Source organism: Carassius carassius, chromosome 18 (assembly GCF_963082965.1).
Source record: "Carassius carassius chromosome 18, fCarCar2.1, whole genome shotgun sequence".
Classification (NCBI taxonomy): Eukaryota; Metazoa; Chordata; class Actinopteri; order Cypriniformes; family Cyprinidae; genus Carassius; species Carassius carassius.
Genome location: NC_081772.1, coordinates 20,799,744 through 21,074,315, shown reverse-complemented (window position 1 = coordinate 21,074,315; position 274,572 = coordinate 20,799,744). Strand labels below are relative to the sequence as shown.

Below are 274,572 nucleotides of genomic sequence, written 5' to 3'. Positions count from 1 at the left end.
TATATATATATATATAACAGACATTTGTGAGAGTTAAAATAAGAAATAAACTTACAATTGTGAGATAGAAAAATCACAATAATGAGAATTAAAGTAGCAATTGTTAGAAATACATGCACAATGTGAGATATGAAATTGCAATTATGAGAAATGAAAGTCAAAAGTGCAAGATATTAAGTCACCATTCCGATAAATAAGGTTGCAATTAAAATAGCCACAATAGTCACATTGTGAGATATGAAATCACAGTTCTGACAAATTCAAGTCACATTTACTTGAAACAAAATTTTAATTGTGTGATATTGTAATCTTGAGGTATAGTTAAATTATAACAAATAGTCAGTTATAATAAAATAAAGTCGCAATAGTAAGATATTAAATTTTATTTGTGAGATATAAACTTGCAACTGTGAGAAATAAATTCCAAAATTGTGAAATATAAAGTCACACTTCAAGATATAGTCATAATTATTATAACATTTGTAAGATATTAAACATTAATTGTGAGAGAACTTGTAGCAATTGTAAAATATACCAATCACAATTGTGACAAATAAATTCGCATTTACTTAAAATTTGTAGAAGTTGTAATTGTAATTGTAAGACATGCAAATGTAAATGTAAACATGTAAAGTGTGAAAAGCAACGGTCCTACTGAAACTTGTGGAACCCATAGTGCACTTGTGAACTATATAGTACTTATTCATTCACTGCTACGAACTGATGATGGTCAGATAATTATGATTTGAGCCATGCAAATGCAGTTTCACTAATGCCAACATCATTTTCTAGTTTATTCAAAAGAATGTTGTGGTCAATAGTGTTGAACACAGTGCTAAGAAATACAACCATGATCAGATGATAAAAGCAGGTCATTTGTAACTCTGAGAGCAGTCTCAGTACTATGATATGGTCTAAATCCTGACTGGAAATCCAAACAGATACCATTTTTCTCTAACATAGAACATAGTTGTGAGGAGACTATCTAGTATTTTTGACAGAAAAAAGGAAATTTGAGATGTAATCTGTAATTAACTAATTCTCCAGGATTAAGTTGTTTGTTTGTTTGTTTTTTAATGATAGGCTTAACAGCCAGTTTCAAGGGTAACTAAACCCCTGGTCAGAGCCTGACTCAACCCACTGGCAATATTTGAAAAATGCTGAAAAGTGGGCAGAGCACATAGAGGGGACGAACCGAGGGCGGGGCTGAGCGGGTGAGGCGTGAACCTGAGACCCGCAGTGACGGATTAATTGACAGCTGCTGTCAGAGTCGCTAAAATGGAGAGTGACTGTAGTGACGCAAGTGGCTTTGCAACAGAGCATTCATTTGAAATAGAGGACTTTTCTCCCACACCTTCACCTGCAATACTATTTGTGTAGTACTTTTTTGCACCACTTTCAGGAAAAGTTGGATGTTTTATGTGGGACTTTTGATGTGGAACTGACTATTTCATATTGTGAGCAAACTCAGTCTGACCAATCACTGACTACCTTTACCCTAACAAATCCATCTCTAATTGCTGATGTAATACAGAAATCGAATTCCTCTTCAAGCCGACTAGACCCTGCACCTACATTTCTCCTGAAACACTGTGTCCCTGTTATTTCGCCCCAATCTCACACCTCATCAACATGTCTTTCATTTCTTCCATCTCACTCAAGACTGCTGCAGTTACTCCTATTCTCAAAAAAAAAAAAGAAGAAAAAAAAAAAAAATCTGGATTCTGTAAATCTATCCAACTACCGTCCAATCTCTAACCTGCCATTTGTATCTAAAATCATGGAAAGGACTGTTGCCTCTCAGCTGCAGTCATTTCTAGCTCGCAACAATCTCTTTGATATTTTTCAGTCTTGTTTTCGCACACAGCACAGTACGGAAACTGCTCTAGTAAAGGTTGTCAATGATCTATTACTTTCTGGTGATTCTGGCAGTTTATCCATTCTTTTATTACTTGACCTCCGGTCAGCTTTTGATATTGTTTGTCATAAGATACTGCTCTCTCGCCTTGCAGAAGTTGGCATCTCAGGTTCTGCATTATCCTGGTTCCCCTCATATCTCAGAGATAGACAATACTTCATCTCACTGCACAATTCCAAATCTTCCACTGTCTTGCTCAAACAGGGAGTTCCCCAGGGCTCAGTTCTTGGACCATTATTATTCATCCTCTACATTCAGCCTCTTGGCAAAACAATTAGTCGCCATGGTTTTAGCTACCACTGTTATGCTGATGACATCCAGATATACATACTGCTTGTCAACCAGATTCTACACAGTCAATGGCATCCTTATCTTCATGTGTCAGTGAGTTAAAGGATTGGCTTCATTCAAATTTTCTTAGTCTGTACTTAAGTAAAACAGCAATTTAATAATTGGTCCCCCATCTCTAATAAAAAATAAAATTTATGTTTCTAGCTTTGACCTTGACACTATTTCTGTATTTCCATCGGCTACTTTTCAACACTTAGGTATCATTCTAGACCCATCACTGACCTTGCATGACCACATTAGCAAACTCGCCAAAGCTATTTTTTTTCAACTATGTCGAATTGGTCAAGTTTGTCCTTTCCTCGGTAGAAAAGATGCGGAATCATTAGTGCATGCATTTATTTCCACTTGCCTTGACTATTGTAATGCTCTTATCTCTGGCTTACCAGCTCACTTTATCGTTCGTCTGCAGTACATTCAAAATTCTGCTGCCAGATTATTAACTCCCACAAAAAAATCTGCTCACATCACCCCTATTCTATTTAATATTCACTGGTTGCCTGTATCTATTCATGTGCAATACAAAATTATTCTGCTCACCTTTAAGGCACTCAAAGGTCTTGCTCCCTCCTATCTTTCTGACCTCTCTTCTTATATACCTTCTCGCGTACTCCGGTCTTCTAATTCAGAACTTCTTTGTGACCTAGGTGCACCCTACCTAACTTTTGAATTCACTTCCCCTGGCACTCAGAAAAGTCACTTCTTTCAGTGATTTCAAATCAAAGCTTAAAACTTATTTGTTTAACCAACACTATAAACTAATTTACATTGTGTATTTTTCCGTTTTGTTTTCTATTTCTATGTCTTAACTATATAATCTGTGTTTTATGCAAATTCATGATTTTTAACTGAATTGGGCAAACGTCCAATGAAATTGTTTCTTTTTTAATTAATATTTGTTGCTTTGTTGTACCTTGTTCAGCGTCCTTGAGCTTGGGAGAGGCACTATATAAATTAAACATATTATGACTTATTATATTATTATAAACATATTATATTATTATGACAATAAAGTCTCATTTGTAAGACGTAAAATTATGATGAAAATAAAGTTGCAATTAAAAGATGTAAGGTCACAATAACAACAAATAAAAACACAATTATGCAAAATATTGTCACAATTGCGGGAAATTTTATTGAGACTAAATCATAATAAAAAATTGGCAGGTGTAGAAACCTTAAAATCACATAATTTTTTCCTGTTAATTTGAGTATTCCCAGAACTAAAAAAACAATCCTTCCATATTAAAGCATCAGAACATGTTGGTTTATTGTTGCGGAACATTATTTGATTCAACTCAAACCCTTGAGCAGAGTTTTGGATACATATCACACTGCACAACTCATTTGTTATTATTACTTTTTCCAGTCCCACACAACCAGTATGGAGTATCGTGGCCCAGTCATACACAACACCGGCTCTACTTAATGAGTCGATTTACCTGTGGGAGGCCTGAACAGCTAAAGGCAAGTGTTACTCCACCACTATAAAAGTTACACAATCAAATGAATCATGATTTTCACATGTAGGCTTGATGGTGCAAAACCCCGGGAGGAACAGACTGAGATCTTCAAATGAAGAATAGTTTCATTCGGTAATGATTTTCCCTGTTGGTTGATAAAGGAGGACACAAAGATTCCCTCACAACAATAACAGAACAGGCTTCATGCTGTAGACGTGCATATCACGTTTCTCTTGCACCTGTGTCAGCTCGAATGCAGCAGTCTCTCTCTCCATCTGTCTCGCCTCAAAGAAAGAGACAATCCAGACGGTCAAAGTCAGTGGCTTTACACTCTGTCCCTCCTCTGTTTCTGCTACGTCACTGATGGAGTCTTGTGACATCACTGTACACAGATGCCTGAGGTACTGAGGAGAGCCTAGACTGACGCACACAACCTGATCTTTGAGTGTTTGTGTTCAAAACAGCATGTAGTGAATCATAGAATCATCCATTCAACCGGATTCATTCAAAACAATTATTGGGGTCTCGTTTAGAAGGCAGTCATTATTTACTCACCCTGGTATTGTTCAAAAGATATGGTGACCTTTCATTTTCACAACACAAGGAGAAATAAAACTACTCGAGCTTGTCCACAATGTGAACGATGATCTTCAAACTTTTAAAAAAGGATGGTACATTTTGCATTATTATTTTTTTAAAGCTTAAAGAATGTGACCATTCAATGTTTAACTTTAATCTTCATCATAGGCTAACCTTTATATGTGTGTGTGTGTGTGTGTGTGTTTGTGTTCATTTGTTTACTCGGCAGCTATAAAGAAATATGAAGATACCGTAATTCTACATTTTTAGAAGATAAAACAAAATAAATCTTCTATATTTGCAAAATGATAAAATGGAATGCATATGTTCGTATAACCAAGAATTTTTATTAGTATTTTTAAAATGGACAATTTGAACGTTCAGAGAACATTCAGAAATAACGTTTTCATAACATAACGGGAACCTTATCAAAACGTTCCTAGAACATATTTTTTGTCAGCCTTGTAACTGGACTTTTGACTCAAAATCCTTAAGCCCCTTCTCCCTTACAAGAATTTCTCTACCGTACAGCCTATACTCTTCTAAAAAAAGTGCATCCAACTGTGTGATGAGCGCAGTGCACCTGTGTTTTTAAGAGGTGTACGCGGGTATTTTTCCCCTGTGCAAATTAGCGGGACACACATACATGGTGTCAGACTCAGTGTAACAACCTCCCTCTCTTTCTCACACACTCACTCACTCACTCACTCACAGCCGCAGAGAGAAGCAGCGCAACACACACCAGAGTGGAGCAGCCGTACAGCAGCACACACAGCGCGATGGTGCGTCTCAGGACCGCGTCGCGCAACTTAACTGCGTCAGCGCGGAATCAAACTTATGGACTTGTGAGGCAAGTCAGTTCAAGCGTTTATCCCTGAACTAAGAAAAAAATCACAACAAACTATTTCCAGGACTCTAACACAACACCGCAACGAATGAGCTCATGGTGATCTCCACAGAACGGACTAAAGACGCGCCAAGCACGGTCACCTTCGCTGTTAAGGAGACTTGCGAGAGGATCCCAAGAACAGCATCGGTTCAGTAACACCGAAACATTCCTGGACAGCAGCAACGACCGATCCAGATCCCGCAGATCAATGAAGAATGCGCGAGCGCACGCACAGTCGATGAAGCCGGTGGCGAGATCATGCTTGTTCTGCCCGAGCCGAGCTTGCAGTCACTGCGGCTGGTGTTCCTCTTCGTCTTCGTCATGGATGTAGCGCCGTCCCCGGCTCTGACCGCCGGCTGCCCGGACCGCTGCGTGTGCGACGACCAGCTGGTGGTCCAGTGCGCGGGACAACAGTTAAGCGACTTCCCCGTGGACCTCCCGCTGGCCACCCGGCAGCTGATCATCTCCAATAACCGGATCGGCGACTTGCCCCCGCTGCAGCTCAACTACCTGTCGGACCTGGTGTACCTGGACTGCAGCAACAACTCGTTGACGGAGATCTCCGAGTCTACTTTTGGCAACCTGCGCAAGCTCGCCTACCTGGATCTGTCTTTCAACAGCCTGACGCAGATCGAGGACCGGACGTTTGGCCCTCTGGCCAGCCTGGTGATGCTGAGGATGACGGATAACCCGGGGCTGTCGGAGATCCACCCGGACGCGTTCGCGGAGAACGCGGCGCTGCAGGTGCTGGACGTGAGCCGCAACAACCTGACGGCGCTCAACATCAGCTCTCTGATCGCGCTGCCGGCGCTGCGCTCGCTGGGGCTCAGCGGGAACCCCTGGAGGTGCGACTGCGACACGGAGGACCTGTGCCTCTGGATCCAGATAGAGGGCTTCAAGTTCCAAGGTCAGATGCGCTTCTTGTCTTTAACTGGTCTGAAAACTTTCCAAGTTCAATTTACGGCTTAAAAACTGGCAGCAGACATTGCCACAACTTTAGCGTATAAACCAGACGACGTTTGGGGACAGTATGCGCCATTAAGCTATAAAATGGATTAATAACAACCTTTCTGAGCTATTAAAACATGTTTGTTACAGTGAAAGCACATGTGGATTAATATAAGTGATTAAAATGTGATCAAAATGACTCCAGTAATTACGTCGTACAGTTATAACATAAAGACAGCACAAATGTGATTATAATCCACATTTCCACGTGACAAAGTGATGTCTAATTTTTTACTATGGAAAAAAAAAGGAATATATATATATATATATATAATTTACCACAAAATAATGCTTATTGCCAATTGTTTATTATTATTATTATTATGTAGGTTTTGTGATAATTTAGGCCTAAACATTTTTACAATATTTATATTAAATATAATTTTTATATTATATATAATTTTGTTTTTTCTTTAATATTATTTCATTTCGTTAGGCACTTTTTAACTACTTTACAGCTCAAAGTGCTGAACAATTATGAAAAATTAAATGGACATAAAACATCAAACATAACACATCACATTTAAACACCACACAACAAATCAACAAATACTAATGGCTACTCCATAAACCATTCCACAATTAAGGCCCAACAAAACTTTGAACAAAGTTTTTACAAAGATCATTTTACATTTACATTTAATCATTTAGCAGACGCTTTCATCCAAAGCGACTTACAAATGAGAACAATAGAAGTAGTCAGGTCAACAAGAGAACAACAACAGTGTACAAGTGCCCTGACATATTATTTTTTTTTTTATAATGAAAAGACAAGAAAATAAAAAGTGCTAGTATTAATTTGTTAAGTGCTGTCGATCAATATAACAAAATTGCCAGTAAGTAGTTGTTTAATAATTAAATGTCTTATAATAAAAAGTTACTTGCATGTATATGCAGACAAGCACACTGGAGCAGGTTATAATCATCTCTTTCAGCTATGAGCCCAAGTCTTTAACTGCAGCTATATTGACAAATGTTATTGCCTTTCCTCTAGGCATCATAATTGAACGTAATGGAAGTGCTGATTGTTAATTAGTCATTTAGCTGATGGTTTTACACAAAATGTCCTTGTACACATATTATACAGTCTCCCAGGGGTAATTTGGAGTAATGTTACTTGATCAAGGGCACTGTGTATCACCACTAACAAGCAATGAAGTAGCCACATTTTCAAGGTTGGAAAATATAAATGTAATAATTTAAGATTCAACCATTTTGTCTCACCAACAACCCAAATTAACCAATAGAAAACATTACCAAACATTTCCTCCGAGCTATGCTGCAGAATGTAGAAGTTCAATGTTGTAATATCATTATTTAAAAAAAAAAAAGTTTGAAGTGATTTCAATACAGTCAGTGAACAACAAATGATCTTATAGTGAAGGAGAGAGAGAGAGCCAATGAAAGCCCAGCTAATGATCTCCACCATCAGACCTCAAGGGTGAGAAGTTCTTTATCAGTCTTATCACCCTAGTTTGCATTATCGAGTTATTCAGGCTGTTAATTTGATCTGAAGTCAGCCTCACTGTGGAACAGAGGGCAAGACTCAGGCAGACCCTGAGAACACTGCAGCTTTAGAGGGCAAACTGGCTCTCTTTACAGAATTATGACAAAAGGCATGAAAGATGTGGACTAGAACAAAATGTTTGGTGAGAAAAACAAGATGCCAATGTGATGCTATGTCTCAGCTGGTGGTCTGCTAATTTTAGAGAGGTTTTAGGTACTTTAATTTGTTTAGGCTAAACCAGCAGAACAACTCATTGGCCAGGCTTGGAGACCAGCTAGGCTAAATTAAACCATTCAAAGCCAGTTTAGTCTTAGGGCAAATGTACTTAAATGTTAATCTCTGCACAAATGTGACATTTTGAGCTGAATGCTCATCGTTATTTTTAGTCGAGCAGCTGTAATTGAACTTCAATTGCTTCACATGATCCATGTCACTGTGTGTGAATCATGCATGCATGTGCATAGGCTTATCCATTGTTTTTGTATACTTATTTTCTTCCTGCCAGTTTAAAACCTCTGCATTAAAATGCATTAGGGCAGATTAATGTTTACATTACAAATAGGTTTTGAGCCATTCACTTTTTTGGATCTTTAGGACTCACTGTCCACACTGGCATTTTGAAAGTGACAAAATGTGTCAATATCTGACTGATTGGTAATAACTGAGAGTTTCAGTGTCCTTAACTATTACCGTGTTCACTCATTCACTATTCACTACATCAGTGGTTCCCAATCCTGGTCCTGGTCCTGGAGAACCCCCAACACAGCACGTTTTAGATGTCTCCCTATTCAAACACACCTGATTCAACTCATTAGTGAAGACTCCTAAACCTCAAATGTGTGTGTCAGATAAGATAGACAGCAAATAGTGTGCAGTGTTGGCGGTTCTCCAGGACCAGGATTGGGAACCACTGCACTACATAGTTGAATGTCACAGAGTTAACTAGATGAGGAAACCGTGAGCAAAATTAAGGGAATTAAGAAATTGCTTCAGACAATATTGAATCATTTTCCAAGCAACATAGTTTGAAAGATCCATTTCAGGAAACAGTCATGAAGGCAGTTGTGGCCTAATGGTTAGAGAGTTGGAATTGTAACCCAAAGGTCACAGGTTTGAGTCTTGGTACCGGCAGGAGTTGTAGGTGGGGGAAGTGAATGTGTGGCTCTTTTCCACCCTCAGTGCCACGACTGAGGTGAGTCTCTTGAGCAAGGCACTGAACACCCAACTGCTCCTTGGGTGCCGCAGCAAAAATGGCTGTCCACTGCTCTGGGTGTGTGTTCACTACTCACTGCTGTGTGTGTGTGTGTGCGCACTTGGACGGGATTATTATTATTTAGTATTTTCATTGAGATTTCTTAAGATAACTAAATTAAACTTATTTGATACCCCCTGGAAGCTTGCTGAGGACCCTTAGAGGACCACAACCCCCTGGTTGAGAACCATTGGGTTGAGTTTGATTTGAGTTTACAAAGCCTTATTTATTTATTTTTTTTTCAGAGAAGTTTTGTTCTTGGTTGTTTTATCAGCTGTTAACATCATAATGAAACTGTTAAAGATAGAACACAGAAAGTATAGAAAGAGTAACAACTAATTCCAGAAACAAGTCAATATAGTCTGGTAACTTAATAGAGAAAATTGAGCTTTTCCATGAGATTGAACGTAAGCTCTATGGCCTTTCCGTTATCAGGAAGCAAAACCCCAAGAATGCAAAAACCTCATATCTCTCGGTATATTCAAAGACGCGCTGTCTGTCTGCTCATTGTCTCTCTCTTGATTAAACTCTCTCACTTTTGGCATTGCTGCGTCCACTGAGAGCAGGTGGCTAATTATGTCTTTTTTTAAAGTGGATATGAGAATTCTTGTCCCATAATATAATCCTGTCCAAGCACTCGGTCTGCACCAGTTTACAAGATCACTGGTGCGTCTCTCTTAATCACCAACAATCACCCACTTCAGACGAAAATACTTGTTATAAATTGATAGTTCACTTAAAAAGAACAAATATTGTCATCCTTTACTCACCATCATGTTGTTGCAAACGACTTCAGTGGAACTCAAACTGAGAAATTTTAAAGGATGAGAATAGGAGCTTTCAATCTTTAATTGGATGCAATATCACCATAAAAGTATCATAAAAGTGATTAATATAACTTGCGTTATATTTCAAGTCTTTTAAAGTTATTAATCTCGACTTGAGAGAAGTGATGTCTGATTTATGAATGAATCTTTCAGTGTTTCTCACATAAAGCCATTCTGTAACTTATAACACTGAGAATGTAGCACAGAAGTTGTGTGAGTCATTTCTATGACATTATGATGAAAGCACCAGTCTACATTCATAGTTTTTTACAACAACATAAAGGTAAGTAGTCTTCCCAGACCTGTGTGATTCTTTTTTTTTTATTATGTGGAACAAAAATAGAGGAATTCTAAAGGGCATTGCACAGTTGAACTACTCTTTTAATGCACTCTCCTGTCTCTACTTGTAACTACAAATGTAGAAAGCAATGCTAAAGTATGTAATAATACTCTTTTGTGTGTGTGTGTCGGTGTGTATAGAGTCTATTACGTGTGTGTTTGGTGCAGACCCAGTGACCACTCTGTGTGATTCACACCACTTTAGCATCTGTGAGTCATTTTGTTTTCTCTGCCTCCCTCTTTCTCTCTCTCACCCTGAAATATTCACAAACAGGCCTTCATAATGCTTCTATTTAAATCGGCGTCTTAGTCCGGTGCAGTATGCTAATTACAATTCTCAGCGCAGGGTTCCCTAAGAAGAGAAAGGGCCGAAACCAATATTGTGGAATTGACGTCAGCCTGAGCTCTAAATGTAGGACGAAATCCTGATTCATCACCATTGTCCTTCAGCTTTGGATATTGTTGATCTTCAAAGATCTCTCCTGCAGTTCATATGCACAGAGGGACGATTACGTGAGGTAAAGCAGTTTATCTGGTTTCACACACACAAACCATCACTCTCGGCTTTTTCTGTCTTAACAACCGCTTCAGATGATCTTATGAATGTAAATGGATGAATTTCGTTCCTGTGTTGATATATTTACGGGCTTGTCCTTTTCATCAGACAGCGGTAGTTTTAGTTAACATCGCAGCCTGGTAAACTATGATTTGCTCACTAGTTGGTGGTGGTTTGTAATGGGTTGATGTTTGGTTAGTTACCACAACCCAGTTAGCCACTATAACTACATCTTCTGGAGCCAAAAATTATATTTCTCTATTAAATGTCAGTCAAAGAAATTAGGCTGATTAAATGAAAAATAAGCAAGCTGCAACATATATAATGCTAATTTTTTATTATAATACTGATTTCACTCTTGTTAACCTGCTGCTTTTCGTGTCACAATGGAAACCTATTTCCAGCTCTGAGTGAAATGAATAAAAATCTCTTTGCAACAGTTTCATTTTGTCTTAATGTCGTGCAGTTGCAACTGTTTATTGTTTATTATTTCGCGACTTTTTAAATTTCAATGTTACTTTTTCTCTGTTTCACACTGTCTCCCAATTGCAACTTTGTTTCTGTTAATTTTATTAGACTTTGTTTTGCATAATTGTGATTTAATATCATACAGCTGCGATTTACAACTTTGTTTCTCAAGATTGTGACTTAATGTAGTTTCATATCTCATAATTGCAGCTGTATATCTCACAATTGACTTTATATCTCGCAACCACAACTCTGTTTTTCACAAGCTATATTTTTCATAATTCTAATAATCTGGATGTGATGTATATTTTCCAATAGGACTTTTTATATTCAATTTATAAATCTCAGAATTTTGACTTTTTATCTCTTAGTGTCACATCATGTCTGCCGATTGCAACTTGTTTCTGATGATTGACTTTATAACTCACGATCTCTACACAATTTCCCTTTAACGTGCGCTGTGTCATCTCTCAGTTGCGACTTTGTTTTTGATAATTGATTTTATAACTTGCAACTTCATTTTGCGTAATTGTGACTTAATATCTTATAACTGCAATTTACAAACTGTTTCTCAAAACTGTGACTTTAAACTTTCACACTGACCATTTTACCATATTTTAATCCCTACCATATATCACAGTGCAGGATAGTTGCTGACTCCCCAATGAAGAGTTTGGGACTGTGCGGCACATTTTTTTTTCAAGGTCTATAAAGTCTGCAATTCCATCTAGGCTTGGTCATTAAATTTTTCTACAGCGATAACAAACACAGACCAATAGCACCTCTGTTTATGAAGTCCCAGGCTGCTATTACCAGCCTGTCAGCCAAAAACGATTTGTTGAATTTTCCCTTTGAGTTCACAAGAAAACTAAAGAATATTAAGCAGGAATATTTTAGCTGTTTTTGGCCATAAAATGAAAGATGAAGTGCCACTACGTTTTTTTTACTAAATTACAAAAATGTATCTGTACATGACACTGCAGTTTCCAGCTGAAATGAAAAGACACTAAAACATTGTTTTTTCCTTTTCACACACAAATGATGATTACAGTTGCAGACTGTTGATGAATAAAGACAAATTTTAGTGCATTTCCCTGCACAATACTGTGTTATGACCTCAAAACACTTTTAGTTTATGATTTGTAAACTAGTTCGTTTTGACTTTTGCATCGCTTAATCATCTCGATATTTATGGTTTTTCTTTAATAGTAAACTTACTCGATCACACACCTGGTACATTTCATTGCATTTGCGATTTCACAATGACCATTTAACCATATATTTATGGCTACCATATATCGCAGTGCAGGATAGCTGCTGACTCCCCAGTGAAGGGTTTGGGACTGTGTGGGACATCATTTTTCTAGGTCTATAAAGTCTGAAAATTCCATGTGGGCTTGGTCATTACATTTTTTCTACAGCAACAACAAACACAGGCCAGTAGCAGCTCTATTATGATGTTTTATGTTTTCTGACTTGATTGCTACATTTTGTATTTGTGGGTATGTGTGTGTGTGTGTGTGTGTGTGTTCTCATATCTCTGTTCTCTATTTGTCCTGGCCTCGGAGAGCAACCGTTTTCATTAACTCACACTCTGAAGGCTTCATCCTTTGGGGATACATCTGCTCCAGTTGTTTAGTGTGTGTTTGTGTGTTTCAATGAGGTGTCTTAAACTAAGTTTCACCAACTTGCCGAGTTGTACTTCATAACACAGGCATTCGATTTGAGTTTAAAAACAGTTACATGCTGCTCTCTGCATCCGTGTTTTTGTTTTGTAACATGCTGAAGTGTTGACACATGGATATGGGTGTTTGGATGATCAGATGTGAGAGGTAATTGTGAGTCCTCTGGCATAGTAAATGCAGCGTATTGGAATGTGGGTGTTGCATACTGAGTGGATGCAGAGGCATGTGGCGACGCCAGATGCTTCTGCTAATAGGGTCTGATTTAAAGGCGAGCCTGGGGCTCACGGTGAGTTTGTTAAGTGCCGCCTCATTCTGTGGGCACTAATCTCTGAAAAATGAATGCAACAATCGTGCGTAGTATGTTTAAAGACATAATTTACACTATTGAGTATGTGACAAATACACATAACAAATATAGTTTATAACAACTATTTGTAATCAGATAGCCTAATATATCAGCAACAGTTTGTTTGCATTTTATTTAGGGGTTTCACTAATGGAGAGTGATTAAAATAGAGCTTGTTTCTGTGACATGGGGCATCAAGTGCAACCTTAGAATTACATTACTGGTCAAAATTTGGAATAATTAACACTTTTAAATGTTTTTGAAAGAAATCAAGGAGAGCTGCATTTATTTATTTGAAAGAAGCAGTAAAACAGTCATATGAAATATTATTACAATGTTTTCTATTTTAATTTTTTTTAAATGTTATTCCTGTGATGTACAGCTGAATTTTCAGCATCATTACTCCAGTCTCCAGTGTCACATGAATATGATCCTTCAGAAATCATTCTAAAATGCATATTTGCTGCTCAAGAAACATTTCTGATTATTATCAATGTTAAAAACCATTGGGATGCTTAATATTTTTGTGCCAACCATGAAACACTATTATTCAAAAATAAATGAATACGTCAAAGGACCCATTAAATTGATCAAACGTGACAATAAAGACATTTATGTTACAAATGAATGCTATGCTGTTCTTTTGAGCTTTCTGTTCATCAAAGAAACCTGAAAAATGTATCACAGTTTTCACACACACACACACACATTAAGTAAAAAAAAATGGTTTCCAATATTAATAATATTAAAAATCATTATTAATAATCAGCATATAAGAATGATTTGTGTTTTTGATTAGATAAATGCAGCCTTGGTGAACATAAGACTTTTTGAGTGAATTAATTACCTGGCACGAAATACAATATTTCATGACAAAATGCAATTTCAGTTGGGTCAGCACTTCATTTAGTGCACAGAATTTGAAAGAAAAAACTGTAGTGCCTGCATAGATTCAAGTTCCTTTTAATTTGTGCACATAATGAATTCACTTTTTTTATGAAAACACTTTTTGGGAACAGAATGCACTCAGCAGGTCACAGTGGCTCCTTGACATATGTATTGCATTGACTATTTATTAGAGGAATTTAGCACTTGACAGATGGAGAGTAACACAGTAGCCACCGACGGCACTTAGACAGACTGTTTATACTCAGTTCGTGGCAGAAACAATCCAAGATCTGACTAATGTCATCAGTCCCAGTCTGATTGGCTGGCTTTTTGAGAAAACAAAGTCATTTTTATGAAGTCCCAGGCTGCTAAAATCAGCCCATCAGCAAGTTCACAAGAAAAATAAAGAATATTAAACAAGAATATTTTAGTTCTTTTTGACCATACAATGAAAGACAAAGTGCCTTTTTGCAAAACTACAAAAATGTGTCTGTACATGCACTGCAGTTTCCAGCTGAAATGAAAAGCAAAACACTAAAAACCTGTTTTTCCTTTCCACACACAAATTATGATTACAGTGGCAGATTGTTGATGGATAAAGACTTATTTTAGTGCATTTCCTTGAATACTGTGTTATGACCTTAAAACACTTTTAGTTCATGATTCATGATTTGTAAACTAATTAATTTTGACATTCGCGTCACACAGTCAGCTTCATATGGCTTTTCTTTCAAAGTAAACTTACTCTAATGCACACCTGGTACATTTCATAACACTTGGGATGTGTAGCGCTTGGGTACGAGTCCCGTGAAACATGAGTCACAGTTAAAGAGCTTAAAGACTTGTTTTTTTTATCTCACATTTGCTTTAGTTAACACTATCAGTTAGGTTTAGGATTGGGTTAAGAGTAGGTGACACGTTAGTTTCAAACACAAAAGAACGTCACTCAACGGACATTTAATTTCTGGACATGCATGACGCAAACAGTGTTATAAAACCGAAAACAAACAGTGTAATAATAAAACATTGCTACATTCACCTTCATCTTTTTGGGATAAAACCGAATTCGCGTTTAGCGCCACCCACTGGACAGTTATCTTTGAAAGTGTCACAAATTGTGCATTAACAAGGTAATATTATTTAGCAGAAATGCTGCCATAGCCGTGTTTCCCTGAGTGTCTCTTCCTGTCTAAGTGGGCGGCTCTTGGCTAGAATAAAGCTGCAATGTGGAACAGACTTTATGCTGAAAGTCAAAAGTGTGGCTACACAGGACTACTAACAAGCACACGCTAAAATGCTAATCATATTCTGGACGCTCATGGTGCTTCACATTGTGTATTCACACTTTGCATGTCCTAATTTTCTGACTGGTGAATTGTGACAGCTCATTGTATAGCTACCTCTCGCTTCTTCAGTCTATAAGGAGCAGAACTTGTAACCAAGGGTCTCATCAGGATAAGAAAGATAACTGCTGGCTCATCATCTACTGCACCTCATAATAAACTAGCCCAGACGATTTGATTGTGTATAATTGTGATGTAGTGTGTCAGAACACATGATGATATTTCTCAGCGGCTCTATTGTTTCTGGATCATTTGTTGGAGAGGTGACGGTTCTCCTCATTGTCAGCACTTTCACAATGTTGACTAACAGAGCGATAGAGGAAGAAACTGTCAGGGAGAGACAGGACCATCTTACAGAACAGCGTTCTTCCTGATTGACACTCACCTAGAGGACTTTATTTCAGTCTGACGTCATCAAAATCACCTAATGTCTGAGACATATTTACTCTGGTCCAAACTCTATAGTGAGCTGCCTACCTACACAACATGTTAGACTTGGAATAGACGGAAAGACTATTCCAAACAGAAGACATAAATCTGTGCTCACTTATATAATACTTTGTTTTGTCCAAATTCCAAGGCTAAGGATATCCACTAGGGGTGTCCCTACTAGGATGGCAATTGTGTGACGAGAAAAAAAATGTACCGAAGGCATACATGAGGACATTTTAAAGAAGGATGTACACACCATTTGAAACATTAAAACTTAGCTGTTTGTTGCTCTGAATATTTAATAAAAGTATAAGTTCATTTTAGTTGTACTTCGTAAGGGTTCATTTATTGCTTGGTTTGTTAATTTTCTTAATTTTTGTCGAGTATATACAAAAGTTTAGGGTCTGTAAGATATAAGTCTCTTATATTTACCAAGGCGGCATTTATTTGATCAAAAATCTAGTAATGCTTTGAAATATTATTACAGTTTAAAATAATTGTTTTCTATTTTGATACATGTTATAATCATTTTAATATGCCGATTTGGTGATCAAAAAGCATCTCTTGTTATTATCAAAGTTGAAAAGGTTTTTTTTTTTTTTGATGAAAAGAAAGATCAAAAGTACTTTTTTTGTGACAACATTTTTAATGTCACTGTTTAATGCACCCTTGCTGAATAACAGTATTCATTTCATTTAGAAAAAAAAATGTACAGTAGTATATCTGGTGGAACTACTTACTTTTGGGCACTTCTGACACAAAATGAACCTGAAATTACACAAAACATGAATTAAGCTGTAAGTGAAACACATGATTCGAAGACTAATTGTCTGAACAAATGAACACCATTTAATAATATAAAAGATACACAAAACATGCTCATAACTGTATTATTGTAGTATTTACTCATACAATAATGACATTGTATTCTGAACTGCAGCATATTGTCAGAAGATCTGTATTATGCTAATAACTGTTATGCTTTGTTCAGCTTATCGATTGACTTCGAAAGACAATAGATTAGTCCCATGACCTCCATCCATACTGGGAAAGTGACTGAATGCCCTCAACCTCACGTGTCCTCTGATATCTGAAGTATATGTGTTTACGGTTGTGTACGTGTGAGTTTTTGAGGGGGCAGATCTGGAGATAGTATTAGATTCATATGTGCAGCAGTGAGAGCGATGCCTTCCAGCAAGCACTGTTTGACGGGAAAGAGAGCAGCAGTTTATGTCGCTGAATGCTTGTGTTGTTTTCTGTAATACAGTATTGCTTTCACTCTGTCCCAATCCCTTGATTTTTGCCTTGTTATCCGCTCTGTCTTGCCCTGATGAAGTGCACTGATTGGCTGAAGGGTATCTGGTCGGGCCAGGCTCATAGGCACAGAGCCAAAGAAGTGGGCGGTCTCAGGATGAGAGTTAAATATTCATGAAGAACAGGATCAAAGCACAAAAAGAAAAAAACGAGTCAGACTATAGATATGGAAACAGATATACAGAAGTGGAAGGTTATGGCTTTTAGAAGGTCTTATAATATATAGCCCACCTTCTGTTATTTCCTCTGCTAGTCATTTATTTTTTGACGAATTAGTTGTTTCATACACATGGGAGTTGATTTCGAGGTCAGATTCCACCTGATTCTTCATGCATTTCATTGTTTCAGTGCTGTTATTGACTCATTGTCATGATGTAGATGTGGTTTTTAGATGTGACGCACGTCTGTGATGTGTTTGGTAATGACCTCAGCGTACGTCGTAGTAGCTCATACTCCGCAGACTCAAAGGAAGGTCACCAGACAGATGCTGAATGTAATCTACCTCAGCTGTTGTCATTGGTTGGAGTGAATAATATGTTCTCAAGGGCTTGCTGTGTTCCTTTATTTAGTATACCACCTGCAGTTGACATTCAGGAGAGTTTTACGCCACTGTTGTAGTCCAGTCTGAATTCTCCTTACCAAATATCGTCATTCTCCTCAAATGAAAAAGCGACAAAAGTACCATGGCATAAACTGTGTTGTACACAGCAGGTGTAAACATTCACACTGTAGTACAAGGTCATTGAAGGATAAAGGAAATACAGCACAGTAACACAAAACCATACACATTTGTGGTTTACACCAAAAATAAAATAAAAACAAATAACCTATTATAAAGAGCTGGTGCCTGAGCTAATTCCTGCGCAATAATCTTCTCTCCACTACACACTTATCAGAAAGTCCAGAGAGTGGGAAAAAGTTCCCCACTCCCAGCACTTTATACTATATAAGAATGACATGTGCAATTACATAATTAGTGGGCTTTAAAAATAGCAGGCCGCTCTCCTGAATGCATTTGAACTCACCCGTGTTAGATTAATACATGCACTATTGTAAGAAAACTTTACTAGGCATGTTTAGAAAATGCTCCCGTTTGGGGAACATAAATGGGAAACTGGTCATATTAGGTTAATGTGTGTTAATTTTCTTAATATTTATTTAATTGTTTCTATTAACTTTTAACTAGTTTTTAGTTAAACTATTAACTAGTTACTTTAGTTAATTCAATCTATTAGTTTTTACGTTTTTTTAAAAGCATGGAAAGAGCTTGAGTTGAATGTTTCCCAAAAGTGTGCCCATGACATTTTCTTAGTATCTTGTTATGGAAGAAGTAAATTCGAGGTTTAAACATGGTCAGGCCCAGTTCCTGAGCCACAGACAGGTGCATGTGAGTTCTGCTCTGTTTGGCAGGGAAAGAACGCAGTGGACAGGCATCTAATATTTGACAGCCATAAAACATACTGTGTGTTGATGGTCCTAAACAGACTGGTGTCGCTACCGGGCTTTTTAACTAGAAAGACATTTTTTCTGATGAACAATATGCAATAACAACAACAGTAATAAACCAGACTGGACTAGCATAGAAATTCATTTTATGTTGAAGTTGACTGCGCTTGTAATTGGTGGGCAGGCCATTCTCAGGAAAAGCTGTGGATTTGATCGCTGCAAGGATTTAGTCATGAAAGCCACGGAAACACAGAGATATTCATGAATCATGTTTTAGATTATGTCATTTTCCCCGAAGCACATTTTAATAACCATTGAACTGTGTATGTTTTTTCCTCCCTCTGAGATCTCAGAGGAACATCCCTGTTAGAAAATGCAGTAGTGTAGAGCAGCATATACTGTATAGAAAAAAACAGCGGTGCTGATTCATCAACCGATAAGTGTTTTTCCAAACTATTATTACCAAACTATTAAACATTGAAAATACGAAACATTAAATTGACATGAAACATGAAATTCTTAATTAAGTTTGGCTTACTGCTTTTCTTATAGATATATACAAAACTGCTTCACAGCTTATAAATATTTGAATTGTAATATTTGAACCCTTATTTGAGTCCGCCAAGTCCGCAAAGTCAATAATAATAAAATCTATAAATACATACATATATTAAAAATATATACATTTTTGTGATACGGCAGGTTTAGTTCAGGTTTTAATATGTCATGTGGTGCAAACCCACAATTAAGAATTTAGAATTATATTTCTAACTTAAGTCTATTTTTAAATTATAAAATATGTAGGAAATGTAAGAAAAAATCTTACTTTTTTTTAATTTATTTTTTATACTTTTTATACCATGACATATTTTAGAATCAATTAAGTAAAACATTTCTTGAAAATGGTTTAAAAGTTTCTCCATGAATAAAAAAGCACATTTCTAATAATATATAAAAAAAAATTTGATTTTTGAAAAAAATTTGCATTTTCTTCATAATGTACTCTTATATGTCATTGACAATCATACAAAGGCAATAAGAATTAATGATTAAGTTAAAAAAAGCATCACTTGTCCTCATCCTGAAACTAATTGGACCCTTAACTAATACTCCCTGAACCATTATCTAATCATGAGCTGTTTTCTAGTTTCCTTCAGAGACTGTCAATCAGTAAATGCACCTTACAGGAGTTTGACAATAACCTTCATAAATATTGTAGCAGCTGAAGCAAGACTAATGCTAAAGCCTCAGGGCGTTCTTTAATTGAGGGTGACGGGATAGTCTCTACCCTGCACACTCAGCATTATCAACACTAACCTTGAGCAAAAGTGTCACACAACAGTTAAATGAATAATTCACAGCAATTAACACCACAGTGGCGCTTCAGTTATTGCCGAATAGAGAAATGTTTGTTTTAGTCTTTAAAGGTTCAGTTCACCCCAAAATATCTGCTTTTGTGTTCCACAGAGGAAATAAAGTCATACAGGTTTGGGATGAGATGACAGTGAGTAAGTGATGACAGATTGTTCATTTTTGGCTGAGCGATCCTTTTAAGTGAACTTGCCATTTGTCGAATGTATTATATTACATACAAGAGACCTTTCCAATCTTTTATTGTTTAAGTCCCCTGAAGAAACATTTGAAAACACTGATGAAAAGAACTTGAGTCATCAGTTTTCTGTCCGACAGATGGTTATTGATATCATTTCTCTCTGTCTGGTAGTCACCTGCTGTTCACATGTCTCCAAAATGAAATCTGCTCAAATAATTACCCAGTCCCTTTCAAGACCTGCCGCCTGCCCCTTTCCAGAACTTTATGTCCGATAACAATAAAAAAACATCATGGCTCCAGAGACCTAAAATAATTAGCATCTCTGAAAGAACTGCTGATGATAAAACAAGACTCTGTAACAGCGTTGGTCTGACACACTTAATCAGGCTTTTGCAAATGGCAGCAGATGTTCCATTACATTTCTTCTATCATAGTAGCAGGTGTTTGTGTATAATAAAAATAATGAAAATAATGATAGGATGAAAGCTTTCTGTAGACAGCATGCCATCTGTGGAGCGTTTCCTGTAAGGAACTGGCAGATACAGAGGAACTTGCTCTGATTCAGTGTGTGTGTGTTTGTGTGAAGGTATCTGACATCTTTGACTGGAACATTAGCATCACTACATCCTTCTGCTACTAATAATGAAGCACTAATGATCTAATTAGGCTGAGGGTACGCTTTTTGGCCGTACCAATTAACAATTCCTGCACCCTGAGGATACTTTTTTTCTGTATGCGTGCATGTTTTAAAAAGTGAGATACTATACAATATTTATTCTGATGCTACCATCCCAATTAGTGAAGTAAAAGGTTAAGTTAATGTTAAAGAGTACTTTAAATTACAAAAACACAAAACAACTAAAACAAGTCTAAGCTGGCTGGTTTCAGCTGGTTTTTCAGTGGGGAAATGGAGCTTTGAAGCTTTTGGCTGTCTGTTCCATCTTTATAGAGCTCCAAAGGGGCATAGTGATAGAAATAATGGGACAGGATGAGATTTTGACTTAAAATTTTAATGAACACGTTTTACATATTGCCAAATTTGGTTATTTTAATTGCATTATGCTTTCCAAAGGCTGGTCAGAAATAAAGAGATTGTTTATGATTGGATCATTTTTTTTCCTCAATATCTTATGATAAATAAGTTTCATTGAAATTTTAATTTAATAAGTTATGAAAAGCAGATGTATGAAAAAGCCCTGGGTAGAAATCACTTTCTGGGAAGGGGGGCTTCCCCCTCGGCTGAAATCGAGTTCAGGGGGTGGGGTGGTGTGCTTACCAGAGGTGAGGGGGCACATTGACCTAGGTGGCACTGATGTAGGTATGCAGCTATGAAGCGGGTTGGATGGATGGATGTACAGACAGTCCCCTCACAAGACGTTCAGACTCCAATTTGCAGCTCTGTTTACTCTAGCAGTACCGAAGACATTTGAAGAAGGCATATCTGACAGGACTGTCCCTGGTGGCATTGCCGGGAGTGACCCCTTTCTGAGACCATAATTACTACTGCTGACTGAAGCTGTATGAGAAGGCAGGATGTCACTCTCTGTTCAGGTTTATCTGGCTGCCATTAAACCCATGCAGGGTGTTCCACTAAAATATTTCCCCCTCTGCCTGGGCTTCTCACAGGCTCTTACTCAGTAGAGCAGTGCGTTTTACTACCCTGTTCATTTTTGCTCCAAGAACCTGGTGGGACATTAAAGAACAGGCTTCTAGGTTAATGTTGCATGCTGCTGATACCCCTTGTTCATGTTTGATCATCTTTCAAATGCCCTTAGAAATCTTCCTTTTGTAAAGAACATAGTGCTTTCTAGAGTGGTGCTTGGCATTGCAAAATTATCCGGCACAATGCTGGACTGTTGCTAGACTAAGGTGTTATGAGTTTGTAAGAATTTGCTAGGATGTTCTTGGTGGTTTCTAGGCTGTTGTTAGGTGGTTTATAGGTTACTAGCCCAAGGCAAAAGAAACCATGCCCATTTGTTCTGTATTTCATTACTTACAGCTTACATTTTAATTTTTTGAAGAAATGTTTATTTGGGAATTAAATTGTAGCTAAGGGTGCACCGATAAAGATCTGCCGATTATTAATGCACATCTCGTCAGTAAAGCCGGTTCTCTAATCAGCGGTAAATTCCATCAGGTTTTAGAGCAGCTGTTACTACACATAGCTGCGCAAATAAATGCTGATAATGAACGTGGATTTGCGCAGGTTGTCAGTTAACAATGGCTCTGTGTAGGAACAGCTGCTTTATGTAAAATCACGCACCTGATAGAATTTACCGCTGATTAGAGAACCGGCTTTACTGACAAGATGCAAATTAATGATCGGCCGATTTTTATCGAGCACCCCTAATTGTAGCAAAACAAAGTACAGAGACTTGCTACTGGCAATACATCCACAGACATGCTGCTGTGAGCATATGGGAAATACTGCTGCTGCACATATAACATATATGAAATAACCCCCATAAATAACATGAAATTAGCCTGTAGCAGATCTATAAAGGCGGAGCTGGGGAAGGTGGAGGGTTTCTGAAGCGTGCTGCAACTGCTACAGCAAGCACTAGCCAAGTATGTTGAGCAGCTCATTGGCTGCTGATGTAAAAAGAACCAATCAGCTGTCCCATGTGAATAATGATGTCATTATGTGAGATTTAGATAGAACCGGCCTGCGCCATCTAGAGTTTCATGACAGAACTTTGTATTTATTTGAAATAAAAATCTATGTAACATTATAAATGTCTTTACTGTCACTTTTGATCAATTGAATGCATTCTTGATTAATAAAAGTATTAAAAACTATCTTACAGACCCCAAGCTTTTGAACTATATAGTCAAAAGTATAGGCTCAACTGACCATTACACTGAAAGGGACTTTAACCACATCAACTCTGGGGACCCACCGGTGGGTCCAATATTGCATATGCCTAATTCTCAAAAAATCAAAATAACAGCTGAAGTGGTTAATGACATTGCATTCTAAATTCAGATATTTTGATTGGAGAAACTGATATAGGGTTTTTCACTCCTTTGCAGTAATAACCGCTTCCACTGTTCTTGGAAAGCTTTCCACAAGACTTTGGAGTTTTTCTTATGGAATAGTTGCTCATTCATCCAGAAGAGCATTTGTGGTCAATCACTGATGTTGAGTCCACACATACACTTAATGAAGTGTGCTGGGCTTAGATTTTTTCAGCTGTAATAATGTCCAATTTCAAACACCAAGAAAAATTTCTGTACCTCTGGGGTGAGGGGGAAATGGCGACTTGTGGGTAATTTGATGGCGGGCACAGTGAGATTATCTCTGTAATGACACAATTTGAGCAATCTAATGAGCAATCAACCTCTTTCAGCGTGTGTGTGTCACAGATGATGACGCAAGAGACCGTGGTTTGAACTAATATGCCCTCGAGAAAAGAAGGATGGATGGAGAGAGGAAAAAAGATGAAGAAAGAGAGGCTAATTATAGAGGGAAGAGGACAGATCACACATAAATGACAGAGCTATGGTTATGGGACTTTAGATATTGAGAGCGAGTGATGTGTACTCACACACAGAAACCCCTCTAGTCTGGGATGTAATGTAAGGTCATACTTTGGGCAAGGGTTTGAGAAATGGCTCTGTGTGTGTGTGTGTGTGTGTGTGTGTGTGTGTGTGTGTGTGTGTGTGTGTGTGTGTGTGTGTAAAAGTAACATTTTAGGGCATCGAGGTCCGTTCAGTGTCACATTCTATTTGCATCTTGGTTCGTTCATTGCAAATGCTTTCTGTGTTAATCTCTGATTCATGCAGTGCTTCAATGACGACACTAAAAAACACATTCATTTCTGTCACCACAGTGCTTCCTGTCAGATCAAACCATATCAGCCCTAGTGCATGTGCCTGAAACACAGCCAAATATTGCTTTTGTGTGTACGCTCATGCAATCTAATGTCCTGTCAGTATGAACTCAAATAGTCTTATGCATGCTTAAATCGACGCATGGATGTGCGCGACAGTAAAGGGACTTACAAGCTTCTTGTTCTGCCATTCGCTAATAGGAAAATGTTATTGCCTTTAAGTCCTCGTGCTTTTAACATGGCTATTTATTATGTGTTGCCAAATATACCTTTGATTTAAGGGTGTGCAATATATATCATCTAGGATCATCAGGGGTGGTTTCTGGGCCCCCTAAACAACATATTGACTCAGGCCCCCACCACGATCGGGCCCCCCTCGCCCTCGAACACTCTCTTTGCAGGTCTTCCAGCCAGTTCTATCAAACCTCTGCAGCTAATCCAGAATGTGGCAGAAAGAGTAGTTTTTAACGAGCCGAAAAGAGCATGTCACACCTTTGTTCATTCATTTAATCTGGCTACCAATAGCTGCTCATATTAAATTCAAGGCATTGATGTTTGCCTACAAAACAACCACTTGCTCTGCACCCCTTTGCCTAAATTCACTACTTTAGACTTATGTGCCCTTCAGAAACTTGGGTTCTGCCATTCTAAAGAGATATTATTATTTAATTCTTCTGTACAAAAATGTGTTATTTGAGCTGTAGATTTGTCCAGAATTATCCTTCGCACCTTGATTGCATCTTGAAGGACACTGAGCACTCCTTTAAGATACCATGTGGCTAATATAAAAACATAGAGCACTTCAGATAGTTCAACATTTTCCTTGTTTGTCCTGGTATTACCTCATGGCTCATTTGACTGTAGTAGGAGACCAACTTGACAGCAAATAAAGCACAGAGGTCACAGTGTCTCTAATGGGGCAGGTGGTTGTTCCTGGCCCAGTTCACATGGTACAGGACACACTAATCATCATAATGACTTGCATAATGTCTGTCTGCTATTTTTGCCTGTATGGGAGAAGATTAGTTACCTGTAATCCTTGTCTTTAGCACCAGATGGTCTTTTCCACGCTTCTCCATTGAACATGGGTCAGATGTTGGGTTTTGTGTATGTCCATGTTCCTAGGCAAACAAGCCTAATGGAAAGCTTGAGGGATTCTAATGTTTTTGTAATTTGGAACTAATTGACAGAGTTATGGTTATGGGACTTTAGATATTGAGAGCGAGTGATGTGTACCTACACACAGAAACCCCTCTAGTCTGGGATGTAATGTAAGGTCATACTTTGGGCAAGGGTTTGAGAAATGGCTCTGTGTGTGTGTGTGTGTGTGTGTGTGTGTGTGTGTGTGTGTGTGTGTGTGTGTGTGTGTGTAAAAGTAACATTTTAGGGCATCGAGGTCCGTTCAGTGTCACATTCTATTTGCATCTTGGTTCGTTCATTGCAAATGCTTTCTGTGCATTTGACATTAAACAATTGTTAACTGCATTTCTTGTGACTATCCAACATATTTGAATGGACTAGAATGAGTTTTGAAAGTGGTTGGCCAATCAGCGTACACCTCGCTTTTCTGATTGATGAGATTTGTAAAAATCAATGCGTTTCAGAAAGGCGGGGCATAGAGGAGAAGCAATTATGTACATTATGTGGATAATATATATATATATTTTTTAACCTTAAATCACATAAACACATTGCATTACACCAAATACACTAAATAATGTTCTATTAAGCAAAGTCATATGACCCCCTTAAAACTTATTTTAATATGGACATTCCTAGTTTCTGTGATTTGATTTTTTTTTTTTTTTTAATGAATGCATGTGTCTGTCTCAGGTATCCAAACCACCTGATCTAAATCATCTGGCATTCTAAATACTTGGTTTAAAGGTCATCTGAGTTAAAAAATGTAAACTAAGTTTGAGGTGATTTTAAAAGAATCTTCATATATCATGCTTGACTGTTGCCTGCTTTGCATTTGAGCCAGTTCTTTTTCTTTTCTTTTTTTTTTTGGCTTTATTTTTAATTAAAACATAATGAAGTGTGCTATCATCTCGTAATGAGATTTGAAGTACATTTGGCTGGTCAAGGTGCTCATTAAATCTCTGCTGAATGCAGGACTCTTCCCAGGACAATCAAACCCAGAAATGACTTATTGCCACCACTATTCTCTCACAGTCTCTTCTCTTCTTTGTAATGAAGGAATTAGTGCTTGTGATTAAAGGTGAAGCAGCATCATTACTCCTAACAACTCACACTGCCAAACAACCAGACATTGACAAAAGAAATTGACCTTTTTGTGATTCCTCTTTTATTTCTTTATTTTTTTTTATTACGTACCCACTTTATGTATTGGGAAACTGAGGATCACAGAAGTTGAGCTGTGGCTGGCCTCAGTCTCAATATGAGTGTGTTTGTGGGTCATTCTGTCAGGCTGATATGATGAGCTGACAGGCTGATAGTCTGCTGGGCTCAGACTTAAAAAATGGGGATGATGGTTTCTGACCTGTTTCTTCTTTAGGGCCACTACTGGAGGGATCAAGACATTGTGTGTGTGTGTGTGTGTGTGTGTGACAGAGAGATATTAGGACACTTGCTAACATGTATGTGCATAAATAAACACTTATATTATGAATCATAAATATATTTGTATTTATTTGTAACAAGTTTTCCAAAAGGTTCCTTTCAGACTGATGTTCCAGATCACCCTTGGTTTTATAAGAAAACAATTATGATATATTTTTTTATATTGTACATTTATATAAATGTACTTACACATTAACCACAGTCGTGTGAAACAAAGTGTAGGAGATATTTCTTTGTTCATAACACCATTCTAATTGCAAAATCATAAACATCATCATGTTTCATCATTCCTATCTAGCACCTATGAGTACATAATATATATATATATATATATATGTATATAATATTCTTATATGCTTACGTACTGATATTAATAAGGTCAAATTCTTCCTTTTTTCAGGATTCTTTAGTGAATATAACGTGAATATTTAAAAAGACTATATTTATTTGAAATATAAATATTTGTCATATAATAAATGTCTACTGTCACGTCTGATCAAAGTAATGCATCATTATTGAATAAAAGTATTATCTAAATCTTAGATTGTTGCTGTCCTACCTTCATTCTCACCCATGCACTCCTCTCACTTCCTGTCTAGATGAGGGGCAGACGGTGTGCCAGGGGCCGCCAGACATGCTGGGTCAGCGCCTGGCAGAGCTGGGCATGCAGCTGAGATCGGAATGCCACCAGGGCCTGGGTTACTGGGACTACCTGTTCTTCATCGCCATCGGCTTTGTCATTTTCAGCGCTGGGACGGTGTCGGCGTGGGTGATGGGCATACTCATGGTTCTGTATGAGCGCTACAGCAAGAGGAAGAGTGAGGAGCTTGACAGTGAAGACGAGGAGGAGACAGTCATCCGAGGGGCAGGAAGTGGAGGAGGAGGGGGTAACCATGGCAATGGGGACCTGAACAAACCAGGCATGCAGGTGTGACCAGAGGACAGAGGGACGCTGGGAAATCTTTGATGAAATGAGAGCAAGCTACGGACAGAGAAAAGGAGTTTTCTTTTCTATAAAGATGTTTTAAGTGCACTTTTTTTTTAGAATGTGTCAACATTAGTTTTAGTTTAAGAGAAGGGCAAGGACAGACAGATTAGATTTATTTCTATTCTTATAGGTGGACTCAGACAAACAGACAGACTGAGAGACCGTTTAGAGGGACACAGTGAACTTGCAACTGGAAAATATTGCTGTTTCTGACAGATCTGAAGGATGATCTTAGTTAAATGCATAGAAATAATGCTCACTCACACAGGCCGCTCTCCCCAGTGTTAGTCATGTAATTGGGGCAGAGTGATGACACTGTGTTTCACACTTAAGTGACAGACAGCGAGAAGGAAGGAAAAGGTAAAAAGACAGATAGAGAGGCTTGGAGACTTGTTCAGTAAGCTATCTTAGCTTTTATTTACTAGCCCGGTCAAAGAAAGGAATGTAAATGGAGGATATACAAGGCAGTCTCTCTAGACTCATGCAGTGTGAAATGAATGAATAGAAAATGGAAGACTTTTCTAAACTGTCTGCACAACTCCACGGAAGGCTGAAAATTGTTTTTAAGGGGTCACAGACTGACTGACTGCTCAAATGATGGATTGAAGACATTTTATTGCAGGGCTTAACAATAAGGATTTTTCTACTACTACAAATTTTCACATTGACAAAAAATATATATATAATATAAATATAATAGAATTATATAATATAAATATAATATATTAATATAAATATTGATGAATAATACAAATATGGACAAATAATAATAAATATTATAATTTTTTTTTATATTATTATAATTATAATATATTTTTTAAATACACATTATAAAAAAAATTAAGAAATTAATTCAGCAAAAGTTGCATCATGATCAATCAATGTATCACGATTTCCACAAGAATATTAAGAAACACAACTGTGTTCACCATTAAAAATAAAAATAGCATTGATTAGTATTCATATTATTACAGCAAATCATATTAGAATGATTTCTGAATGATCATGTGACACTGAAGACTAGAGTAAAGATGATGAAAATTCACTTTTGCAACGTAGGAATAAATTACACTTCAGACTCTAGTAATGAAAAAGCACTTATTTAAAATTGTATTAACATTTAACGGTATTGCTGTTTTCACTGTTTTTTTTTTTATTAAATAAATGCTGCCATGGTGAGCATAAAATATTTATTTCAAAAACTTTTTTTTTTATCCAAATTTTGAATATATGGATCAGCACAATCTGTTACATTATTCAGTATATATATTCACACAATAGTCATACAAAAACGAATGTTCAATTTTACAAGGGATATAACCATGTGCACATGATTGTTTGCAATACATTGTAACAACACAGCACTAGCCCAACAGAGCAAGTAAACTGTCCAGAAACCTTCTCACTGGCCCTGGGCCATTGGACCATCCTTATTGTTGAGCCCTGTATTGGATTGGGACATTATTGATTTCAGTAAGCCTGTATGCACTGCACCGAAAAGCCTTACATACAAGATGTAACCTGTCCAGCAATAACACCTCCAAGTGATACTGAGAGCAATAGAGGGAAACGTGTGTGTGTGTGTGTGTGTATGTGTGAGTGTGTGTGTGAGTGCATGTGGCTCGCCGCAGCAAAACTGCTATAGGTGGGGAAAAATAAAGTATGTCAGCATTCTGTAATTTTGGCAAGGCTTTAATTTTTATTTAATCAAATGTTATTCCTCCCATGGCTACCACATGCCACTCAAGGGCAGAGCTAAAGTGACCATTCTCTCTTCACACTGCACCATCAGCACTGAAGAGGGAACTGCACCCACTGAGAGTGTTGTTTTAGTTCAATTCCAAATTACAATTCCTTATATTCAGCAGACTACTACAAATTGGGATACAATTTGGGATTTTGGATTCAGCAGATTACTAAAATTTGGGATACTTAACAGTACTGCATTACTACTGCAATCCAGACACCTAAATCACCTCTTTAAAATGTTGACAATGATCTTAGCTGCACAGGATGTCTGGATCTATAGGTATTTTCCATTATTTGACCATTAATGGATGAATTACTGCTGCGATAATCATTAGAAAATGTACAAAAACATATTGTTTGAACAGCACAAATTTCTCACAATATACCAAAACAGTTGGTGATTCGTGAATAGCAGTTAAAAGAAGATGAGACAACTCTTGGAAAATTCGCCCATCTGTCTTAGCATGTTTTATCCCTATATCCAAACTAAGAAAATATATTACAGAGCAGTCACATCCTCTCTTTTCTGGAGTTTTTAGTGGAGAGGGAAAGCTGGTTTTGGGGTGTCATTTGATTGACCATTGCTAAATCCATCTGTAATGGGTTAAAGAGTTCAAGAGAATAATGCTTTTATAAATCTATAGATTCTATAGCTAATATTGTGTTGACTTTTCATTCTCCCTTTTCCTTAAAGCAACATTTCCACACAACTAGTGGCATTAACGAAATTTAAATATTAATGCAAAAGAACACAAATGTTTTGTAAGGGACTAGCATTTTTCCTCCAAACTCATATTGTTTTCGATAACCATCTGCCATTGGACTGTCAAAGAAATAGACCTACCCCAAACTAACACCATTGGTGGAGTCAGTGTTGCTTTGATCGGCCTGAAGGGCTCTGTTTTGTTTGATGCAGGTAGTTTAGACTTTAGAAGAGTGACAGAAATTGGGCAATATAATGTTTAATATTATATATACTAATTTATATCAGATATGTAATATGTCAAAGAGTTTTTCAATATACAGCAATACAGCAGGTAAATGCTCAACAACCCAATACTGATTCTTGACAATCTTAACAAATTCATTCATATTTTACAGTACATAAACAAAATCACTTAAATCTCTCAGGGTGCCACAATAAGTCCTCAGAAATTAGCAAATAAACCAATCAATGCTTTATAACTGGATTACCGGCATCTTTACACACAGATCGTCACAATAGGGCCTTTCAAAAAGACAAAAAAATAAACACTTCAAAATAGTCCAAAATATGTATAAATATGAAAATAAAAGTAAATCAAACTTACTTACTTTAAAATTACTTTACTAAAGAATGAACCAATTAATCGGGTTTCTGAGGTAGAGTATGGGGTTTGATGTTTGAAGGAAAAGTTAATGTAAGCGTTTAAATTCAGGGAGACTGGAGAGCATGGGGGAAAGAATGCCTAGTTTCCCAAATTGTTTGGCATTTCGCAGGCGTCATTAAGGTTTCAGCTCGTTCACGCGCTCTTAATCTTGGTGCATCTGTGTGCCGTATTCCACAAAACAGGCATTCAGACTTTGTCCATAGGTAATAATCCAAAAGAGAGTCTTCACGACTCGCTGAAACAACAGCCTTCTTTTTTCCCCATCTAACTTCCCAGATGCTGGCTACAAAATCCCCGACCAGACCCTCACTTCCCCTCCCATCTGCTTACACTCGTTCTCATCTTTCTCTACCTTTTCTCCATCACATCCCTGAACCCAGCCTCTTCCGTTTCCATATTTAGTTTTATTTTTTTTTATTATTATTATTTAATTTAAAAACATTGTAGCAGGCCACTACAAGGGTGTCAATGATTGTCTTCTGGACAACTGTCAGATCAGCAGTCTTCCCCATGATTGTGTAGCCTAGTGAACCAAACTGAGAGACCATTTGAAGGCTCAGGAATCCTTTGCAGGTGTTTCAATTCAATTAAAAAAAACTTACAGAAAATTACATTTCTACAATATTTAGTTTTGAGTTGATTAGCTGATTGGCATGTCACCATATTCTAATTTGTTGAGAGGGTTTTTGTTAAATGTGAGCCAAAATCATCACAATTAAAAGAACCAAAGACTAAAACTGCTTCAGTCTATGTGCATTGAATTTATTTAATACACAAGTTTCACAATTTGAGTTCCATACTGTCCCTAATGGTGCAAAAATTACACACTGTGTCTGTAAACCTGCACATACTCATTAAACCCTGTTAAAAATTGGATTTGAATTACGTCTAGAAAACCTAAAAACCCAACAAGCTGATCTTTTCAGCTGGGAAGCCTCAACTTCAGGTCACAACCCTGGACTGAATGTGTGTTTGTCGGCACATCCATCTCACATCCTTCTCAGCCTCTCATTCATTCTCTCTCTCTCTCTCGCTCTCTCTCTCATTCTGTCCTCTGTCACCAGTTAGAAGGTGGGTCGTTACAGATTACGAAGTACAGTCGTGGCCAAAAGTTTTGAGAATATTAGTTTTCAAAAAGTTTGCTGCAAAACTGCTTTTAGATCTTTGTTTCAGTTGTTTCTGTGATGTACTGAAATATAATTACAAGCACTTCATACGTTTCAAAGGCTTTTATCGACAATTACATGACATTTATGCAAAGAGTCAGAATTTGCAGTGTTGGCCCTTCTTTTTCAGGACCTCTGCAATTCGACTGGGCATGCTCTCAATCAACTTCTGGGCCAAATCCTGACTGATAGCAACCCATTCTTTCATAATCACTTCTTGGAGTTTGTCAGAATTACTGGGTTTTTGTTTGTCCACCCGCCTCTTGAGGATTGACCACAAGTTCTCAATGGGATTAAGATCTGGGGAGTTTCCAGGCCATGGACCCAAAATTTCAAAATTCTGGTCCCCGAGCCACTTAGTTATCACTTTTGCCTTATGGCACGGTGCTCCATCATGCAGGAAAATGCATTGTTCTTCACCAAGCTGTTGTTGGATTTTTGGAAGAAGTTGCTGTTGGAGGGTGTTTTGGTACCATTCTTTATTCATGGCTGTTTTTTTTAGCAGAATTGTGAGTGAGCCCACTCTCTTGGATGAGAAGCAACCCCACACATGAATGGTGTCAGGATGCTTTACTGTTGGCATGACACAGGACTGATGGTAGCGCTCACCTTTTCTTCTCCGGACAAGCCTTTTTCCAGATGCCCCAAACAATTGGAAAGGGGCTTCATCGGAGAATATGACTTTGCCCCAGTCCTCAGCAGTCCATTCATTATACTTTCTGCAGAAGATCAATCTGTCCCTGATGTTTTTTTTTTTGGAGAGAAGTGGCTTCTTTGCTGCTCACACCTGCCTGCTGCCATTCCTGAGCAAGCTCTGCACTGGTGGCACTCCGATCCCGCAGCTGAATCCTCTTTAGGAAACGATCCTGGTGCTTGCTGGACTTTCTTGGACGCCCTGAAGCCTTCTTTACAAGAATTGAACCTCTTTCCTTGAAGTTCTTGATGATCCTATAAATTGTTGATTTAGGTGCAATCTTAATAGCCACAATATCCTTGCCTGTGAAGCCATTTTTATGCAACGCAATGATGGCTGCACGCGTTTCTTTGCAGGTCACCATGGTTAACAATGGAAGAACAATGATTTCAAGCATCACCCTCCTTTTAACATGTCAAGTCTGCCATTCTAACCCAATCAGCCTGACATAATGATCTCCAGCCTTGTGCTCGTCAACATTCTCACCTGAGTTAACAAGACGATTACTGAAATGATCTCAGCAGGTCCTTTAATGACAGCAATGAAATGCAGTGGAAAGGTTTTTTTGGGATTAAGTTAATTTCCATGGCAAAGAAGGACTATGCAATTCATCTGATCACTCTTCATAACATTCTGGAGTATATGCAAATTGTTATTATAAAAACTTAAGCAGCAACTTTTCCAATATTGATGTAATTCTCAAAATTTTTGCCACGACTGTACAGTTGAATCAGGAAATACCTGGAGAGATGTCCTCCAAAACAAAAGAAAGATAAATACAGCTAAAAATTGTATGACAGAAACATCATGGCGTTATAAGGTTGGACAGTAGAGGTGGTAAACTTTATAGCTACACACTGCAGTGTGTGCGCCATTTTCACCTGCTGTGAACTCTGAAAGAGATCATGTGTGACTATGTGATCACCCTTTAGAAGAAGACAGAAATTGGGGAAGGGTTGTATTGGCATTTTATTCCTCTATGTATATGAATGTGTGACATAACAAGCAATAAAGGGTATATCCCCTAGTGCTTTCCAATATTCAAGTTCGGTGTAAGAGCAGGACTTTATCTGAGTCTCCAGGCACTAACAATGCTACAACACTGCAGTCTGCTCGGCTCCAAAACTGCAAGCACCATCAGCAATGCAGCAGGGGTGGCCTGTGTCGGGATGATCTGACTGTAGATATACTCACACACATATACACTCAACAGAACGCTAATGAACTAGCAGCACAACTCCTGCTATATCTTTGTGAATTTACAAAGAAAACCTCAGCTGCTCGCATTGAAACAGAGAATTAATAATAGAGGCTCAAGTATATGTAATATGCAAAAAATAATTTTCAATCAGATGCAGCTAGAACCCCTCAGTGTTCATTAGCGTTATCATTTTTAGCATTAGCTTTAATTGTTCATGATAATCTGTGGCTAAAGCTAATGCTTCCTGCAAAGTTGGAAAGTTGAAAGGTGACACATCTACATTAAGGTCCCTAAATAGTTGGGTATGAGTGTAGAGTATAAGGTAAACTAGCAAAGTAATCAGCTAACATTGTGCTAAGCTAGTACACTGAGTGATTGGGTTGCAAAACAAATAACAAGAAATCTATATCTTTGGTTATATTCTAAAATATCCTGTCATATAAATGTGCAAACAATTGTACCTTTAGAGATATGACAACTTTTCATTTGGACAGTACTCTTTAAGGGACAACTTTGTACCTGATCTACCCCTAAAAGGTGGATACCTTAGAGTAGTAATACGTATGTACCCATAAGGTAGGCTACTACTATGACTCCTTTAGGTGTAAATGAGGTGCAGAATTGTCCCTTTCAGATTACTGTCCTAGTGATAAGCTAGTGTTGTCTACTGTCTAGCTAGTGTTAAACCAAAAAATAAAAATGAATAAAAAAAAATAAAAATGAATAAACCTTGTTAGAGTGTATATCTAATCATGTTATGAATTGAGTAATCATTAAAAGTTATTTTAGCCAAATTGCCTAACAAATTGTTCATGATACCATTTCCAAATTGCATAAAGTCATTGCTCTTGCAAACAAATGCTACTGCTGTGATTGATCACTATACATCACCTTCCTAGCAGAACATTTATGGTATAGTAAAATCACATGACCAATCTTGAATGGAACACTGTCTCCCTAGATAGAGAATTGGCAGATAAGACATTGCACACTCTCAGAATTTTTATTTTATTTTATTTTTTATTTATAAGTTATATACACCTAGGATGGCTTGAGGGTGAGTAATTTATGGGCTAATTTTCATTTTTGGGTGAACTAACCCTTTAATGTACAATTTTATTCCTGTCAGTAGATGCATTCAGGTTAGGATTTGAGACATAGCAACGCTTTTCTTTCACATTCTCAATGTGGCAATAACCAAAATGAAAGTGTGGGTGAAGGCTCAGCAGAGTTTGAAATTAGATTTGCGTACAGAGAGTAGCTGATATTAGGAGTGTTTGGTTTAGCCTTCAGTGCCAAGTCTAGGAAATAATATTGATTTAAGTTCTTGTACTTTTTTTTTTACTTTTGGTTTGAATTGGAGCTCTGGAACCAGAGGCAGTGCTGCAGACTGCAGGTGTTGCTGTTGTTTCAGCAGCACAAGGCTGAAGTTGTTCTCTGAGAGACTTTAGAATTGCTGGATCGATTTGCTGTCTGCGGAGGTGTGTCCGTTACGCTCTGTCCATCATGCATGAAGCTCTGCATAATTTCCACAACTGAGAGTCTCTAACACTCTCTTCTCTCCTCTTCTCTCTTCTTTGCCTGGTTACATCTCATCACTTCTCTTCATTGTTGTGGCTTGTCTCATCTCGTCTCCTGTTGTATCTTCTCCTCTTCATCGAGTCTCCTCCCTTCCTTATCTTGTCTCTATTCTGTCTCTATCCTTGTCTCATCTTAATTTCTCTACTCCTCATTTATCTTGTTTTGTCTTTTTTTTGTACTCTCCTTTTCAATCCTCTCTTCTTTGTCTCATTATACCTCTTCTCTTCTCTTCTCTTCTCCTCTAATCTCTTCTCTTCCCTTGATTGCTGTGTCTTGTCCTATCTCATCTTGTGTCCTGTTCTGTCTTCTCTTTGTCTTGTCTCTTGTCTCCCTTGACTTGTCTCTTGTCTTGTTTGATCTCTTCTGTTCACATTTGTCTTTTCTTGTCTTGTCATCTTGTCTCATCCTCGTTTTCTGTTCTTGCCTCATCTTTTCTTGTTTCATCTCTCCTGTCCTCTCCTCATCTTTCTCTCAGTCTCATCCTCTCTCTTCCTTATTTTGTCTTATCTAGTCTCTTTTTTCTTTCCCTGGTCTCATTTTGTCTGTTCTCATCATAATTTTTTTGTCTCATCTCTTAGATTGTCTTCAGGGGAAGTCATGGCCTAGTGGTTAGCGAGTTTGATTCCTAACCCTAGGGTTGTGGGTTCGAATCTCAGGCTGGCAATACCACGACTGAGGTGCCCTTGAGCAAGGCATCAAACCCCCAACTGCTCCTGGGCGCCGCAGCATAAATGGCTGCCCACTGCTCCGTGTGTGTGTTCACTGCTGTGTGTGTGCACTTTTGATGGGTTAAATGCAGAGCACCAATTCTGAGTATGGGTCACCATATTTGGCTGAATGTTATGTCACTTTCACCTCTCCTCCCCATCTTTTCTGCTCTACTCGTCTTATTTTTCATTTCCTCTCTCCTCGTCTCATCTTCTCTTTTCCTCTATTCTCTTCCTGCCATTTATCTTGCCTCATTTAGTCTCATCTCTTGTCTTATTTTTTCTTATCTCTCACCTTGTCTGGCCTCTTCTTGTCCCTTGTCTCGTCTCATTTGATCTTTTCCTGTATCATCTCTTCTCTCTTCTTCTAATTTTTCTTGTTTTTGTCTCATTTTTGTATCTCGTCTCCTCCCACTTTTCTAGTCTCTTTTTGTCTCTCATCTCATTTAGACTAATCTCTATCTAGTTTCTTCTTCTCTCCTCTGCTTTTCTCTTCTCCTCCTCTGCTCTGTTATACCTCTGTTCTGACTCTACCCTCCTCTTTCATATCTCTGCAGTGCTGGTTTAGTGAGGGTGATGGCATAAAGGCTGTTGTAAGCCATCTTCCTCTGTCTTAAAGAAGAGGAGGACTAAATCAGAGCGGATGACAGTTTTCCAATGGGGACTAAAGCTTAGAGACTTTCCTCTGCCTTGACTCACAGTGCTTTCATCTACTTCAAGCGTTGTGTGGATTTTCCCTTTAGCAGTAGGGTGAGTGTGGGTAGTTTAAGATTTTACCTCTATTTTATATAATTACCTCATATACATATACATACACATATATAATGTATGTATTTTTATATATAAACACAACTTTGCTCTGGCAATGTCTGCTGCATGCTTCTGAAGAAAAAGTTTGTATTTCTGAGGATGATCACATCCTTTTATAACCCATTATCCATTATAGAAGAAAGTATGACAGCTGCTCTCAGCACTATATGTTCTCATAATGCTAAGGTGACCTTGTATATGGTGCATCCTCAAATGGCATCATGGCATAATTTGGGGAACATTCTTCGAGCCTGAAATGATATCTCCCATATTAGTCCCACACGTATGGTCACTGATCATTTTTATGGGGTGTGTGACAGTTCACTGGGAAATTTAGTGAAGTCAGATCACCTCCCTTGCCAAACACTTGCACAGTGTGTGTGAGAGGACCTCCATTCTAACAACCCCTCTTGAGCTCTTGGCACCCTGTAACACAGCAGAGGCTCGACTGTAGTGTGACAACGGCTTAGAGCAGGAAGAGAACGCTGAAGCGCACAAACACACACTACAGAGCCGGATCAGCCCTTTATCATCTCTGACAGACTGAAAACTTTTATTTATTAGTTATTGTCTTTTTATCCCTCCCCTATGTGTCTTTGTGCTATTGGTGCACATTCAGAATCAGTGTTTGAGAAGATACTTTAAAACTGCAGCTCGTCAAGCTACAAGACTAGTCATGATTTAGAATGACTAAATTACAGCCACACTTCCCTACAATATATATATATATATATATATATATATATATATATATATATATTCAAGAATATAATTACGGTAGCTATCATTGGATATCATATTATTCTCATTTAAACCGAATTTGAACAGATCAATTTGCAATAAATATAATTTAAAAAGTATTTAAAAGTATTTAATAAATTAAAAAAATAATCACTAAACTGTCAAAGAAAAAAAGAGGAAAAAAAAGACATTTGACTGTTGTTTTGTAAAATATTCTAGTAAATCTATTGTTGCATCTATTTATTCTTTATAACTAATTGGCTACAATGAACCAGACTGGGAAAGTAAAAATTTAATTTGCATCACTGCTAATTTTAGACATCGCTACAAAGACAGAAATCAATGAACAGTTTTATTAACTGCTCATAAACACAGTGAATCAAACTCAGATAAATTGCTTATTCTTTATGATTCTTTTAAACATACCATGCAACTGAACCAATGAATCAGACTTCCAAATAATGCAACATGTGTTTTTCAACAAGTAATGTAGCCAAAACCCTCATATCTCTATAACAGCTGAAAATCACACTGCTGAAAAATGTGGTTAATTAGTAGCCTCACCACTTTTAGTTAGTTCCTGCTCAGCACTGCTCATAATGCTGCAGTCAGGAGGGTTAAAGCAGAGGACGTCTCTTGGGAATATTCAAAGCATCTGATGTAATCAGTCAATAACTTCGTCACTCACACACACAGTCTGCCTACCAGGAGTAATATACAGAAGACAAGAGAGAAAGTGAGGCTGGAGAGGGTTTTCGTTTGCAGTTGTTGTTTTCAAGAGCAGAATATTAAATATTCGTGAGCATTTAATCTCTACTTACTGAGAATCACATCTGAGCAGATCATTCTTTAAATGTAAGTGCTTGCATGTACATTGACAATTGCACATTCGGTAGGGATTTCATGTAAATCTTTCAGACAGCTGCCTGTTCGTTGTGTAAGGGGTGACACACAGAATCACACAGGGGCCCAAGGGGACCCCTGGCCTATTTACATCCCCTACCCCACTGGTCACACACAGCCAAATACCCACACACACACACTGAGTCTGTCACAGTTCTGCACAAAAATATATACAAATTAGCCTTCCTGGGGATTTGTACCTAAAATAAGGGAGAATGTGTGAGAATGGCTGTGGAAGACTAAACTGAGATCATCACGTTAGTAGGGGTCCACTATTAAGGAACAGAGAAAACGTTGTTTAGTAGCAGGCAGTAACATTTAAGCTGAAATGGCCAATATTTAATGTTAATTAGGAATGGCAATAATCTCAAGGTGGCCAAATATAATTCAATTAGTTGTCCCTCTGTTGTTATGCTTTTGGCACTTTCAAATGGCAATTTGTCTTCACATTCAAAAAGTACAAGAAACCTTAATATTCACTTGACAATGAGGACCGATTTCCTCTTAAAGAGATAGTTAGCAAAAAAAAAAATTCTGTCATCATTTACTCTCCACTGAGTTTTTCTAAACATGTATGATTTTATTTCTTCTGTGGAACAAAAATTGTAAAGAATTACTTATTTATACATTCAAAGTCAATGAGGTCCAAACTGACACTGAATCGGACCCCACTGACTTTATTGTCATAAAGTAGACATTTCTAAAAATATTTTGTGTGTTTTCCACAGAAGAAAGAAAGTTACAAAGGTTTGGTATGACATGATACTTCTAATTTTTGAGTGAACTATAATTTTAATTACCCATAATGCAGTGCAGTATTCTTCAAAACAGATACATATATACCCTAATAACAATGAAATCCTCATGTCACTGCAGCTTTAGTCTTCAGATGGTACAAGTCAGTCTTTAAAGTGTGATGGTTCTTGAATGCACCTCAATGTCCATCCTTGTAGTAAAGCAGATGCTGAATGTAAAGTCACTGTTTTATGAACATGCTTCATGCTCTGGGCTTTAAATGGTCTGTCGTAAAGGCATTATGCTCTGTACTGGACTGGTGAAGTGGTAAAGTACACATTCTTCACACAATTTGGTGTTTAGGAAACCAAGTCAAGAAAATCCTCATCATATGAACATTTAGGGCTCTTTCAGCTCTGCAAGAAGATCTGTCTATTTAATAAAACTATAGTAAATTATATTAAGTAACATAAACCTAAAAAATTATAGAATATGTTTATGGAGTTGTTTCGTTTTGCTGTTTTATTTCCTTACTCTGGTGTGAAGCATCACCTGTATTAGCACAAATGAGGAGGACGCAGGCAGACAAGATCATTAGTTTTCTTCTGGCTACCTCTTTTGCTTTGGTGCAGAGGCACTAAGATTAAACAAGTGAGCTGTGTGTGTGTGTGTGTGTGTGTGTGTGTGTGTGTGTGTGCGTGCGTGCGTGTGTGCGCGTATGGCCGGACATGTATATGTGTGTGTAGCTCACGTGTCCATGCCTGTCAACTTTGTGTTTATACTAACATTAAAGGTCATTTGAGTGAAGAAAGAGGTGTGTTCTTGTCTTATTGCTTTTCTTTGTATATGTTTTTTTTACATACATACAGTACACACACACACACACACGCACATACACAGTGCAGCATTTTATATAAATAAGGCTAAAACACTGGAATGATGTTGAGATAATAAAAATGGTATTCGCAGACATGCTCACTGAGAAATATTCCTTTAAAGGAACATATTGTATCCCTTTATAGTATTTAATTTTTTTTCATGAAGTCCTCTTTTAATATTAGTCAGTAGTTTCTTGTACCTGTACTGTACTTTAAAACAGTAATTTTGTTGTAAATGACCATTTTTCACTCTTACTCTGAAGGAAGTAAGAGTGAAAAACCTACCTCTACAGGAAGTCACAGAGAGAGGGTCACGTTCCCATTCACATCAATGGAGAGAAAGTAGAGACAGTTAAGAGCTAGACGTTCCTTCAGTGTCTCTACTTCCTGCGGAGGGTGAAGAGGTTTGTCATCTCCTCTAACATCATGTCAAAATTCTCACACTGCTCTATAGAGCAGTCTAGGGGAAGTTGTGGCCTAATGGTTAGAGAGTCGGATTTGCAATCAAAGGGTTGTGAGTTCAAGTCTCGGGCCGGCAGAAATTGTGGGTGGGGGGAGTGCATGTACAGTGGTCTCTCCACCTTCAATACCATGACTTAGGTGCCCTTGAGCAAGGCACTGAACCCCCAACTGCTCCCCGGGCGCCGCAGCATGAATGGCTGCCCACTGCTCCAGATGTGTGTTCATGGTGTGTGTGTTCACTGCTGTGTGTGTGCACTTTGGATGGGTTAAATGCAGAGCACGAATTCCGAGTATGGGTCACCACACTTGGCTGTATGTCACGTCACTTTCACTTTCTCACTTTAGAGAGCACTCTGACCGGCTGCATCACTGTATGGTATGGCAACTGCTCTTCTTTCGACCGCAAAGTTCTTCAGCGAGTGGTGAGAACAGCAGAGTACTTAACAACCTATCCTTCATCTAAAACCGGAATACATGCTGCTCTTATGTTTACTTTTATTGTACTTGCACTGCCACTTTTTAATATTCCTTCATGTAGCTCTGTGACACTCTACAATTGACATTTTAGACACTGCTCTACAAAACCGGAATGTGTGCTGCTCTTAAGTTTATTTATTGCATCTGCATTACCACTTTAATTTTCCTTCATGTAGCTCTGCTTCACTCTACAATGACATTTTAGACACCGCTCTACCCCAATAATCATATTAGTACCTCAGGACTACTTATGAATACTTTTAACTCTTAACACTGTCTACCTTTATTGTATCTGTTACTGCCACTTATTTGTATGTACTGCTCTGTCTGTGTCTGTTCTGCCTATGGTCACCGAAGTCACTCAAAAATTTCAGTGCTCTCCAGGTATGTCTATGTCTTTTATGTCTTGTTATTGTCACGCTCATTATAATTTAAAAAGACTGAACGGGTCGCTGTGAGCAGAGCTGTTTTTGATATGACTATTGAGGAATTTTAATATATATTAAAATTATGTTACAGACATTTCATGAAGACCGTAAAGAATGATACCAATATGTGGAAAATGGGCATCCAATGTCCCCTTTAACATATAACTGTCCAAATTGAGATCGTAACATTTATCCAGTAACTTGTCTGAGCCAGTGTTAACTATGCAAATGACAAATAAATGCCTCTTGACTCTTGACTTACTCTGAAGCTGAAACCATCTTTTCACTATATCCAACAAACAACAGACCAGAAGTCATTCATTTCCAGTGGGAATTTTGTGGAAGTTTGAACATGCGGAATGTTTGGATCTGATTAACAAAATCATAGTCACTGTTTCAATTTTAATTAATTGTGTTACTTGCTATATCTTTGCAATTATTCATGAAATTTACCAGCACTTTCTGAGTGAAAATTGTTTCACCACCATATCAGAGTAGAAAACTTTTAGAAAATATAGAAAATTAGAAAACTTTAGAAAATATTGTAGTGTAGAAAATATTTCTACATTTTGTTGTGCATTTGTTTTGGTGGATATATCCATACAATGATTATTCATTTATTTTACCATGAAAAATAAGCACAGGGTAATTGTTCATTCATGATTATCCAAATATCCATGCAACTTCAATTAGGGGGCGAAATGCAACAATTGTATTTGAGACAGTGGAAAGGTGGTTTTAGAATTCAACATGATATTTTTGCTACAGTACTTTTAAGACTTCTATATGTAAATGATCTCTGTTATGACTGGTTGGCACATTTGCATAGTTTGCTCAATTTGACATTTATTGAGGTGGGTCAAGTTACTGGATAAATGTTACGATTTCAATTTGGACAGTTATATGTTAAAGGGGACATTGGATGCCCATTTTCCACATATTGGTATCATTCTTTACGGTCTTCATGAAATGTCTGTAACATAATTTTAATATATAATAAAATTCCTCAATAGTCATATCAAAAACAGCTCTGCTCACAGCGACCCGTTCAGTCTTTTTAAATTAAAATGAGCGTCTCAGGTTATGAATGTAACCATGGTTCCCTGAGAGGGAACGAGACACTGTGTCCTCTAGGGGCCGCTATGGGGAACACCTCGTCGTGACCCATGTCTGAAGCATACTTTGAAAAACTCAGGCGATAGCCTCTGACGTCACTACCGGCGCGACTATAAATAAGTGCCAGTAGGACCCGTCATTTACTTCTTTGTCTGAAGCTTGCATCCGAAGCATGGCAGGGAGCTAAAGGACGCAGTGTCTCGTTCCCTCTCAGGGAACCATGGTTACATTTGTAACCTGAGACGTTCCCTTTCAACGGAACTTCGAACTGCGTCCTCTAGGGGCCGCTATGGGGAACAGTATACCCACGCTGCCATGCTAAGGGGAGTGAAGCCCCTGGGACGGTTAGACGGCTGTCCATGACATTATCCCTTACGGCCAAAGGCCTAAGCTACATACCCAACTTACCTGTAGGGCCTCGGCCCGGGGTAGAGCTGAAGGCTTGGAATCACGAAAGATTCCTTTAAAGGGATACGGTTAAGAACCTAGCATGTTATACCAAGTCTTGCCTGTCACACAGGGGCTACCACTAGCTTTCGCATAAGCTTGCCGAAAGAGCTGTCTCAACAGTTCTCTAGTAGCAACGCCCTGTTTTAGATAGGTATCAGAGGATACATGGATGGAGTGGCGCCCAAGATGAACGGGGCTTTAACCGACTCAAGAAAGGGCACGAAGCAACCTTGCGAAGCCCTCACCATATAGGATTTTAGAAAGAACGCAGAGTACTAGCGTGCGAACTTACCACATTGTGGATTTCAGAAAGTGTGCAAAGACTTCACGTGCACACTTACCATAGCATGGATTTACAAATACTGTTCTAAGGAGGGGCTCTCGTGGCACTCTGATAGAGCAGCTCATAGATGGAATGGCCCGGGAGCAGAGCAATTGGAGGAAGAAATGTACAGATGAAGCCTCGGCCACGCCTGTACCATGGCGTCCAGCCCCAGTGGAGCTGGATGAGTCAGAGGAAGCCAGAGGGGATAGTGCTATGTTATCTCGAGTCGCAAACAGATCCACCCGAGTCTGGCCAACCTCTCCAACTCTGCTTCATCACCTCGTTGTGAAGCCGCCATTCCCCGAGCCTCAGCCCCTGCCTCAACAGGATGTCTACTCTCACAGTGCATCTCAAAACAGTATGTTTGAGAGTCATCAACTCAATCTATGGAAACAATACTGGAGCGCTCTGGTGAAAAAAACAGAGAATTCAGTCTAAAATGAGAGGAGGACTCTGAGCTCAGAGTAGCGCGCTCATAGGAGACCCTTCTTGGAAAAAGGGGAGGTGTTTGAGGTGTATAACAAATACACACTGGCTGAATGAAGCCCAAGGAACCCAGGTCTAATCATCTCAAGAAAGGGAACGAAGTGGAGCGCATAACCCTTACCGTACAGGATTTCAGAAAATGCGCAGAGTCTTGCGTGCACACTTACCACTTACGTGGGTTTCAGACAGTGCGCAAAGTGTTCACGTGCACACTGACCACCATGTGGTTTTGAGAAAGTACACAAAGCTTAGCGTGTGTACTTAAAGGTTCCTAAGCATCGCAGAGGCGCTGGATCACACGGGAGAGGCCAGCTCCAATTTTACAAACCTCAAGCTAGGGGAGCATCACCTGAGGCAGTATATACAGGAAAACTTCTGTAACTACCACCTCCACCTTCCCATTGGATGTTTCTCTGCTGTCATATTCACACTTAGTGGCCAGTAGGCCCCTCAGGGTGACCTGGCTGAACATCCCGCCGGATGTGCTAAGAGGCCAGGAGGTCCCTCAGGGTGACCTGTGTTCTATCGAACACAGGTCGCAGGAGGCGGCCTGCTTGGCTGGACATCCATGAAATTCCCTGCAGTGCTGTGCCAGTTCTGATGATCAGCCAGGCTCCCGCAGAAAGTCTGTGATCTCGGCCACCTAATACCAGAGCACGAGGCCGGACGGTCGGTGCTGACGAGTTTTAGTAAATGCCATAACTGAGCACTGTAAAGGAAACTCATCACAGAGTTTGTTAGTAGACATATAACCACCAACAATGTAACACCCATAAGCAGATAAAGAAAGGGTTACATACTCACCCACCCTCCTATACTGGAGTCCCGCTCACGGGGTGCCCCCTTTTAGTCCGGACCATCAGTAAGGTGGTTACTATGAATATAGGACCAACCAAAAACATCATAGGTTCAGCATAGGACACTGTTATGTGAGAAATTTTCCACCTAACCTCGATCAGGTGGAGAGCTGGTGGTTACAGGGGAATTAGGCAGGGGAGGATAAAAGCAGAAGTTAAAAACATCTAAAGGAAATGAGTAGCTACTTAGGTATCGCTCCGATTCGGACGAGAACGATGCCTCATCTGAATCACATCCCTCAGGTCCTGCTTATCTCTTTGTGACCCACGATTCCTCTTGCCCCTGCCCTAAGGAGGGGGAAGAGCACGAGCTGCGACACTAGCCTTCTGTGCCCGTCTTTGATCCTCAGATCGAGATGGGCCAAGACCCGTTTGTTGTTCGGGCTCAGACCTGGACCTTCGTGGAATGAAGGATTTATGGGCAGCTGAGCGCGCCCTTGCCTCCCTGAACTTTTTGACCACCATCTCGGTGGAGGTACCGAAAAGTTCAGAAGGCGAGACCTGAGCATCGAGAAGAAAGCCCCTTTCTTTCCTCCCAATGTCTGTCAGGTTCACCCACAGATGTCTCTCCGTTACCACCATGGCCCCCATAGACCTACCCATGGCGGAGCCTGCTTGGTAGCACGGAGAGAGAGGTCTGTGGTGCGGCGCAACTCGGCTACCTGGTCAGCTGAAAGGCCCTCGCCTTTATCCAGGTCCTTCAGCAGGTCAGCTTGGTAAGCCTGAAGCACTGCCATCGTGTGCAACGAAGCCACAGCCTGACCTGCTGCTGCGTATGCTTTGCCATTTAAGTGGGATGTATCCTGGAGGGGCTTAGATGGCAAAGAGGGAGATTTAAGAGAGGATGTTTCCCCCACAGAGAGATAGCTAGCCAGCGTCTCTTCTACCGGGGGCATCCTCTCATAGCCGTTTTCGTGCATGCCCTCGATATTAGCATAACTCATATGCTGAAACCGATGGATGTGAGAGGAAAATGGCCTCTTCCATTCCTTTTCGACTTCTGCTTGTAAGTCAGGCAAGAATGGAAGGCTCACCTGGGCTGGAGGGCTATGGTCAGACAAATAACGCTCATCGAGGCGACTTCGCGGCGTCACTTTTCTGTCACGCTTCCATGGCAAGTCTAATTTTGCCATGGCACGATCTATAACCTCTAACAGCTCCACATACGCAGGGCAGGAGGATTGAGAAGGCTCAGCCTCAGCTTCTTCGCCACTCTCAGACATCTCCTGCTCTTTCTGGATAGAACCCAGCAGAGCACTAACTTCAGTATCAGAAAGGGTTAATGACAACGCATCTTCCTCCTGAAGTTCACTCTCGTTTGCCGCCGAAGAGTGTGAAAGGAAAAGTCCCTCTCTAAACTCCTCAGCGAGATCCACCTGTGATCCCCATGAGCTCATTCTCCTCCGTGCCTCGGCAACGGCGGGTCCTTAACCGCGGGAAACAGATGGCTGTCCCTCTTTCCTCGAAAAGAGAGATAAACGAGAGCAGTGCTTTTTCATAGAAAAACTCTCGCAGTGCACGCAGATTGCCCCCTCAAGGACATCGCGCACGTGCTCTTCGCCCAAACAAGAGACTCAAAGACGGTGTGTGTCATCAGGTGTCAAATAAAGCCGACACGGATGTACACACTGTTTAAACGCCTTGCTAGTGTATGCCATGATAACAATGAAAGATCGCTCTTACCATGGTCGTTTCTCAGATGCACGCTTCAAACAAAACAGTCAATGAAGACGAAGAAGATAAATGACGGGTCCTACTGGTGCTTATTTATAGTCGCGCCAGTAGTGACGTCAGAGGCTGTCGCCGGCCAACACGTTGGAGTTTTTCAAAGTATGCTTCAGACACAGGTCACGACGAGGTGTTCCCCATAGCGGCCCATAGAGGACGCAGTTAAAAGTTCCCTTGAAAGGGAACTACTGCTAACCCACTCCTCTCTGCAATGGGACGTAGACACAAGAGGCGTGAATTGCTGCCTTTTACTCCATATATGACTCAGATTTGGTCTTATTTAAATAGCTAGCTAGCTATGAAGAAACCGGCTGCAAACTGACTAGATGACAGTTTCAGACTCAGACAGCCAATAACAAACTGGCTGTGTGTTTTCTTTACAGCTTTCCTGAGCTGACAGACACACCAGAAAAAGTGAAAATGTAATTTGATAAACTTGTAGTTGTGATGTCATGACAATTTCTGAATGATGCCTTTATGCAGCATAGTTAAATTTATTTAGTACTTTAATAAATAAAAAAGGTCAAATTTTGATTCAGATGTTAATGAATCAAATTTTCCATTGGACAAAAAGTGGCAACCTAACACAGTACCACAGTTGTTTATGGTACCATTTTTTTATGCTTTTATGCTTTTGACTGAGGAGAACCTTTGTCTAGAATCTAGATAGTACATCAAACATAGTAGATCTCAAAAGAAGACACAGAAAAATCCTGTTTCCCAACCTTTAAGCTTGCAGTTGAACTATGACCTTGTAAAGTAAATAGTGGTTGCCATGTCAGTTTAGCACCCAGAAATGGGGTGCTTTGGAGTTTAATATGTAAACATGCAGATCTCAGCTCCAATATGAGTCATGGTGGCAGATAAATGGGTCAGAGCACAGACACAAACAAGAAACCACCCTGGAGGAAATAAAGGTTATAACTTACTCATGGGCAGTGCAAAGCTCAAAACACATGGTTATAGTACTATCAGACAAATATTTGTATTAAATGCCTGTTCAGGTGGAAGGAGAAAGTGCAAACAGTCAGTAAGTTACATACCTGTAAATAAAAACACGATTTCTGTAATAAGTAGAATGTTTGACAGAATATTAATGCTGTTCTTTTCCATTCAGTGAATGCAAATATGATATATATAAAACTGAACTGGGTGTCGGGTGTCTGTGAAGCCATAACTAACATCCAAAGGCAGAACAGGTCTCTAGTTGCCATAACAGCAAGGAAACATTAAAAGATAAGAAAGTTAATAACGGAAATAAGAGTTGATATCAAATTACACTGAATGTTTCCTGGACAAACGGGTAAGTCAATTTTAATATTAAATCTGCTATACAGCGACTTCTGGCAGGTGAGATTATAATAAATTATTATTAATTGTAATTATTTATATACGTTTGTCTTTTGCGCTAATTTGCTACAGTTACAAAAAGTGAGAACCAATGATGACATCATTAACGTCAAACCTGGCAAGAAGGATCTAGATTCAGCAAATTTGAATTCGCAAGACTGAACGCACGTCACTGAACAACATGAGGGTGGGTAAATGAAATTTCATTTCTGGCTGAGCTATTACTTAACCAGTACTCATACATATTATATGCACAGTTACCTGCCCCCGCACATTGGCCCTTGCATTTTTTGTCACTCTTTTGTCTTACTTTCCTGTTCTCTTTCACTATTTCTTTGTCTCTCCTTATCTTCTAGAAATGCGTAACACACAATCACAGGGGTATTCCAGGGCTTGTGTCAACTGCCAGTTCACTGGAAACACAATTGCAACTGACAGTTATGTGTGTCATGAGGACAACCGCACAGTGGGGCAGAGATGGCAAACACACAAATCCACCATGTCAGTGCACACACAAACAGAGACGTCTTCATTCCCAGATTTCTTTTTACACACACACAAAGAAAACTGAAATGTTCTGCATCCATTCAAACCCACACAAGGCTTACAGTCAAACAGTGGGCTAAACCAGTAAATCTTCAGAACGTCAATCTGAACTGAGAGAGGTTATTAATACAAGACAGACGGTTGGCATAATGCCCCAAATCCTATTTAAAAGGGCCCAGTCCAGCTCTGAGTCTTTTGGACTGAAGGGAATATACTAAATAATGTGAGGGAAAACACAGAAAAAAAATTATACACTCATTCATGTGGAAAGTGTTTCCAAGATGTATTTTTTATCAAGACTTGTATGACGTGGGAATTAAACCCACAACCTTGGTATTGCTAGCACAACACTACCAACTGAGCAACAAGAATAAACTACATAAAGAGCTTGAAAAACAGAATGACCTTGGCATCTATACCTCTTTTTGCCCCAGCATGATAGCAACACTCCCCCAAAGTAGGTAACAGACACTCTGGTCTGACCTCCCCTCCACTCTCCTCTCCATGTACCTATCTCTTTTTATAGCAGGCCATATTCATTAATAGAGAAGGTTCCCCCCTGGAGAACAAAGCTCATTACAGAACTGCACATCCTTTGGGTGCTCTTTGGATCCACGTTTGGGATCTCTCTCTGGCAGGTCGGCACCTTTTCCTGATTTGGACAGCTTTGGCAAGAATTCCCCACCTCAATCTCCACTCTTTCCTAACTTAACTACTCCACAGAGACTGTAGGACAGAGAAACATCTGTCTCTTAATGAGTTTTGCTAATGCAAGCCATTTGCCATGTCATCTCTACAAATACAAGACAACGTTATACTTTCATTATGACATCAAGATATATCCAACTTTTTTAATGCACAGTCAAAGATTTGATAAGCTCATAGCTTTGTTTGCTTAGTTATGGTTGATAATAAGACAAATTTTGAATTGACTGGGCACTTTTAAGAAAAAAGGTTTAATTTAATTTTAGGTACAGTACTAATATGTAACTTCAGGTATACTAATATCTAATCATATGCCAATAACTGTAGGTACTAATATGTGCCTTTAAAGTACTAATATACACCCTTTAGTGGTAAATAGTGTACAAAGATGTACCTTTTAAAATTGTACTGTCCCAATGACAGTGAAAGTGGAATTTTAAGATTCTTTAGTTTAACTGATAGAGCTTTGCATTGGCAATGCCAAGGCCGTGGGTTCAAATCCCAGGAAACACACAAATTGTACACTCTGAATGCCCTGTAAAAGGGCATTTATATAGAACACATTTTGCATAGCTGTATTTGAAGCTGTATTTTGCACAGATAATGTCATAGTATGTTGCACTGAGCAGCCATATTGGATTCTGAAGTCAGAACTCCAACTTGGAGGGCATTCCAATTAAAAGTTCCTACTGGGAACTCGGAATTTCCAGCTTCTGAATACAAGTCGAACGCACCACAACTTCAGAATCCAATATAGTTGCCCAGTTCATCAACAGAGAAGAAACAGTAGTAATAAAGTCAAAGTCAAAGTCACCTTTATTTATATAGCGCTTTAAACATAATACATTGCGTCAAAGCAACTGAACAACATTCATTAGGAAAACAGTGTCAATAATGCAAAAATGATAGTTAAAGGCAGTTCATCATTGGAATCAGTTATGTCATCTCTGTTCAGTTAAATAGTGTCTGTGCATTTATTTGCAATCAAGTCAACGATATCGCTGTAGATGAAGTGTCCCCAACTAAGCAAGCCAGAGGCGACAGCGGCAAGGAACCGAAACTCCATCGGTGACAGAATGAAGAAAAAAACCTTGGGAGAAACCAGGCTCAGTTGGGGGGGCCAGTTCTCCTCTGACCAGACGAAACCAGTAGTTCAATTCCAGGCTGCAGCAAAGTCAGATTGTGCAGAAGAATCATCTGTTTCCTGTGGTCTTGTCCTGGTGCTCCTCTGAGACAAGGTCTTTACAGGGGATCTGTATCTGGGGCTCTAGTTGTCCTGGTCTCCGCTGTCTTTCAGGGATGTAGAGGTCCTTTCTAGGTGCTGATCCAGCATCTGGTCTGGAAACATACTGGATCCGGGTGACTGCAGTGACCCTCTGATCTGGACACAGGCTGGATCTGGTGGCTACGGTGACCTCGGAACAAGAGAGAAACAGACAAATATTAGCGTAGATGCCATTTTTCTAATGATGTAGCAAGTACATCGGGTGTTATGGGAAGTGTTTCCGGTTTACCTAATTAATGCAGCCTAAAAATCCTTTAACGGATTTGGATAATAAAAGCATATTACATTGTTTATTAGCACTTATGTTTATGAGGCATTTTCTCCTGATAAGAACTTAAATTACACATTCAGTTTTGATCATACAGATAAGAGCAATAAATCAAATCGAATCTGTAAAGGGTCTACTTTTTTTTTGTATACAGACATAATAACAACAAAACTTTGTGCACTTATAAAATAAAGACAACAAACAAGGTGTGCTGTCTTCAGCCTTTGTCTGAATAAACAACAAACAGAAGACAAGGCAGTGAGACTGTTCTTCAAGTTTTTTACAAATTTTACTGTTTGCCTCGCGGTGAGAGACATAATTCACCCTCTTGAGTCTAAGGGTATTTTTGGGGCCTGGAGAAGTTTTGTCATGCCCTGACATTTGTGTTTTTTTCAGTTTCTTATAGATATCTAAATAGCTAAAGTCTAATCTCACTGTAATCATCACAAACTTGGCTATAATAATATGTGAGCAGCATGTAAGAACATGATTGTGTTTTTGAGAAAAAAAATATTATGCGTGGTTAGTGAAAAACTAAAATATGTTAAATCCCTTGAATAAGGCAAAAAATAATGAGCTGCATAATGAGCCTTTAAGTCAGCTTGTGTCACTGAGAGGGAAGAGTTACAAGAAAGAATGTGAGGACAAAATAAATCTATATAATTTTATGTTTGTAGTTTATTTAGAATATATTTAATAATCCAACAACATAATTTAATATCCACTCCGGAGTGCAGTTAAACAGTTTATTAGGAACAATCAAAGCTGACTTTCAAACTGAATGTTTTGCATCATTACTCCAGTCACACAATCCTTCAGAAATCCTTTTAACACTCTGATTTTCTACAAAAAAAACCATTTATTGTTATTATTATTATTATTATTATTCATGTTGAAAAGTGCTGAGAATATTTTTTTTCAGGTTTTTCAGGGGGGATAAATTGAAAGAAAAGCATTGTTTGTTACATGTGTTACAGTTACATTTATTTGTTACGTTTATATTATTTACATCAAGCTTTTGAATGGTATAGTATTGTATATTGTTATTGAAACTTCATAATATCTCACTTGATTATAGATTTAGTCAGGAATTATAGTCTGGAAAAAGTCTTTGGAAAAAGTCTAACTAGTAAAATGTTTACACGTTATGTGAAACCTAGTACAAGTATATAAATAAATTAAAAGAGACTTACTCATGTTTATGATCTCTGCTGAATAAAGTGCTTCATTCTGTTTTTCTGAGAGAAACCAAATCTCAAATCCTCAACCACATCACATCTTTTGGGGGTGATTTATGTCTTATTCCTCTCATCGTGAAGCAAACAGTAAAATAAAAAAAAACTTGAACAGTCTTGCTGCGTTGTCTTCTGTTGTGTGGGCGTATTCAAGCCGTGCGCTTCAGTGAAACATTAGAATCTGAATAGAGCGTTCAGCACGGGGGCGTCGTCGCATTAGAAGATAATGAAGAGAGACGTGAAAAACGGACATCGCGCTGTTTTCATATGGATTACTTTATCACAGAATATTTGTGTGATAAAGTTCGTATGGCAGAGAAGGAAGGAGACCAGGGTCGGCATACTGAGGCTCGTGGGAACTTTATTACACTGAATCAAAGAACGGAAAACAAAGTCGCGCCACATGCGCATAAATCATAACATTGATACTTTCAGGCTCTCGCTTTCTGTCGGTCGTTTCCTCCCACAAGTCCTCAGGTCTCTCCTTTGTCTCTGGTTCCCAGCTGGCTTAAATACTGCTTCCCCACGCCAATCACTGCAATGAGAAGCAGGTGTCACTTGTCTCTCACTTAACTCACTTACCACCGCTGATCTCCTCACTCTCTCTCCTGTCGCAGACCTCGCTAAACCACACCTCCCCTGCCACAATTTGTTTTCGGCAGTTTTGTTTAGTTTAAAAGTAGACATGTCATGCTTTCTATAGATATCTCTCATGTCTCTTCGTTGAGTATTCACGGAGTTACAGTTAATTTTAATGACGCGTGTCTAAATGAAGATCAGCGCAGTCAAAGGCTGCAGACAGCACACCTTGTTTGTTATCTTTATTTTATAAGTGTACAAAGTTTTGGTGTTATTATGTCTGTATACAAAAAAAGTATACCCTATACAGATTCGATTGATGTATTGGTCTTATCTTTACGATCAAAACTGAAAGTGTAATTTAAGTTCTTTTCGGGGTTATCAGGAAAAAATGCCTCATAACTCGTATACGCTTTAATCGATTCGAAAGGGTTAAACTCAGATCTATTACGCAGCATACAGGATTCCTTTGTGAAGGCATTTAACATGTTACATGTCAAATAATTAGCTGTACATTATGTGGTTGCAGTTGCCAGCATGTCATTCTATTCCTTGTGTGTGTTACTCACTGTGCAGTGAGGGATTTCTATCATTACCACTGAACAATTATATTCTAAATATAACTGTGACGCACATACATGCACAGTGACCCTCAGGCCTATAAAGTGTTTTGCAGTGTATAGAGGAGCTGAAGTAGGTATATAACCCAAATTCATCAGCGTTGATGCAAAAAAGACATGATATTTCAAAAACAGAATACAGGGTACTCTAAATATGTAAAAGGCCTCAACTATCTACCCTGTTTAAGCACACTCTATGCCACCCAGCTCTAAAACATAAACTAGTTTAAATAACTAAATTAATATTCAAATCATCCCACATAATGATATTTATTTATATCATCAGCTCAGACTCTTGGTTGATTTGTAACACTATGTTTAGTCAATTAGAAATGGGCTACAGGAGTTAAATCACTATCAAACATGACCACCACCTTCCTGAGGTGAACTTATAAGACTCTGTAAATATATATAAATGTAAAACGATATACAGGGGACATTTTTTAGTTTTAGAATATACCTTAATTTGTAGAAAATAAATAATTGTACATAAGTGTTTGACACACACAAAAACCTTCCACTGTCAGGAAAACACAGGATTCAATTGCAGGTAACAAAGTTTATTTTGCCCTCATTGGGCAAACAGGGAAAACAAATGAATGAGCACTCCAACAGCACAGGGCCAAAAGGAAACCTCTCAGCGGGGACCAGTCCTAGCGTCTTCCGTGATGCAACATCAAAGTCACATCAACCAGAGCGTCATTGGGGACGCAACGTCAAAGTCACACCGATCTGAGCCTCCTTGGGACACAGCGTCAAAGGCCCACCAAACTCCCCGAATGAGAGTGCAGAGATGGGCTGAAGTCTTGGGGGGTCCCAACAGAAAAGAGATGCCAGGACCGGAAGCAGAAGTCTGACAGGATGAGAGGGAACAGTTCCAGACAAAAACAAAAGTCAAAAAACACTTGGAGCCTAAGACAACATAACATGGCAGGACTAGGCAAACAAGACAAGACGGTCACCAGCGAAGCATTAAACAACTTGCAACGGTCTGACAAAAGACAGAGCACGAGAGGAACTAAAATAGAGGAGAGCTAATGAGGAAAGAGTGGCTACAGGTGTGACAGAAAACAGAGTATTAAGGATAACAAGTGGGAGGGGGAAGAAACAACACTGACAGCAGAACACATGAGCTGCCAAAACAAAACCCATGTGTTCAGAGACTAGGCACACAGACAACAAGACAAAAACACAGCAACTCAGACCTAAGTCATGACAGTACCCCCCCCCCAGCAGTGCCACCAAGCGCAACCGGGAGGGGCTTTCCTCGTCGCCGGCGGAAGTCCTCAATCAGAGGCTGGTCCAGAATATTCCGAGCCGGAATCCAACTCCTCTCCTCAGGACCGTAGCCCTCCTAGTCCACCAGATACTGGAAACCCCGACCACGCCGTCTAACATCCAAAAGCTTTCTCACAGTGTAAACTGGAGTACCATCCACTAGACGAAGTGGGGGGAGAGGGTATAGGGGAAGAAACAACGGGATTAAGGGAGGACCTAAATAAACACAGGCTTAACCCTGGACACGTGAAAGACAGGGTGATCCCGACCAAGCGTGGGAGGAAGCTTGAGCCGCACTGCTGGTCAGTGGGGGTTCCTGTTAAGCCGGAGCCCTCTTGGTCTCTCCCACTGGTTCCACCCTGCTGGTCTGCCAGGGTTCCTGTTAGGCCAGATCCTCGCTGGCTCGTCCCTCCGGCTCTGCCCTGGTGGTCTGCCTGGGTTCCTGTTAGGCCAGATCCTCGTTGGCTCATCTCTCCGACTCCACCCTGGCCCACTGCTGGGACTCCTGGACTGCCTGGGCCTCCTTGGCTCAGCCCTCCCGCCCCTCACTGGTCTCTACCTGATTATTGATGTAATTTTCCCCACATGTGTTCCCTCGTTACCCTCCTCATTAACTCCCTATTTATTGTCCTTGTGTTTGCAGTTTGGTTGCTAGTTCGTTATCAAATATTTGTCTGTGCACATCGTGCCTTGCCTTGCCAGTCAAGTTTTGTCTGTTTTCCCTACGGGGTAGTTTTTGTTTGTTTATTTTATTATTATTACTATAAAAGAGCCCTTCTCTCTGCATCATTGAGTCCTCACCTCATCCCTCTACCCAAACCCTGACATCCACGTAATTGAAACAAAATGTCTTATTCCACTTATTCCTTTCTTACCGCCATCATTCTGCTTGTTATATGGAGAGCACAGAGTGTATTTTAATGGTTATATATATATATATATCCTGAATGGACCTACAAGTAAACCATATCATGTTCATAGCTGTGACAATTTTAAACTTCCTATTTCAACAGGAAATTCATGAACACACATCGTGTCACTTGTGCACATCAAAAAAGCAGTTTCTCATTTCTTTGAACAAGTTGCAAATGCTTTGGTACATCCATGCAAATGATTATGTACAATTCTCTGTTGTTTCCTACATTATCAGTTGCTAATGTCATGTTGCTCAAAATTTATTATATAGTTTTCTATAGAAGTCATCAAATGCAAAATGGTTAATCTAGTTGTCATAAACTACCAAGCACACTTTTTTTTAACACATTATTATTAGACTTTTTGTCAATTTGGCATGAATTGTGCAAGTGAATATTTACTAATGAGGAGAATGTAGATGATAAACCAATGATAAACCATTTCTCTGAAATAGCTCAAAGGTTCATCTCATGAGTCTTCAGTTGGAAAGCTTATACTGTATAGACAGAGGACAACACAAGAATTACAAATTCTGAAAATTGACTTATTTTCAACGTTGTGCCCATATTTCTTTTTCCTTTTTTATATCACAATGACATTGTAAAGGTTTTATTTTTGGCCAGACCACTAGTAAAAGTGTAACTGGGAATTCAATTCCAGTCTCTTTCAATCAATATCCCACATACAGTAATGTGTAAATTTGTACTCTTGAAATGGATATATGGATATATAAGCATATTGCACACTGTTCAATACAGTAACTGTCATCCAAAATGTTGCCATAGTTTACATCATAACATCCCTCTAGAGTACACTGTTATATTGACAACATGACTAAGCAATTTGACTGTCTTATCCGAAAACTATGACACAAGGACTTGTCATTCTGATGGCACTGACATGTTCATTGACACAGATATTTATTTTTGAGAGATGAACTAAGGATTTTGAGCAAGAGACTTTTTTGGCTTTTGCAGGTAATCCATGGTGTTTTGCTATTTGTACGAGTTGTTTTGAGAAATGCACTTACTGTTTTGCAAATTGTAAGTTTGATTCGAGAAATGTACCAAAGCGACTGAGAAAAACTGTAATATTGTCAAGGTTACTGAGGGAGAGGACCCAGATGCAGAATTAACAAGGGACGTTTATTGACAAATAAGACGAAGCATGATAGGAGGGAGTGGCTTGAACAGTCCAGACCAGGGAGTGGCCAGGGAGAAAGCAGCAGGCAAAACAGAACTCACAAAACCCTAGACAAGACTTAAGACAACAAGAGAACAACAATATTAATAATAATAATAATAATAATAATAATAATAATAACCAAGGGCAAAAAGTCAGACAAGAATGCTATGACCTAGAAACAAGATAAAAGGGGAACTAGAGAAGTAACCAAAGCGAACTAACTAAAGTAAACTAAAAAGGTAAAGAAACAAATACAAAATAAAGTTCTAGAAATAACTGGAAAGACTAACCAAGAAAAAAAACTCAAAGGGGAAAATAAATACTTGAAAGAAAGTCAAACTCACGAGAAATTAAAAATGAGATCCAAACAAAAACTAGACTAGAATAAACAGTGACGAGATCAACTTAAACTAATACGTACCAGACTTTAACGGACAAGGAAAAACTCTAGTAGTATTGATCAGCTAGCAAGCTAAGAAAACACTAACTCACATACAAAACAAACCAGCAACCACATGAGGGAAATGAGCACAATAAATAGGAAGGAAAAGCACACAAACACAAGGTGAGAACAATCAATTAATTAGCACCAAACAAGGACTAAACAATGGGGCGTGGTAATGTGAAACAAGGTGGAAGGACAAAAGGAGCACATGGTGGTTGCCAACATAAACAAAGACAAAGTCATGTGGTCATACACAGGGAAAACAGAGAAACACTAAACAAAGACCAAATAGACACAGCTGCCAGGGCAGAACCCTGACAAAAATATATCAATAACTATTATATATGTCAATAAAATAACAAATTAGAATAATATAATATTACCTTATATATAATTTATAGTAGTGCTTTATAATTAAAATATCACACAACTGTGTCTAACCCTAACTAACCCTAACCCTAACCCTATATATAAATATATATATATATATATATTTGATAATTATATTGTAATCATAGCCTATATAATATTGTGCTCAATATGCCACCCCTAATGTCTATGTTATCTTTCCTAAACATGTGCCGGTTAATTCTAACCCTATAACCATTAATCTATAGCTTGATAATCCAGTGCTCCATGCTTGCTTTTTTATAAACAATGTGCTTTGGGCTTTTCTTTAGTGTGATTCTCAATGGGACTAGAGATTTGCCATTACAAGACTTACCCAAACTGATCAGATCCTATTATATAATTATATAATTATCATAATTAGCTTGAGGCACATGTTTGAAAGAGAGAACATAAACCCAGCTCACCGGGGATAAACATTGTGTGTTCAAAGGTAATATGGTCATTTATGCAGAAAATACATTGAATTAAACATAAGTGGGATATTATAAACTCTTCTGTTCATGAACCTCCACCAGCATTTGTGCTGTTGAAAAACCCTCATATAGCTGAGAATCTAAGGATTTTATCAAAAAGGGGAACATAAAAATTACACAGACAAAAATAACTGTCACTCTTTGTAATAACCTAACCTAACCTATTTTGTGCACTGTAAAAATGTAAAAAAAAAAAAATTTATCACCTTCTTCTGGTGGTTATCAGTGTATTTTAAATGTACAAAACAGATTTCAGTACTTCAGCAGGTATTTACATTATATCAGAAATTACAGTATTTAACTGTAAATTTAAGTTAAAACAGTAAAACTTAAAATGTTGCTACCATATGTTTTACAGTAAAACTTTGCTCACCACAGCTGCTGGTGATTTAAGGTAATTTGGATTTAAAGGAATTTAACAGTAAAAACTGTAAAAATGCTATAGTAAAAACCTGTTAAATGGTTCACAGTAAGTCTCTCAACTATATACAGTGAAAAACTGTATTAAACATTACACTTTATAGTGGTATACAGTTTTTGGAAGTGAAAAGAACGTATCAGTTTTGTACATTTGGGTTGTATGTGCATTAATGTTTATTGCATTATTTAAGTTCCATGTGTGTTACCATGATGATGTTTAGTATTTGTGTGAATCACACTCTCCACCTTTTATAAATGTTAATATTTAAAAGATACTTGTTATAGGCTTTAGCTCATCTGTGACTCACCATCACCTGCTTTTGGTGGTTTTCAGTGTATTACAAATGTATAAAACCGATTTCAGTAGGTTGGTATATTAACATAATATCAGAAATTACGGTATTTAACTGTAAATTTAAGTTAAAGCAGTAAAACCTAAAATGTTGCTACCATATTTTTAACAGTAAAATTCTGGCAACTAGTGTTTTACCATAATGTTTTACATTGTGTAGAAATAGAAGGAACTAAAAATGTTAATGTTTATGCAAGTACATTTTATTACAAGTAATTTTGATAAATGTAATGCTACTTGCTGAAATAAAGCATGTCTATAATATATATATATAGACTTGCTTTATATCAGCAAGTAGCATTACATTTATTAAAAGTGACGGTAAAGAAATCTCAAGAATGTCTATTTTTATGATCATGTCACACTGATGACTGTAGTAATGGCAGCTGAAATTCAGCTTTACCATTACAAAAATACATTTTTAAATATATTCAAAAATAAAACAGTTAATGTAAAATGTAAATGTAAAATGTAAATGTAAAATGTAAATGTAAAATGTAACGATATTTCACATTATTACTATTAATTCATTAAATCAATGGTAAGCATAATAGGCTTCTTTCAAAACACTTTTGTAGTTTTACTACTTCGTATACCTTGAACTTGTTTTTTGTTTTTTTTTATAGGGTATTGACACATTAAAGAACAACTACTGTATTTATTTTGTAACTACTGTAACTTTCACACTGCATTAAACACTCTGAGTTTTTTCTCATTACATCCAAGTAATAATTACCTTCCAAGGAATAAAGAATCAGCGAAAGGGAACTCAATCAGATCAGGTTAAGTAGCTTTGTTTTTCATTAAACCTTGGGTGATGAATGCAAATAATTGGACTGCTTAGTCATGTTTACACTATTACATTATTACATTCTTTTAAAGTCATTATTGTGGTAAAATGTATCAGATTACATAATGATAAACACATAAAGCAAATGAAGTTACAGAACATTATAACACACTTAGAGCACAATTTATAATCTACTAACTGTAAACTTTTGCCAGCATAAAAACTTTGAATTACATCTGCCCTAAAGATGTATACGTAGATTAAAAGTATAGGCTATAAACCTGCTTTGATCTTCCCTTCTTTATCCATGTTGGTCAATATAAATGTGTGCTGGTATCCATGGAGAGCTCGTCATTGTCATTGGTCACTGGTCATTATTTTGTCAAGAGCCCTAGTTACCCTTAGTAGCCATCTGGGTGACAGAGGAGTCTGAATAACAAACCAAAGAGAACATCTCTGAGTTACGACAGCCATGCTCTTCATTTAGCTAAAACTAAGATTACTTTGGATTATTCACAGTTTTTTTCCATATTGCATGAAGTTTAGGATCAAAGCTGTAACTTTTTTCACTTTCTAGCTCTGGAAGATGAATCCTATTTCTTAGTTTGAATCTGTCACTTTTCAGGACTGGCATTAAGCCGGACAGACATTACAGTAAGTTTTGTTCACCGTTATGAACTACTAATGCCTCAGTCCTTATTATAATTTGTTTGTAAAAAATGATTTTCGTATAATGTGAGCACTTCAACAATTGCTGCTGTGTCATAGCTGTACGCACAAAAGCCTTTTTATCCAGACATTGTCATTGAAGCTCTTGATGTGTGTGTGTGGGGGGGGGGGGGAAGCAGTTTTTCCCATTATTGTGCCTTATCGTGACCATTTAGCGATTTGACTGAAGATGAGGAATTTATTTCAAATGGTCGTAATGATCACTAATTAAAATAGGTACATTAAAATTATTTCCCTGTCCTTGCTAGTATCCATTTAGGATTGAGACTAATTGCTCTTCATGACCTCTTCAAACATAATACAATCTGCTGGTGCTATCTTAGCTGATGAGTATGCACTGCTGAGAAAAAAAATAATAATAATAATCATAATCATCTTTCATAATCCTTTTTTTTTTTTTGATTGTTTTGGAATTTTTCATGCATTAAGGTTCTTTATGGTTAATATTTGACAGTTTTGAATGAGTTGAACATGAAACAGAACAGACCCTATTTGCTTGCATCGGTTTTACTGTGATTGATTCGTCAATGCACATTATTCCAAAAGAAAATTAAATATAAAATAAAATAACATTCTCAATGGATCAGTTCAAGCTCCATCTATACTTTTTTCTTGTTAAATATCCTGTTTCAGTCAAAAATGCATTATAATGCAAAAGAAAAGTGGATTGTGAAGGCTGTTGTTTTTAATGTAAGTCAATGGGTATGTGAACACAGATCAAAACTGTTCTCTGAAAGATTAGCTTTGATGGCTCTGACTTAATCATTAATGGAGATTCCATATGTGACGTGCAAAGGCATGAATAAGTTGGTCTAAAGTAAATATTACCACAGAGATCTGGTATATGAGCAGATGGAAGACGAGAGAGAAACGGAGGAATATTTTACTGACACAAACATATTAAAATCAGTACTTTGATTTAAAAGAGTTTAAGGGAAGATTTAGAAAATCAAAGAGTTGATACAGAGGTGTTCATTATCAATTATCAAGTGATTATGATAACATTTCACTTTACATGCACAGTAAAGCCTTTGGAAGCTTGTTTTATAGTAAAATAGTGAAAAAGATAATTGCACCTTTTATCTCACAATTCTGTCTTTTTTGCTCACAATTATGAGGTCAGAATTGTGAGATATAAAGTCACAATATATATATTATTATTATTTAGCTTTATAATTTTTATTTGGGTTTATAGTAATTGGAGCACTTTCATTTAAATTTTGTTTTTAAAAGTTTTTTCAGTTTTTTTTCACAAATATCTATATATTATAACATTTCTGCTTTATTTACATGGGTCACTTTGGCAGCTGCCAGTATAAATGCTGAATTAATGATCAGGCTCTAGATCAGAGTTTAAGCTGAGAATTATAGTACAGTGTTCCCAACTATTCAGCCTTAAGAATCTCTTCAGCTGACCCAGTTGTCAAAAAGCAAATGGGGATTTGAGTGAATGAGATGCTTTGAATAATTATATTCTCTTGGCAAGTGGGATGAATGTACTGAATATGGTTGTGCATACCAATAGAGTGAGTAACAAAGTCAAGCTTGACATCCCAGAGAGCCAATCGAGAGAATATACTCTATTTAATATGAGCACTTCTCTTTGTAGGTGTATGTGTTTTCCCCAGTGCAGTGCTGGCCTACACATGGTTTATATTTTGGATAATGTATTTGAAAGACATTTTGTGGATAATTAATTTGTCGCTGATGTTTTGGTTTGCATGTGTTTTTTATTATGTACTGTACTGATGCATGATGCATCTCATGAAAGACAGACCATGGAAATATTGGAGAAACAGGAAACAGGAGAAATTGTGGAGACTGGAGGAATGAGCCTGTAATATATCTTATGTATGCATAATAGCTGGATCACCATGATTAGCACAATTTATGATTTTTGGTAAATTTGGACTTTATAAAACCATTATAGTGGAGCGATATTGTCGCATGTTCTTAGTTTTGTCTTATGTTTGAAGTTTTATGTTGAAGTCCTTGCTTTCTGGGTTTCCTATGTAGTCCTTTTTTAGTTTTCACTTTTGATTCCTTGCCCTTGGTTGTGCCTCAAGTGTCCCTCGTTTCCTTGTTTACCCTCATGTATTTAAGCCCTGATTTCTCTGTGTTTGTTGTCAGTTTTAATACGTGTTTTTGGTTAACATGGATTCTGTTCCTGATTTGTTTCCCTTCTTTATTAATTTGCTGCTGCCCCTGAGTTCTCCTCCTCTGTGGTGGTCTTCTGTTCTGCGGTATAGACTCTGGTTCCACTGTGGTTTCCTTTTCCACCAGCTCCGCCGTGGCCTCCTGTCAGCTCCTTGGTGGTTAACTGATCCCTACTGGCCTTTGGATCTGCCTTGATGGTTGTTTCCATTAGCTCCACCTTGTCATCTGCTCCGTCATGGTCTCTGACCGTCTCCACTGTGTGGGTCCCCTGCTCCAGTTTGGTGGTCTCCTGCTCCATCTTAGTTCCCTGCTTCATCTTGGTCTCCATGACTGTGAGTTGGAAGTGGAGGATGTATACACAGGAGAGCTAGAGACCATGGGCAGCAGGAGTCAAAGGTAGTGCCGACATAGATGATCACCAGGGCAGAGCTGAAGAGCACTGGGAATCAGGAAACCACCACGATGGAGCTGAGAAGGTGACTACAGTGGAGCTGGCAGTTCAGGAGGAAATCGTGGAAATGGAGACCAAAAAAAGAACTAAAAACACAAACTCTGGAGACAAGAAATACACTGTAAAAGTCAGAGCACAGGATAAAACCAGGAACATGTTACAGATATTGCAAGAGCCCTGATATTTAGACCAACAGCAATGGGCCGTTTCACTATTTTCTCTGTACTTTCAGCAGGTTACGTTACAAGTGACTCTCAGTGAGTGATTCATAGAAATGATCACTCGATTGCTTTTAAAACACTGTATCATTCAGATACAAATTAAGTGGCTGGGGCCTCATTGATTCATTCACTGAACCGAGTCACTCAAAATCAATGATTCATTTAGAAACTCGGTCACACACAAGTATGAGTTTTGTTTATGAAAAGTAACTTCAATATTGTGTAGAACATGCAAATTAGTTAGTTCTTGTTTACTGAACTGTTGTATGAAAGCAATACTCTCATCTGTGCTGTTGGTCTGAATTTAGCTTGTTTTTTGTATGTGTGTCTTGTTATGGTATTGCTTTTTATAATTTTTGTGATATGGGTTAAATATATTAATGAAATCATCATCAGGCATGCGTCGTGGAGACTGGTTGCCATGGCCCGGTGAGGCTCAGAGACGAGACGAAAGGAGGTCTGAAGCCAGATTGGCTGAGGGTCTGCAGAGACTCGACCAGGCTAAACATTACCACCTCAACACACTGACCAGAGAACAGCACAGACTTCACAGAGACCTCATCTCCATCAAAGCAGGTGCGTAGGGAATTAAAAGCTCTCTAAAAGAAGATAGAGAATTTAATAGATTAACCTATATCTGTTTCTTGTCAGGTCATCCCTGGAAAAGAGGACTCCACAGTTTGGGGCTGCGACCCTTAAACCATGATGTTGGTCACCCTGCTGCATCTTACAAGAAGGCCTTATTACCCATCATCCCAATGGCAGGCAAGGAGACAGAAAGTCACAGGTGAGACCAGGTTTTTTGTTAATACAGTTTGGTTATATCTTCTCACTATCTTCAAATTCAACATTTTAATAAGCAAAAACAGAGGAAGTGAGCATGAACAATTACATATACAATGCTGACTGATACCAATAAACAAAAGAATCTCAAATATGGCAGAAACTATATAGTACAGATATTTTGTGCATCTCTAACTATGGTATTTAAATATTACATTTCAGGTATTTTATCCGATAAGCATTTATAACTGGGTGCAACAATTCTATATACCTCAGTCAGCGAAGCTTCTAATAATTCTGATGGAGTTCAAAGAAAGTGTGATGTGCCAAGATGAAGCTAATCTCTTTAGTGCCTCATTATATAACATGGCTTTCCAGCTCGTCTTCCCCTGTTTCCCAGCTACAGCCGTGGAATGTTCCCCACTCTGCAGTTAGGCTGGGGTTGGCGTGGATTTCAACAAGGAATGAGCTAATTTATTCCACTTAATACTTGACACAGCACAATTTCAAACAGAAAAAGTTTTTGCCATTTCAAAAAATTTGGACATGCAAATGGTTTGTGTTTGAGGCAGGACATGAGGCATGTTTTTCTAAAATAATTGGCAGCTCGGAACACTGGTTAACTAACATTATCAATGAGCAATACATTTGTTACAGTACTTATTAACTTTGGTTAATGAAAGTTAATGTAAATACAACTGTTCCTTGTTAGTTCATGTTAGCTGAGGTCCATTAATAATATTAATAGATGCAACTTTTGAGATGCATCTTTAGATGCAATCTTTTTAACACTAAGATTAATGAGAAATGAATCATTTTGAAGTATTATTCATTTGTTAGTTCATGTTTACATTTACATTACATTTACATTTAATCATTTAGCAGACGCTTTTATCCAAAGCGACTTACAAATGAGAACAATAGAAGCAGTCAGGTCAACAAGAGAACAACAACAGTATACAGGTGCCCTGACATGTCTCAGTTAGTCTAGTATAGAACGCATAGCCAGGTTTTTTTTTTTTTTTATGAAAAGACAAGAAGAGGAAAAGTGCTAGTATTAGTTGGTTAAGTGCTGTCAAAAAAGATGAGTCTTTAGATGTTTCTTGAAAATGAAATGTTAACTAGTTAACTACAGTTAATAAATGGGACCTTACTGTAAAGTGTTACAAACAAATAACTTTGTGTAACAAAATGTGGGCTGAACAATAATATTTTGTCAATAAATATCTGTTCAGCTGTACTTGTGCACCAAGTTATAATATACATCAATAGTATAATATACTTTGGACTTAAAGGAATAGTTCACTCAAGTATAAACTTTTGTTGAAAAATTACTACTCATTGTCAGGCCATTTAAAATGTTGATGAGTTTGTTTCTTCATCGGGACTGATTTGCAGAATTTTAGCACTACATCACTACAACACTTGCTCACCAGTGGATCCTCTGCAGTAAATGGGTGCCGTCAGAATGAGAGTCCAAACAGCTGATAAAAACACCACAATAATTCACAAGTAATCCATAAGGCTCCATAACACCATAAGACAACTGGAGCTACATGTGCAAAACTCTAACTACAGTCTGCACTACCAACAGTCACCTGAGCTAAACAGTTCACATCACCTACAAAACTCATTCCAAGCAACACAACTCTTAACACGTGGCTCAAAACAGGCTCAGTGCAGCCAAACACTACACACAACCCTCACTGAGATAACACACACCATCACTCAGAACACACCGAGAGGAGAAACACTACACACAACCCTCACTGAGATAACACACGGTCACTCGGAACACACCGAGAGGAGAAACACCACACACAACCCTCACTGAGATAACACACACCGTCACTCAGAACACACCGAGAGGAGAAACACCACACACAACCCTCACTGAGATAACACACACCGTCACTCGGAACACACCGAGAGGAGAAACACTACACACACCCCTCGCTGAGATAACACACACCGTCACTCAGAACACACCGAGAGGAGAAACACTACACACACCCCTCGCTGAGATAACACACACCGTCACTCGGAACACACCGAGAGGAGAAACACTACACACACCCCTCGCTGAGATAACACACACCGTCACTCGGAACACACCGAGAGGAGAAACACTACACACAACCCTCACTGAGATAACACACACCGTCACTCGGAACACACAGAGAGGAGAAACACCACACACACCCCTCGCTGAGATAACACACACCGTCACTCGGAACACACCGAGAAGAGAAACACCACACACAACCCTCGCTGAGATAACACACACCGTCACTCGGAACACACCGAGAGGAGAAACACTACACACAACCCTCACTGAGATAACACACGGTCACATTGAACACACTGAGAGGAGAAACACCACACACACCCCTCGCTGAGATAACACACACCGTCACTCAGAACACACCGAGAGGAGAAACACTACACACACCCCTCGCTGAGATAACACACACTGTCACTCAGAACACACCGAGAGGAGAAACACTACACACACCCCTCGCTGAGATAACACACACCGTCACTCAGAACACACTGAGAGGAGAAACACCACACACATCCCTCGCTGAGATAACACACACCGTCACTCAGAACACACTGAGAGGAGAAACACCACACACATCCCTCGCTGAGATAACACACACTGTCACTCAGAACACACCGAGAGGAGAAACACTACACACACCCCTCGCTGAGATAACACACACCGTCACTCAGAACACACTGAGAGGAGAAACACCACACACATCCCTCGCTGAGATAACACACACCGTCACTCAGAACACACCGAGAGGAGAAACACCACACACAACCCTCGCTGAGATAACACACACCGTCACTCAGAACACACCGAGAGGAGAAACACTACACACATCCCTCGCTGAGATAACACACACGGTCACTCCGAACACACTGAGAGGAAAAACACGACACACAACCCTCACTGAGATAACACACGGTCACTCGGAACACACTGAGAGGAGAAACACCACACACAACCCTCACTGAGATAACACACACGGTCACTCGGAACACACAGAGAGGAGAAACACCACACACACCCCTCGCTGAGATAACACACACCGTCACTCGGAACACACCGAGAGGAGAAACACCACACACACCCCTCGCTGAGATAACACACACCGTCACTCGGAACACACCGAGAGGAGAAACACTACACACAACCCTCGCTGAGATAACACACACCGTCACTCAGAACACACCGAGAGGAGAAACACTACACACACCCCTCGCTGAGATAACACACGGTCACTCCGAACACACTGAGAGGAAAAACACGACACACACCCCTCACTGAGATAACACACACGGTCACTCAGAACACACCGAGAGGAGAAACACCACACACAACCCTCACTGAGATAACACACACGGTCACTCAGAACACACAGAGAGGAGAAACACCACACACAACCCTCACTGAGATAACACACACCGTCACTCAGAACACACCGAGAGGAGAAACACCACACACAACCCTCGCTGAGATAACACACACCGTCACTCAGAACACACCGAGAGGAGAAACACTACACACAACCCTCGCTGAGATAACACACACCGTCACTCAGAACACACCGAGAGGAGAAACACTACACACACCCCTCGCTGAGATAACACACGGTCACTCCGAACACACTGAGAGGAAAAACACGACACACACCCCTCACTGAGATAACACACACGGTCACTCAGAACACACCGAGAGGAGAAACACCACACACAACCCTCACTGAGATAACACACACGGTCACTCAGAACACACAGAGAGGAGAAACACCACACACAACCCTCACTGAGATAACACACACCGTCACTCAGAACACACCGAGAGGAGAAACACCACACACGACCCTCACTGAGATAACACACACGGTCACTCAGAACACACTGAGAGGAGAAACACCACACACAACCCTCACTGAGATAACACACACCGTCACTCAGAACACACTGAGAGGAGAAACACCACACACGACCCTCGCTGAGTTAACACACACCGTCACTCAGAACACACCGAGAGGAGAAACACCACACACGACCCTCACTGAGATAACACACACCGTCACTCAGAACACACCGAGAGGAGAAACACCACACATGACCCTCACTGAGATAACACACACGGTCACTCGGAACACACCGAGAGGAGAAACACCACACACGGTCACTCAGAACACACAGAGAGGAGAAACACCACACACAACCCTCACTGAGATAACACACACGGTCACTCGGAACACACAGAGAGGAGAAACACCACACACAACCCTCACTGAGATAACACACACCGTCACTCAGAACACACCGAGAGGAGAAACACTACACACAACCCTCACTGAGATAACACACACGGTCACTCAGAACACACCGAGAGGAGAAACACTACACACGACCCTCACTGAGATAACACACACCGTCACTCAGAACACACCGAGAGGAGAAACACTACACACGACCCTCACTGAGATAACACACACGGTCACTCAGAACACACCGAGAGGAGAAACACCACACACAACCCTCACTGAGATAACACACACGGTCACTCGGAACACACCGAGAGGAAAAACACCACACACACCCCTCACTGAGATAACACACGGTCACTCAGAACACACCGAGAGGAGAAACACCACACACAACCCTCACTGAGATAACACACGGTCACTCCGAACACACTGAGAGGAAAAACACCACACACACCCCTCACTGAGATAACACACGGTCACTCAGAAAACACACAGAGAGGAGAAACACCACACACAACCCTCACTGAGATAACACACGGTCACTCGGAAAACACACAGAGAGGAGAAACACTACACACAACCCTCACTGAGATAACACACACGGTCACTCAGAACACACCGAGAGGAAAAACACTAGCATCAAACACCAATACAGAAAATACTCTCTTTTCATCTTTACAGTTTGAACTATTTCAGTGACTTCATACAAAGTAATATTTTCTTCAAAGAAAAGAGTGACATTCTTTCACATGATTTATTTACATTTTTAGAACATAACAATCCTTTAAGGTAAATTAAAATAAGCAGTTTGCTTCAATAGTCTGTAGTAATTTACAGAATTACAGTAATGAGAAAAAAATGCAGAAACTACAAGTACATACTGTAATTCGAACAAATAATTGAGGGGATAATCCTGAAACTGCAATCAGCAGTGTTTGATATCTATTCTGTTTTGAATTTGTGCTTCACAGTTTTGACAGCAGTGTGTTAGCATTTGAACAAAGTGCTGTAAATCCACAGTGTTGTGCATGTTGTGGTTAAAGTTTTGAAAACTGTGTTCAAGCAATGAAAAACGAACTAGAGTTTGGTCCACATGAACTGCTGCTGTGCAGACTGTAGTTAGAGTTTTGCACGTGTGACTCCAGTTGTGCTCACTGTTGTTTAGCAATCGAAAAAAAAACTGTAATCATGGATTTGTTTCTTACTCAGCTTGAGGTGGATTGAGTCATGTGGATTATTATGTTTTTATCAGCTCTTTGGACTCTCATTCTGACGGCACCCATTCACTGCAAGAGGATCCACTGGTGAGCAAGTGATGTAATGCTAAATTTCTTCAAGTCTGTTCCCATGAAGAAACAAACTCATCTACATCTTGGATGGCCTAAGGGTGAGGAAATTTTCAGCAACTTTTCATTTTAGGGTGAACTATTCCTTTAAGGGAAACAGTCTATGAGGAAATAAACCTAAATTTGATTCAATTTATAATCTGTAATCTTATTACAGTTTTTTTCGATTGCTAAACAACAGTGAGCACAACTGGAGTCACACGTGCAAAACTCTAACTACAGTCTGCACAGCAGCAGTTCATGTGGAGCAAACTCTAGTTTGTTTTTCATTGCTTGAACACAGTTTTCAAAACTCTGCACACTTATCCCACGACTTTAACCACAACCTGCACAACACTGTGGATTCACAGCACTTTGTTCAAATGCTAACACTGCTGTCAAAACTGTGAAGCACACATTCAAAACAGAAGAGATTTCAAACACTGCTGATTGCAATTTCAGCTGAAAGGCTAAGCAGGTGTCTTGTCTTAGATCTGATATACACAAACAAACAAATATATATATATATATATATATATATATATATATATATATATATATATATATATATATATATAATATGTAATGCGAATTTTCCATCATACAAACAGGTGAGAGTTACATCCTTACAGTAAAGGAAAACATTACAGGAATTTATTTTGTATTGCAATTATAGAATATTTACACAGATATACATTACAGTAAGTTTGACTGTAAAATATATTTTTACGACCCAAAGGCTGCCCCCAACAGGAGGAAGAGAAAAAATATTTTCAGATGTGCAGGAAAATGCTATTGTTGACATGGTTGTTGTCAACAATGCAATAAAACTGCGGGAGATTCAAGATGGAGTGCTGGCTGATAATGATATATTTGAAAACGGTGCAGAGGAAGGAATGTTATAGGTCAAAGGGCCACTGTGGAGGTTCTTATAGCTTTCCTAAAACAGCTCTATGCTCAGCTAGTGCCAGCAGAACAGGGGGAGCCAGTAAGAACCCCCCAAGTTTTTATCATAGTTTGCGATAACGTTGCTTTTCACCACGCTGCAGCTGTCACAGATTGGTTTGCAGCACATCGCAGATTTATGGTTTTCTACCTGCCTGCAGATTCACCCTTCTTCAACCCAACAGAGAAGTTTTTGATCACTTTGGAAAGTGTTTGATCACCACCCACATGACTAAATGTCTCTTTTGGAAGTCATGCAGGTGCATGGCAAAAGAGAACATTAGATGTGATGTTGATGAAAACCTGTGGCCTGATGCTAGAGAGATTCAGGATTAGCCCCTCAATTATTTGTTGGAATTACAGTATGTACTTTTAGTTTCTACTTTTTTTTCTCATTACTGTAATTCTGTAAATTACTACAGACTATTGAAGCAAACTGCTAATTTTAATTTACCTTAAAAAATTGTTATGTTCTAAAAATGTAAATAAATCATGTGAAAGAATGTCACTCTTTTCTTTGAAGAAAATATTACTTTGTATGAAGTCACTGAAATTGTTCAAACTGTAAAGATGAAAAGCTTGTATTTTCTGTATTGGGGTTTGATGCTAGTGTTTTTCCTCTCAGTGTGTTCTGAGTGACGGTGTGTGTTATCTCAGCGAGGGGTGTGTGTGGTGTTTCTCCTCTCGGTGTGTTCTGAGTGACGGTGTGTGTTATCTCAGCGAGGGGTGTGTGTGGTGTTTCTCCTCTCGGTGTGTTCTGAGTGACGGTGTGTGTTATCTCAGCGAGGGGTGTGTGTGGTGTTTCTTCTCTCGGTGTGTTCTGAGTGACGGTGTGTGTTATCTCAGCGAGGGTTGTGTGTAGTGTTTTTCCTCTCGGTGTGTTCCGAGTGACGGTGTGTGTTATCTCAGCGAGGGTTGTGTGTGGTGTTTCTCCTCTCGGTGTGTTCCGAGTGACGGTGTGTGTTATCTCAGTGAGGGGTGTGTGTGGTGTTTCTCCTCTCGGTGTGTTCTGAGTGACGGTGTGTGTTATCTCAGCGAGGGTTGTGTGTGGTGTTTCTCCTCTCGGTGTGTTCCGAGTGACGGTGTGTGTTATCTCAGCGAGGGGTGTGTGTGGTGTTTCTCCTCTCGGTGTGTTCTGAGTGACGGTGTGTGTTATCTCAGCGAGGGTTGTGTGTGGTGTTTCTCCTCTCGGTGTGTTCCGAGTGACGGTGTGTGTTATCTCAGCGAGGGGCGTGTGTGGTGTTTCTCCTCTCGGTGTGTTCCGAGTGACGGTGTGTGTTATCTCAGCGAGGGGTGTGTGTGGTGTTTCTCCTCTCTGTGTGTTCCGAGTGACGGTGTGTGTTATCTCAGCGAGGGGCGTGTGTGGTGTTTCTCCTCTCGGTGTGTTCCGAGTGACGGTGTGTGTTATCTCAGCGAGGGGTGTGTGTGGTGTTTCTCCTCTCTGTGTGTTCCGAGTGACGGTGTGTGTTATCTCAGCGAGGGGTGTGTGTGGTGTTTCTCCTCTCGGTGTGTTCCGAGTGACGGTGTGTGTTATCTCAGCGAGGGGTGTGTGTGGTGTTTCTCCTCTCGGTGTGTTCCGAGTGACGGTGTGTGTTATCTCAGCGAGGGTTGTGTGTGGTGTTTCTCCTCTCGGTGTGTTCCGAGTGACGGTGTGTGTTATCTCAGCGAGTGGTGTGTGTGGTGTTTCTCCTCTCGGTGTGTTCTGAGTGACGGTGTGTGTTATCTCAGCGAGGGGTGTGTGTGGTGTTTCTCCTCTCAGTGTGTTCCGAGTGACGGTGTGTGTTATCTCAGCGAGGGGTGTGTGTGGTGTTTCTCCTCTCAGTGTGTTCCGAGTGACGGTGTGTGTTAACTCAGCGAGGGTTGTGTGTGGTGTTTCTCCTCTCGGTGTGTTCCGAGTGACGGTGTGTGTTATCTCAGCGAGGGTTGTGTGTGGTGTTTTTCCTCTCAGTGTGTTCGGAGTGACCGTGTGTTATCTCAGCGAGGGGTGTGTGTAGTGTTTCTCCTCTCAGTGTGTTCTGAGTGACGGTGTGTGATATCTCAGCGAGGGTTGTGTGTAGTGTTTCTCCTCTCGGTGTGTTCTGAGTGACGGTGTGTGTTATCTCAGCGAGGGTTGTGTGTGGTGTTTCTCCTCTCGGTGTGTTCCGAGTGACGGTGTGTGTTATCTCAGCGAGGGGTGTGTGTGGTGTTTCTCCTCTCAGTGTGTTCTGAATGACGGTGTGTGTTATCTCAGCGAGGGGTGTGTGTGGTGTTTCTCCTCTCAGTGTGTTCTGAGTGACGGTGTGTGTTATCTCAGCGAGGGGTGTGTGTAGTGTTTCTCCTCTCAGTGTGTTCTGAGTGACGGTGTGTGTTATCTCAGTGAGGGTTGTGTGTAGTGTTTGGCTGCACTGAGCCTGTTTTGAGCCACGTGTTAAGAGTTGCGTTGCTTGGAATGAGTTTTGTAGGTGTAGTGTTTCTCCTCTCGGTGTGTTCTGAGATGGTGTGTGTTATCTCAGCGAGGGGTGTGTGTGGTGTTTCTCCTCTCGGTGTGTTCCGAGTGACGGTGTGTGTTATCTCAGCGAGGGGCGTGTGTGGTGTTTCTCCTCTCGGTGTGTTCCGAGTGACGGTGTGTGTTATCTCAGCGAGGGGTGTGTGTGGTGTTTCTCCTCTCGGTGTGTTCCGAGTGACGGTGTGTGTTATCTCAGCGAGGGGTGTGTGTGGTGTTTCTCCTCTCGGTGTGTTCCGAGTGACGGTGTGTGTTATCTCAGCGAGGGTTGTGTGTGGTGTTTTTCCTCTCAGTGTGTTCGGAGTGACCATGTGTTATCTCAGCGAGGGGTGTGTGTGGTGTTTCTCCTCTCGGTGTGTTCTGAGGGACGGTGTGTGTTATCTCAGCGAGGGGTGTGTGTGGTGTTTCTCCTCTCGGTGTGTTCCGAGTGACGGTGTGTGTTATCTCAGCGAGGGTTGTGTGTGGTGTTTCTCCTCTCGGTGTTTCGAGTGACGGTGTGTGTTATCTCAGCGAGGGTTGTGTGTGGTGTTTCTCCTCTCGGTGTGTTCCGAGTGACGGTGTGTGTTATCTCAGCGAGGGTTGTGTGTGGTGTTTCTCCTCTCGGTGTTTCGAGTGACGGTGTGTGTTATCTCAGTGAGGGTCGTGTGTGGTGTTTCTCCTCTCGGTGTGTTCCGAGTGACGGTGTGTGTTATCTCAGCGAGGGGCGTGTGTGGTGTTTCTCCTCTCGGTGCGTTCCGAGTGACGGTGTGTGTTATCTCAGCGAGGGGCGTGTGTGGTGTTTTTCCTCTCAGTGTGTTCGGAGTGACCGTGTGTTATCTCAGCGAGGGGTGTGTGTGGTGTTTCTCCTCTCGGTGTGTTCTGAGTGACGGTGTGTGTTATCTCAGCGAGGGGTGTGTGTGGTGTTTCTCCTCTCGGTGTGTTCCGAGTGACGGTGTGTGTTATCTCAGCGAGGATTGTGTGTGGTGTTTCTCCTCTCGGTGTTTCGAGTGACGGTGTGTGTTATCTCAGCGAGGGTTGTGTGTGGTGTTTCTCCTCTCGGTGTGTTCCGAGTGACGGTGTGTGTTATCTCAGCGAGGGTTGTGTGTAGTGTTTGGCTGCACTGAGCCTGTTTTGAGCCACGTGTTAAGAGTTGCGTTGCTTGGAATGAGTTTTGTAAGTGATGTGAACTGTTTAGCTCAGGTGACTGTTGGTAGTGCAGACTGTAGTTAGAGTTTTGTACTCCAGTTGTGCTCACTGTCGTTTAGCAATCGAAAAAAACTGTAAATGACCTTTTAAGTTGCAATAAAATTACTGGCAACCTCTGCCTGGGCCACAGCATTATTATATATTCAGTTAGTAGCATTTGAATCTGCACAGGCAAAATGTTAGGGATGTGTGAGAAGATCAAATTATGTTTTAGCATAAAAAGATGATGGTGAGCATGTGTGTGTGCATATATGTGCTGTATGAATGTGAATGTGGGGTTGAGGGTCCCTGGGAATGAAAGCTGAATCATATTGTGTGTGTGTGTGTGTGTGTGTGTGTGTGTGTGTGTGTGTGTGTGTGTGTGTGTGTGTGTGTGTGTGTGTGTGTGTGTGTGTGCAGTGATGGATATATCAGTTAACCGCACCAGTGAATCTAATGATGGGATAATCACATACACACAAAGAGCCATCCATCCTCAAACACATACAAATGACTTAGTAAAAGATTTATTAGGTTTTAGCCCATACATTGATATGTTCATCTATAAATATATTTACAATGTCTGCTTCTCAAATATTTCCTGTCTCAGCTTTTCGAATAACACATTTAAAGAAATTTAATAAATGAGAGTGAAGGAGGAGGGCGCTATAAGATTCCAAATGCAATGTAGTCAGTGTACCAAAGAAATTGGGAAAGGCCATGGTCATCTAACAGTTAAAGAGATCTGCTAATGAGACTGCAAGAGAAATCTCTCACCTGCTTGTGCCCTCGAGTAAGGCAAATCTCAGGTAGCTCCACTGGAACTGTCCATTCAGTTACTGAACTCAAGGTTGCTTTGGATGACAAGCATCTGCTAAATAACAAGGAAGACACAAGAGAGACAGAAATAGACAGTGTTTTGACCGTCTCCCTCTCCCACAGAGCACTGTCTGCACTTCCTGTAACATCCACTGCAGCCTCCTTCAGTCTGTCTGTTCTGTCTCTCTGTGGAGCTGAAGGGAGGTTGGTGGTTCTTCATCTTTATGTTTGTTAGGCAGACAGACTGTAGGCAACCAACTAGTGCCTACTTCACTTTACTTCCCTTTATTATCTTAACTGACTTTTACGTTTGTTTCCTCTTCTCATTCTTCTTTCTTCTTCTCTCCCGTCTCCTCTTTCATTCTGTGATACAGGAAGTTTTCAGCTGCCCATTGTAACATGTAATATATATATTTAGACATCATCTGAAAACTTTCCTCATCAAGCTTTCCATTGATGTATGGTTTATCAGGATCAGACAATATTTGGCTTTGAAAATCTGGAATCTGAGGGTGCAAAAAATCTAAATATTGAGAAAATCACCTTTGAAAGTTGTCTAAATTAATTCTTAGCAATGCAAATTACTAATCAAAAATTAAGTTTTGATGTATTTATGGTAGGAAATTTTTAAATTATCTTCATGGAACATGATCTATACTTAATATCCTAATGATTTTTGGGATAAAAGAAAACTTGATAATTTTGACCTACACAATGTTTTTTTTGGCTATTGCTAAAAATATACCCCAGCGACTTAAGACTGGTTTTGTGGTCCAGGGTCACATATTACATTTAGGATTACCATGACATACGGTAAAGGAGTATATAAAACAATAAAAGTAGAAAATCCTTTAAAAATCTATTTTAAAAAAGCCAGGTTGTTAGATATTTAATCTTTGTTTTCTTTATGGTTAGTAAATCAATAAGTAATTTCATTACTTATTAATAAAATTTCAAAGTCAAAATTCGTATCAGTTGTTAAGATAAAAAAATACTTTAACAAATTTACCGCTCATTTATTTGTTAATGTTAGTAAATGCTTAACTAACATTAGCTATTGAGATACACTGAACAAATAAGATACAGACAAAAAAAAAGCATCATATTACCTAAGCAGTAGCAGTGTCTCATTTCACCTTCTTCTTACACACTTCTTCTCAACTCATTTTCTTTTACAACATACCACCCTTTGCCAACCTCGAACAAATTTATAGTCCCTTTCTGAGCATTTGAAACTGCTGTCTAGTGCGGTAGGTTGAAGAGATGAGGAGGGGTGTAAGATTTACTGTTTACCTCAGCACTGTCCTGACATGACCGTAGACAGCCAATCAGTGCTAGCTAGATATGGACAGCAAACTGCTGCACAAGACTGCCATGATGCCAATGTGCCTGTCTGAGCACTTTCTCAGCTGATCAAACATCTGACCTCATGCTGTGACTGTCATACTGTCATAGGAAACCAATGCGATTTAGGGCACAAAGATGTGAAGACTGAGCAATCTGCAATATGCTTTGTCTTTTTCCTCCATTAATTTTTTCTCTCCCATTCACGTTGGGTCTGACTCCACATTGTTGAGTCCAAATCTCTTAATTTTACGTCAGTGTCAAATTGGAGTATAACAAACTTGTCTATTATACAGTTGGAAAGTAAGCATATTTGGATGCCGCAGCCCCTGTGTCGAACACACTTATATATGGCTGTAACACTTTAGATTAGATTCCCTATTAATTTAGAGTTCAATAATCTCTTAACTGATAATAAGGTAGTTGTTGAAGTAGTTATGTTTGGGTATTGGGTAGGGTTAAGGGATCTAGATTATGGTCATGGATATTTGCTTTATAAAACAGCCAATTATGCTAGTAATGTGCATATTAATAAGCAACTAGTAAGTAGTGAATAGTGTCACTAATCTAAAGTGTTACCTAAATGAACTCATCAACTATCTGCACTACACAAATAGCATTTTTCATATGAGGCAAAAAAGACATGCAGCTCACAATTGATTCCAGTTGAATCTGACATTAGCATGTTGGCAAGCTCACAATACAAAACTCCAGTGAGGATAAACAAGCTGTTACAGGTGCTACGTAATACAAAAAGCACAATGAAGGGGAAATGCAATAAACTTTAATGATAAATCCACAGAGCAAATAACCAGGAGAAATGCAGGAGCAGATGTAGCACACATAAAACATAAAAATAAACAGAAAGGACTGAACAGAACAGGGAGTATTATGAAGAGATTAATGAATAAATTAAACTTTCTAATTTTCAACAAGTTGTATATTCTGAAAAAAAAGCTGAGCAGGAATATATACATTGCAAAAGGAACCGAGTACGTCATTATGAAACCAATAGAATTGTCAGGATCTCATTTTATGCATTCTGACTGCTATCTTTTACACTTTAAGTGATAGATTCTCTCAATGTCTCCAGGTCCTCTTCTCTGCAGGCTCGTGTTCAGGAGTTTATCAGCAATGGAGACAAAAGGGCTGAACACTCCTCTGAGACGCTCTTCCTGCCGGACCTAAAACAGCAGCCCGTCATCTCTTTAACCACTACAGACACAAATACAGAAAGAGAGGAGAGCAAGGAGAGAGAGATGGATGGAGAACAGGACAGAGAAAGAGGGGCCCACATGGAGGTAGGGGAGGTAGTGAACAACAGAGAAAAAGACAGTCAGAAAGAGAGGGAATGGATGCTGTTAAGGGAACGAGAGAAAGATAATGAAAGAGGAGCTGAGATAACTGAGAATAGGTGTCCATCTTCTTCTGTTTCTTTCCCCTCTGAGGTGCTGGCTCCGGATGGACATTTAAGAACAGTTCACACGTTACCAAACTTTGCCCATGCACTGGCCGAAGCCCGAAAAGCAAGATACATCAGACACAGAGGGCAACCGCTATGTGAGCGAGAACTCACCATACGAGAGATATTTGATCGGGATGCAAGAGCTCCTGCTCACTGAGACACTAACACAGTGGTTCTTAACTGGTTTTGCTTCAGGTCCAGATTTTCCATTAGACAGCAAATTGCCATCAAACACAGTGCCCAAAGTTTTATGTACTGTGCTATGTAAAAATGTATTGAAAAATTGAAACAAGTTGTATTTTTGGAGCACTCGGTTGCACTTTATTTTACAGTACGTGTACTTACATGTACTTATAGTGTACTTACAGTGTATTTATCTAAGAAAGTTCTGGTAATACAAGGTAACTACATGGGGTAGGGTTAGGTTTAGGGGTAGGTTCCGGGTTAGTACCTAGTTATAACATAGTTATCATAATTACTATAATAAGTACATAGTATGTACATAGGGAATAGGACTGTAAAATAAAGTGCTACCGCACTCACACCATGTTGTAATTACCATAATTACTAGATAACAACCTGTCCTAGATATTCTTCTCAGAGCTGTTCACATTCTCAGACTTAAAGCCCAAAGACTACTTCAGTTTTGACGCAAATGCTTACCATATTCATACAGCTGAATGCAAAGCCTTTCAATGTATACTTTGTTGTGAAGAAATACAAGAGCGATACATGTGTGAACTGAGCAAACAGAAAACATCTAAAAATGTAAACATTTTATGTTTATCAGAAAGGTTAACTCAGCAATACATTTTGTACACATCCATTAATGTGTAGTGGAACTTTCCCTTTGAAAATTGTCCATGGCTTGTAGTATTTTGAAAATCTCATGAAATTATACATATTGAGCAGAATCTCATTTGATGTGGGCATGAATGTAGGGTCCTTAAACTTATGTTTCATCACACAAACAAAATTATGACACCACTGAGCATCATAACTTATATTTTGAATTGTTAATAGACAAATTTGAGAAAGCTCTTACAGACAAGCAGAGTTAGTAATTGTAGGAATGAATGGTACAGTGGACTGTGCACTAGTTTAGGATGGTTGAGGCCTGTTGGCTCAGGGCAGGGGGACCCAGGTTCAAGACTGATTGAACCATGTCCTGATTTTATTATCCCACTGTTGTTCCTGTGTACACTGCACCCTTCTAAAAATAAAGAAAAACTTTTTCTACATAGATTTTCTATTCTATGCATATCTCAGAAAAATGCCATTGAGGTACTGACCCACCAAATTACACAAGGCCTAACAGTACAAAGATCACTATATTACTACTTAATTGTTTGATGAGCACATAAAATTGCAATGTAAATATTTTTTGTATGAGACATTTTTGTGAGTATGGATGATGTGGGAACAAGAAATTCAGTTAACAATCGGCGCGAAACCAGTGCTTGAGCAGGCGCCATTATTCACGGAGATAGTCTCGGTCAGAATTTCATTTTAAAGTCGGATTTAGGATTTTGAGAATGGTTCTTACGCCTCCTTTGTAAATTATTTTTTGTTAAATGTAACAAACTGTAACGTTTTCTTAGTTGCTGCCTGGCTTGTTTGGCAAATGAATGTCGGAGCCGTCGCATTCAACAATTTCAGCATACCGTCACATCTTAAAGGGGGGTAAAATGGTGTTTCATGTATTCAGAGATGTTCACAGACAGTGTTAAAGAGATGGATTCTCATGTTAAACATGGCCAAAGTTTTAAAAAATAATTTAGAAGAATGACTGAGAATTTTTGTGCCGAGAAACTTACTTCCAGGCTGGTACAATTTTCGGCTGTTTTTTTTTCTCTCCGATCGTGGATCTAATGACGTAGACGAAGGTGAAACTCCACATTGACCAGAGGAGAGCGAGACCGCGCACATCAACGCGCTTCATCGGGAAATCATCGGCAGCTGCATAGGATTTGTTCGAGAATGTCTCCAAATAACTGCGTTTTTGGATGTGAGGGAAAGTTTACCGTGTTCAGCTTAAGTGAATATGTGAATGGAAACAACACGAAACATCAGTATTATAGCTCCACCCACAACACGGCTCCAGGAGCTCGGCTTTTTCCGGAGAGAATCGGAAAGCTGTATTTTTCTTTTATAAATATGATAAAACTATAGACATTTTGGATATATGAAGGATGCAGTACTACTCTATAGAAACTCAAGATTATCATGAGATTAGGTGAAACTGTGTACGTTATGTACCCTTTAACGTTAAACAACGTGAAGGTACGTGTTACAGTGCTCACTTTCAGTTTTATAAATAAAGGTTTATTAACTTTTTATAGTTGTTGATGCAGTGTAATGTATTAACGCTAACGTTACTGAGGTGATATTGAGCAGCTGTGATAAATCTGAAGTGCGGTATAACTGTGTTTAGAGCGCTTTATGACTTCAACAAGAGCTGGCAGAGTAATTGGCAAGTAAAAAGACACCATTAATGTTTCGACTTTTTATTTAAAAGATATTATACGACTAGGTGAAGATCTGACATCACGGAGTTCTTCAAGGATAACAAACCTTTTATGCCAAACAAGGTAGGTTTAGACATTTTATCGGCTTATGTTAAACACACACACACACACACACGATTAGTTAATTCTGTAACTTTACTGGCATGCTGTCTGTGAATGCGCAGAGAATGTCGCTTCAGAGATCGTGTCAGGAGCACATCGAGTTCTCTCTCACTTACACAGACTAAAGCACGCAAAATTGTCAAAATGAACATTTTTGGCGAGTGAGAGTCTTAAGTTAAAAAGTCTTGACTGATGTAGTGTTGGAGTGTGTCAGATATCCGTCGATGTCAGTCATGTTTTAAAGGGACAGTAGTTCATGACATTCATGGTGTTTCTGTTTCAGTTTTCCTTTGGTAGGTCATAATTGCTGCTGTACTTTGCATCCCGAGTCCCCACTGGATTCTTATCATGGGTTTGTATTCTGTTTTATTAAGTATTTATTTATGAAAGCATATGAGTAGCAAAATTCAATTAGAAATGTAATATGCAAAATGGCAATGCAATATTTAAAATGGTGATGTGTTTCTGTAGTTTAATGTACATTTTCCGTAGTTTAATGTACATTTGCCATAGGAAAAACAGCATTTAAATGATAATTTTACTACAGTTTCTGCTTGGACATATTAAACATATCTAATCAATTTGTATAATATTTTTTTTATTGTAATTTTGCAACGTATAAAGTGTTAAAATATTATTTTTTTATTTATATTTTGCATATTAAAACTAGTGTAGGAAATGGCAAATGTATCAGTCAAATCACTTATCCCTCCTTACTTCAAAACGTCTGTTGGAGGGCTCTCATGGCTTGAAATAATTTATATATATACAATATACAATTTTTTTGTGTGCGTAACATGTGCAAGACACATGTATCCTTTAAGATTGTCACTAGGTTTGCCCTATGTGCTGATCCCTGTGTATTGGAAACAATCTCCTGAATTTGTCTGGAAACATTTCCCAAGCCATGAGGGGCCTCCAACAGATATTTTGAAGTAAGGAGGGATAAGTGAAAATTATTTATGTGGTAATATATATATATTTTATAGTTGCAGAGATGCTAATCCCTCTGTTTTTCAGAACTTCAAATTGCAAATCTAGGAGCTGTTGTCAGACGACTGGAGCGGCTCAAATGGAGAGCCCTGATGGCTATAGACAAGGCACAATTGGCACAGTATGAGGGCAAGGTGGATTCAGTCTCCAGTCTTCCCTCAGGAACTTAATGACCAGCCATGAGAGAATGATTTGCCACGATATCTGCAACATAGACTTATAGCGTGGAGGGGTGCATCCATCAGTTCTTGTAGAAAGGTTAGCAGGACTGGTCTCACTCATGGGGTCACATTTGCTAGCTTCAAATTCCAATAAACAAAGGCTAATAAAACGTTTTGTATCCATATCTGATTCCTCAAGAGTGGGGCCACCAGGAGGATTGAGCATTCCCATCTGTCTCAGAGGGGGAAGAGCAGTGTCTATGCATGTAAAAGTGCATGGGGCTAGAGACAATCCGAATGGAAAGACTGTGTATTGAATGGGTCTGAGCCGGCCATCTTTGGAAGTAGAAGCTATAAAAGCCTGACTCACTGTTTGTGGGTCCACCAACACAATGGTAGTTTGCTTGGGCGCGCTGAACAAAGCCAGCTAGATTAGAGCTTCCATTGCTTAGTGTTGCATGGAGGAATGGAGAGTGAGCAAATGCGTTCTTTGAGGGACTTTTGGCCTCAGCGAGAACTGACCCTCCCCTCTTCCTTCTGAGGCTTCTGAGGCTCATTGTCCAGTGTCACTCTGAGGCATCACTTCAGAAACAGGTAGCGTTTCACCATCTGAAGCCTGTGTTCAGGTTTTGGCTGGGGCTGAGGCGATGCCGGTTTTGCAGGCTGCTGAGTGGATGGGGTCTTTAGGCAACTTGAACCAGCCACAGCAATGTAGCGCTTTGGCAAGACGTGATGCACATCTGTGCCGCTGTAAATCACTCAGTGAACCCATCCATGGCAGGGCCGAATAGTCCATTGGGTGAGACTAGCGAGTCGAGGTAAGCAACCTTGTCAGCGTCCCTGATCTCTGTTAAATTCAGCCAAAGCCTGCTGTATCCTCTCTATTCAGCACCTTTAACAGTGGTGAGAGTGGACGAAGTAGAGGAATTAACAAGAGCCGAGTAGGGGATGTGCCACATCCTGGTGAGTTCTTTGTGAACTGCTGGCAGGAACAGAGCAGGCCGTCCCTTCAGGTACCACTCATCAAGGAGGCCATGGGTGGTGTTCCCTGCACGCGGCACACTCGCAACGTGACATTTGAATCAATGTCGCTAGAAATTTGCTCTTTTAAGCGCCATATGGGAACAGCAAAAAGCTTCTCGCGTCTTCCTCTTCTGGGCCTCCTTCAGTGAGCATGGAAATAGAATGCTATAGAATTAAAATTGTATTTAAAAAAATCTTGGAAATATTAATAGAAGTAATTTACACACACACACACACACATAGAAGGTTTCCAAAGGTAAAAGAAAATGGAAAATTTTTATGGAAAGTCCTGGAAATTGATACAAACTTTATGGTAATTCATGTATTTATAACATTATACATTTATATATTTATAATTTGTGTTTATAATTTAAATATAACATTAAATAATACATAATACATTGATTAAAATTTCATAAAGTATTTTATACATCATGGTAGTATTTGTTATCCATTGTTCCCTTAATGCTGGTTTCTGTTGGCAGTAGACAATGTACTTGTTTTGCCTGTTAAATTTCCTTGATGTGACAGTATAAACATTACAAGTATGTTTATTGGAATGTAATATCCCATGTGAAAAGTTTAGCCATAGTCATGCCATAAGAGCAATTACATATTATTTAGTTTAGCATCATTTTTTCATGCTGTCTGTGAATGCATCACAACAGACATGTCACCCATATTTGGGTCACACCCCATCATTTAGAACCACAACCATAGCTGCAGCTTCAGTTTCTCTCTTCTTTTGTCTGGTTAGGTATAGTGGAAGTGCTGATGTGTCGTGAAAGGGCGAGGAACTCTCTGGGTCATGTGTTTGTGGGGCAGGTGAGTGTGCAGAAAACCCCCCGTCCTACAGCATCAAGCTCAAACATGCAGGAAGCAGAAAACCTAATCCATGAACTTTCTATCTGCCCTCTTTTCTGATTTTTGTCATAATCATGTAGCCCTATACTGGTGTGCTAAATTTCCACCACTTGTCATAAGGAATCATTCTTTTTGTGCTCTTTAGAGATAACAGATTCATGTAAATATATAATAAATACGTTTTGAAGAATGCATGGTATGACTGTGTGTATAGTCTTAAACTGTTCAACATGCAACCAATCACTGGAATGTTTATATATATATATATATATATATGTAATTCACTTGAGCAACCGATGGTCCATTTTCTTCTTTCTGTTACCACAAAGTAGTACAAGAACTCTTTTTTAAACATTTGTATTTGATCAGTTTATCAAAAGAAAGTCAAAAGTGTGTCAGGCCTTACATAACAGTGCACAAAGACAAAAATAAATTGGGCATATCTCTCCCAGAATTCTGCCTTAAATCAATATTTCCTGTTTTTATCTTTCTCTGTCTATATATGCATCAATATCTGTCTCTCTCTGAGAGAGCTGGTGTCATCGTTGCATCATGATGCAGCGGTTCATGTGGTGGTCTTCAGGGGTTTGATACAGGTTTTGTGCACGTTTGTAAAGGATTCTGTCACATAAAACTACAGTAAAGACAGCTTTGCCAATGTACTTTAAAGAAGATGTCATTTTTAAAAATACTTTCACATGCTCATGCTGTTTTATACAAAATATCAGTATAATAAAGAAGAGCCGAAGCAGATATTTGCGAATGTCTTAAATAGTCTTTTTTTGTGTCAACAGGGATCTTAAAGGTGCCATCTTGCCTGGAATTGAACTACTGGTTTCGTCTGGTCAGAGGAGAACTGGCCCCCCAACTGAGCCTGGTTTCTCCCAAGGTTTTTTTCTCCATTCTGTCACCGATGGAGTTTCGGTTCCTTGCCGCTGTCGCCTCTGGCTTGCTTAGTTGGGGACACTTCATCTACAGCGACATCGTTGACTTGATTGCAAATAAATGCACAGACACTATTTAACTGAACAGAGATGACATAACTGAATCCAATGATGAACTGCCTTTAACTATCATTTTTGCATTATTGACACTGTTTTCCTAATAAATGTTGTTCAGTTGCTTTGACGCAATGTATTTTGTTTAAAGCGCTATATAAATAAAGGTGACATTGACACTGACATTGACATTGACATCTGTCATGTCTGGCAAAAAAATCAAGTCATACTCCACATTCCATACCAGATGGGGGCAGTATGCCTCAATAAATTGAATTGGTCTACTCTAGAGTAACAAACGAGAAACGGCATAGTCTCTATGCTCCGCCCCTACCTTCACAACAACCCTAGAGCATAGCCGAAGCCTATAAGACAGCAGATCTCAATTGCAGTCCTCGCGCCCCACTGCTCTGCACATTTTGAACGTTTCTCTTAGCGCTTCAGACATTTGTTCTATTCGAACATAAGTGCCCTGCGAAGTGGACATCACAGGATATTCAGCCATGATTCCAGTTCGAAGTGAACGTAGCTATATGTTCCAATCAAAGTGCATTGAAGTGTGCAAGACGTGAATTTAAATTGTATTGATTTATAGAGGTATATGATGTCACAGTTGTCCATGTTTAAAGATGCTGCACAGCACAAATCAGTGAATGAATGTTTCGATGTGAGGTAAACTTCAACAGATTTCCCCTGCTCAGAGAGTAGGGAGCAATGAACAATTGGAACACAGTTCATGCACGGAGTTCATTTCTAACGAGCTGATTATCTGAATCAGGTGTGTTAACAAAGAGAAACGTGCAAAATATGCAGAGCAGTGGGGCGCGAGGACTGGAATTGAGAACCGCTGCTATCAGAGGACGTTTTGCATCCAGAGGAACGTTGGGTGATGTCAAGTGATTTTGAAACATGACATCTTCAAGCTACTCCCCTTCACCTTTACCAGTGAATATGTTCATATTCGTTTTGTTCATATTACATTGAGTTGTATATACACATTATTTGAATTAAATTAATTTGACAGACAGCATTCTGTCAACATCATTGGTCAACATCAGACAGCTGATGTTGTCTGATGTTGAACATATAAAACAAACTTCTAGCGAAATACTAACAGCATCTAACTTACCAATCCAAAAGAAATGTTGCAAGTTCGGTGTCGGACCTAATTTCTTTCAGGTCCATCAGTTGTCTCCAGCGATTGAAAGCAGTGACGATGTTTACTCTGGTTCGGCTCCTTTTCTTATCGGATTTGATTTGTGATTCCGAGCGCGGTTGTTTCCCTGTAGCGGGTGGTGGTCTCTTGCCAAGGGCTTCAGTCATCCTTCCGCTCTCTTCCCTGAACTGAAATGAAGTAGTGGGCTGTACTTTCCACACGATTGACATCAGGTACAAGTACGCCCACAAGCCATGCAAATTATTCGTGTATTGCAGGTTGACTGGTGGTTATGTTGCCCGCATACCGCCTCCCATGGCCGAAACTGGTATTACGACACCTGTCGGGCCGGGGCTAGTAATGCTAATGCTAATTAAGGTTGATATCTCTGCAGCACTATAACTTGACATTTTTTTAATGACATCATCGCCCTTATTTCTTCTCATTCTTTTGATGCGTGTAGGTCATTTTTGGGATATTTTTACCTCAATTTTTGCACATGGCACCTTTAAGGAGAGAGCTCAGGTGAGTAACCCTGAGGCAGAGCTGTTTGTACATGGCCTACGATCACTAATGAATGACATCGGTGAGACACAAGGATGGTTTTTCCCATGAATATTGCAAAATGACTATAATCCTGCTCAGAAAGTGATGATAACTCTGAATTCTGAGAGTGTTGCACTGAAAAGGTAATTGTTTCCCAGCTGCAAATGCGATTATGGGTGGAGGTGAGAATGATTGCATATGCATAATAATAAACTCACAGTAGGTAAATTTTCTCTGTGCCCTCAATTTTTGCATAAATTTGCAAATAACATTTAGGAAAATGCTACCGTTTTGTAAGCAGAAGCTTGATAAGAACCTTCTCTGTACAATTTTCTACTAGCATTTATGAGTGTCTATACACAATGGAAGTGGAATGCTTCTAATTTTAAACATTATATATATATATATATATATATGGTATTTAAAGCATTTTCTTCAGTTTCATTCAAATTAATTTATCAAAACTTATTTTAATAACCCAAAACATATGTATCTCTGGGCTGTAAATCCATGCAATTCAGTCACAATCCATTCCGTAAAAATTGCATCACCCAGGAAGTGACATCCTTTGGACCCTTTCTACAACATGACAGGAAGACAAGTAAATAGTTACTCAGTTTTTACACAGATGATTCTATGATGCCATTTGACAAACTTAAAAGAAGTTTTCAACATATATAATAATAAAAGAAATGTTTCTTGAGCACCAATATCAGTGTTTTCAATGATTTCTGAAGGCTCATGTGACACTGAAGACTGGAGTAATGATGAGGAAAATTCAGCTTTGCCATCACAGGAATAAATTACATTTTATAACGTATTAAAATTAAAAAACAGTTATTTTGAATATTATTATTACTTGAGATGCAAAATGAAATTTTCAGAGAAACTTCATGTATAAAATCTCCCATTAATGTGATCTATGACCTGTCTGATCCGTGTGTGTGTGTCCATTATGTGCCAGCTGTGCTGCCCATGCCAACCATCGCAGCAGTGGACGGCTTTGCTCTCAGGGGCGGTTTGGAATTGGCTCTAGCGTGTGACCTTCGCACAGCAGGTGAGTGGCTGCTTTGACCCTCTGGGGTAAGATCACGACAGGTATCACAACTGTGGGTGTGGGTTTGCGTGATTTGTAGTCATTCTGTCTGGCATGGATTGGGGAATCTCTGTGGTCACAGCATGCAGAGGCTGGGTTCTTTGACTGACCCTTTTCTGTGTGTGTGTGTGTGTGTGTGTGTGTGTGTGTGTGTGTGTGTTTTGCAGCACATTCTGCGCAGATGGGCATGATTGAAACCACGCGAGGATTACTCCCAGGGGCTGGTGAGAAAAATGAATGAATGGCTAAAGCACTGAAATAAGACAAACAAACAGCTAGATGGCAGTCCCATTACAGAAGAAAGACAGACAAACAGGAAGTTAACAGACATAGCAGGACAGATAGGCTTAACTGCAAGAGTGAAGCTTATACAATCTTGAGAATTTTGAGAAGCTTATACAATCTCTGTACTTTTTTTAATTTCATGACACATATTTCGTGACATAAGAGATTATTTTTAATATTCACATGTATTATATTTATAACAAATCATTTCTGTATTCATTACATCAAATTGAAATTGCGAATTGAAAATACGCCTAATGGAAATGCGTCAATTTGGCAAAAAATGCCAAATGTCTCAAAAAAGTTTTTATGCTCACATGAGGTGGGTTTTCAGGCAATACGGAAAAGGAATAAATTCACATTACTTTTTTTATCAACATTTATTAAATATTGCCAACGTTTTGTGCAAATCTGTAATGGAAACATGCCTATTGTCTCATATTGTCATCAGGCCAAAGGGCATTGCACACTGCAAAGAGAACAACTGTATATCACTATAGAGAGGGAAATTAACCCATTAGTGCTTGCACACCACCACATTGTGACTGTTACAATACTATTATCATTAAGCGTTAAGAAAAATGTGTTCATTCTAATATTTATATAATATAATGTATAATGTTTTTGGAGAATTCCTTTTTTGTGTGCTCAACAAAGGCTGTATTTATTCGATCAACAATACTGTAAAATACTGTAAAAACGGCAATACTGTGAAATATTAGTAATATAAAAAAATCCTTTTTTCTATTTGAATATATTTCAAATGTAATTGTATTTCTGTAAGCGCAGAACGCTATGAGAGCAGCATTTATTTGAAATATAAATCTTTTGTAACATTATAAAAACCTTAATGGTTAGTTTTGGATAATTTTATGCTACCTTGCTAAAAAAAATTATATTTGTCATACTCACACACACACACACACACACACACACACATATATATATATATATATTTTGTTGCTACAGATGGTGTATAGGGACCCTGTTTGTTTATGTGTGTGTGGTTTCTCATTATTTGATAAGTGTAGCTCATAGATATGATTTTTATGCACCTATGATTATGTGTACTTGTACGTTTGTATGTTTCTGTGATTATTCAATTGTTTGCATACCAGTACATCTATAGCCACAGGCTTTCATTGTGTACTTGTGCTTTAATCTCATTTGCGTCATGTGTAGACAGACAGGACGACAGGCTGGCCATGAATATGTACACCCTCAAGACAGATCTGGATCAAATGTGCCAGTTCAGTCTTCCCTCAGGCCTTCTATTGTCCGAGCACACATTTAACGTGATGAACATCGCAATGGTACAAAAGACACGTGCATAATCGAGGGCATGACCTGAACATGTGTCATATTGTCGTCAGTATATGACTTGGCATGTGGATTTGTGGAACTGGAATGTTCTCTACTGTACTAAATTGTCACGTAAAAACGAGAACATCCTGCTTTTCTGGTTTCCCCCATGATTGGCAAGTCATTATTTGAAATTAAAATGAAGATGGCCTATTTCGATGGGAACGTGCCGATTTTACAGTTGCGGTGAAAGATAATAAACAGATATAACAAACATTATTGGCAGACTTACACTATCATTTAAGAAAGTGATACTTCTTTTCAGCAAGGATGCATTTAACTGATTGACAGTAAAGATATTTCCATTGATACAAATTATTTCTGTTTTCAATAAATGCTTATTTTGAACTTTTTATTAATCAGAGAATCTTGAGAAAAGGCATTAAATAATGATTTCTTAAGGAATCATGACACTAAAGACTGGAATAATGATGCTGAAATTTTAGCAGTACATCACAGGAATAAATTACATTTTAAAATCAACAATAATATTTATTATTTAAATAATTGTACAATATAACTGTATTTTTGATTAAATAAAAGCTGCCTTCGTGAGCATAATACACTTGTTTGAGAAACATTAAAGAAGTATTATTTTAAAATAATGAAATATAATGAAACTGCTTTTGTACTTCTTGCCAACATTCCTTTTAATGTTGTTCATAATTGCTGCTGAAACTAAAAATTAAAATCGAATATAATATAGAACGGGTGGAAATATCATCAATATCATTTTGGCCATCCAGCAAATACCCTAGTAACTACAGAAAATGAAAAAGTGTTTTGAACAGATTTATTTCTGTTTTCCTCTCTCTTCAGGCCCCGACTGGCCTGTGAATGGCTAAAGTAGCCATGAATCGAGGCGCTGAGGGGGACATCTCTTCAGGAATGGCTGTTGAGGGAACCTGTTACGCCTGGGTGAGTGTTATACATAAACCTTACGAATAAAAACATCCGCACAATTTCATTTTTTTGCAGTATTTTGTATGCCTCAATATTTGTTCATGTCGAAGCTGAATCCAAAAAAGGGCATTTTTATGATTTATTTCAGGTGTATAAACCTGGCCAAAGTTGCCAAGCAAAATGAGAATTACAGTACAAATTTTAACAAATATATTACATATTTCATGGAATCTGCAAGAACAGCTGCATGACACAAGAGCACATTTGCTGGAGCATCTATCTCATCATATAAAACATGGCTAAGTTACGAAGAGAAAACCAAATCCATGCTGGAAAAAAACACATACACATCCATGGAAATGAAACATTTATATGCAAAAAAAGCTTCTTTAGATCATCGGCACAAATGGAGTATATATATATATTTTTTAATTGCAATTTCAAACAAGACAAGTTGAACCTGCTGCAGCTTCATTGGTGTTAAGTTAAATCAAACTTAAAGTTCAATGCAAGTATGTTTCGCAAAAAGGTAAATCCAGTGACTTTTGGCAAATCACCAGTGCTCCAAAGATGTCACGATCAAAACAAAGTTCTTCCTCTTGACTTTTTTTACAAGTAGCTGTTTATCCACGTCCATTTTTACGTCTACGTTCGAGATTTCTCAGCGTGGTTTATGAGGCAACAATCCATTTATTGACATATTCCCACAAAGGCAAAAGCTCAGACTTTATTCATCTCCACCAGTTTCGTCTGCTTCTGAAGAGCTCCGGATTCTTGAGGAATCTTTCATCCGAGCTGACACGTTCAGTCCACTTAGTACCATTTTTTTTAAACAAACTCAAATCTGGAACTTATGGAAGCCCATTTCCACCACTAAATAAAAAATAAAGCAAGTTAATTGTGACTTTTTTCTTCCCATCAAAGTCAAAATTGTTATAAAGTCACAATATCGTGATATAAACTTGCAATCCTGAGAGAAAAAAGACAGAATTGTGATATATAAAGTCGCAATTATCTTTTTTTATTTTTTATTCAGTGGTGGAAACGGGCTTCCGTAGGATCATAATACTTTGCGTGCAACACAACATCATAAACATTGTCATCTGCCCCCGTTTTTATACAGTCTATAAAAATAGATTTCATCACTAAAGCTCTCATGCTGTCCAGTGTGTTGACAAGCGGTTGTCTCTCGTTTGTACACACAGATCACACACTTTTTTTCTCTCTCTCACACATGCAGTTTAACACATTCCACACTGAAAGTTACTAAACAGTTCATGTATTTCCATGTAACACAACTTTATCCATTGTGTCTTTATATTATTGCATTTTATGCCCAACAGGACAGAAATTTGTCAAATAAATGAAATTCCCTAAGGATTTGCTTCCAAAATCTGAATATGCATACATAATCTGATGCACATGCTCTTAATAGACACATGCACACACAAATGAACTCACATACGTCCCACATTTTAACATAAACACTCTGAGCTGCTGCCCGTCTAAATAAACATTTCCTCAGATCACGGAGACTTTATTTCTTATGTCAAATAAATAACGGATTCCGTCGTGTGCAAACATATGCAAAGTAACTCATCCCATGTTCCTCCTAACAGAAGAGCAGCAGAGCCTCGTTGTCATACGGATGGGCACGAGTGAACACATACACATACAAAAAGCTTCCGGAGGCCACTGTGCTCGTCATGGAACGTTTTTCTCTGGAAAACAAAGAGAAATATGGAATAAAATTGAAAAGAAACAGTTGGGTCATTTCAAAACTATTTGACTTTGGTTCTTCTGTGGACACGTACCCTTATGTGTGTGTACTGTGGGCGGTCCTGTGTATCCTGTGCACGCTCGGTGGTGATGTAAACTGTCAAGGATGCTCTCAACCAATCGGAGCACATTGCCGTGGGTTTTGGGATGTGACCTCACGGACTCTAGATGCTGCAGTCCTCCCTCCTCCAGTAACATGCTGCAGTACCGGCCCGCTGCATTCATGAAGGCAGAAAGAGAAAAGAAAATGAACACAGAAAGTCTCTGGGCTCAGGAGCATTGGGTTTATGGTGCAGATCTCACCATTTTTGCTGCAGACGTGCTGCATGGCCCATGCGGCCCACAGCTGGACTCCTGGGGCTTGGAAGCACTCCAGTAAAGGGAAGAATGGGTTGAACGACCTGAAAAAGACATACAGAGGTGTACACTAAATATTGATCGCTTTATAATACTATAAATCATTTTCATTCTAGTGCATAGTAGAATAGAGTTTGAAGGGGCCTGCACAAGCATTAAACTGAAGCCTGAATCCTCTTAAAAGCATGACCAGACTGAACGCTAGCAGCATATCAAATGTTATGGTTAATTAAACGTTTGTATTTTATTTTAATCGAAATAAAGCACAAAAATTAGATGAAAAACATAAATGAAAATTAGAAAGGTTGCTTTGGCAAAAAAAACTAAAATAAGTGTAATAACAGAAAATAAATGACTGAAAATAAAACTAAATAGAAATAATAATAATAATTATTATTATTATAAAATAAACAAAAAAGGGGGGGGGGAGCACAAGACAATTTTAAATTCAGTTTAAAAAAATAAATTTAAATTAGGAAATGAAAAAGAAAACTGAACATAATTGTTCATAATTCAAATACAGAAATAATTCAAATATTAATAAATACTGTAATAGTATATTAAAAATACAAAAATGACACTGCTCAACACAGCCAGTGCTGTCAGTATTGGATGAACAAAATTATTGTTACCTTGTTGACATTTTCTTTTTTTTTGTACATTTTATGCATTTTACGAATTTAACAGCATATATTTAAAAAATAAACTTACATAAATGTATGCATTTAGCAGACGCTTTTATCCAAAGTGACTTGCAGTGCATTCAGGCTAACAGTTTTTACCTAACATGTGTTCTCTGGGAATCAAACCCACAACCTTGCGCTGCAAACACAATGCTCTAACAGTTGAACCACAGGAACAGAATATTAAATATAATTTAATTTATTTAACATATTATATATAAAATGTTAACATTATTAAATGTTTATTCAATGCTTACTGATAAATAATACAAATCAGGACCTTAAATTTTATTTAGACACTTAATCGCACAGTAAGTAGTAACAAGATCTTTTTTCTTTTGTACATTTAAGTACGTTATTAAAAAAAAATAATAATAATAGTATTGTATTATTCAATCCATTCCTGTGGTACACGTAACATTTACTGAATGTTATGTCTTTAACTCCACTCACATTAAAAAAAACAAAAAACAAAAAAAATCATATTTATCTTAGAATATATATATATATATATATATATATATATATATATATATATAGATAGATATTTTATTAATTTCAAGCCCAAACTCATCACAAGTTATAAGAGCCATATGAGGATATAAGAGCCATATGATGAAATCCTTTTTATATGTTCCTTCAATTCTTTCAATTTTTTTGAATATTGTTTTAATGGTTTAAATAAATTTGACTAATTAAAATGGTTGTCTAATCAACTGAATTCAAAACTTAAGTAATTCATTGAACTTTTAACAATAATAATGCTCTAAGGAATACCTTAAAAAAACCTTGCTCAAACAGAGACCAGACCTGGCAAACTCTGTTGAGTAGCAGATGCCTTTAGTACTCGACACGGTCCATGCTTCACATTCAGTGAAGCATGTTTTTCATGATGTGGGTTTGTCATGTCTCACCTGTACGCTACCATCTCACATTCCGGCGTCGGCCACTTCAGAATCGCAGAATGCTGCGAGAGACACATAATGATTAAACCATTTACACAGGCCTTAATAATACTCAAACAAACAACCAATTTGTGCAAGCACACACCAGTTGCTCCAGCAGCGTGGTCCTAAGTGACAGGTCGAGGGTCCACACCTTCTCGCGCCGTGAGGTGAGGTGGGCCAGGATACCTGCAGCGAAATAACTGACCTCCACCTCTGGACTGTTCAGCAGAGAGCGAATGTGATCCAGGAAACTCTGAACCATCAGCTCACCGTGCAATTCCCCAACCTCGGCGATGTTATTCTGAATACAAAACAAAACACACAAAAGATTCAGAACTAGACAAGCTAGAGAAAGGACAATAGCACAGAGGACCACAGCTCCAAAAATACAACTGAATGCAAAATGAAACGGTCTCATTATACTTTCTAACTAAGGGAAGCTATTTGCATAATCCCTCAGCACGGCTTCCTTTGACACGAGAAGGCGTTTTATCAGTGCTGCCCACAGCTCCAGAATCACTCACCTCAATTCAATTTCACCAGAGCAAAACACTGCAATATGTATTTCCCTCTCCAGTGCATATCCAGCACAGAATTACTGGAGGCTCGACACAAAAAAAATGCTCCTATTTGATATGTATGCTTCAAAAAAATAATATGCACGCACACACGCAACCGTTCAAAAGTTTGGGGAGTTTAAAAGAAGTCTTTTATGCTCACCAAGGCTATATATAATTGGGAAAAAAAATCCAGTAATATTGTGAAATATTATTACAATTTCAAATAAATGTTTTTATATTTAAATATATTTTTAAAATGAAATTTATTCCTGTGATGTAAAGCTGAATTTTCAGCATTATTACTCCAGTCTTCAGTGTCACATGATCCTTCAGAAATCATTGTAATGTGCCGATTTGCTGCTCAAGAGACATTTCTGATTATTATCAATGTTGAGAATGGTTTTGCTGCTTAATCTTTTTTTGTTGAAAGTGTGATACAATTTTTTTGTTCAGAATTCTTCAAAAGTTCAAAAGAGCAGCATGTATTTGAAATATAATTTTTAAGGAAAGTCTCTGTCACTTTTGGTAAATTTAATGAATCCTTGCTGAATAAAAGTTAAATTTCTTTAAAAAAAAAATAATGAAAATAATGATAATGCAATTATATAATTATTCGTGTGCTACAATAAAAATGCTAAAATTACAACTAATTAAAATGACTTAATTTATAGTTTAAATCAGTTTCTGACCCCCCCCCCCCACTGTTCCTTACCAGTAAACCCAGGACCTTCTGCTGAATGGATGATTCTGATGGAAAGGACTGGAAAAACAGAGATATTTTCAGATGAGAACTTCAAGGCAGTTTTTTTTTTTTTTTAAACAAAGTACAGTTATGTTCTTCCAAAAAGTCTTTAAAAAGGTGTGTAAGTGTTTACCTCGAGTACTTTGATGAAGAGCTCTAGTCCCTGGTTCTCTATGAAGTGTCTGCAGGTGGTAGGAGATTCATCCGTGAGGTTCCACAGAGCACTGAGGGTGAACTTCAACGTGGCGTCCACGATACCCTGACACGTTTTCTGCCGCACAATGTGCAGGAGTTGCTATCATGTAAAGAGTGTGAGAGATAAGAATCACTATTCCTCCAATTCAAGCGTTACAAATGTAAAAAAAAAACCCAACAACATACCTTTACGATAAAAAGCTCAGCTCCTAATTGTGCAGTTTGCTCAGTGGACAACTGTTAAGAAACACACACAAAGAGTCAAGTTAGGTTATGAAGAAAAACAAATGTTTGGTTATGAACATTCTTCCTCTTCCTTATGAAACTATTTATTAACTTCAAGTTGTTCCAAACCTGTATGAGTTTCTTTATTTGAGTTTGGAACAACTTAAGGGTGAGTAAATGACAGAAGAGGTTTCATTTTTGGGTGAACTGTCCTTTTAAGGGGGAAGTTGTGGCCTAATGGTCCGAGATTCGGACTTGTAATCCAAAGGTTGTGAGTTCGAGTCTAGGGCCGGCAGGAATTGTAGGTGGGGGGAGTGAAAGTAGCGCTTTCTCCACCTTCGCTACCACGACTGAGGTGCCCTTGAGCAAAGCACTGAATCCCCAACTACTCATATAAATGGCTGCCCAATGCTCCGGGTGTGTGTTCACGGTGTGTGTGTGTTCACTGCTGTGTGTGTGCACTTTGGATGGGTTAAATGCAGAGCACGAATTCAGAGTATGGGTCACCATACTTGGCCACATGTCACGTCACTTTCACTTTCAAATTCTTTCTCATTGAATATGCTGACATACGCTACAGTATCGAAGTAAAATTGGTCGTTAACAAGAGGTCAGGTTTTGGGTGGTTTGCATGACCCTTTTGACCCTCTAGCAGAAGCCACAACTACATCTTCCTCCATTTGGTTATTCAAAACCAACCATGTATTCTGATGAAAAAAAGCGCAGCTGTGACGTCACAATCGTGTTGCACTGTCGCACATGGAGCTGCCTGAAGTGTAAATATGAGTCGACTCCTTCAGTCAGAATTGAGAGGTCGAGTGTCTGTCTGTATAAACTTCTCTTATCCACTTGACGAAGTGGAATGCATTTCAGAACGGTGGCTGGATTCCCCTGAGGGGAAGAGCTGGCTGACGTGACACTTGGAGAATCTGTCTCTCTGCATTTCATGATGCATCACTGCGATAGAATGTTCTGAATCTTTTCTGGAAGCCTTCCAGCTTCTGTTTACTCTCTACGGTTAAACATGTTCTCAAGTGCCGACTGCACTTGCTTACCTTGGCAGCAAGGATGGAGATAATAGCCACAGCCATCCTCTGCATGTTCTGATCCTCGTGGTTACACAGCCACTGCATGACCAGCTTGGCAGCTTCGAACCTGAACAAACATCATATTTGCTCCACATTAGCCGGTGTGACATTTTAATCTGTCAACAAGGCAACACACTACCAGTCTGAACTGAAAGTATTTATCTGATAACCTTTTCAAATGTTGTAAACAGTCATGAGTAAGTGTGTCAATTGTAGACTTTTGGTGTATTTACACAACAGAACCGCTGAATTCTACATTCTGATTGGCTGACAACTGTCTGTTTCAAGTTAACAAAGTCAACATATTTATTCTTTCAACATACTTTTTAACTACACTTATATTCAGCAAAGATGCATTAACTTGATCAAAAGTGACTATAATATTACAATTAACATTAGAATCTTAAAAACTATTAGCAGCACAACAAAATCAGCATATTAGAAAGATTTCTGTAGGTTTATGTGACCCTGAAGACTGGATTAATGATGCTGAAAATTGTGCTTTACATCACAGGAATAAATCACTTTTTAAAATATATTCAAATACAAAACAGTATATCAGTTCATAATATTACAGTTTTTTACTTTAGTACTGTTGTTTTTATCTACTAAATGCAGCCTGGGTAAGCATAAGAAGCTTTAACCTCTTATTTTTGAATGGTCGTTTCAAAAAGCAAGCTATTCAATCACAACAAAAGACCAACAGATGATGCTGCTCATGCAAAACTGATGAAAATAACATGCACATTTTTATTTCTTTTTCTAAATTACTTCAATATGTATTGATATTACTTCATATTATTAGCAGCTTGACAAAAACTGAAGAGAGTGATTATCACATTTTTAAGCAGAAAATGAAAAGTGTTACCTGTTGAAGGGAACTTCCTGCAAGATTCGATCACTGCATAGAGACAGCAGGCAGTTCTTCTGCAACTGGGGAAAAAAAACCACACACACAAAAAAAATATTAAAGTAAATCATAGCTGGCACCTGTAAAACCTTTTCCTCATTCTTGAAATGACGTATCATCATGGGGAACTGATGATCGTGTACAATGAGAATGCTGAATGTTCTCAGGAAGAACAAATGCTTATTGTGTAAAACAGTACGTGAGCGGAGTGGAGTAGCAACAATTTCTCCTGCGCACTCCAAGCATTCAATAATCACCCTGCTCCTCGCTCCACTGAGCAGAAACCCTGCTCTGCCTTCACTCCATGACGAAACTTGCGGCTAGAGTATTTCTATACGTTTTGAAATATCAGAAAGTTCTGTTTAGAACTTCTATTAAATGAAAAATAAATACACTAGAAGAATAATACTAGATATATACTAGAAGAATAGTCTTGATGTGGTTTAATGGAACAGTACAATTAGCCCAAGTCTATATTAAATGACTGTTTAACTCGTCGGTGCAGCGTCACTCTACTGTGGCGAAGCTGAGGGTTGTAGTTACTTCAGAAACAGAAAGAATACGCTGCTATTCCAGGATAGTGTTGACAATAATTCACTGCACTCCTGAATGTTTTCTATGTGTCAGCTTCTGTGTTGTGTAACAGCTATGGGTGCACCGATACCGATACCGATACGGGGTCCGATACTGCGCTTCTGTACTTGTACTTGTATTTATAAAAAAGCCCCGATACAAAAAGCCGATGCTACTACACAGCGTGTGAACAGAGCTGTGTCCAGAAAAAGAAATACTGACAACAGAACAACAGAGTAGAATGGAGTTATTAGAGCTTAAGGATGTCTATGACGAACATTTAAGTAATTAATATAATGTTAAACATTAATACTCACGCCTGTATAGCGGATGTGTGCAAGCTGATAAGCAGAGCACAGATGCACGAGCTTGTCGAGTGAATATCTCACAGACATTACTGGAAAGTTTGTAGTTCGGACAGATATGTCAAAAGCAAGCAAGCAAAACAGTGCACAAGTTATTAAAGTTATTTGATGTAAGGAGACAGAGAGAGAAAGTCAGAAAGTGCGCACTTCTGTTGAATGATCTTGATTGCTGTTGTCTGCATTAGCGCATGCAGTTGGATTAAAACCAAATCGGAAATATAAAACAAACAAAAGTTATAGGGGCATTCACTATAAACAACATTTATTTTAAACGTGAAGCATGGAGCAGCTCTAATGCGCCATTAAAATGAACAGTGAAAGTAACAAAAGCTTATACAATACATTTTAAGAAGTATAATTAAGTGTGGAAATAACTGAAGGAAATATTGGTTTGCTAAATGAAGCCAACTAACATAATAATTCTTCTCATTATTATAATCATCATCATCATCATTTTGTCTCTGTACCCAATATCGGTAAAAAATTACAAATGCTGTGAAAGTGGTATCGGTGCATCCCTAGTAACAGCACATTAGTGTAGAGTGGAGATTAACTTCCTGTACAATACATGGATTAAAATGTGAATTCACCCAATCAATTTTAAAGTATCCACATGCTACAAATAAACATGCTTGAGATATAACCTCTTGCACTCAGCCATCACCGTCAACCTTCACCTGCTTTCTGATCTGTCAAACTAGCTAATGATGTTAAAAGCATGAATTCTTCATAAAATGCAGTTATATTAATAATGAGATTAAGTAAAAACCATCAAGCTCCAACTTTAAAAAAAATCTACTTCTCGCTGCAGTCAAAAGTTCTGCTCCACTTACACTCCACTCACACTCCACTCAAATACTTTGGTGTGAAAAGTATACTTCCTTTGTGAAGTGTCAAGTGTTGACACAATTATGCTGACAAGTGAAAGTGACCTGACTAAAAAATACTTTCATCATACCACACGATAGAATTTATGAATCAACTGAGCCGAATAATATTCTGAAATATTCAAAATATACTAGTGGTGATTTTTCTTTTGATGTAAAAGCAACATAGTAAATATTGCAGTGATTTTAATCCGTTTTCCTAGTAAATGCCTTTAAACTAGTGTCATGTTAAGATGATTATTAATTCAGTAGGGGGGGGGGGGCATTTTAGGCAGTATTCTTTTAGTAATATTTTGAATTGGCATTAATTTATATATTTTCAGGTTTAGTTTATTAATTAGTAAAATTTATTTTTAAATGTATTTTTATTACAGTTTGAGTAATTACTACATTTCAACAATTCCTATTTTTTTATGTAATATTTCAATCGAAAATTATTTAATCATTTTTTAAATAATCTTAATTTTATAATAATTTTTTTTTTTTTTTTTACAATAACACTCTTTGAATACAGTCGTGGCCAAAAGTTTTGAGAATTACATAAATATTAGTTTTCAAAATGTTTGCTGCTAAACTGCTTTTAGATCTTTGTTTCAGTTGTTTCTGTGATGTACTGAAATATAATTACAAGCACTTCATACGTTTCAAAGGCTTTTATCGACAATTACATGACATTTATGCAAAGAGTCAGTATTTGCAGTGTTGGCCCTTCTTTTTCAGGACCTCTGCAATTCGACTGGGCATGCTCTCAATCAACTTCTGGGCCAAATCCTGACTGATAGCAACCCATTCTTTCATAATCACTTCTTGGAGTTTGTCAGAATTAGTGGGTTTTTGTTTGTCCACCCGCCTCTTGAGGATTGACCACAAGTTCTCAATGGGATTAAGATCTGGGGAGTTTCCAGGCCATGGACCCAAAATTTCAACATTCTGGTCCCCGAGCCACTTAGTTATCACTTTTGCCTTATGAAACGGTGCTCCATCGTGCTGGAAAATGCATTGTTCTTCACCAAACTGTTGTTGGATTGTTGGAAGAAGTTGCTGTTGGAGGGTGTTTTGGTACCATTCTTTATTCATGGCTGTGTTTTGGGGCAGAATTGTGAGTGAGCCCACTCCCTTGGATGAGAAGCAACCCCACACATGAACGGTGTCAGGATGCTTTACTGTTGGCATGACACAGGACTGATGGTAGCGCTCACCTTTTCTTCTCCGGACAAGCCTTTTTCCAGATGCCCCAAACAATCGGAAAGGGGCTTCATCGGAGAATATGACTTTGCCCCAGTCCTCAGCAGTCCATTCACTATACTTTCTGCAGAAGATCAATCTGTCCCTGATGTTTTTTTTTGGAGAGAAGTGGCTTCTTTGCTGCCCTTCTTGACACCAGGCCATCTTCCAAAAGTCTTGGCCTCACTGTGCGTGCAGATGCGCTCACACCTGTCTGCTGCCATTCCTGAGCAAGCTCTGCACTGGTGGCACTCCGATCCCGCAGCTGAATCCTCTTTAGGAGACCATCCTGGCGCTTGCTGGACTTTCTTGGACGCCCTGAATCCTTCTTTACAAGAATTGAACCTCTTTCCTTGAAGTTCTTGATGATCCTATAAATTGTTGATTTAGGTGCAATCTTAATAGCCACAATATCCTTGCCTGTGAAGCCATTTTTATGCAACGCAATGATGGCTGCACGCGTTTCTTTGCAGGTCACCATGGTTAACAATGGAAGAACAATGATTTCAAGCATCACCCTCCTTTTATCATGTCATGTCTGCCTATCTAACCCAATCAGCCTGACATAATGATCTCCAGCCTTGTGCTCGTCAACATTCTCACCTGAGTTAACAAGACGATTACTGAAATGATCTCAGCAGGTCCTTTAATGACAGCAATGAAATGCAGTGGAAAGGTTTTTTTGGGATTAAGTTCATTTTCATGGCAAAGAAGGACTATGCAATTCATCTGATCACTCTTCATAACATTCTGGAGTATATGCAAATTGCTATTATAAAAACTTAAGCAGCAACTTTTCCAATATCTAATATTTATGTAATTCTCAAAACTTTTGGCCACGACTGTAGGTAAGGTTGATTTAGTCCCATGCATATGTGCAAACTCAGTACTAAAACAATTAAAAAATTCAATTTTTAATAAAAATATAAACATAGCTATATAAACAATTATATAAACAATATAGAGCATAAAACACATGCTCATTATTATGAATAATCAATTTTCATGCATAGTAAATTAAATGAGTAAGTTTTATTCTTATTTGTGTTGATTTATAGTGCATATAACATTTTGCAATAAGAATTTAATGTATTCTGCAAAAAAAATTGAGGAATATATATATATATTTTTTTTTATCCCAACTTTAGGCCATCTCAAAAAAACTAAATGTAATATTCTAAGCTATAATTTTATTTCAGCTTTTCCACATCGCAGTTTTTACATGATGGTTTAGTCTAGTTTTTTACGTACCTGCTGGTGGTTGGGGAAGGTCTTCATGGCTTCGAGTAGCAGCTGTGTGACGTTCCCCAGGAGTTGCACAGGGATGCCAAAGGCCAGTTCCTGTTTGGTGAGGTTGAACACACAGGCGCTGGCTGCCAGCTGCACGTTCAGCGTGGCCGGATGATTCTTCATCCCTAATGCTACCAACTGCAGATCGAGAACAAAAGAAAAGTGACGAGCAGGGACATGAGAACTGATCTGGAGAAATGCAGCGATCTTTGATTCATCACTCAATCTTTGTGAGTATGCATACCGTCAGGATGTCAGGTCGTGGTTTCTCAATGGCGTGAGTGAGGCTGAAGAGGTGGAAGAGAGCTTCTCTGACAAACCCCTCTCTCTCACTGTATCTTCTCAATGCCTCACAGATCTGAGTCTCATTGGCCTCTCCTGTCACCTGGAAAAACAGAAAAATAATCATGATCTTACAATCGTTCACAACATCTACAATTAAGCAGCAGGTAAAGAGAATAATATTGCATTTTTTCAAAACATCACAACTTGCTGTTGTGTACGTGCACATACCTTTAAGCTGCCCTCTCCAGACAGGAAGTCAGAGAATCCGGCATCGGTGGCAAGAAGACCAACAAAGGTCATGCCCGGTCTCGCCTCCACGAAAGCCCTGACCGCTGCATCAGTCACCTGCTTGCGGCCCGAAACATCCAGAGACACCAGCTGGGGCAGGATGCCAGGAGTATCCAGGAGCTGCCGCGCCACGTCGGATGTGAACTGCTTATCGTCGGAGATATCAAGGTGCTGTAAACCCTCCAGCTGGAGAAACAGAAGAATAATGTGTGTGCAATTACACATCATCATGCAGAAGCACAGTGACAAACGTCCTAGCCTGAGAGACAAGTCTCAATACACACCTACAATGACTTGCATGTACCTCTAACTGCAGCAACAGATGCTGACGAACGGCAGCAGACACGTTCAGCAGGTTTTGTCTGGTTTACTCCTGTCAGCGTCTGTTGCTGTTTGTCAGCCTAGGAACATCTGAGAAGTTATGTACTGTACTCTGTCAGCTGTCAGTACAGTGTGATTTGTCTCTGTGATGTGTGCTTTTTTCACTTCTGTAATATTCGTTGTATTATTCATTTTGATTTCTTTAGTATGAGGGTGATACAAGTGTCCTGAGATCATAATAAAGAAAAACACGAGAAAAGCAAAGCAAGAAAACATTAAGAAGTCTGGCATGACCTTTTATTATTATTTCATCATATTGTTTTTAATTGTATAATTAAATTTTTTGTATTATTTCAAATTAGAAAAACTTGTGTTTTATATATATATATATATATATATATATATATATATATACACACATACACATATATACATACACATATATATATACACACACACACACACATATATACACACACACCTTTATATCTAATATTTAACAAAACTTCTACACTGCTAATTAGTATTAAATTATTAAAATTAAGATAAATATTTAAAAGATTGATTTTTTAATCTTTAAAAATAAATTAAGATAAATAATGTCATTTTACAGTTAAACAATAACATTTATTAAATATAAAATTTTACAGAATAATAGTATTATTAACAAATTATTTTAACCTTTATTGAATAAAATCTAAAATATTTATTATTATTATTATATTGAATGGGTCAAAAACGGTGGGAATGTAGCCTATGATAACACAAATTCATAGTCACTGAAAGATGTTGGAGTTCTTTTATTTATGAGTATAACCAATTTTTCCCAATTAAATTAGCCCTTTTTTCTAATATCATGCAGCCTGCAGATCCTCTCGACAGCGTCAAGATCAGTAAAAAGACTTGGCTTAGGTTGTAAAATGTCATGTGGTGCAACTCCGTAAAAACCCGAATTCATGTTATTTGTGCAGAAAAAAAAAGAAGAAAAAACGAGAACTTTCTATATTGTAAATCTATTTAAAGATATAAGGAACATTTAATTTTTACTTGAAGGGTACATCACATGACATTTTGTTTCTTGAATGACACAAAAAGGGAGTCACCTCAGTGACCTCAGCATTAAAACAGATGGATAGCTGACCTGACTGAGCACAGCTAGCAGTTGAGCGGTGGTCATCTCCAGCCTCTTGAGCTGGTGCATGGTGAGGTAGCGTAGCCTGCTCCTCAAGCCCAGGAGCGGGGTCAGGTTCGTCACTGAGGTGTTGGAGATATCCAAACTCTCCAGACGAGGCAGCGCGCACACGTCCACCAAGCCCGAGTCGTAGAAGTCCACACTGGACACACTGAGTGCACGCAACCCCTGCATGGCACTGAAACAACGGCAGCTGGGCTCCTCCAGAGAAGACATGGTCAGGCCGCTCAGTACAAGCCGCTGCAGACTCTCCTGCAAGGTTTTATTGGATGACAAACCTCGAAGGATGTCAGCAATGGTGAGGTCGGCGTTGACCCGTGAAGCATCTAGCTCCACGAGGCGGTGCTGGCAGAAGGCACGCTGGAAGGCCTCGGCGGAGATTCGGGCGGTGCGGATGCTGGCGTGACGTAACCGGAACTGCTGGCAGCTTCGGAAGATTCCCACTGTGCTGTCATTCAACAGGCCTGTAAGAGAGTCACTGTTTTCAATACAGATTGAGTCAACTTCATGACATAATAAATGGCATAACTACAATAATGCATGCAATTTAAGCTCACCATCCACTGTGACTAGTGATTTTCCTAAATTATTAGCCACTCAGCATTTTCACCGGCCACAATTTTGTTGTTGGGAAATTAAGTTATATATCTACACATATCTATGTATATCTACATACTAAAATCTATTTAAATTGATTTGCAGGTTTATTTATTTTGCCTATTTAAAAGGCATTTCCCCTAACCTAAATTAAGTGCATGCGTCATCTTTAATATTAAATTAGATTTTAATATTTGAATAGACTTTAATATTAAATATTACATTTTATAAATAATTTCAATTTATGTAATAAGACACTATAGGGCGTTTACCAATCAAATGAAATCAGTATTAACAAAACCAATCTTTCTACTTGAGAGGAAACAGAAGCGGCTGAAGTGGCATTTAGATGTATTTACACAGACTGTTTAATGAAGCTGAAATGTAGCATGGATGCATTTACACTACAATATTACAACACATACATACATACACGCACATATATATATATATATATATATATATATATATATATATATATATATACACCTATATACACATATATTTCTCCCTTTATTTTTTTACAAACATTCTTTAAATTATCTTCTCTTCTGAAGGATGTCCTACAAGTCTGGAGTGACATGAAGGTGAGTAAATGACTGAGTCTTTATCAGAAGTATGGAACACATAATCATTGTTGCATGTGCAGGAACATCTTCTTAAGTTGTGCTCACCCTCGGTAGACATCTTGCAGAGCAGTTGGTCGGCCAGCTCCTGCGGGAAGACCAGCGGTTCACGGAAGGAGAGCGAGCCGTCATCACGCATCTCACAGAAGAGCTCCAGCCTGGAGCTCACCAGAGTCATGCACAGATCAGTCAGAGACGGCGGGGATGCCTCGTCCTGCAACATCAAAATCATATCAGACACACCCTCATGATCTCATCCCTCTTATGCCTTTCTTTTTTCAAGGCTACTGGTTTGAGAGGTTTTCTTTCATTAGAATGGCTGTGAAAACCTCTTGGGTGTGTCAGATTGTAAGTGATGAATAAGCTGGTGGTTTTACTTTTACAGAGAGCTGAGTGCCAACCAGTCTCTTAACAGGATAATAGATCTTTTCATATCAACAAGTCCAGGTGTTTTCAAACCGGGGTCCGGGGAAACACAGGGGACCACAAGGGAATGTCAGGGACACATGGAAAAGATTTGATTAGTAAAAGGAGGGTACCCCCCGGCCTGCGAGGGGCGATGGGGGTATGTGACGAGTGGGGCGGGGCCAAGGGATGTGGGAACACGAGCGAGGCCGGTGGAGTGATTGGGAAATCAGCGACACCTGCGACCCACCACCGGTCTCGAGTCCCACGGAGGAGATGGAAGGATGAAGTGAAGGACAAGAGAGGACCAGGCTTTGGGCCCGTTCTTCGTACGTCGCTTATTACATCCGAGATCAAATGACACATCCAAGATGATATCATCGTGCTAATCATGATCCGGCTAATTGGGTTCTTCGAACACACCTGTTGTGTATGATTAGTATCTGGATTGAGTTATCTGAGATAATTGCGCGTTCATGTGTTGGCTTAAAAGGGGATATGTATCGATACTCGAAACCATGATCAGCAGTGCAGCGATTGGCTGGTGGCAAGACGGCAATGTAATGACGTCATATAATTTAAAATGACACCCGACGAAAAACTTGACAAATTTCTGGACTTTTATAAGGAAACAGCCAAGCAAACAAAACTACATAAATGATATAATAGATACATGAAACAGATAATAGATGCATGTTTTTATTTTATTAGAATTTTTTTCATGATTCCCAATTATTTATATTCGCAATTTATAATCGTTGTACAGTCTTTACATTTTTATTTCAATGTAGAAATTATCTATTCATTTCATTTTATATTTGGACAGATTTGTTACGTGACAGCATTAATGAAAGTTTCTTAAGGGTCAATATCATGTTATCTGCATCTCCTGCACTCCATCAAGCCACTCTTATAATAGCAGTCATCACTCAAAATAATGCACGACTCTATTATCTGTATAGCATGTGTGTAAGACTCTAATACAATTAGCCTTTCGCCGGCCCCTCCCCCAAAACGGCCACTGTCCAATCACACATCATAGCAACCGTTACTATGTGAGGCAGTTCCGACAAACTTTGACTCCAAGCAAGATGGTAAAGCGGTGCGCCCACGGCGTTTGTAAATCGGACACTAGAATAGAGCTGTAATCGGGCTTTAAAAGTTAGGCCCGACAGGACCCGAGCCCGACAGATTTCGGCCCGAGCCAGACAAGTACATTTTGATTGACAGCTTTTTAAAAGCCCGAACCCGTTTACAGCCCGACATTATTCAAATGTGCGCACACACACAGCTCTTTTGCATTTTGTCAAGAATGAGTCATTTATACATGTTTTAACATAATTTATACATGACTAACGTAATAGGCCACTTGGAAGTTTGAACAAAGAAATAAAATAAGTTCTCTGTGACATCGTAACATCTCAGAACTCTAAATAGCCCTGGGTATAGGCTCATTTAGCATATAAATAGGCCAACGCACCAATAAAAACGAGTCTTTCTTAAAAATTTTAATTAAGATAAATTCTAAATTAAGATGGGTATTTGGCAATAACGAAATTAATTAAAATAAAGACTCTGCCTTATTTGCTTCGCTATAGCAGCTGAAATTTAATAAAAGAATAATGCCAACATTAGCCTATATAGGCTAGCCTATATGTCTACATTATGCATTTAAGACTCAATTAGTATTTAGTTATCATTTTTAAAACCTTTACTCACCAAGATAATAATAAAAATAGATACTCGCAATAGACAATAATAGACCATAACATATGAAAGAGAACTTTCCCGGCAGTGCAAGAGCATGGCTGTGCTGGTTGCATTTGAGGAAAAGGTCATGGGGTTTCTCAGATTTCGCTTTTTTTCACTCCACGGCATACTGTCAGCCCTTTTGCCTCGATCTGGAGGATATCGCGGAGGTATTACTCCAAAAAAGGTCACTGACACGCATGGGTATACCTCTTGCCGTCATGGCAATCTGTCGCGCTGGTCGTGTTTGACCATTTGTTTGTCGGAAGTAGCATCAGTAACTAAGGGGGGCGGGGCTCGGCGAAAGGCTAATTATGAAGTAATAATTTTATGACAAATAAATATTTCAGTGAGTAAAACTGGCTGTGTCTATAGTAGGCTGTTATGGACTACACAGCATTTTTATATTATTTTCAAATAATTTTTTAAATGATTATTATTTTAAATTATTGTCCCTGGATCAGTACGATACTCTTGTAATAAAGTAGCGGTGGTAGCAGACATTTTTGAGTATCAGTTCTGGTTGAAAAGAAGCGATCTAATCCTGTTTACATGAAATAAGCCTGCTCCCGAGCAGGTTTAAGCTTACGGACCTGTTGCTATGACAGCAGCTCCGGGATGAGCTTCGAAGAACCAAACGATCCGAGATCATGCCAAATCGTCAACAATCAAATCCAGCTAACTGAGTTAGAGGCGTACGAAGAACGGGCCCCTGGGCTTTATTTTATGTTTTGGTTTTATTTTGTGTGCATCAGTCGTCCGTGAGGGGCTGATGCTCTGTTTTGTGTTTATTTTGTGATTATTAAAGTTTCATTTTGATTGTCCGCCGGTTCCCGCCTCCTTCTTCCGGATGTATATGAAGGTTTTATTATTACAGAATTATCTTCTCATTTGTTTTTGTAAACATTTTAGATTTTTTACAAGTTTAAATATGTATGAGATCTCCTTTACTAAGGCAGGACTCTTATTATGACGGGTTCTACGGAGATATGCGTGTAATGAAAGAATAACAAGAATAGTGTGCGATCTTTTGTCTTTTGTTATTTGATTAGTATTAAAGTGCAGACAGCAGCGCTAGGATTATGCAGCAGACATTATACAGCCGAGTGCCTTCATGCAGTTAATTAATAAACCATTTTAATAAACTGTTTTCCTTATATAGACGATATGCTGATGGTTGTAAATTGGGGAAAATCGGCCGATAAATATTGAGCGGCCGATGCATATCGGCGGCCGATGAATCAGTTAATCCCTAATATATATATATATATATATATATATATATATATATATATATATATATAGTGGTTATGATTTAAGAATTAGTAACCACAATTTATTTTGTCCCTTTGTTTTATTTAAATCCTGATTTATTATCTTATTTATTAAATCAAAAACCAGAGGAACAAATCAATACAACTTAGCCACGATTTACGATTTATTTATTTTTTTATTAAAGTCATAGGACCAAATTCTTAATTTGTGGCCACAATTAAACTAAAACAAGGAAATGAAATAATAACAAATTCTTTAATTCACTAATACAGTACAGGAGTATTTTTTATGCTGTTCTTATTTCGCATGTAGTTTTGGGCTACTAATAAGATCATTTATAGTTATTATATTTGAGACAGCAAAATACATTTATTTCTAAGAAAATTTTAATGTATATTTAGCATTTTAAGTACATTTTATACCCATAAAGGCTATTTTATACTTTTTGGAGATATGAAACTAAAAATAAACGTGGTCATGAACTATAAAAAGACAATGCAGAATAGCATACAACTTTGAATATATCTGACACAAAAAAAGATGATTTTTTAAAATATATTTTGTCCAAGTCATGTTCAGAACGCCATAAATAACAGAAGAAGAAAAAGAAAATTGGATTTAAATAATACATTTAACAGTACAATACTATAGCAAGTGGAGAAAAAAAATATTTAACTTAAAAGTTAGTAAATGTTTTCCTACTGAATGTTTTTAAACTGGTATAGTACACATTATACAGTATAGTATATATTGTGAGCTACATAATTTCATATTATCATTTTCATTTATACGTATTAAGATGGGAAACAATATCAAAAACCATTATTTTAGTCTAGACACTGACCGCTGGAGAAAGTGTTGGGTTTGCTCAAGGACCCAATGGTTCATGATCATGGATCACCAACCCTTAAAGGTTTGAACCTATAACCTTTTGGTAGTGAGTTACCTAACGTTACAACAGTCTTGTGATCAGAGCAATAAAGTAGAAAACATCGTATCAGAGTCTTTAGACAGTGAGTAATGCAACAGTTTATGACCACTAACATGTTACAACAAACCTCAGAGCTGATCAAACCGCTTGATTTCGAGTAACGTTACTTCACGTTACTTCACCATCTGAAGAATGATATGAATGATCTGCATACATTAGTGTGACATGTAAAGGCTTACCATGGTCTCAGAGAGATGGATCCTAACGGCCTCAAAACAACAGAAACGCTCGTATTCTGCGGATAATGGCCGGTGGGTTGAGGTGGAGATCAAATGCTCTTAGCTTCTTAGCCTGTTAGTTAGCCTTCACACATCTGTCTTCAAACATTTGTGGATCCTACTTGTTGGCGATTAAAAGTACACGGGCCGCTATCAGTCCACTGTAGCTTCCGTTCCTCGTTTGCATTGTTGATGAAGCGATCGTACTGACGTGCTGTCAGTCGTTCTGACGGGTTTTATATCGACGGGAGGAAAGCGCAGCGATGTCTTGACAAGTAAACAAGGTCGTCACACGGGAAACGGATCTGCATCAGAGGGGGAGGGGCTATGGGCGGCGGCCACGGCAGAAACCATAGACATAATATACGTATATTATGTCTATGGCAGAAACGAACCTTTTCGAAGCTTCGGTTCAAATTAACCAATCTTTCTGCAAAATGATTCACTGTTTCGGAGCCCTGGAAACACCACACGCCGGTGACGCCTGCTGGTCAAAACTGAAAATGCAACATAAACTTAGGCCAAGACATGCAAAAAAAAATTAACAAAATAAACACCTTTTACTAAGCCAATGCAAATGCTTTCTTGAAGGTATAATATATAGTATGCAAATATAAGAACAATAATATATGTAAGCGTAAAATTACAACTATAATACACTATTATTTTATACTTTATAGAAATCTAAATAGACACAAAATTTAGATGTGAGCCACACACACAAACGTGAGCAGATTCATTTTGCACCCCTGTGAGGAACTGCATGGACACTTCGTTCAAATGGAGTTGAAGAAGTTTGAAGTTTGTGTGCTTAAAAAAATCCTGTTTCTCCTGTTGGAGCGTAAGGCTTCTTTATATTTCCATTAGGATAATTCATAGATCCCAAACATAATATTTAATACCCTCATGCTACGTCCAGAGCAAATAGAAATCGTTATAATCAGCGATACTGTCTCCACTGGACGAGGCAGGACTCGATGAAGGACAAGTCATTTGCACATTTGCTTTGATGCATCAGGTTGCATAAAATTTATCCATGCCTGTTTTTCAAATGTACATAAGCCTAATAGATTTTCAATAATATATCCAAATCTCCCTTACTAAAATTACTTAATCCCCTGTTGTTATTTTCTTCAATAATTATTAAATTATTATAAAAAAATTCATATATATATATATATATATATATATTTTTTTTTTTTTTTTTTTGTCTGCCCATTTCGTGAAAAAGTAAATAAATCCGAACTATGATGTAATGATATAATGTAATATATATATATATATATATATATATATATATATATATATATATAATTACCCCAAGTTTATTGGTGCTGTTTTCTTATTTACTTCCAGCAACTAATTGTTCTCTTTATTTACTTCGAGTGTGATTTAAAACGGATTAAGGTAATAAAAAAAAGACTCTGTTTATATTGTAGATTCTTAATCAGAGTATTAATCGTTTTAATATCGGATTATTGTTGTCCATGAAAACGTACTCAATGTAGCCCTCTAAATGCAAGAATTTGAACTGCGGCACAGAAAAAGAATATTACAAGTATTTAGATTTTTTTCTGACTAATTTATTAATTGATTGATTTATTTATTTCAGATAAATAGCTACATAACTCGCTCCAAAAAGCTTTAACACAAAACTGCACAAAACTATTCACAAAATCAGATGGGCGGGGCCTACGGAAGCCCGTTGGTGCTTTGATCGAAGCAGGAAGTGATCTCCGGCTTGTGTGCGTGTGTAGCTAGTGTCTGCACGTTGTTCAGTAACGTTCAGTGTGTTTTATAATTGTGAATATTTGATAACACGTCTAAATTCAGCTAAACGGATCTCTATGCTTTGAACGGATGCATTTATTGTTTCTTTTTTTAAATCTTTTTTTTTCTGCAAGTTTTTGCACAGCTAATCGGTGACCAAGGTCAAGAGCTGTGGACGTGAGAGCTTCAGCCGGTGAATGCAAGTGATCGGAAATCTGTTCCCACATGGCCGGCTTGATTAACTTTGAGGACGAGCAGGAGGTGAAGCAGTTTCTGGATAATTTAGGAGTGGAGTACAGTTATCAGTGTCACCGGGAGAAGGATCCTGAAGGTCAGTCGAGCGCTGTCCCTCTCGCGCGGTGCTGAACGGCTTCATCTGATCTTCTTCGGTCTGTCTTGTGTTTGTCAGGGTGTCAGAGGCTGGCTGATTATCTGGAGGGTGTGAAGAAGAACTATGAGTCCACAGCTCAGGTTCTCAAGCACAACTGCGAGGTGAATGGCCACGGAGAGAGCTGCTATAAACTCGGCGCTTACCATGTCACCGGCAAAGGTGAAGCCAGGATTTATTATAGAATTCAGAAGAATGCTAATCTTAAAAGCTTGATCCCATTGTCAAAGTCCTGGTAATCATGTTTAGAATGCTAATTACATAATTGTCTTTCATTACTAATATAATTCATACTGGACTGCATAATTGATTGATATGCATTCAAACACAGTTACTATATCCACATGTACTGAATATTTAATAAATACTTATTATTACTTAATTAGCATACTATCGTATTATCATCTAAAACCTTGTTTATCCACTGCCAATAAATAAATAAATAAATAAAAACAATAGAAATGATATAATTTACTTTGTTTCCTTTTCCTTGTTTCTTAGAATTTCAGATGATGCAGTAGGTTTGTTAAAGATAGAATTTAGTCCAAAATTTAGTCATTAAATTATTATTCCTTAATGATTTTTAACACAGCAAATCTTTAGTCAATTCCTGTGATTTTAGCTTGTCTACATATGATTTTTTGATTCATATTACTTTCATTTTAATTGTAACATAAATCACATTTTGAAAAAAATCTAATAAATTAAAAAATTCATACGGATGCAATGAAAAAAGACAAACAATTTGCTACATATTTGCTTAATCAAAAATCATAAATATATATATTTTTTATATATTTAGAAATATTTTTTTTTTAATTATTGAATAATAATTAATATTCTGAAATTAAACTTCATTCAATATATAATAGCTGAATTTTAGAGTATTTTTATTCAAAATATATATTAATACATTTTAGTAAATGTATTACATGCTGTAAATCTATTGTAAATATGTTATATTTCAACAAGCAACTGCTTCTTTTAACATCAGGTGGTGTGACGGAGTGTTTGAAGACTGCATACTCCTATTTTATGAAGGCATGTAACAGCAAAGGGAAGAAATCAGTGGACGCTTGTCACAACATCGCTCTGCTTGCCCATGACGGCCGAGCCATGGAGGGGGGAGCTGATGCGAAGGTGGCTCGGCAGTACTATGAGAAGGCTTGCGAGGGAGGCTTTTCCCCCAGCTGTTTCAACCTGAGCGCTCTTTTAATCCAGGGATCTCCAGGGCTGGACAAAAACATGCCTCTGGCTCTGAAGTATGCCCTACGAGCCTGCGAGCTGGGACATGTTTGGGGCTGTGCTAATGCCAGTCGCATGTACAAACTGGGTGATGGGACGGATAAGGATGATCAGAAAGCAGAGGAGCTGAAGAACAGGGCCAGAGAACTCCACGGACAGCAGAAAGAATGGCAGCTGAAATTTGGGGAGTGAGATAATGTGCCGTAGCAGTGACAGATTTATATAAATACACAAATTATTTGAATAAATTAGTTCTTTGCCACTTTTCTGTCATAACTGTGATTCATGTCTGAGAGTGATGCTGTTAATATAAGTTAATATTTACCAAAACCGTTGCCAAACTAGATAACAGACTGTTGAAGTTAGCATAGATTTTAGAGAATAATGAAACCTACAGTTTTCTTGTGGTCTGAAATGGAATTGAACCATTGTAAAGCAATAGCTTTTATTTATTTTTACCAGGTGCTGTGCATAAAATGACCACTGGATGGAAGCATACTCCGGCTAAACGTCTCTTGCAATGAACATTCATGAATATTTCCTATGAGACATACTTAAATATATTGATATTTCAAAACGTCCACTTCAATCATTTACATTTACCAAACATAAATGGGATAATGCATATAAATGGCTTTGAATTCTTTAAACGTTCACTTTTAATTTTTAGTTTAACCCTCAGTGCATCTGTTTAACAGTAACATGTATGACAGAAACATGTCCATAACTCCAGATGATCTAATGGTGATCTCCATTACCTGGTGTGAAGAGGCCAGCAGCTGCTATTAGTGTTGGGAACCAAAAGAAATTCCATTTAAATACCAAATGATTTTCATGATGCTCAGCTCTGTTAACTCTGTTAACTTTTTCGACAGTGTAAACCGAACACCATTTATCATTGTTAACTGTATAACTTTTAAGTGTAACCCACTTCTCGATCGAATAATAACCCTTATAAGACAGTACTTTTTAAATGAATCCGAAACCAGCAAGCAGTGTTATATGATTCACACACAAATGACTCTTATGAACCGGTTCTTTTCAGTGAATCAAAAACATACAGAGATTATATTTATGTCATGTCCGACTCAACACAGGTAATGATAGTAAATGATAATAGTAATGATAGGTAAAAATTGATCGCCTGAATGCACTGTAAGTCGCTTTGGAAAAAAGCGTCTGCCAAATGCAAAAATGTAATTTAATTTAATTTTTAATTTAACATGAACTTGACTGATTTGTCACCAATTATGAGTGTGGGTCAGGGGTATTGTATAAAAATGAACGAATGACTGAATTAATGTTACTACAGTTTTGTTCAATATTTGTATTAAAAATATATCAGTGAACCAATTATTTCTGTTGAGGTCTGAGCCAGTAGCCCCGCCCCCATTAACTCTCCTCCAATAACACTGCAGCAGTATCAGACTGAGCCCGTAAGCCCCGCCCGCTGGTGGATCAACAGACACACGCTCGTTTGTCGCTCCTGCTGGAACGTTAAAGGCTCGCGGCTGTCGTTGTTTTCTATTGTTGTTTATATTAGTTTTCAGGAGCATCGCGTGCAGGGCGCAGTGACGGTCGCAGGATCCCCGCGCAGGAGTTGAGCACGGATCGTGAAGCGGTGAGTTTGACGCTGTTGCTTGTGATGCGCAGTGTGCTGTTATGAGCGGGATGTTAGCTAACACTAACAGGCTACAGCAGCAGCACGCCTAGGATGGGATTAACTGCGACTAGAACCGCTCCGACCGGCGACACCCTGTTAACGGACCGAAGATGCGACTGTTTAGGAGGGAATTCACGTGCATGTGTGTGTTATGCGCTGGTTGCGTGCAGTTGGACGACTTCTGCGTGCTCGGTGCTTGGTTCTGCTGATAATAAACTCGGTTTTTGCGGCTGGTGTGTGCAATAATCTGTAGGATTAAGTTTATTCTCGTGGTTGATGGGAAGTGGATCAATGCTGGATAACGGCTGTTTGTCTGGAGGGGGTTACACGTGTCACCCTACCCCAGTCTGATTCGGGGTGTGTCACACACACACACACACACACACACACACACACACACACACACATTTATTTCAAAACTATCCATATTTTCTTCAAAAATACCATAGTAGCCACATTTAGTTTACTGCTTATGAGGTGGTTTTGATCACTGCTGTCATCGCAAAAAAAAAATGCAACTGTTTGAAATAGTTATCATTTTAATGTATTATGATTTTACAGTAGGATAACTGTAGTATCTTAGGCAAGTTTATTTATATAGCACATTTCATACACAATGGTAATTCAAAGTGCTTTAGATAAAAGAAAGTAAAATAATAATAAAGAACAATAATCACAAAAAATAAAACAAGCAATTTAAAAGCTTGGAAAATGATTTTTTTTTTTAATTATTTAAAATGAATTTAAAACGTTTAAAAATATAAAATAATTTTTGACATACAGTTAATACGTAAATTAGTTATTATTGAACATTTGGACTGTATTTATGTATTGATCCTTATATTGTCATTATTATTGTTGTTTTGATTGTTAGGGCTATAAAAACACTGTATTATGCATGCCAGGCCAGTAGTTGGGACGTTTTCAAAAGTTTGCGTCTTTAGGCCCCCAAAGCGCCATTTTTGTGGAAATGAAAGGCCAAAACGCTTAAAGTTTGTTGTTTATATTTGAAAATGGAGTTGTGTAAACCACCTACAATTGCGGCTTTCTCAGCGTTGCCTCTGGGGGCGCTGTCACATTTATTAGCTTATTAAATTCTTCTTTTACTGTAATTTTTTTCATTATAGTGAAGCAATAATTTGTATACAATTTTGTTGCGAAAGTTCCAGTTAACTGGTACCTGAGTAATAACATTTTAGGTTTACAGACTGGCCTGTTCACACCATGTACATGAACTAGTTTTACTAACCATGGCTATAACGATAACGCCAATCAGAATACAACTGTCTTTAAAGAGCTTGAGCATTTAAAGCGACAGACAACATAATTAAAGTGCACACTTATTGTGCTTTGGTGTGGATGCTAATATAGTTATTGTTAATGCTCTTCGCATGAACTGAGCGACCCTTGCACTCTCGAGCACTGAAGTTTGTTGTCGCCACTAACGCACACTAAGTACGTATAATTTGACCATGTGTTTGCAATGCATTAGCCAAGCTTTTGCACACCTGCTTAGGGTATTTCTGGCCTAAAGAAGTATCACTTTCTTTGAGTTGCTCTGTTAATCAAATCACAACAATATGCAAATGTTCAGTTTCCTTTGTTAAATTTAGCTTTTGGTTTTATGGGCCTCTGATGAGTATTAGCATTGCTATTGTATCATTTGTCTGGATTGTTTATAGTTGAAGCCAGCATCTGGCATTGCTTTAATCCCCATAAACACTCTCGCTTCTTCACTCTTATGCTTTCCTTCTCTCTGTCTGTCTGTCTAAGCGCTTCCTGTCTACATAAGACAGCTTTTTCCTTTTCAAACTACTGCTAGGCAGATCCTGGTGTTGCTTAGATCTGGAACGCTCCAGTGCAGCTGTTTCTTAGAGTTCACTTTGTTTTTAGGGTTGTACTATAAGGATAAATATAGCCTGACCTCCCACAGTGTGAGTGAGTTTTGTAGGTATCAGTGTATTAGGCCTATATCAGCTATTATTATTATTATTAAAAACTTTTTGGTAATGTATAGAATATTTGTAGTCAGCTTAAATATTTGTAGTTACATAAAATACACTAAATAAAGAATCAACGTATTAAAGATATAATAGACTACTTATAATACATAATACCTACCACCCTCAGTATAGATACTTTCTTATTCAACAATTTATTTTAAAATAAATGGTCACGTCCATATTTCATACGGTACATAAAAATGTACATAAGTTCTTTTTATCACAACTTCAATTTGACATTACCAAATATGATTGATTTTAGTTTTTATTTTAATTAAATTTTTAAATTTAATTTAATTAACACCCCCCCCCCATTTACATAGTATATATATATATATATATATATATATATATATATATATATATATATATATAATAATTATTATTATTATATATATATATATATATATATAATAATTATTATTATTATTATTATTATTTTTTTCTTTTTTGGGTTAAATAATTAATGCAATTTAATAAAATCTTTTAACCTTGGAAGTCAAGGATAGAATGATTTAAAATGATAAACAAATTAGCGCCATCAAGTTCTTCAATTAATATATGGATTCATTATTTTTTATTTTTATTTCTAAAGAACAAAAACGTCACAGTTGAGATAAAAATTAATGAATGAATAAAAGTAAGAATTAATTTTAAAAGATTAAAACCGTACAAGGCATCCAGTTATATTAGTTTAATTCAGATCCATCGTTCAGCCTCCATCTCACACTGCTTCCCAGGTGAGAGAGAAAAGGGTCCTACATTTTATATATTTGTTTCAGTAGAACTTAATAGGGGCCAGTGGAAATTGTGGCAGGGCAAATACAAATCTGAACTTGCCTGACCAGGCCAGCAAAAGAATCAGCAGAAGAAGTTTCCTATGACTCTTCATACTTGAGACTAGTGGTCATCATATGTGTTTTTTGACTGCTGATATCTTTGAATGCAGGGGGCCGAAAGCCGATATAAAGCCGACATGATAAAAAATAAAAATGATATTATTAATATTTAAGAGATTTTTAATCATGACATTTACAAATAAATATGTACAAGAAACATGCTTATACTTTAGATGACAGTATTTTTCACAAATAAATAAATATTTAATAAAAATATAATTAAAAAGTAAGTAAACACTCATTCTGGGAAGTTTGTGTGCGCTCAGGCGCTGCCGCTCTCAGCACCGTCAAAATAAAAGTCCCACCTCGAACACAGCAGCCAAGCAGAAAAATGTATCGGCCGATGCCGATATTTGAAAAATATCGATATATCGGTCGACCAATACTTGAGACTAGTTTACCTAGTTAGAAAATTTTTGACCAGATGTACTCCTAATTGAACACAGTCTGCATTAATGTGCCTTGTGTGGAATGGATGCGAGACCCATCTGGCCTTGTGCTCTCTGCTTTACAAAAGAAATGTGATTATATCCACAGATTACATTTGTGAAATGGGACCCCTGCTCCACATGCCTACCTTTCCTCTTTGTGAGTGTGAGTGTTTGTGAGGATTGCAGGTCTTGTACTGCTTTGCTTCCCTGCTCAAATGACAGGGGTTTTCTGAAACACAAGATGAGACATGCAGGATGGGTGTGAGCGTGTGTGTGTGTGTGTGTGTGTGTGTTATCGCTTACTTGAATAAGGCCTCATGTTTACATCCATTGGTGATCCCATAATATGTGTAAATCGCTCTTCTATGCATGTGTCTCATGTTCAGACGGCACGTAATGGTGTGTGCTGTAGGGAGAACCAGAAAGGATGTATATTTTAAGCTATGGGGTCATTTGAAGCCTTTTCCCTAACATCTGTTGAAGGCCGTGCATTTGTGGGCATGTGCGTAATATGTCTCAGTGCTATTTGTGTTTCTGCTGTCAGGCATATAGGCTGTGAGGTTAAGCAGGGAGACTCTTTAATTAATCTAATTACCAGGGTATCTCTCACTAGACATTACAGCAGCTGTTTGATTAGCTTGTTGCGCCCCAGACTCCCTGCAACAAGAAATGACCGGTATTTTCACAGGACGTTGTTTATTGCATTACTGCAGTGATTACTAAGTTGTCCACGAACGGTTGCCATTTCCATTTTCATCTGTCAGTAGAATTGGCTTTTATGCGCTGTGCCATCACTGCAACCATGTAATTTGGAGTACTGTTCAGAGACCTGTAGTTACAGGGAGGCTAACAGTGTGTTTGCTTTGATGAGATTATAGAAGTTCCTTCATGATTGCTTTTTACAGCTGTTTAAAAGGAAACATTCTTGCAGTGGCGACTTCTCTTTTTATAGTATGTTGTTGTTGATGCACTGTGCTTGCACTCCGCTTTTTTGTGAAAATGTGTACATGTAATGTGTATATAACTGAGCAAACAAAGAGGAGTAGTATATCCCACAATGCAATGTGACCTTTCCTTGACATTGAAAAAATATATACTATTTTTGGAAAATTTGAGGTTTGGAAGTGTTTTTTTTTTTTTTAAAGAAGTCTTAAGAACTCGATGGCTGCATTTAATTGTTTAAAAATACAGTAATCATTAATTTTGTGAAATAGAAAATCGTTGAAAATACCAAGATATGTATTGTAAATCAGCCTTAAAGTACTAAGATATGGTATCATCCATCACTATTAAAAAAAACTGTTTATATTTTAATATGTTTGAAAATATATTTAATTCCTTGTGCTTTTGTTCATGATTTGTGCAGTTGAAGCATTTATTTTAAATAGGAATCTTTTGTAACATTATAAATATTTTTACTGCCACTTTGGATCAATTTAATGTTAAAGGTACAATTTGTAAGATATTTGCAGTAAAATATCCAAAAACCACTAGGCTAGTGTTACATATTTTGTCCAGCTGATTAGAATTATGAGAAAATTCCCATTCTAAACATTGACACGGGGCAGTGCAGTCGCCTGTCAATGACATTAGATATCATTTGTTACCGCCTTTACTGACATAGAAACCACATGCGGTTCATAAGAGCCACTTATTTGTGAATCAGATTATACTGTATGTTTGCTTTTGTGTGCAGCCTGGAAAGTTTCTCTATTAAGGTTTTCTTGTCAATAATCTGCTGTGCATGGACAACAAAACCTAACTGTGGACCGCAAAATAAAATTTACAGTGGCACTTTAAATGTAATCACCTTTTATTCTTAGATAATAACAAATTGAATTGAACTTAATAATATCGTGACAACATTGTGAAACATTTATTGTTGTATACAGTATATTTTCCACTTACTATAAAAAAAGTTAAATGTGGCATCCAATTTTGCCTACTATTTTTTTATATTAAGTACGTACTTTAATTGTGAATGAAAAAGTACAGACTTGAATGGCCACACTGTTGCATACTTGTGTCCTGTCACTGTGAAATCACCTGTCAGTCATCTTGTCATATTGATTATTGGGACGCAGGCTAGATTATTGGTCTGTTGATCTATTTCACACTGTTCAGTGTGCAGTATTCAGTGCTAATATAGACATGGACTTTTTTCTCAATATTTATAGCATACAGGTTTATTAGAAAGCTAGATTATTAAACAAACTAGAGCAGCAGGAAAAATGCAGAGAGGAAGAGAGATATCAATTGGATTATTTTTTTAATTGGGCTTGCCGTAATTCATTCTCTGCTTCTTCATTAAGAAAAAATTTAATCCTGCCTTAGAATTTGTGTTAAACGGTATCCTATGGTATTTATGTCAGGAGAGCACTTACTAATCTTAAAATGCTGTCTGTGTAGGCAGCACACTAAGTTTTGGAACCGCACAAGAGTGAATGGTTTTCACTGTTAGACTGTGTTTTGTTCTAATGCAAACTGATGACGGCATCACTCAACCACACATTCACATGGTCCCTGAGACTGACCTCAGGCACTACTAACATTAGTTGGCTGTACCTTTCATTTGTTTGTTCGTTTAAGAGAGCACTTAAAGTGGCATGTGTGGGTGCAGTTTATCTATAACCTTTCATCTAGTTCTTGGTCACCTTCTATGGTCAGTTGCACGCTTGTGAGAGAGATAGGAAGAGTGTGTACTCGTGATCCTTGTTTGGTTATGTGTGGGGTCTTTGCTTTCTCATATCATCTCTCAGGATGGGTTTGATCAGTGGCTCTCAACTGGTTAGACTTCAGGATCCAGATTTTCTGGAACTCTGTAAAGACCTGTTAACGTTTAGCTGTAGCTGAGAACCACTGGGTTTGATATACCCTGTTTTTCAGTTTTGTGTGTGTGTGTCTCTGGGAATGAGAAGAGTAGTGGCTATGATGTTGAATGGCTGTCAGCTGAAGTAGGTGATTGTGTGCAGATGTTGCATTACAGTTTGTCAAAGAAAAGGAAACATCTTTTTTCACATGTGCCAAGTTATTAGAAATTTTAAAGAGTTGCAAAAAAGGTCTGTCCATTGTCTGTAGTAGAGATGTTTGAAGCACGCTTCATACACGTCACCTGTGTGTCAGTGCTATGAATTTACATGACCAATTTGAACATCTTGTGTGCATTTGTTTTGCCCTAAATTTCGCTGAGCAACAGTAAATGTGAGGTGCCTTAAGAAGTTTACTCTACCAAAATATGTTTTAGAAATGTATGAAGTTTTTAGTGGGGCTGGACCAGAATATTAGATTATTCTAATATTAATTTGGTGGGTTGGCAACTTGGCATTTGATTTTCAATTTAGTTTTTCTAATAATATATATATATTTTTTACACCTGGCATCCCCTGTGAAATGGTCTTCATTCGCGCTTGAATGGTCCGTTTATGTTTTGGTCATTTGATTTTCTACTTAAAAAGAAATAATGAGAAATGGCTTGATTTTTTTTGTTTTTTTCATTTTGTTTAAGAACCGGAAAATGAAAAATTTTTTAATAAAAAAAAGATCTTTACAAGTGAGACTAAATAAAAGTATGCTATATAAATAAATTATTCCAAAATGTTAAAATCAAATAATGTTGGTGCAAATAAAACAAAGATGCAAAGTGTTTCATGCGTCCAATTAAAAAAAAAATTAAGGTAATGATTCACATCTATATTTTTTAACTTGAACCATTGAAAAATAAATAACAATTGTTATTTGTTAAAAAATTATAGATATAATCATTGGCCTAAATTTTTTTTCAGTGTGCTACAGCAGGTAATTTTTAGGGCTGCTCCGATCACGATCGGCCGATCGTTATGCGCATCTCGTCAGTAAAGCCGGTTCTCTAATCACCGGTAATTTCCCTCAGGTGCGTGATTTCACTAGCCCTAGTAATTTTTAAATCCAATTAAGTCGATGTAATTTTAAGGTAAAATAAAAATAATCATCCTATATATATATAAAGTTTAAAGTTTAATAAAACTTTTGTTCTTCATTATGATATCCTGATGTTTTTGACTTTTTCAACTTTCTCCTAAAAATGCAATAAAAACTTTAATTTAGAAAATAAAACATGCTAATCATATAAGAGGTGTTTTCAAGTCAGTCTATGTATGAATTTTTGTATTTGTAACATTTATTTATTTGATACATACATAGATATGGACAATAGATATCAGTGGATATCAACCGTGTGTGTGTGTGTGTGTGTGTGTGTGTGTGTAAAAATATGCCACTGAACAGTATGTGGTTTGTTGACCTATATCTCAAGCACCAGGTGAAAGAGATGGATGAGAAGAAAGCAGTGAACAGCTATTTACATGCAGGCTGTGCTGAAATTCACTAATGTAGGTCAAGGCCACCAAAACTGGTGCTTGTTGACTGCAGAGATTGCGTCTCATTGGCGCACAGCAAACATCAACATCAAAATGCAAGTTTCTTTACCACCTCTTAAACAATATGTTTAGGAAGAGATCACATGACTTAAAACTTGAGCACAAGCCTTGTCACAGTTGAGCAAGCTTGTGAGAGCTAGCTTCCCCTCTCTCACCGCAAACTCAAACACACACACACACACACACACACACTCACAGCTGCGTGGGGTTTGTGTTTTGGTGTGCACTTCAGAAGAAAGGGAGTGCCTGTGAGGATTGCTCTTTCTTGTTCATACTCGCACACCCAAAGGCATGTCAACTTTGGCCCGATGTCGTCTGTCCTACATGAAAATAAACATCTTGTATTGGACTTCTGCATTGAGGAAATGTCAGTCCATAGCCTTTGTCTTGTGTGTGTTTTTTTTTTTTGTTGCTTTTTTTAGCAGAACTAGGTCTCATCTGGTGAGTATATTAATATGGATAGTACCAGGTGACAAACCACACTGCACATGGATCGACATGAACTGTTTGGTGCAAATTGTGCATAAAAAAAGTTGAAACTGCAGGCTTTAATCTGATTGGTTGACTTAGATATTGGTGCTCACTGCTCATTATTAAAGTGCTCATTTTCATCACTCCACTGATATTCCTTTTCCACCAAGGCAGTTTGAGTGCTGGCTCAGAGTAGGGCTGGGCAGATAAACGGTATCATATTGAATCGTGATAATATTTATGTAACGATGATAAGCTCAGGAGCATTTTTAATCCATATGGATTAATCTAACAGCCAATTACAGAGCCAGTAAGCATGCAGCATTTAGCTTGCACATCAAATAGGGTTGTCATGTTAGTTGAAACGTGATAACACCGGTAATACGAGTATCACCGTTGGGGTGGGGGGGTGTTTGTTCACTTGAGTTTCCCTATTTTCTTCAATTTCAGATGGCTTGTAAAAGTGCCATGCACATTTTACTTTCACTTTCAAATTAGCGGCAATTGAATTGTCGCAATTCGGCATCAGGCAATTGTTAGTTTTCCCTCTTTTCCTCGCATTTTTTAGCTATTAAATAGCCTCAAAAAGCACCATGCGCACTTTCAGTTTAGCTGCAATTCAGCGTTGATTCATTTCAAGCAACAACAAAGACAAACTGATAAAACTTTTATTAACAAAACAAATAAAATTACACTACATATGCCTAATAAATTAATAAATTACTTGGGCTACACAAAGTTTAAATAGATAAATAAAACAGAAAATCAGTGAACACTGGAACCAGATAAATAAGAACCCCTGGGGGCGTGTTGCCGTGACCAACAAGATGAACATAAACTTTTGACCGCCAATTTTGAAACCGCAGCTAAACACGAACATGTTGAAGTCGCTGTGTTTGGATGCTGATGTAAGTTCACAAAGCCATCTAGCCTGCGGAAAGGCAGACTGGTTCTTAGAAAGCTCACCAGTTGAACCAACTCCGAATTGGGAATAGCACTGGTTCTGAACTACCACCCAAAGTGAGGGGAGGAACTGACAACTGGGGGTCTGGAAGTTTGAGGTTCATGACATAAAATTGACAGGGATTTCAGAATTTTAAGGGAATTTATAGCAATTTAATGAGAAGTCTTTTAAGGAGAGGATTAACTACAGTATTTTGATATCTACACCTGGCCTGATTTTATGGTCATGATGCTTGTTTTCATTTCAGAAATATAGAGATATGTCTCATTCCACTTGTGAATACACTAACAATCAGAAGTTTGGGGTTGTGTGTGTGTTTTTTTTTTTTTAATTAAAATCAGCATGATCGAATACTTCAGTAGCTTTTGATTGTAATTTTTCTTCAAATAACGGGTCAAGAGAGTGGTTGCAAGAGCTTGTAACAAGGCTTGTATCACAATGTGGATTTCGAGTGAAAGATAGAATCATTCTTCGGATGAGCAAAAAAAAAAAAAGTCTCTTTAATTAAAATTAGGGATGGGCGATATGGCCTAAAATCCATATTGTGATATACATTGCAGCCTCTTGCGATAACGGTATATATTGCGATATATAAATTATAATAGAACCATTTCAGAACAGGTTACATAAGACCCTTAGGAAAGCTATACTGCAAAATGTATTTTTTTTTTAAGAAATAAAGAAATGTTGTATGTCGTTTTAAGAACATTTATTGTACAAAAGCAAAACTGTTATTATACAACACAATGTTGCAGATAAAAGAAAAGTCTTTCCTTCTAAAAGACACTATACTTAGTTTGTTTAAGTCCTTAATATATATATAAATATTAATTATGCATATGCACAAAATGTTTCAACCTACCGATGGCGAGTTGCAGCCTGTGTCCAAAGCATTGCAGCCTGGTCCAATCATTCAGAGACGCTGCCTTGACCACGTTCGTTCCGTTATCAGTAGTAATAGTAGTAGTCTCTCTCTCTACTGTTTGAAAAGGGACCATGTCCTTACACAAGTAAACAGTTATGGCCCTGGTAATTTCAATCCATCGCGGGCTCTTTCTAATATAAGGAGTACCTTTTGAAAATGATTGTTGGATGGAGGTTTGGATCAGTTCCTGTTTTTTCTGTCTTGCGTTCTTCATACTGGATCTTGCGGTTGGCTGCATTGCCTGGCAATGCTGGTATTCAACGACATGTTTAGTTTTGAGCTGGTAGAACAGATTAGTCGTGTAACCGCTCTTAGCTGGAACTTTTGCCCCACACACTCTACAGAGTATATTTTTCTGCTGCTTGTCGGACGGCTTAAATCCAAACCAAGTCCAAATAATGGATGTTGCACCGGTCTTTTTCACGAGCTCCTCTGTTTCGCTGACGCTTTCAGCCATGTTTATTCAAGATGACGAATATGATGATTCGTTGCAGTCAGCTGCAGCTCGTGGCTCTAAATTGCGCGGGTAGATTGCGTCATCAACATGCATTATCGCGATAGTGCAATAGTATTAAAATCTCTATCGTAGGCCAATTTTGTATAGTTTATATCGCATATCGTTTATATCGCCCTTTACTAATTAAAATAACATTGTTTAAATAACAATTTACTTCGACACCAGTAAAAACTAGTAGCATGTAGTGATGTAACGATTGTCAAATCATGATGTTTTCACAATACAATTTTCTCACCATTTCTTTCAACAAAATTTGATTTAAGACGAATAATAAATGAAAATATTATTTCTTAGACTAAATGCCACATTTCTTTGTGAAATTGAAATGTCAAATAATAAAACTAACTTTAAATTTTTAATAATACAAATATTATCACATCACATAAAGGCTAAATGATGCTAAATAAATGTTATTTAGATTATAATTCCATTGTATAATTTCAAAATTTGAAGCAAAAAAAAGAATGGATTGACTTCAGCTTAGTGAAACTACACTGCATAAAACACATCTGATTAAAAAAAACAAAAACAGCAGACAGGCTGAATGAGACACACGTCACTCTTTGACAGCAGGTGGCGCTTATGGAATAGCAGGTATTTATAGGCTGCTGCCCCTTTAAGACCGAATGCTCGGATCCAATATAATGATGCACATGAAATTTCTTTCTCCATTGTTTACATTCACTTTTGACACAACTGACTATGTTCATGGGAACACTTGCCGACACTGTTATTTTGAGATCATTTTGTGTGCATGTGTCCATTCAGACGCAAGGATCCGCTAAAGTGGAATCAATTCTGTGTTTGTGCGCTCTCTTATATGAGGCTCTCTGTTGTGCACACTTTGAGGGTGTACTCATGTATGTTAGGCCCAGTTGTTTTGAACTGAGCCCAAGCACGATCATCCCCACTCCCCCACATGCCTGCATTCAAACCTGCACTAAACATTCTGGGCCGGAGCAGGCTTGCGTCATGTACGAGATAACAGGGAGAAAACCACTTTCGCTAATAGACTGCCTAATAAACTTATCATGTATGCTGTGTAGAGACTTTCACTTGCATGAATCAGAGGATTATTACAGGGGCAGCTGACATTTAATGAAAGAATTTGCAGCTTTAGGCCTACTCGCAAACTACAATTCCTGTTCATCAGTAAGGTGAGAACCAGACACTCTGTTATCCATTTACAGTTGCTATCAAAAAATACATGAATTACATGTTGACTTTTAAACCTAAATTTAATGTCCAATTAGGGCTGCACGATTGACAACTCATAATTGTTGATTATTCCCTTGAAATTGCAATTGTGATTATTAATAATGATCACAATTTACATTGAATGATGTTTATATCATTGTTTGATGCAACTACATGAAGTATTTTATATGAAAATAACAATCTGAAAACACTCTAACTGAAAAACCTTTAGTGCTTCTCTATAGTATTAAGCCTCAAATGTCAAATATACATTGGATTGGTTTCTTTTTTTAAATTATAAAAAAGTAAAAATATGAATGGTATGATGTTATACTAAAACTAAAACAATGGAAAAACCCATAAGATAACATGTAGAATGGAAAAAACATATTTTAAGCGTGCAGAATAACATAAGTGGACTTTGAACGATAAGTTGCCACTTTAAACGATTACGTAATTGTGGCACCTATAATTGTTATAGCTTTTAGACTTTTTACTGTGTTCTAACTGTTTGATGCGCATGTTTGCGCCGGTGCTTATTCAGTAAAGACTGAAGTTTAACACAGACTGTCAGGATAAGCCTTCATGCAAAATAGAAACATTCACATGATTATATAACATTAAAAGAAAGGGATATAACTGTAAAATGTAGTTTATGTGCTGAGGAAATGTATCGCTTATATTAAACGGCACATGCATCTGTCATAGTGCCTGACAGGACAGGCCGTGTTAAACATTATGCTAATGGATTAGCTTGAAGTTAAAATTAAGCATTCTCCTATTTAGGGCAGCTTGGATCATTTTTCAAGATCACTCTTTCCCGCAGCAGCTTACTCTGATTCATCCGCTTTTTTTTTTTGGATTATTCACTGCTGTAATTTGACTGGACTAGTGGAAGTTTTTCGCGTGTGTTAGGTAAATGCAGCTAATCGATAATGGCATTCGTTGTCGATTATTTTCATTATTGATGATTATTGCTTTTATCGATTAGTTGTTGCAGCAGTAATTAAATTAATTGAAAAGTGTACTGTAGTAATAGTAACTGAAGATGTTTGCAGTCGTAATGATGACAGTAGCACAAACAAAATAGTAGCTGTTCCTTGTTCTAGCACGGTAAGCAATAACTCTACATGCCATGGGAACTGAGCCTAAATGAACCATGCTCTGGCCCACCTTTTTCATGTGAACCAGGGATGGCTAAACGAATCGCGCATGGGAGCAGTACGGAGCGATCACACTTATCAAATGAACCGGGCTTTGGGGTTCAAACACGTTAGGGCACGGTTCAGATTGCCTAGTGTGAGTACACTCTGATTGAGTGCATGCAAATAACAGAACGCGGGTACCGAATAGAATTCTCTTTAGCTTCATCACATACTTGAATGTTTAAATTAGTGCATTTAAACACGTAAACACATGCAAATGATCATCAGTGATGCGTTTCACCCCTACCAGCCAGTGAACAATGTGAATCAGGAAGTAATTTTATATTACTATTCAAGATAGCAAACATTTTGGTTGCCCGACTAGAAGATACAATAGCCACGGAACACTGGGCTAGTGATTTTTGTGATCCCTGTACTTGCATCATGGGTCACTTGTGAAATCCAGAATGTTTAAAGTAACATTTCAAGTTCGTACTGCTGGGAAAAATAACATTTTTATAAAAAAATATATATATATATTTTCTGCCATGATTAGTGTGAGTTTGAAAACAGTGCTTTCAGGACAACAGTATATTTTGTTTCGTTATATGAAGTTAGATCAGATTTTAGCTGTAGGCACAAGAAGAACACACAAAGTCCCAAAACTCTTCACAGAAGCTGTGACGTCAAAGGCAGCAGACAGGCAAAAATAAATTGTCCATTTGACACTTTTTTTTTAAAAGCCTCCAAATACGCATGTCTGGTTTATTTAATTCTGTTTATTTCTCATACATATATATGTGTATATGTATATCTGAATGATATACAGTTATGCCAGTGTAAAGCTGTGTAGTGCGGCGTGTCAGACAGAAGTGTATTTGCCTGTGGGTAAGTCACAGCTCTCTCCCATGAGCCTCTGCTGTCCGCCATATGGAGATGATGAACTTGGGCTGTCCTTGTGCTCTTGTTTCTTTTTCTCTGTCTTTCGTCTCCGATCTTCTTTTTTTGCTATTTCATAGCCTTTCTTTAATCTACTTTTCTAGTGGTTGTGATATGTACTGTTTATGTGATTTAGCTTGTATACTATGTTTAAATCTCTCTCTCTTTCTCTTTCTGTGGCAGATTATCTTCCAATCTGTTCACCTGTGTTAAGCCCACTGCACTTAATGCACGCAACAGCTCTGTGTGTGTGTGAGATTAGTCTTCTGTGTTGGGTTCTTCACACATTGTCTTCAGAGAAAGGTGCAGTTCATTAGGCTACCACAGTTCACTGCCAGAACACACACACAGGTTTGCAACACAGGATTGTGAGGAACGCCCTGTGTAAGGTCTCAGAACTCAGTGAGACTAAATTTCCTCTGTGTTCCTCATAACAGTCACACCATCTCTACAGCCCTCACGTCACTACAGACATTTTGTATTAAGGTCTTGATTGGGTCCCAATTTGCTTGGTAAATGCTTTAAAATCGAGCGGCAACCTCCCACTCTCTCTCTGAAGCCAACAAGGAAGTGACTTAAACTGTAATTCATCGACTGGCCACTTGAGGCTGGCTGCAAAAGGGAGTCAATCCCTTAGACTCTACATGTTAAAATGCTCAACATTACAGCAGAAGAAACATGTTTAAAGCATGGTTAAAAAAATTATTTTGGTCTATATAGCTAATTTTGTCTTTCATGACAAAGTGAGGAGAGGATTTTTTTTACTTATGTTTAAACTATATTACGCCTTAAAGTTCTGAATAAGGGCGTGGCCACTTGAGTGACCGGTGGATTGCCGCTGCTGTCACCACTGTCGAGCTAGGTGGGCGTGGCTTTAGCAACCACATCCTGCCTTTTGCCAATTTTCAAATATCTGGGATTATCACGGTGACGCGCTGCCAAGATGGCGACAGCCCTCTGTCCACTTTGAGCTTCAAAAACGCTCTTCAGGAATCTATAGGTGACGTCACAGACACTACGTCCATGTTTTATGCAGTCTATATTTAAAATATATACTTTTAGTTAGTTTATCAGAAATTGGCAGTTGCCACATTATAAAATTGCATCTTCATATGCCACAGACCTTCTTGTCAGATACCGTTTATGTTGTGTCAGTGCTTGCCATGTTTTATTTAAAAAGTCTGATCATGTTAAGTGAATTCATGGCACGAACAAAGGAGATCTCTGAGGACCTAAGAATAAAAATAGTTGTTGTTGCTCATGGAAAAGGTTAGTAAACCATCTCTAAAGAGTTTGGACTCCACAAATCCACAGTTAGACAGATTGTGTACAAATGGAGGAAATTCAAGACTATTGTTACCCTCCCCAGGAGTGCCCCACCAACAAAGATCACTCCAAAAACAAGACGTGTGATAGTCCACAAGATTGCAAAGGATCCCAGGATAACTTCTAAGCAACTAAAGGCCTTTCTCACATTGGCTATGTTAGTTTCCATGGGTCCACCATCAGGAGAACACTAAACAACCATGGTTGCAAGAAGTAAGCCACTGCTCTCCAAAAAGAACATTGCTGCCCATCTACAGTTTGCTAAAGATCATATGGACAAGCCAGAGGAATACCGGAAAAATGTTTTGTGGACTGATGAGACCAAAATATAACTTTTTGGTTTAAATTAGAAGTTTTATGTTTGAAGAAAGGAAAACGCTGCATTCCAGCATACCTTATCCCATCTGTGAAACATGGTGGTGGTAGTATCATGGTTTGGGCCTGTGTTGCTGCTTCTGTGCCAGGATGGCTTGCCATCATTGATGGAACAATGAATTCTGAATTATACCAGGAAAATATCATCCGTCTGAGAACTGAATCTCAAGAGAAAGTGGGTCATGCTGCAAGCCAACGATCCCAAGCACGCGAGATGTTCTACCAAAGAATGACTCCGCTATTACAAAACATTAAATTTTGCTCTTTAAACAAAGTACGACCTTAATCCAATTGAAATTGTGGAAGGACCTGAAGCAAATCCCAGAATTTAAGTGGTTTTGTACTGAAGAATGGGCTAAAATTCCTACAAGCGGTTGAGCAGGACTGATCAGCAGTTACAAGGAACTTTCAGCTGCAATTATTGATGGAAAATGGGGTCATACCAGATACTGAAAGCAAAGATTTTGCCACTCACAGATATGTAACACTGGATAATTTTGCTCTATAAATGACAAAGAATATACTTTATCTCATTTGTTTGACTGTATTTTCTTTGTCAACTTTCAGAACTTGGAAAAAATATTTTGCATCATATTTTTGCAGAAATATAGACAATTCACAAACTTTCAAGCAGTACTGCATATGAATGTGTGTTTAATAATATCTGTACATACTACAGTCTGTCATGTGACCAACAAGTGTCAGCTGTGTTTCCTGTGGCCTCCTGAGATGTAAAATGTCCATGAGATGGGCATGTTAGAATCTTGCCTGAAGTAGTCCAGGGACTACCGATTATGAGTACTGTGAATTTGGACATTCTACTTATTTTATGTATTGTTTTTCACCTGTACATATTGTAGTGATGTAGGTATATTCAGACACATGGACGGTGTGGTTTCTTGCTTATTTAATCGTCTCTGGCTCTGCTGCATTAAAGTCCACATAAAATCTAAATTAATTTCAAACACACACACTCACAGCGACAGTTTTTCTCCTTGTGGGAAGAGAGATATTTTTGGAAATTAGTAAAAAGTCTCCCTCCATCTTTCTCTTCCTGCTCGAGTCTGATTTTGTGTGTCAATAACAACTTCACATCCTGCACTGGTCGCATGCATCTGGCGCTGAAGGGATGCGAAGATGGGAAGTGCATCCGTCTTTCTGTCCTTTTGTCTTCTTCACCTCATAATGGCCTTTAATGTCCGCTGTCTTCTGCAGTCAGGCGTTTTCCGGTTATTCCTCTGGGGCCTTTAGTTAGCTTCTGCCTGGACACGTCGCTCCGAGGCTCAGGCTTCCGCCCAAACAAGTCACACACTCTGAGGGGGTGTTGGGCGGACCCTAGGTTACCCATTATCTGTTCTGTCGAGAGATTCAAAAGCTGTGAGTGAGTCTTTGTCATGTGTGGGAGTGGACAGGGTGTGAACATACACACACACACACACACACAAGCAGAGAACAATGTATTTTCTATATTTAGGGATTTCAAGTGTTTTGAGGCTGTAACTCATCCTGTCATGCAGTTGTCTGATGGTAGTATTGGGTTTTTGGGGGTTTATCTGTGTTGTTTGTGTGACACGTGCATGGTGCAGTTTGAAAATGTAGGCACAAGTGCTCTCAAGGGGACCTGGGGCAACGAGAACGAGAAGAGGAGAACCGAGGGCGAAGTGATACAACTGTTTGCTTAGCCACAGCTGTTGCTTTTCTTCATGTAGCACACACTTACACACAATGAAATATTGTCCTGTGACGGTCAGATTCAGACGGGGGAAAACACAAAAAGATTGAAGAGTGAAATTATAATGAGGGCTCTCGGAGCTGGACTACATAACAGATGTTTCAGAACAGTCAGCTGCATAGCAGTGCTTTAACACACACCCTTTGCCCTGGTGACCTCTGAGAGAACAAACAGATTTGGGTCACTGACGGTCTGTGTTCCTCTTCACTGAACTACATTTGTTGGGGAATTCGCAAGTTGTAGAGACGACAAGATCTATACTTCCTGAGGAAACCCTTCACCTCAGAAAAACCTAATAGAAAACCCAAGGACATGTTATGTAATGCCAAGTGCAATTTCATGTAAAATAATATCTAGATCACTTGTTTGTTTGTTTGTTTGTTTGTTTGTTTTTGTCCACACATAGTGTAAAACATTTTGACTTCAGTGAAAGGCCAGTGGAAGTTTTGGCAGGCAAGTAAAAATTTGAACCACTAACCCATCTGGGCCAGTAGAAAATTTGCGTTGAGCACCTTGTGCTAAAATATGCAATTTCTGTGCCACTAGCATCATCTAACATAACTAATAATACTTGTTTTCTAACAGGCTTCTCAACACCCCCCCTTCCCAATCTGTCATTGGTCAGCCAAACAGATTGACTTCACCAAACTCACACCATTGGTAGAACCAAACGCAATGCAATACGATTCCACTTAAAAGCAATTAGTCCTTTGATTTTAACATTATTCAAAACAGTTACTCTGTGACTAGGGCTGGGGGATATGGTGGTTTATATCATTACCATAGAGTATAACCTCTGTGAGAGTTTTCTATATCGTTTATTTCGCATAAATATTTAGACGTAGCAGTACTACTAAGGTTATATACAGTACATCTAAGAGTGAAACGAGCATGAATAAGGAAATAGAGTTGGACGTGCTAGATGATAAATGGAGTTATTAAGCGCAATATGGAGTGAATAACTCATAGCCAAAGCATTCGCACAGAAAGTCACTTCTCTTAGACAGCATGCAATCACGAATTTGTGGTGTGCATAATACAGACATCCCAACCTGCAAAAAGTCATTTCAGGGAGGTATCCCGAAGACCCCCCCCCCCCCCCGCCCCCCCAAAAAAGGAAGGAAATACATCTCAGCTGTAGTCACCTTCTCAGTGAGACTTTGCCTGAATCTGAATCTGAATGGGAGAACGGAGATATATTGGAGCAGCCTTCTCTGCACTTAGCCTCCCTAACATGTTGTGGTCTCTAAAAGATATAAAAGTATAAAATATTATTTCTATAAGCTATAGGCCTATGTAATTATTCGTTAATTATGTTTAAATATGTAGATTACTTTTACTATTTATATAATCTGCTTATACAATTAATGTAAACTGCTTTTATTTATTTTCCATTGCAACTTTAAACAGGTCTAAGGAGTTGGTTGTTTTCATGTAGCCTTGGCAACTAACCTGAATAATATGCAGATGAAATGAAAGTTGTCAACTCACCTCAACATGCCTTTTGCAATCATATAACCCTCCATGGGCAATGCTTGAGCGAGACTGTCATTATGTTTGACACCTATAAGACAGGGGTACACTTTCGTGTAGTCTGCTGTAAAATGTGTCATGGTGCTCCTGTTTCTAGGTAGACATAACTGATTAATTTTGTTCGGGAGAAGAGATAAAAGCCCATCCACACTGACAATTGATTGGTTGATTTGCAGAAACAGGCTAATCAGGATGCTCTCTGTCTTACATGCGCTTCGCACACACGCACATTAGCACACACACGCAAGGTCTCTCGCTCCCTCTCCCTCTCTGCCGTGCGTGCGCTACACGGTTTGAAACACATTATCTGTTTCGCATGCGCGCTTTTGCTCGCTCGGTATAGATTCCGGGAGATTTTAACTAATTTGCGGGTATCAGGGAGCCGTTTTCAATATGCGGGAGACTCCCGGAACTTCCGGGAGACTTGGGATGTCTGCATAATATTTAGTAAAGTTAGTGAGCACAATAAGCAGTGACAAAGAACTCAATGCAGTGTTGATGGCAGCCTCTCTCAGACAGCATTTAATCCTGAATTCAGATCTTTTTCACGTCTTGTTACTCTTAATTGGTCAAATACACACAATTATGTCAAAATGGCCGTCATGTAGAGAGTTCATGTAAATAGTCTGTTATGTGTTAAATTTTCATAAACAATTGGGTGACGAACCGAATGTGTTTCAGTATATTGCAACCCTCTACATAGCGAGTAAATCACTCGCATATGCGACTAAATCTTCATTCTGGCGATTAAATGGTGTCTTCATATTAGCCAATGGCTAATCAATTCTCAGATTTTACTCGACAGTGTGTGAGTTGGAGGCTAAGTATAAGTTTAGCACATATATATTTTCACTCGCGAACACTCTCTGACTGAGGGCTTCAGAGTTTCTCTCTCCATCTCTCTCGATCGGTGATATTTCTCAATTCATCTCAATGGATGTGCAGCGCAACTGTATTTAATGTACAGTAAACTCTAGTGTGAAAGCGCACAAATCGGCGTCACTTTCTCTCTCACACACACGCAGAGAGAGAGAGAGAATTGACGAGCTACATTTAAACAATATTCTTTGTATTTTCCTGTCAAAATAACGGCGTTCCTATGGAAGTCTGCAGCTTTTCAGAACAGTCGGGTTTTCCGGTAGTGGGTGGTGTTAATGGGCAAACTGCAATCTCATTGGCTGGCACTCACCTATTATCGTCCCTGTTTTGATTTCAGCAAATCAGTTCGAGTGAACGAACACAACCTGATTAATATTCATCAATCCAGCAGCTCATTAATCCTTAGTAATCCTTAGTGTGTTTTATAGTTCTTATTATTAGAAACCGTATAATTATTATTAGTATTTTTGTTAGTTTTGTCCCAAATATTATTATTATTATTATTATTATTATCTCTCAGTCTGGCAGGTAAACATAGATATTTACTTGCCAATGGCGATTCAATTGCTAAGGTGTCTGTAGAAAAATTGTGTATCTGTTATTTGCTTTTTTGTTTTTATTTTAAATAACAAGAATAAAATAAAAATAGCATATCGAGATACTGTATATATAAAGTTATCGTGAAATAAAATTTCTCAAACGGTGAAATAAGGTTTTGGTCATTCACCCACCCCTATCGCTGACCAGTACAGTCTTTGGCATGGAATACACTTATTCAAAAAATATTTTCGAATTTTGATATTGTACAAAATGTATAAGTATGCAAGGTAATCACTGAGATGTTAGCTGGAAAGTTGCAGAAATCGAAACCATTTCAAAAGAAGCATCCTGTCAGTTTTAATGTGTTAAAACCAAAACTCTGAATAACATGGGGGAAAAAAAAGTTTTTTAATCGTATCACAACGATGTAGCATCAGGTTGTTCGGGATGCTCTCTCTCTCTCTCTCTTTTAAATAGCGCCAAAAAGGAAACATTCATTAGCAGCAGTAATGAGATGTCAATTGTAATTGATGGCAATTGAGTTAGCTGTTAGGTTACACTTTAGCATGTTGCTAAGCTAACTGTGTTTTACAGTGTTTCAATAATTAGATGAAATGATCCAGTTTTGATTACAATGAACCACTTTTTTATCAGTACTTTTCAGAGTCCGGTGTTTTCGTTTTTAGTTTATTTCTCTTGGAACGTACGTCATCTTAGATTGTAAAGTTTGTAACCTTTAGAAACCGTTTTGATGTAGGCAGGTTTTGGAACAGATAAACTCTGTTTTAGACTAGCTCTTCTCTGGGTATTGTTTCTGTGATTGTGTCGAGAGTGTGTGTTTGATCCAGTTCTAGCATGCCTCTCGTCTCTCCCTCAAAACCCTGAGGGCCAACTGGAATTATCTGAAGGGAGAGATGGAAAGAATCAGAGCGACGTCAAGAGGAAGTAAGGAAGGAACAAATGAAAGCGTGAGGAGCAATGAAAGGACAGGAGTGAAGTGTACGTGATTGATTTATATGCCGCAAGTGTGTCGTTTGGTCTCTTCTTCGCCCCAGCTGCGAGAAATCTTTCTGTGACGGAGGGATTGAGAAAAGAGACGTGGAGTGAAAATATGATGATGACTCATGGAATTAATGTTGTTGAAAAATACCGTTGAGTTCTGCAGAGGGAGTGTCAGTGACACACATGCGTTCTCATAGGAAATTCTGTACCAGTAAAATAGACTTTTTTCTTTTTAATGTTTGATTAACATTGAGACAGATTGCCTATATAGTAAGACCTGCTCTAATGCACATGTCTAATAAAATGTTACTCAACAGATGTTTTATCCCAACAGTTAACCAAACGCTCACTTAAGACATTACAGATTATGTTTGCGTTAATACTCGCCAAGACATAATTCTGTGTATATCGGGGTCGCGTGCTGTATGAAAGGTGTTTTTGTGTGCACACATTTGATGTGTCCGTCAGTGCTCTTAATAGCTTTTTTAACATCAATCATGTCCCAGACTTTATATTCTCATTCCTGCATGTTCCTTTCAAACCTGAAACCAAAACGTCAGCTGCAAGAGCGGTTTGTCAGAAAATGGGGCAATGCAATCCTCTGGCCATGTGTTTCTCTGAAGCCTCTACTGATTTCCTTCTAATCATACTCAGCTGGTGGACGGCTTCACAGAGCAGCTTGATGGTTTATTAGGCTGAGGGCCAGTAATGGGGTCCATATGCCAACACTGTCCTGAGAGTGGGATAGTGTTGTCTGTTTTGGACAACTCTTACAGAAGGTTGTAAACTGATCCGGCGGTGCGACCTGTGAACTCTGACATGTCACTTAATGGCTGAGTGAGACGTGCTGCAGAGTATTGATCAGTAGATCAATACTCAGTAATGCAGTCACAGTAATCTGAAGGGTGAAGACTTCCTTTACACGCCCGTTGTATTGATTTCTAAACACATATAAGTGCTTTTAATACTGCTGGTTGTCTGTGTGTGTTTGAATAAGTATGGAATTGTGTGAGGTAGGGCTGCATGATTATGACAAATCATAATTGTCAATTATACCACTGAGTTTATTGCATTTATTAATTACGATTTTCACAATGTACTTTGAAGGATGTTTATACTATTGTTTGTTCATATTATAAATATGAACCGTATTATAATGTTATACTAAAACTAAAATTAAAACAATGGAAAAACCCTCAAGATAACCCGAAGAAAGAAAAAACATATCTTAAGCATGAAGAGTAACATAAGTGGACTTTGAATGATTAATTGTCGCTTTGAGACTGCAGAAGCTGCATCTATCTGCCTGTCAATCTCCCGCTCCATCCTTCCTACACCCGTGAACAAGACCCCAAGGTACTTGAACTCCTTCAATTGAGGCAGGAGCTCTCCACCAACCTGAAAAGAACAAGCCATTATATTTATTTATTTATTTTAATAATCAAATGAAGGTATAAAACATTAAATTAATTTATCTTTTAATGTTTTTTGGAAAAACCAAATGCTGCACAACATTTACTATTAAAATGAAAACATGGAAGAAAAATGTGATTATTCTTTAAAATAAGTTTTAATAATAATTTTATTAGTATTCGTAGAAGAGTTCTTACATTAAGACATACATTCAACTGTACAATGATAATATATTTCTGTCAGTTTCTTAAATCAAACTATTTTGGGAGGGGTTGACGTGAAGACATTTAAGTCTCTGTGTGTGTGTGTGTGTGTGTATATATATATATATATATATATATATATATATATATATATATATATATATATATATATATATATATATATATATATATATATATATATATATATATATATATATATATATATATATATATATATATATATATATATATATATATATATACACACAGTACAGACCAAAAGTTTGGACACACCTTCTCATTCAAAGAGTTTTCTTTATTTTCATGACTATGAAAACTGTAGAGTCACACTGAAGGCATCAAGGGCTATTTGACCAAGAAGGAGAGTGATGGGGTGCTGCGCCAGATGACCTGGCCTCCACAGTCACCGGACCTGAACCCAATCGAGATGGTTTAGGGGTGATCTGGACCGCAGACAGAAGACAAAAGGACCAACAAGTGCTAAGCATCTCTCGGGGAACTCCTTCAAGACTGTTGGAAGACCATTTCAGGTGACTACCTCTTGAAGCTCATCAAGAGAATGCCAAGAGTGTGCAAAGCAGTAATCAAAGCAAAAGGTGGCTACTTTGAAGAACCTAGAATATGACATATTTTCAGTTGTTTCACACTTTTTTGTTATGTATATAATTCCATATATAATTCCACATGTGTTAATTCATAGTTTTGATGCCTTCAGTGTGAATCTACAATTTTCATAGTCAAACTCTTTGAATGAGAAGTGTGTATGTATGTGTATATATATATATATATATATATATATATATATATATGTATGTGTGTATGTATGTATGTGTGTGTGTGTATGTATGTATGTGTATATATATATATATATATATATATATATATATATATATATATATAAATATAGTTTTTTTTCTTTTTTTTTTTGTATAAAGCTCATAAAGTGACTTTCAGAGCAGCCATTCCCCTTTATAGCATAAAAAATGTTAAAACAGTACCTGGACTACTATATTTCCATGTATAGCATTCAATTTAAATAATAATAATAAAAAAAGCTTATCTAAGTTGTTGGCACTATGCACTAATCATTTATCTTTGTTGACCACTACAGTTGAATAGTTGACCATCCTGACCAGTCCTCAGTCAAGTGTGTGTGTGTGTGTGTGTGTGTGTGTATTTGGTCCCAGTGTGAGAGTCTGTGGTTTGCTGTGGTGTGATTTAAAATTGTGATGTAATGATGTCAGTTAATTAATGCCACAGATTTTCTGCTTATCTGATCTGCTCCATGCCCAAAACCACAGCTATAGACACCAACACAAGATAACGAACTCAGCCGTTTCCTCTAGTGCCGCCCTGCTGTTTATTTAAGATAGTGAATATGTGCTCATGACCGTGTGTCAGTCATTATTACTATAACCCTTTTCCTATTGCTGCCGGTCGGCACAGCAGCTGCTGCTTCCGCTCAGAATCTTTTGCATCCTGTGGAGTTTCCTGCTGGCTCCTGAACTGCACTCATAGAGAGGCAGGAATGGGGCATTCGGCCAAGAGAGTGCATTAAATGTGAGAGGGCGCGGAGAAAAACTAAAGGCATGCTGGATGGGGGAGTGGAAGAGAGAGAAAAGAAAGAAAGAGGGGAAAGAAACCGTGCAAGCAGTGGATCTGGTCTTAGGGCAGCTGCTCTCATCCCACGGGGGTCTTCAATCATCACTCTTGCTCTCTCACACACACACACACTCGCTGCCTGCTGCTGCCCACTAGGGCTGTCAAAATGGCTGAAAAACTAAATTCGAATTTTGCAATTAAATATGATCAAAATTCGAATTATATTCTAATTTTAAAATGCATAATTTCAGTTATGGTGAAGAAAAGCTTTTGGCTTCTCTTCTGAGGCCACAAGAGGGCGCATCGAGCAAAATGTTACTAATGCACATTTACTACAAAGCACTGGAATACATGACACATGACTGTGAAAAAGAGCATAAGATTAAAAATAATTTTTATAACCAATTATAATTAAGTTGCTAGTTGCTTAAAGAACTATAAACAAAACAGCATCATGTATGCATGCATAAGTTTAATGCAAAGGGCGGAAAGCCAATCACAGAGTACATTTTTCATTTAAACATGAGAGGAGGTGGGATGGGAAAAACCCAACATAAAGTCTCAAGATATGTTTTTAAAATGTCACGTTAATTTTACATGGCTTTCTAAAAATGCGGCTCTGTTGTGCGAGATGCGAGTGCAATGGTGATAGTAGATGTTCCTCTAGAAAATGCGTGAAATATGCGTTCTGTGTGAACGGCTTTGTTTGATCTTCTCCACATTGATGTTCTCATTTTCCGCAATATTTTAATAAAGCGTTGTGTTCCTCCTCAACCGGACGCCCTGTAAACACACGCAGACACAGAACAAGCCTATCATCAGCCATCAGCATCATGCTCAACTCGATTTGTCAAATTCCTCTGCTTCTGAACAGCACTTTGCCATAGAGTGTGCTGTGACCTTGGCTTTTTATAGTCTGTCTCTCTTTGGATGATAATTAGTAGGGCTGCTCCGATCACGATCGGCTGATCGTTATGGGGCGGTCACACTGCACTTTTCGTTCCATTGACTTCCATTCATACGCATGCGAATGCGTCAGACCGGAAATGCAAGCTCATGCGAAAAATTTCGCATCTCGATCAGGTGGGAAGGAAGTCGACCAGAAGTTGAAGTCGGCCGCGTGCCGCCATCTTGTAGCAGAACTTCACTTGCGTTAGCATCCCATTGACTCCCATTCATTTTGGCGTCACTTTGACAGTGAATAACTTTACATCTGAGGCGTTTAAAGACTCCATTTGTCCATTATTTATTTCTAAAGATACACGAAAATGTATAAAAGGCTCCATTACCTTGTATCTCACGTTATGGTCCCGTAGAATCAGTTTTTGTAAAAAATAGGCTAACGATTGCGTCATAACCAGCGACTCTCTGACGCACAGTAGAGAAATTACCGTATGGACAGGAGGAGAAGCTCGCAGGCAATCTTTTACTGTCTGTGAGGCTATCGGGGGGACGTGGAGGCATAAAGTCAAGGGAGATAATTAATCACAATACTTACCAAAATGTGCTCCTGTTCACGCTCGCCTTCTCTGCAAGATTCGGTGGGTGATTCAGATTTCTCTTGGCACAGCGGTTAGAAGACTTACAGGTTGCTCACGTGACATCTACGTCATCAAGCTCAGTTTGAGTCTGCGCAGTACGCTCGACCCCCAGGAAGTGCGTGCTTCTAATTGACTTCACTTTTCTCCGTTGAATCAAATGGGGTCGCGGTGTGTCCATTTCTTTTACTGTCTATGCTTGCAATATGCGATTTCGGACGCAGCGCTTGTGTCTCCTTCCGCTTTGTGGGTGACGTAAATGCGTTGTGTCACATTAAAAAACCATTGCGAAAGAACCTGACGTGAGATTTAAAATAAATTAAAAGAGGCTTCGAGGCAGAGGAATTTGCCTCGATCATTTTTTGTAATCGAGTTACTCGAGGAATCGTTACAGCCCTATTTGATTTCACTTCAAGGCACATACATGCAGGCACAGCGCATGTTTCTCACTGACTGTCTAAGGTAAGACACAGTCGATCACACACAACTGGATGCCAAAAAATCTTAGCATTGACTTGAAAGCCATTCAGTTGTGCTGCACTTAATCTCTTGACTACTGATTGATGAAGGAGTTACACATTTAGAGCTGCATGATTAGTCAAAATAAAATCAAAATCATACCAAGGGTTGCAGTTTAATTAAATGCACTGTGGGTTTTAGAAAGAAGAGCAGCATTTACACGTGAGCAGGTCAAGATCCTGTCTTTTCAGTGACTCAAGAGCGAGCCCGGTTTGCAGTAAATGCTGTTCTGCATGTTCTCTGGGTTGCTTATACCATGCATTTGGGAACGTAAGATGCACCAACTATCATCACAAACTTGTAATGAGAAGCGTTTATGAACTGGCTGTTGTCAAAAAAAAAAGCTTTAAGAGCTCCCTGTGGTTTTCCGAACAAGCTTGATGGTTTAACATTTAAAAATAAAGAAATGAGACTGCCATAACGGTTTAGTATGGAAATTGTATAGTTATTGTATAGTTGTACTGTAAAATGGCAAATATATTTATTTAAATACATTTATTTTATTTCACTTTACTTTGGTAATTTCTTTTGTTACTCGTAGGATTAATAATAATAATAATAATTTTATTTGATAAAAAATTGTATTTGATAAAAACAAATTAATGATTTTAATAAATTATTATAACAATAATCTTCTAAATTATAATTACTATTATAATTCTCTGTCTCTTGGTCTCTCTCTCTCTTTATATATATATATATAATTTATATATATATTTATGCCTATGCATGTAGATAGATAAATAGATAGATAGATGTTATTGGGTGGTCTCTTGATCAACCCTGTGATAGTGATTGCACACTTTTACACGTTCACACCGGCTCATGTAGTGGGAGGGACACATCATGCCTCATTGCTTATGTTCACGTTGAGAACCATTTCATTTATTATTCTTGGAACTATGATGTTTAGTCTGTTGCAGTATTGTCTGTTCCTTGTGTTTCTGATGCAGTATGTTGATATTTCCCTGTGTTTGTGAGTAGCTGCCATTGTTCTCTGCTAGAGACGTGCTTACATGAACGTATAGTTATTATTGTTACACAGTAACACACTTGTTCTTATTCATTTGTTCTCACTGGACCACAAAAGATCATATTTTCCGTTTTAACGGTCTTCTCTTATCGTCTCCCTCAGGGCTTATTCCATAGGCTGTTTTCTTTTTCTTTCCCTCTGAATGTCAAATGAAATCTGGATGAATAGGGCTCAGAGGGGCCCCGGAGCAAACTCCCATTCATTTCCAGTGCAGTCATTTTTGACTGCAAACAGTATGAGCATGCCTTTTTCCAGGACTATTTAACCTCTTAAAATCATGTCCATGGTTTCTTTTTTTGGGTGCGTTTGACAAGTGCAAAAACCTTTACTTACTTTTAGTTCCTACCGTTGAGATGTCGTAAAAAAAAAAAAATTATAATGATAATAAAAAAAATAAAAACTAAATGTTTTTTTTTTCTTGCACGTGCACACACACATACACTAAAAGCAAAAACTATAGGCAGCTGAACGATTAATGAACACGTTTTACGGGACACATCGAGGAACACATGTAAATGAAGGTTGAAAACTGAGCTGTTCAGCTGCTTGAGCTCGTTCCTTCAGGCTCAGTGTGTCTGTTCTGTTCCACTGTTTCCCCGGCAGGTTGCAACAAGACAGCGACACCTCCTACGCTCTTTCTCATCCGGATCCATCCCTCGCTCGATTCCAGCCTCCGCCGTGCCTCGGAGCGTCTTTCAACAACCTTCCGAGATCTCACACATGAATCATTCCCATCACGCTCACCACGCAAACATTCCCTTGTAAGACAGACAGACGCATGTGAAGGTGATTTGTGTTGCCCTTCTGACAGCTGCAGTGGTTATGAATATGCACACGCATCTTTACCTTCAACTGTGCATGACGTCATGAGGTCGTCAGTCATGGAGCCACAATTGCCTGTATATTCATAGTCTTCACATGCAGTTTTACACTCTTGTCTACAGATTAAAACAGAGCAAAATAGATTCACTTGTCACTCATAATCTTACAAATCCGCCGCTCATTGTGTTAAATATTAAATATTTCAGCTAATCCGATTGTGGTCAGCTACTAAGAGTATATTAGTTTTAGATTCCCTTAAGGCATTTTGCAATGTTTCAATCCATTCTTTAGAAGGTCTCACAGATTTCTAAACATGGTGAAATATGTTAAATTAGTTGCCTTAAACTTTAAATTATTAATTATTATTGACAGGATGTACTATAGTCTTGTACAGTAGGTGCCCTGTAAGCTTTTTCAGATAAAAAAGTATTTTTTTCCGGATAATATTGTTGTAACAATGAATACTTTCTGAAAAAAGTATGCATTTCTTTCATATAAAAAGTAATCTTTTGGACAGAAATGTATATTAATAGGTGAGTACATAAGTGGTTGAGGATCTTGAAATCTGCAGAGCTCTGTGGGCAAAGGTTTCGTGTGGGCCTGTATATGAGACAGTTTTGGGCTCTTTCTGTGGAGTCATCCTCTTATTGCCATGGTAACATCATGGAAACAAAATTTATAGAGAATCGAACATTTATTGTCTGTAAAAATTGTCTTTTTTTGGATGCTTTTTGGATTATTCTCTTACTAGTCAGGTGACATGGCGATTGGGCTGCTGCTTTGAGATCTGTGGGTTATCTCTCTAAACCACTGAAGCATGTCACGTTTCTGCATGTTTGAGACATGCCAGAGTGAATGGTTTCAGTTCAGCTTTCGCTCTATAGACTGAGGAAGCTTGTTCTCCTTGATATGCACTGCAGTGAATGTTTTGCTGGCTTCAGCCATGTGATGTTTTTAAAGCCTATTTCCACGTACGTCAGGGAAAGAAAGCATGACATCCTGCTCTGCATCTGGCTTGTCCCACAATGCCATGTGGCGTCTGGTGTCTGTAGTGTCCGAGACTGACCTGAGACTGAACTCTCTGAAACAGCTGCTGTTGTTTCAGTGCTGTACAACACCACCTAGTGTCTTTCTCATTGATACACAGTTCATCTGTCAGGTTTCTGAGTGTTTCTTCAAACTAAGGCCTCTTTGGGTCCTCTTGAGAAAGTCTTTCACCCTTCCACTAACAATATCCAACACTGTTCATATCCTCATGTCAGTTACGTACTTTCTGCTGAGGAGCATAAAAGAAGATAGTTTGAGAAATGTTGTATACAAGTCAATCGTAACCAAAACTAATATTATTCTCGTTCTTCAGCATATTAGTCATATAGATTTTTTTTAATGACATGAGGGTGAGTAAATGACGAATATTCATTTCAACTATCCCATTAAATAATAATTTTACAGCTTTTGTATGTCTTGACAATTACAGCTTGATTGGTAATGACATGAATAATAATAATAAATAAAAAGATCCTGTTCACAAGTGATATTTTACCTTGATTTTACTTTTCCATCACGTCTCATATTTCTAAGCATTAGTTAGTTTGGTCTTGTAAGTATTTTATTTAGTTTATTAAGTTAGTTTTGTTTAGTTCATAATGTTTCACCTTTTATATCAAGTTTTTTAGTGGTGAAACCTATTTCAATTAGTTACCATAACATTTCTCTCTTTTTTCCCCCAAGTTTTTTGTCTCATAATTCTTTTTTTCAGCATTATTTAATTTAAAGTAAAATTGTATTTCTTAAAAAAAAGAAAAAAAAAAGAAAAAAAAAAATATATATATATATATATATATTCATTTTACAGAATAAATATTTAATTCGTTTAGGTTTATTTCATTTATTATAATTTTTTTAAAATCATCATTGTTTAAAATGTGTAATTATTAATATTCTTTGCGTTTAATGGATTACTGGGTGCAAGGGTAAAACATTAAAATATGTTAACGTTTGAAAAGTAGCAGAAATAAACAAAACCATGTTTAAAATATAAATAAGACTAAACTTAGAAAACATCTGTTAATTAAAAAAAAAGACACCACAACCCCTAACTAGCTGAAAACGTAACGTGTCTTTCTTCTTCTCTTTATTTTTCTCCCAGCAGGTTTCTTTCAGTGGAGGGTTTCGAGTGAATTCAGCCGAGCGAGTGCAGCGGAGGACGCAGTGGAGCCGTCACCATGTGCATTTGACAAGTAACGGTGACTAATCTGTGTGTGTCTGATCTCTTGTGCTGCTGCAGTCTTTTGGCAAACAAAAGCATTTGTGCTGCTGTTATTTGCTGTATTTGTGTGTGATGACTGAATACGAGCTGTGATTAGCATTAGTCTGCAGTTTGGTAGTGCTGTAAAGTCAGTCAAACTCTCAGCAACACCTGTTAAACACACACACACACACACACACACACACACACACACACACACACACACACACACACACACACACAGAGATACTAATGGCTCCATAGCACCTGTTCACTCTCAGAGCAAAACACACATGCACATGCTGTCATTGTCAGTCCCATTACTGTCTGAACACCTGCTGTTGTTTTAGTGTAACTAAATGTTGACGCAGTGTTTTAATAGTGAGGCCAACAGTCGTGCTGTGCATGTTGTTCTGTGGAAGTGATGTACAGTTTTATCACTTCATTAAAACTTTAGATTAACCACACCCACAATTTAACACTGTGTGTGTTTCAGAGGTGAGGAATGTGTTAAGCATTGGGTTCATTTTAAATCATTCTATGGTGTGACAAACAACTCAACAGCACTTGTGGAATTATTGTTGGTTAGAACAAAAATCTATTTTGATTTAAAAAAGCAAAAATCTGGATTACAGTGCACTTATAATGGAAGATATTGGGGCCAATCTACAAACAAAATACTCACTGTTTCAATAGTGTAGCTGTGACACACACATACAATAAATTGCAATGCCTAAAGCCTTACAATAACCATAACAATTATTGAAAAAATCACGCAATTTCGAATAGTATTTCACGCAAATTATGTTGAATTAGTTATTTTTTGTTATGTTCTTTTAATTAATATTTTTAAATTGGCTTTTATTTGTATTTTCAGCTTCCATTTTGATTTTCGAGTTTTGTTTGAGTTTGAATTTGTTTGAATTTGTATGAAACTTTTTTTTAAACCTTTAAAATAATCATCAAAATGACAAGAAGAATCGTTCAGCTCAAAAACCAAACATTAGCAGGAATATTCTGTCACATTTCTGTTCTTAAACACTCAAACAATTGGGGGAAAAATGGCAAATGTTCCATGTAATTATAAAAGCTGCATGCATAGTGAGCAAATAAAATCTGTTTAAAATACTTTTAGATGGCGTTTAGAATGTCATCTGTATGAAAAAGTAAATTATCTGTGAGTTTGATGCTAATTGACTTGACCCGAGTCGTCTCAGAGCATTATAAATCTGTTTTCCATCCAAAATCCCCGGCCAAAACGACTCTGAGAGGCTCTAAGATGAGGAGTTGCTGATGCACTTGACTGGAAAGCATTGCTTAAACATCTCTAAAGCCACTGTAAATCCACAGTCAGGAGCTTCATACAAATAAAGAACAGATCACAACTGCCGTCCCATGAGAGGGGGTGTAACTAAAATCACTGCAGGACTCTAGTCTAGACCACAGACAAACTAACATTAGTACTCCTGGATTTTGTTATCTAAGCTTGCAGTTTATTTGGAGCTTATGAATCCTTTTGTTTTATTTTATTTTTATTTATAAAAAGACTCTCAAACCCACATCTATTCCAAGCACTGAAGTGGGGGTATTATAGTTTTGGGTAGGTTTATGGAGCCCTAACAAGTTGTTTTAGAAAACACTGTACCAGTTTACCAGTTTTGTGCATTAAGGAATCGCCAAAGTCCAGGTCTGAATGCGTGCGTGTGTGTGTGTGTGTGCAGGGGGCCATACAGGCGAGCTGATGAGGATGACGATGGTGAGTGAGCTCTTACCATAGTGTCTGATGGTTTGGTAATAATGGACGTCCTCAATGGCCAGCTCGGCATCTCCACCTTCACGACCCCGGCCTCAGAGGTCAGGAAACACACACATGAAACACCCTGCATGTTTTAAACAGTAATCAAATGAGAAGTTTTCATCTGTCCCCTGTTCTGTCGTTGTGTCCTCCAGAGGAGCAGCAGCTCAGAGTCCCTCAGTGAGAAGGGTCCCTCGGAGCTCAAGAGTTTTGACGCTGTGGTGTTCGACGTGCTAAAGGTCACGCCAGAGGAATATGCAGTAAGTCAAACTGTGTGCGTTTGTGTTTTGTGTCCGCACTTTTTTTCCCTTTTTATTCTCCCAGATTATGCAGACATATTGAATGGAGGAATAACACTTTTTTGCTTATTTTCTTGCCCATCGCTGATCTCATGCATGTTTTTAAAAGATAACATACCGATTTAAAAACACAACACAAGGCAGTTTTTTTTTCTTTACTGAATTTGTAATGCAAATAATTTGTAAATCTATTGTCACCAGGAGAAGCTTAAAGCTCTCATCAGTATAAAACCTCAGGGGTCACCAAACTCGGTCCTTGAGGGCTGGTGTCCAGAGAGTTTAGCTCCAACCCTAATCAAACTAATCAAGCTCTTACTAGAAACTTCCACACAGGTGTGTTGAAGCTAAACTCGGCAGCACAGTGGCCCTCCTGGTGTCTTTTGGTTTATTTTAACGTTTAATGCAAAGAAATGAAGACAGCCATAAATACTGGTATTGTAAATTAGCTGTAATTTACTGTTTTTATATTGTTGTTGTCGTTATAGTTATAAAAAATATATTACTATTGCAATAATACAAACCCGATTCCACAAAATTTGGGACACTGTACAAATTGTGGGTAAAAAAGGAATGGAATGATTTACAAATCTCATAAACTTATATTTTATTTACAATAGAATATAGATAACATATCAAATGTTGAATGTAAGACATTTTGAAATGTCATGCCAAATATTGGCTCATTTTGGATTTCATGAGAGCTACATATTTCAAAAAATATCATATATATATACAGTATATATATATATATATATATATATATATATATATATACAGTATATATATATATATCATATATATATTTAGTGACAAGTACACATTTCCATTGCCAACACTTAGTGTCAGATACCTTAAAGGGATAATTCACCCAAAAATGAAAATTCTATCATCGTTTACTCACCCTCAAGTTGTTCCAAACCTGCATGAGTTTCTTTGTTCTGTTGAACACGAAGGAAGATATAGGAGAGAGAGAGGGAGTAGTAAATAGTTGAGTACAGTTTAAGTAATAATTAATGATTATTTGGCAGACAATTGTGCAGGCAGCGATGCTCTCTAGGGTTTAAATTAAACACTATAATCTGAGCAGGGCTATCAAGATCTCTTCTCTCCGGTGATACAAGGACTCTGTTTCAAACGAAACTCTCCTCTGAACTTGAGGAAAAGATACACAGCTGCTTGATGACTCATACGTGCTTTAATTCAGTTCAATTCAAGTTTATTTGTATAGCGCTTTTTACGATACAAACAGTTGCTAAGCAGCTTTACAGAAGATTAAGTTTCTACAATATTTAGTAGTAGCTTATCAGTGGTGACTGACAGTTTATGTGCATAAGGCACAGATGTACAGATAAATCAATTAAAGACGTATTCAAACAGACTTTTTTCTTCCAGTCTAATGTGGTCATATAATACCGTCAGCTTTATATAATGAAACACCTGAGCTTCTATGAAAGGCAAATGCCCAAAGCAGTGGAAACAGTGTAACACATACATACATATATACATATGTGTGTGACATATCTGATAGTGTCACCAGGGGACACGCTCTGTGTTTCTAACCCCAGTATGCCTGACTAAATGCGCTGACCTGATTCTGCACATGCCTGGCTGTAAGTGTCTTTATCTGGGCTACAGAGTTTCTTTCTGCACTTTATTTATTTATGGCCCAATCCATTTACCTATATACAGTACATCATCCCAGTCCAAGTCTCATGTCTGTGCTGAAGTGTGTTTTATTTATGCACACTCATACTCTCCGCGGTGACCCCACATGTAGTACAACATTCATGCATCTGTGGAAAATGTCTTGTGAATGACATCTGAGCAGTGGACAAAAGGTGATTATATTATTCATGTGTCTGTTAGTGAGTGTGTAGACCATTCACACGCTCTCATGTGAGGGTGGATAGTGAAGTCGACAGAGTCTTGTTTCAAATAAGCTCATAGATACAGAAATTCTCCTGTTATAAATGCTCACCTCAAAGATAACCTCTACAGCACCTCTAGTGAAAACAGTACAAAAGAAATTCCTACGTGAAATACTTTCCTCTTAAAAAGCAGAATTTGCCTTGGTTAAATGAACACAGTTATGGAAGTTAATGAAACAGAGGGATCATGCTTTAAAAATAGCACTTAAATCAGGGTTAGCTCATGACAGAAGGACATTTCAGCACTTATGTAATAAAGTTGTAAAGGAATTGAGAAAAGCAAAAGCTAATTCTTTTATTGATCTTATAAATGATGCTATGGGGAATAGTAAAGAAGTATGGGAGAATATCAATAAAGTACAAAAGAAAAATAATAAAAACCATAAAGGTATTGAATTGCTGGTTCATGGAAGTTTAATTCAAGATAAGCATCAAATTATTAGTGTATTTAATCATTTTTTTATAGACTCAGTTCGAGATTTAACACATGGATTTGGTATGAGAAGTAATGATATTATATTACCAAATCATGATCTTACTGTTTTTAATATTTCTGAAGTATCTGAGTCCTATATAATAACAATTCTAAGCCAGTTTAAGAGTTCTAGGGCCAAAGATGTTTTTAATTGTGATTCTGTATTAGTTAAAACGCATGCAAACGTTCTTAGTACACCTATAACTTATTTGGTTAATTTGTCAATAAAACAATGTCATTTTCCAAGTGCCTGGAAGTCAGCAGTAATAGCACCTTTATTTAAGAGTGGTGATCCTGCTTACGTAATTGACTATAGACCTATCAGTATTCTACTAGTTATTTCTAAAGTAATTGAAAAGGTTGTTTGCAATCATTTAGGAGAGCATTTAAATCATGGTTCTTTTCTATTACATCGTATGCAGTAGGGCTGTCACGATATTCGATCACAGTTATTGTGGCCATAAGAATTCACGATATCGATATTTTGTGATATCTATAGAAACCTTGGAGGGGAAAAGATAAGTCAAATGATTTTTTACTTTGTTTATTGAGTTTTTCTTTTTCATCCAACGAACATAATATTGATACAGATAAATGCAGGGCACAAGACTCTGGCTTTCTCTGTCTTCTTTGCAGCTCCTATAAAATAACAAGAGAGAAAATACTGTCAAGTTCAACAGTATGATGAATAAATATTAATGGTAACACTTTACAATAAGATGTCATTTATTAACAATAATGTATAAACATGAATGAACAACGAACAATACATTACACAATTTATTAATCTTTGTTAATGTTAATAAAAATTGAGTAATTGTTCATGTAAGTTCACAGTGCATTCATGTTTACAAACACAACTTGCGATTTTAATAATTCATTAGTATATGCTGAAATTAACATGAACTAAGATTAATAAATGCTGTGGAAATATTGTTTATTATTAATGTTATTTATAAATGTTAACTAATGTATTTAACTAATGTTAACTAATGAACCTAATTGAAGAATGACTGCAGATGAGGCATTCAGTGCATGGCACTGCGATCAACTTAACATTTTATAGAGTTTAATGCAGCAAGATCAGTTTTAATCGTGTAACTGTTAATAGATTTGAACAAAGAAATAAAGTGTGACTACGCACAGGCCATATTAATTGCAAATATAAAAACTAGACGAGTAAAGAAAACACGTTACTTATTAAAATAATCATCCTTTAATCAAATATATGAACACAGAAAACTGCTGTTAACAGGTTAATATAACGTTTCCTATTCCAATAATGGCAAATTACTCTGATGAACACGGCTCTCCTCTGAGTAGCTGCGAGCGCTGTGTCTCCTTGTGTGACAGTGTCAGCGTTAAGGCACAGTACTGCCACCTGGGAGCTCAACCAGGTACTGGCACTGGAGTATTTACATGTGGTGTTATCATAAGAGAACTGTTCATTTTAAATATTGCGGTTATTGCTAATACCGGTATATCATCACACAATAAATTAACACGATATCTATAATTGTTGCTTTGAATATCATGGTTATCGCCAATACCGGTATATCACGACACCCCTAGTATGCAGTTTGGATTTAGGGTACATCACTCTACGGAGACAGCAAACTGTTATTTTGTTGAACAAATTAAATCCAGTCTTGATAGGAGTGGTGTTGTTGGTGCTGTCTTCCTTGATTTTAAAAAGGCTTTTGATACCGTTAATCATAATGTTCTTTTATCTAAATCATCAAGGTTTAATTTTTCTACTAATACATTAACATGGATGGAGTCATACCTAAATTTAAGAAAACAATGTACACGAATTAATGATGCATGCTCACCATTCCTTGACTGTAATATTGGAGTTCCGCAGGGGTCGATTCTTGGACCAATTTTGTTCAGTTTATACATTAATGATCTGCCTACAGTTTGTCCAGAGGTCCAGGTTCAGATGTATGCAGATGATACAGTGGTTTACACTTATGCTAAGACAAAAGAACAAGCTGCTATCAAACTAACTGTTGCATTGAACAAAGTCTCAGATTGGCTATGTCATTCTTGTCTTACTCTTAATGTGAGTAAAACTGTGGGAATGTTTTTTTCGATCAAGAAAGTTGATCAGTGTTGTCCAGATATTCTAGTTAAAGGAAAGGGAATAAATATTGTTGAACATTTTAAATATTTGGGTATGATTATGGATTCTAACTTAAATTTTATAAAACATATTAAAAAGGTCTCTAAAAGCACTAGAGCAAGTTTGATGATCTTCAGAAATATTAGGCACCAATTACAACCCGAATTCCGGAAAAGTTGGGACGTTTTTTAAATTTTAATAAAATAAAAACTAAAGGAATTTCAAATCACATGAGCCAATATTTTATTCACAATAGAACATAGATAACGTAGCAAATGTTTAAACTGAGAAATTTTACACTTTTATCCACTTAATTAGCTCATTTAAAATTTAATGCCTGCTACAGGTCTCAAAAAAGTTGGCACGGGGGCAACAAATGGCTAAAAAAGCAAGCAGTTTTGAAAAGATTCAGCTGGGAGAACATCTAATTGATATCAGGTCTGTAACATGATTAGCTATAAAAGCTTTGTCTTAGAGAAGCAGAGTCTCTCAGAAGTAAAGTCCAGAAGCGCCATCGTGTCCTGTGGGCCAAGGCTCATTTAAAATGGACTATTTCAAAGTAGAATAGTGTTTTATGGTCAGACGAGTCCAAATTTGACATTCTTGTTGGAAATCACGGACGCCGTGTCCTCCGGGCTAAAGGAGGGAGACCTTCCAGCATGTTATCAGCGTTCAGTTCAAAAGCCAGCATCTCTGATGGCATGGGGGTGCATAAGTGCATACGGTATGGGCAGCTTGCATGTTTTGGAAGGCTCTGTGAATGCTGAAAGGTATATAAAGGTTTTAGAGCAACATATGCTTCCCTCCAAACAACGTCTATTTCAGGGAAGGCCTTGTTTATTTCAGCAGGACAATGCAAAACCACATACTGCAGCTATAACAACAGCATGGCTTCGTCGTAGAAGAGTCCGGGTGCTAACCTGGCCTGCCTGCAGTCCAGATCTTTCACCTATAGAGAACATTTGGCGCATCATTAAACGCAAAATACGTCAAAGACGACCACAAACTCTTCAGCAGCTGGAAATCTATATAAGGCAAGAATGGGACCAAATTCCAACAGAAAAACTCCAGCAACTCATAGCCTCAATGCCCAGACGTCTTCAAACTGTTTTGAAAAGAAAAGGAGATGCTACACCATGGTAAACATGCCCCGTCCCAACTATTTTGAGACCTGTAGCAGAAATCAAAATTGAAATGAGCTCATTTTGTGCATAAAATTGTAAACTTTCTCAGTTTAAACATGTGCTATGTTATCTATGTTCTATTGTGAATAAAATATTGGCTCATGTGATTTGAAAGTCTTTCAGTTTTCATTTTATTAAAATTTAAAAAACGTCCCAACTTTTCCGGAATTCGGGTTGTACCTGTGGCTGCTGCTAAACTATTTATGCATACAATGATTTTTCCTCATTTATCTTACTGTGCTACAAGTTGGTCTCATACAAGTAAAACTACATTGAAACCATTATATACTATTTATAAACAAGTTGTAAAAATCTTAGATAAAAAGCCAAGGAGTTATCATCACTGTAACATTATTAAAAATTATAAATTATTGACGTTTGACAATTTTTTATTATTTGCTGATGTGTGTTTAATGGACAAACTAATTCATGATCTTGCACCACCACCTCTTAAACAATGTGTGACTTTCTGTAAGGACAATATCAGGCAGACTAGGTCATCAGTTAGAGGTGACTGTTCAACTAAATTTAAGAGAACTGTTTTTGGACAATCTGCTTTTTCAGTAAGAGCAGCAGAAAGATGGAATTTAATACCTGTTTATATTAGAGTGTGTTCAACACCTAGTATTTTTGCTTGTTTATGCTTAAAGTATGGCTTAAGGAAAATCAGATATGTGATCATTGACTTTTATTTATTTTTTTGTTATATAATATAATGTAGTATGATGTGATATTGTATGTATTATATGTATTGTATTGTTTGCCACTTAATATTGTTATTTTGTAACAACATCCTGCCCAGGGACTGCAGATGCAAATTAGCTTTATAGCTAACTCTGGCACAACACTGTTGTTGTGCGTTGTCCCTGTACAAATAAACAAACAAATACATAATAAAATAAAAAATTCAGAATAAGTGCCAATAGTGTCTTCCATCATGTGACAATGATAAAGTTGTATTTTGTGTGCTGATCTGTCATCTGTGCTGTCCTGCAGGGTCAGATCACTCTCATGGATGCTCCAGTCTTCAAAGCCATCCAACCTGAGGTAAGTCAATTGTTCATTATAGCACTGTGCTAACTTATACAGTACACAGTCCAAATGTTACACTTTCTAGTTGCAGCTGAATAAAGAAAATATGCTGTGCATGGAAAAAAAATAGACCATGAAATTATAGTTTGTATTGTTTTATTATGATCATTGTTTATATATATATATATATATATATATATATATATATATATATATATATATAAGCATGTATAGTAAATATAGCATGTATAGTGTGTGTGTGTGTGTGTGTGTGTATGTATATGTATATATATATATATTATAGCATGTATAGTATAGTATAGTACAGTCGTGGCCAAAAGTTTTGAGAATTACATAAATATTGGAAATTGGAAAAGTTGCTGCTTAAGTTTTTATAATAGCAATTTGCATATACTCCAGAATGTTATGAAGAGTGATCAGATGAATTGCATAGTCCTTCTTTGCCATGAAAATTAACTTAATCCCAAAAAAACCTTTCCACTGCATTTCATTGCTGTCATTAAAGGACCTGCTGAGATCATTTCAGTAATCGTCTTGTTACCTCAGGTGAGAATGTTGACGAGCACAAGGCTGGAGATCATTATGTCAGGCTGATTGGGTTAGAATGGCAGACATGACATGATAAAAGGAGGGTGATGCTTGAAATCATTGTTCTTCCATTGTTAACCATGGTGACCTGCAAAGAAACGCGTGCAGCCATCATTGCGTTGCATAAAAATGGCTTCACAGGCAAGGATATTGTGGCTACTAAGATTGCACCTAAATCAACAATTTATAGGATCATCAAGAACTTCAAGGAAAGAGGTTCAATTCTTGTAAAGAAGGCTTCAGGGCGTCCAAGAAAGTCCAGCAAGCGCCAGGATAGTCTCCTAAAGAGGATTCAGCTGCGGGATCGGAGTGCCACCAGTGCAGAGCTTGCTCAGGAATGGCAGCAGGCAGGTGTGAGCGCATCTGCACGCACAGTGAGGCCAAGACTTTTGGAAGATGGCCTGGTGTCAAGAAGGGCAGCAAAGAAGCCACTTCTCTCCAAAAAATAACATCAGGGACAGATTGATCTTCTGCAGAAAGTATAGTGAATGGACTGCTGAGGACTGGGGCAAAGTCATATTCTCAGATGAAGCCCCTTTCCGATTGTTTGGGGCATCTGGAAAAAGGCTTGTCCAGAGAAGAAAAGGTGAGCGCTACCATCAGTCCTGTGTCATGCCAACAGTAAAGCATCCTGACACCGTTCATGTGTGGGGTTGCTTCTCATCCAAGGGAGTGGGCTCACTCACAAATCTGCCCAAAAACACAGCCATGAATAAAGAATGGTACCAAAACACCCTCCAACAGCAACTTCTTCCAACAATCCAACAACAGTTTGGTGAAGAACAATGCATTTTCCAGCACGATGGAGCACCGTTTCATAAGGCAAAAGTGATAACTAAGTGGCTCGGGGACCAGAATGTTGAAATTTTGGGTCCAAGGCCTGGAAACTCCCCAGATCTTAATCCCATTGAGAACTTGTGGTCAATCCTCAAGAGGCGGGTGGACAAACAAAAACCCAGTAATTCTGACAAACTCCAAGAAGTGATTATGAAAGAATGGGTTGCTATCAGTCAGGATTTGGCCCAGAAGTTGATTGAGAGCATGCCCAGTCGAATTGCAGAGGTCCTGAAAAAGAAGGGCCAACACTGCAAATACTGACTCTTTGCATAAATGTCATGTAATTGTCGATAAAAGCCTTTGAAACGTATGAAGTGCTTGTAATTATATTTCAGTACATCACAGAAACAACTGAAACAAAGATCTAAAAGCAGTTTAGCAGCAAACTTTTTGAAAACTAATGTTTATGTAATTCTCAAAACTTTTGGTCACGACTGTATATATTTTATATATACGTATGTATGTGTGTGTGTTTGTGTGTGTGTGTGTGTGTGTGTGTATATGACATGTATGATATGTATATTTGAATTGTATTATTTATTTTAGTGCTGGGCAACAATTAATCACGAAAAATCGTGTCCAAAATAAAAGTTTTTGTTTATATGGTATATGTGTGTGCACTGTGTATATTTTTTATGAATATATAAATAGACACACATATGGTATATATTTTGAAAATATTCTTCTATATATTTATATAATTTATATTATATATAAATGTTTAATATAGAAACATACTGTTTTTTTCCTTAAAAACATGCATATGTGTGTATTTATATATACATGATAAATATGCACAGTACACACATCAATTATATAAACGAAAACTTTTATTTTGGATGCGATTAATCACAATTAATCGTTGCCCAGCACTAATTTATTTATTTCTAAATGCATTTGCTCTCCTACAATTACAGTCAATTCCCGATGGACAAAATCATGGACAAAACCATTTTTTCTCTCTCTCTCTCTCTATCGTTCAATAAACTTTCTCACTCTGATATAGAAAAAAAAGCTGGTCACAGTTTCTGTTTCATGTTGACCTTAAAGTGTTGTCACATTAGAGACAGAAAAAATAAAAGATAAACCTCTGATGGTAAAACTGTTCGTTTACAGAAAGTTGTTGGAACACAGAAGATAGCCTTTTGTTTGGCAGCTGGTTATCTTCATGATTTGAATTGCTCACTTCACAAAGGTGAGGTCAGACTGCTTAAAACATGATGCTGCTATTACTAACACTGTTAATAGCCAACTGGTGAGTGACTTCTTATTTACACGCCAAGGCATTTTTTTCCTCTTTTAGTGCAGAATGTTTATTTGGGTCAGGGTTTTATGAAGTTTGGGTCCCAAGCCGAATGTGTTTGTGTGTGCAAACGTTTCTTTGGTTAAACCAGCTGAGATGCTTTGTGTGATTCCCGTGTGACTGACTCACAGCGCTGTCTCTGACTGAGAGGTCATATTCACACGGTCACCCATACACAGTGTGTTTAATTTGGACAAGTCCGATAAAACCAGCCACTAGTAACAAAATATCCTGTGATATTTAGACATGTTTTATGTGTGGTCAGTGCTGTTTCCCAGCAGAGGGCAGTAAGAGCACAGTGAAATATTCCTGTTCTTTAGGCCCTTCATCTGCAGCTTTCATTGGAATGAGTAAAACACACACACACACCAGATAAAATTTTACACTGAAATAATTTTTTTTAACATTTTCATTACGGCAGAAGCATTATTTCACTGGCACCTTTATACTCAAAAAAAAAAAAAGCTGCTTCCACAAAAATATAATTCTATTATCTTATAATAATTTTGCTTCAAATACGTTTGCCTTGGTGGATAAATAGATTGTTTACCTGAAAATAAAAACAGTCATCATATTTAATCACCCTCATATCATCTCAAACATGTATGACTTTGTTCTGTGAACATAAAAGAAGATATTATAAAAATATTTTTTGTTTGTTTTGCTTTTGTTTTACTTTTTGTGTTTTTGTTTTTTTTTATGCAAAATAAAGCAGACCAAAGAGGTTTGATTATCAACATTCTACAAACTATCTTACTAAAATGATGAGGAGTAAATGATGACAGACTTTTGTATTTGGGTGAACTATCCTGTTGATTGTGAAGAATATTACACATGTGAGGGGATAAAACTCAGACCTGGCCAAACCTTAGAGGCACTACGTCTGTAGAAGAAAGCCACAGCTGTATAGAGTACCAAATAAATGACTGTGGTTATTTTGCTTATTGACATCTGGGCCTCGGTCTCCACTCACTGCCTCCATGTTGTCCTCCTGCTCTCTGAATGATTTATTAGCGCAGGCATGTTTTATCCACCGTCTGTGAGGTTGGGCTTTCAGCCACACAGACTGTGATTTATAAAGCATTTGATGAGGCTACCACACATTGAATACTAATGTAGCGTTTGGGGCTTTTTATTTCTGACTCTATAAGAGACAAAATCATGACGATTGAGGGGGAACTAAATGTTATGTGATTTATTTAATGCATTTTTGCAAAATGATTGTGTCTGGCATAGATTTTTTAGTCATTATTTGTGGTAATTACAGTAAATTGTGTGATTAGGTCTACCGTTTTCTGTCGTTGAATGGTTTGATTGATTAGTTTCTTGGCAGCAGTTTTTTGAATGCTTTGGAGAGGAAAGGGTGAAATGGCTGGTCGGAAAAATGAGGGTCTGGCTCTCTGGAAGATAATACAAAACTAACCTCGACTTTCAAAATGTCTGGGATTGATTTAGCCAACATGCGTAGCAGTCGACAAATGATGTGTATAGATGAAGGTTCGTCTGGATCAGATCTGGCTTTCGGTCTCGTTTTGTGTGTATCTGGCTGTTGGCCGTTTTGGTATTCTGGGAAAGGGGTTTGTTGAAGGATTATTTGCGCGTTCTCTGAGTCTAACAGCACATCCATTTTTGTTGTTGTGTAACATGAGAGTAAAAGGCAAAGGGTGACATAATATGAATGTGAATGTCAGACTACTGCTTTATCATGCACTGTTGTTTCTGATATTACACATTGTAAAGTGTTAGGACAGAAGGTAGCGTAGAGATATTCTTATTTTGACACAAAATATATTGTTCTGGCGACGGTTGGGTGTTCTTAAAAGTTTTCTGGGCTGTAGTCAAAAGTGTGCCTCTGCAGGATGTTCACACTAATAATGTACAGATTGTGTGTACAGAAGACCTGTCCATGATCCTGTATGGCAGCAATATGAGCTCCTGGCTGTAATGCAGACCAGAGGCTTTTGTACATGTTAAAACACTAAAACTTCATGAAATGTCTTTTAGAGGGATGCATAAAATTACGTAACTTTTTCCAGCCTATGCATGCAAACATATCTGCTCTGTTCTCTGTACCACCCCATTACCCTTTTTACGGGCACTTATAAGCTCGCTGTGACCCACAGTGCCCTGGGTGGAATGAAGAGCTTGGTTTGATTTGAGTGGAATAATGCAGTGATATCAGTGAGCTGGCAGTCCTGGCTGTTTTTCTACTTAATTATTAGTTTGCTTTTATTAATGGCGGTTTTTATCAACTCTGCAAATGTTGCTAAATATTTTTGGATGAAGTAGCTGTATTAAAGCAGCTTGTGTTCCAGTAGAGGTTGTTAAACTCATCGTAACAGAAGGGTCGACAACAGTTCATTGAGTTTTCTGTTGTCTGTGTGTTTTTGTGACCGTGAGTGTGTTTCTTGGAAGGAGAGGTTAGTTGTCTGTGAGGCAGTTGAAGCAGGAGAGATTTCGAGCTCTGCTAAACTGAAGTGAAGTGCGTGTAAGAGTGAGCGATAAAGAAGCAGAAGTGGTCTTCTGTTATTCAGTAGAATCTTCAATCTGAAGGCCACCTCACCGTCTGTGTGCAAAAATACGCAATGTTTATAAGAACCAACAAAAAAATATATATATCTTTCTGTGGAACAGAATCATAGATATTTTCAAGAATGCACAGGCTGCTCTTTTCAGTAGAATAAAAAGCCTAGAGGCTCTAAATAGGCACCACAAAAACATTAAAGTGGTTCATAAGACTCATGCACTATACTATATTGCACATGTTCTGAAGCCATATTTGCTCTAGCTTTGTGAGAAATGGTGTAATTGTATTATATATACAGAATTATATATATAAATTGCATCTATTCTGAGCTTTGGGAACCCTTCATAATTTTCTATATTTCTGCAAAAATATGACCGAAAAGAACATCAGATTTTCACACCTGTGAAATCCTGAAAGAAGACAAAGAAAATTTAGTATCTGGTGTGACCCCCTTTTGAAAACTTGGTTCCATCCAACAATATATACAGAAATTAAAAATTTTTATTTTAATTTAAATACTTTTATAGAGGTTTTTGTCATTTTTATATTACCCTTATTCCATGAAAAAGAGCAGCTTGGACACCTTTTCCTTTTTGTGCTCCGCTGAAATAGTCACATGGGTTTGGAATGACATGAGGGTGCATGAATAACTGATGACACAACTATCCCTTTAACTTTTATGTGTTAGAGATGCTGATTTTAATTCAGCCTTTGATAACCTGTGGTTTTCTCTTCTAAGATTGCCTCAGGAGACGCTTTCATTGGCTTTGAAGGATAATAGATCAGCATCTTTAATCAATTTGTTGCACAGAGCCACATGAATGGTGCATCTGTATGTTCAATTGTAAAACTGTCCTTGTTAGTTGCACTGTAATGTGTCTGTAAGCGTTAACAGAGGAACCAGTGGGTTTCTCTGGCTTTCATGGCTATGATGCACATTGTCATTCAGTTTTTTCTGCAACGGAGCAACCTGTTGCATACATACTATCGTGAAGCATGCTGGTAGGGTCTCGGAAAAGACCATTGAAGACACACGTGTACCAATTTTAAACTAGCTGCACAGATCACATGGCATCTAGCCCGACACATGGATATGATGCATAACATGAGAGATTATGTTAAAACCAGCACTCTGTCTTCATGTTCTGCTATAAAGGAAATGCAAAAAACATGGTCAAGGCCCAGCAATCCTGAAAACCATAAGGTTTTCACATTACAAGAAATGGATATTTGTCTTTTATATGCTGCATGGTTTCATATACATTTCTGCTAAGACTTTTTTATATATATGTACATGCACCTGCTCTGTTTTAATGGCACGTTTCCTACTAGATCGTTTTTTTTTCTTTTTTCATACATTTATATTCAGTACTATTCTTTTTTATGTATTTTTGTAATAGGTCTAATTTGCTTGTTATCCTGACAAATAATGAGAATAAAATAATATTAAAATTTGCTGATAATGTACTCACCCTCAGGCCACTCATTTGGAGAAATGTAGCATTATTGCTCACCAATGGATCGTCTGCAGTGAATAGGTGCCGTCATAATGAGTGTCCAAATAGCTGATAAAAACATCAAAATAATCAACTGAAAAAGTAATCTTGTCTGAATCAGGAGAAAAATATGCAAGAGTTAACGGATAAGTTCATAAGTCATTAATTGAGTCGTGTGGATTATTGTGATGTTTTTATCAGCTGTTTGGACTCCCATTCTGACGGCACCCATTCACTGCAGAGGATCCACTGGTGAACAAATGATGGAATGCTACATTTTTCAAAATCAGTTTGGATGAAGAAATATAATTTTTGGGTGAACTTTTTTTTTCCAATAATCAGTGCTATATCAGAGCATTTAGCACCTGATTAAACTAGAGTTGGGCAATTAATGGAAATAAAGTTTTGATTTTGATTATGGCCTCCAACGATTAACACATTTTTTAGCTTTTCTGAGTTACCCTAGTATTGTGCTGATTATTGAGATTTGTGAGATTTCACTGGTATCTAAAATGTAGAATGTTGTCATAGTAAATTTATTTATATTTATATACATATTTATATTATTTATATATATATTTGATCTATATTGTTATCTCTAAATTAATCATTTACACATGGTTTTGGTCATATAGTCCATAATAGCGTTAAATAATCTTGATTACAATATTGACCAAAATAATCGTGGTTATGATTTTGGCCATAATTGAGCAGCCCTAGGTTAAACTCTGTTTGTGGGTGATTAGTACACGGCATAATTGCACTCATAATTGTATGTATTTTTATAGTCCATATTGTACTGGCTGAAGACGTCCACATCCTTGTCAACTGAAATTCTTTCTTTGATTTCCAGCTCCCCTGTTTATGTCTGACTTTGAGCTGTGGTTATGGGTGAGCTCCAGGTTTCCAGACTAGGTGATGATATTAAGGTTCAGCTAATGTAAAGTGACTTAATGTCATATAAGAAATCCGACACAAGGCCAGTGTTTGACATAGAGTTATTCATTGCCATCCCTGCCAAGCACTTGTTCCATTACTGTTCATCTCCCATTATATAATTCATGATTCCCAGCTGGTTAAATGAATACCTCCTGAAATGGTATTAGAACAGCCTTGTTTCATTGTTTAAATTGGGTTGAATATGCATTTAAATCCTTACAGCTATAAAGTTGCTAATTGAGTTGTTTTCAAGGCATGACAGGTTGTCCTGGTGGGTTTTAGTGAGCATCTGTGCAAATGCACTCACATAGATACATCAGTTCTGCTACATCTTAGAATTATGTTGCATTTTAGAGACAGTAAAGGCCTTTTTATAAAACATTAAAGATGGGGAACATAAAACACAGCTATGATCCCCGTTTCATTGAATCCCCACTGCTTTAAAGACTTTTGTGCAATAAGAGTGCTCCCTGTGAACAGAACTGACTTCCTCCCTCCTGTTTTTGTTTGAAGGTTTGAAATCTATGAAACTGAGAATCACAGAGGATATATATATATATATATATATTTCTTTTTTTTTTCCATCAAACTACTTGTCTTTTAGCTTACCTTTTTTCCTCCATGAGTTTGCCTGGGTTCATTGCTTTGTACATTATTCCATCTGTCGCTGCCAAAATAAGACGGACAGTCTTTGACCTCAGCCCACGGATGCTTGCCGGTTTTGTCTTATTTGTTTTAGTTTATGGTCAGGAAACTACTCTTCCAACTGCAGATTCAAATGCTTGGTTATTGCATGGTAAAAGTTTTGTTTAGAATTTGATTTGTTTTAGGGTTTTGTGTCTTATATTTTGGTTTGGGTCTTTTTTTGTTTGTTTTTGTTTGTTTTGTGATTTGTATGTTGTTTTGTTTTGTCTCATTTTATTTTTGTTTGGTTTTGTGTTTTGTCTTATTTAGTTTGTTGACTTGTTTTATTTTTGTGGTGTGCTTTTTGTTTTATCTTGTGTTTTACTTTTGATTGATGTCTTGCATTTTGTTTTTGCATGTTGTGTTTTTGGTTTGGATTCATGTTTTCTTGTTTTGAGCACTATCGACTTATCTACTTTGAAAAACAAAAAACTCCCAATGAGACAGGAAGAGACCGTCTGACTAGTCAACCACAGTTATTTTTTTATTTTAGAAATAAGCCACAGTAAAATGGGATGACTCAAACAAAGCAGAAAATGCATGTTTTTGTAAATCCAGCCGATTAGATTGAGGCAGTTCTTGACATTTTAGTATACGATAAGATTTAGATAACACATGGACAGTGTAGTTTCTGGATGAGATCCCTCTTTAGGGTTTCCAGCCTGCATCTTTTTGGTTACCAGTCCAAATATTACTTAAGCAGTTAACCTTTGGAGCATTCAGTTGAATGTATAAAGTCATTGTTCAGTTTACTACTACCTTAGTCTCATAAATGCTTTACATCTTAGAAGAAGAACGGGAATCTGCCTTTTAACCTTTTAATTTGTTTTCAGAGTGGTTAGCAATTGGTTTCACTATATCTCAGTAGGTGATTTTTCTCATCACAGATTCTGAACTTTACACTTGGGGCTCAGATTTGTTACACATGGAGAATCTGATTCAGCAGAAGTGATTTCATCGGCACATCTTGGTGGTCGTTGGTGCTGGAGACACAATGCAGAAAGCACACTTAGCTCTGTGTGTGTTGGCTCGGATATCCACATCTGTGTTTGTGTGTGTTGCTAAGCTGCTGACTCATTAAGTCACTGTCTGCCAGTGTGACCTCATGAGAGATTGCGCTTGCGTTGGTGCCGGGTTTAGGTACATAACCATTGAACAATCGTGATGAACATGTTTGATGGTTAACTTCATTGTTCTTGAATTCCTATCATAGAAGCTTTCTATGCTTTTCTTCTCACAACTGACAGGAATTAAATCTCTCTCTGTGGTTGAATGCATAGTTTGTTTTTGTATTTCAATGGTGCTAACAGCTCGTTTGTAACCGATTCTCTACTGGAAAATGTCTGAGCGCGTGGTGTAATTGTGTAATGCACGGTTGCATGATTATGGTCAGGAGTTTCCAAATGTGAATCTCCAAGCGTGGCCGATATGTCGTATATGAGACTGTCACGACGGCTTTACCCTTAGACGTTTCTTAGATGACCGAACAGGTGGAGTTGAGTTGTCATGTTCGTGTTTTGGAAATGTAGCATGTCAGAATGATGCCAAATACACATTCTTAAATATTATTTCAAAAGCTTTTCCATTATTGTTCAGTCAATCAGTCACACCATGTGAGCGAGACAGAGGATCAACACAGTTTTCAGATGACTGACATCGGAGTCTGAGATGAGTGTAAAAAGCATGATGGACTGGGAAAGATTCAAACTTTTGCTATCAGATGCCCCATTAATGATGTTTTCTAGGGTCACTGCTGATGAGTGATGCTCACCTTATTTCAGGTGTCCTGAGTTTATTTTTTATTTTTTTTTGGCATTGTAGACCATCATCCAACTCCTGCTGTACTTGATTTGTTTCTGTCCAGTTTCCCAATCTCAAACCAACTGGACTGTGAATTTTTTTGTTTTTTTTTACATGACTATTTTTTTGTTTTCTACAGGAACTCTCTAGTTGTGGCTGGAACAAGAAGGAGAAACACAGTTCAGCACCCAACGCTGTGGCCTTCACACGACGCTTTAACCAGGTAAACTGTAGACACTTTTTGCTGTTGCCCCATTACTTGGAGACAGACAGTGATTAATTATAGACTTGCTTAAAATTAAACTAAAAATTAACTAAAGATTAAAGCACTTTGTCAAGGGTCAGTGGAGTGTCAGGGGCATGGTGGTCATATTGTTGGCAAGTAAAAAAAAAAATCATGATGAGAGTTTAAATAACTTTTATGTTGACAGCAACTTATAAAACAACACAAGTTTGAACAAACAGTAACAACAAAGATTTAAAGATACGTGTAATTCTTTGGAAATAAAGGGATTTTAAAAATATTAGGAAAAAACTTTAAAAAGGGTACACAATTAACAGATCATGTAGATGTTATTTTGCTAAATAAAAGCTAAATTAAATTTAAAATAAATAAATTAAAATAAATAAATTTAAATTAAAATCAAACAAAAAACATATGTGATCTACCATAATTCAAATGTTTGTGTTCAGTTAGATGATTATTATTATTGTTATTATTTTTAAAGTTTGTTCACCAAGACTACATTTGTTTGATCAAAAATATGGTAAAAAATAGTAATGTTGTGTAATATTATTATAATTTAAAGTGCCAGTTTTCTATTTTAATATATTTTAAAATATAATTTATTCCTGATGCAAAACTGAATTTTTGAACATTTTTCAATTAAAAAAGCTAAAATGGAAACATAATTTGCACATAACATTTTCAAACATTATAATCAGTGCATTGCACATGCATTTTGAGAGTTGGTTTGTTTTTTTGTTTTTTTTAAAAGTCAAATCTTAAAAAGCAGAAAATGAGGTTTCTGAGTGGTTTGTGTTAGTGATTGGGCATCAAAGTGTAGAAAAGTGTTGGTGCAGGTAAATGTTTGGATCACGAAGGGTGGAGGCCTCTCGAGTAGCTGGCAGCTTGAGCATGAGTATGTTTCTGGCCTAAATCGCTTGGCTTTATTGCCTTGGATTGGCTAGGTTGGAAAATGATGTCACCATCAAAGTTCTTGTTAACAGAACTTGGACTCTATGCACATACTGTGATTGTATGTTACATTCACTCCAGGTCAATGAGACAAGTGGGAAACTAAACTAGTGAGCAGGTAGTGAGTATGTTTGAAAAGCTTATCGCTCCTCTGAGGCCTGAGCAAAGATGTTAGCTTGATCCAGTTGGCCTTTAAAGAAATATGTGGCCCCTGCTGAGTGTGTACATGTTTCTGTGTGCAATCGTTGCTTCATAATTGGCAGACGCTGATAGTGTGTAAACAGAAGGGAATAATAGTTAAAAAAAAGCTTATATTCAATGCAGAAGTTGTTTTTGCACCCTATAAGACTGAAACACACCTTCACAGACAGACTTTCTCCCCTGATAATATGGCTAGCTCTCTGTAACAAAAATGAGAATAGCAGTCAGGAATTTGTGTTCTGTGGAAACTTTTCTTAATTTACATCCTGAAAACGGCTGTTCAGCAACCCGCATGCTCTCGCCTTCCAGTACAAATGTACTTTCTGAAGGATGACGCTTGGAGAGTCGGGAAAAAAACGTTATAAAAGGATTGGAACCTAATGTCACCTAACAGCTAAACTATGTTTTTTTCTCTCTTTCTCTCTGGCTAGACCTTTAAGCTCCCCAATTCAAAGACTCACATAAACATTTTGAGCCAATGAATTGGCCTGTCATGCACAGATATGAAGTGTATTCATATTACTTTTACTCTTATGTACACAATGGAAGCAAACTCGGGTATAAAAGCACACTTATGCAAACACACGCATACAGACAGACCCTACAGATTACCCATTGACAGATGTTAAAAATTAGGCACATAAGGGTATCTTTTACTGTGGGATATTTGCATAAGGTCTGTGGTGTGTGTTGTTTTTTTTTCAGTCCTTCCCTCTACTTAAGTTTGTTCTTTTTGATTTCTTTTTTTTGTTGTTTTCCTTGACTTAGATGAAATAAAAGGAGCACAGAGCTGAAATATTCTCTAATGGAGGATGTGGGGAAAAGTTCTGCATGACTAGAGGCTCAAAATCATGCTAAAAAAAATCTATTTCCTCTTTGTGTTTAATGCAGGTGCGTGTGTGTATTTGTTTGAGTATAAATGTCTGCAGGACCATTTGCCTTTTCTCTTCATTAGTCATTACATCCTTTCCACTGGTTTGAGACATTCCAGCTTTATCCAGAGGTTCTGTAATCCAGTCTCACGTCAACACACAGGGGAACACACAGTAGGGGAGATGGTGAAACAATGATCTAACTGTGTGTGTGTCCCAACATGGGACATGTGGGTAGGAATGGAGAGGGAGGGATGGCGGAAAAGAAGAGTCTGGAAAATCAACAGGAGAAATGGAAATGGGGGGCTGAGGTTGGCAAGGGCTGGAGGAGATGAAGCAGGGAAGAGAGGAAGAGTGATGTTTCAACACTCCATGTCCGCAGCTGAATAACGTCTGGAGCTTAAAATACAATGTTTCTTCTTGTCTCTTTGCTTCTCATCTCCTCTCATTCTCTTTTCTTCACTTCTTGTTTCATTCTGGTCATGTCTTATTTAGTCTCTTTCCCTTTTTGTCTGATCTTTTCTCATCTCAGTTCTTCTCACCCTCTTGTATTTTCTTCTTATCTCCTCTTAGTCCATTCTCTTGGCTCATTCATTCTTGTCTTGTTCTCTTTTTGTCTTTTCTCTTCTCGTCTTGTCTCAAACTTCATTTCCTCTTCTCCTGTTTTCTTCATTAGTGTACTTTTGTCTTCTTATTTCAGTTCTTCTCAAGCTTCTTCTCGTCTTGCTGCTTCTCTTCCAGTTTCCCGTCTCATGTCCTCTTTCTCTTCTGCACATGTTCTGGTGTTGTCTCTTGTCCTCTCAGATTCTCCTCCTTTTCTAATCTTTTTGTTTTCTCATCTTGCAGTTCATGGCCTTGTCTTCCCTTTTCTCTTCTATTCTCATCTCCTCTCATTTGCTTTGTATTGTGTCTCTTGTTCTCTTGTCTCACCTAGTCTTATAGTCTTGTCCCTTCTCATTTTGTCTATTCTCTTACAGCATTGTGTTTCTTCCTTGTCTTGTCTTGTCTTTTCTCTCACTATCTAGTGTCCCTTTTCCCTGCTTGTCATCTTGTTTCATTCTCTTCTTGTCCTGTCTCTTCTCATCTCATTTCCGCTCACTCTCTTTTCTTCTTGTGTTCTTTTATTAAGATCTTGTCTCTTCTATTCTTGGTTGTCACTTGTTCCAGTTTTCAGTCTCATCCCCTCTTCTCCTCTTCTTTTTGCTTGTTGTCTCTTTTCTTGTCTCTCATTCTCCACTCATCTGACCTTGTCTCCTGTCTTTTTTTTTTAAATCCTACCTTCTCTTCTCATCTTGCCCTTTATGGTCTTGTCTCTTTTCTTCCACTCTCATCAAACTCTAAGTTTCTTCCTTCTATCCACTCAGTTTTATCTTGTCTCACTTAGTCTCTTTGTCTTGTCCCTCCTTATTTTGTCTCTTGTCTTGCAGTTTTGTTTCTTGTAATTTGATTTGCTCCGTCTCTTATTCTTTAATTGTCTTCTTTTCCTTTTTCCATGCTTGTCACCTGCTCTTGTTCTCTTTTCTTCAGTTCTCATCTCTTGTTGTCTTCTTGTCTTGTCTCATCTTGTTTCCTCTCTCGGTCTTATCTTTTTTTTGTACCCTCTTATTTTATTTACTTATTTTTATTCTCATCTAGTCCTTTTTTATTTTCCTTTTTTATTTCCCAAACATGTTAAAGTTGAACTATAATGCAGTCTGCTGAATAACAATATGTGGACTATGGCAGTATCGATCAGCTATCAATGTCTGATCGGTTATGGTTTTGTCTAATGTCAGGTGAGTTTCTGGGTGGTGAGGGAGATTCTTCACGCTCAGACTCTGAAGATCAGAGCAGAAGTGTTGAGCCTCTATATCAGAACAGCAAAGGTAAAAAACACTCCATACAGCACATTTGTACAACTTAAGTGATTATCCTAGTTGCTAACCTTCTTTCTTCCTACAGAAACTGTGTGACATGAACAGTCTCCATGCAGTGATGGCAGTAATATCTGCTTTACAGAGCGCCCCCATCTTCAGGCTCACCAAGACCTGGGCTGTGAGTTACTTAATACACTCCTTATTAACATTTTGCATATTAGTTTTTCAATTTCTTAAATTGGTGGTGGTGTTGTTGTTTTTTTTCATAATTTTGCATATTTTTTATTTTATTTTTTACACCAGGCAGAGTCTAGCGTCAAGACATTTGACATCTTTCTTTCTTTTTTATTTGGATTGTTTCAAAGCACCTTGTGTGTCCAACCCAGCTACTGCATGTGTCCAAGCTTCTTTAGACTTGGTTTTCATGTGTGTTTATAGGTTGTGAAATTATCCATGCCTCCGACACACTCTCAGTTAGTTCCTGATGTGGGCTGGAAGCGGCAAACAAATGAATCACCCTGAAACCTTGAGCTGTTTCTTTCCAATATTTTGATTGATGAACAACAAGGACACACTGTTTAGTTTTTTCCCCTTTCAATCTTTACTGGAATTAAATCATGCATTTCAGTTCCCATGATACGTGATACCCTCAATTTGAATACACTCAACAGTGGAGGCGATTTTTGTACCCCTATAATTGATTAAACTAGCATAAAATGATGGTGCTTGAGTGAATGTTTACTTTCTTTCTAATGATGGAAAACTTGGTGTTAACGACATCCTCATAAACTAACCACCTCGCTTTCTTTAAAAACCAAGAGATTGCACTAAACCTAAAGCTAATACCAGTGTTTCCACAAACACTTGTGCGTTTCTACTCTAAAACAGGGCAACTATCATAAAACAGACACCTGTTCACCTGGTTTTACATAACTTCAAAACGTGTTTGCTCACAAATCATGCTCATGTGTAGACGAGTGTGCTGCGCTTGGATTGGTGACATTTATTAGCATCAACAACTCCAGGTTTCCTTTGTAAAATACATTAAAAAAGAGTTTTAAATGTAAACACTTGAAAATGTTACATTTTGATGTATGGAAATCTGCAGGCTAGCATATTTTCGTAACTGGGAGAGAGTTGTACATTTGGTAAATATCGTGTTTGTCTTTTACGAAAGTGTCAAAGAAACTGCCTTTTATTGTTGCTACTGTAAAATCAACTTAAATGAGAAGCGTGTCTCTTTTTCAGTGTTTGTTTATATTAGTTTTAGTTTTGCTCTCTTGGGCCAGGACAGAACCACCAAAGAACCACCTGGAACACTAAAGCAACCTTATAGAATGCACTAAAACCGCTCCGAAACAACCACCCACAACACCCTAGAAACACATATGCAATCCTGAACGTTTTAGGAGCCACAAGACAATGCTTTGGCAGCCACCAACAACATCCTCGCACTTTGGCGGTGACCTTTGCATGGGCAAACCGTATTTATTTGTATTTTGAGAGGAACTATGGTTACCGTGGCACACTTTTCTAAGGATCATGCTATCCAGCAGCTTGGTGTATCTGTCTTTTCTTTGGAAACATTGTCTTGTCTTCAATCACAGACAACATCCTGCTCCTCAGTTGTGTCTCTAGTGTACCATTTTCAGTCTTTTACATAACTGGAATATTCCTCTCCACCGCTTTTTCTGTCAAATCTGTGTTTTCCAAGGCTGGCTTTCCTCAGACACGGCCAAACAGGATCCTATATAGTGGGCTCTGAACGTACCTTTATTTGGCATTTTTGTAATTTAATAAAACATTTTACATTATAAATCGTATTATTCTGAATGATTTTCCTCAGTGGAAGGAAATTTGAGCCCAAAGATAATCCAAAGATTTGTCGTGTGAGAGGCGACATCAAGTGGTTTTTACTTTGTTTGATTTTACTGTGTTGTACTCTGGATTTCATTTCAGCGCTATCAGCCTTTCCCTTGTTTGCAGAGCTCTTATTTAATCTTATCTCCGTTTGCTGCCTTTGTTTCACAAGCTTTTGAGCACATAACTAAACTAAATATTAGTTTTCCATTTTTTTTCTTCTCTTGTTTTGGTCAGGCGGAGATATTTTACACCGTCCCAAATGCGATTGTTTACCATTGCTCTGCCAAATGGTTGATATATGGAAAATATACAAAAATCACATTAACTGTGAATGATAGAGATGCTGAGCACAGATGCTGAAAATCAGAGCTCTTGAGATCTGTTGTTAGAGCCTGGATTGTTTACAGCCAAGTCCATTTAGATGATTTAGAGCCTGATTTATTAAAGGTTTGTCTGTCTAGAAACACATGCTGACTCAATAAAACATATAAAATGTTGATGGATGTCTGAATGTTATTGTGCAGGGGTTGCTGCACTTCTGCATGTCACAGATGCTGATGATAAAGCCACATTTGTATTGAACACAGATTATTCCTTTAAAATACACACTGTTCAAACCTAAAAAGACATTGTTTTTGTTACAAATGTGCTCTCCTTTTTCTCCTTTCCCACAGCTTTTGAGTCGAAAGGACAAGGCCACGTTTGAGAGGCTGGAGTACTTGATGTCTAAAGAAGACAACTATAAACGCTTGAGAGATTACATCAGCAGCCAGAGCATGACATCCTGCATCCCGTATCTAGGTATTTCTCTTTTTTTCTCTTGTTTGCACACACATTCCAATCTGCTATATAACCTCACACACCACTTGTCTTGCAGACATTTTAATCAATTTCTATTTCTAATTAAAATGTCCCGTTTCAGGCCTTTTATCTTGTTAAGATGCCATGAAAGTTCTAGGGATGCCTTGTGAATAATTTGTACCAGACAACAGACTTGAGAATCAACTTTCGAGCTTGTTTCATTGTCTGCGTTTATTATTTCTGTGTAAATTAGAGCTGTCAAGATTAGCGCATTGACACATGCAATTAATTATATGAGTGTAATTAAATTTTCACAACACAATTATTGGTTGACATTGTGCGAAGTGATTGACTAGCAGATAAATCACCGGCTGTTCCCCTAAGGCAGAGACAAGGACTGTTGCGATTTGTCATTAAACCTGTTTCAATCATATCTGACAGCTGTAAGCACCTTTTACAGGGCTCCAAACAAAAAAATCGAGTAAGGAGCCATTGGCTCCTATAAGAAAAAAACTTAGGTGCCAAATGATTTTTTTAGGTGCCACAGAATAAACATGTTTTATGCGTTTTATTTAAATTATTTATTTTACATTTTAACTTTTTAATCATACTGACGTGTTTGTGTCATCTTTTCTTGACTTTATCAGCATTTTAATCCATCTTGTAGATGACCTGGGAATGAAGGTTCACTTAAAGTGGGAGCTAAATGTCTTTTCCAACTTGAAATATACAGTCATGCGTTGTTTATTACACAAAATCTATACCAATATCATGGATCATAAGCATCACTTGGCCCCTGAGTATAGTTTGGGGTCCTATGAGAGTTTTGTCATACTCTTTTAAAAATAAAAGTGCTTCATGATACCATAGAATAACCTTTTTTTTCCTGTCTAAATGGTTTCATAAAGAACCTTTAACATTTGAAGACAATAACAGATTATGAAAAGGTCAGAAAGAGATTGTTCTTCAAAGAGCCTTTGACTGAATGGTTCTTTGTGGAACCAAAATTGTTCTGTGAAGAACCTTTTAAGCTCCTTTATTTTTAAGAGTGCATGTCTTTCACACTTTCAGTCTGTTTTTCTTAATTAGTAAAATTACATTTTATAGGAGGAGTTGAATCATGTAGACAACAGGTTAAGTAAAAATATTAAAATTCAATAGCTCATAAATATAGCAAAATGCTCCTCTTTATAGTTATTTTTCTAGCTGACTGATGAGCTTATGGACACCGAAAGGTTACTGAGGTTAATATTACGTTGCAGTGTTTACAAGCTTTACACGTTTTCCGCAGTTTGAAAGTGTTGTACTGTAGAATCTCTTATAAAATAGCCTACCGTTTGATGTTAATTCATGTTCATTATGTACTCTTGTAGTAAAGAGCAAGGTATGATAGGTTCACGTGCTGCTTGAACTGAGGCACTACTCGCGATCGCGCCTGCCGCACTTGAAGGAACAGCTGATCATAACTGTATATGGATAGCCATTTTTAAATAAATTTAGTAACAGAGCTACTGCAAGCGATTTTTAGTGCTGCAAATCCATTTATCCTTTGCTGAAATTTACACGTCTTCATGGAGAGAGCAGGTCATGGTTGCTTAGCAACGGCAGACGCCTCAGGAGCGCAAGAGCCCGAAGGCTTTTGGAAAAAAATCAGAAAGCGGCGCGCCTAGCGTTTTCCACGCGTTTTTAAGCATGATATGTGAACGGCCCCTTAAAGAGCACCAAAACTGTATTTATTGTTTGAATTTTGTTATGAATTTGGAATAATTTTAAAGCTGATACTTTGTAAATTAAAAAGTAACAAAGCACAAAGCTTTTTGCGATTACTGGACGGCAAGTGCACTTCAAATAATGAAGTTAATGCATTAACAGAACACAGCATGGACTAAGATCTTGTTAAGAAGAAGCCTTATGATTATAAACGAGAACTGTTAGCGATATTGGCAATATCCACACAGATGACAGCTTTACCCCTTGTCGTTGGTTCAAGTTATGAACGAAATAGACGCTGTTTTTCTGCACTTTCTCTTCAAGTCTCCATCATTTCTCTCTCGCGCGCGTTTATCAGGTGTGTGTCAGCGCTGCTGCGCGGCAGATGAGGACTGTTTAAAACTCTTTTTCCCACGAGAACTTCGATGCGCATTCTCTCAATGCGCGAACATAACAAAAGATGTGAATGCAAAACAATCAGGAAAAAAGGCATTACATGCAATTTTTAAAGAGATAACATGTAAATACATAGGCCTAGTCGCCAGTGGCGACCTAAGCAAAAACTTCACTCGCATTTTAATATATATGGTCGCAAATGCGACCGTTTTAGTCGCAGTTTGGAGCCCTGTTTTATATTGCGCAATTCAACAGAAAAAACGTTAATGGCACAGTTGCATCAAGCATTTTATCCCGGTAATTATTTATTCGCAAATAATAATAACGAATAAATATTGGTTTATATAAAATATATTGTAAATATAGTGATAAGTGATTACAGAATATTCACTTTTCGTCGAATTATCCATTTAACCGAATGCAATCTTGTTGATAACTGAATTTTACATGAACAGAACCCATTTTATCAGTCCAGAAAGGACCGTTTGGTGCTTTATGTATGTCATGTTTACATGTGTTTGCCCTGGTGTGTTTGATTCGGGGCTGGAGGAATTTGAGACAGAGAACTAGAGGATCTCTTGTGTTGTGGCCGTAATGGTGAAACGGTTTCTTTTGTCCTCCCTTTATCTGTCTATCTGTCTAGCTTTTTATGGATTGAGTGTATTTTCCATAGATGATTTCAGAACCATGTCTTTCACCTGACAGCAGTATAATTTAGGAGAGAGCAGTATGACCAAAATCTTGTACAATTATTTTATGTTACAGTAGCCATATTTGTTGCAGTGTAGCTATTATTAACAACCCAGCAGTGTTGTATGTGTTATAGTTCATAATCATCACATAGTAATCACCCCTTTTCAATAATGTAGTTTCTTCTTAAATCCTACACAGGGTTTGGGGGATTTTGGAGCCTATACTTTTGTTTTTTTTTTGCTTAGTTTTGCTTTGCTTTTAGTTTTGCTTTGTTTCTCTTTGTTTTTCTTTGCTTTGTTTAGTTTTGCTTTGCTTGTCTTTCTTTTGCTTTGCTTTTTTTAGTTTTGATTTGCTTCACTTTGCTTTTAGTTTTGCTTAGCTTTAAGTTTTGTTTTGGTTTAATTTGCTTTTTTAGCTTAGTTTTGCTATGCTTTGTTTTTTGTGTGTTTTTATCTTGATTTTGTTTTTTTTTGTTTTTTATTTTGTTTTAATTGTGTTGGGTTGTGTTTTGTTTTATTATGTATTAGTTATTTTTTTTTTTTTTTTTTTTTTTTTAAATCTCATCTTTGTTTTCTTTCATTTTGTTTTGTTTGTGATGCTGTACAGTCCTCGGAAAAGTATGCCAGGCTGTAGTAGTAGTCTGCTGCATCTTTCATAACCCAGCACTCAGGCTGGCTTGCAAGATGCAGTATTGTCCCTTGCAAATGATGTGCCTGATCTTCATAATTCTTTTAGTTAATCTGGTGCTAAAGCTACACAGACTGCGCATATAAATGACCCTAACTCGTTGTCTGTGAATTCTCCCTTTGGTCTTTTCACTTCTGCTTTTGTAATCAGTGATGGTCTGATTGCAATCAGATGGTGATTTGTGGTGTGTTTGTGAAAGCATTCAGGTGGGGAGTGGGCTGTGAGCACATCCAGACGGCTTCATCACAGTCTGAATGTGAGAAAAACTGGCTAGAAGTCTATTGAGAGGAAGATGAGATAAAGGATTGGGTCAGTGTCCAAATGGTCTGTCTGTTTTGTAATAACAGGATTTCCCTACTGAAAACAGTGGGTTGGACTAAAACATCCAGCTGGAACCACATAAGTGCGTGTGTGTGTATCTGTGTGCGTGTTTGTACATGCTTGGACTGAATCTGTGGGGCTTGTGAATGCTTACTGATCTAAACCACTGTAACTCTAGCGCGCGTGTGTGTACGTGTGTGTGTACGTGTGTGTGTACGTGTGTGTGTACGTGTGTGTGTACGTGTGTGTGTACGTGTGTGTGTACGTGTGTGTGTGTGTGTGTGTGTGTGTGTGTACTTTGAGGAAGAAAATGTCCCCAGAAGTAAGATAATTCTGACACTGCTTCCTATTGGCATTACCTGGCGACGAAAGATTTATAAATCCATTTAAATCCTGTTGTATTATTCTAAAAATGCAGTTTGGGTTAAAGTTAGTTTGTAGTGTCCATAATTAGCATACAAATAATAAAAACAGATGTCTGTGGTCCTCATTTAGATATGTAATCTTGTGTATAATCTGACCTTCCTTGGCTAAACAGTTCAGTACAGTAATATAGTTTTCCATTGGATTGGATGCTGACAGGATCTCAGTTCTCCCACCAGCCACCACAACACACACACACACACACACATATATAAAGTAATTGTAATTACATCAAAATAATAAAATTAGTTTAGCGTTGTTTTCATATTATTTATATACTATGCGTTTTAAGATAACATTAAAGGGGTCATGAATGGCCTTTTTTAATTATTTTAGTAATTAATTTTAGTAATTAAAGTAAATTGTAGACTCTGAAGTAAATGCCGACTTTGATAGCCTACATCCTTCCCAGATGGACACTGCTGTGATTTAGGTAAAAAAAACACAAAAAAACTACACATATCAAATGGTTAGTCTCACTTGTGCGGTGCAACATTACTGTCGGGTCCAATATAGTCACACAGCATCATCTTTTAGTTTCAATCTCTCTAAAAAACCTGCATTGAATTGTGCCTTGTTTGTAAACTGACGCAGTCTGTATCTTCATTTAAGATAAAGTTCATCCACTTTATCCTAATGTTGGGATCAGAAAAAAAGCAATGCAAAGATTGTGTTTTCCACGACTTGGCACTGAACAGCATCTTGTTGTCTTTGGAGCATCTTAATTGTTGGATTTCTGCACAGGCCTCACAGTTTGCTTCTATCGTTATTTACACTACATGCACGAATTGGTGGGCGGGGCTAAACAGGCAGTGATGTAGAAGCAGGTGTTGATCATCTTGTGCGGAGGCCGTGTTTAGCCACACTATTATGTCATAAAGTGGCACATTCCACAAGCTGTCGTTTTGGCAGATTGGCTTTATTATAAGCTGTTTTTAGACTAACGAGAAAGTTTTCAGTTCTGAAACTCACAGGATGTTTTTTAGGGTGCTTTCACATCTCTAGTTCAATTCATTTGGTCCGAACCAAGGGCAAACAATTATGCATTGTAGCATTTTTCAGCTTTTTTGGTTCCTTTTCACACCACACTGATTGCTTTGGTCTGTACCAGTTGAAACGAACCAAAATGCAGTCACATGACAACATCTACATCACTCATTGGCCATGACATATTTCCTAAACTGCTTTTCGATTGGTCAGAATTTACGTGTGGGAATATTCCAAAATCCTTTCAAATATTCCAACATAAGAGGAAAAGCCAGCAAACAACACGGAGACAACACAACTATGGAGAGACGACTGCGCAGGCTGGTTTTGTCCCTGGCCATAATCTAGTACATTATTTGTATACACCACAATATGCAAACAATACATTTCTATAATGAAGCGCGGATGCGGCTTGAAAACAACATTCTAATGCACTGCAAACATCGAGCGGGCATCGCCTGTAACTTCAAGCGGAGGCGTGCATTAATTCTTCTTAACTTTGACATGCTCATGGTCATCTGACCAAATTTCTATGAGGCTCCGCACCTCCTCACTACTCCAAGTTTGTCCACGAGCTGCCATGCTAAAGTGCAAACTGTCAACAAACACTTCCTCATCCCATAATGCACAGCGCAGCTGACTACGGCAGCTAGTTTAGATCATTCTCACCTCAAACGAACCGCTCCAGAGTTTGTTTGAAAGCGTACCGAGACCACCTCTTCAAGCAGGTCTCGGTACGCTTGTTTGGTCCGCTTTTGGTGCGCACCCGATTGCGATTGCTGCTTTCTCACCTGCCCAAACGAACCGCACCAAAGGGGGAAACGAACTCTGGTACGATTCAACCGAACTAAATGAGGCAGGTGTGAACCAGCACCTTATAGTACAACTACCTCTTACATTTTATATATATATTATAAGATAATTTTGATTTCTCAGTTCATGACCACTAAATAAAATTTGTTTAATGTTTAGTTATGTTACAAGTATATGTGTTTTTTTTTTATTATTATTTTTTTTGACACTTTTTTTTTTAAAGTACTTTTTAGGTTTATTTATTTCAGTTGTACTTTTAGTTCAATTCTCATTTTCGTTTGTTTAAAATTTTTTATCTAATGTTTTTATTGTAATTAACAACAATGTTTTTAATAGTTTTAATGATAATACCCCTGAATAGGATCAAGCCACATCACGACCAGATTTTATATTACATGTTCCATTGACTCTTTTAGTAAAGAATCGGTGTCTGCACAATGACTTTTCAGAAGCTAACAGCCTGTGATGTGCCAAAACTTAAATTTATCACTTTCACGGCTGATGATTTTAATGGTCCTCAATCTCTATCCAACAAAAGCTTTTATGGCTGGATTGTGACTGCACTTGTTGTCTAAGTGTTAGTATTTTTTATTTTGGTGTGCCATGTGCGCAAAAGTGTAATGCCTGTGATCTGTTTCCCATGGGGAGATGCAAGCTGGGAAACAGACGGAAGCTCTTTTTAAAACGTGTTAGAGCGGAGGCCGCTCATAAAACTTCATCTGCCAGTGTCTTTCTCTCCTCTCTGAGTGCGTGTATGTGTTTTCCCAATAGAATTAGATGCTTGGCTGTGAGTGATCAAGGACATTTTGAAAGATAGTCCCGCTGGGGAAGCCGGGAACAAGGAGACATAACTTTTATGAAATACACTGGATCTGTAAACTAAGAACTTTACATGGAAGGAATGTCTTGCTCTTTTGTCTCCATCTCTCTACTTTTCTCTCGTCTCGGTCTATCTCGCCTCCATTCGTAACTGGTTGGCAGAAATGTGTTTTTCATTGTCTCTGTGCTGTAGTCCTCCCATTTTCACGTCTGCATACTTTTGACATGAAATCTCTGTTTCTTACAGTCTCATACACACACACTCAAACACTCTTCTGCTCATATTACAGAAAAATTAATTGTGTAATTGAAAAAGCTGCTGTGACTCCATATATATTATGCAGAAAAAGGTTCACTCAGACTTTTGGACGCTGTTTTATTCAGAGTGGATTCAGAAATCATTTACACAAAAATTTGGTTTGTACCAAAATTACGTTCAGGCATAAGTGTGTCCACAAGAGACTACAGAGACAAGTATTTGTGTATATTCATGAGGGAAGTCTAGCATAAATTCTACAGTACTACAAAGTTTTTCTGGCTTTGCATGTGTGTTTTTGAGCCAGTCAGTGGAGTAACCAAATATTAAAGATTGGGCGACCAAATGAAAAATCAAAACTGACCCCTTTTACTTTCATTATTATCATTCATGGTCTTACTGACCAATTCATTGTTGCACATAATTCAAATGTATAATAATATATGTAGTATAATCTTGCTATTTACTTTTGACATCACATCACAAACAGGATGCAGAATTGCTATTCGAATTAGAATTTTAGAACGTAGAACTAAAATGAATTGTGTTTAAATATAAATTCATATATTATAAGTAAAAGTGTCTCGAAGTTTCATCAAGACTTTGTAAAGCCATGTCTGAAAGTAAAAAAAAAAGTCTAGGCCTTCGATGCGTTTTGTAGCCTTGCAGACAAATATTTATGTTTGTTTATTCATAATTAATTAAATTCAATAAAATCTACTTCCTTTAATTCCAATTCGACTTCCTGTTTGGCACAACCAATTCAGTTTGGATTTATACTCGTTCATTAAAAGAAGGCCAATGAGAAAATAAATTCAGAATCTTTCATTTAAAATGTAATCTTTTGCTCATTTTGCTCTGAAACAAACAAATTGACATCATTTAGGCTGCACTGGCTATTGGATAACCATGACCAACCGTTTTAACAAATGAACAATTGGTTTGGCTCTGTTATGGTATTTAACGTCAACTTTGGACAACTTTAGACAACTCCCAGCAAATGAAATCTAGTTCAGGCCTGCATTTTTGTCTGAATATCTTGTTTCAGTTGAAGATACGTCATTTTATGGAGAACATAACACTGATTTTAAGATTTAGTTATGAAAAATGCATACTTATTGAGCTCTGAGATAGATGTTGGGGGACATGTCTCTTTCAGCTTCCACGGTGATTACAACCCTGGAGTCGAATGTGATATTATCTCTCTGATGGTAAAAGTATACAAAAGTTTGTCAAAAGCACAGTGGTGCATCATAATCGGGGATAAATAGATGATTGGAGGAGTATAACTGTCATAAATACAGATCACTGATATATAAATAACAAATGAATACTGCGGATTGGTGGTGAGTCCTTAAATTAACTCTTACAACAACGAACAAATATAAAACATGAAGTATATTTACAGACCAACATTACCCCCGAATGCAGACGGGGCCTGGCGAACAGTTCAGTCCAGTGCCAGTCCTTATTGTTACAGACACACTTCCGAAGCCAAAGGCCAAAATTTGCTTGGTTGCGAAGATCTTTGATTTAAAAACCTTTGATTGAGGCTTTGATGTCATCAGTCCAAGCAATCATGAAGAATCAGAAGGAATGGAAAGCAGTGGAGAAGAATGTAAAAGCAACAGTAAAGAAAAAGTGAGCGATGGAGATGCTGAAGTCGACCGTGTTGTCATCCAGCTCCAACTTGTAGTTCTTACTAGTTCATCCTCTCTGCATTTGGATGGACCAGAGGTCCGGATAAACACACTCCTCCTTTTCATGATTTTTATCGGTGCTGTACCAATGACGACTGTACTGTTCTATACATGTCAGTCCTCATAAACATGAATATGTGATTATAAATAAGTGCTGGAGTGAATTATGAGTACATTCAAGCAATTTAGACTCAAGTGGGTTTGATATGAGGATGAGATCGTGGGGTGAACCTCAGTCTATTGGCCGGATCATCATACGGACTGATTTGAGCGAGTAGAACCCGCCTCCATACTCTGCCCAGAAGATCCCATCCTGGAACTTGCTGCGATACACACCACCGGAGTACCACACGCCATTCAGATTCGTTTGACCACACGCGTTGTACCACCAGCCACCTTTGTTGAAATGAGCGCAGTTGCCTAGGATAGAAGATGGGGAAGAGAATGCAATGAGTTGGAATGAGAGAACACTTTAGAAGCTACTGATCGTGTTGGAACCAGTTCGATTATGCATTCTATTATACCCCTTTTGATTTACTTTCACTTAGTGGTTTCACAACCCAATATTTGTCATGCTTTTGTCATCAGTGTGAGTACTACCAAATGATATTTATCGCGGAAAATGTGTAATAATCAGTAACAAATTTCACTTTCAGATTGTAAACACATAGTTTGAACATCAGTCAACCCTTATCAACTGAATTCAAGTGCAGTTTTTTGCGGACCTTTTACATCTGGTACAACAACGTGAAGTTGGAATTGATTGTTTCGGTGCCCTGAAAACACGTTGCATAACACTCACATGTTAGGTCTTAGTAAGGTGGTCTTTTGTAACTGTTAGAACGAATTCAACCACATGCAGCAAGTGTCTACATACACTATGAAAACTATCCAGTCCAATTAGCTGGAAGTGGAAAAGCTTAAAACACTTTATACCCCATTTACACTTGTATTTAATGCTGTCCATTTTTGAATGGAATGATGAAAATGCATCATAATACCAGGGGCCAGTTGCTTAAACTATGTTAAGTCTACATCTTAAGAAGTAGTCTGACCAATTAGCCAAGGGGGAAATCTGTCTTATTTTTTTGGGATTCAGATTAGACTGATTCAAATTTTTATGTTACCGACTTAAAGTTCTGACCAGTCTTAAAGAAAAAAATGACTTGTAAGACTAGTCTAAGCCTTTTATGCAAGGTTTAAACCGGACCTCTGAAACAAACCAAGCATCACCAGCAATCAAATCTATAGTGACATTAATAGCTTTGGAGCTGTCAGGGTTATGGGACTTTCAGAATTGAATTGCAAATGCTTTTAAATCCCAGTTAAATTACTGAGTTTGATTCGGAAGCAAACAGGATGCCGAATTTCAGTTTGAATTTAAGGAAGTGTAAGTTCCAACTCATGAATTGAAAAGAAGCAAATTCTTACATTTCTTACATTCCATTCTACCCAACCAACCCTTGTATCTATGGACAATTTATTTTTTATTTTATTTTATTTTTTTACTGTCCTGTTTTAACTGGCTGTTAGCATCTAACCTGTAAAGGCGTCTTTATCCCGGTCAAGCGTTGTGAAGGGTTTTCCATTGTGGCTTGTGAGGGAGTCTCCTGCATTGCCCTGGTAGGTGCCCAGTCTCAGCCTGAAGGCCTCACTCTCAGACTCCAGATGGAAGCTGCTGTACTCTGCATACACCTTCTTTCCAACCCAGTCCTCCAGCTCCACCAGCAATTTGTAGCCCCCCTGCTTGGCTAGATTATAAATGTTCTCCAAGCCCAGCCAGTGCTCTCCATCTATGTTCCCAAAGCCTTTCTGTGTGGGAGAAGGAGGGAGGGAATGAGAGAAACTGTAATAATGACAGAGTATGTGACAGAGAAGTTTGATCTTTTCTTTTATGGAAATAGTTAATCTAAGTCTTAAGCGTGTTTACGGGATTTATGTGTGCTTCCCCAATTTCATTTGTGTCATTGAGGAAGTTTTGAGGTATATTTTTGTAGTAGACTTCAACTCTGGGGTTACAATTCACTCATCTGGCACTTTGACAATCGGTGAAGTTACACTCCCAGGACGGACCTTGAGAGTTACTTTATAAAGGCATAACTGGATATTTCCACTGATTTCAGCAGTATAAAGGGGGAAATGTTCATTTTCGGTCCATTGCTCTTGGGAAAAAAAAGGATTGAATTATGTGCTTTGTTTCTACAAGCCTCCTATATATCAAAGCTATACTTATTTGGTTCCCCGTACTATAGGTGAAATGTCTTTTTCTCTTCAGCTCTAATGCTGAAGAAAACGTGTTATGAAATACATAACTTGGATTTTTTTTTTTTTTTATTTATTTCATAATATATCTTTGTATTTTGTAGTATAGTGGGTTTACAGTAGTAGGAGCATAAAAAACTGTAACTTATTGACTTATGATCTATTTACATGTACCAATATTGGTAAAAGGAGAAGGATTACCTAAAGGATGCCCTTCTGTTTGTCCTAAAAGTCTGTGTTGTTACTGGAGAAACCACTGACCTACAGTAAGATGCAGCCTTACTGGGAATCTCATCACACATTTCCATCTATTATACTAATTCACTTACATTCTCAAAGGATGGATGTGGGGCAGTTATGTAAAAGCAGACACTGTGGCTGTCTCCCTAATTCCCTGTTTCTGTGTCAGGAAAGAGAGGACTTCACTGCTAAATGATTTTTTTTAGTTTTGCATGTCTGCCAGTCTGCAGCATGCTCTGGGCTTTTACCTTATAGTTCTCCCAGTTCCTGAAGAAGTTGACAGAACCATCTTTCCTTCGCTGAAAAACGGTCCAGCCTCCGTTGTCTAATTTATGTTCACACCAGGCCTGAATCAGTCTATCACCGCCCTCTGCCTTCAACAGATACATCCCACTGGTGCTGTGTCCTGCCTGCCGCACCTGGAAACAGTCTCTGAATGGGCCTGAGGGAGACGGGGAGAAAATGAAAACTGGGTTTCTCATTTCAGTATATTATATCTGGACCAATGCAGTGACATTGATAATGACAGTTTGTATTCACAACATGACTGTGTCTGACTAGGACATAAATTAGGTTCTCTTGTACATTTGCGTCATTTTATGCAGATGTGAGTTGTAATATTATGTTTGTGTTGTGTTTACTGAATATCTGATTAAAATGATGCAGCTCTTCTGCATTTTCTTAAGTGATGATGATAACTAGATTAAAGGCCCGTTCACACCAAGGAGAGTAACTAAATTAAAAAGTTTTAATCCATTATTTAGTTCTATGAGAATAAGTCCACACCACAGCTATAATGATAACGTCACAGAGGAACAATAACATTGGACTTTCAGAAGCTTTTCCAGCTGATGAACAATTAAAACAATGAAAAGCTCATTATAACTGCTTAAAATGAAAAATAACCTTATCTTATCTTTTGAATGTCACTGTTGGTATCATTATATAGAACATACCTGGTTTTATCGTATAGCTATTAAGGTTGGCTTAATCATGGTCTGAACATGCAGTCTTTTTAACACATAACATAGAAGTCTCGGATCAGTTTAAGGAATTTTCCTGACCGTAGAGAGACACTGTTGTCTTAACTGAAAGCGCTCCCTGCAGGCTCTTCTGTGCCCTGGGCTGGTTGTCTCTGCCCGGAGAACAAGATCTCCAAGCACTCCAGATTTTGCTGAAAAATAAATACAGTACCCTGCTCTGTCCTGATGAAGTTACCATGCCCAGACACCAGATAGGGCCTTGTGCCGACTCCCTCTTCCTTTGGTTATTTTCCGCTCATTTTTCTTTTTCCTCTTTACTTTGAGCTTAAGCTAAAATCATTATCAGTCATATAGGGGTGAGCCAGAGGAAGAATGAGAAAGAGAGATTCCCTTCTGCCAAAGGCTCTTTTTGGGCAGTATGGTTGGTGTGTTGTATAAGAGGAGTATTCCTGTGTTGAGAGAAAGTCCTTCAGTAGTTCTAGCTGTGCTGAAACAGCTGCATTAACCAGCCAGGTCCCAGTGTGGCCCTGACCGCCTATCTATGAATGACAGCCATTGAGCTCATACAGACAGGCATTGTGCTGGGCTGCTTCGAGCAGCAGTCCTCTCCAAAGTGTGGGAGTAGGCGTTTTCTCTGCTTTAATCCAGGAGGACCCTCAAACAGTAAAGATACATCTTCATCTGCCAAAATGTAGTACTGTACAACCCCAGAGGTATAAGAGTGTTTTGCTTTGGTCAGCTGTGGTTGTAATTCCCCATGTACTGGGTGAAGAAGGCTACACTGAGCTATCATTAGTGGTCAGTCGAGAGAGAATCTGACCCTACTGAGTTTCCTTGGCCGCATGAGAGGGTAGACCCTGGAGCCATTTGCTTCAGGAGCTGAGAGATTTTATCATGGTTTAAGTCGTGGGTTGATACTGGAGATCTGCTGGATAAGCAGTGGGGATTGTTTATTATGAAGTGTGGGTATGTGATAGAGAAGGGGAATTGGAGAAAGCTACCAATGGAAGTTGTGTTTGGAGAGGTTGGTGGTTGTGATATTTATACACATTCTCAAGACTTTATCACTAAAGGCTGTAGTCCAAAACCACCATATTTGGCCTGCCAAGTGTGAGGTTTTACAAAGTGCAAGTGCTACTCCTGACAAAGTCAAAATTGGAAAATTGTTGTTTTCCATTGTGTTCATGGAGCTTGAGATGGGTCCAATTTTAAAACTCCCTTAAAGTTAAACAGTTGAGTTTTACCGTTTTTGAATCCATTCAGCCGATCTCCAGGTCTGGCAGTAGCACTTTTAACTTAGCATAGCATAGATCATTGAATCTGAAGACTCTTAGCATCTCGATCAAAAATGACCAAAGAGTTTCAATATTTTTCCTATTTAAAACTTGACTCTTCTGTAGTTACATTGTGTAGTAAGACCGACAGATAATGAAAAGTTGCAATTTGGCCAATATGGCTAGGAACTATACTCTCATTCCTGCGTAATAATCAAGGAACTTTACTGACGTACCATGGGTGCAGCAAGTGGGATGATATTAGGCAGCACCTGAAAATAATCCCACTGTGTAATATCACTGCGCCTGCTGCACCCATGATATGGCAGCAAAGTTCCTTTTGATTATTATCTATGCTAAGCTAAAAGTGCTACCGCCAGACCCGGAAATCGGCTAAATGGATTCAAAAACGGTAAAACTCAACTGTTTAACTCTAGGGGAGTTGGAAAATGAGCCTATTTTAACAAAGTGGAGTGTTCCTTTTAAGACATTGTCTATGTTCCAAAACCAATGCCGTGTTTCCACCGCAGGAACTTTACCCAGGAACTAGGGACTTTGGCCTGGTACTTGGTGTGTTTCCACCGCAGGAACCAGGAACTAAATAAAGTTCTGGGTAAAAAAATGCCCCTCAAAGTTCCTGCTGGCGAGGTGGTACTTTTCCAAAGTTCCGGAAATTTCGGGGGCGGGACTTGGGCATACATCCTGATTGGTTGAGTTCATGCAGCATTGGTTGAGTTCAACCACCATTTATTCGGATCATTTTCAAAATATTACTGTTATTGTGTCATGAAATGTAATTTTAAAAGTATTTCAGGCGAGAATGTAGTTGTTTAAAACTCAAATCTGTTGTTTACTTATAAAGAAAGCGCCTATTTAAAAATGTGTTTCGCCGATCTCGGAGACGGTGAGCTCCAGGCGATCAGCGGGAGCTCAGTCCTCATGTATCCGCCGAGAGCAGCCTCACCTCCGCTAGACCTTCTGATATGTGCCGCTGGCACTGATGTCTGGGTAAAGTGGTTAAACATAAGATATAATTCATTTTGGGTAAATCTAACAGTTTATCTTTGGTCTGTTTTCAATTTATCTATATGTTTAAAATGAAAATTAAAAAGGCAAATTTATATAATATTTCGTTTAATTGTAATGGCTGTATATACAGTATACACATATCCCTGAACTAAGTAAATTGTTTAAATGAAAACGAAATGAAACGAAAATGAAATGAAAACGAAAGGAGGCAGAGGTGTTTGATATCCTATTTCGTTTTATTGTAAATATACAGTGAGGAAAATTGCAGTAGCCAGGGTCAGCTGACTGAAGTTATCAAGTACGCTGCTGTTTGCAGAATTACCAGATTTGCATTGTCGTGGACATCACACTCCCAAGTCGAATGCACAGTCTGAACTACCAAGGATGCAAGTCCAAAATCATTGTACTTTGTATTGAGAAACACGCGCAGACCTACGTCACCAGTCTATTTGCCTAATTTTCCCGGTACTTTACACCACGATGGAAATGCAGCAAGCAACAGGTCTGGGGGGAAAATAGTTCCCGGTGGAAAAAAGTTCCTGGTACAAATGTTCCGGGTAATTTTGGTAGAAACGCAGGGCAAGTAAGCTGCCCACCTGAAAGCTTGTACCCAGCGTCATTAGCTTAAAAACATTCTGCCAGTTGAAATCGGTTATGAGAGTTTCAAAAATCATTTCAAATCAGTCATTTATGAGGTTCTGTGACCTTAGAATGTAGCTTCCTTTGTAGGCTGTATAAAACCAGGTAGCTCACTAAGTTTTGGAGCAGGGCTTCTGACCATGTGCCTTTGTAATTTAATATATAATAAGCATGGGTTCGACTCTCTCTCAGATTACAAAATTTATGATTTTCTTTTTAATATATATACTTACATGATTCATTTCAAATGCAGACACACATCATTCCCCCTCTGTATTTCATATGTAGTCCAGTGTGTGTGCAGTAAACTTGTGTTTTATGGTATTGCCCTGTACTGACAGTTACATGGCTGTAAACCTTGTAGGGATGTGGTCTTGAAATTGACTGCATGAATGTGGACCTTATAGTGATAAGAATGGCAGAACAGGGAGAGGGAGAAAACAAACGTATACAAACCTGGATTTCTAAATGAATAAAATTTAATAGTAACAAAATCTACTTAATATGCAGTGCTCAGTGCTGTATAATAGAATTACAGTATTTTCTTGCGTAAGTGTATGCCATTAAGCTAAACATAAAGTGCTGTCACAATGCTGCACTTGGTGTGCCTTATTTTTTTTGTACACTTTGAACTCTCAGAATGAATATTTCATATGTCCTCTCACAGTATGCTTCTCGTTCACTGTCTTTTAGTAGTCACAGATAATTGCAGAATTATTGTGCTTAGTGGGATGCATTTACACTGAGAACAGAAAAGAGTCACCCCCCTTTAAAATAATCACATTTCAGTTCCCATGAAGGCATACACAGTTTTTGTTTTCATCCAGCTCTATTTACTCTTGTCTTCTTTTCAGGCTGCTAAGCAACAAAATGTGATTATTTTAAGCGGAGTGATTATTTTCTATACCCACTGTATGTGCTTGCTTATATGGACAAGTAAATTCCCTCTCTGTCTGTCTTATGTCTAATGATTTTATTGTCTAACATAACAACTGCTTGCTCCATTTTTCTAGAGAATTTTTTGCCAGAACACATTATGATGGAAACTGCTTTCAAGTTTAGATTTTTTATGTGTGATGACACTCCTTACTGGACAGATACATGCATTAATAGAGAAGACATTCAGGAGCCCAGTTCAAGCTTATACTAACAGTTCATCCATCTCTCTGTTCTCTGACCCTATTTAATCTACTTGTGTGGGTGCATGTGTGCACTCAGGAATCCATGAGCTCATATTTTGTTTTCATGGGCTGCGAGAGAGGATTCTGCAGGAGTGGAATGGAGGATTCTGAGATTTGTCTCAGTAACTTTTGGCATTACAACACTGCAGTTATGTTCTTGGCTGTGTGTTCATGCCCCATAACAGATTGCTATTTAACAATCTATGAGGTATTATGTCACCAAGATGTGAAAAAAGAGAAGGACTTTGTCAGCATTTTGGACACCTCATTGAGACAGTTGTGAGAATGTGAAGTGGGATCTGAACATGAGCTGTCAAATTTGCGCCCTCCACATAATTTACTTCTCTATACATATTGGAGCATGTACAGAAACAGCTGGGTTGTTACCACAACATTTTGTCTTGCATGGTAGCCTAGAGACATACCACATCTTCCCTGAAGGCCTGACATTGTAACTCCCTTAAGTCTCTTAATCCATAGAAGCTGTCAATTAATCCATCAAAACGTGTCGTTTCTGTGATAAAATTGTGAAAACCAACACAAAAACTAGATAGGTCTACACTTGTCATGTTCTTCTAGAATTCATTTGTCATGCCCACCCCCTTGTCCCTGGTTACTTACCATCTGAAGTAAGGGTGCCCTGTGGCAGTGGTGGGATTCCCAGTGGGTCAGGTGTTGGGGCATCCATTCGTGATCCTCTAGGAAAGGCTCTGTTGTTGTTGTCTCTCTGAATCTCATTGGTGAAGCGATTGTTGTTCGCAGGAATGCTCTCTGGCACCACCTGCACCAGCGGTGGGACTGCAGGAAGATCTTGACGTCCATATCCACGAAGACAACGATCCTCCAGGGCAGCAATAAGCACAGATTGGTTGTTAACTGTGCCAGCAAGGCCTGCAAAACGTAGCTCCAGCTCTTTGTAACGGGAGGCCAGTCGCAGCATCTCTGTGGTGACGTTCAGCACACGGTTCTCCAGTTGCGCCAGTTCTAGGGAGTTGTCCCTCTTGCGGATAATTTCATGAAGCAACTGCATATAGAGCTGTGTCACTCGAGAATTCATGTTACGAGACTCTTTGCGCAGAAGCTTCATCTCATTTACCAAGTTCCCGTCTACGTCCGCCACTAGTTGCAGCATCTCAATCTCCCGCCGCTGCTTGGATAGGACCTCCCGAACGTCAGCAATGTCCATACGTGTCACTCGGTCTTTGTCTGGCTCGGGCCCGGTGGCAGAGGCACAGATCGGACCTGTGATCCTCTGCTGGGGCACCAGGAAAGTGTAGGAGCACTTCTTGGAGTCATCGGCAGGTGCTCGTCGTGGTCGAGATTGCATGAGTGCATTTCCTGAGTGGCTCTTCCCGAACAAACAAATGCAGAGGCAGAGCATGATGCCCATACACAATGTTATGTCTCTCATGGTTGCTTCTGTTATCACCTCACCTACTTTTAGTTGGTTATCCTTCTCTTCTTCCACCTCCACAAAGTGGAAAATCCAATGCTTCACCTATAAAGATAAAGAAAAGCAGCTGACAATCAACAGTCATGTACATCATCAGCTTACCTTTAAAAGTTTCATTATGTTTGTCTTATGCAAGCTACAGTAACAATTATCCATTAGTTTTACTTTTCTAGACTCCACCTTGAAGGTGATTTAATATCTTTAAACTTTTAGGCCATTTAGAAGTCAACCAGAGCCACAGAATTAATTAACCTCAAGAATTTCCAGTTAACTAAGAGGCCATGAAAAAGAATCTACATTGCTGACAACTACAAATGAGAAGTGAGAAATAGTGAAAGAAGGAAAAAGAATAGGCTTCCTTTTGCCAAGCATGTTCTAGTATGGACTCCACAGCAGACCTTTACCCAGTAGGGTACATTGTACCAGTGTAGTGTTTTTTTTTCTTCTTGTTTTTGTTTCCATCAATGCTTTAATGGAATGTTGTCATGAAAAGTATGTGTATTAGCAGTTTTACATGGTGTACAACCTTTACACCTTCTGTTCTCACAGACAACCTGCTGTGCTATTCTGTCTCGTCTCAGACACCTAAATCAAACACAGATTGGATGCTTCACATCCTTCACTAACACATGCCTAAATCCAGATGCTTCACGTCTTCCGCTAACAGTTCATCTCTCCTCTGATGTCAATACCATGGCATTTAATACAGAAACCCATCTTTAGCATGGACTATAACCATTCTCCCACCACCACCCCTTTTTACCACCTCTCCAGGGTTCAGGGGATCAAATTCCTATGTGCTCTAACATCCTGCTGTGTAGCTCACTCTACAGGGTTCAGTATTTAACAATCTCCCACTCTGAGTACCCCAGCATGTCTTCAGTATTTGTCTTAGCAGATCTCTCTGGGAGCTGCGTTAGGCTTCTCTGATCCCAGTATCACCTTTCCCTCCATGCTGAGCTCTGCTTTTCATCAACACCTAGATGTGCTCTCTCAGGTACCCCTGCCTGTTTATACGGACACATTTTTCAGTCAGCAATTCTGCCATCTGTGCTGCGAGACCAAAGATGTGTCTGCAGATCCAGTACAGTTCTACACACACCACACAGTGAATAACAAAGGTGAAACTGTCTCTTTGCTTCAGCTCCATTGGAACAACACATTGCCTCTATAAGAGTAATATTGTAAAGATAAAATAGTTAAATATATATATATTTTATTCTTCAAATGAACCAGTTTGCTAAAATCATACACATGTCAGTGGTTTAGCATGCTATGCCCAAACTTGTTTAACTTAGTCAGATCAGTAGCCTCTATGGAGTTTTTATTCCGCTCTCCTCCAGTTTCTTTATATTATAACTCTATATTTCTTAGCTTTAAGGTCCTACTGTCTGATTCTGTCCGGATGTAGTCAGTAAGCTAAAGCTAACCTGAAATACTTAGGGGTGGGTTTCAAAATGACTGACTCTTCCTTTCAAACCGTGAAGTGAAATGAAAGCCACAGTCAAACACAGCCTAATGGGGGCTGAATTAATCATACATAGTGGAGCAATTTGACACTGCAGGCTACAGACTTTGAGAAGCAAGCTGTGTGGAGTGAAGAGATTAGAAAGTGAGATGAGTGTAAGACAAGGTTTTAAGGAAAAACTGGGCTATGGTGCAGAAAGTGGGTCACATACGTAATCGTCCTTCTGGCTGGTCTGCCAAACAAGACACCTGGCCTTGAACCTGACTTCATGGGAAAAGAAGATCTTGTGCAGTCCAGAAACCTGCTGATTTGTCTCCATTTGTGTCTGTCTCTATTTTCATCACTTTCTCCTGCTCTCTCTTTCAGGGACCTGACTTACTCAACCTAATTATCTTTAACAATCAACAGACACTAAGTTAACTGGATTCCCTCCTGTCATTTTTCACAATCACACAGGAAAAACCATTCAAAATATTTTGGCTTGTGCATACTAATGGGCAGCTTACATATCCAGAACAGATGTGGGAATGTCGGCCCAAGCCAACAAAGAACGGCTCAGGCCGTAGTGGTTCGGAATGCTATAACCTGAGGGATTGAGAAGAAAACTCTTGCCTTTTAATTTGCTTATTTTTCTCTCCCTCCCTTCAGCCATAAAATGGACTGCTGCGTTTGTCTCCATTACACATTACCCATTGTCTCTCAACCCTTCACCATCACTAATGAATAGTAATAGACAGCTAAGGTATACATTTGCTCATGGCTACACACAAGATGGAAATGTGCACCTCACTATATAAATCATTTAATCTAACACTTTTTTTTTCTCAATTCATGAATAACAAACTCTGCTCTTCTTTAACATAACATTTTTGTGGCCCAAAATCTCATTTAGTAGTTTTCAGTTCCTGTAGCTCAACTGGTAGAGCACTGCACTACCAATGCCAAGGTCACGGGTTCGATTCCCAGGAAAAACATGATCTGTGTGTATTTTGAGGTGTATACTTAAATAATACTTTGAATAAAGTAAGAGTCTGCCAAATGAATAGATGTAAATATTAAGATTTTGTCAGCTGCAACAATTTTCAGTATCATTGGTTTGCTTCTCCTCTGAGCAGTCAAAATTAAACCAAGGTCTCCCACTCTTGACTGGCACATGCACTGGATTTGTTAGTAGCTGGAACAATCACCTAGCAAGCTTAGGTTAATGTTATTAGTTATGCAATGTGGCTTTTGTCAACTTTGCTCTTGAGTTGGATCTGGTTTAGTACCACCACTGCTCAATGGTGATCTAAGTGGCTCCCTATGCTATCCCCACCCATCTGAGTCATACATCTCCACACTCTATACAATCATCTTACAGTTCCCATGATTAATTTTATCATCTTCTTTAGATTTGATGTGCTGTATGGACAGCTGTGACCCTCTACTGTTCTAGCCAATTGGCTCTTCATGTGTGGTTAGTAGCCATAATTTAAAGAGCTTCCAGAACGGTCTCCTGACTGTTCTGATACCCTTGGGTTCCTCGGGTGTTTTTACGAAGTCAGTATCACTGTCATGATGTCACTGCACATGAACAATTAATCTGCGTTCTTGTTTTCATTGGGTTTGACTCAGCTAACATCAGTCATGGTGGCTGTCAGAGACTAAATCCCAGTGGTTCCTCTGCATTAGACAGAATTAAAAAATTTGTTTAGCAAACTTCTTCTTGCGTTTAAAAATACAAAGCACAGAAGTTATCAGTGGAAGATTTTGAGATGCGTTTTAAGTCAAATTTATATTAGGTGCCACAGGTTGCTACTACAGTTAAATGTTGCTACGTTCAGACAAGCAGGCGTGTATGCAGTGAGATTAAACTTTCAGTGAGTGAAAAAAAATGGCATTTTCAAAAATGATGAAAGTTGACGGGTCCATAAAGAGTCTTAAAGGGATAATCCAACCCGAAATGAAAATGTTGTCATTAATCACTCACCCCCATGTCGTTCCAAACCTGTAAAAGCTTAATTCGTCTTCAGAACACAATTTTATATATTTTGGATGAAAACCGGGAGGCTTGTGACTGTCCCATTGACTGTCAAATAAATAACAGTGTCAAGGTCCAGAAAAGTATGAAAGACATCGTCAGAATCGTCTGTCTGTCATCAGTGGTTTAACAGTTTATGAAGCGACAAGAATACTTTCTGTACGAGAAGAAAACAAAAATAATGACTTTATTTAACAATCCTCTGTGTCTCTCCACATCACCGTAGCACCATTTTGGAGAATAACCGCTGGATGTAAGCAGCGTATGCTCTTCTGTGTCAGCCACGCTGCACAGATGCGCTGTTTTTGTTCCAATCCAAGTGTAAATACATGTAGAAAATGTATTCTTATGTCGCGGTTGACACAAAATAGTGTACGCAGTTTCCATTCAACAGATATTCTCCAAAATGGCACTATAGTGATGCAGAAAGACACAGAGGAGACAAATTATAAATATTGAATAAAGTCGTTATTTATGTTTTCTTTGTATACAAAAAGTATTGTCTCCGCTTCATAATGTTACAGTTGAACCACTGATGGCATATGGACTATTCTGAAGATGTCATTCATACTTTCATTCATCTGGACCTGGATAGTCACAAGCCTCCCGGTTTTCATCCAAAAAAAATTTAAATTGTGTTTCGAAGACGAATTGAGCTTTTATGAGTTTGGAACGGCATGGGAGTAAGTGATTAATGACCAAATTTTCATTTTGGGGTGGAGTAACCCTTTAAATGGTACAAGACAGTTTTATGATTTCAGAATTGCAATATGGCTTAATGTGACCAATAAACTTCAAAAAGGCTATAATTTCATTGAATAAATATGAGCGCTTGAACGCTTCAAAGTCAGGTGCTCCGCTGTTTTGTATACTGCCGTTACCAGGGAAACCGCTATATTGCAGAGAATGAATGTGCATTTTTAATAAGCCAGTCTACTGTTGTTTGTTCAAAACAACACGAAAAATCAACACATGCAGAGTTGAAAATGTGAACAGGTGAATAAAAAAGAATGCATTATAATAATCTAAATGGTTAAGATGGTAAAATATATTTTTATGTAATGAAATTAATATACCTGATAATAATTGTACAAAGTAATATAATAATTGATACTTTTGACTCTTTAAACCTTTTTTTTTTTTTTTTTTTGTGAAAACCTGTATCAGTTAATTACGCTTTTTACAGTCAATTTAGATATATTTGTTCAGGTCTTAAAAAAGGTTTTAAGTCTTCAATTTTAGCTTAAATATCCTACAGACACACTGGTAGCCCTTCATGTTTTTAGTTACTTTATATTATTTTCCTGACCTCAGCTAGTGAGGAGGGTTCATTACTGGACCTCAAGCAATTTTAGTTAAAGACCCCTGTTCTATGGATGTCTCTTACATTGCAACATTGCAGGTCTTACAACTTTTAAACATCTCACAGTGCCTAGTTTAAGACTGTTAAAAGAGGTAACAAACTTTTAAATGTACATTTCCAGTCAAAAGACGGCATGTAAACGTTAAAGTTGAACTTTTAAAAGTACACTGCCTATCAAGTTTGAAATAATTCAGTTTTTAAATGTTTTCCAAAGCCTCTTATGCTCACCAAGGCTGCATTTGTTTGATGGAAAATACAGTAAAACAGTAATATTATGAACTTAATTATACAATTTAAAATAAATATTTTCAAATTTTAATGTATTAAAATGTAATTATTCATGTGATGGCAAAGCTGAATTTTCAACATTTCTGTGTCATGTGATTAATGATGGTGCTAACTGTAATTTATATTTAACAATATGATTTTTTACTTTATTTGTCATTAAATAAAGCAGCCTTGGAAAGCCAAAGAAAAAACAACAACTTTTGACCACCAATGTATATCTCTCCACTACATTCGGTTCCATTGCACTCTTATACCTTTAGACCACAATAATGTACTGTGTAAACAACCCTATAGAATATTATTATGGAAACTGCTGTACAGACAAAACTCAGTTAAACAAGGTCCCTAGGTTCATTTTTTTTAGTTCATCAAAGAAATCAGCTTTTCCTCAGTCCTGTTTTGTCTTATTTGTTATCCATCTTGAAAATAGAAGGGTATTTGCCTGCACGCATTTGTTTTAGTAATAAAGTCTAACTTATTCCGTATTTTTCCAGTGCACTGCCAAAATCTTTTATTCCTCAAGAGTATTATTGTGAAGCTCGGCTTCTAGAGAGGGATTACTACTGAGTTTTTCTGTACACTTGTGTCTTGGAAGCCAGCTTTGCCAATTATCTCTCACACTCTCCTTTTATTGCTCCTTCTTTATAAGTTATACTTGATCACTATCTCATCTATCTGTCTTTACAGTAAGTGTCTTTTGTTGTTCCAGCATGTAAACCTGAAGAGTCCAGCATGGCCCCTTCTTGTCTGGCCTTTTTAACAACACACCATAGGGCTGATGCTGACATTAGCATCTCTTCTGATGTATTTATGGCTTTTGCTTTATAAAAACCTTCTGAATATGGGTGTAGATGGTGAAAAAACTCTTTAAGAGCCAAACTAACCCTGGTCAATTCATCAAATCATCCAGTCAGTCAATTAAAGTTGTATGTGGATAATTTTACAATGGAATACGCTGCTCTCTGGCTGGCCTGCTTATGTGCAGTGTGCTTCGGTGGGCCACCAGGTGTGTTTTTTCTTTTCTCTTTGCCAGGGTTGGATCTGAACTCCAATCATTAGCTCACTGCCTCTCTCTTCGCTTAGCGCCCAGCTCTTCATTTCAGCCTGTGGTGTCTGCCATGACATTATTGTGACTTCCTCTGAAGTGAGTAAAAGAGTTTGAGCTCTGGTTTTTGTGGGATTCATGCCCAAATGTTTTTTTTTTTAAGGATTTGGTCAGCTATTTCATGTCAAATTTGATTGGGCAGTTGAGCGCTACTTAAATGGTTAACTAGAAACCAGTGGGTAATATAAAGTGTTTTGTTAAAGGTGTTTGCACTCTTGTTGAGAGAGCTTTAATATGAGACCATAAAGTCCTATGTTTTTCTTGCAGAGTTTATTAGTCAGAAAGCTGAGTGTGAGATTGAGCAGTTTTCTGAGAGAGAATGTTATTGCTGGAAAGTTTAGACAAGGATATGAAGCGTCTAAAAACGCTGTTCTCCACGGGGATTAAAAAGGAGCCAGGGAAGTCTTAAACCGAAAAAAGCTTGTAAAGAATTTTATTTTATTTATAAACCAAATAAATCCCAAGACAAACGGATTGGTTTTTAAATACAGCACGTTGTGACTGATTTGATCAATATCTCTATTCACGTCCCAGGGCTACTTCCTGTTTATGTCCTAATGAATGAGGATGATGCAAGGCAGCTTATATAAATTTATATGCTTGGTCACCAAACTATGAAAGAAATGACATCTGAGCTAGTCAACCCAACAATTAGCTCCAATAAACTTAAAGAGATGAGTATTTGGTTCCATAATTCAACAAGATGTCACATTAAAACACTGCTATGACATTGGCCGAATAGTGCTCCACAACTAACCCAGACTCTGACCAAGCATTTGTGATATTGTGAAGAGGACTCATGAAAGCCAATCTCAGAAGCTAGACAGCTCCTGTTCAGCTCCTATTATTCCCATCCGCCATTGCTGCAATTTTACTACATACTGAACATTTACAGAAACGCATCTGTTATTTGATTTATATATCGGGGGTATATATATATATATATACATATACAGTATATATATATAATGGGTTAAAGGGAACAGACAGCAGTAATGTGTGACAGAGGGACAAATGAGGGACCATACTGAATTTGTTAGGATGCAGGAGGCAGAACAGCTGGAATCAGAAGCTGAAGAGAATTCTTGTTCTGCTGTTGTTCCTGAAATTTCTACTATTGGAACAACATGAGAGAATGATGAATACACAAACACTCAGCTTTCTGCACAATAAATGCGTCACATGGGCCCCGGCTTTCAGTATGGTAATTTATAGTGTCGCTCAACATTTTGAGATCAGAAAACCAGGATGCATCAACATTTTGCTCAATCAACAAGTGCTAACAAAATTAGAACAATGGGAACAGAGCATAAGACCAAGGTAGGAGGAATAAGAGGTCAAATGAGATTGGAAAACATTCCCAACATTGCATTTTGTAACTCCATCCTTCCTTCCCAAGAGTGCAAAGGGAAATGAATGTTGGCAGAATGGAGACCAACAGGGCATGATGTAATGAATTTATGAAGTGAGATCTATGGGCATATGGAAACTTTAATTGATTTTGGAGCCCACAGCATAAGAACCAAGAAAGCAGGAAAAAGAAGTTCTGTTTGAGAGAATGCAGTTTTTGACTGAACGTGGTTTGGACGCCTTTGGCCGCTTCCTCCTCGCCACCCACAAGCCTTTTTTAGAGCCTCTCAGAAGCTTCTTTCCTCTCAAAACTTTCTGAAAGAATGGGAACACGCACGTCATGTGAGACTGAGCAGAACTTTTTCTCCAGTTTGCTTGGATAAAGCTAAATCTGCCATTAGGGATGAAAACACTGACAAAGCCACTAGAAAGTCAATCACTCACCGTGAGGGATGGTGATTTGAGGTGACATGAGCATCAGAGACAACTTGCAATGGAACGAATTTGAGTCAGTCATGGATATGAACGTTCACATAAAGAAAAGAAAGAAGCCTAGTTTAAAACAGTTTGCTTTTAAAAATGTTCATACCGTTTACAAGAAAATTGTACTTTTGAAGACTAAAATGTCATGTTGTGTAACAGCCAAAATAAATGTAACAACAGAGTTTCCCTAATTAATCCATTAATCCATGTAATTTAACACGTAATAAAAAAATACATAAAAACAAACAATAATTTTAAAAAGTTCAAAGTAATTTCAGTCGCACCACATGACAATTTACTATCCTGTACTAACCTTGTCTTATCATTAAAAGGTCAAATGGTTTAATATTTTAAGACTTAATTACCTTTTTTCTGCATGTTTGTTGCACCACTTGACTTTTATCCAAATGCATTTTAATTTTGATGGACCCTTAGTTGGACACAGCAATCAGGTTGGAACATTTACTAGCAAACAAATCTGTTGTATCTCTGTGCGTGCACGTAATCCCTCATATTACCAAAGAAACAGTGGCAGATGCTAGAAAACCATTACCTGTTCCAGCCTGAAGAGAGAACTACTGCAGCTGAACAGATTAATGGGTGCCTTTTCCTGCAAAGCTTTACGGGAAAGCAAATGAAAATTCATGTAATTCCCAAATCTCTAACTCTCTATCTCTCTCTCTCTCTCTCTCTCTCTCTCTCTCTCTTTCGTTTAGATTGGAATTTTAACTGGGCTCTGTTTTAGTGAATGAGTCAATAAGACCGAATTAGTTGCAGATGAACTTGTCTGGGCTTAGATATCAAGAGAACATATTTTTTGGAAAACTTTTCAGATTGTGGCTGCTAAAATAACAGACAACAGAAAAAGAAAGAAGCCTTAGATCCTAAAACTGTGTGGGTGGGTGTGTGTGTGTGTGTGTGTGTGTGTGTATCTGCAAAATGCCAGAAGTCATCTTCACATGTTTCTAATTACCTTAGTGGCACAGATGAGAACAAACAATGCTTGTATTCTTCTGTTTGAACCTGTTGATAGGAAGACGATTAAACAGAGCACCTTGAAAAAGAGAATTTGCTATTTGATGTTTTTAAATTAATGATCTAACAGCCACAAATATGTATCTGTATTTGTTTATAGAAACTCACGACACAAGTATCACAGATGAAATTCATCACTGGTGCCCACAGGAATTGACCGTTGCATGTGAACAATGCCAGCCTTAAGTCCTTATTTACTCAGAATCACATTAGACTGTCAAACATTTCATATAATTTTCAACATCAGAATTTCCCTAATTGTTCCTTGTACAGGGTTTCATTTTTGTTCTTCCAAATGAATAGGCAGGTATTAATGCATTGAGTGTCTTTGAGTGTGAAAGAGAAAAAGACAAGAGTTGTACAGGAAATTTAAGATGTTTCACATGTGCTGCAGGTGAATCATATGCCAACACTTCAGCACGGAATGTTCTCTGAAGAGTAATGACATGGAAATTCATCCAGAAGCAGCTTCCTTTTCTATTATCAGATTTTAGTGAGCTTTATGACTCTCAGAGGAAACATAGGTTTTTCTAACATTTCACATTTCATCCATTTGGCTTGGTTTCACTGTTATGGTTATCTGCATAATGTGTTCACAAAGGACGTGCATCACATCTCAATGGTTTTCTTGTCCTACGACACATAATGTAGGTTAAAAACATCATGTCCTCTGTGAACACCCCCTTACATAGTAGTGTTAATCGTGTTTGTGGACATTTATTGGGAAAACATTTGGTTTTGTTCAACTTGCATCTACTGGTGCTGTTCCTTGTGCGTCTGACAGCAGCAGAGCACCAAGGGTAATGGTGCTAGAATACACACTAAGTTTGATTAGCCTTCTGTCAAACCAGTGTGAGTATCTAAAAGTTTCTACATGAGGACGTGGTTAGTGTAAAACGACCTTATGTCTTGGTAGGTTTGTTTTCTTTAAAAACATTTTTATGAATAGAGTCCATTATCATTACCTACAGAACAGTACATACACACTCAGTGGACCAAATTCCCAAGAGCTTCAGCCAGAGGAACCGTGAGGAGCACCAGACTACAAAGAAAAATCAACATCATGCTACAATAAAATCTACAAACCACAGTCCTCAAAATGAGACCGAATCCGCAAAATACAGCCTTCATAGTACTAGAAAACCCACAAGACACAACCCTCAGAATGGCCGACACTGTTTTAGATAGCACAGTGGAAATCTCTGAGAGTATCGGGCTCAGAACATAACCAAGCAAACAAACACACCCATTTGGATGCATTTTGCCCCCTACTGCATGACCTTGAAGTGGACCAGAAAACACCCGTCTCTTTTTTTCTGAAAAGCAAACAAACAGAATAAGAGGCAACAATCTGGGTAAATCACTGCCTTTGATGTCTGTCCTGTGGCTTTGCATTGGATTGTCAAGGAAGACTGAACTAATCCAATGCAAATCTCAGAACGACCCTTGACCTGACCACTTGGCCCACCCGTACTCTGGCTGAGCACATGGGCAGTAGCTGGAGAATTAGTTCAGAAAAACAAAAATAGAGCAGTGGATGTACAGGTAGAGGCTTGTGCCAAACAAAGATGTCGAAGAATTGTGGGGTGCTCAATCTGCTGACAGATTGAGGGGTGAAGAGTGAAACGTAAGATAAATTATATGAAGAACAAACACAACAAGAGAGTGAAGAACCTGCACCTTTTACCCTGGTGTCTTCTGACCTTTTGTATTCTGTTAAGATCCTTGTGCTCCACTGGTTCTTGGTGTCTTCCGTGATTCCTTATTCTCCCAGTGGCTCCCTAAAAGTCCTTAAAGCTGCACACATCTCCTGTATCCCTCTTGTATTAAGGCCTCCTCCTGTGGTTTCGGATCCCCAGTGTCCTGGACCCTGCTCAGCCCAGTAGCGAGCTCCTGTCCAAGGGTTCACAGGGTCTGGGGCATTAGCATGGCTCTGAAAGCTTTCAGCTGCTTTCTGGAGACTGAGGAACTCTCGGACAGCAACTCTAGTTTTTCACGAAGGATGGGGGGAGGGAGCGTTGGATGGAGGGGATTGGGACCTGATTTTTTTCTCTCTCTCTTTTCCTTTTCTCCTTCTGTTTTATGGAAGGAAGGGCCTAACCCCTCCTCTGATGTAACGGGTAATGAAATAGAGACAGAATAACTCAACCCCGTCTACAATTTCATCTCCCATCAAAGGAGGAGGAGGGGACAGCAAACGGGGGGAGAGGGATCTCTCTGAACTCAGGGAGAATAGGCTTGCGATCTATGTGGAGACGGAGAGGACTGTTTTTTGCTTGGAGCACAGCAGCACGCGACTCCGTTTCTTCCTGTGGTCTGCACTCGGTCTTGCTTAACACACATGCTTTCAGCAGTCCTGAGAGGGCGCCACAAGTTGAATAGATAATGATCTTCCCACGTAGGTCTCTCAGTTGTTTGTTTAAAATAGAAGGAAACTGAGGATCATTTGGACAAAGTGTGGAGCACGTCTGACCCGTGACACCAGAATCTCCTTCCCCTGTTTTCTTGTATAAATTCATAGCTGAAGTGCTGTTTGGGTGCAGTCACAAATGTTTGTTTGTTTGTTTGTTTGGCTCTCATCTGATCTTCAGAAAGCTTGATATCCTTATAGGGATAGTTTGCTTAAAATTGAAAATTCATAATTTACTTAACCTCATGATGTTTCAAACTTGTAAGACTGACTGACTTCTGTGTAAGTCCAATTGAAATTTTTTGAAGAATGTCTCTGTTTTTAGTCCACACAGTGTTTGCTTGTGTGTTTGGATTGCTTGTTTTGGGTGAACTGTACCTTTAAGGACAGCAAGGTTTCTTGTGGATTTGTTTTCCACAGCTAAAGGAATAGAGGTCTATGGGACGAGCCACTGCACTGAAATAAATGTTAAAATAGACCAGGTTTTGATTGTACAACCACAAAATGTAAACACATTATATTTGTTTACATGAGACTAGTGCGATAAAATCACTTTCTAACCTTGTCTATGTAACATTATATACAGGCCTTTAATTCCTGTCAAGAGCATGTAATGGCTGCCAACCCAGCCAACAGGCAATTATTCCAGAAAGAGACTGTTTATATAAAGTCCACTCGCAGGAATTATGTCAGTAACACATTAAACAGAAGTTGATCCTTAAACAGTAGTAATAAAGGACAATTTATAAGTTTACAGATTAAATATGCTCCACATTTCTGCTTTCAGTACCTGAAGAGCCCCTTGACTTTAATTGTAATTGCATTATTTTAAACACCATATTTATTTGTTTTTACAAACTGAGGGACAAGTCAAATGTGTTTCCTGTAATTATTACCCGTAAGGAAGAATTGATTATTTATGTCAGGTTGTTTGTTTGAGCTCTGGTCTGTAGTATTAGTTGGAGTACAAGTTATGCATTCAGGTATTATGTTGAGTTTGTGTGTGTGTGTGTGTGTATGATTTGCAGAGGTGTTTAAAATGGAAGTGTGTTGTCTGAATGGCTAGACTTCACCCTATTAAATGAGGTACTATGGAAATGGACCGTCTCCTTTTCGTTAGAGATTTTCTCCCATTTTGCTTTCCCACAATAATATGTAGCTTGTGCTTGAGCTTTGTCTTGAGCTTTCACAAAGCAGTCATCTCTCTTCAAGATCTCTTTCACTTTGTATTGCATGCATGGTACAATTACTTACACTACTGTTAAATACATTCAGGGTCATACATACATTCAAAAAAAGTACCAACCCCAACCTCTTGAGCTAATATATATATATATATATATATATATATATATATAGTAGGTCCAAACATGTATGCTTTTTTATTTTTAAAATTTTTATTCTATGGGTTAGCAGTTTCGTTGACTGGAATTCTTCTGTTTAGATTTAGAGATCTAGGGCTGTCATTCACATAATCGACTCCACTCACTGCACTTTCGATCCCAGCTCTCAGTGTCCCGCTACACTGCAGCACAGTTTTTCTGTTACTTGTCTAACATTATGTCATCACAGGATATTGTGGGATTCTGTCTGCTTTTATGGCAGTGTTGCTTTGCAATGTGTCTGCTAAGTTGTGTGTGCCGCTGGCTGTCTGGCATAGGGCTGTAACCCCGATTTGCTGAGAGATGCAGAGTAATGATAATTAAGACAATGCTTACCATGCGCTCTCTCGTCCATTGTCGGTTTTAAGTCAGTCTGGATTCTGGGATTGATTTGTCTTTATAATTATTTTCTGAATCTTTCGTTTGTCATGCAGTCATTCATGTTGTGTTTTGATGATCATCACAGATGTGATACTCTTAATATAATGTCTGTAATGCTTGCAGTCCTCTAGCTAATATTCCTAAGAACATTCTGTCACAAACACATATCATCAATATTCACACACTGTCTGTTACATGCTGCCAAATGTTTCTCCAGAAGCTACACATCTTTCTTCTTAATGCAGATACTTCCTGCACAAAATGGTCCTCACTAATCCAAATATTTATTTATAAAGCACTTTTTAAAACAACAGGAGTTGCAACCAAAGTGCTGTACGACAAAAATTAAACAAAGTAAAAACATACCCAATCAAGACAGACAAAAGGACTAATAAAATAGTACACCCTCAAACAGAATTAAAACATAGAGAATAAAAATGGGTTTTCAAAGAGGATTTAAACGAAGAAATAGAAGGGGAAGATCTTAAGTGGAGCCTAGGAGCTACCACAGCAAAAGCCTGGTCGCATTAGTTTTAAAATGTGAACGAGGGACTGAGAGGAGAAATTGGCTAGATGACCAAAGAGATCTACAGTTTGAATGCAGAGTGAAAAGATTACAAATATACTGGGGAGCACAACCATGTAGAGCTTTGAAAACAAAGCAAAATCTTAAAATCAACACAGAACTTTACCAGGAGCCAGTCATTAAACTGGCTGCCACATTTTGCACCAATTGCAATCAGTCCAGAGATGATTTAGGCAAATCCAGATAAAGTGAGTTGCAGTAATCCAATCATGAATAACTGTTTGAAGGCCGTTCATGGAAAGCATCTTCTTGATTCTAGCAATTGATCTTAATTGAAAGAAACTGATTTTCACAACAGCACTGATCTGCTTATCAAAAGACAACATAGGATCAAAGACAGCGCCAAGGTTTCTATCACAGTCGCGTACATTTGATGACAGGGGGCAAAGCTGCTTGAAAATGCCAGAAGACAGCTGTTGGACCAAAAAAAAACATTTATTTCAGTTTTATCATTATTTAACTGTAAAAATTCAAGTCCATCCAGCATTTAATGTCCTGAAGACATGCAAAAAGATTAGACATAGAAAAGTTATTGTTTTTAACAGAAAAACAAAGTTAAGTGTTGTCGGCAAAGAGATGATATCATAAATTATGTTTCTGAAAAATGTGGAAGCATTTATAAGGAGAAAAGAAGAGGACCCAAAATAGAACCCTGCGGAACACCATAGGTGATTTGAGCCCCGAGAAGACAAACAAATCCCCAAATTCACAGAAAAAGATCTGTCCTTAAGGTAGGAATCAAACCAGTTCAGCACAGATCACAGGAAACCAGCTACCTGATCAAGTCTTTGAAGAAGGATCTCATGATCTATTGTATCAAATGCTGCACTTAAATCAGGCATGATTAAGATACAGCAAGAACCACAGTCAAGGGAAAGTAAAATATCATAAGTAACCTTCAAGTGGGCAGATTCAATACTTTTAAATTCTCTGAACCCAGACTGTAATGTGTCAAAAAATACTCAAGTAAGATGAGATCTGAGAATAAACAACTTTTTCCTAATCTTTTGAGATGAAAGATAATTTAGAAATGGGTCTGTAGTTAATTTAGGTCATGCTGATCAAGATTATGCTTTTTTTAACAGTGGTTAGCCTATAGCATGTTTAAAAGTAGCTGGTACAATTCAATTTGTTAAGGAGCTATTGATAATAGCAGTAACAACTTGGAAAAGCCTCTTTAAAAATCTGAGAAGGCAGAACATCAGTGACAGAATGAGGGCTTAATACTAAGAAAAGTATCATAAAGCTGTGAAGGTGACACGGGTCAGAAAAGAGATGGGGATCTCTGATGAGAAGCCATTTCTAGAGGAAAAGAATTTTGAGAGGGTATGTTAGACCTGATACACTTGCTTTATGGATTAAATGTTTTAAAAACTGTTCACACAAATCAGTGGAGAATTCTAATGAGGCACTAGGAGCAGGATTTAAAAACATTAATTGTATCAAAAGAATCTTCGGCCTATATGCATTTTGTGCAATTAAATCTGACATGTATTTCCTCTGAGAAGTACTCTGATACCGTTTAATACATTCTCTGAAAATTTCGTATCATATCTGAAGTTTATCTTTCTTCCAACTGCGCTCAGCAGTTTGTACCATATTTGTGCTGAGGGGAAGCAGCAGTCGTCAAGAAGCAAGCAGAGTTGTAGGATCACTAGACAAGGGCTTAATTAACTCATTTTTGTGAAAACCTCAAACTAGAACAAAGTTGATATTTTTCAAAAAATGTGTTTTTTTTTTTTTTTTGTTGTTTTTGTAGCTCAAAATTAGTCTGTGCACATTCCGTCTTATTTTGCCAGCACGGGTCACATTAAAAGCTACAAACAAGTAAAGGAATTTCTATTTTGCTGTAGATTTTGTGGCCAAAAAGAATAAAAAATATATTTTTTTTAATTCTTGTATATTTGCAGGTATATATCTGTCTGATCTGACCTACATCGATTCTGCGTATCCATCCACCGGCAGCATTCTGGAAAACGAACAGCGTTCCAACCTCATGAACAACATTCTGAGAATAATCTCAGACCTGCAGAGATCCGTTGAATATGGTGCGTATCGCATTTGTGTGTTTGTTTACTTTGGCAAATGACCAGAAGTAACTGGGAATTCATTTCTCCCTCTGTCTCAGATATCCCAGTATTGCCGCACGTCCAGAAGTATCTTAACTCTGTGCGCTACATTGAGGAGTTACAGAAGTTTGTGGAGGACGACAATTATAAGTGAGCAGGAGCTGTGTTTATGCTACATAAAACATTACCGGTCAAAAGTTTGGAATAATTAAGAATTGTTTTGGTTTTTGAAAAAAAGCTCTTATGCACACCAAGACTTAATTTCTTTGATTGAAAATAACAATAATATTCTTAAATATTATTGCAATGTTAATTATCAATTATATTAAAAATTCTATTTGAATATAAATTACAATTTTATTTCTTCCTGTGATGCAAATCTGATTTTTTTTATTTAATTTCTTTTACTTGAATGATAGTTTATACAAAAATATTAAGCAGCACAACTGTTATCAACATTGCTAATAATAATAAATGTTTCTTGAGCAGCAAATCATGTAAATTATGCTTTTAGAGTTTGTCTTTGAATTTGTAAATGATACTTCTGTTTATATACGTATCAGGTTGTCCCTAAAGATAGAGCCACCAGCTACCAGCACACCTCGCACCACTGCCTCTAGAGAAGACCTCACAGGTGAGAAACGCATGCAGCCCACACACACTGACGCTAACCAGGCATCAAAGCACACTTCTCTTCTGAGGCATTATCCTAACCAGATGCAACCATGACATGTGACTACATTTTGATTTTATTTATGTTGCATCATGCTGAGTTTGCTCTGGCCACAGATTTGCTCTCCCCGACACCTTTAGTGTCACACGTTCTTGTTAAAGGAGTCATGACCCACAATTTTCACTTTTCCACGAGAATCAATGTATGTTATGATTGCCTAACGATTATACACTGGCCAGGAAGCCGATATTTAAAAGTGAAGCGTTTGTTTACCTCAGGGTTTGTAAAATAGCCCACGTGCACGCGCACTCAAATACGAGATTTTGACGAGACCAGTGGATTAAATTCATTTTTAATGACGTGGTTCCTTCAACCCTTCCACTGGCTTATCGTTACGTGTTTGTGCTAAACATTGTACGCCGAAATCCTTCACAAATTTGGGGCAATATCAGGCGAAGTTGGCATCAAAGCTCAGGAAAAGCGCCATTCCAACAAAATTCCCTGCAATTGAAACGGTAAGACTGTGTTTTTATTGCTCTACTGTGTGTAACAAACAGCATCTAACTGCTAATGCGGCTATTGTATGCTATTGCGTCTGTCACTAGACTAATAAACGAAAGACTGGAGGTGAAGTAATTATTTATGTTCCCTGTAAACGGACTGCAAAAACGGACTTTTGACTGCATTATAATGATTTCTTAATTCAGAATATGATCAAGATTGCGTAGGTTGATGTGTTCGGGGAATTTGCCAGTTAATAGTAACATTTAAAGCCCCTTAAATGAACGAAATGACTCGAAAAAAGATTTGTTCATTTTGATGAACGACTTTGAACAAGAAAGTCTGGCGTTGCCAGATTGGGTGTTTTTTCCGCTACATATTAAGGCCGGTTTACGGTCGGTTTTAGGTGGGTTTTCGCCTGGAAGGCTTTATAGAAATCTGGCATCCTACTGAACGAAGTTAAACTGAGAGAGAGCGTGGCGTTCACAGATGCCAAAATGAACGACTTCACAGTAACGTTCATCAGGCAGTAATGCGGTACGTTCAGTTCATGTTCGCCCAAAATATGACAACACAACTCTGGCGGGAGCATTAGCTTTGAGGTATGGGGAATGGCTGCTAACGTACTTTGCAAAAAACAAATGACTGAGATCATCATGAATTCGGTTATTGTTTATTTATTGCCTAACGCTTACATGAGGCCCCGTCTAGTTTGTGTGTGTGCTCACGTCTTATATTTGTGTGTGTGCTGTGCTCACGTCTCATATGAGTAACTTTATGTGCGTAGATAGTTCATATACATGTATGTGTGACTAGTACTTAGTATATATGCAAGCGTGTTTCATATGTGTGCGTGAATGAAGTTTGATTTAAGCCCTAAACGGCGCTGGCCGGGAAGCCGGTCGCGTTCATTCACAACTTGCGCCATGATGTCAGTTTGTAATGATATGCTAAAGCATTACCTGCGTTGTCAACCCCTCCCCCCCCATTCCTGCAACCAATCAACGTGCCCCTCATTTGCATTATTATAATGACCGTCCACGACAGCCAAAATATCGCATCAGATCTCGCGAGACAATAATGCCTACAGAGATAAGGGTCTGAGGAGCTCTGTGTTTATTTTTTTTCCAATTTTCTTTTTTAGAAGGGCCTGAAAGACTATAATACAGCAGTAGGTATCCAAGGTAATACGAGGGTATGACTCCTTTAATGATTAGTATGTCTGCTGTTTCTGTGACACAGGTCCAGATAAATCTGCATCACCTTTATGTGGTCATCGAGGTAATGTTGCTGAAGGTGCCCTGCCTAAAGTCCCGCCAACGCCACCCTCACCCCGGAACCTCATCACCTACGGACACAGGAAGAGCCACAGCCTCGGCTACAAGTTCGTTAGTTTACTTCACCCACTCTTTTGTGTGCAGCTTAGTACAATTCATTGAAACTCCCTGCAGCATAAAGCAGAAACTTCCCAGAAGAAGGACCTGCCTTATACTTAGTTTCTACAAGTTCTATACGTGATATTCTTCTGGTTTCTTGCCAGATTTGTCACTGCTGATTAAGAAAACATTTCAATCTAGACTTCATCTCTTTCCTGTGTGTGCTGCAGTTTTATCCACAAAACGAACACGGTGGAGTTTAAAAGCGCTACTTTCCCCAACGCCGGATCCAGACACCTGTTGGACGACAGCGTGTTGGAAAGTCACACACCCACACGAGGACAGGCAGAGAGCTCAACACTGTCTAGCGGCATTTCACTGGGTATAACACACAAACACACACAGAGCTACTGGATCATGGACTGGATCCTTCTTTTGATTCTTTATATGTCATGATCGTATGATTTCAGGAAGCAGTGAAGGGTCGGAGCTCAGTGAGGAGATGTCATGGCCTGCCTTTGAGAGGTGAGTCTTCTAAAACATTCACACTTGCAAACACTGTCAAGGACAGTTACACGTGCACATACATGAGCACATGCGTGAGTACATATGGACACAGCATGTCGTCATGGAACATGCTGGAATCTATCCTAACCCTCACCACTCTCCACCAACCCTCATGAACCGAGTCTCTTCCAACGCTTCATCATCATCATCATCATCAATCGCTTTTCTCCAGTACAGCTTTTAATCATTTCTGCAATTTATTTTGTATAATGCATTGACAATATCAAGTGTGACGTAAACCTGCTTTGAGACTTTAGTTTCTCATAACTGAACACCTGGCCTAAAACGAGCTTCAGCATGTGGATGTAAAAGGACCTTTGCACTAGAAAGTGTTTTTTGGCACAGAAGAGTATATTCTGTGACTCTCAGCTGCCTGTGCTGTCTCATTAGTGCTCTAGATTACTTCTGTTGTAGCTAATGAGATAAACTTCCTGTAACAGGAACAGTATAAGAGAGTCATTTGTGATGGCCGCTGCCTACCATGCTGCTTCAGGTGTACACAAACGCATTAGTGTACCCTAAATGCATGTCAAAGCCCGCTTTTCTTTGTCTCTTTCTGTATTCTAAAAAGGTAGTCTGTTCTATTAAAAGAAAAAAAAAAAAAAAGAAAAAAAAAAAAATATATATATATATATATATATATATATATATATATATATATATATATATATATATATATATATATAATGTGTTTGTGTATAAATTATAAATAATTGTCGAAAAATAGACTGTTAGCCCTAGTTTGGCCGCGTAATAGAAATGTCAGTTTCAAAAGCAAATAGCTTTATTAATGGATAATGCACAATTTCTGTTTTAATTTTTTTTTTTAAAAAAGCAGTGCTTGTGTATATTTATTTATTTAATACATTTTGTTACATGATTCTGATTGGGAACAATTTCTTGTATTCAATATGTGAATATCAGGCAAAAAATAATAATAATAATAATATTTAAGAATAAGAATTTAAAATATTATTAATAGGCCAGGTGGGGCATATATTTTCAGCAGTTTGCCTGTTTTTTTTTTTCAGAGGACGAAATTTTGGTGCATCTTTCATTTTTATTTTATTTTTTAGTCATTAGTAACTAGTGGGGTATTATATGATCCACAGGTCATTTTCGCCAAATAAACACTTAGCATCTTGTCACTTCATAGCTGGCTGACATTATATTCTTTATTAGTTATATTAAATATATTGACACTATATCATGATTGGGCACCCTTCTAGGTGTCACATGGATTATTAAAAAACTTTTATTGGTTTACCACGTTATGTGCCAACCATTTGTTTAGACATGTTAGCCAGAGTTAGTTTAGACCATAGGAGGAGACAAAGAAAAAAGGTGCAGAGCTCTGGCACAGCCTGTACTGTGTGTTGTGACTGACCACTGCCCCGCTATGACTGACACTCTACAGGACTCGATTCTACCACTCTCTGGGCCCCGTCAGCAGGGTGGGCCGCATTACCTGCAGAGGAGCGCTCTGGTCCAGCAGGTAACCCAACAACCCTCCGACCCCCGCCGGGTCTCTCTCCGTCTGACTTACCCTGTACAACTGGGGAAATATCATCATCACAGTGTGTAGTGTGTGTTTTCTTGCTGTGGAATCAGGTGGTGGGCTTTTCTGAATCACGTGTGTGATGTGGACTCTTATTCTGCAGTCCTGGCTTGTTGCTGCTAATCAAAAGCCTCTGAAGCATCTCTTCTGATTGCTCCTGCTTTCTGTTCTCCAAACACACACAGCTCCTCTCACCTCTGCTGTAATAACGCCGCTTGCTGCAATGTTATAAAGAAACACATCTCGGGAAAACTAAATGTTCCTGTGTTGAAATAAGGGTTTGAACGATTAATGTTGATTTACTGATTACAATACAGCCAATTTGTGACCTTTAGTGCCAAAAGCACCATCACTGTGAATGACCTGAATGAATTCTGTGGAAAAAAAATTCATAAAACATCAATATTAAACTCTGATAATTCAATAGTTATTAGATTATCTAAAATAATAGTAAACTAGTCATCCGCAAGGAGTAGTTTATCTAAAATGGAAATTTGCTAAAAATCCACACACCCTAAGACAATGTAAGATGAGTTTGTTTCTTTATCTGAACAGATTTGGAGGAATTTAGCATTACATCACTTGCTCACCAATTGAACCTCTGGAGTGAATGGGTGCCGTCAGAATGAGAGTCCAAACAGCTGATAAAAACATTACAGTAATTCACAAGCAACCCACACGACTCCAGATCATTGATTAATGGCTCCATGTTTATAAAAAAAGGAATCCATCATTAAGGTGACTTTAAACCATCCCTTATGGTAACAATGCTAGTCAGTAATCCATAACACTTCCTCCAATGAAAATATTCATCCCCTGTTGACCTCTAACATCAAAATCCACAGACGAGACAAGTTTTCTAAAACCGTTTTTGCTCTGTTAACAGTGCTGATCTATGTATATTTCTCTCCTGATTCATACAAGGCAATTTTTCTCATTGGAGATGACAATATTATGGATAGAGGACTCATATTTTAGCTGAAAGCAATGGTTTGAATTTAGAAACCTTAAATCTTAATGATAGATGTTTGTTAGAAACACAGTTTGTGGATCATTTGCATGTGGATTATTTGGACTCTCATTCTGGACTCTGTTTGGACTCATTCTGACGGCACCCATTCACTGCAAGTGATGTAAGGCTAAATTACTCCAAATCTGTTCCGACGGAACAAAACATTTTCAGTTTTTGCTGAACTGTTCTTTGTTGAGATGGTTTGTGACAGCTTGTGAAAAGTAAGTGTTTGCATACAGTAGATTCAGACATGGCTAAACTCCATCATGGCTTTGCATACCTCAGCAGAAACAGCCAGTTATGGCATTTTGATGACAAGATCAGTAAATGGGTCAGTAAAATGCAATAAATAGACAAAAAAGCTAAGATGCAGACCTTCAAATTATGTGAATAATAAAGGGAACATTGCTCACAGCAGATGATTTGAAGTCTGACAGTAATTGTCTTGAAATTTATTGTTGAATGTGGTGAATTTGTTCCACAAGCAGTGCTCTGTAGGCCCCCGCAGTGCTTTAAAAATGGTCAATGTGATTTTGAGACTCCGTCTCTCAGAAAGGGGTTTACCATAATGAGAATACTAAACATCAAAGCACAGCACGCTCAAACCTTCAATCAAATAAATACACGTAGATAAGCTAGTTAAAAAATGCAGTTGTAAAAAAAAAAGTGTTTAGATTGAGAAACTTGTAAACCATAATTAAGGCTGTCTATTTTTTTTAATAAATGTTGCAAGCATCATTTTTCATGTCAGTATTCATAATAGTCCGGGAATCCCTTCTTGTACAGACATGAATACTCTGAGACAGGCAATATTAACGTCTCCTCCATTGTTGTTTAGGTGTAGTACAAGCAGAATGTGTGACATTTGGTCAGGGTGGTATTAGTCCCACCCCTCCTCCACTGTGATTGGGCGGCTGACTATCACATGACAGTAATGAGCGCTGCATTTTACTTAGTTGAACATTCTTCAGCTCTTTGCACAGAGAAAAAAAAAACACCAGAGCACTCTGCGTGAAAAAGAAACTCCTGCTCGTAGTGTTTTAAAAAACACAGAGCTTCCTTTGAAAACAGTTGAAAAAAATGATGCTAGCTTCGGGAAAATGCTTTGGTGGACACGTTTCCTTAAAGAGTTAGTTCATCGAAAAATCAAATTATGTTATTAATATCTCTCCCTCATGTCGTTCCAAACCTGTAAGACGTTTATTTTTGGAACACAGTTAAAGATTTAGTCCGAGAGCTCTCAGTCCCTCCATTGAAACTGTGTGTACGGTCTACTGTCCATGTCCATAGTGTTAACTTTGGAGTTCACCCACAATTCAAATCAGTCACTTTCATTATTGATGAAAAAAAAAAAAAAGTATTGTATTCCAAGTCTTCTGAAGTCACACAGTAGCTTTATGTAGGAAAAGATTGAAATTAAAGTTGATATTCAGTGAAAATCTTGGCTTCTGTCCATGTTCTGCTTGGCAGGTTCTTGAGAGTTCATAAATAAACTACTATTTTGAATCAGATATTTTTTCAGTTCAGAGATTGAATGGGCAAATCAAAGTTTTTGAATTCATATCATTTAATATATGCATGAGTGACATGAGGTTGAACAAATGAAGACAGAATTTATTTTTGGAGAGACTACCCCTTTAAGACAGATATTAGTCAATATAACCTTTTCAGTTTTTCAGTTTACTAATTAGCTTTCTTTTTTTATCAGACACCCTCACTTTCTTCACATCATAACTCTGGGGTGTGGCTTTTAAAATATGTTCACTTGATATATGCTTATCTGTGTCTTTTTTTAAAAGTGTTGCATGTCCCGTGTGTGTGTGTGTGTGTGTGTGTGTGTGTGTGTGTGTAGCTCTGCAGAGTCAGAGGAGCTGGCGGTGCATCTGTACCCAGGAGCCGTCACAGTTCAGGGGGTCTTACGCAGGAAAACAGTCCTCAAGGAGGGCAAGAAACCCACGGTGAGAGCACCACCACTTTATCTGTCTCCTGCCCAGAACATTTCTCTGTGATCCCGTCCTCTTTTCCCTGATTTTTAAATGGTGCATTATTAGCAAACCATAATAAAAAGGCTCTTTAAAAAAAAAGAAAGAAAATTTTTTCCCATATCTATTTATTTTTGACAAATGCAGTGTATCCAATAAATGTCTATTTTGATATATATTCATCTGACACTTGGAATAATACACAATATTACAATATTACATTGTTATTTAACTTTTGTTTTTGAAATAGGTCTTTTACACTCCCGTTTTGATAAATGGTAATTTGGTCATTTTGTGAAATAATATTGCAATTTAAAACATTTCGTTTTTGACGTCAAAGTCCAGTAAAGGTCTATTTTGATGCATATTCATCTGATACTTGGTAAAAGCTAACATAAAGAGTTTGTGTATTTTCATAGTAGTATTATTAAGTTATCCTTAATGTATTATGCATATTTCGTTATATTATATTATAAAGTTACCATTCTAAAGTCAGAGGTCTGCAAGGTTTTTTTAAAACATTTTTAAAAGAAGTCTCCAGTGCCCACTGCATTTATTTGATGAAAAAACAGTAATAGTGTGAAATACTATTACAATTTCAAATTACTGATTGAATATATTTCCATTTGAATATATTTTCAAATGTAATTTATTCCTGTGATTCAAAGCTGTATTTCCAGCATCATTGATCCTTCAGAAATCAGTCTAACATTTCTTATTATTATTATTATTATTATCAGTGTTGAAAACTGCTTATAATTTTTGAAGTATCTGTGGAATATTTCAGGAAATATTTGGGAATATTTGACAAATAGAAAGTTCAAAAGAATAATTTATATTTTTAAAATATTTTTTTTTCTGATATTATATATGTTATTTGTCACTTTTGCAGAGTGTCAGTTTCTTAAAAAAAAAAAAAAAAAAAAAAAAACGAAATCATACTCATCCCAAAATTTTGAGCTAGTGTACGTTATATTTCTTGATCTTGATGACATTTAACTTTTTTACATTTAACAAATTTGGTTCTGTTGGGTCACCACTTGATGTCCAAATGTAAAATCAAAACCAGTTTTGCAGTCCTCCGTCTCTGTCATTACGTCTCTTCCCCTCTTCCCTCTCTCATCATAATCTGCTCTTTTATCTTTTGTTCTCTCTCTCTTAACTGTCAGTCATTTCTCCATTAGCCCCATCAAACACAGCGGTTTCTTCAGAGACGAGTGTGTGAAGGCAGCCAAGGCAGTAAAAGATACTGCGTTGAAGTCCAGTAATGGGAGCTGAGAGGCCTTTTAAAAACCATTTCCTGCATATATATTTGATCTGCTACTAAATCTGCCCATCTCTGTATTTCTAGACCTTTTCCTCAATTGAATTTGATTGTTGCACTTTTATGCTGGAGTATCTTTCATTTCATTATTGTATGTTTATTGTAAGTTAAGTGGTTGATGAATGTCTGTGGTAAGTAGTTAGTTGATTATTTCTCTGCACTACCTCTGAGAAAGCTCTCAGTGTTTTTGGACTAATGTTTTGTCTCTGTCTCTTTCTGTAGGTGGCAGCGTGGACTAAGTATTGGGTGGCTCTTTGTGGTACTCAGCTTTACTATTATACTGCCAAGTCCCTCAAGGCCACAGAGAGGAAGCATGTGAGTCTTTCCACACTATTACAGATACCAGCACACATTAGTCTCTCAAACCATATTGTTGCTTAGTATGGCACTTTGGACTTATAAAAACCTGAGTGCCCTCATTCCCACTGATTTCATAGTGGTGCATGTCTGAGATTAGAACTGGCAGATTTGACAGTATGCTTTATACAGTCCATGGGTGGTCCATCTGAAGCTGATGAAATGATGGCCCTCATCATGTGAGAGGAAGAGAGCGTCTCCGTGTCCTGCTGCCCGATGCGTCATCACATAATCACTACAGTATGACACTGATGGCAGAATGCTTAATGTAATAACATCCAGCAGACGTTGGGAGAAGACAGGGATCCTGTGAGCCAGGAATAATTACTCTGAACGGACTCAGTCAGACAGAAAGCTTTGGGTGGAGTCAGTAGAGATGTGATGCTGTCCAGGAGGTGTAGAGAGGGGAGGATGCAAGGAACAGCATCAGGCTTCAGTGCTGAATGAGGAAGATGTTCGCAGTCAGTGGATAATGAGATGGATGACATCACACATTATCAGTGTTAATGAGAAGCACATGTCACTATCAAATCCATGTACACTAACAGACGTTTACACACACAAAGCTACTTGTTTAAACCAACGCTTGCGATACATTTGTGTTCAGGATTGTGCACAAGAATGAAGCCGAGCTGTATGTGTGGATTTTTATATTAAAACCGCTAAATTGATGTTCATTTTTCAATTTAATTAATGAAATAATAACAACAACATCAATAGGTAGTAGTATTCATAATATTAAGAGTACATGGTCAATATGAATTCATTTCTATAAGAATTGTAATGCTATTTAATAAATTGGTATTTAAATGTTTATATTAGAAACATTTCATGTTTGGACCCTAGTTTATAGTTATTTCATTTTCAGAATAGTAATAATAATACATTAATATAATTTCAAAGAATTGTAATGTCATTACATATAGTAATAAATAATACTTAATTATTTTATACAAATATAAAGCCATTATTAAGTTATAATAAAAATATTTATGTACAAAAAATATTGATTGGCACTTTTTTATATTTTATATTTTTAATAGTAGTAGTAGTATTTTAAGCTAATTGAATTTCTATACAAATTGCAATGCCATTAATATAAATAGTAATTAAAATTATTATATTTGAAAAAAATTCAGTTTTTAATACAAATAAAAATAACTATTTCACATTAATTAATTTCTATACAAATTGTAACGCCATTAATATAATTTGTAAATAAAATGTTTATATTGAATTTTTTTTTAATTATTGTAGAAGCATGTTAATATTTTTTGACTATTTTCCACAGTTTAAGTCTAGCGCCAGCAAAAGTGTTTCTGTTTTGGGCTTAATGGCCATGATGGCAGATGACCCGGAGCATCCTGACGTCTTCCTGCTGACTGACTCTGAGCACGGTAAGACAGCCAATCACAAGCTTCAGTCAAAGAGAGATGACCGATCACAGAAATAAAGCCTGTTGCAAAACATCCATTCAGTCGATACTAAGAAAAGATTGACTATTTGTCAGTATATGATAATATGCCATTTCCTGCAATTATTTGTGTGTGTGTCTTCAGGAAACTCCTATAAGTTCCAAGCAGGGAACAGAATGAACGCTCTGCTGTGGTTCAAACACTTGAGTGCAGCTTGTCAAAGCAACAGGCAACAGGTGAGTGTGTGTTGCTTTATTCAGCTTAGAGTGTTATTTAACTCACAGTTTCCTTTATAGAGAAAATGCACCACATAAAGCCATTTAGTGTAGTGCCCTTCGGTGTGTATTCGGTGTATATGCAAAGGCTGTATTTTTAAGCTGAATTGTAAATGTTAATTGCTCCTCGGGAGATGCTATTGTGTTGAAATCCTTTGAGTTCAATACATTTTGCTGTAAACTTCTTTTCTGAAGCAGCAAATCATTCACAGTTTCAGTGGGATCTATTCAATTAACAGCATTCCACATAAAGGCTTTTTGAAACCTGTTGTTTCCACGTGCACCGGTCAGACCAACCTACAAAACCTTTTGTCTGCAGGTGTTTAGGTCTTCATTAAACTGAGCAATAACACTGCCCTCTAGTGCTTGATCTTTACTACACACTTCCTGTCAAGTGCAGTGTTGGAGAAGCTAGTTTGAAAGGAGCTATTAGTTACTACAGTCAAGCTACTCTTTTTTTAAAAAGATGTTAACTACATTGCAAACTAGAACTGCAGAAATGAGCTAAAAACAATGAAGCATTTCAGGGGACGGCTTTTTAAATATGGCCCTATATTTATCAGATCTTAATATATTATCCGATGTAAATCAGCACTATATTTCTCTGGCACAAAATTATATATATATATGTATGTATGTGTGTGTATGTGTGTATATATATATATATTACAATTTAAAATAACTGTTTTCTGTTAATGTAATTTCAAATGTAAATTTTCCACTTCACTCTAATGCTGATTTGCTGCTCAAGAGACATTTGTTATTTCTGCTCATGTTGAAAACAGTTGTGCTGCTTAATATTTTTGTGGAAATAGTGGTGCATTGTTTTCCATGGAAAGCAAATAATTTATAATTGTGTAAACATTTTATTTATTATTAAAATGTTCTATTTTAAATGTATTATTAATATGTATTATTTACATTTGACAAAAGACAGGTATTTAATTTGTTTTATTATTATGTTTGCAGACACTACAGTAGTTGGTGAATATTTTGATTCCACTCAAACTGCGAATAACTTATCGTGCATTAATTATAATCAGGATCTTCTGAAATCAGACATGTGAGATATTTTTGAGATTTTCTCATTGTCACTTTCTCTTTTTCCATTTCAGGTCCCAGCGAATCTAATGTCCTTTGAATGAGTGAAACCAATGCGAATCCAAAACGGCTGGAAGACAGAGGAATATGAAGATCGCTGGGGAAGGAGCAGAGGCCAGGGACGAATAAAAGAGCAAATGACACATGTTTTGTGTGCGTTGGAGCTTTTCCACTGCCATCACCCAGCCTGAACCCCACGGCAAACTCCTTGAGCACCACTGCCTTAACAAGCAGAGTGTGTGTGTGTGTGTGTGTGTGTGTGTGTGTGTGTGTGTGTGTGTGTGTGTGTGTGTCTGTGTGTGTGAAAGAGAGAGACGCGACGCCCCCAGCAGCAATGGTGTCCCCTCCGCTGGAAGGACCCGATTCCTCCTTCCTTTTAAATTTTATTTACACTTCCTGCATCTTCCATCCGATTCCCAGCCAGCGAGGAACGTGGAATCTTCTTGGGCTCTTCTTGAAGGACTCTTCATGGACCTGTGGAGTTTGTTTACACCTTCTTTATCTTGTTTGTTGCTTGAGTTTTATGTTGTAAATCAAATCAGCGCTCATCCTTCTTTGACAAAACACACGCAGGATGCTCTCCGGCTCTGTAGATCGATCCTCAAACACTCACACAAGATGCTAATTGCGTCCTCAGACACTTGAGTAAGGCTAATACAAGCACAACACAAGATTTTCCACAAACAGGTTTCAACTGCAGGAAATGGAAGTCCCTCATTTATTAAAACACAACTTCGAAAGGGCTCCGATAATCCATGAATTCCAGATGCAGAGAAACTCTTTTTAGCTCACATCAACACAAACACACACACAAACCTGTCTGTTTTGCTCGAAGGCACCTAAGATGTTCGAAAGAAGGGTGTGTAGGAACACAAGATTGAGGATGGAAGAGCTCATCAAGCAGGAAAAACAAGATGTTTGAAGCCAATCCTTTATGTTAAGACTCGTACAGCTTCAAAACATCTGCAATAAGCACACCGGTTTACACAAGTTCAGTCAAACGGTAAAAGAATTGTTTGTTCGCTTTTGGATTCGCAGTACGAGTCGTCTTTGAGGACACTCCTACATAAACACACTTTTAAAGCTGTGAATGTTAGTGGGAACAGACGTCAGTTGGTTTACATCTTACATGTATTTAGCCCCCATTAAATTTCTTTTTTTGTTTGTTTTGATTGTTTTGGTTTTTCAGTCTACCAATTGTTTTCCAATGGAATGGTGGGAATCGGAGCAGGAGATAAGCCACTTGTGCACTTGTGTTTTCTGGAGAATCAGTGGCCCACCGCTATTATTATGTGTTGCTTACATGTGGTTTTTATTTTATTATTTTATTTCAGTATTACTGGGATAGTTGCACATGTCTAGACTGTTTTAATTTTGTTCCATAAACAATGTTTTGTCATTTTCATTTTGAAAGTAACGCCTCATTGACTTTTTCGTGAGATTTACGTTTAGTTCTCGTTGAGCCATTAAGGTTAGAGAACAGCTTTATCAGTTTTTATTGGGAACGAGATTTCTGTAAAGCTTTGAAACAAATGATTAGCGTTCATGCAGCGTCATGAAGCAGGAGGCCTTATCCACCGGACCAGGATGTCTCAGGACGTTCAGTTAGTTGGGTCCATCTTTATCTTTCCACTGCACTTGATCCTGTTCTTCTGTGTTTCATGGACCAGTGTATTTTTCCAGACTCTGCTCTACTGTTTCCAGTCGGGTGGAACATCATAGTCTTGTTTCAAACACTCTGAGAAGAGGAGGGAAGATCTTGGGCAATAAAGGACATGAATCCAACGTTGCTTGGATGATGATTGCAAGAGACTTCTTACAGAGTTTCGAAGTGCTGAGACTTCATTTTTTGACCAACAATGATGACCCAAATTGACATGAATAAATGGTAACTGAGGAACTGGTTTATACTCGGCCTGAGTTAAATAACGAGTTCTCGTCACTTGTTTGAGGTGCTTTTGTGTGGGATTTGAGTGGAGATGATTGGATGCTGAGGTCGAGGGTTGGGAAACTGGCCACCCTGCTTTACTTGTCGTCTTAAAACAATATTTTTGTAAGCTGTCTTTAACCCAAAAGAGAGGATTTTCTAGGAAATGGGGCGTTCAGCACAGGAAATACTGGGACATTTGAGAAATGCTGGTTGTGCCTGGTTCGCTGATCTGGGGTGGGTTTTGTTTACATGCGTTTGTATCGTTCTGAGCCTTTAATGTCAGGTATTAGCACTTTGGGTTGTGAAAAGCTCTGAGATATCTGAAGCTCTGCCACATAAATGATGAGGGGAAGAAGGTATGGAAGTCAATCAGCAAAATGAGACGCTCGAAAAGCTGTCGACAAAGTGTTTACATGATAAATGAACGTGAATGTCGGTTTGATTCAAGCTGTGAAAGTCTCGTGAGGCTGGATTGTCAGTTTTGAGCCGTCGTGAAAGCACAGGCAGAGCGGTTTCGGGCGATCTTGACCAACCACATGAACTTGGCACCAAGAATTAAAGGAGAAAGGTGATTAAATGGGGATTTTTTTTTTTTCTTTTTTTTTAATAATATAAACGTAGTGGAACATCACACCAGAAATTTTACTGATATGAGTTACGCATCTTGACAGGTCTCCAGGGTTTTCCAGCAGGGACTTGGACCAAAGTAAATTATGATACTGTTGTTTCTGTGGCATTTTCTTGCTTTATTTCTCTAAAATGTCATGGATGATGGTTGATGTTATGGAATAGTAAGAGCAAGAAACTGTGTATGGTTTATAAATGGTGGGAAACATGACTAAGCTGCTTCTGATATCTGCTACATATCTACTTTTCTGGATTGTTTTTGTTCCAGTTGTTTATTATTTCACACTACATCTCTGTCTCTCTCTGACTCCCTTTTTTCGTGAACGAGATTGAAATTGCCATGACATTTAATACATTTTTTTTTTTTACCCCCTAACTGTAGTTATGTTGCTGGTTTGTCTTTTTTTTTTAACAGGTAATATTATGTTCAGTCTTTTCATTGAAATTCTTTATATCTCTGCATACTTTGTATGTTTCAGCTTCACTGTCTTTATATTTACAGTGCGTATGATATCATACTGTACACACATGTGATAGATGCCGCTTTCTTTGGCTGTTTGAACTTCACCGCTTCACTTGTTTTATGTGGTGGTGTGTTACAACGGACTAATACAGATTTGTAGTGAGTTGTTTAAGAAATGAATTTGCTTGTGTGTGTGTGTGTGTGTGTGAGCGTGTGTGCCACCCTCATCTCCTCCCTGTCTGCCCCCACAGTGGCTGGGACACACGACCCAGCGGAGCGCTATGACCTTTGAGCTGAGAGATGTGCTCCCGGGTTCCAGACAGGACAAAACTAATAAACACTTTTGGTTGTATGTTTTTTAATCCAGTGGTCCCGGTGTCGTCTTTTGGCTGAAGATGTGTTTTCATTAATAATTGCATATACGAATGTAATTACATTGCAATGAAGTAATCAGCCATGATTTTTAACATCTGTTTGCAGAGTCAATATTTGATCTGAGATAGTGTTAATTTCAGTATCTGACTTCATTTCCAATAGGTTCCTCATCACAATCCAGTGTTATTTTTAATTAGTGGTATTTTCATGTAGCATAGGTTGCTCCATTTAATTGCTGATATAATTGGCTTTGTTTTTTCTGTTACTTTTTACTTATTTTTATCTAATGCTGTAAAGCACATTGGTCAGCTGCCGCTGTTAATGGTGCTATATAAATAAATTAAACTCAAAACTTGAAACTACTTAGTTTTGTAATATACTATACCAGGCATGTAGTTGTAACTTTTTATTTCAATAATCAAAATGTTTACAATTCATTTTTGTTTTAGGTTTCATTAATGATGATTGCAGCTATAGAACCAGAGTTAAGACAGTTTACAGCAACTGTCCACGTCTCTGATGCATGTAATGAGGTGATTGTGACTGCAATGGACCATATTACTAATATGTGTTGTTGTGTACAGTTTCACATAGTATGGAAAACAGCCAGTGTATATTCTACAAGCAGCATGCTATACATCATCTGCGTGTGCTTACCCTCCTATAGCTAGTGGTAAAAATCAGTAGTCTCTGCTGTTAACGTGATTCTTTATAAATCTGCTCCACTTTTAAATGCATGACCCTTTGTCTTTCAGTGGGATATTTTTAGCTGCATTTACAGTGTACAGCAAACTGTACTGCTTAGGAAATATACATGTGGAAATATACATACATATACAAGTGTTGTTGTGTAAAAAAGCTAAATTTGTACCTAAAGGTTTTGGTTTGCTGTAAACACTACAGATTTTTGGTTAAAACACAAGGATTTTTTTACAGTTCCCCAGGCTAATGCTTGGACAGAGGGTGGGACAGCTGTGGGACAATAAAGTCATATGATAGTTTTTTGGGGTCAGACAATTATGTAGGAAGAAAGAGTCAATGCTGATAGAATTTTCAGATTTTTTGTAAATTATCACTTTAAAGGGGTAGTTTACCCAATTTTAATCCTACCATGTACTCACCCTCACGTCCAAGGTCTGTTTCTCTCTCTCTCTCTCTCTCTCTCTCTCTTTTCTTTATAGAATGGAAGTCAATGAAATCCAAAACTGTTTGGTTATGAACATTAATGGAAATTACTTTTGTGTTCCGCAGAAAGTCGAATAGGGTGAGTGGAGTTTACATTTTTCGGTGTACTGTCCCTTTAATTATTCATGCCACACGACACGGTAACATAAAGATTGATCTATGTTTATAATTATATATTCACAAATGTGACACGGGCAACAGCAAAAAATAGCAACAGCAAAAAATAAAAACATTTTATGTGTCAAAATTATCGATTTTCCTTTTATGCCAAAAATCATTAGGATATTAAGTAAAGATCATGTTACATGAAGACATTTTGTAAATTCCCTACCGTAAGTGTATCAAAACTTGATGTTTGGTTAGTAATATGCATTGCTAATGATTCATTTGGACAAATTAAAAGCCAATTTTCTCAGTATTTTGCATTTATTTTTTATTTTTATTTTATTAATTTCTTTTAGCCATAATTCTTACTGGGGCAAAATAATTCTCTATGACGGCAGTTGTAATTGGATATTATTTTTAATTCTTCTATCTGCCCCACATGCTCGCGCGGACACTAAAGTCTGTGTTCACTTTAAGACGCGAAGGGTTTGCTGGCGTGGGCGCGAGTCTGAGCGCGTACACGCGGGCAGGAAGAGCCGCGCAGAGAGTCAGGTAACACGGGCAGTAACTGTTCATGAATGGAGCCTGACTCACAGGCGGCTGGATATTAACGATAAACGAGTCTTGAGAGCTGGCGACTGGCCGAAGGGGGTTTTCCTGTTGAAAGGTTTCGTTAGTAGCGCAAGGGTGAGGTGATGCCTTTAAATGTCACGGTTTTACTGTTAGCCTTTTAGCCATGCGGATATGCTGTGACTAAAAACAAGGACTTCAACTCACTAACAGCAACTGCAGACACTCATATTTAGAGGTACACCTACGGTGAGGTCGCAAATGTGTTGTTGGGTTATATCTGTGGTTATTTCGTCGCTGTAATATGAAGAAAACGAGGGACTTATGAGCTAGCTGTGGCTAACCGCCGTTAGCACTCTCGCCTATAAAATACACAGAGTGAGGCAAACGCTTAGTTTGACACATTTCTATTCGTTTTTAGTTGTTGAACAAACTGTTTTTTTATGTCAGCCGGTTTCTTGTATTTGTGTAAATGTCATAAAACTCCGTGTTAGGCGTGTTTAAACGCATGACAGCAGCGGTCCAGTCTAACAGCTGGTCTATTTGCATGTAGAACTGTACATTGGGAGCTGTTTGTTTAGTAGGTGTGATAATGTGTGTTGGCGTGTGGCTGGAGTTCATATGAATGGTTGATTGTGTATTATTAGTGCCTGCGTGGACAGGATATGTTTCAAGATGAATGTGCACTTGCTCATCTCAAGGAGATGCGTGTGACCAGAGATCTGGAATGATCTTGGCTGGTTTGTGACTCAGGGCTTCTTGTTTGGATAATGCACATTTTGTGTGTGACTGCTCTTCTGTGTAAGAAGAAGAGCACTGTGCTCCTCATGGGAGGAGTGAGATCTCTGGAGTCCTGTGCTTCTGCACTGTTTGGACCCTTTTCACATTTTCAGGGTTCTCCGAAGCAGAAATGATCATAACGTTAGTTGGGTAACTGTAGTGGTGAGCGGACGCTACAGCTGATATCATTGCGACATTCCCATGTACTCCAATAGCAAAAGAGATAAAGACAAAAGATGGTGTTTCTGTGACTTTTTAAGAGAAGAAAAAACAGAGAGAGATTGATTACACTTGTCAGAAGAGAGAGATTTGGCTGTCACTCCCTCAGCCGTTGTATTAGAAGCACTAATGCAGCAGTTTTAACTAATTTACTGTAATTTAATGCCAAGGTTTTATAATACAAAGTATAGTGTTAAATGTACATTATAAAAAAAGAGAGAAAATATACAAAAAACAAACTAACTGATTTACACTGTTACACTTGGAGCTGTGGAAATGCGTCATCACATTCTGCGGAATAAATTTTTATTAAGTCAACATTTTCTTGTTTTATATATTTATCAACATTACAACACGAGTAAGATAAACTATGGTTTAAAAAATTGGATTCTGAATTTGATATCATTTATATAATGTATTCAGCAAGGATCATTTAATCGACCAATAAAAAAAAAAAACAGTAAACCTTTTTTTCTTTTTTTTTATTGTTACAAAATTAATGCTGTTGTTTTGTACTTTGTTTATCAACTCTTCAATAAATGTGTCACGATTTCCATTGAGTAATGATGCTGAGAATTTAGCTTTGATATCAGGAATAAATTAGATTGTAAAATATATTGAAATAGAAAACAGTTATTTGAAAGTGACGTGACATTCAGCCAAGTATGGTGACCCATACTCAGAATTTGTGCTCTGCGTTTAACCCATCCAAAGTGCACACACACAGAGCAGTGAACACACACACACACTGTGAGCACACACCCGGAGCAGTGGGCAGCCATTTATGCTGCGGCGTCCGGGGAGCAGTTGGGGGTTCGATGCCTTGCTCAAGGGCACCTAAGTCGTGGTATTGAAGGTGGAGAGAGAACTGTACATGCACTCCCCCCACCCACAATTCCTGCCGGCCCGGGACTCGAACTCACAACCTTTCGATTGGGAGTCCGACTCTCTAACCATTAGGCCACAACTTCCCCTAAATTGTAATAATATTTAACAACATTACTTTTTTACTGTATATTTGATCAAATAAATCCAGCCTTGGTGAGCACAAACGCTCAGCTTCAACTTCTCCCTCTAACAGTCAAATGTTCAGTTGGACAAAATATTGTCAGTCTTGGAATACCACTTGACCAAACCAATTCAACAAGCGGAACTGCAATAATAGCTGGAAAGTATACAGCTATAATGAAACTCCATGACAGATAACTTGACTATGGTGACATTTAAATAAACAGTATTTGCAACATTTAGTGCATCACACAAAAACCAATTAATATGTTTTCAAGGCATAAAAGTGCATGCACATCAAATTTCAGATTTAGCCTAGTGACCTGAAACTCTCAAACTGACTCCATCAGAACATCCTTATTATGAACCCTGAAGGACCACTTGTCATGTGACTCCAGTCTAAAGAAATCTCTTCATGAAGGAACCAGAGAGAATCAATGCAGATCAATATTGTATTAGAAAAAGCTATATTGTCTTATTTTCTATAATCAAAGCAATGTATTCTGGATGTCTGCCAAAAGTCTGCCTTTATGCCGTAGTCATGAGTGGGCTGATCCCACATGCTAGATATCAGCGTGCAGAGCACAGTAGTAAATGTGTATGTGTGTTTAGTAGAAGTCTTTGGAGTGCCAGTGCTTTCGAACACAGATAAGCCCCAGGCTGAGATCTGGAAGTGTTGAGCTGTGTTTGCCAGGGCTCTGTACCGCCGTGTGTTTGAGCTGAAATTCTGCTGCTTCTGCTCTTTCATTTTAGTTTAGACCCCGAGATCCATCAGGAATGTTGCATGTTTTTGAGGCTGTTCATATTGATTGATGGCATTCGTTGTATTTTTGTTGAGTTTTTCCTTTTGTGAGCAGTGGAGCTAAAGGTTTTAATGTATGCCATCTTTTGGTGTAGGGATGGGACGATAACCGGTTTTATCGATAACCGTGATAAAATGTGCTAAAGGTTAGTAATATCGTTTAAAAATGAATTATCATTAAAACAGTGTTTGATTATCGCGGTTTTAATAACTCGCTATTAAATCATGTCCAGCCAGCAACAGTCTGACGCAAGCGCAGCGCACAATGTTTTTTTTCGAGATGGAATGGCGAAAATCAGTGACTTTTCTATGCTTCTACACTTTTCATTGTAAGGAAGGAAATGCCACAGAATTTAATCTTTCTTTAAATTAAGTGCATAGAGTTGCTTGTTTTATTAGTTGTTTGTTGATTATTAAATATAAAACTTGCTGAAATGTTTTCAGTGTGAGCATCAACTATTTTTGAACACTTTCATCTCGTTTCAACAAAACCGTGATAATATTGATAATCGTGATAATTTTAGTCACTATAATCGTGATATTAAATTTTCATACCATCCCATCCCTATTTTGGTGTATGCTTAAATAAATATTTAATTTATACCGAAATGAAGTTATGGCCTCTCTTTGTTCTTATAAGACAGATTGTCAGTCTAATTTGTCCTTGAACATGAAGCGTTTAGAGCAGTGGTTCTCAAACTTTTTACACCAAGTACCACCTCAGAAAATATTTGGCTCTCCAAGTACCACCATAATGACCAATATTAAAATACAGTAGCATAGTAGGCCTAACTATTCAGCTACAGTTATGCACAGCTCAAAAACCAGGCAGTTTTATTTATAATAAGAATATTTATTGTCAGCCACTTTAAACATATTGTTGTAACAACACAGTTTTAACATCAACACTGTGCTGCCTACATACAGGTAGTTTTTTAATTATTAAAATGTATTGCACCTAAAAGTGAAATAAAAACTGTACTAACAGATTAAAGGAACATGTAGTTAAAAGGGAAATACAAACTGTACAGATTAACTGAAAATGTATTGTACTTAAAACAAGTACATGTTGTTTAAAACTTACATGAGCTTAATGTGATGGGTGCGCATGCCTCTGTGAACACAGTCCTGAGATGTCTGGGTCAATGGAGGTCAGCTTCAGTCTCAGGTTTGGCTCAGCGTCCACCCTGCTTCTGTACTTTGTTTTTATGACAACTAGTTCTCTGCCGTAGTTCTCTGACAAGCTATGCAAAACCATGTTTTTAATCGCAGACGATATAATCGTAGGATTATGAAATCGTTCGCGATAATGACAGCTGATTGTGTATCTTCTCGGTGAACTACGGCTCTGTGTAGTAAATACCACATTTAATAACATGTTTTATCTCCATATTCTCTTCATAACGTCAGTCGAGTGTTTGAAATAAATCCTCCTGTGAGATGATGTGGCTTCTCAAACAGAATAATTAAGGCACTCAATATCTCATTGTATTCTAAGCAGTGATAAAAGGCTATGTCGATTAGCATTTCATTATCGATATACTTTATTATGATAAAGTATAATACGAACTCAGATAAACCATTGCCTAAGTCATGTTTATTAGTCACGTTAATCAATGAAAGCAGTTAAATCTTCTGTTTATTCAGCTGCAGCATTTCCTGGATTTCTTCTTAGGGGCATATTTGGATTTTCAGCGTGAGAGCACCCTCTGGCCTTTGGATGGATATTTACTGCTGATAACAGAAACGTGCTTCACTAAAGAATACGCATGACAATCGCTGGTTCTGCCTGATTTATTTCCTTTGTGATTTAATTTTCATTAATTGTGCAGCCCTAGGAGCCATGTATTGATCTCTTTTTCAGAATCAATCTTTGCACAAATCCAGCACTGAAGTGAACCTTGAGTAGGGATGTGCCGGTATCAAATTTTCATGTTGCGATTAATTGCTAATGCTTTAATCATGGTATTCAAATTTAGTAAAAAAAAAAAAAAAAAGTCATAATAGAGTATAACAGGTTAAATAACTTTTTTCTTATAACAAAAATAACTGAACATTTAAATACAAACGAGCAATACAGAAACATAAGTTTTACACAGATAAAAGTGCAAATGAACCATAAAGACCAATCTGTATCACTTTACAATAAGACCTCGTTAGTTAACCATTAACATTCACAATGAACAATAGCTACATTTGCTCAGAAGTTATTAATCTTTGTTTTTTAATTATTAATCTTTGTTAGTTCATCAAATAACACAGCTGCAACTTTGGAGTTTAACATCGTGTTATTAAATATTGGAATACCTTAGATTAATGAGTGTTCAGAAAAAAAAATTTTTCGTTGACAGTTTAACTAATGAATTAACTAATGTTAAAACAGTAATGGTGGATTGCTGCTTCTCACTCAGGGCGGGGTCTATGCTAAAAGGGCAGAGAGCATCACAAATGGGCAGGACTTTACCCCGAGTGTGACTCTATAATAGGGAGAAATCTGGAGCCACTCATTTGGAGAGACTGTTTGTGATTTATTGAGATTATATAAAAAAAAAAAAAAAATGAGTGGGTAGATTTTTACCATTATAGGCTGATTGTTCTCACACACTGTGGCCACACAACTGTTCTAACACGTTATCAAAGTGATTTTTGCATTATAAGTCACCTTTAATAAGTTTTCTTCATTATGATGTAAGTCAGATTTATCACCGTGATGTTTTTGCGTTATTTCCCCACCAAAAAAATGTAAGGGAATTTTAAACCAGAAGTTAAAAACATACTCATTTTAGAAGAGGTTTATTCAAGTGATTGTATGTATGAATTACATTTTGAATGTGTTTTTGAATAAATAAAAATATCTCAAATTATTTTACCCAGCTAGTTTTTCTGGAATTATTGATGTGCCTGAAGCTTTGTGTTCTTTTTCTTGTTGTTTTTTTTTCTACCTTAGGGAGTTAAAGATTGTGCTGAGATGCCACAGAAACCAAACTCACCCAGACAGTATCAGACTAGACACACTTGAGCAGACAGGTGGCGGTCCCACGCTCTACACAACACCCGGCTGGACCTCAAATCATATATTAGGAGGATTTGATTGTTACGTTAAACACAAGCGGCACTAACGCAGGCACAACCAGGAGCATCTTATATAAGTGAGGAAGCTCTCCTGCATCAGTGAGTGCTCTTATGTGAAGTGCTTTGATTTTGTTTTACCCCTATCAGTAGGGGTGCACCGATCAAGATCGGCCGATCAAATGCGCATCTCGTCAGTAAAGCTGGTTCTCTAATCAGCGGTAAATTCCTTCAGGTGCGTGCTGAAGCGACTTTACTGGCAAGATGCGCATTATCTTGATCAGTGCACCCCTACATATCTGTGTCATGTCTGTCTGTGTTGACTATCAGCAGTCATATAGTACAATATAAATCTCAGTGATGGCTCATCATAGATCAATGGAGTCAATTTGTGCTGAAAAGGAATAGTCTGCCCAAAAATATTTTTTTTTTTGAAAATTAGCACTGAGCCAATCAAAGTTTGTTTCTTCATTGGAGAAATTTAGCATTACATCACTTATTAACTAATGTATCATCTGCAATGAATGGGTGCTGTCAGAATGAGAGACCCAACTGCTGATAAAAATTCACACGACCATCAGTTAAGATCTTTCTAAGTGAAGAAGTCTGTGTTTGTAGTAAACATATCCATCATTAAGATGGTTTAATGTCAAACCATCACTTCTTGCCAAAATACCAGTCCATAATAACGCTTTCTCCAGTGAAAAAGTCCATCCCTTGTTGTCCTTTCACATTTAAATACACATATTTGTTTACAACTGATTTGGACTATTCTCACTTGTAAATAGTGCTTGATGTGTGCATATTTCTCTCCTGATTCGGACAAGACGACTTTTTCACAAGAGAAAGCTATATTATTATGGATAGAGGACTTGTATTTTAAGTTTGAAGTTAAAAATAATGTCTGTTGTATTTGTTTCTTACAAACATGCAGCTTTTTGCTTCAAAAGATGTTAATTGCTGCACTGGAGTCCTGTGAATTACTTGTGGATTATTGTGATGTTTTTATCAGCTGTTTAAACTCTCATTCTGACGGCACCCATTCACTGCAAGACAATCCATAAGTAAGCCAAAAAGCTAAATTTCTCCAAACCTATTCCGATAAAGAAACAAACTCATCTTCATCTGATCCTTAGGCTGAATACATGTTTCAGCAAATTTTCAACTGTTCTTTTTAAAATGACACACTCTTGCTCTTCTCACAGGAAGTGTCGTCCATCCTCACTCATTCACATTCTGGTGGTTCGACCCACTACTGTCCTGCCTGACCGGTGGTGGTGTTGGCCAGACAGCAGGCACTGCCATGCTCCAGGCGTAAGTGCGTGTCTCCTGGCAGACTCAGGCGTGGTGGGCTGCCGGTTGGTGACTGGCTTTAGGAGGTGATGAAGCTGAAGCAGCGTGTGGTGGTGCTGTGCGCTGTGCTCTTTCTCCTCGGCCTGGCCAAGGTCTTCCTGCTGGATGGAGGGGAGGGATCAGCCACCAGCCGCCGTGACCTCCGGGCCTTCCGCAAAATGGAGGCCAGCCTGGCCCTGGCCAAAGAAGCTCGCCTCACGCACACCTTGCAGTCGCCCTGGGAAGTGGCCGCCCAGTGGGTGGGCCCACGGGAGGTGTACCCAGATGAAACGCCAGAGCTAGCCGCCGTGCTGAACTCCCTGTCCACCGCTCGTGTGGAGAGGGCTGACGTGGGCTATAAAGGCACCCAGCTGAAAGCCCTGCTGGTGCTCGATGGAGGACAGAAAGTGGTATTCAAACCCAAGAGGTGAGAAGAAAAATGATTAAGATGGGGAATGAAAGAGAGAAAGTTATGAGAATGTGAATGAGGTTAAAATGAAAGGAGTGAATGATTTAGAAAGAGGGAGAGTGAGGGGAAGAGTGAGTGAGTGAATTAGAGAATGAAAAAGCCAGTGAGTGAAATAGAAAAAGAAATGAATGATTAAGAGATGTAATAATCAGTTTTATTTATTCAGTGCCTTTTAGAGACCACAATGCTTACAAACTGGAAGCTGTCGAAATTGACAAACTATTCATTACAAAACAAATGGCAGCCATGAACTACCATTGAACAAGTTCTGTAGTATAAACAACTGTATACATTTTTTTTTATTTATTTTTTTTACATTTCAAGTTATTAATGTACACAAGGATTAAGACAAATCAGTATATTTATGAATTAACATTAACCTATGTTTAGAAATGTTGTAGAAGTTTAATGCATTAGGTGTCATTAAATAATACTAATAGTAACCAATTGAATCTATTTGTAAAGTGTCACCAGAATATCTCTGGAATAAAAATAATATATGAATAAAAAAAACAAAACTGATTTGTCTTTACTTCAGGTGAATTCAGATGTCTGCTCTTATCTGATCCTTTTAGAGTTCTCATGGATCTACAGGGACTCTAGATAAGTGAGGAAGCTCACCTTGTGTCCTTAAAGGATTAGTTCACCCACAAAAATGAAAATTATGTCATTAATGACTCACCCTCATCCTCACCCTCAACCTCCGTTCATCTTCGGAACACAGTTTAAGATATTTTAGATTTAGTCCGAGAGCTTTCTGTCCCTCCATTGAAAATCTATGTACGGTCTACTGTCCATGTCCAGAAAGGTAATAAAAACATAATCAAAGTAGTCCATGTGACATCCAAGGGTCAGTTAGAATTTGTTGAAGCATCGAAAATACATTTTGGTCCAAAAATGACGACTTTATTCAGCATTGTCTTCTCTTCTGGGTCTGTTGAGAGCACGTTCACAACACTGCAGTGTAGTTATATCCGGTTTGCGAACGAATTATTCGATTTAACTGGTTCTTCTTGAACCAGTTCACCAAATCAAACCGAATCGTTTGAAACGGTTCGCGTCTCCAATAAGCATTAATCCACAAATTACTTAAGCTGTTAACTTTTTTAATGTGGCTGACACTCCCTCTGAGTTAAAATAAACCAATATCCCGTAGTAATTCATTTACTCAAACAGTACACTGACTGAATTGCTGTGAAGAGAGAACTGAAGATGAACACTGGGCCGAGCCAGATAACGAACGGACGATTGACTCGTTCTCTAGTCAAGAACCGGTTGCATCGGTTTTCGGATCACCAGTACACTGAACCGAGAACCGTTTCTGTCGGACGCGCCCGATTCGAGAACCGAGAAGCTGATGATACTGTGCATGTGTGATTCAGTGTAAAGCAGACTGACCCGCAGCGCGTCGGAACCGAACTGGTTCTTTTGGTGATTGATTCTGAACTGATGTTATGAGCGCGGGTAAACCGTAGGCTTGAATGAAGGGCAATCATTGGCAATGACATCATTACGTCGAGCGCAAAAGAACCGGTGAAACCATTTTTTTTTTAACCAGTTTATTGAATCGAACTGTCTGAAAGAACCGGTTTGCGGAAAAGAACCAAACTTCCCATCACTACTGGTGATCCGAAAACCGATGCACCTGGATCTTTCGTTCGTTATCTGGTTCGGCTCGACTCTGCATTCATCTTCAGTTCTCTCTTCACAGCAGTTCAGTCAGTGTACTGTTTTGAGTTTACTCTGGGATATTGGTTTGTTTTAACTCAGAGGGAGTGTCAGCCACGTTAAAAAAGTTAACAGCTTAAGTAATTTGTGGTTTAATGCTTATTGAAGACGCAAACACACCTTATCTCTGATGATTTAACTTCAATACTGAACTTTTAAGGCTGCTCTGATCATTTTGGTTCCAAACATGTCACATTAAGTTATGTACCATTCTAAATGGAATATGGGATATCTGCTAAATATAGGGGGTTAAAAAGTACGACAACTTGACTGGAATGCAGTGTTAGGGAGTGTTCACACTTGGTTTCTTTTTTGACTAGAAAAAGTTGGAGCACTTTTTTTTGGTAAAATAAAAAGCTGGCAGCGTTTTGGTTACAAATAACAGCTGAGGGTGTCTTTTGTTGCTAAAACAACATCTGCAACGTGCGCTGCAGAAATGTTGGCTTTTGAAGTTAACGTTGGCTTTGAAGCTAACGTGGAGGGCAATGTCGGTTTACAACAATGTTTGTGGGAGCTCAACATTATACTGGTAAGAAACTGTATGGTACTTCCAACAATTTAGTCCTGGGATCTGGTTGGATGATGCACAGGGTGCGGCTTTTTTTTTTGGACTAGAGTTTTGTACTCGTATCATACAACTCCTTGTGCTCCGAAACTAGTACGATCTGGTTACCTTTTCTCATTGTTTTTGTTATGGAAACGACTCGCCACTGGCTTTTAATTGTTCAGCTGACAAAAAGGTGCTAGGGCTGTTTTTTTTTTGTTTTTTGTTTTCAGAAAAGTTAAACTTTTTCAACTCGAAAAGAAGCTCTGAGCTGCAGAAAAAGACACCGGCGGTGGTGTTTTAAAAAGCGCTCAGGACTTTTTTGAAAACACTGTTTGCTTTATAGGTTTTGCTTTAAACGAAACTGGCAGCTTCAAAAAAGATTCCAAATGTGAACTTAGCCCTAGTGTTTAATGCTTGAGGTTTGCACTTCACAAAAGCAAAGATTGAGAAATAATGTAAAATATAGCCTTTTAAGCTATTTTTTCTTAAGATAAGCTGTAATGTTTTTACCTTTTGTAATACCTTCGCATTACTCTCAACCTCAAAAACTAAACAAAAAATGTTGTTTAAGGTTTCCAAGCAGTGAACTCTGCTTGGCCACAGTATTCATGTTTTCTGTGGGTGTAATAGTAACTTTATTATGTGTGGATTTTATATGTAGAATGTTATGAGTTACTGAAATTAGTCTTTGTTGAAAAATGGGTCTCGTATTAAAGGGGACATGACATAGTTTCAGTCAATCTCATGTTAATCTTGAGTACATATATAGAGTAGTATTGCATCATTCATATCTCTGAAGAGTCTTTTGTTTTATTAGATTTATAAAAGACAGTTACAGCTTTACGCTTCTCTCTGAAAACCGTCGAGCTCCTGGATGGAGCGAATGACTCCATGAAAGTTTTTGCATAGTGATCGTCTGCAAGCTGTGACAAATTCACAAATAAATGGACAAACACTTAATTCACATAAATTTTGTTTATTTCTAAAACTTTAATCACCAAAATGCTGAGAACAAACAAACACACTTGCACAACTCCGTTGCTCCTTCGCTCTGGTTGATGTGTGCCTGCGCTTTTCTGGGAATGCCCATGTAAGCAATTCTTTACTTTATGATGTCATTCAGGGCCATAATCAAAAAAAAAAAAAAACTTTCTGAAGCTTATGGCACAGACATATTCCTTTTTACGGATTGATTAGCCTAGTCCTAAAACATAACTGATCATCTGGATCCACCCAATGACCGCTATGAAAAGAGCAGCTGGCAACTAGGGAAAGACCTGGTGACGGCCTGGAAAGACAGCTGGCAGGAGGGAAAGACCCCAATGGGCCTGCCCCAGGTTAGCTCCCTGTGGTAATAGGCACCTGGCACTATCAGTGTACAGATCCCTCGCACTTTTGGCTACAAAAAGTTTAAGGAAGAAAACACCCCCAGAGTCAGCGAAAGCGGGGGAGGATGATGACTCACTGAAAGACTACATGGCTTCTGACCCAGGAACGAAACCAACAACGAGATTGATGATCAGCAAGACACCTGAGATGACTACACCCACTCCAGGAAATAAGCTCTAGAGCTGTAGATATGGCTGGGCCAAGGAAACATCATATGCAGGCCTGAGAAGACACCAAGGCCTAAAAAAGTGCTTGCTCTCAGAGCAACAGGGACCTTGCATTTGACTTCTTAAGAAGCAGGTCGAATAAATCAAGCAAAGTTCAGCAGCAGGACCAAAACCAAAGTCTATAGGATATCAATCCCCCTGGTTGAGAGGAAGATGAGGAGCCAAGCATAGTGGTGCCCCACAAGGCCAACAAGCAACCATCTACATCTGGGAATAAGATCCAGGGGCAAAAACCACAAGTCAGGTGGCCAAAATCCTGTGAGAAAAAGGAGTGGGATATGATTGACATATACAACAGCAACTGCAGTCAAGAAGCTAGAACAAATGGGAGACTTGATTTACAACTATGGCGCAGAGCGTTTTGGGACGGCAGAAAAGAGGAAGAAAGCATCATCCACCCCGACGAAGTCCAGGAGACAGCAGGAGATGTAATGGTCAGTCAAGGAGAGAAGGCAGCTGAAAAAACAATGAGGCATAAAATGAAGGAGCAAGTAAGATCAAACTTCTTCAAAGACCCCTATAAGTTTGTGAAAAGCCTTTTCATAAAGGACAGAAGTGGTGAACTTGAAACCTCAAAGAAGAATCTGGAAGCTTACTTCAAACAGAACCTCACCAACAGCCAGCGGTGTGGACAAATAACTCTTCCACCTGATATGCCACCAATACATTCTCCAGAACATCAGCCCTCCCCCCAAGTGAAGCAAAGTGGATAGAATTGTATGTTGGGAAAGAGCTGCATCCTCTCCTGGGCCCAATGGAGTCCCTTACCGGCTGTATAAGAACTCACCAGAGGTATTGTGTTTTCTATCGAGGTTAATGAAGGTGGTGTGGCAGAAACCAGCAATTCCAACTGCATGGAGGAGAGCACGAGGTATTCTAATCCCCAAGAAAAAGAACTCCATGGACATCAGCCAGTTCTGCCAAATCAACGTCTTGAACGTTGAAGGCAAAATCTTCTTCAATGTAGTGGCTCATAGGCTGGTAGTCTACCTGGAAAACAACCACTTCATTTATACCAAGGTGCCGAAAGCTTGGGACTTCCAAGATGCTTTACTAACATTGGGCTGTATGGAAGAGGCATCTTGGAGATTCCTATTTCCAGCCTTGCAGAAGAGTTTAAATGCTTTGAAGTAAGACTGGAAAGACACTAACAGAGTACCGTGACCCATGTGTTTCCCAAACAGCTTCTACCCTGGTGACTGGAAGGAAAGAGAATCCAACTGCAGCTATTCGCTAGGCAAAGTCAGACCTCAGACATAGAGACATCATCGGTAGTGTGCAACAGGGAAGAAGAGGCCTTGGCCTTGGAGAGAGTAGACCATCGTGGCACAGGGCAGCTCCAGCTTAGCGCTGACAGCTGGTTGTCGAGGAGGTGTGTCCGCAAGAGCAGGCAACGAGGTGTGCAAAGGCTGTCTCACAAGCCAAGCAAGGACCGTGGATGAGATGGGAGGGAGTTGAGAGGAGAAAGTTCTCTTGGAGGGAGCTAATGGGGATAGAAGCGTTTCATTTCAGCTTCATTCTGCATGCTACATACGACGTCTTGCATTCCCCTTCAAACCTAAATCAGTGGTATGGAGAAGACCCAACGTGCCCCCTCTGTCCATCCCCCGCAAACCTCAAACACATTTTGGTTGGCTGCAAGACAAGCTAGTCACAAGGCCGTTATACCTGGCGGCATAATCATGTCCTGAAATGCTCAGCAGCTACCTTGGAGGTTAGATTGATAAAGATTAATGCCCTGCCTCCTACATCAGTCCATCCTTCATTTGCAAGGGAGTTCATCCGAGAAGGTCTAAAGACAGCTAAAGCCTATATACCATCGGATATCGGCCAGCTCGGAGGGGCTCGTGATTGGAAGTTGGCGGCAGATCTGAACCAAAGGCTCTGCTTCCCTTCAGAAATCACCATAACGAACCTCAGACTAGACCTTGTGCTCTGGTCCTACTCACTCCACATTGTGTACGTCATAGAGCTTACCATTCCTTTGGAGGCTGCTGTAGAGGAGGCATTTGAGCACAAGAGACTGAAGTACACCGAGCTGGCAGCTGAGGCTGAGCAGTGCGGATGGAAAACTAAGGTTTGCCCAGTGGAAATCGGCTGCACATGTTTCATGGGCAAGTCAACCCATCAGGCTGCTTAAGGGATCGGGAGTGGGCGATTATATTGCATTCAATTGTCACACATATTTCGTCAGTAAAGCCAGTTCCCTGATTAGTGGTAAATCACCATCACCTGCTTTCAAATGGAGCAGCATTTAATAGACTGTGCCGTAGATCATAACAAAATCCTCGTGACAATCGCATGCGATATATCGCCCATCCCTAGTGAAAGCAGATGGGGACACACCTAGGATGCCAGGTATTGCCAGTGTGCCCTCTGGAGGTGTCGTGGGCTTATCATTGAAACGCCAGATAAGGAGGGTGCCCACCTGATGACCCCAATTAAGCTTAAAGCCCACCTCCCCTTTCTAATCTCACTCAACTAGACCGGTAGCCATTACACAGTGGAAACCACTCTGAGGGATGCATCGTTACCACTCATACCCCTATAGGGGATTGTTTCACCTAGTTCTAAAACATAACAAATAACATCATACGTTCAACTCCTTTTTTTTTATGTCATGTTTAACATTAGAATCCAACTCTTTAACAATGTAAATAAGTCAGAATGCATGAAATAGCATTACAACTTGTGTGTGTTGGATATTGACAAGGTATGGATGATGCAAATAATTTGATATTTGCTCATTAAATCCTGCTGTTTAAGGAACAAGGAAGCAGTATGGGAGTGTGTGTGTGCATTTATGTTAGGAGTGGACTGACTAGTTAAGCCAATTACTCTAATACAGTGTCCACACTAATTGTGAAAATGCTGTGGGACACCACACAATCACAGCCAGTCAGAACATATCTGATGTTCGATATACTGTAGTTTCGACCAATGAAAATTCACTTTACGTCTGTACACAATATGCGACACAACAGAAACAGAGACAAAAACTAACATTTCTGAACAAGAGAAAGCTTTAATTGCGCATACACGGTTTTGCTTGAATACATAAGGACATGGATAACGGAATGTTTTTGTTTTTGTCTTTGTGTCATCTTTTCTCTCAATTACCACCCACCTTATGTCTGTATCTTCTTTTTTGACTCATTATTAGGTACACTAGGGATTATGTGGTTGAAGGAGAGCCGTACGCAGGGTATGATCGGCATAATGCAGAAATCGCTGCTTTCCACTTGGACAGGTAATAATGTGCACATAAAAACACTAGGGCTGCACGATTACGACAAATAACTCAATAGTGAATTCCTCCAACTGTGCGCAGTGTTTTAAGGTAATAATTATCTTTTATTTATTTGTAAAAAAAAATTCATCCTCTTGATTTAAAAATATATATTTCCATTTCCAGCTCAGTTCCATCTGTTGCTATGGTATCACTATGTTAGTCATCGTAAGGTGACTCTCAGAACGATATTTTACTAATTTCACTCTGCATTTTAAACACGATTGTTTCTCATGAAACGGCAGTGTATACGTGGTCATTGGTCTCCATAGCAGCATGAAATATTTTACTTTTTATTTTAATTGTGAATAGATTATATACAGAAAGCAAGGAAAGAACGCTCCTTAATAATCAAAATGACAGTCACTTCAGTTGCAGTGCACTTGGCTACAATGTTTAGGTGGTCTACAGTCCACACGTGCCTATCGATTCCCGAACCGCACTGCAAATGATAACGTAAATATTATTCCAGCCATTGCATCAACCCGTTGGGTACGCACAGTATCCACCCACGGGCAGGGCTCTCATGTTATGCTCAAAAATATCTGTTGATATTAATTGCCATTCATACCTGTGTTGATAACCAACTGTGCATTGATCATGAGCATCTCAATCTCTTCCTGCAGGATCCTGGGTTTTAGAAGAGCACCCCTGGTGGTGGGGAGGTTTATGAATTTGCGTACAGAAATTAAGCCAATAGCTACAGATCAGCTGCTGAGCACTTTCCTGATGCACGGTCAGTTTCACCCTGTCATTCTTCTACTGTGCTTTCTGTCTGTTGAGATGATCCCTCCCTTTTCCTTTTCTGGGCCAAAACTGCCCACTAAGACAAGAGACCACCTGACCAACATCTGGTCAGGCTGATCATCTTATTATTTTTTTTCCACACAGCAGAGCTGAACATAAATTGTGATCTTACGAGGGTAAATAAAGAACTGGTTGTTTCAGTAAGTCCAGTGTTTTCTTTACTTTTTCTTTAAAAGATATGTGTACATATACCGTATTTTCCGGACTAGAAGTCGCACTTTTTTTATAGTTTGGCTGGTCCTGCGACTTATAGTCAGGTGCTACTTTTTTATCAAAATTAATTTGACATGAACCAAGAGAAAACATTACCATCTCCAGCCGCGAGAGGGCGCTCAATGCTGCTCAAAAGTGCTCCTGTAGCCTACACTGAGCAGCATAAAGTGCCCTCTCGCGGCTTTAGACGGTAATGTTTTCTCTTGGTTCTTGGTTCTAAATAAATGCAACTTATAGTCCAGTGTGACTTTATATGTTTTTTTCCTCATCATGATGTATTTTTGGACTGATGTGACTTATACTCAGGTGCGACTTATAGTCTGAAAAATACGGTACATACTATGGGGCAAACAGTTTAGCTTAGCATTGCAGTCTAATCAGCCAATATTGTCTTAAATAGCCTGTTTATTATAAAAGATAAAGTGAGAGAATAGAAGCGCTACCAGAGAAAATACTGTACCAGGCAGAGCAAGCTCACTATTTGCGATGCCCGAAAAACTGTAAATAAAGTTCTAAATATTGAATTGAGAGTGGAAGTGTACATGAATGCATCTCTGAGGGAAACTGACTGGTTTAAAAAAAATTCTAATGGCATTTTCTTTTAATTTTACCTGCATTTAATGCATATTAAAGTAGTGTTTATTAAGCTCAGCAGTGCTTTCTTTACAGCGCTATCCATGGAAAGGCTATGTTGCTGCTGTTCCAGAAGCGCCATCTACTGGCAGAAAGTGAATTTGCAAATTTTACATAACTTCATAAAGCTTAAGTCTGACCATTCTGTTTGCCTTAAATATTGAAATTATACAGTCAAAAAAAAAAAAAAAAGCTCATCTTTTTTGGAATGTGATTTTTAAAATCAGTGGTTGCATCAAATTTGAAATGGCTACAGATATTTCTTTAAAGGGATAGTTCACCCAAAAATTTTAATTATATGTTTATCTGCTTACCCCCAGGACATCCAATATGTAGGTGACTTTGTTTCTTTAGTAGAACACAAACCAAGATTTTTTTTTAAGCTTAAACCTTTGCAGTCTATCAGTCTTACAATGTAAGTGGATGGGAATCCCAGCTTAAACATACAACAAAACAAAACAAAAAACACACACAAACAACCCTCTACATTGCTGCGTGTAAATCACTAAAATATGCAACTAAATGTTCACTCTGGGCAACTAAATGATGTCTAATATTAGCCAATGGCTAATAAATTCTCAGATTTTACTTGTGTGTGAGTAGGAGGCTAAGTATAAGTTTAGCACAGATATATTTTAACTCGCCAAACACTCTGACTGAGCACTCCAAAGATTCACTCTCCATCAATCCTCTTTTGTCTCACACACATGCAGAGAGCGAGAGAATTAACGCGCTACATGTAAACGATTTTAATTGTCTTATTTTTCTGTCAAAAAAATGGTCTCCCTTTGGAATTCTTCAGCTTTTAACAACTGCCAGGTTTTCCGGTAGTGGGCAGAAGTCAACTGCAAATGGCAACCTCATTGGCTGACGCTCAAATATTATATTATATTTTGATTTCAGCAAATCAGTTCGAGCGAACGAACACAACCTGATTAATATTCATGTATCCAGTAGCTCATTAATCCTTAGTACATTTTATATTGTTCTTATTTGTAGAATTCGCAACATCATCTTATCAGTGTGTTTATTAGTTTTTTTCCGAAGTTTTTTTTTTTTTTTTTTTTTACAGAAACACTGAATGACCAAAAAGCACCAGTCCAGTTAACATGTTCAGTTAAAATTACTAATATGCATTCAAAAAGATATTACAAAACTGCCATTTTTACAAACATTGTGTGTGTGTTTGTTGGAGATTCAATTGCCAAGGTGTCCGTAGAGAGTTAACAAACAAAACCAAATTAAACCCTGTGACTTGTAAAGATACATTGATGTGTAAAGACACAGAGTTATCGATCTATGCAAGAAACTGAACAGTATTAATATAATTTTTTACCTCTGATTCATGCAATGTCCAAACTGTTAGAACTCTCTTGAGTGCGTTCTCAAGCAGGCGCGTGATGCGTTGTCGTCTTGCTTTAGGACACTCCTAATTGAGATTGTAGAATGGTCCATTTGAGAGATAGGTGGGGTTAATGCACTTATAAGTCTTCGGTCCTCCATAAAGCGAGAAGACGCTTCACGCAAATGCGTCACGCACCTGCTGCTTCTGGTCTCTTACTTAAACAGTATCAGAATTGGCTCGTATGCCTGATCATGCCTAGTTTTTGTAGATACTTATTTCCTCAAACAGTCATAATTTTGACTGACTATTAAGAGTAAGTTAAGAGCGAGTGAATACACTGGTACACTTAAACTGGTATACACAGTTTAAGTGGACCAGTTTTTAACACATAGACTGTTAATGTGTGGAGTCCCACTGAACTGCTGTCCTGACATTTTATCCTACCCGTCAGATTTTCCTACCCGGGTTTACTGCGCATGCGCACATCAATATCATGTCCTTTTTCTCATGCTAAACAACAATATTTAATGTATCTACATTACTGCAAGGGTAGATTTAAGGTTGGGGTAGGTGTAGACTTTAATATAAATGCAATCTAATTGGTAGAAAAGAATATTTATTGTTGGTTTCCTGTAGCTGTATCCCTTCTAGCTACAACCGCGAATATAACACATAATTACTGTATTTGCAGTACTGTAAGGGTAGGTTTACGCTTGTGGTAGGTGTAGACGTTAATAAACCATAACTTTACAGTAGCATTTTTCGTTGTTGAATTTTACTACCCTATGTTTTAGTGGGAGGTAGGAAAATCTGACAGGGTAGGACAAATCGACAGAACACCGGTTCTGATGGTAGTGGTGGGCTGCTTGGACCAAGAAAGCCAGGGCTGATTTTTGTTTTTGTTTTTTTGTCCCAGTCCAGCTCTGCATGTGAAGCAAATATCTTCCAAAAATAATTTGTGCAGAGCATGTCCCAGACCCCACTAGTTGTGGCAGGTTTTCTTTATGCATGTAGTGTTCTCACCATTTTTACCCCTAACCTGTTTGCATCTCGGATCATATAATCAATAAGAAATATCAGTATTTGTATGTTCTTAGACAAATATTATAACATTGAATTTGCTCCAGAAGTTCTCTTTTCTTTCCTGCATTCAAGACTGGTGATGAGGGCTCTCATTGATACAATCTTCACTACTATTGGTTGTCTCTCCCGAAACTCACTCTTTATTTCATAGACCTGTAAAAAAAAAAAAAAAAAAAAAGATGGACGTCACGACCCTCCCTTCCACTGTAGAAAAATTTACCCAAAATGTCCCAAATATTGCTGCTGTCAACTTGGCCAAAAGCATAATTTGGAGTCCAAGTCTGCACCGTAGTGATCATGAGCTACAGCCGCGGTATCAAAGTCCCACCCAAACACCCACAGGCCCAATCACAAGCTCACAATCATGATCAGAATACCTGAAAGCAAACTTACTAGAAAAACAAACACTTCTACCTAAAATGATGGGAGCCATCTTAGGAAAAAACAATATGTGAAGTGTTGTTATTTTATATGTATGTCAATGATGTGAAAAGGGGTTTTGGGAAGTAAAACCCAATGAATGAACTGTTTCCATCACTCCTGTTCCACTTTGTGAAAAATTACACTTAATGTGCTACATCTGTATTGTTGAACAGTATTGCATCAGTCAAGCAAACAACTGCATTCTCTTCAAAAAAATCCTTTCATGAGGCACAGTTCCTTCGTGACATCGTTTTAATAATAGTTAAGTGGTGATTTATTATTTTTATTTTTGCAGGAAATAATACATGTTTCTATGGGAAGTGTTATTACTGTCGTGAGACTGAGCCTGCATGTGCAGATGGAGATGTGATGGAGGGATCTGTTACCCTGTGGCTCCCTGACGTCTGGCCCTTACAGAAACACAGACACCCATGGGGACGGACATACAGAGAGGGCAAACTCGCCAGGTATTGTAATTCCCTCTCTCTCTCACTGGTTTTCTCACGTCGCCAGCTATTTTTCATGCCTTGACTAGAATGAGTGTACAGGTACACATTGCTAAATTTCGCATCAGCGCAGATTCAGCCTGAGATTGTGGTTGGGCTGAGTAACTATTGGTCAGTGGGGACTTTCACTAAGTAATACTTAACTCTTGGCCTTTGAGTTAGCCAAAGATGGGATGGTCCAGCATTCAGAATATATTTTCAGATCTTTCGCACGCTTGTTGGCACAGAAACTGCTAATTAAAATGTAAGCACAGTACAGAGCACTAAAATTCAGCATGAATACTAGGGTTTTTTGTTAATTAGTTTTCCCACCACCTAAGACATATTTCCTGAAATGAAGCTTAATTTATTTTTCCCCAAACCTAAAAGCACAAAACTAAAACTAACACCACTGTAGTTTTTGTGTTTATAGTTTTGAGAAGATTTTTTACATATTTTTACATATTTTTACATATTACACTTGTGTATTACATTTGTGTAAAATGTAAAGAAAAAAACAGCCAAAAGAAAAAGCTTCTCTCAGTTTGGAAGTCTGTATTTACCTTAGTAATTGCTGAAATAACCAAACCTGTTAATTAGAAGTAGGGCTGTCACTTTTGTGAAAAAATCATTTTCAATTAAGACATAAGTGTTCATTGAATCAATTGTAAAATCGATTTTCCATGTCTAAAAAAAAAAAGATGTTTCCTTTTTCAACGTCAAATAACGGACAAACGTAAAGAGAGAGCTGGAAACGCAATTCAGCAATATTTCTTATTTATTGGCATGAAGTTTCTTTCAGAATAACAAACAGCAACAGGAGTGCAACATTCTCGAAAAAATTTATATGCAGAGGGGACGGCTGCCATAACAAAAGAAAAACATCACTGCAGGCTTCAACCCAGCTGCATTTATGATTTAGGCAATTCAAAAATCTCCAAGATTATTTTAAATAATGATTCGATCCATTTCAAACAACTGTTCAAAAAATGAAACTTTAAATAGACTTGAATAGGTCATGTGTGTGTTTTTTATTGAACGTGACCGACACTTAGGCTAGGCGGCACTAGGCAGGCATAATGAAATGCGCAAAAAAATAATTTATTCAGTATATGTCCAGCTGTTGAGAAGACGCGCTCCGACCGCACTGATGTCCCAGGGACACTCAGGTACAGCTGTGCAAGGTGGGGGTATTACTGCCAATTTTCCACCACAAAAGCCGGTGGCTGTCAGCTTGCAATGTTCCTTTTCATAACTCAGAATCTCCTCAATATGCGCGTAAACGCGTCTTAACGTTGACTTAACATTGAAATCATTCGCGCCAGACGCTCTATTCGCGTATGGTGTGAACGCAGCATAAGAGATCGCTTTCGAGGTCACTGGGTCTTATAGGCGCGTAAAATTGCTGGTATTTTCTGTCTAGCTTTCGCAACGGATAATGCACTTTCAGAACTCTTTATTTTCTTTTTCTGCTTGTTTGTGAGTTTTGTTACATCTATATTTTTTAATTGTTTAATTCTTTTAAAATTAATAGTGTACATATTTGGTTAAAATGGATTACCTTTTTTTTTGGTTGGTCCGATCGATTGTGCAATCGATTTTCGAACTAAAAGTGACAGCCCTAATTAAAAGTAAACATTATTAACCTGAATAGCATACTTGCATTTCTAGATTGATTGATTATTTTTGCAAAACAATGAGGTTACTATATTGTTCTAGTTTACAGAATGGTTACAATTTCATCAATGTAATAATAAAAAAAAAGGAAAAGAGGAATGTCAGTCTGGAAAATTTGAGAAAAAACTAATACATTTTGGCGAGGCAGTAGGATTTTTTTTTTTTTTTTTTTTTTTTGGCACTCCAAGTTTGGATTGAGCACCAAGGACAGTGACTTTTCAAATAGGCATATAATTCTAGTTAATGGCTACCTAGAACTGTTTGATTGCCAACATTATCGAGAAGAATGTTGAGTTTTGTTTACTATTTATTTTTCTATTTTTACCCAAAATAGTGCGCCCTCTTGCAAAAACTTCAAATATGCCTCACGAAAGTTATACAATTTTATGATGTTGCAGGAAATCCCTAATATGGACAAATGCATCAAGCTATCACTGTATCGAAATTAGAGTTGTTCCGATTCAGATACTAGTATTTACACAGGGCTAGTACACAATTTACACAGGGCTAGTAGTATATAAAGCTGTATATACAGATACATACCCAGGTATCGGATCAGTACTCGGTATCGGACGATACCCTTAGCCCAGGTATCGGTATCGGGAAGAGAAAAAGGGTATCGGAACATCTCTAATTGAAATGGCTTGACTGAATAAACATGAAGACAATAAACAGACAACTTTGATAAAAATTATCTGTGTTGTTCTAGACATCTCCTGTAATTTCATAATAGCATAGTCTATATTCATAAGAATAAAGTCGATTTATAATTCAATGCACTCAAACACTCAATTGAGGGCATTTCTTCTGTTTACTGCCACTACATGCTGCAGATGTGTATAAAATGCATGAAACCATTTTATCAGGTCTTTAACATTATCATCTCTATCTCTGTCACATTACTGGAAACCTTTGGTTTAAACCACTTAATGAAACATGAGTCTAGTTTGGCTATTACTAATCAGCTCATATTGTGACTACTGTTTAAAATGTAGTAAGGCATGAATTATTTTGGCCTGAAGTTCTGTGAAAGTCTTTCAGTTCTGCAAATACAGGTATTGAATGCATTAGTTATCTGTTTGCACAAAATATGTTCTTAGAGTGCTGCAGGAATGAGTCCTCAAACTTGAAATTTGAGTTGGCATTTACATTTATGGTTTCATTGTCACAAAGTCACTGGGTTTTTTGGTAAAATGCCTGAAATACGGTCTGTGGTTAACACAAGCTCAAGATATTTTATGATTTATTCTGTGACATTAAATACACCAGGAATACCCCACTTGTAATAATAATAATTATTATTATTATTATTATTGCGACCGTGAGATAGGGATGTTGCGGTGACGGATTTTTTCCACCGGTTAATCGACGTGTAAAAAAAACGGTAATCCCGGTGTCACCGGGGTTGCGTGTCGGGGATTTCGGGTGGCCGAAAATGCGGTCGTGCAGACGTGCACAAGTCTCCATTTACTTTCACTTTAATTAGCGGCAATTCAGTAGCTTTTGTTTGAATTAATCATGGGTTAATTTATTTTATTCTTAATAAAAATACACAAAACAATAAACACTCGCTTGTATTACACACATCTTTATTGCAAAATGAATAATAACTTAACACACCATGCAAAAACTAAACAAAAGCACTTATGAAACACCTTTAAAGTGCATTTATTAACAAAACGAACCACTGCACAAGTATCAAAAAAGAAATTATATACAAAAATTCACTATTCGTTAAATAAAGTGCCTGCCTTTTTCAGAAAAAAAAAAAAAAAAACACCGCACAACCATCGAATATGAAACGAACGAACATCAAAAACTTCGTTAAATAAGGTAGCCTACCCAAATAATCACTGGACACTTGTGCAAAAAAAAACTAATATAAAAATTAAACTCACGTTAAGCTGTTAAAAAAAGAGGTAGGCCTATTAACTGCATACACCGTACAAAAAAATTATAAATAGGCTAAATGAGAAACAATAAACGAAAAACCTTCATTTAAAATTGCAACAGTTCGCTTTGAAACCAGATCTTCCGCCATCCTTTGCCAGTTAGCTCGCCTCACTCTCCTCAAATGTTAAATGAAATCGGACACCTGCTGCTTTACTGCGGCGGATTTTTTCCACCGGTTAATCGACGTGTAAAAAAATACTGTAATCCCGGTGTCACCGGGGTTGCGTGTCGGGGATTTCGGGTGGCCGAAAACGCGGTCGTGCAGACATGCACAAGTCTCCATTTACTTTCACTTTAATAAGCGGCAATTCAGTAGCTTTTGTTTGAATTAATCATGGGTTAATTTATTTTATTCTTAATAAAAATACACAAAACAATAGACACTCGCTTGTATTACACACATCTTTATTGCAAAATGAATAATAACTTAACACACCATGCAAAAACTAAACAAAAGCACTTATGAAACACCTTTAAAGTGCATTTATTAACAAAACGAACCACTGCACAAGTATCAAACAAGAAATTATATACAAAAATTCACTATTCGTTAAATAAAGTGCCTGCCTTTTTCAGAAAAAAAAAAAAACACCACACAACCATCGAATATGAAACGAACGAACATCAAAAACTTCGTTAAATAAGGTAGCCTACCCAAATAATCACTGGACACTTAAGTGCAAAAAAAAACTAATATAAAAATTCAACTCACGTTAAGCTGTTAAAAAAAGAGGTAGGCCTATTAACTGCATACACCGTACAAAAAAATTATAAATAGGCTAAATGAGAAACAATAAACAAAAAACCTTCATTTAAAATTGCAACAGTTCGCTTTGAAACCAGATCTTCCGCCATCCTTTGCCAGTTAGCTCGCCTCACTCTCCTCAAATGTTAAATGAAATGGGACACCTGCTGCTTTACTGCGGCGCTCGTTCCGCTTACGCTAAATTACGAAGGCACGTAGTCACTAACTGAATTAAGTGCTTTATTGCTATAGGCTAAAACTTTAACACGATGGGGACGGTGCCGGTGGTCAAGTGCTATGACCGGTAGGTGGGTTAAACACCGTGTATCACCGGTAACACCGACTATCGCAACAAGCCTACCGTGAGACAAGTAAGCTATCCTGAGTTTTGGTTTGTTTCAGTGATTCGCTCTATGTATTCGCACCCAAAAATCACAAGCCTCTACCTCCGCTAGAAAAAAGTTATTTTTCTTGCCACTCGCCATTCTCAAACAACGGTTTTCAACATTGACCGATGCCCTTTTATATGCTAATGATATTAATTAGGGGCTGTTTACAAGGTGGAGAGATTTTGTGTGCACATTTGTTTTCTCTGAATCGCACTTAAATAGTTTTGAGAAATGATCTTAGAACAAATTTACAATGGTTTATACGCAACTTTTTATAAATGAGACCCAAGATATCTTGTAATTTGAGGTATACTTTTCCTGGGATCAGCCTGGTGCGTAAAAGAGTTAGAACAAGCATTATTTGCAATCATCCCACCTTTCGCTTAAAATTAAATGTGATTTATTAATAAGTGGTGTTTAGAGTCACTAGAAGAAATGAGTGTTTCCATGACATCTTGTAATGTCTAACTTTAGGTGTAATAGTTTTAACAGAAAAACAGTAAGACTCCTTTTTCATGTGGTTTTGTCTTGCAGCCACTTCATAGACGCACCAGAAATACTCTAAAAGTACATCACAGTTTTAGTTTGTCTCATGTAGAAGGACTTTCCATTAATTGTCTTTTGCTGTATTTGTTCTTGTTTTCCTATGAACACTCACTGCATGTTTGACCAAACTGTACAAAAACTATGACAAAGGTATACAGCATCATCAGGTTATTAAAGCTTTAACAGTAGTTTAGAAGAGAGGATTTTAGTATTGTATTCATTTTAGCCGCATTTCTCCTTTTTTACACGGTTACATATTTCTGATGTAAATTGTGCAAACATTTCCTGTATAAGACTATGTCTATAACTTTCCCAAGGCTTTGTAGTGTAATGTTTTGGTTCTTTATTGTAATAGCATTACAGCAAGGTAGCATAGTCCTTCTAGCAAATCTGCCTAAAGCGGACCAAAAAAAAATCTAGATATGTACAGTCCAACAAACAAAATCTGAACTGCATCGTCTGTAATCCTGACATTATGACTGAAGGTAAAATGCCAGTCACAATAGATCAAGAAGGTTTTTCTGTATTCAGTTTGTGGTATGGTTTTCTTATATGATGTAACATCTTGAATTTACAATTGTGCTCACTAAGATCTTGTTTGGATATTATCTTTGGGATCTGTAGGGGAAAAGTGTGGACCATAAGGTTTATTCTATATCTATTCTATATCTATTTATTTGAGTGAAAAAATAATAACCTAAGAAAATGGTAATAAACTGCCGGAACAGGCTCAGCTATATAATTTCACGATGCTGAAAAATCCACATTCTGATAAAGCATCTAAAGCTTTAAAAAAGCCTTAAAGCATGAAACCATAGTTCTCATGCAAAAATATTAAATAAAACATGCTGAGTTATTGTAAAATAAAAGTAGGTTTGTCAAAAACAAATAATATTTTTTCATCTGGTTTAGTAGAAAAAAAAACATCTGCTGGGGTGGCCCTTAAAAAAAAACACATTTTAGTAACTTTTGCTGAAAAATTCAGCAAGCAGTTTTTCTAAAAGTTCCATGTTTTTCCCCTTAATGCTATTTTGAAATTTTCCTTTACCTTTTCTCATGAACTGCGTGAAATCTTTATCTGTGTATTTATTGCGTAAATGTCCTTTACACACTGACCGAATGCTGAGCTCTGAAATGTCCCATCAGCCCCCTGCAGAGCGCAGCGGTCATTGTTCTGTTACCTGACACCTGGAACACAGTGAGAATGAGATCAATTAATCCAGCGCTGCAGTCAATGAATGAACACATTCAAGAGGGTTTGTCTGTTTTTATTGATTGTGTTCATCAGTGATTCTGTGTGTGATTGTCAGGTGGGAGTATGATGAGAGCTACTGCGAGGCTGTGAAGAAAATGCCTCCTTACGATGCTGGTCCACGGCTCCTGGATGTTATCGACACAGCCATCTTTGATTACCTAATCGGAAATGCGGATCGCCATCACTATGAGAGTTTCCAGGACGATGGAGGAGCCAGTATGCTTATCCTTCTGGATAACGCCAAAAGGTAGAAAGAAATCCGGAGATCTAGTCACCTACAAAATAATAGACCACCAAGTAGTTACAGTTGTGCATATAAGTTTACATACACCTTGCAGGATATCCAAAATGTTCATAATTTTAACAAAATAAGAGGGATCATGAAAATCGCATGTTATTTTTTATTTAGTACTGTCTTGAATAAGCTATTTCACACTGACAGATGTTTATATATATATATATATATATATATATATATATATATATATATATATATATACTCCACAAGACAAAATAATAACTGAATTTATAAAAATGACCCCATTCAAAAGTTTACATACCTTTGAATATTTATACTGTGTGTAATTTTCTGAATGATCCAGGACTGTTTTTATGTTTTGTGCTAGTGGTTCATGATTCCTGCTTTGTATAACTGCTTGCAGTTCTTCTGAAAAATTCTCCAGCTCCTCCGCATTCTTTGGTTTTCCAGCGTCTGCCTATCTGAACCCTTACCAGCAGTGACTGTATGATTATGAAATCCATCTTTTCAAACTGAGGACAATTGAGGGACTCGTACATAACCATTACAAAAGGTGAAAACATTGACTGATCTAGAAGGCAACACGCTGCATTAAGAGTAGAGGGCTGTAAACTTTTGATTAAAGATCATATTTTTTTTCATTTAGTACTGCATTTCAGAATCTACATAAATACATGCATGTTTCCCGGAAGAAAAAATAGAACAATTTATCCTGATCATCCAATTCAAAAAGCTCTTAATGCAACATGTCGCTGCCCTGAGCATCAGTCAATGTTTTCACCTTTTGTAATTATGTACGGTTGGTTATCGAATGGGATTTTAACGATACCGGTGTCATATCAATAATTTTAAAACGGTATCGGTGCCTAAACCGATACTTAAAAAAAAAAAAGGGCCAACAAAACTATGGATAACATTAAAGAACATACAAAATATTTAAAGGCCCCATTTTTCGTGATCCCATGTTTTAAACTTTAGTTAGTGTGTAATGTTGTTGTTAGAGTATAAATAATATCTGTAAAATTCTAAAGCTCAAAGTTCAATGCCAAGCGAGATATTTTATTTAACAGAATTCGCCTACAAAAAACGACCCGTTTGGACTACATCCCTCTAGTTCCTGCATTAATGACGTCACTAAAACAGTTTTTTGACTCACCTCCGCCCATATGAATACACAAAAAAGGGGGCGTGGCCTTGATGCGCTCCGACAGAAAAGAGGAAGAGCTGCGTTTGTGTTTGTCGCCATGTCGTCGAAACGCTGTTATTTTCTTCTCGGAGTCCAATCACCTTTGTTTGGGCTTCCCAGGGACGCTGTACTTGGAGATTAATGGTTACAATTTATGTTTAACTCTGTTCCCGAAAATTATAATCCACATGTAAAACAATGTGCAGCACATTTTGCTGAGGATAGCTTCCTCAATCTCAATCAGTTTAATGCCGAATTCGCACAAAGATTATTCTTGAAAGATGGAGCAGTTCCCTCTTTGTCTGGAGAAGGCGTTGTTTATGGACCACAACTGGTAAGTGTATTTTATTATTTAAGTTGGTGCGTTTAACAGTTTCTGTAACTTATTACACAAAGGGCAATAATGTTTAGCTTTGTTAACTAGATGAATCGAATGCGATTTTCAAGCGCATCTCGTCAGTAAAAACGCTCCTGTGATTATAAGTACATCTCAAGCACGTGTGTTCTTTTACTGTCTATGGTTCAGATCAGGATTGCCATGTTTTCAAAACAAATCCTGCCCACTTGCTTCTCAAAACTACTCCAAAACTAGCCCAATCACGTTTCCAGGAGGGCAGCGCGCGCTAAGATGGTGTCGAATCACAACACAGGAACCGCTGGCCCAATCAGAACTCGTTACGTATTTCTGAAGGAGGGACTTTCTGAGTGGCGCTTTAACCACAAGTTATCAAACAAGCGCATCAAAGCACATTTTTGCTAATAGACGTCAGTTTTGCCTCACTGATGTGTTAGATTTGATGGCTTCAGTCAGGGAAAATTAAAGAAAAACACTGTAGTTAAAATATTTAATATATTTAATAATTAAAATCCACAGACGAAAGTTTGGTACTTATGAAGTTATGTGCATTTATTAGAATGAATTCAAGCAGGATAAATGTCAAGCCTGTGCCTGTGCTTATATTTTCTCTAAGCTAGATGGTATTAAACCATAATTTAGATTTGACACATTTAAAAGGTGTGCAGTATTATTTATATTATATTCATTATGCGTTATATTATTCAAAAGAAATTGTGGTTTACTTTGCATCGGAGCATTAAAAGTGGTAGCCTATTTTAGGGGGGTAGGCTACATGGATTAATATGCAAAATGTCAATATTTTCATATATTATGCCTATATTTTAATTTATATTTTCAATATAAATATATTTTTTCCTTTTAATAAAACAACATGCATTTTTGTTATTCGTTACCTGTCCTTTAACTTATTGGGGAAAAGACATTTGTCTGTAAACTGATTAAGAAATTGTTGCATGTTTAAACTTGGAAGCACTGTATAATTTCGTTCCCATTATTTATGCCTAATTTGCCTAAAACAAGAAACAAATAAAATTAAACCTGCATGATTAAATCTTTGAAACTCTAATAAATGGACGGATTAATAAACTGTCCTCACGATTAAACCCTTCTTTACTTGCTTTTAAAGTTGGGCAATAGCATATGGCCTAAAAAAAAAAAATCCCAGATTTTTTTTTATTTTAGAAAAAAAAATTAAACGGATTCATGATTTAAACCGATTTTTAAATCAATATTCAAATGACGAGGAAATTTTACAAAACAAGTTTTAACATAGTTCTTTATCATTCATTTAGCAGTCAAATTTATAACTGCAACAAGATGATTAAAAAAAACAGTAATGTTATTACCTTAATGCTGGAAAGACCTTTATTTTTATTTATTTATTTATTAAATACTAGCCCATCATGCATCTAACCATCCACTCGGCGTTAAGAGCTGTTAAGATTTTTTTTATTATTATTTGTAAATAGAGCAGACACTTTCTGTGTGTCTACACCAGACATGAGAGTTGTCATCCGTGCCCCACAGCGAAAAGTGTGTCTTAACTTGAAGACATCACACTATCGTGTAATTTTGTCATAATGTCCAGTGTATCCATCACTGGGGTCTGTTGTCTTTTTGTTGGATCACCTCAACCCATGTGTCCGGTGTAGACCTGGCGTGCCAGTAGAGCAACGAGCATTGCTGCAGGTTGATTTTTGGAGGATGTGCTGTGCTTGTGTTCCCGCGGTCGTCTTCATTTCGTCGGGTGAAACATCTCTCACTCGCAGCAGAGTCTGTGAGCAGCAACAACTTCCCCTCCGCGCGCACTGATACCAGAAACACGCTCCGAATACAACTTATTGATCATGAGACCAACATTTAGCAAGCAAGAAAACATTCATTCTAACCGAAGGAAGACGTATTTCATTGAGCTAATGCTGTTACATAAAGAGAGACAGAGAGAGAAACTAGTCTAGGGCTATTCTTAAACTTGGAGCTCATTATAATGAAGTAAAAATCCAAACACCAGAAACATTATGCATTTTATCAATAATGAAATGTTATGAAAAGTATGCATTTTATTTTTTTCACATGCTGTATGGTTGAAGTATTTTAGTTCACAACTTTAAGTTCCGTTGTTTAAAAAAATGCTTTATTGACTAATGTTTCATAAACCTTCAGTTGTTATGCTCTAAAATCCATGCCATTATTAATTTCACAGTATTTTTACCACCTAAATCACTAATCTTTAAAGTCACAATTCTATAATGGTCAAAATTACTCAGGCCAATGGTATTTTTTTATGACATTATTTTATTATTATTATTATTATTATTATTATTATTTTAATAATTGTAGCCTACATAAATTGGTGAAGCAAAAAAAATATTCGGATCGTCCCTTATTTTTTCCCTTACAAGAATAAACATTATAACATATTATTAATTAATAAAAATAATGTAAGCAATTAAAACCTTAATTTTAAAACTTGAATTTAAATACTATTAAACTAACTTTAAATTCTCAAGGAGTTTATAAGTAAAAAAGGATAAAATGTCACAGTGCATGTTAAATAGTATAAATGAACTTGTGTTAACAATATAATTAGATTTTTTTTAAATGAACAATTCCTGTATAAAATGGGACAGCAACCTTTATATCAAACATTTTTAAATCGTCCACAGCTGAGCATCGCGGGAGGCTGATCTGCGCCAGAGCGCGTGAAGTGAATGTGATGTGATGAAGTCATTTTCAGATGCAATGAAAAAAAAAAAAAAAAAAAAACCTGGATAGCCTATATTAGGCCCAGGCTCTGCTCTGAAGTATAACATTTTAATCAGATTAATCGCCTATTTTCATTTGCTGCATGTTTTCTTTATTTTATTTTTTTTAAACACGCTATAAAATAAATTAAGTTTGTCAGTGGAAAAAATATATAAGTCGTCTATAGGTTGCATTTTTACGGATTCATCGCCTATTTTCTGTTTGCTGCATGTTTTTTTTTTTTTTTTTAAACACGCTAAAAAAAGTTTGTGAAAGGAAAAAATATAAGTCAGGTATAAATAGGGATGTGTACCGAAACCCGGTATTAAACTGGCCCCGGGGCTAAATTATGAAAGACCGTAGTATCAGTAAGATCTGACGCTATCGGTTCTGCTTTTGGTACTGGAAGGGAAAAAAATTAATGTACTATGTATTTTTGCTTAATAATGTTATCGTGCACATTTTATCTCACCAAACATTTCTAATGTGCGATCATATTAAGACGTTCGTCTGTGAGATCTGCGATTTTATAAAAATAATAAAACCTATATTTCCCTCAAGACTTAGTCATGTTTCTGTGGTTGTTTTAATTTAAACGTGTCTGCTTCTATTTTAGCCAATTTATTTTCAATAAACTAAAACAAAAATAATAAACAAAAAAAAGAAAATGAATACAGCTCGTTATCAGACTGTAAAAAAAATACAATGAAAATGTCATGACAACACATTTTTATGGTTGGCTACTTTAACTTATAGAAATAATTTAAGCAATTTAATGCGTTTTTATACTAGTTTAAATCTAAATTTTTAATACTATTAAACTGAATTTAAAATCTCATGGAATTTTAAGTTTAAACGGGTGAAAATGCCACAGTGAATATTAAATATAGCCTAAATAACAGAAGACCTTGATTGCATGTTACCATGAAACTAACAAAATAATTAGATTTTTTTTAAAATTAACAATTCATGTATAAAATGGGACAGCAACCTTTATATCAAACACTTCGTCCACAACTGAGCAACGCGAGAGGAAGGTATATTGCGCAAGAACGCACAAGTGAATGTGAAGATAATTTTTAGGTTGAAGAGCGCGCTGAAAGACTGAGAGGAGACCGGTCTGCCGCTGTTTATATATGAAATTAAAGGGGACTGACTCTGAGGCGATCTTGAATTTGTGTACAGTTTATGGAGCTAAATGCTATAGCTCACTAAAAAAGGCTAGCAACGCCCCTTGCTTCTTGTGTACATTTCGGAGAACTTGGACAGATATTTCATACGATCGCTCAGGTATTTAAATGGCACCGAAATTTGCATTCTGATTCAGTTCAGTTCATACCAGTTACATAGGTTTCGGTACCCAACCCTATTATGTATGAGTCCCTCAGTTGACCTCATTATGAAATTATGGATTTCAAAATTATACAGTCACTGTTGAGGGTTCAGATATGCAGATATCTGTTACATGAAACTGATTATTTAAGAAAGTTATAACAAGAAATTAAGAAAGTTAGCTAAATAAAGCTAAATAAAAAATAACATGCAATTTTTATGATCCCTCTTTATTTTGTGAATATTATGAACATTTTGCATATTCTGCAAGGGGTATGTAAACTTATTTGCACAACTTTATCTAAAATTATAAATAAATCAAATTATTACATATCATTAAGTACTGGGGCTTCACCAGACCAGATAACATTTGAGAACTAGCTTGACCTATTAAAAAAAAAGAAAGAGAGAGAGATTTACATATCTGAGATGATTAGAATTTCTGTATTTCTCCTACAGTTTTGGGAACCCAGCTCTGGACGAGAGGAGTATTCTTGCTCCTCTTTATCAGTGTTGCATGTGAGTACACAAATAAACACAATGATCATTGACTTCCTCTCACAACCTTTGCTTTGAGTTCCTAAAAATGGCAAGCCTCTGGCAGTCCCTGAATTCTTCCATACTTCATCTGCTGAGTGTGGTGATGAATGCTTCCCGCTCTGTTCGTAAAAAATAAACACAGGTCTGTCCTCTGATATGCTGTTGACCTTCAATTAGACAACCAGCTTTTGAGTGCTTTTGCCTCGGTGAGTGTGGAGTCAAGGTTTCTACTGAAACATGTAAATGTGAATAGTTCACACGTAACATTATTTAATTAATTTATTAATTTATTTTAAAATCAAGTTTTTAAGTATAAATTGACTCAGTGCTGTGCTGCAGACCTCTGTAAATAGAAAAGAAATGCAGTTGTTTTTTTTCCGCCTCAGATATGTTTGTTTCCATTTCCTTTATACATGATTTCCAAGTTAACTTGAACGGCATTTAGCATCAAGCAACCAGTGCCGTGTTTATATTGTAATAAATATGGACATTTTACTACATTAAACCAGTCACAAATTGATTTTAGGCATCTTTACATCACTTCAAAAAGAATATACTGTATACAGTGCTGTTTAAATTTTTAATCACCTTTTTAACTGCTAAGGTCCTGATATGTGACATACAGGCTTTCTGGGAAATGAGTCATTCCGTGGGGCTATTCAAGACTTGTTTAGTGTCTGGAGTGCTTTAGATCTCCACATGGCTCATTATTTCCTTAATGAAATATTGATTGACTAACAGATGAAAAGACTTATGCAGCTTTAATTGTACATGTGCATTCAAAACTTCCTGTCTGAATATCTGAATAAAGGATGCGCATACTGACAGTGATTTCAAGCAACAAATCAATCGGAAGTCATTCATTTTCAATCAGAGGTTGTGACTTGAGGTGTCTGAGCAGAGTTCAGGATTATGCATATGTGCATCAAACATGGTTTAATTGCTTCCTGTCGTTTCATTGTTGCTCTTATTTGAGCCAGACAAAGAATTAGATTGGTTAATTCTGTCTCTTTCTCATTATATCCAAAAGGGTCCGGGTTTCCACCTGGAACAGGCTAAACCTGCTGAAAGGTGGAGTATTGAGTTCAGCGATGCGACAGGCCACGGCCCACGATCCCGCGTTTCCGGTGCTAACAGAGCCACATCTCGCCGCGCTCGACCGCCATCTCAACGGAGTGCTGGCCACTGTGCGGCAGTGCATTGAGACGCAGGGCGCCGACAACACGCTGATCGAGGACCGCATGAACCTGCCTCATCCTTAAACACAGTGGAGAAACAAGAGAAGTGAAGATGTGTTTGACTCTTAATGCACAGGCTCCTTTCGCCTTCCTGTTATGGAGCCAGAGAACAAGAGGCTACAAGAAGCCTTAAGAGCCGACCTGGTGGAGTTTGTTTTTCACTGGATTCATTCAAGTCAGAGACCGTGAAGACTCTCCATATTGTTTTTTCTTGCTCTCTGGATGGAGTGAGGAGGCTTTGACAACATGTAGGTAGTGTAAACTTCACCTGTTTCCAGGTATTGGATTGCCTTCTGGTTCACTCTCTTTTTTTTCTTTTTTCCACTTAAGCCTGTTTGCAGGAAGATGGATGAACAGTTTTTCAGAGTTACAAATATGGAACTTAGAAATGAGATCTGTGGAGTTATTAGACTCAGCAAGCTGGAAAGTGACCAAGCTGGATCCAGAAGATTATTAACAGACTTTTGGAGAGGATCTCCCACACTGTAAATACAGAACAAACTTTTGAATAATACGGAGTAATAATATTATTGATCTAATGATGAATTATGGTACACACATTTGGTTCTGTATCCAGACAGGACTGTGCAAATAATTGAATGTGATTTTCATGCGCATCTGGTCCATAAAGCCGGTTCTGTGATTAGTAGTAAATCTCCAGTGCCTTCTTTCAGATGGAGCGGCGTTTACTACACAAAGCCGTAGTTCACTGACAGGCTACTGTACCCAATATCGCGTTCAAAATTGCATTTGATTATTTTCACAGAGCTATATCCAGGATGAATACAGTGTTGTACAGAGCTGGACGGCTGTTGCTACTGATGTTCAGAGAAGATGATTAAGACGACAGCATTGTAAGATTGCTGAGTCATTTTCAACATTAAAAATTAATATTTAAACTTAGAGAAGTTTGCTTTTGTTTTCACAACTACAAAGTAAAATGCGCACAAAATCTGTCCAAATGCGGGGTTTGGTCAGTGTTCATGTAAACATAGCTGATTTTGTCTTAGTTGAATGTAAAAAGTTGGGGGAAAAAATGGATGTACAGTAGTATATTGGATCCGCGAAGTGATGGCAGCCTAATAAACCTATAATAAGCTATCTGTGTTAATAGTGTTAATCAAACAAAAACCAAAAACGAGAAGCAGCACTCACTAGTCTTGACTGAATGACTTTTGTGGCTTAAAAGCAGGGTTATCCAAACCTGTTCCTGGAGGTCCACTGTCCTGCAGAGTTTAGCTCCAGCTATAATTAATTACACCCGAACCAAAGTAATCTAGTCTTCAGACTCATTGGAGAAAGTTAGCATTACATGATTTGCTCACCAATGGACCCTCTACAGTGAATGGGTCAAGAATGAGAGTCCAAACATCTGATAAAAGCATCACCGTAATCCCCACGACCCCAGTCCATCAAATAATGTATGAAACATATCCATCAGTAAGACATTTTTAAATAAAAATACATAAAGAAGGTCACATAGTGTCTTAAACAAATACAACACACCAAGGTAACACACAACACTAAAATAACGCAATAAACATCGGATCAGATGTAATATAAAACCCTTATGTACAAAACTGATATAAAAAAAACAACTACGAAACATACATATATCTCAATGAAAAAACAAAAAAAAAACATGTAAAGTGAAACATCTCCCAGAAACCTCTAGGAATGTCAATTCACATTTTTGATGGCAAATTATAAGATGATATGTTGTTTACTTGCAAAAATGGTACGTTCAACAGTATTTTACTGTAAAATTACATTGTAAAGTTAATCAACACAAAAGATTAAATTTTTAAGCAGCCAGTTCCCATCAGAAACACATTCATTTAAATCGCCCAAAGCAATACTTTGGATTTTCTTCCAATATTTGCGCATCTCGAACAGGGAGTTGTCTGCCTGTAGTGTACAGTATTTTCTCCATCTTTGGCCTCTGTGACCTTTTCACACTTCACATTTGCACACAAATGACATTTTGGAAAATGATTACAATGCAGTGTGTGGAAGTCCAGAACCGTGATCAGCTGAAATAAAACAAAATAACAATCGCGTGAGTTCCAGGGCGATCCCCTTCTCCGGCCGTCCTACACACAGCTGACTGACTGACTATTCACTCCAACATTCACACTTTCAGTCACACTTCAGACACTTTCAGTCTTTGACAAGACGTGAAAAACTGCAAACCGCAGGAACAGTATAACGGAAATTTTTTAGTGGCCTTGAAACCTGTGACATTTTCAAATCGTGTATACCTTGAAACCGGTCGTTTGCCCAAGCCTACTGTCCATCCGTCCACCTTGTCTTTGGCTGGAATGGGCTCCGGCAAAACCTTCGAAGAATATGACCAAATTAATTTTGCCACTTTGGGGTTGTCAAAGTTCAAATGTATCTGTATAATGCTTTTCAAATCAGCTTTACAGAACATATTTATTTCAATGTCATGGCATCGTTTTCAGGTTTAAAGGGATAGTTCAGACAAAAGTGACAACTCTGTCTTTATTTCCTCACCCTCATGTCCTTCCAAACCCTTTAAAAATGGCAAAGTTATTTGTTAGAACCTGTGTAGTTTAAAACTTTGTTATTAATTGGAATGTAATTTGTTGTGTGTAGTCTAAATGTCCAAAAATGTTTTGGGGCCACTGTATCACCAACATCTTCTCTCTCTCAGTGTTGGTTTACTGGAAACTTTTGGTATAAAAGTGCAAAAGCAGACTCGCGTTTCGTGATGTGTGCATATCATTAATCATTTCATATTGTCGCTGACTAACAGTGAAACTGGAGAGTTTTGATTGAAAGGTTTTTGGATATTCCTGATGAGCGAGTATGTCACTTCATTCTTACAAAAACTCCTCTCTGCCATCTAAACTCATTATCAGATTTTTGTTTGTTTGTTTGTTGGCGAACGCTGTCCTTTAGCTTGGCAATGGGATTTCCAGCGTGCCTATGATGCTGCACGTGTGGCTAGCGTCGTTATTGCACTATTATCTCTCCCTCCAGTCACCTCTGAACTTGACTGGCAGTCCTAAATATGTGAACCTCAGACATGCTTGCTCATCTGAGCCTGTCGGCTTGAGGGAAGGGGGCTTCGCCTGAGATAATGGCTGATATGGACGAATGAGCTCATTCTTTCAGTAGAGATGGAGGCATACACACTGAATGGGGAAACTCCAGGGGTCTGCTGAGAGCCCACTGATGGGAAGTTATCGCAGAACACAATAAATTTCAGTGCTATAAATGTCACCCATAGGAAAAGGAAAATGGATAACGAACTTCCGTTTAAAACGCGCTACCTAAGGGCAAAATCAAATCTGAATGCAGACTTTTAAAATAATTATTTAAAACAGAAATAAATTGATTTTACATTTCAAGTAATACCATGAATATTTCAAATAACTTTAATATATTTGTAAAAATTAGCAATTATTTTTGAATTATTATTTTTACTTTTGATAAATATTTAATCAAATTTAAAACCGCATTGGTTTTGTTTTTTGTTTTTTTTATAGTAATGCAGAATACATTTGGAACAATCAATTAATATTAGTTTTTTATTTTATAATAATTTTTGATAATAGTTTTTGAAATGTAAAATTGATTTTAGAATAATTTGAATTTTGAAATTTGATTTATTATTTATAATTTAAAATAATAACATTATATTTTAATGTATTTTTTTTAATAATGAATGATATTTGTAAAATAACCATACAATTTTTTTTTTTGTCAGATTTGTGAATTATTTTTTCAATCATTAGTTTTGAAATATAAAACATTTATAATTTTGATTTATTTTTTGAATGTTTTAATAACTATAATTTATACACACACACATAACTGAATCATGAAAGGAAAACTAAGTGAAACCATTTATCATTTCATCAGTGTTTACTGATATTGATGTGAATCAGTTCATTAAAAGTGGGACATGGAACAGGTTTAAGCCCACTACAGCCTGGCAGAAAATATCAAGCTTTTATAAGACGTTTTTCTCACATGTGGCCCTGTAACAAATGGTTGTAGGGCAGAAGTGAGTGAATGTGTCTAAAAGATGTTCATTACCACAACCGTTTCATCTATTTAATGAGATAGTGTTTAATGAAGTAGCAGCACAGAGAGAATGTTTAGGAGAAATGATTCACAGTTCTTCCCTTCAGCTGCTCATTCCCTGAAATGTGCTTGTTACAGTAAGGATAGCTGAAGCTAAGGAATCGAGTTCAAATTTAGACCATTTGAGTCATGCAAGTCTCCCTTCAGAAGCAAACGCGTTTATTATAACCTGAAAACTCTCTAATCTAGACCAACACTTTAGCGGGTCTAAAAGGTCATGCTTTCAATAAAAAAAAAAAAAGCTTTTGATGAGAAAGTCAATTAGTAGTTGTGGGAAAACCCCCACAGAGCCTCTACATCATTGAACATGAAAGAAAAAAAAATGTCAATCTTATTCTGCGGTGGTTGTTTTTGTTTTGTTTTGTTTTTACTTGCACTCTCTGCAGCTGGTCTGCAATCTGCAAACTGTTTATGATTCATGGCTGAAACAAAAATGGAGAGTCTTTTGTACTTTAATATTGGTTTGAATATATTTTAGTGATATGCAACAAGCCATCAGACTTTGAACTGTTAAATGGTAACATTGGCTATCATCTGATATTTGAGATGTACAGTGGGTATAGAAAAGAAACACCCCCTTTAAAATAATCATTTTGTTGCTTTGCAGCCTGAATTTTTAGCCAGCTGTATTTACGTCCAAATGAAAGATTTTACACCAAACATGTCAAAGTAAAAAAAAAAAAAAAACAGATTCACTAAACGGTAAAAGGATCACCTCCTCCTGTCAGAATTTTGTGGAACCACCTTTTGCTTTAGTCTATAGTCTGTTGGGATTTGTCTCTGTCTCTGCTAACTTTGCACATCTAGACTTTGTGATATTTGCTGGCTCAAGTTCAGTTTAAATATTATGGCGACTGTGGACTGCAGTCTTCAAGACATTCCACAGATTTTTAGTCGGGTTTAAGTCTGGGCTCTGATGAGGGCATGCAAGGACATTCACTTTTTTTCTCTTTCAGCCACTGTGTGCTCAGTTTTGCTGTGTGCTTTGTGTCATTGTCATGTTGGGAGGTAAATCTTCTTCCCATTGACAACTTTCTGGCAGAGGACAGCTGATTTTCCTCAAGAATTTGACAGTATTTTGCCCATCCATTTTTCCTTCTATCCTGACAAGTGCTCCAGTCCCTGCTGCAGAGAAACACCCAGAACAGGACATTACCTCCTCCGTACTTTACTGGAGGAATGCTGATATTTGGATGGTGAGCTGTAATTGGATTTCCTCCAGACATATCATTTGACCAAATGATTCATTTAGTTTTAGTCTCATCTGCCTCATTCTTACTGCATGTGGCCTTTCTTGAGGAGTGGCTATTTTCTTGTAACCCTCCCAAACGAGACCGATTTGTGGAGAATGTGTGATATTGTTGTCACATGCACACAATGACCACTCTTTTTATAAATCCCTGCATCTGCTTCAGAGTTCAGAGTTGCTGTAGGCTCTTGGTCTCTTCTCTGTCCAGTTTCCTCCTGACTCTTTCATCCAGTTTGGAGCGACGTCCTGATCCAGGGAGGGTCTGTGTTAAACCAAATACCTTCCACTTCTTAATAATGCACTTCACTCTGCTTCTAGGCTTTGATAAAGCCTTTGAATATATATATATATATATATATATATAGATATAGATATAGATATAGATAGATATAGATATATATATAGATATAGATATATTCAATTCAAGTTTATTTGTATAGCGCTTTTTACAATACAAATCGTTACAAAGCAACTTTACAGAAAATTATGTTTCTACAATATTTAGTAGTAGCTAGTAGTTTGTGCACGTTTGACAGGATTTTAGAAAAATAAAATAATAATAATAATAATACAAGACGTAGTCAGCTAGATGATGAACTATCAATATTATTAATTAATAGTAATTATAGGATGCAGTCACACATGTAGCAATAATTGTTAGTTCTGTTTGTTGATTCAAGGTTAGCATCATCTGGGGTCCTCTGAGGGTCAGCATCATCTCTTCTCAGGTGTTCTGGATCCAGACTGGAGCTTGTGTAAATCCTAGTTACCATCCCGTGGCAAAACATAGAAACAAAATAGAGACATCATTAGCATAGCTGCTGATCCAACAAAGTAAAATTAGTTTAACCCAAGCTAAAGAATAAAAATGCAGATGCAACTACACTCACAATTTAAGAGATACATTATTCGAATGCTTTGCGAAAGAGATGCGTTTTTAATCTAGATTTAAACAGAGAGAGTGTGTCTGAACCCCGAACATTATCAGGAAGGCTATTCCAGAGTTTGGGAGCCAAATGTGAAAAAGCTCTACCTCCTTTAGTGGACTTTGCTATCCTAGGAACTACCAAAAGTCCAGCGTTTTGTGACCTTAGGGTGCGTGATGGGTTGTAGCGTGGTAGAAGGCTAGTTAGGTACGCAGGAGCTAAACCATTTAGGGCCTTATAGGTAAGTAATGATAATTTGTAACTGATACGGAACTTAATAGGTAGCCAGTGCAGAGACTGTAAAATTGGGGTAATATGATCATATTTTCTTGACCTGGTAAGGACTCTAGCTGCTGCATTTTGGACTACCTGTAGCTTGTTTATTGACGAAGCAGGACAACCACCTAGAAGTCCATTACAATAGTCCAGTCTAGAGGTCATGAAAGCATGAACTAGCTTTTCTGCATCAGAAACAGATAACATGTTTCGTAGCTTGGCAATGTTTCTAAGATGGAAGAATGCGGTTTTTGTAACATTGGAAATATGATTTTCAAAAGACAAATTGCTGTCCAATATAACACCCAGATTTCTGACTGTAGAGGAAGTAACAGTACATCCGTCTAGTTGCAGATTGTAATCTACAAGATTCTGTGTGGTGTTTTTTGGTCCAATAATTAATATCTCTGTCTTATCCGAATTTAATTGGAGAAAATTATTTGTCATCCAATCTTTTACATTTTTAACACACTCTGTTAGCTTAGATAATTGGGAAGTTTCATCTGGTCTCGTTGAGATATATAGCTGAGTATCATCAGCATAACAGTGGAAGCTAATTCCGTATTTTCTAATAATATTACCAAGGGGCAACATGTATATTGAAAATAGAAGGGGACCTAGGACGGATCCTTGTGGCACTCCATATTTTACTGATGATAAATGAGATGACACCCCATTTAAGTAAACAAAATGGTAGCGATCGCACAGGTAGGATCTAAACCATCTTAGAGCCTGCCCTTGAAAACCTGTATAGTTTTGTAATCGATCTATGAGTATGTCATGATCTATGGTGTCGAACGCAGCACTAAGATCAAGTAAGACTAGAAATGAGATGCAGCCTTGATCTGACGCAAGAAGCAGGTCATTTGTAATTTTAACAAGTGCAGTTTCTGTGCTATGGTGGGGCCTAAAACCTGACTGAAATTCTTCATACAGATCATTTTTATGCAGGAAGGTGCTCAATTGAGCAGACACAACTTTTTCTAAAATTTTAGACATAAATGGAAGATTTGAAATAGGCCTATAATTTGCCAGTACACTAGGATCTAGTTTTGGTTTCTTAATAAGAGGCTTGATAACCGCCAGCTTGAATGGTTTTGGGACGTGACCTAAAGATAACGACGAGTTAATGATATTGAGAAGCGGTTCTTCGGCTACAGGTAACAGCTCTTTTAGTAATTTAGTGGGTACAGGATCTAATAAACATGTTGTTGGTTTAGATACAGTGATAAGTTTATTTAGCTCTTCCTGTCCTATATTTGTAAAGCACTGCAGTTTATCTTTGGGTGCGATGGATGAAACTGAAGTGTTAGACGCTGTAGAATCTACATTCGCTATTGTATTTCTAATGTTATCTATTTTATCAGTGAAGAAATTCATAAAGTCATTACTATTTAACGTTGGTGGAATATTTGAATCAGGTGGCGTCTGGTAATTTGTTAATTTAGCCACTGTGCTAAATAAAAACCTTGGATTGTTTTGGTTATTTTCAATGAGTTTGTGGATATGCTCTGCCCTAGCAGTTTTTAGAGCCTGTCTATACCTGGACATACTGTTTTTCCATGCAATTTTAAAAACTTCCAAGTTAGTTTTTCTCCATTTGCGTTCAAGACTACGAGTTACTTTCTTGAGAGAGTGAGTATTACTGTTATACCATGGCACAGTACGTTTTTCTCTAACCTTTTTCAATTTGATGGGGGCAACAGCTTCTAATGTATTAGAGAAAATAGTGCCCATGTTGTCAGTAATTTCGTCTAAATCATGTGTATTTTTGGGTACAAATAGCAGTTGAGATAGATCAGGCAGGTTATTTGCGAATCTGTCTTTGGTGGCTGGAACAATAGTTCTGCCCAGACGGTAACGCTGAGACATATAGTTAATATCAGTTATATGCAGCATGCACGATACAAGGAAATGGTCTGTAATATCATCACATTGGGGTACAATATCTATAGCAGTAAGATCGATTCCATGCGATATAATTAGATCTAGTGTATGATTAAAACGATGAGTGGGCCCGGTGACATTTTGCTTGACTCCAAAGGAGTTTATTAGGTCAGTAAACGCAAGTCCTAATGTATCATTTGCATTATCAACGTGAATATTAAAATCTCCCATGATTAGCGCCTTATCAACTGTAACTAGAAGGTCTGAGAGGAAATCTGCAAATTCTTTTAGGAATTCTGTATACGGCCCTGGTGGTCTATACACAGTAGCCAGAGCAAGAGATACATTAGATTTCTTTTGCATGTCTGACAGTGTAACATTTAGCAGAAGTATTTCAAAAGAGTTAAACCTGTATCCTGTTTTCTGGGTAACATTGAGAATATCACTATATATTGTTGCAACACCTCCTCCACGACCAGTCTGACGGGGCTCATGCTTATAACAGTAGTTTGGTGGAGTAGACTCATTTAGACCAAAATAATCATTTGGTTTTAGCCAGGTTTCAGTCAAGCAGAGTACATCAAAACTATTTTCTGTGATCATTTCATTTACAATAACTGCTTTGGGTGTGAGTGATCTAATATTTATGAGCCCAAACTTTAAAAATTGTTTTTGTTCATTTACTTTACATTTTTCTGGTTTAATTACGATAAGATTTTTTCTAGATCCTACATTATATTTTGACCTCACTATTCGGGGAACAGACACAGTCTTAATAGTTTTTACAGCACAAGTACTTTTATCATTTAAGCGGGTGGAACAAAACTCATCATAATAGTTATTAGAGAATTGTCTTACTAGCCACATGGAGCGAAGTGTCCTGGAGATGTTGTCAGAGAACAGCTCCGCTCCGATTCTGCTGGGGTGTAATCCATCAGCGCGAAACAGCCTAGGACGCTCCCAGAAAAGATTCCAGTTATTAACAAATAGCAGTTTCTGTTCTTTACACCATGACAACAGCCATTCATTTAAAGCAAAAAGTCTACTGAACCTTTCGTGTCCTCGTCGATACGTGGGCAGTGGTCCTGACACGACGATTGTCGCCGCGGGCGTCGTGCTGCGAACCGTCTCGATCAGGCTGCTGAAGTCCCTCTTCAGCGTCTCCGTCTGCCGCAGCGTGGTGTCGTTAACCCCGGCGTGAAGCACGACCGCTCTGGGGCTCTCGTCGACCTTCAGGATCGCGGGTATCTGCGCAGAAACATCGAGAACACGAGCACCAGGCAAACAATGAGTGTGCACTTTACCTTCGGCTAACGTAGCACTTACATGTCGGACGATGGAGTCTCCGATGATCACAGCGTCGCGTCCTGTCTCGCGGAGGGGAGCGAAGCGGTTCCGGATGGAGATGTCGAAGGCAGGAGGGGGAGAAGTCGTCGCCCGGGACCCGGCTCGCGTCCTCCGCTGTGGATGCACCCAGGGTCCGTGGTGTCCCGGCATCGCAGTGAAGGACATCTGGGAAGATCGCGTCCTGGGTGCACCGGGCCTGTGCAGAGAAACACACGGAGTAGACGTGGTGGGACTGTTAACAGATCGCTGTATACTTGCCCCGGACTTGTGAGCGTCAGCCCGGGATGATTCCAGCGCGGTTCTCCGCTCTCTCAGCTGGGCCTGCCTCACCTCCAGGTCGCGAATCTGCTTTCCCACAGCCTCGAGCTCGAGCTGCACAGAGTGGAGACATTCATCCGCCATTAAAGCAAGTAACAGTGAGTACAGCAGTGGTAATGTGTGTGAATAGAGTATTAGCAATGTTAGCGCAGTTAGCTGCAACCACGCCGCTGATGCTAACGGGCTAAAAGCTAATAGCGGACCCGGGAGATCAAAATAAAACTAGTGATAGCGAGGCGCTCTGATTGTTTTTGTTGTAGAATACAATAGAGGATATATTCACACGTTATATAGACGGAAACGATGATGTATAAAATTGATTTTTGAGTTAAAAAGTCAATGAAAAGAATATAGTGACGGAGCTCAAACGCAGTACAGCCGCCAACAACAAACAGGAAGTGATATATATAGATATAGATATAGATATATATATATATATCTATATATATATATATATATATATATATAGAGAGAGAGAGAGAGAGAGAGAGAGAGATATATAGATATATATATAATTTATTTTCGTGTGCCTGTCCACGACTTTATGCCAGGGATCTTTTGCCTGTGCCTTGCCACACATAGTTGAATTTTTGCTTGAGTTATACTACCAAGGCCTGAAATGCTTTCTTCATGTTGAGCTGATCAAACTGAGCACAGCTGAAAGGCAAATGGCTTTGTGTGCCATCAAGAAGGTAATTGGTGAAAGTGAAAATCGTGACATTTGCCAAGTATGGTAACCCATACTCAGAATTGGTGCTCTGCATTTATTAACCCATCCAAGTGCACACACACAGCAGTGATAAGTGAACACACACCCAGAGCAGTGGGCAGCTATATATCCAGCGCCCGGAGAGCAACTGGGGGTTCAGTGCCTTGCTCAAGGGCACTTCAGTCATGGGTGATGAAGGTGGAAGAGAGCACTTTTCATTCACTCCCTCACATCTACAACTCCTGCCAGCACTGAGACTCGAACCGGCAACCTTCAGGTTACAAGTCCAACTCTCTAACAATTAGGCCACTCCTGCCCCATTATATTAATTAGCAACTCCTGATTGAGTTTACAAATAATTTTTAGGAAGATGGTTATCCTTTTTCCAACTCGTTTATTCTGTTTTTTGTTTTTCAGACATGTTGGTGTTGTATCTTTAACTTGGATGTTATAAGTTGCACTAAGTAAATGCTGCTGGATAAAACAAAATCTACTTCAGTTGCATCAAAGTAACAAAATGTGATTATTTTAAATGGGGGAGTTTGTTATGTAAATGATTACATAACACTGTTATTAAATAAAAAAAAATGTATTTACAAAACAGTACACTTTTACTTTGGGACATTTATCATTTTGTTTTTATTTACTTTTCCATTACAGTTTAACTTTCGGTTATTGAACATGTCATTTATTATGGGTTAACTTGAGGTTAACTGATGTAAGGTAAATTATAAAAGGGCACTTCCCTTGCTCCCCTCGCATTTTGCAAGTTAATTAAAACCTCTTTTGTTTTGTCTTTTGTCCGATATCAGAGAGTCTTTATTGTGGGATCGTCCCTTCAAAGACAGGCGTCGAGATAATATACCTTGCTTTTAGTATCATTCTGTGTTAAGGTGAATTTAAGAAGTGGAAATCCGCTCAGTGCAAATCATACCAAATCAGATCCAACTATAGGATCATCAGAAGTGTAAATGTAAACACCCGATGAGAGATATATTTACAGATATGGCAGTGTTTTCTTTAAGATGAATAGTAAACCGATTAATTCTAGAAGATTGTATAAAACAGACCATCACATGTCATTTCTAACTTTCTTCAGTGGATCACAAAAGGAGAAGTTATGAATAATGTTTGTGCTTTTCCCAACCATAATAAAAACGGCCTTTCAAGTTATAAACACACACGCACACAAAAAACAGGATATCATGAATCATACACATCAGTGTAAGAGCATCTTAAAAGTATTCCATAAATATAGTTTAGAATGAAATTAGAGTTTTGACATTCTGCTATAACAACTTAACAGTTTACTAGTCCCGAGCTCAAGTCAAGTGGGAAGCATGATCTGTCTTTATTATTAGTCCAAAAAACTATATTCACTATATTCAAATGTCAAACCACAGTAAAATCATCTGTTTCTTACTTTAGCTGTAAATATATCCAGGTTACAGGTTGGAGATGTTGGTTTTGGTTTAACATCAGGTGTGATCTGGACTTTTACATTTTAGAAAAATGAGAAAGCTTTCTTTTTAAAAAAGTTTTCACATTTATATTTATCAAATATACTAAAGGAGAAGATCTCTGAGTGAAAACTTTTACAATTACAGTTTTAAAAATACAAATGTGAATACTTTTTTATTTTCAAGTATTTTTTGGCTGTTAGACTTTGATATGAAGTAAAATGTTTGATACTTTAAAAGATGATTTTAAATTGTAAATAAAGATCATTGGAGTCCATTCTACTGGAATTCTATATCAGTTTATTTCAAATTTGTTACATTGTAATTAATTGTGTAGTTGAAAATTGTTTCTACACCATGATATCTGTACGTTTTACAGCTCTAAACACAGACGACTGTCCCAATGTCATTCTTTCTTAAAGCTACAATATTGTACATTTTTTACAGGGACAGTCCCTCTGAAGTGATCAGATTTGGTGACAACCTTTCAGTCACGATCTTCATAAAGCTCCATCTGCCCACAGATGTTTAAATGCAGCCCAAAGTTTAGGTATAACACCTTGTAAATGGATGGAACATTATGAGCACACAGATTTGGTTTCTCTTTCATGTTTGCTTGTTTAGTTTCTCAATCTGGTACTTCAGTCGTTTACCTGTGCCGCAAAGTTCCAGTTAGAAATGTTAAAAATTTAGCTTTAAAAACAAGCTTTACATTTTTAAATGGAAGCATAATGTTTAAGAATACAACATATTAGGATAATAACATACCATATATATATATATATATATATATATATATATATATATATAAGACCATACACTGTAAAAAAAAAAAAAAAAAAAAAAAAATGGTAAAATATATATACCGGCAGCTGTGGTTGCCAGAACTTTACTGTAAAAAAATATTTTAGGTTTTACGGATTTTACATTTATTAACTGATGAAATGTTAATATACCAAGCTATTTAAAGTAACGATGATGAGAAAGTTACATGAATCAAAGCACATCACAAGTAGCTTTTCCACAAACTGAGGAGGGAAATACTAATGTATGAAGTGCACTGTCACAGTGACATTCAAACAAACACTAACCACTAATGTTAGATGTTAGATAAAACCCTAAGAGGAAATAGTTATTTTAAAGAAGAAAATACATCAAATCATGCAGGGAATTCTGGGAGTGTCAACAATCATCCAATGACTATTTATTTTCCCTCCAAAAACAGTAATTTTACCGTAAAATGTCGTATTTACCGTGAAACTAATTAAAAGGTTTTTGCTGTAGCATTTTTACAGCATTTTACTGTTAAAAGCACAATCAAATTCCCCCCCAAAAAATGACAGAATGACTTTCATTGCTGACGTTAATCATTCTGCATGTGATTATGATTTCTTCAAAATTGTACTGAGTTTAATCATGTGAATCACGGAACTATCCAACGTGCATGTGTCACTGACCAACTGGGATTTGAAGCAGCGAGCCTTCTGTTTTAGTTATACTATCTGTATCCATGGCCTATCCTGGAAAGGGTCAGCTGATCGTCCTTTCAGTGAAAACCCATGTCTAATAATGTGTCCCCACAGAATTGTTTGGAAACTTGCAAGTGTCTTGGCTAAACAATGGAGTAACATCTAACAGCAAGAACTGGTGAATATTTCTCAGGCCATTAAAATTAGATCTGCAGTACTTAAAGCAGCAGGTGAACATAAAATCAGAAGTTATTTAGTAAACTGATTCCCACTTAATTAAAAACAACAAACATGTAACAAACATGATTAATGTTTTTGTTTTAAAGAAAAAAGGATGTTTTGTTATTGCTTTTGGAGCACGGATGCCGCCATCTTGCAATTCCACAGCATGTGACGTCACAAGGTCGGTTCGCTCTATTGGCCAGTGCAGTAATATAAGCATTTATTTTCCTTTTAAACACACAAATGTTATTTTAACACACACGTTTAGTTTTCACCATAATTGCATGAATATCCAACAAACTGTCTAAATCACGAAGTTTTGATCATGGTATACCAAAGCATTGTTTTCATAATGCGAAGCGCAACGTGATGTAAACAAACAATGCTTAATAGGCATTAATATAATTCATGTGGCATCTTTATTGATATGGCAGACCTTTCAGACGTATTTACATTATACTGGCTCTTTCACCAGTAGTGGTTTGTAAGATATTTTATGTTCACCTGCGAATCCGGTATGCTCAGTGGTTCATGTAGGTTGTCTACAAACCAGAAGGTTGTTGGTTCAATCCCCGTCTCCACCTGACCAAGTGTCGAGGTGTCCTTGAGCAAGACACCTAACCCCAGCTGCTCCTGACGAGCTGGATGGCGCCTTGAATGGCTGACACCGCAGTCAGTGTATGAATGAGTGAGTGAATTGGTGAATATTAGGCAACTTGTAAAGCGCTTTGGATGGCCATGGGGTCTGTTGAAAGCGCTATATAAATGCAGTCCATTTACCTGCTGTTAACAGGACGCTCCCTCCTATCTTAACGATCAGCTTCCTCAAGTTTATCATTCTAACATTATTCTTTTAAAGTTTTACAGTGTATCAAGCCTTGCCAGCTAAAACATTAAAGTGTTTTAAGCCATTCAAGTGCAAGACGGTGCTAAAGAGACTGGCACTGTGATATATTGTTTCTGTGCCCACTCGGACAGCATACTGTATGTGTGTACCAATTTGAGTTCCCTTCTTGAGCAAATGCACACAAAATTGTCAGAATGGCTGTCTTGATGAGTATCCACAGAAACATATATTGTTTCCGACCCACTCTTCACCCCAAACCAGCAGGTTCGTGACTTCTTCCATCCGTAACAGTAGTACTCAGTCCCCTCGCCGTATCGGCTCAAATGCATAATCAATTGCACTTTGCGCAGTTGAAATGCAAGATGGTGGCAATCTTGCTCCAAAAGCCATAACAAAACACCCTCTTTTCTTTAAAATGGTTACATTAATTGTGTTTGTTTTTTTTAATTAAAGTGGAACTCAGTTTACTAAATAATGTAAACTTGACTGACTGCTTCACTTCCACTTTAAGCTTGTACTTGTTCCTGTTTTGGTTTGATTTTAATTGTATATGTACAGGTGCTGGTCATATAATTAGAATATCATCAAAAAGTTTATTTCACTAATTCCATTAAAAAAGTGAAACATGTATATTATATTCATTGATTACACACATACTGATATATTTCAAATGTTTATTTCTTTTTATTTTGATGTTTATAACTGACAACTAAGGAAAATCCCAAATTCAGTATCTCAATATTGTGAAAAGGTTCAATATTGAAGACACCTGGTGCTACACTCTAATCAGGTATTTAACTCAAAACACCTGCAAAGGCCTTTAAATGGTCTCTCAGTCTATTTCTGTAGGCTACACAATCCTATGGAAAACTGCTGACTTGACCGTTGTCAAAAAAGACGACCATTGACACCTTGCACAAGGAGGGCAAGACACAAAAGGTCATTGCAAAAGAGTCTGGCTGTTCACAGAGCTCTGTGTCCAAGCTCATTAATATAGAGGCGAAGGGAAGGAAAAGATGTGGTAGAAAAAAAGTGTACAAGCAATAGGGATAACCGCGCCCTGGAGAGGATTGTGAAACAAAACCCATTTAAAAATGTGGGGGAGATTCACAAAGAATGGACTTCAGCTGGAGTCAGTGCTTCAAGAACCACTATGCACAGATTTATGCAAGACATGGGTTTCAGCTGTCGCATTCCTTGTGTCAAGCTACTCTTGAACAACAGACAGCGTCAGAAGCGTCTCGCTTCAAAAAGGACTGGACTGCTGCTGAGTGGTCCAAAGTTATGTTCTCTGATGAAAGTTAATTTTGCATTTCCTTTGGATATCAGGGTCCCAGTCCAGTGTAAAGTTTCCACAGTCAGTGATGGTTTGCGGTGCCATGTCATCTGCTGGTGTTAGTCCACTGTGTTTTCTGAGGTCCAAGGTCAACGCAGCCGTATACCAGGAAGTTTTAGAGCACTTCATGCTTCCTGCTGCTGACCAACTTTATGGAGATGCAGATTTCGTTTTCCAGCAGGACCTGGCACCTGTACACAGTGCCAAAGCTACCAGTACCTTGTTTAAGGACCATGGTATCCCTGTTCTTAATTGGTAAGCTAACTCGCCTGACCTAAACCTCATAGAAAATCTATGGGGTATTGTGAAAAGGAAGATGCGATATGCCAGACCCAAGAATGCAGAAGAGCTGAAGGCCACTATCAGAGCAACCTGGGCTCTCATAACACCTGAGCAGTGCCACAGACTGATCGACTCCATGCCACGCCGCATTGCTGCAGTAATTCAGGCAAAAGGAGCCCCAACTAAGTATTGAGTGCTGTACATGCTCATATTTTTAATGTTCATACTTTTCAGTTGGCCAAGATTTAAAAAAATCCTTTCTTTGTATTGGTCTTAAGTTATATTCTAATTTTCTGAGATACTGAATTTGGGATTTTCCTTAGTTGTCAGTTATAATCAACAAAATTAAAATAAATAAACATTTGAAATATATCAGTCTGTGTGTAATGGATGAATATAATAAACAAGTTTCACTTTTTGAATGGAATAAGTGAAATCAACTTTTTGATGATATTCTAATTATATGACCAGCACCTGTATGTGATGATTCAGGTAGTGTATTGTGATAAGGTGAGAGAAGACAGAAGTCCCAATGCCTTGCTTTATCCCCTTAATCTGTTATCAGTCTCATTTAATCAGATGAGAATCACACTTTCACACTTTCTGTGGCTGACTTGCTCATACAGTTCAGTTTTCAAACAATCAGTTTTGGATTCCCTTCTTGGTGAAATTACCTTGACCACTGCCTTCCTGTCCCAGGTGGGCTTCCCCTGTGTCCTCATGTCTCCCTATGACTGACTGCTGGACAGAAGTGTGATTGTCCCTGATAGGCTTTTGCTGTAGGCTATTTGTTGAAAATAGACCTAGATGTGTGATTGAGAAACAATACATGAGTCACTATGTGAAGGGTTAGTGTGTTTTTCAATGTTCTCATAGCCAACATGTGCAAAACGTAAAAAAACACTGTCTTTGAATAAAGAAATGAGGCAAAATACCTAAAAGCCCCTCAACCATGGTAAAAGACCTGCATATATGTTGCTTTTATAAAGTGTATTGGCTATGATAACCGTATAATAAAAGCATTAAAAAATATATATTTAAACTAGCTAATGAAAAAACTCAAAGGGCTGAATGATAGCTTAACATTCCCACAGCTAACTTTGTCATCTAAAATATAATATGAATTAATATTGTAACATTTTTGCATTTTCTAGTGAATGGATTTTCTTAGTTTTAAACTCGAAAGATAGCATAAAATTTAACCCAAATTAAAATATATAAGAAATTGTTTAAATGGCAGTGAGCAAATTTGTGATTTGTCATTGTCTCTTTATTAAATGTGAGGGAAATATCAGTGATCCAAAAAAGAAAAAGAAAAGAATATTTGCATAATATTTGTAACTTTTAAAACTATAAACCATTGCTTTTGGCCAGCTGTCACACATAATGTAAATGGCCTGAGAAATATTCACCAGTCTTTAAGATTCCTTGCTGACAAAACGAAGTCAATGTTTCACCTTTTCTGTGAAATGCTGTGTCAGTTGTCAGTTAAGTTACCTTTTATTTACCTTTTATATAGTGCTTTTAACAATACAGATTGTGTCAAAGCAACTTTACAGTATCAAATAGGAAAATAGTGTGTCAGTGCAAAAGGACAATAGAAAAACATTCAATTGTTTGTTTACACCACGTTGTGCCTCGCTTTATGAAAACAATGTTTTAGTATGCCACGATTAAAACTTTGTGATTTAGACAGTTTAGTGTTGGATAGTCATGAAATTATGATGAAAACCAAACATGTGGGCATTAAAATATCATCTATGTGTTCAAAAAGTAAAGAAATTCTTATATTACAGAGTGGACACGCTGTGGAAATGCAAGATGGCAGCGGCCTTGCTCCAAAAGCAATAACAAAACCTCCCCTATTAGCTACTACAGATCTGATATTAATGTGCCTGAAGTGAGAAGTGAACATCCACAATGTGCTTCTATCACGCTTCACAACGTGGTGTGACAGCTGGCCGATGGTTTAAAATTTAGAATTTTTGTCATATGCACTCAAAGGTGTCATGCCCATTT

General features: G+C 37.9%; 6 protein-coding genes across 19 annotated transcripts; 4 read left to right on the top strand and 2 right to left on the bottom strand.

The window, feature by feature from the left end:
• Window positions 1–5,068: 5,068 nt before the first annotated feature.
• On the top strand, window positions 5,069–29,698 carry LOC132091921 (leucine-rich repeat-containing protein 52-like). The gene is made up of 2 exons (XM_059498002.1): window positions 5,069–6,104; window positions 27,176–29,698. The coding sequence occupies exons 1-2, from the start codon at window positions 5,456–5,458 to the stop codon at window positions 27,508–27,510; spliced, it is 984 nt and encodes a 327-aa protein (XP_059353985.1). The 5' UTR covers window positions 5,069–5,455; the 3' UTR covers window positions 27,511–29,698.
• Window positions 29,699–89,832: 60,134 nt separating this feature from the next.
• LOC132092656 (protein zyg-11 homolog) lies at window positions 89,833–109,559 on the bottom strand. The gene is made up of 16 exons (XM_059498991.1): window positions 109,216–109,559; window positions 104,665–104,830; window positions 103,343–103,857; window positions 101,821–102,066; window positions 101,552–101,692; window positions 101,269–101,445; window positions 96,927–96,991; window positions 96,026–96,125; window positions 94,932–94,982; window positions 94,684–94,845; window positions 94,521–94,568; window positions 93,352–93,549; window positions 93,216–93,268; window positions 91,565–91,662; window positions 91,297–91,476; window positions 89,833–91,203 (listed from the first exon to the last, which is right to left on the bottom strand). Exons 1-16 carry the CDS (start codon window positions 109,216–109,218, stop codon window positions 91,187–91,189), a joined length of 2,220 nt encoding a protein of 739 aa, XP_059354974.1. The 5' UTR covers window positions 109,219–109,559; the 3' UTR covers window positions 89,833–91,186.
• A 1,422-nt stretch (window positions 109,560–110,981) lies between these two features.
• LOC132091919 (cytochrome c oxidase assembly factor 7) lies at window positions 110,982–112,919 on the top strand. Its single transcript, XM_059498001.1, has 4 exons — window positions 110,982–110,999; window positions 111,159–111,355; window positions 111,434–111,574; window positions 112,407–112,919. Exons 2-4 carry the CDS (start codon window positions 111,250–111,252, stop codon window positions 112,847–112,849), a joined length of 690 nt encoding a protein of 229 aa, XP_059353984.1. The 5' UTR covers window positions 110,982–110,999; window positions 111,159–111,249; the 3' UTR covers window positions 112,850–112,919.
• A 1,185-nt stretch (window positions 112,920–114,104) lies between these two features.
• Window positions 114,105–217,065, top strand: LOC132092654 (ras-specific guanine nucleotide-releasing factor RalGPS2-like). 10 transcript variants are annotated; one of them, XM_059498982.1, is made up of 21 exons: window positions 114,105–114,278; window positions 144,917–145,004; window positions 146,734–146,866; window positions 146,963–147,067; window positions 153,815–153,865; window positions 164,185–164,268; window positions 168,092–168,181; window positions 168,258–168,350; window positions 170,710–170,836; window positions 204,484–204,621; window positions 204,702–204,792; window positions 205,206–205,276; window positions 207,059–207,200; window positions 207,423–207,574; window positions 207,663–207,717; window positions 209,177–209,254; window positions 212,182–212,287; window positions 213,858–213,950; window positions 215,284–215,389; window positions 215,552–215,643; window positions 216,798–217,065. In XM_059498982.1, the coding sequence occupies exons 3-21, from the start codon at window positions 146,810–146,812 to the stop codon at window positions 216,825–216,827; spliced, it is 1,761 nt and encodes a 586-aa protein (XP_059354965.1). In that variant the 5' UTR covers window positions 114,105–114,278; window positions 144,917–145,004; window positions 146,734–146,809; the 3' UTR covers window positions 216,828–217,065. The 10 variants fall into 10 exon arrangements, with proteins under 10 accessions (XP_059354965.1, XP_059354966.1, XP_059354970.1 ...); XM_059498983.1 differs by having other exon boundaries at window positions 144,917–145,021; XM_059498987.1 differs by having other exon boundaries at window positions 144,914–145,004.
• Window positions 178,045–199,814, bottom strand: LOC132092653 (angiopoietin-related protein 1-like). Its single transcript, XM_059498980.1, has 5 exons — window positions 199,502–199,814; window positions 187,871–188,747; window positions 182,392–182,585; window positions 181,183–181,453; window positions 178,045–180,061 (listed from the first exon to the last, which is right to left on the bottom strand). The coding sequence occupies exons 2-5, from the start codon at window positions 188,658–188,660 to the stop codon at window positions 179,874–179,876; spliced, it is 1,443 nt and encodes a 480-aa protein (XP_059354963.1). The 5' UTR covers window positions 188,661–188,747; window positions 199,502–199,814; the 3' UTR covers window positions 178,045–179,873.
• Window positions 217,066–221,966: 4,901 nt separating the features above from the next.
• Window positions 221,967–256,424, top strand: LOC132092651 (glycosaminoglycan xylosylkinase-like). Of its 5 annotated transcripts, none has more exons than XM_059498975.1 (9): window positions 221,967–222,155; window positions 227,795–228,018; window positions 229,122–229,675; window positions 236,772–236,858; window positions 237,524–237,633; window positions 241,697–241,868; window positions 248,507–248,698; window positions 254,791–254,850; window positions 255,902–256,424. In XM_059498975.1, exons 3-9 carry the CDS (start codon window positions 229,299–229,301, stop codon window positions 256,131–256,133), a joined length of 1,230 nt encoding a protein of 409 aa, XP_059354958.1. In that variant the 5' UTR covers window positions 221,967–222,155; window positions 227,795–228,018; window positions 229,122–229,298; the 3' UTR covers window positions 256,134–256,424. The 5 variants fall into 5 exon arrangements, with proteins under 5 accessions (XP_059354958.1, XP_059354959.1, XP_059354961.1 ...); XM_059498976.1 differs by having other exon boundaries at window positions 221,967–222,276; XM_059498977.1 differs by having other exon boundaries at window positions 222,149–222,287.
• Window positions 256,425–274,572: the final 18,148 nt, after the last annotated feature.

Bases quoted from the DNA above. Each gene is read 5' to 3' on its own strand.
- LOC132091921 (XM_059498002.1), top strand. From the start codon at position 5,456: ATGCTTGTTCTGCCCGAGCCGAGCTTGCAGTCACTGCGGCTGGTGTTC. The intron at 6,105-27,175 runs GTCAGATGCGCT...CTTCCTGTCTAG, and splicing joins AGAGGGCTTCAAGTTCCAAG to ATGAGGGGCAGACGGTGTGC.
- LOC132092656 (XM_059498991.1), bottom strand. The intron at 94,846-94,931 runs GTATGTTGTTGG...TTTACATGATAG, and splicing joins CTGAGCTTTTTATCGTAAAG to CAACTCCTGCACATTGTGCG. The intron at 93,269-93,351 runs GTGTGTGCTTGC...TGTCTCTCGCAG, and splicing joins CCACGCTGCTGGAGCAACTG to CATTCTGCGATTCTGAAGTG.
- LOC132091919 (XM_059498001.1), top strand. From the start codon at position 111,250: ATGGCCGGCTTGATTAACTTTGAGGACGAGCAGGAGGTGAAGCAGTTT. The intron at 111,356-111,433 runs GTCAGTCGAGCG...TGTGTTTGTCAG, and splicing joins CCGGGAGAAGGATCCTGAAG to GGTGTCAGAGGCTGGCTGAT. The intron at 111,575-112,406 runs GTGAAGCCAGGA...TTTTAACATCAG, and splicing joins TTACCATGTCACCGGCAAAG to GTGGTGTGACGGAGTGTTTG.
- LOC132092654 (XM_059498982.1), top strand. From the start codon at position 146,810: ATGGACGTCCTCAATGGCCAGCTCGGCATCTCCACCTTCACGACCCCG. The intron at 168,182-168,257 runs GTAAAAAACACT...TTCTTCCTACAG, and splicing joins TCTATATCAGAACAGCAAAG to AAACTGTGTGACATGAACAG. The intron at 213,951-215,283 runs GTGAGTCTTTCC...TATTTTCCACAG, and splicing joins AGGCCACAGAGAGGAAGCAT to TTTAAGTCTAGCGCCAGCAA.
- LOC132092653 (XM_059498980.1), bottom strand. From the start codon at position 188,660: ATGAGAGACATAACATTGTGTATGGGCATCATGCTCTGCCTCTGCATT. The intron at 182,586-187,870 runs GTAAGTAACCAG...CGTCTCCCTCAG, and splicing joins GGGCACCCTTACTTCAGATG to GCCCATTCAGAGACTGTTTC. The intron at 181,454-182,391 runs GTAAAAGCCCAG...TCTCCCACACAG, and splicing joins GGAACTGGGAGAACTATAAG to AAAGGCTTTGGGAACATAGA.
- LOC132092651 (XM_059498978.1), top strand. From the start codon at position 229,299: ATGAAGCTGAAGCAGCGTGTGGTGGTGCTGTGCGCTGTGCTCTTTCTC. The intron at 229,676-236,771 runs GTGAGAAGAAAA...ACTCATTATTAG, and splicing joins GTGGTATTCAAACCCAAGAG to GTACACTAGGGATTATGTGG. The intron at 241,869-248,506 runs GTATTGTAATTC...TGTGATTGTCAG, and splicing joins AGAGAGGGCAAACTCGCCAG to GTGGGAGTATGATGAGAGCT.